Source organism: Tenebrio molitor, chromosome 8 (assembly GCF_963966145.1).
Source record: "Tenebrio molitor chromosome 8, icTenMoli1.1, whole genome shotgun sequence".
Lineage (NCBI taxonomy): Eukaryota > Metazoa > Arthropoda > Insecta > Coleoptera > Tenebrionidae > Tenebrio > Tenebrio molitor.
This window is the reverse complement of record NC_091053.1, coordinates 13,449,687-13,738,044: the sequence shown is the minus strand read 5'-3', so window position 1 is coordinate 13,738,044 and position 288,358 is coordinate 13,449,687. Positions and strand designations below refer to the sequence as shown.

The 288,358-nt window shown below is 36.3% G+C and overlaps 11 protein-coding genes, 3 long non-coding RNA genes and 1 pseudogene across 26 annotated transcripts in view; 1 reads left to right on the top strand and 14 right to left on the bottom strand.

The window, feature by feature from the left end:
- Positions 1–2,071, bottom strand: part of LOC138137306 (juvenile hormone esterase-like) — a 2,108-nt gene extending 37 nt beyond the window's left edge. The window contains exons 1-6 of the mRNA XM_069056617.1: positions 1,776–2,071; positions 1,427–1,727; positions 987–1,363; positions 602–937; positions 403–550; positions 1–349 (exon numbers count right to left, since the gene is read on the bottom strand). The exon at positions 1–349 is cut by the window's left edge and continues 37 nt beyond it. Coding sequence (XP_068912718.1) covers positions 15–349; positions 403–550; positions 602–937; positions 987–1,363; positions 1,427–1,727; positions 1,776–1,910 — 1,632 coding nt within the window. The 5' untranslated portion in view covers positions 1,911–2,071 and the 3' untranslated portion in view covers positions 1–14. The remainder of the gene's footprint in view (positions 350–402; positions 551–601; positions 938–986; positions 1,364–1,426; positions 1,728–1,775) is intronic.
- A 10,977-nt stretch (positions 2,072–13,048) lies between these two features.
- LOC138137307 (juvenile hormone esterase-like) lies at positions 13,049–15,239 on the bottom strand. Its single transcript, XM_069056618.1, has 6 exons — positions 14,861–15,239; positions 14,512–14,812; positions 14,071–14,447; positions 13,686–14,021; positions 13,487–13,634; positions 13,049–13,433 (listed from the first exon to the last, which is right to left on the bottom strand). The coding sequence occupies exons 1-6, from the start codon at positions 14,993–14,995 to the stop codon at positions 13,099–13,101; spliced, it is 1,632 nt and encodes a 543-aa protein (XP_068912719.1). The 5' UTR covers positions 14,996–15,239; the 3' UTR covers positions 13,049–13,098.
- Positions 15,240–61,704: 46,465 nt separating this feature from the next.
- On the bottom strand, positions 61,705–70,995 carry LOC138137065 (nose resistant to fluoxetine protein 6-like; annotated as a pseudogene).
- Positions 70,996–77,721: 6,726 nt separating this feature from the next.
- On the bottom strand, positions 77,722–78,142 carry LOC138137222 (uncharacterized). The gene is made up of 3 exons (XR_011161631.1): positions 78,018–78,142; positions 77,866–77,968; positions 77,722–77,811 (listed from the first exon to the last, which is right to left on the bottom strand). It is a non-coding gene; the product is annotated as an uncharacterized lncRNA (long non-coding RNA).
- Positions 78,143–78,197: 55 nt separating this feature from the next.
- On the bottom strand, positions 78,198–80,295 carry LOC138137064 (nose resistant to fluoxetine protein 6-like; the record flags this gene model as incomplete). The annotated part of the gene is made up of 8 exons (XM_069056355.1): positions 80,069–80,295; positions 79,848–80,023; positions 79,564–79,799; positions 79,438–79,514; positions 79,032–79,389; positions 78,815–78,983; positions 78,574–78,767; positions 78,198–78,525 (listed from the first exon to the last, which is right to left on the bottom strand). Coding segments are annotated over exons 1-8 (1,725 nt in total), but the record flags the coding sequence as incomplete, so codon positions are not given.
- Positions 80,296–91,138: 10,843 nt separating this feature from the next.
- On the bottom strand, positions 91,139–92,807 carry LOC138136936 (nose resistant to fluoxetine protein 6-like). Its single transcript, XM_069056244.1, has 7 exons — positions 92,535–92,807; positions 92,317–92,485; positions 92,077–92,270; positions 91,709–92,028; positions 91,520–91,662; positions 91,369–91,471; positions 91,139–91,319 (listed from the first exon to the last, which is right to left on the bottom strand). The coding sequence occupies exons 1-7, from the start codon at positions 92,771–92,773 to the stop codon at positions 91,255–91,257; spliced, it is 1,233 nt and encodes a 410-aa protein (XP_068912345.1). The 5' UTR covers positions 92,774–92,807; the 3' UTR covers positions 91,139–91,254.
- Positions 92,808–93,685: 878 nt separating this feature from the next.
- LOC138136938 (nose resistant to fluoxetine protein 6-like) lies at positions 93,686–95,349 on the bottom strand. Its single transcript, XM_069056245.1, has 7 exons — positions 94,998–95,349; positions 94,780–94,948; positions 94,539–94,732; positions 94,171–94,490; positions 93,978–94,120; positions 93,826–93,928; positions 93,686–93,776 (listed from the first exon to the last, which is right to left on the bottom strand). The coding sequence occupies exons 1-7, from the start codon at positions 95,342–95,344 to the stop codon at positions 93,703–93,705; spliced, it is 1,350 nt and encodes a 449-aa protein (XP_068912346.1). The 5' UTR covers positions 95,345–95,349; the 3' UTR covers positions 93,686–93,702.
- A 6,276-nt stretch (positions 95,350–101,625) lies between these two features.
- On the bottom strand, positions 101,626–103,252 carry LOC138137063 (nose resistant to fluoxetine protein 6-like). The gene is made up of 7 exons (XM_069056354.1): positions 102,938–103,252; positions 102,720–102,888; positions 102,479–102,672; positions 102,111–102,430; positions 101,918–102,060; positions 101,766–101,868; positions 101,626–101,716 (listed from the first exon to the last, which is right to left on the bottom strand). Exons 1-7 carry the CDS (start codon positions 103,231–103,233, stop codon positions 101,643–101,645), a joined length of 1,299 nt encoding a protein of 432 aa, XP_068912455.1. The 5' UTR covers positions 103,234–103,252; the 3' UTR covers positions 101,626–101,642.
- A 118-nt stretch (positions 103,253–103,370) lies between these two features.
- On the bottom strand, positions 103,371–104,445 carry LOC138137062 (uncharacterized). Its single transcript, XM_069056353.1, has 3 exons — positions 103,976–104,445; positions 103,755–103,930; positions 103,371–103,706 (listed from the first exon to the last, which is right to left on the bottom strand). The coding sequence occupies exons 1-3, from the start codon at positions 104,160–104,162 to the stop codon at positions 103,371–103,373; spliced, it is 699 nt and encodes a 232-aa protein (XP_068912454.1). The 5' UTR covers positions 104,163–104,445.
- Positions 104,446–106,555: 2,110 nt separating this feature from the next.
- LOC138137060 (nose resistant to fluoxetine protein 6-like) lies at positions 106,556–112,062 on the bottom strand. The gene is made up of 11 exons (XM_069056352.1): positions 112,058–112,062; positions 108,639–108,996; positions 108,391–108,584; positions 108,261–108,337; positions 107,854–108,211; positions 107,637–107,805; positions 107,397–107,590; positions 107,029–107,348; positions 106,839–106,981; positions 106,684–106,790; positions 106,556–106,635 (listed from the first exon to the last, which is right to left on the bottom strand). The coding sequence occupies exons 1-11, from the start codon at positions 112,060–112,062 to the stop codon at positions 106,566–106,568; spliced, it is 1,995 nt and encodes a 664-aa protein (XP_068912453.1). The 3' UTR covers positions 106,556–106,565.
- Positions 112,063–114,149: 2,087 nt separating this feature from the next.
- LOC138136854 (transformer-2 protein homolog) lies at positions 114,150–131,142 on the bottom strand. Of its 3 annotated transcripts, XM_069056174.1 has the most exons (5): positions 130,987–131,142; positions 122,562–123,346; positions 121,121–121,294; positions 115,891–115,959; positions 114,150–114,516 (listed from the first exon to the last, which is right to left on the bottom strand). In XM_069056174.1, the coding sequence occupies exons 1-5, from the start codon at positions 130,999–131,001 to the stop codon at positions 114,354–114,356; spliced, it is 1,206 nt and encodes a 401-aa protein (XP_068912275.1). In that variant the 5' UTR covers positions 131,002–131,142; the 3' UTR covers positions 114,150–114,353. The 3 variants fall into 3 exon arrangements, with proteins under 3 accessions (XP_068912275.1, XP_068912276.1, XP_068912277.1); XM_069056175.1 differs by lacking the exon at positions 115,891–115,959; XM_069056176.1 differs by lacking the exon at positions 121,121–121,294.
- Positions 131,143–161,800: 30,658 nt separating this feature from the next.
- Positions 161,801–286,986, bottom strand: LOC138137578 (chondroitin sulfate N-acetylgalactosaminyltransferase 1-like). 11 transcript variants are annotated; one of them, XM_069057037.1, is made up of 10 exons: positions 286,654–286,986; positions 269,564–269,620; positions 245,735–245,821; positions 235,206–235,268; positions 232,672–232,853; positions 183,765–183,935; positions 168,420–168,950; positions 167,817–168,369; positions 163,543–163,690; positions 161,801–163,324 (listed from the first exon to the last, which is right to left on the bottom strand). In XM_069057037.1, the coding sequence occupies exons 4-10, from the start codon at positions 235,238–235,240 to the stop codon at positions 163,112–163,114; spliced, it is 1,833 nt and encodes a 610-aa protein (XP_068913138.1). In that variant the 5' UTR covers positions 235,241–235,268; positions 245,735–245,821; positions 269,564–269,620; positions 286,654–286,986; the 3' UTR covers positions 161,801–163,111. The 11 variants fall into 11 exon arrangements, with proteins under 11 accessions (XP_068913138.1, XP_068913145.1, XP_068913142.1 ...); XM_069057044.1 differs by lacking the exon at positions 232,672–232,853; XM_069057041.1 differs by lacking the exon at positions 235,206–235,268.
- Positions 186,936–187,809, top strand: LOC138137580 (uncharacterized). Its single transcript, XR_011161796.1, has 2 exons — positions 186,936–187,026; positions 187,070–187,809. It is a non-coding gene; the product is annotated as an uncharacterized lncRNA (long non-coding RNA).
- Positions 192,313–205,186, bottom strand: LOC138137577 (uncharacterized). The gene is made up of 4 exons (XM_069057036.1): positions 205,032–205,186; positions 195,025–195,106; positions 194,834–194,926; positions 192,313–194,776 (listed from the first exon to the last, which is right to left on the bottom strand). The coding sequence occupies exons 2-4, from the start codon at positions 195,100–195,102 to the stop codon at positions 192,719–192,721; spliced, it is 2,229 nt and encodes a 742-aa protein (XP_068913137.1). The 5' UTR covers positions 195,103–195,106; positions 205,032–205,186; the 3' UTR covers positions 192,313–192,718.
- LOC138136626 (uncharacterized) lies at positions 208,630–210,458 on the bottom strand. Its single transcript, XR_011161371.1, has 3 exons — positions 210,244–210,458; positions 209,167–210,191; positions 208,630–209,114 (listed from the first exon to the last, which is right to left on the bottom strand). It is a non-coding gene; the product is annotated as an uncharacterized lncRNA (long non-coding RNA).
- Positions 286,987–288,358: the final 1,372 nt, after the last annotated feature.

Genomic DNA, 288,358 nt, shown 5'->3' with positions numbered 1-288,358 from the left:
AAAACGAGACGTTTCTAAACAGATTTTAAGTAGGCACACTCAGATTTCTTGGCGGCTGGACTGTTAACGTAAATCTCCTTCCAGAAATTAATCCTTTCGGAGAAGGGATTCGTCTTCATTGTCAGTTTTTCGCCAATATCCAGATAGTCAAGCTCTTTTCGAGTTACCGGTTTCCAGACAACATCCAACACCGAATCATTTTTGTCCGGTGTTGGATTTCCATATTTTGCAAAATTTGTCCACAACTTGACGAATCTCGTGACAGATTTTTCTTCGATGCTGCCAGGTTCAATTTTGATAGAAAGAAAATGCTTGAAAAGGTAGCCAACGTCGTCACAGTGAGACACTCCTGGAAGAAAACTTGTCAAAACTAAATTTGCATACATTTGGAAATTGAATCACCTGGTACTGTAACTTCTGTGAATTTCTTAAAGAAGTTGAGTTGTGTTTCGATCGAGACTTGGTACATATAAGTCGGAGCTTTGGAAGCATGAAATTGGTTCATCACAGTGACATAGATTCCGTAGAGGAACATCACATCAGACAACAACTGAAAGATATTTTCATTTACTGGAAGCTAGACGAGAAATTGTTCACTCACATCATATTTCTTCGCGATATTTTTTTGCCACTGTTCCTCATCACCAAAATAGAATTTCTTAATTTTGGCTGCCAAAGCTTTACTTTCATCAGTCCCCACTTTATATCCAAGATACCATGGAATTAGATCTTCCAAAGCTGGTCCCTCTGGTTTTTCTGGGTTCTTGAACACTTCAAAAGCTATTCCTTCATTAGTTGTGAATCCAATCATGAACGGAACTTGCTGGAACTTTTTCTCCGCCAAGAGCTTCATGGGTTCTTCTGGGAGGAAAGCTGGTTCCTTTGAATTCTTCTCAACCACCACACCAAACGGTCTGATCTCGCTCGCAACCATGTTCTGAAATTATAAATCAGTCTAGTGATTTAACAGTTACAATCAAAGATACATCTTTTGTTTGGTTCTGTATTTCGTAAAGCTCTTCCACTGACTTGTCCATCAAGAATTTGAGAACACTCTTTTCGTCTGAGCTTTCGAGGTTCAAGTCCTTGGCAATTCTCTTTGCTCCTGGTGTCCCTTGGGCCCACGGGTTCACAGCGCAGCCACTTTGAGCGATGGCTTTATGGAAGAGACCTTTGCTCATTGGTGACAAGAGTAACAGATGGATAGAAGCTCCGCCTGCACTCTCTCCAAAGATTGTGACGTTGTTGGGATCTCCACCGAACTTGTCGATATTCTTCTGCACCCATTTCAAGGCCATGACCATGTCCTTCATCCCGGCATTGCCTGGTACTCCCAATGAAGGATCTTCCATTCGCAAAAATCCTAAAACAAGATTGTGACAAATTATTATTTTTTGCATCTCATTTAAAATAAGCACAAACTCACCTAGAATCCCAAGACGATAGTTTATGGTAACCACCACAACATCTTCAGTGATCAGATAATCAGGAGCGTATAATTCTTCAGTTCCAGAACCAAAAACGAAACCTCCTCCGTGGATCCAGAAAAGTACCGGACGCAAATTTTTCTTCTTTTCATCCGGAATCGTTTTCGTGTAAACGTTCAGAACTAGACAATTTTCGCTTCCAGAGATAATTTCTGGTCTGAATAAGTCGCGACAGTAGCAAACATCTCCCTCTTTGGAAGCGTCGAAAACTCCTGTCCACTTCTCGGGAGGTTGAGGAGACTGCAAGATAAATTTGAACACACATTTTCCAATCGGAGATAATGTTACCTTGAACCTGAGTTCACCAAGTGGAGGCTTGGCATATGGTATTCCTTGAAATTTGAGAAAAGTTTCTCCACGCAGATTGGTTCCGGTACTGCCGCGCAGTTTACCTTGTTCGATGGTCACTTCAGGTGGTCCCATTTTGTAACAATTCCAACTGAATTAAAAAATCTCTTTCCAGTAGTGTGTGCTTCAGACTGATACAAACACAGAGTAAATAACACAACGATTAGAACCAGTTATTATAAAACACTTATCACTATTTTGTTTAAATTGATAATAATATTTACATGTTCCAAACCACACAAGATAATGTAATGATTCTGGTAGCAACTTTTTTAACATTTGATGTTTGTGAGTTAATTCACCTTGAACACATAATTTTAGAGATGACCCTCGTTTTATTTGACTAGTCAATGAGGTTCATAATTGCCTAGTAAGGAATAACACTTGGCGACAATATTGGAATAGAGTGATTTTTATCTTAGGTAATACATTATTTAAACTTAAACTATTGATTATTTTCGACTTACTCTTTGTAGTGCTTGAAACACACTAACACATAATTGAAGCCTTAAATTGTTAGTGGATGTAAGGGTATAATAATTACACAAAATTACTAACTGATTATAATAACAATATAATTATAGTAACAGTTAAATGTTACATGAGAAATCTATTAAGTAATTGTTAAGTAGCTGTTCCTCTTTTATCTTATTGCTTCACAGTGTTTTTTTAATGCACAATAATAGTATATTATGATACAAGTTTATAAGGAAGCCTTTAAAGCACGCGCGACGAGTTTAAGAGCACGACGCGTAGCGGAGTGCTTTTAACGTCGCAAGTGCTTTAAAGGCCCTTATAAACGTGTATCATACGCTATTTTTTATTGTACCTGCACTACAATCTGAAAATTATAACAAAAAAAGTAAACTGAAATACCTTTTCGGAGGTAATCTGTGTCATTAATCGTTGATATAGAAATGGTCAATTGTTGTTGTTTCGTTGCTATCATAAATCGTGCATCAATGTCTATTTATCATTGTTCAAAATGTAGGTGCATTTGTTGTTACCTAAGCAACCCTTAAAGCTTTAGTGTTTTAAAGGCCCTTTTTCGCACGCATTTTAGTGTCAAAAACAGGGATTATGATTCAGGTATAATAAAAAATTATATATAATACAGGGTGTATCTAAACGACAACCCAACTACTTGTAATCGTATAAAGCAGAATTAGAGGAATATGAAAAAAGTAATACAAATGGTTTTTGATTTCTTTTGTTGACACTTAAAAGCACAGGATTAATTGACTAAGATCTAATCAAAAATTGTGTAACAAACATTTTAAATTTCGGATTTTAAAAAATCAAATGAACCAAAAGAAAAATAATTTAATTATTGAATGTTATTGCAATTGAATGAATACTCTGTCTAAAAGTGATTGGAACAAAAAAAATTTTTTTTCAAGGACATTTTTAGTTCAAATTTTCCAAATTTAATACTCTGTAGCTTTTAATTGAAGCTCGGAAAAAAAATTCAATTTTTTTATGTACTTCTCACTCTATTCTGTACAACTGCTAGTAGTTGGTGCGTTCGTTTTGAATCACCCTGTATATCACAACACCTTATAGATGGAAGGAAAACCCACCCACAAGAAATAATAATATATTATTCAATGAGCGGATAATGATGGCTATACTCGTAAGGATGATTTTGTGTCACGAGCCGCAGGCGAGTGGTGTAAATCATCCGAACGAGTAATAGCCATTATCCGTGAATAGAATACTATACTTTTTCTACGACTATGAACAGAAATTGATAAATAAGTTTCATTATTAGACAAACTGAAACTGACGTTTTACAATTATTACTCTGTATACTTGATACCATTATCATTAAATTAGCATTAAAATTTGCGTTTGAACTTCATAAACTAAATAGTTGCTATGATATTTGTAGTGAGTTTTGAAATTATTATTCGACGGGCCGTGGGTAATGAGTCCTGTTTTTCAATGAAAAACACTTTAATAATTACAGTATTATCTAATAGGAGTAGAAAAAAGTGCTTTATTTTGATTATTATTGGCCAATAACAAGCAATACAAGGGCTGTTCATCAGTTATTGTCCTTTAGATAGAAGCATACAATTGGGAAATTTGAAACGATTTTATTTTTCAAGAGTGTCCCCTGAAAGGTTTATTCATTTAGCATAATATCGATGCTTAAGAGCTTTAATGCCATTGGAAACGTCATCATCTCTTCATCGTCAGAAAAATGGGTTCCTCGAAGACGTTCTTTTAATTGTGGGAATAGGAAGTAGTCACTAGCGGCCAGATCAGGAGAATGAAGGGACTGTTGGAAAATCTGAAAACCTGTGTTGTGAATAAGCCATCGAAACACAGCTTTTGTGTGCAGGAGCGTTGTCTTAATAGAACAGGACACCGCGTCTCAATTTTCCTCCTCTTTTTTCTTTTATTGCTTGGCGAACCATTGGTATTCATTTTGCATAATATTCACCAGTTATGGTGTGCCCAGGTGGTAAATATAATGAACAAGAAGTAGGTACTCCTTCAAAATCCCAAAAAACTGTTGCCATGATCTTGCTAGCTTGACGCGAAATTTTCGAGGGGGCAGTGAGCCTTTGTACCTTCATTTCATCCTTTGGCGTTTTGACTCTGGGTCATAGTGATGGACTCAAGTTTCATCTACAGTGAGATATTTTTTCAAAAATTCACCTGGGTCTCTAATCTACTTTCACCTGGGTCTCTAATCTACTTAACGCCAAGTTGGTCTCAGCGATGACATATCTGACGCGCAGTTAACATTTTTGGTACCCAACGTGTCGAGATTTTTTTGAGTCCCAATTCATCTTGTAATTTTTTTTCTCCAGTACCTATGAAAAAGCCACACCTTTCCGCTGTAAATCTGCTAATAACACTTTGATCGGTAAGAACCATATCATGAACTAAATCAATATTTTGTTTCGGAACGACTCCCTTCGGCGCACAAGCACCTGGTGCCTGTTCACAAGACTTTCTTCCCAATTTGAAATCTCACAACTTTTTTACTTATTCAAATGTAGAAAATAAAGGTTTACAAGAATAGAACGTAGGAGTGCATTCTGTTAAATGAAATACAGGATTGTGCTAACAATGATCGTCGCTTTCTGTCGGCAATTTGTTTTGCGGACGAATACACTTTGACACTAAATAACGAACCAAATGTTCAAAACAAGCAATATTGGTCTCAGGAAAACCCTAAATTTAATATTCCTACTAGAACTTAGTTTCCTCAAAAAATTAATATCTGAGCTGGGATTTTTATTAACAATTTTATTGGTCCATTTGAGATAGAGGGAAATTTAAATTCAGTAACTTATTTAGATTTATTAGTAATTAAGGTACGACCTGCATTGGAAGGAGTAGCAAGAGAAAATCAGGAAATCTGGTTCCAACAAGCTGGATGTCAGGCGCATTTCAGCTGAGATGTTAGAAATTTGTTAAATGATTCATTTCCAAAATGTTGGATTGGTAAAGGTGGTGGTATAAATTGGCCAGTAAGATCTGCTGATTTAGCACCTTGCGACTTTTTCTTGTGGGACCACCTTAAAGCAAAATTTAAAAAAGACGCCATCCAGATATTAATTCTTTGAGAGAACTGCCGAGTGCGCGTTAATTACTGAGAGACAATTAGTTGGCAAGTACAGGCTGTCTTAAAAAAACGGCCCACGCTATAACTTTGCTATTGATGACCCAAATGAAGAAAATTATACAGGAAACGAAATGACTCTAAAAACACTACAAACCTGAGTGAGCATACAGGGTGTTTGAAAATTGCTAGTACAAAAAAAAACTGTGGCATCTAGAAGCCCTAAGAAATCCAAAAAACCAATTTTTAATTTTTTTAAACAAAAGGGATAAAGTAACCCTATCCCAGTATATTTTACGCCTCAGGGGAGGCAGTATTTTTTAAACCTTGGTAACCAAGCGTGATAATGAAGGACTATACAACAATATGAAAAATAAATATTTTTTTGCAAGATTTTGGCAACTAACAATGGTACTAACAATTTTAACCCAATTTTTAGTAATTTTTATCTCGAAAACTAGAGGACTTTTATTTAAAAAAAATTTTGCCGATGACTTTAACTCACCATCACCAATTACCAGTATTTTTTTGTACTAGCAATTTTCAAACACCCTGTATAATTTTTATACCATTTATTTTTCAAATGGTAACCTATAATTTTTATTGATTTTGTTAGAGTTTTTTTTTTCTGGTTATAATGGCATAAAAATCTATACCCTTTGATAACAAAATTTCCGAGAAAAGAGGAAAATACAGGATGTCTCATAAATGGCGCCCAATATCCTAAGGGTCTTAAAGAATAGAGGTCTGGTAAGGTCAATCTCAATACAAAAGTTTGATCGGAACAATAGATTTTGTTAACATGCTCTTAAATATGCTGATTTCAAAGAGATGTATCTCCTTTATTAACAAATTTTATAGGTGAATTATAAATTTCTATACTGTTTTAATTTTTCCAAGACCTCTTTGAGTAGTGGAACAACACAGAAGTCCTTCTTTTTAGAGTAATGACCTACCAAAATACGCTAAAAGAACAGTGGCAACACTGACCTCAAAGGAGAATTGGTGTAGTTGCTTGTGCATACCAACCGATGTTGCCACATTTGCTTACTTTAAACTCTGTATAACTTGGAAATTAGCCAAAGGAAAAAAAAATTACAACGAAATTTAACTATACTCTTCAAATATCTTAACCACTTAAGAGATTGGGCGCCATTTTTGAGACACCTGTATGTTGCATCAAAATTAGATTTATTGTCATATTAATGAAAAAAACAAGTTAACCGACTTCCATTATAATAAATAAAATTTGCAAGACGAAACGTTCGTAAAATTGACATTTAAGTGAAGTCCAGCACACTGCCAACAAATTTTCGATTGTGAAATAAAGGATAAATCTAATTTTGTTGCAACATATTTTCCTTTTTTCTCGGAAATTTTGTTATCAAAAGGTATAGTTTTTTTATGCCATTACAATTAGAAAACAAACTGTAACAGAATCAATAAATACTTATTTATGCAACAAGTGAGTAAAGTAATATTTTTTTACGAGAAGGAATTTTGCAAATCCGCCGAGTAAAAAAATAGTAGTTTATTTGACGAGTTCTTGTGTAAATTGGGGTTTTCTGGCACGAGTGGGCCAGTTTCACTCGCGTTTTAAAGGCCCACGAATGCCAAAAAAGCCCAATTTACACACGAACGAGTTGAATACAACGTTTTTTTGTTCGACGACCCCCTTAAAGGCCCCAAATCGCTTAAAATCTTTAAAATTAGCTTGACGATTTGTTTTGACAAGTGGTGACATTTATCAAATCCGTTCACATTTATCAAATTCTGACAGTGTCGAACAAAAAAGATACTTTAATAACGAGTAGCATTTTGATTCTCTAATAGACATATTAACGAACGCGACATCATCTGGGATGTCCTTATAGCCATTATTTCACGGAACATTTTACGAAAATTTTTAGGTTGGCAAAGCTTGATCCGTCATGCATGTCAGTTTAAATTACAAAATGTGCAAAGAATTATTTATCAGGATTTATCAGGCAACAAATTCGCAACCGTATTTTTGGCAATTTCACGTATTTCAGCGCGCGTATATGAAAGATTATCTTTCATATTCGTGTTTTGTGACAGAATTTGGATAAAACAAAAGGCGACTTGACTTGATCAAATTTTCACTTTTATTATTAAGACATTACCAACCGCCACGAAAATCCCTAAATCGAGGAAAGTAAACATTTTTGTTTAAAAACGGCTTAAAAAGGGCAAATTACAAAAAATAGTATAAAAAACTCGTTTCATAAGACCTTGAAGCACTCATTCTTTAAAATAACTCGTGGCTATACCACTCGTTTTTTAATCTTGAATTCGTGCTTCAAGACTGGTCTTATGAAACTTGTCTTTTAATATACTATTTCGATACCTACTCAAAATTTGAAAACTCGTTTTACTCGGGTTTTAAATTGGCCCACTCATGCCAAAAAAAATCTCAATTTACATACGAACTCGTTAAAAAAACTACTAATTATGAATGAACAATTTTATAATTGCGTTAAAAAATGATACGCTATGGCACTTTTTTTAACGCAAAGTGCGTGCAAAAATGAACCGCTATGGCACTTTTTTAACGCTTCTTGGCCGATTCAAAAATTACATATTTTATGAACGCAAACGAATGAAAAAACTTGCACTTTTTTTGACGGACGTTAAAAAAAATATAGATTACCATTTGAAAAATAAAAGTTGCCCATTGCCCATAAATGGGTATATGGAATAAAAATTATATGCTCACTCAGGTTTGTAGTGTTTTTAGAGCCATTTCGTTTCCTGTATAATTTTTTTCATTTGGGTCATCAATAACAAAGTGATAGTGAGGGCCTTTTTTTTAAGACGGCCTGTATAAGAAATGGTTTTTGTAAGAGATTGGGGTATTGCTTATTTTAAAACCGGTTTTTTTGAATATTACTTAATTGTAATTTTATCCTTCTTTAGTTTTTTTTTCAAAGAACTTATAATAAAAATGGCTTAAACTGTTAACTATTTTAATATTATTATTATTATTAATTCTTTTTATGAAAATACCTATAAACTGAATGCACAATGTTAATTGCCTATGTTCGACTTACACCCGGTATATACCGTAACTCTTCAAAGGATTGGTGGTGGGTTCGAATAAAAAATTCCCAGATATACCACCTGCTCAGTCATCTTGGCCAATTCTTAATTGGTAATAAAAGAAGAATTATTATCATAACCATGTATACTTTTCCCCCTGCAAACAAATTTTTTTTTCTTTCTGAAATTCAGTGGGTTTGATGCTTTCTAAGAATTTGTAGCTATCACTATTTACTGTTTCGTCACCAGTTGCGTCTGGTTCTATACACAGTAGTACATGTTTGAGAAAATGTTAAAATAACGTTTCCTTGAATTAAAATGTAATGTAAAATTTTGTTTGCAACAAATTTTGGATGTTTGATTTATAACACAAAATACATCGATTAAAATTCTATTCCCAAAAAAAATAAAAGTGGAAACTAAGACACTGCAGTCAATCCTTTCACAAGTTTACAAACCAGAGCTCATAATCATCCACAAGAGATAACCGCTTGTAAACCAGCACTGTTGAAGTTGCTATCACTGTTGGACCGTTGAAAGCCTTTTGCGTGTATTTAACCGATAATTTAGACATTAATGCTGCATTGATCCAATCGTTGTTTATTGCTGTGTTGTTATATTCAGATTTAATGCTCACTTGCGGAAATATAATTAATAATAAAACATAAAAAAATCCGTAATTGAATATCCAAGTTTTTATTTTTGAACCGTTCGGTGTCTAGATTAAAAGAAAAAGAAATACATGGGTGTCCCAAAATTGGTGTACAAACTACTTATATGCCGTTCACGATTATTTTAAACACGCAGTAGGCCAAGATATGTTTTTGTAAGATTGGCATCAGGTCCTGTCAGATGACGTTTCGTTTTCAAATATTCGCCTTGTTGCCAATTCCGTCCTTAAGTTAATTAATAATAATTAATCCCTGGCATTTTATCCTTGAACTTATAATTATCCAAAATGCCGAAAGTAATTTCTGCCGATAAGAAAGCGTGTATCAAAAGATCTTTTGGTGAATACAGTTGGCTTCAAAAAAAACGGGAACTGGAATTTGACCTAATGTGAATTGGAAATTTAATTTGTCAATTTATGTCAATTTGTGTCTGCTTGACAGTAGTATTTCTGACACATAAGTGCAGTTTTTTAACCTAAATTCTAAAAAGCCGTTTCAAACTATAAAAATTTAATAAAATCTGACAGAACTTTTTCTGACAGTTCCCGTTTTTTTTGAAGCCAACCGTACAAGAAAGACAGACCAGACTTTACTAATGAAAAGATTTTTGAAAGATTGTCACGTATTTTTGAGGTAATTTTTTTTTTAATATGAAAATGATGTATAGTTTATTTTTTAATCAAAGAACCACAACACCGCAATTTACACTCAAAATAGAGCTGACAACATTGTACATTTTTGACATAGGGTGAAATATCTCATCATATAAAAATTGAGGTTATTAGAGATATTAGTAGCGCAGCATGTTAATAAAGTTAATAACAACTAATAACAGCTAATTTGAGAGTTTAATAAATGTCTTACTTTGCGAGGCATTTTTAATAACACGTTCAAATTTTAAAGCGAGTTTGCGTACTTTCAAAAACATTAAAAATGACAGGCGTTGGCAGAAATAGCCAATAGATATCATTAAATTCCCTAAATTTAGTAAAATTTTATATTTGCAAACCTAAATCAACAGGTCGTGGTTCTTTGACTAAAAAACAGACTATAGTAATATTTTATTGCAGGTCGGTGGAAATTCAATAATTGATATATTGAAACAAGATTTTGAGCACCTAGAATCCTCCTTTTGTGGTACAAGACCTAAAACTGATAAATTTCTAAATCATGTGTTTCGGAAAGACCTTCAATCTCTCATTTGGCAATTTAATTCACAAAATCAATATTTTACTTTGGATACACTATTAACAGACGCAAGAGAAAAGTTGGAATGTGAAGGAGGCCGAACTATTTTGCACAAAATTTTAAAGTCAATGGGTTACAAATATCGTTTAGTTAATGGTCGAAAAATTATATGCGAACAAAATATTTCAAAAATGGGTTATTAGTCAATTAATTCCTGGTTTAGCAAAACTACCATATAAGTGTGTTGTGATAATGGATAATGCACCGTACCATTCAATGCAATTCGAAAAACTGCCCACGTCGTGTTCCACAAAAGCAAAAATGCAAGAATGGTTAATAAATCACCATGTCCAATTTGAAGCAAATTATACCAAAAATCAGTTGTGGGAAGTAATAACACCTTTTAGAAGAAAACAATACGTTGTAGACAAAATTTTAAATGATCATGCAATGTTACCGTAGTGGATTAAAAATATTTTTTTTCGATTTCCAAAGCTTCTAAATTCTTTATTATGCAGGATTAAATATTGGTAGTGAGTGATCTTGTACTTTGTGATAATATGTACGATTAGAGGTAGCTGTCATGACAATTTCATACATATATTTCAAAATAATTGACGTGTTAAGTGCCACTTTCAAAGACCGCCAAATCAGCAAATAAGATCAATAGAATTTTTTTAACATTTTTCTGACGTTTACGGTAATCTCTTCTACACCGTTGTGCACCGTTAGTACGCCATTTTTGGGACACCCTGTATACAGGGGCACTTTGAAAGTTGTGCACATATTTTAACCTGTGGTAGAACTCCACAATTGATAACGATTGAGCCAATAATGCCTTATACAAATGTTGATATTTTTCGAGAAAACACCGATATGGTTTTGATCATATTGCGAAGCTCGTGGAGCTAACACGGCAAACCTACGGAGAAAAATTTCCTTACGGGATACTTCCCAATGCACGAACCTTCGTAAACTTTGTGCAGCATCTTCGCGATTTCGAGCGTTTCGAAATGAATAAGCGCGATCTTGGCCGCCAACGAAAAGATGGTATTTTTGTTGCAGAGGAAGAAATTCTTCACGAAATTGAAAACTAGTCATGAACAAGTACTCGGCGTCTTGCAAATCACCTGGGAGTTTCTCAGATTCTAGTTTGGCTACGAGTTGAAAACGCCGCTCAGAAAGTTCGTCAAAATCATGGCCAACTTCATCTAGCTTCCGCTGCGCTCCATACGGCCGTCCCAATAAGGGTCTAAAGTTGATTCAGCTAACCTAAAAAAATCGTTTGGTAACTAGCGCCATCTGTTGCAAAATTTTTAACATAAATCTTTATGGGTTGATGGGGAAACCGTGTTTTTTTGTCAGTTTGGCGGAAAAATCTGAACCGGATTTGACACTACCCTTTCGACTGTTAGAGAAAATTCGAAATTTAAGTAAACCAATTATTATTTTTAATCGCAGTAACACCATCATATATGCAGCTTCTGTTGCTTTCGTAGCAGGGTATATTGTAAAAAAATTAAATGAAATATTTTACTGCGACAGTTGTCTGTCTCCTATATTGTCTTTTTCAACCCCTAGTCCTCTTTTACCTTCAATTAATCTTCAAAATCGTGGCGGTTTGACTTATCCAAATTATCAGTTTGTAAGTTTTTTTAAAGAATTGGCAGATTCTGACACCAGAGAAATTTTGTCATATTTGACCCAAGAAAATATTTGCAAACAACTCGTAACAATTTTACTTCCACATTTAATTCGTAATTCCCTCTTTATCTGTAACACACATAAAGACAAACCACTTTTAAATAATAGTTGTTCACAAAAAACTGATTCCATAAAAAGAAAATCAATTGCTAATAAACCCATAAGTGGAAAGGTTTTAAAATTATAATACTACGTATCTACCATAGAGGTACCGACATACCTACCTACCTACCTACTATCACTCCTTTATGCTATTTAAAATTCAGTTACTTTCGAGTTTTGTTCCTTTTCCATTGTTTTATGTAAATCATGTATTAAATATAGTTATATATTTTCCAGTTTTATAAGACTATTACATATTTTCGTTTGGTTTTCATATCTTTTTGAAACTTCATGACACTCTTGAATAGATACGTAAATCATTGTTATTAACATTTTTCTCCGCTAGTTGGGGCTAGTTACCAAACGATTTTTTGAGGTTAGTAGAATCAATTTCAACAATGAAAATTGGCATAATGTTACGGCCGTATGGAACGCAGCGAAAGCTAGATGAAGTTGGCTATGGTCAAAACAGAGGCATTCTGATTCGAGTACGGCTTTCTTGGGCCTGTCGTGTTGAAGTTTGCATTGCAAACAATGGCAGGCATTTTGCACAACTTCGTTGATGTTTCATTTTATGCTTTTACTCACACTTACAGTCTTTTTACTTTGTTGTTTTCTGAATAAGTTGCAGGCACTATTTTATCATCACCTTACTTATGAATCTCAAAAAAAATTAACGATGAAAATCAAACATAACCTCGAATGACAGAAAAACTTGACATTTTAGGTTGGTGGTACGTCAAAACTGCCCGCCAAATTTGAAATTTTCCAGCGGTTCCCAAACAAACTCATTCATTTGAACCATTAACCATTAGCATTTGAATAAGGCAAGTTGGGTTGTTTTGCCTTCTTTTAACACGTACTATCTCAGGTTAAAATATCAGCATAACTTTCGAAATCAGACTGTATAGAAACAAAGTGTAGTTTTATTTGTCAAAGTAACAAAAACTAGACGATTCTAAACAGACTTTAAGTAGGCACACTCAGATTTCTTGGCGGCTAGACTGTTGACATAAACCTCCTTCCAGAAATTAATCCTTTCCGAGAAGGGATTCGTCTTCATTGTCAGTTTTTCCCCTATATCCAGATAGTCAAGCTCTCTACGGGTTACCGGTTTCCAGACGACATCCAATACCGAATCATTTTTGTCCGGTGTTGGATTTCCATATTTTGCAAAATTTGTCCACAACTTGACGAATCTTATGATAGACTTCTCTTCAATGCTGCCAGGTTCAATTTTGGTAGAAAGAAAGTGTTTGAAAAGGTAACCGAGGTCGTCACAGTGAGACGTTCCTGGAAGAAAACTTGTCAAAACTAAAGTAGGAAACATTTGGAAATTAAATAACCTGGTACTGTCACTTTTGTGAATTTTTTAAAGAAGTTGAGTTGTGTTTCGATCGAGACTTGGTACACATAAGTCGGAACTTTGGAAGCTTGAAAATGGTTCATCACAGTGACATAAATTCCATAGAGGAATATTACATCAGACATTAACTGAAAGACATTTTCCTTCACTCGAAGCTAGACAAAAAATTGTTCACTCACATCATATTTTTTGGCGATATTTTTTTGCCACTGTTCCTCATCTCCAAAATAGAATTTCTTAATTTTGGCCGCCAAAGCTTTGCTTTCAGCAGTTCCCACTTTATATCCAAGATACCACGGAATAAAATCTTCTAATGGTGGTCCATCCGGTTGTTCCGGATTCTTGAACACCTCGAAAGCTATTCCTTCATTAGTTGTGAATCCAATCATGAACGGAACTTGCTGGAACTTTTTCTCCGCCAAGAGCTTCATGGGTTCTTCTGGGAGGAAAGCTGGTTCCTTTGAATTCTTCTCAATCACCACACCAAATGGTCTGATCTCGCTCGCAACCAAGTTCTGAAATTAGAAATCAGTCTAGTGATATAACAGTTTCACTCAAAGATACATCTTTTGTTTTGTTCTGTATTTCGTAAAGCTCTTCCACTGACTTGTCCATCAATAATTTGAGAACACTCTTCTCGTCTGAGCTTTCGAGTTTCACGTCCTTGGCGATTCTCTTTACTCCTGGTGTCCCTTGTGTCCAAGGGTTCACAGCGCAGCCACTTTGAGCGATGGCTTTATGGAAGAGACCTTTGCTCATTGGTGACAAGAGCAACAGATGGATCGAAGCTCCTCCTGCACTCTCTCCAAAGATTGTGACGTTGTTGGGATCTCCACCGAACTTGTCGATATTCTTCTGCACCCATTTTAAGGCCATGACCATGTCCTTCATCCCGGCATTGCCTGGTACTCCCAACGAAGGATCTTCCAGTCGCAAAAATCCTAAAACAAGATTGTGACAAATTATTTTTATTTTGAATTTCGATTAAAATAAACACAAACTTACCTAGAATCCCAAGACGATAGTTTATGGTAACAACGACAACATCTTCAGTGATTAGATAATCAGGAGCGTACAGTTCTTCGGTTCCAGAACCATAAACAAAACCTCCTCCATGAATCCAGAAAAGAACCGCCCGCAAATTTTTCTTCTTTGCGTCCGGAATCGTCTTCGTATAAACATTCAGAACCAGACAATTTTCGCTTCCAGATATGATTTGTGGTCTGAACAAGTCGCGGCTGTAGCAAACGTCTCCTTCTTTGGAGGCGTCGAAAACCCCCGTCCACTTGTCGGGAGGTTGAGGAGACTGCAAGATAAATTTGAACAAAAATGTTCTAATCGGAGATAACGTTACCTTGAACCTGAGTTCACCAAGTGGCGGCTTGGCGTATGGTATTCCTTGAAATTTGAGAAAAGTTTCTCCACGAAGATTGGTTCCGGTACTGCCGCGCAGTTTACCTTGCTCGATGGTCACTTCAGGAGGTGCCATTTTGTAACACTTCAAACTGAATTAAGAAATATCTTCCCACTATTATGCTTAAATTGATAATATTTACATTTTCCAAACCACACACGATAATGTAATGATTCTAAGAGTAACTGTGTTAACATTCGATGTTTCTGAGTTAATTCAACTCGAACACACAATAGATGGAAAATTGCTTTTGGAATTTTGTAATTCTTAATAACCAAAAACGTGTTGTTGTCAAACAGACATTTCGGTAAATTTTTATGTAATTGTTTTTGAATTTTATGGATCAGTTTTTTTATATGAAATTTTCAAATGTCACAAAAACCATATTTGTATCTAATCAGAAAGAAAATACTAAAAAATCGTCTCTGGAGAAAAAAACTCCTGAAGTTGAAATGTGGGAAACATATATTTTTTAAGGAGGACTAAATTCTGAACTGTTATTAAATATGAAATGGTTTCTTGTAAGGTATTTAGAAAAAGTGCTTTATTTTAATAATTGACCAATAACAAGCAATAGATGAATAAAAAATCCTTTTAAAGTTTGCAATTGCATACTGTAGTTTCTTTATTGCTCCATTACAATTTGTTAAGAAGGTAAAGGTCGTTGACTGTTTTGGTTTTAAAACCAAGCTTTGGATGTAAAAATTCTAACCTTCAAAAGATCTCCTATTCCTTGTTGGAAAATTATGGTGAAGTGGTTTCAGAAGATTTGTGTGGTAGGGATTGAAACGTGTAACAGGTTCTTCTCGGAGGGAACTTGGTAAACCAGGATATAATTGAAAAATTCCGAAACTGGATGAAATTTAAAAGTGGCCGCTCCTCAAGTGGAAACTTTCAAATTTTTAAATAAATGCTTGCAAGAAATTGTGGATATTTTATTTATGACACAAAGTACATTCATTTACAGAACTTCTATTCTCAACAACGTGCAAAAACAAACACATTGCAGTAAATTTTTGACAAGTTAAAAAGTAGAGAGTATCAACCATCCGCAGGAGATAACCACTAGTAAACCAGCACTGTTGGAGTTGCTTTCAGAGTTGGACCGTTGAAATTCTTTTAGAAAACCATGATTATTCCTCGCCCATTCAAAAGTTTGATTGGCAGTGTCTTCGTCCAGTAAATTACCAAAGAAAAAAAAATCCCCGATCTTGCAGTCTACGCGACAAAGTTCTTGTGGAATTTTTCGAATCTTATTTATCGAGAAATCGACAAGTGAAAACGTGTGGTTGTCAAACAGACCTTTTGGTAAATCTTCTATGTAATTGTTTTTAAAAACTACGAATGCATTTTTTGATGTGAAGTTTTCAAAAGCTTTTGCATCCACTTCCGTGATCTCATTGTTATTTAGTGAGATAAGAGCTTTGTCTTGCTGAATGAACTGAAAACAGACACGACTGATTTTCTCAATGTTGTTAAATTTCACAAGGAAGGAGATCAATTTTGGTAAATTGGAGAAAGCTTCAAACCTCAAACGCTGAATCCGGTTGTGATTCAAACTTAATTGTTCCAACTTAAACAAATTGACGAAAGCTTCATTTTCTATTGTTGTAATCTTATTAAACGATAAATTGATTTCCTCCACTCCGTGATTACGAAATGTATGCTTCCTTATATTTCTTATCGGATTAAAATTTAATGAAAAAATTGACGATATTTCTAAACCGTTCAAGAAATCAACTTCAATCTCTTCTATGTAACATTTGTTTACAAAAATGCTACAAACAGTATTCGAGATGTTAAATAAACTGTTAGACAATTTTCTCATATTGTAATTGCAGTCTCTAATTATAACTACAGTCACTCCTTCCATGGCCACTGCAACATCACCTTGTCCTTCTAGAAAATGGTTTTTCAGCGTAAGTGAATAACTGAACATTTTAGTTTGAATATCTTCACTTCTAGATGCAGTTGTAATAAAGAAAATTAAATTGAAAATATTCTTAGAGAACAATTTGAGCATTTTTTCAACAGGTTCACACTATGGAATATTGTCCAATGCTAGAAATTAATATTACTTTAGATTAGTTTCGCGAAAGTGGAAAATACAGGGTGTTAGGTAAATGTCCTGCCAAACTTTAACCGCGAGCTACTGGCTTCATGTAGAACTTGGAAAAAATATTTCAAAAATTCTATGTCAAAAAATAAATTGACATTTAATTTTTGAGGTACAATTTTTTTTAACTGCTTTTAGGCTTCTACGTTGTCCCACAACCTCGTATACTTGGGCCAATCAGCAGATATAGTAATAAAACCTCCCACTAGTGCCCGCGTATTTTAAATAGCAGCTTCCAATTGGCTTATTCCAAATGTGCGCAGATTTTCGAAAGCCTGATGTACATCCACAAAAATTACTTGACGGCATCCGGCATCTCATTCGTTTTAACCTCGCTTCGGGAGTTTGACCACGTGTTTATATTTGTTTGTTTTCCTTGGCATTTTTCGATTTGTATTATAAAATAGTTTTTTTTTTCAAGAATTTTGGTTCTCTATTTGTTAGAAAGAACCTGCTTCATTGTAAAACAGGCTTCGGTGTATATCGTTCTACGCAACTAGGCCACATCCCCTTTTTTTATTACTATATCTGTTGGTTGGCCCAAGTATAGGTAAAATTTCGGCATATTTTAAAAATACACCCTCATATTTTATAAAACGTACGCCAATGCAAAGTAACGTCTAGGAAATATGCTTTAAAACAAGGAAACCGCATTGGCGTACATTTTATAAAATATGATATACAGGGTGTATTTTTAAAATATGCCGAAATTTTACCTACGAGGTTATGGGACAACGTAGAAGACTAAAAGCAGTTAAAAAATTTTTTTCCTCAAAAATTAAATGTCAATTTATTTTTTGACATAGAATTTGTTAAATATTTTTCCCGATTTCTACATGAAGCCAGTAGCGTGCGGTTAAAGTTTGGCCGGACGTTTACCTAACACCCTGTATATACAAATACAGTTTTTCTGCCATTGTTCGCGTTTGATGGATTTAACCAAATAAAATTTATGAAACAATATTTTTTAAATTTAACTAAATTGCGTAGTGACAACAATAGTTAAAAGAAGTAGGTAGTATAACCAAGAACGTAGTGACTTGTGAGTGTTCTGAATGGTTGAATTCAGTTAATGTCCTTTACAATTATCCCAAAATACAAGAAAATTGAATATAATTTGTGGAGAATTATTACAACACATTAGAAAAAACTTTTTCACCTTCCATTCCTCGGTCAAAGAAGGCAATCACCGTAATCACGTTGTTTCAAGCAAAGTGATATTAGAGAAAAACTTAATACGTAGATAAAAATTAAAACATTTCAGTTCACAGGTTTATAAATTTCTTTTAGACAAATGGACGAATCTTTGCAGGGTTTGCTCTGTTACAGGATTTTCTGGATGCACTTGGAATTTAAGTCGATACACTTGGAGTTGCAACGATCGAAGAAAATTGAATGACAACGTTTTATTGCTGCTCAAATGTATGCAGCGAGAATTGCTACATTCTTCAGTTGACCAACAAATAATTACATTTATTGCTTCCATTAACCGCAGTATTTCTCAACCCTATAGAAGTAGAATAGCAATACGAAATACAGGGTCATTATAAATGATTGTCCCATCGCAGTTGGCGTTGAAAACTCACACAAATTTGGGATGTGCCGCTAGCTTCGCAACGTTAGACAAACTAGTAGACAAATTTACACTACCGCCAGCAGCGCTACCTATCGGCGATGCTAGTCTCATTCATGTTATAAAGCTTGCAGCACATTCCACTAAGTCATCAACGCCTACTGCGATGAGACAATCATTTATAATGACCCCGTAGAATAAATGCAATAGTACTGATTGTACTAAATAGGGAAGTTTCATTTGACGATTCAAAATGGAAAATGCTTTTCAGATATTATGTCTGTGGGAACTAATTGACAAGAACTACACTACAGCCGACTTTATATTTATTGACAGTGAAGGAAATTTTACTTGTTCATTTTATATAGTAGAAACTCGATAATTCGTCATGTTCTGTAATTCGTCACTTTAATTATAGCCGATGTTAATACTCGTAAAACAAAAAAAAATTATCAAAAAATAATTCAAACTGATGTTAATAAAGTGAAAAAAAGACAAAAAATTATCGGGTGTTTTTTTTAATTTCACCTCATAGTAGGCGTTGAAGAGTCGATTGTGAACGCACGATACGGGTTACTGATCACGGATCAGCTAATAGCACCAGTGCGTGATGAAGAAAGAAATGTGTAATACAACAGCCAAAGTGATGTCTAATGTCTAATACGCCGCCGGACATCGCAGATAATAATCTTAATAATTGTCCTGTCACCATAATTTATGTAAATAAGTAATTGTATTGCAAACACTAAATTTCTCATTTTGTTGCCAAACTGATACAAATACTATAAAAAATTGTTAATATGTGTTAATAAATGTTTCTATTTGAAAAAAGTAGATAGATATAAAATAAGTTTGTAATTTTTCCAATAATGTCTTTTGCTTTGTAGTTCGTGCGGTCTCCTAAAAAATGTACTGTGCACCTTTGGCAAAAAGTGTCTTTGGTTTTCGCCTGGCGACAATTTTTCTCTCCTTACGTTAAAGAACGATTTCGCAGCTTTGATATACAAATATGTTTTTACCTTTTTCTCGAACGGAGGTGATGTCAGTTTTCCATATTATGGGGTTAATGTTAAGTCATCTTATGTTAAAGTGTCAAGAGGGGAAATCAAATGTAACTGATAATAATCAGAATGACAAAATTTTAACTTGTCGACAAAGTGATTATCGTCTTAATAAATACTGAAGGAAACTTAATGTAGTTAAAACAGTTAATTTACTGTTACATAGTGTCATCAAATATGTATAATACAAGGTGTTATTGAAAGTTGTACAGATATTTTAACCACGAGCTACTGGCTTCATGTAAAACTCGGAAAAAATATTTAAAAAATCCTATATGTCAAAATAAAATAACATTTATTTTTTGAGCCACAATTTTTTAAAATTGCTTTTAGTTTTCTACGTTGTCCTACAACCCCGTAGGTAAAATTTCGGCACATTTTAAAAATACACCCTGTATATCATGTCTTATAAAATGCACGCCAATGCGAAGTAACCTATGGGAAATATGCTTTAAAACAAGGAAACCGCATTGGTGTACGTTTTATAAAATATGATATACAGGGTGTATTTTTAAAATCTGCCGAAATTTTACCTACGAGGTTGTTTGAAAACGTAGACAGACTATTAAAAGCAATAAAAAAAAATGTAACTCAAAAAATAAATGTCATTTTATTTTTTGACATGGACTTTTTTTAGATATTTTTTCCGAGTTCTACATGAAGCCAGTAGCTCGTGGTTAAAATATCTGTACAACTTTCAATAACACCCTGTATATAAAATTATTCAAAATGAACATTTTTCATTTCATTACAGAAATGCAGAAGACTTGCATTAACTTTCTTTTTCATTGCAGTTACCAAACTCCAATAACTAAATGTATCTTGGACAATATTGCATCTCTGTGAACTGTTCAGTAGTCTAAGCGTGACAGTTGCACCAACGTCTTGATATCATGTTCGATTCGCCATATAAATACATGTTTCTGCTTTTTTTATATTTTGAAATTGGTTCTGGTTGTGAAGATGTTTACAAAGTAATGGTCAACTATTCTGTTGGTCACAAGGATCTGAGAATTACAAACGAACAAGGAGATTTAGTAGAGACAGCAGAAGACGCTTTGTGGGTTGAAATAACCAAATGTGATCTAAAGAAATTGAGCAAGTCGTTATTCAATACTAGTGCCAGCGATTTGTTTCTTTTGGTATCAAAATGTCAAATTGAAGAAATAGAAATGAACTTCTTGAACGGATTGGGAATTTCGGTGTTATTGGTGGTTCAGAATCCGTTAAAGATTATCAGAAGACACACATTTGTAAACCACGGAATCCTGAGTATTGATTTGTCTTTTAATAATATCGAGACAATAGCAAACGAAGCATTTATGAATCTGCCCAATTTAGAAACAATTCTCTTGTATAATAATTCCTTGCAACGATTTCCGTCTGAAGCTTTTTCGGATTTACCAAATTTGCAGAACCTTGATCTCTACGGAAACGAGATCAAAAAGATTGATCGTTGCTCTTTTGGATTTTTTCAACGAGATGAAGCTAAAATACTACTAGGTAGTAATCAAATTGTCGATGTGAATGTTGGAGCTTTCGAAAATTTTACATCTCAAAATGCATCCATAAGTTTAAGAAATAATTTAATAGAAAGTCTCCCAGAAGGACTGTTTGATAACAACATGTTTTTATGTGTCGACTTGGCATGTAATAAGTTTCGTACAACTGCGAAAGACTTGTGTCTAAGGAATTGCAGCATTCGCTATCTTTTAATAATTTGTAATAATTATTGGGCCGAAGGTTTTGACCTTTCTAGGAGTGGAAGTCGTCTGCATGTTGATAAGCAGTATCTTCACAATTATCTTCTCTTTGGATGGTTTTTACGTAGTCTTGTGTAATTTACATATTCTGATTGTTTACAACACCTGCAGTTTCACAATGGTTGTTTGAAAATATTAGAGTCATCACCAGTTAGATTTAATTCTCAACATCCCTCATGGTAGTTTTTTACTACACAATAATCACCGATGTTAGAGACACAACCAAACGAGTTTCTCTAAGGTACCACAGCATTTCGCGTCGTTACACTTATTTAGTATCTTACATGATTGAGTAGAGAAATAAAATTGTTCAAGATTTGATAGTTTTTGTTTTGCATTTATATCAATGTATGTATTAATCAATTAATTAACTACAATGCCGTAAACAAAAAAAAGGTTAATTTGGAAATAGTTCTAAGTGAAAGTGCCTGATTTTTCAACGAGCAAAATACATGATATACGCACTTTGATCACGAATTGTGTATACTATTTTTTCCAACGTCGCTTATGAAAATGAGTCTCAATTTTAAATTTCTTTATAATATTTTACTCCCATATTTTTTGAATCTTCCGGATCTAGAATTTCCATTAATGCAAATAACAGGGTTTTAAATTTGTATACATATTAATAAGTAGGTAGTAGATTGTTAATGTAGTAATATTGACTCAAGTTGCAAAAAACCACTTTGCCTTTGCAACAGCACTTTTATGGCATTAGTCATTTGAAATTCCTTTAAAACTGTACTTATATGGAAAATATTCAATCCAAACTATGATTTTATTGTCCCTTTGTGCCTTTATTTGGTTAAAAAATATTGAAAAAACGCTGTTGCAAATGGCAAGTGGTTTTTTGCAACTTGAGTCAACTATAGATTGTTAAATAAATTTTCCTCACTAGTGAATTTACTTTCTCCATTTTCCTCACTAGTGATGCAAACGCCTATTTTCCTCACTAAATTGAGTGATGAAAGTATCATTTTCATAAGCGATGTTGGAAAAAATTCTTATTATGTTGAATTTAGGTGTAGTACTTTTACAAGACATCGACGTCGGAGTGTTTTTATACGACATTACCAAGTACGGATAGGAATACAGAAATCAGGTGGTGAAGCAAAATCAAGTACTACAGTGTCCAACAGACGTTTCCACACACACTCTTTTTTTTATTGTTATTAAATCATACTTTGTTGAGAAAAGTATTTTTCTGTCAGAACTTGACATTCATTAGGCTGACGTTAAAAGCTATCTTTGTTTTATGTGCATTATCTATATATATATAAAACTGAATGTCTGTTTGTTTGTATATTTTGTATGCAAATCTACAGTTTTACTCCGATCTTGATGAAATTTTGTACACTTGATCTTCAAAACAAGAAAAAAATTACTGTCTACTTTAATTTTACAAAAACCAACCCCTACTACCATTTTCAATCCTGTTAAGAAAAAAAGACAGTTTTTTCGAGTTGGAAATACCCTCACCTTCGCCGCTTCACCCCTATTTCATCCTCTGAGCATATTGTCACCTTCGCCGCTTGACACCCACAAAAAGCAACCCCTATTATAATTTTTAAATTTTTTGAAAAAGTAGTGTACAGTAAAGTTTTAATTATTCTTCGTAAAAAGATAAACTTCATATTGAAATTACTGCGTTTATCACAATACATGAAAGTAGAAACATAATTTTAAAACATTCTGAAATTTGCGGGCGAAGCCGCGGGTAAAAGCTAGTAATAATATAATAGCGATCGAGATAGCTTTATAAATTGTATTTTGGGTTGCATTTTACCTGGTCATGCTCGTCATACGTGAATAACAATGTAGCTACCTAAGTATACATATATTATTTTCTAGATTTATAAACGGAAGACAGTGACGGCTCGTGTTTCGCGAATATGGGTCGGCCGAACATGGGTAGATCGGTAAAACTCTAATTAGTCAATTTATAGTATTTTACAGTAGAAGTCCGTTAGGATAGCCTTTACTGCCGAGCCAGAGATTTTGTGAGACGAGCTCGCAGAGCGAGTCGAATAATACTGGCGAGGCTGTAAAGGCCCTAACGGACGTGTATTGTACAATAGTTTTTGTAATACCTCTACGATTCGTTCACAATTATCTTTTTGAAATACATTTTTTTCAACGCCATCGAAAAAACCGAATGATTAATAAGTGTGCGGAGGACGTCGTCATGTCAACCGTTGTTTGTGAAAAAAAATTGTCTCAATGTTGTTTGTCAGATTTGTTCAACGCTTAACTTTCCGTTGAAAATAAGTGAACGAAACCAATAAAAAATCCCAATCAAGATATTCCCGATGTCCGGAAGTGAGGTCATCGTTATTGCCTGCAAAATCGCGCTTGTGTTAGTGAAGCATCATCTTCGATCTTGTCTCCATTTGCTGCTGTTTGTCAGATTTGTCCAACACTTAACTTTCCGTTGAAAATAAACGACTGAAATCAATAAAAAATCGCGATCAAGATATTCCGATGTCCGGATGGCCGCAGAGCAAGTGAGGTCATCGTTATTCCCTGGAAAATCGCGCTTGTGTCGATGTTAAAATTCTGAAACATCATCTTCCATCTCATCTACATCTGCTAATGGCATACGGATTTAGATTAATTCAAGGTGTGTCCCATAACATTAAAAATTAATTATTGTACCAATTGTAAAAAAGTTGAAAAATAAAGTTTAGATCTACGTTGCTATAGTTAGTCATTCATAACGGCCGCTCCCGCTCATAACGGACACCCTTAACGGACTCCGGCCGTTATGAGGTTGTTTACATGGTGACAAACAGTCCGGAAAGCCACCTTTAACAACTAGATATTACAAACACTTTTTGATAGGCATCCGCGTGACAAATGTAGGTTCATAATTAAAAAAATGTTACATAGTAAAACTAACAATTGCAAGTTGCATATTAATCAAAAAATTAAATCTTACGACAAGAACCACGAGGAGGTCTAGAGCATTCTTGCCAGGAAAGGAAATAGGAAAATAGGATGTAGGAAAAGGTCAGGTTCGGGGGTAGATCACAAAAAAAAAATCTAAAAATTAAAAAACAAAATAAATTCTAATCGAAATGTCATCCCATTGGTCTAAATTTTCAATTATGTGATCAAAAACTTCAATTAAATTTGTTCTTTTATCGAATAATGTATTGACAACGCGAGATTTAAAGTTCCATCTGGTCTCGGAGTTACTTGGTAATCTTTTTTTACAAATTGAATCCAAGAGGTTGGTACGTTTAGTAGATTTTGTAAAAAATGCAGAAAATCTCGAAACGTTTGAGAAAAAAATTCTACATTCTCTAATTTGTTTACACGAATCTTGCAATACTAAATTTAATTTATGGGCGTAACAATGTGTAAAAAGTGCTTGAGGAGCAACTGATTTAATTTTCTTTTGTAAACCGTTAAGCTCTCCTGCCATCACCGCTGCCCCATCATATGTTTGTCCGACTAATTTTGTTTCAATATTAAAATGACCAAAATTTTGTTGCAGCAGACTGAAAATGTCATTTGCAGTTCGACCATCGCTTACGTTAAAAAATCCGAGAAACCTTTCCAAAACTTTACCGTTGCTAACAAAACGAAAAATAACAGACATCTGTGAAAAACATGTGATATCTGTAGTCTCGTCTATTTGCCACGAAAAACATACGGTGCTGTTAATTTCATCATAAATGGTTTTCATTACAATTTTTATTACCGAGTCGATTAAGTCGTTTTGAATTGTTTTTGATAGCCCAGTAAAAACAGGAGATAAAGAAGGATCTATAAATTTATTAAAATTTTCATCTAAAGTAGCGGCAAATTTGGCTAACTCTTTAAAATTACCTTGATTATCTGAATGTACCGATTCATCATTACACCGGAATGCCAATTCTTGTGTAGACAAAAAAATTGTCATATTTATTAAACGTTTAACCATTTCTCGATTTTCCCGGACCTTTTCATTGTATTTTTTAATATATTCTTTATGACCGCTGTCGATTGCATTTACAATATTTTGTTTACCGAACAATTTAAATTTTATTGCCGAATGTGTATGTTCTTTAGACATTTCGTGTTTAACTAAAGCGCGATGAATTTCTTTTAAATTGTCTAACCCTACCGAATTGTAAGGATTTTTATTTGCCGAAAAGAGTACACAATACCAGCAAAACAATTTATTACGAACCTGGCTGCCCGTTAACCATATATGTTTCTGGTACAGAGTTTTAGAAAACGCGCGATTATGACCACTTTTCGATTGTATTAAATCAACCATTGAGGGTTGTGGAACTGGCAATTTCTTCACAAATATTTTGTCATCATAAGACAATGTATGAAATTTATTTACCAATAAATAGTTAATCAAATCGGCATTGGTACTCACTACATCTTTTACATTTGCCATTGTCGGTGTGTTTACCTACTTAACACTTACACTCACAATTTAAATAATACTATAATAATTAATAACAGATTAAACACACAAAACAGAAACAAAAGACGATACGTTAAACGGTTAGGAGCAGACGTGAATTTGAAATTAAGGAATTAAACTACGCAAACGCAAACTCTAAGGTTCTCGATGATAAAATAAAGGTAGCGACAACTCATTGTTTTACGGGATGTTTGTATCGTGTCGCGGGATGTTTGTATCGTGTCGACTAACTTGCATATTGCATAGACTCCAAATTAAGTGAGATGGAAATATTGGCGCAACCGTTGTCGTTACCTTAGCAAACTCAGTTTAGCAGCGCCACAGCGCTGAAACAGCTGTCGGCCAAATTAACTTTTGCCGGGGTTGTGTGAAACGAGCTAAGCTATCCGTTACAAGTTAGAGCAACATAACTTAAGATTGGTGAGACGAGACAGCTGGACGTACTTCTGAATGTATTCATCGTTTCAAAATCGCAGTGCAAAGATTGGTCTGTGTGCACTCGGCAAATACGTCACTGGCCGACCCTTCCCCTTCCTTGGCCGAATGTATTTATTACCTATTTAATAAACACTTGCTGCAGGAGCCTAGGAACGGCTTTGTCAATTATTGCCGTAGTTTTGTAAATATTCGTATGCATTTAATTTTTGTAATGGTGAAAAAATAACTTTAACTTCAATATCTAATTTAAATTGGTCTTTACTGAGGCAATTAAAAAAAAACGATGAAGGCGAACAGACATCATAATTTATGTTTAGTAGAATTTTGCGTTTATTAAGTGGATTTTTATTTACACACACATTTTTTTTTCAAAACTATCTTGGATGCGTTTAGGTATTTATACTACATAATATGTGTATTTACAGCACATACGGTACACAGTACAATGTAATTAGTTACGAGACAGAAATGTAAATTGTAATTTAAGTTGTTATTTGTCTTTGAAGAAAAATAACGTAAATTTTTTTTTATCAGAAAGTATGAAAAAAAAATTCGTAATTTTGTGTGGTACGGCCCGGCCGACTCTGCCGTCCCTAACGAGCCGTCACTGACGGAAGACGACACCGAACATATTCGATAGAACAAAGTTCTGTTAATAGCTAATTTTTATTATTACTATCGACTGAAAAACCCTAAATTGTAAAGAGCAAACTGCTTTTTGTACTGCGTAATACGTGGCCTCCATTAAGTTTTTTTCACAACCAGTACATTCCATTTTCTAAATGTTGGGCAATTATCGTTCCTTGTTAAGCTTGGTGTCAGTAACGAAAGAATGTCTTGTAGGCAACGTAAAAATATTGTTTTCATTTTGTTATTTTTTGGAACATGTTGTTGTAAAGATTTTCAAAGAATAATGATGAATTACAGTGTTGGCTGTAAAGATCAAAATGTTAGTTACGAAACAGGAGATGTTGTAGTGGCTTCGGAAGGGTCCTCCTGGATTACAATTAATAACTGTGATCTGAAAAAATTGTGCAAATCTTTATTTAATGTCAGTGCTACGGGTCTGTTCCTTTTTGTGACACAATGCCAAATTGAAAAAATAGAAATTAATTTTTTGAACCGATTAGGAATATGGTCTGAATTATCAATGAGCTTCAATCCATTACATATTCTAAGAAGATATACATTTGCAAACGACGGAATACGAATTATTGATCTATCTTCTAACATGATAAGAAGAGTAGAGAACGAAGCTTTTATAAATCTTCCCAATATAACCGAAATTCACCTGCAAAGTAATTTGTTACAACGATTCAATTCTAAATCTTTTTCGAACGTACCAAGCTTGGTCATATTAGATCTTACTTGGAATAAAATAAAAGGCTCGATCGTTGTTCGTTTCTATTTTTTCAACAAGATGGAGCTGTCATAAGACTGGATGATAACAAGATTGTCGAGGTGGATGTTAGAGCATTTGAAAATTTTACATCTCAAAATTCTTCTATAACCTTAACAAATAATTCAATAGAAAGTCTCTCAAAAGGTCTTTTTGATAACAATATGTTCTCTTCTGTCGACTTGTCTTGTAATGAATTTCAAAAAACTCCAAGAAATTTATGTCGAAACAATTTCAGCATTAATAAGACTTTGGTAATTTTTAATAAGTGTCAGGCTAAAATCATCCCGAGGAGTGGAAGTCATTCTCTTAGTGACAACTTGTATCTTCTCATTTGCATGGTTTTTACTTAGTCTGCTGATGTGACTTGGCTATAATTATTAAAAACATCTTCAGTTGCATAATGAATTCGTTCAATATGTTGGAGACAGATTTACTTTTCAGTGTTCACCATTTTGCTAGTATGCTTAAGAAAGTACCTTCATGGTACTTTTTACCGTATGATGACACAGTGATGTTAGAGTTGAAACACCAGTTTAAAACATACGCACGAATATTTAAACACTTCAACGTCATTATGTTTAATAGGTTAGTCTTAGGTCGCTACATGGAAAAATAAAATTGTTAAACATTTTTGTATTCTTTGCTGTAATGTCTGACATAATGTACCTTTTTCCTATGATAACAATGATGTGAATGTTGAAAATCAAAATCTAAGATCAGGTTCAAGGTGAGCCTTTATGTCTTTTATTTAAAATAAAAAAATATTCTCTTATTCAACAATATTTCTACAGAGTGGCACTTTTCTTTATATTGCCGAAAGATGTCGCTGTTTCTACAAAAAATTTAAAGATAAAAAAATATATTTAATGAAATGGCAACATCGAATTCAATATTTCGTGCACTTTTTTCCACTATTTTTAGCAATTGTCGGTTACGTAAAATAAACCAATGTTGCCAGCAATTCCATTTCATTTTTTCTTGTGATTCCATCTTTTGGGCAAATGTAGAAAAGTGAATCCAATTTTCGTAGCCACTCTGTACATTGAAAAATATAATTTGATATACAGGTGTCCCAAAACTCGCTCTCCAGATAAAACTGACCACCAATGCCGACGACAATCTACGAGTAGATCCCAAGAATGCAAACGTAGAAAAATTAATGGCTTGCAGTTCTGGGACACCTGTGTACAGTATGTCCACGGATTGAATTACAAAGAGGTATGAATGACAACAAATTTTTGAATTTGAATTTCATATTTGGGGATTAAGCCCTGCTTGGTTTGAAACAAATTTTAAGTATATTTTCGATTGTTTCAAATCAAGAAGGCTTTGGTGGTTTCGGTAAAGTAGCTGTTCTGTACTAACTAATAATGTAAAATCTTGGCACCATGCAAAATTTCAGAGATATCAGCTTATTTTTATGAAACCGTGTCTGCTTATTGTTTGCAATAATAAACTTAATTCCACTTTGTAAAGCTCTATTTCTACGTAACATTTCGGGATTTTCTTCAAGCGAATGAAAAACTAAAACCGATGCTGTATCATTTTCGTCTAAATGTTTTCTTATGTTTTTAACATTTCGAATGGAACCAGTTTCCACAAGTTTTTTTACTAATTTTCGGACAGCCACATAAGAAATTGTTTTTTTAGGATATTTTTCGTTAAATTTGTTGATCACCTCACGATAGCAAAGGTCGTTAGTAACATAACATTGAATTAAGTATGCTCTCTCTAGTAGAGCTAACATTATAAGAAGTTTATCAACACTTACACCGTTTTAATGTGTAGTCTGACGTTTTATAAATTGCCTAAGCACATTTGCAGTAGGTAGCTATGGTAATGTAATATTTTTCATGATTTTTGTAATTAAAAAATGTATACTCTCTTCTTTAAACAATACATTTGAGATCAAATATTTGTCAGAAGCTTTGGATTGTTGGAAGCTTCTCTGTCCCGGCATTGATATACCTGATTCACTTAATTTGCAAAGACTTTGGGATGCTCCAATTTATCAACAAAAAGTTTAATGAAATTTTGGATTCTTCTGATCATCGCAATAAAGCAAGACTGCTAGCTGTTTCTGAATTGGAATCTGGAGCCTGGTTAAAAGCTCTACCATCTTCTAACCTTGATACTTTATTGCACCGTCAAACACTTCAAATAGCTGTTGCTCTTAGAATTGGATCTGAAATCTGGCATCCACACATTTGCATTTGTGGCTCTCAGGTGGATAAACGGGATCATCATGGTCTTTCGTGTTTAAAAAGTGCTGGTAGAATTCCGCGGCACAGTGCCTTAAATGATATTTTAAAGCGTACCTTCTCTTCAGTCAACATTCCTTGTATTATTGAACCCTACGGATTGCTTCGTGAAGATGGTAAAAGACCACACGGGGTTACTTTAATTCCTTGGAAACGTGGTAGAACACTTGTTTGGGATGTAACATGTGTTGATACCTTGGCTGCAACACATTCAGATGGTTGTTCAAGAAAATCAGGTTCCGCTGCTCTTTCAGCCGAAAAATTAAAACACGGCAAATATTGTAGCATTAAAGAAAATCATAATTTTGTCACCTTTTCGTTAGAAACCTTTGGCCCGTGGAGCCCAGATGCTAAAGAGCTTTTTAAAGATATAAGCAAGTTGCTGCTTGAAAAATCTGGTGTTTCCGAGTCCCCTAGCTATTTCCAGGAAATAATAAGTATTGCTATCCAAAGAGGAAATGCTGCTAGTGTTTTGTGGCCAAAAGCTCAGGACTTGAAGAAGTTTTTTGATTTGTTTAAAATTTAGTTTATAAGGCATTCACGATCTTTTTAGAACCGAGTTGGCTATGACCATCTAGTGATTTTGTTGGCAGTACCTCGGTGATAACTACATTCCCTAAAGGAAATTGACACTTTTTGTGTTAGGTTAGGTTGTTTTCAGTTTAGGGTTATATTTTCTGAATAGGTACATTGTTGCCGGATCTCTTAAATCTGGTCTGTCCTTTTTAAATTAAATTAAATCGTTTAATAGAAATTTTTTATCGTAATAAAATTATTTTGGCAATTTTGACTGTTCCTTTGACGGAAATTTAAATTATTTTTACACACTTAATAAATCATTTAGTTTCTTACGAATATTAAAATAATAAATATGGCAATGCGGTGGCAAGAAAATGTCGAACAGACACTGACAGGAAAAAAAAGTGCATCCGTTGCATCACTGAGTCAAAGAAAAAATCGTAGCCAACTCGGTCCCAAAAAGATCGTGAATGCCTAATACATATCATATAAATAGTTCTGTAAATAAACAAAATTGATCTCTTAGAAAAAAAAATTAATGAAAAAAATTCAAAGTCAAAATTTGCATGATAAATGCGAATAAAAAAACTGTAACAGCCAGCGAAAAAATAAAAACTGCTTTAGGAGCCTGAAAACAAATCGACCATTTTATCTAGAGTGACTTTTTCGGAAAAATTAAAAATAATTTTTTTTTCTCTTTGTAACTCAATCCGTGGATACTGTATATTCGTATGAAGAAAAATATGTACAATTAAAATTCGAAATTCACTAAATAGTTATGGTAAATTATGTGTTTTTAATTTGTTGTAACCAAATTAGGGCGTCTTCGGTAATGTGTAGTCGGGGAGTTGATGAAGAATTTAAGGAAGGTATTTTAGACAATTAGAAATTTAAAAAATTGTACTATTTGAATGTTAGTGAATCTGGAATTGAGAGTCGCTAAGGGCGTTTGCGGTTATTTTACTACTGCTCAGCATATTATGACATTTGCAACATTTGACTTTAGGCAACTTGAAATGATATTAATTTTTTAGTTTAGAATTTATAGATTACAGAAATAAAAATCCGAGATTATTTGGACGGTTTTAAAGTAGGGCCCGACTTCCTCAAAGTATTTTTTTAGTATACGCAAAAAATATGCTTTAGGCAGCCTGAAATTTTTATGGCAGATTTATTAATTTATATTAAAAATCTATGCAAAAAAGCCAGACGAATACGACGGTTTTAAATAATTAACTGATGCGAATAAACATTTTTAATAAGTGCGATAAAAAGAGAGACAGTTTGTGGACGTCTGCCAGCAGTGTAGCTAAGGCCCCTGCTCGCTTTTTAAAATAGATTGTTTCACAAATGTTTTCTTCAACAACGTCTTTCCTTAGTATAGAGGTTATATCTGCTTAGATATTCTATACAGGGTGTGTTCGAAGTTGAGGCGTTCCTTTTAACATGTGATAGTATGCGTTGTTCTAAAGAGTTTTAGCCAAAATCACCTTAGTAAAATGTGTACGGCAATGAACATACAATAAGTTATTTTTTTTTTAAATTGTTGAACCCGGTCCTGCTCAAATCTGCGCTGATTTGTTAGAAATTAGAATTGACAAAAAAAATCAAATGAGCATGGACGTTAATCAAAAATTCTGTCAGAGTTGTCATCTAATTAGTCGGAATGGCTTTATCATTACGAAAATAATGAACTCACAGATATGTTGCTAATGTATGTATGGGCAATGTTATCACGTTATCAAAATGCAGCTGCAGCGTCCAGAGAGTACGCAGAGCGATTTCCAGAAAGACACCATCCTGGGCCACGTCAGTTATTAATCAAGTACAGCGGAGAAATAGACAGGACCGGACTCAAACTTTTAGAAAACAATAAAAATATACAATCTCCCTTAATACAAACATTTTACTAAGAAGATTTAGGCTAAAATTCATAAGAATAATGTATAGTAGTACTTCGTGTTACAAGGAACGCCTCAACTTCGAAAACACCCTGTATAATTGTGTTGTCAATTATATTGCAAATTTGCTTCAACCATGCGAATTAACATTGTCTGAATTAACGTTACATATGAAAAAAAAATCATTAGATTAATTTCAGATTAACAGAAACAAATTGCTATGTTTAGACTTTTTTTTTTCGAATTTTCATTTATAATATCCCGATGCATAGATTCTATCCGGAATTTGTTTTGAGTGCATTGCTGACAAAGTTATTTATCTACCATCGTGTAAAAAGTAGGCACTTTTTGCACTAAAAACAAAAATGTTATGTAATTATTATTTTTTTATGACTTTAGTTAAAAGCGAAGGTTTATTTTAATGAACCAAACAATTTAGAAGATTTGCGGCAGAGAATTCGCGCTGAAATGGAACAAATAAGCCGTGACATTATTTAGCGCAGCGTACAAAGTGTCGGTAAGTGTCAAATGGTTTGCGGGAAGCAATTTCATCATTTACGTTAAATTTAATTGTTAACATTAGATGTTTTTGTTTGAAGTCAATTAAAATTTTTACATTATAAATTAAATTAATTTTTTTCATTCGTTTAGCTAGTACGAAGGTCTCTCAGAAAGAGAAAAAAAAAGTTGGGGTTATCCTTTAAAAAAATTATTGATGACGTCATAATTAGGAAACGAAAAGCTGTCAACATAAGTAAAGTTGACAAAAGGCATAAATTTATTAACGAAAATTCGAAAAATATTATTTCTAAACATAGCAATTTGTTTCTGCTAATCTAAAATTAATCTAATAATTTTTTTTCAAATGTAACTTTAATTCAGACAATATTAATTCGCATAGTTGAAGCAAATTTTTAATATTAATTGACATCACATTTATATACATTTATTCGCGTCGGATAATTATTTAAAACCGTCGTATCGTCTGGCTTTTTTGCACAGCTTTTTAATATTAATTAATAAATCTGCCATAAAAATTTCAGACTGCCTAAAGTATATTTTTTGCGTATATTAAAAAATGACTTTAGGGCAGTCGGACCGTCGAAATAATCTGGAATTTTTATTTCTGTAATCTGTAAATTTAAACTACAAGATCAATAGAATTTCAAGTTGCCTAAAGTATATATGTTTTTTCCCTACCGGTTAGAAATGTAGGCTGTGGATACCTCATTTGAGTTGAGAAAATTCAACTTTCTCGCTAATCATGAAATGTTTATGGTAAAACAGTACCAAAATACAAATGTCAAAAGTGTCAAAAGTGAAATAAGTTATTGATGAATGAAAGCCAATTCAATAAAGCAAGTTGGTAGATCAATCATATAATCTGGAAAATAAACAGATAAGCTAGGTAGGTAGATTACTTTACCCTGTTTATATCAAATTTTCGAACAAACGTCAAATCTTCAAATGCGATGACAAGTTAATTAAACAAATAACCCAGCCTACTATTCAATTCTCAAAATTTTCGTTTTAATCAGGAATATAACCATCTTTTTTTAACTTTTTTCAACGAAGTTGTGACGGTAGGGAAAACATAGTCGCGACTCTCGATTCACTAATATTCAAATAGTAATTTTTTTTTAATTTCTAATTGTCTAAAATACCTTCCCCAAATTCGTCATCAGCTCTCGGACTATAAGTAGATGGAGTTTGAAGAAACCTTGCTGAAATTTAGTAAGGGGACATTCTTCCACAATGTGTTGGATGGTTTCTTTTCTGCACCGCATTCACAGGAAGGGTTTTCACGAATGTTCCAGTGAAACAGCATATTATTGCATTTGCCATGGCCGGTTCTAGAACGATTTAGTTTACACCAGATTTTCCTGGATAGGTCAAATCCCGGAACTTGTTTTGTAGATTAGATTTTTATTGAAAATATCTACGTCTTGCCAGGCTGCTTTCCAATAGTCAGATTTGGTTGCATGAGAAATTCTTCTTTCCAAAGTGGTTTACGTGATTTTAATCATCTATTGGGTGGTAAATTTGCTGTCTTGTGTTATTGAGTACATGTTAGGTAAATTTTGAAATTTATCCGAAATTCGTTTTGTGACGTATTTTCTTCTAATGTACGGAATAATGTGCGCTATGACATGTAGCCATGGTGTTGGAGTAGATTTTAAAGTACCCGTTATTATTCGACGTGTGGTATTCAATTGAGCATCTAAATATTTTGTTTACGTGTGCACTGTTCTTCCAGACAGGGCAACAATATTCTGCCGTAGAATACACTAGAGCTAGTCCTGTCACACGTAGAGTGTGTGCATTCGCTCCCCAACTTGTGCCTGCGAGTTTATGTATAATGTTGTTTCTTGTTTTCAGTTTCTGTCGTAACTTTTCGATGTGTTGTTTGAAGGTTAGAGATGAATCCAGAGTTACTCCTAGATACGTTGGAGAATAGTTATGTTTAATTAGAGTTTCGTTGAAGACTACTTTCAGTTTTCTATTTTTCTGGTTGTTTACGAGATGGAACTAGTAAACTCTTCTGTCTTTTGATAATACTGAGCCTTGAAGTAAACCATTGTTAAGAAAGAAATTAATATTGAAAATATACGTAATATACAAAGCTGCACATTTTGAGCCCCCATATTTTCAAATCCAAAAGATATAGCATTTATTTATTATTTTTCTCATAATTTTCTCATATAAGTTGACATTGCCTCACTGAGTTTTTCCGCGAATTTTGGGGCACCAAGTATATGGTTATTCCTGCAGCTTTGCACTGACGACGCTTAAACGCAGCAACACAATGAAAACTCGGCTCCCTCGAACTTATTCGAAGTACAGATAATACAGAAATCAGGTAGTAAAGCTACAGAGTGATCAACAAGAAACCAAATCAAGAGTGCTACCTCATCTTTTGTTTTATCGAAACGTATTTCTAAGATGGATCAGCCGCTTTTATTTACTTGCTGTGCACACTCGTTTTGTTGGTTGCCTACCTCTCAAAAATCTCTTATTAATTGCCTTCATACATTTTTTGTAATTCATGAATAAAAGATTTAAAAAAAAGTTATAATTAATTATTATTTTTATTGATAAAGGAAAAAACACACAGTTACACAAAATTCCTTCATAAGGCACAATCTTTAGTTACAACATTTTAAAAATAATTATTTTTCACAATTCTTTGTTTTGTTGTTTTCTGTAAGAAAAGGGCAAAAGTTACTGTTCTTTAATTTTTGGGTAATTGAGAACTTACTCGTATCTTTTCTAGCAGTGTTTAAAACATTTAAATTACTCCAAGGTCAAAAAATAAGTTTTCACAAAAACTGCTCAAAATGTTCTCCATTGTGGTCCAGACAGAATCAAACTCGGCTCTCATAATTTCAAAAACCCTTATGCAGCTGTCAATTTGTTTAGGGTAATGTGTGGGATTTATTTCTTGCAACACACAAGGGGAAACAAATTAATATCCTTCTTAAAAATTTTCTGATAAGTGCCATAACACAATTTAACTTGTTGTTTTAAACGCCTTATGGAAGTTGAGGGATGTTCCTTGATAATTTGTTGAACATTTTGCACCATTTCTAAAATTTGAACTAAGGACTGACCTGACTTCTTAATGATGAATTATGATTTGCTAAAATTAGGCACTATAATTTTAAGACATTGATAAACTTGTTGATAACCAATACCATCAGGTTCGGACATCTGGCTTGAAATTCTTCAGTGTAAGGGGGTTCAAAGTAAGGCCAGTCTTCATTTTCTTGTTTCACCCTCTTTCGAAAATAATCTAATAAAAATGCCTTCTCTTTAATGGTAAAACCCATTTTACAACTTATTCTGGGATAATTATTGCTTACAACTTCAATAAACGTCTGTAAACTTTGCCGAAATCGAAAATTTGTTTTCTAGGTTAAATCACTTAAATTGTCAACAACAACAACCTTGAATTTTGAAATGTGACATTTCAACGAAGCATCTCCGTACCAGTGGCGTCACGTTTGGCAACAAAGATGATAATTTACTTAATCTTACAAATGTAAAATGTTGCTCTTGTTAATCTTATAAATTGTTTCCCTTATCTTATAATTATAATAAAATGCACAATTATAATTCCAACGTCTAAAATTCATAAGGTATCATTTTTTATTAAGTGGCGTTTGAGACCATAAATTGTCTACGCCCATGTTTTGACCGCTTACGTGCATATGATTTTGCTACGACGTGACCGATAATTTGCAACGCTTGCTCTGATTTGAATTCTTGTTGATCACTCTGTATGAAGTACTGCAGTTACAACGTAAAGCGCAGTCACCCATCCAAATTCAGGTCGTGCGCAACATTGGTTAACTTCACTTATTGATTCATGATAATAACATAAATGATACGTTTATTACAAAAACTATTATTAACAACTATCTTGAACCAAAATTTAAATAAAAGTGAAGCTTCTTTTCCTCTTGTCCATTTCCATAACTTGATTAATTGCCTAATAAGAAGTGAACAATCAACAAATGTCTATTACCATTTCTTTCCAAATTGTTTGGTCTATTATAAAATAAACCTTCGATTTTAACTACCTTAATTAATTACCTTAAAAATTAAATTAAATTTTTGAAAAAAAATGTAATTTTCTCAAAAAAATTGTTATACAGGGTACCAATTTTTTTCACTCATCGTTTAGGTAGTACGAAGGTTTATCACAAAAAGAAGAAAAAAGTGAAGGTTGTCATTAAAAAAAAATATTGATGATGTCAAAATCAGGAGATGAAAAGCTGTCAACAAAAGTAAAGTACTGCAGAATATGCACTTTTTAAAAACAAAGTTGACCTCTTCCAGAATCTTATCTTATTGCATTTGCCATGACTGGTTCTAAAGCGATTTAATTTGCACCAGATTTTCCTGGGTAGGTCAAATCCTGGAACTTGTTTTGAAAATATCTTGACAGGTTGCTTTTCAATAATCACATGTGGAAAATGGTATAAACGGTAGTACAACAATAATGGTGCAAGAAGAAAATAATGTTAAAGGAAATAAAATAAATCTTGACTTATTTAGAAACATAGATGGGGTTGAAATACTTTTAAGTAAACGCTAAATAATTTGACCTTGCCATGCCATTCACATGCAATTCTGTGGATTTTCTAATATCAGAAGGAATATTAAAGACCCTCATCAAATCCAAATATGTCAGAAGATCTTGACCTACACATGAAGTCGAGAGAGTGAAACCATGACAGAATGTGTCGTAAAGACGCACGATAGAAGTGAAACTTTTGTATTACAGGGTAACATTGTAATTATTCATCACACTTTTAAATAGCATATTCACAACAAAATTGTATATTATAATGAAGAAAATAAATTATAAACAACGATAACACTAAACAATATCGAAATGCGTAACTCATTGTTCATTTTTAAGCCTCCAAATCAAAGAGAGGACATTATCGATAAATGCCGTGAGTGTGACAAAGACAGAGACACTGCTCCCACTCGACCCAATAGTGTTTACCCCCACCACTTTTTGTCACACAAAAAGGTTGCCGATCAGACCCTCCTCCCATAAAAAGTTTTACTTCAAAAAAATGTGACCATGAAAACTACATACGGTATTGCTGCCATTTTCATTTTCACTTTTTGAGAGTTTCACTATTTCACTATTTCTCAAAACTATTTCCTATCTCTATTAAATGTCAAAGTGACGTAAATATGAAATAGTTTTGAGAAATAGTGGAATATAATTGACAAAATAGGAAAACCAAAAGAAAAACAGTGTAATTTGGTGTATAAATAATTAAAATCCTCCGATAAATAAGGGAGTTATGGACTCGTCTTTTTTTTCAGGAAAATCTGTATAACAGATGATCTTGGACCCACAGATGAAGTCGAGATAGTGGAACCAAGTTTGAGTCATGACAGGATTTACAATAATTGTCCCTAGCAAAAGACAGTCCTGCAGAAAAATACTATTTTCACCACTTAGAAACGGAGGACGACACCGAACATATTCGATCGAACTTAATGTTTTGTTAAAAGCTAATTTCACTTTCATTATTTTCACTTGAAAGACATCAAATTATGAAGGACAAAATGCTTTTCCTTTACCTACGTAGCCTCCATTAAAGGTTTTTACACAGATATCGCAATCCATTTTCTAACTGTTTCTCGGACAATACTCATTTCTTGGTGACAAAACGTTCAGCAGTCTAAGCTTAGTCGCCGTGCCTAAAGCATGTTTTGGAGGCAACGTAAAATTGTCTTCTTGTTCTTCTTATTTTTTGGTACATGTTTTCGTTGCGAAGATTTTCAGCGAGTAATGATCCAATATACTGTTGGATATAAGGATCAGGAGGATATTTACGAAACAGGCGCTATGGTAGTTGCCCCAGAAAACTCCTCCTGGATTGCAATTCGTTACTGCGAATTGAAAAAGTTGAGCAAATCTTTATTTAACATTAATGTCAGAGATCTGTCTCTTTTGGTGTCACGCTGCCAAATTGAAGAAATAGAAATTAATTTTTTGGCGGGATTAGGAATATTTTCGGAATTACTAGTGAACCACAATCCGTTGACGATTCTAAGAAGACACACATTTGCAAACCACGCAATACAAATTATTGATCTATCATCTAACAAGATAAGAACAGTAGAGAACGAAGCTTTTATGAATCTTCCCAATATAACAGCAATTCGGATGCCGAATAATTTGTTACAACGATTCATTTCTAAATCTTTTTCGAACGTACCACGCTTGGTCAGATTAGATCTCTCTTGGAATAAAATAACAAAGGTCGATTGCTTTTCGTTTCAATTTTTTCGACAAGATGGAGCTCTCATAAGACTGGATGATAATAAGATTGTCGAGGTGGATGTTAGAGCATTTGAAAATTTTACATCTCAAAATTCTTCTATAATATTAAATACTAATTTAATAGAAAGTCTCCCAGAAGGTCTGTTTGATAACAACATGTTTTCTTCTGTCGACTTGTCGTGTAATAAATTTCATGAAACTCCGAAAGGTTTATGTCGAAAGGATTGCAGCATTCGCGAGCTTCTGGTAATTTTTAATAGGTGTCGGGTTAGAATCCTCCCGAGGAGTGGAAGTCGTTCTCTTAGTGACAACTTGAATACTACCATCTTCTCATTTGCATGGTTTTTGCTTAGTCTGATGTGTCTTGGCTATAATTACTAAAAACATCTCCACTTTAATGAAACCTTCAATATGTTGGAGTCAGATTTACTTTTCAGTGTTCACCATTTTGCTAGTATGCTTAATAAAGAAAAATACACTCATGGTACTCTTTGCCATATGATGACACAGTGATGTTAGAGTTGAAACACCAGTTTCAAACATAAGCACGAATATTTAAACACTTCAACGTCATTATATTGAATTGGTTAGTCTTAGGTCGCTACATGGAAAAATAAAATTATTAAACATTTTTGTATTCTTTGCTGTAATGTCTGACACAATGTACCTTTTTCCTATGATAACAATGATGTGAATGTTGAAAATCAAAATCTAAAATCAGGTTCAAGGTGATCCTTTGTCTTTTATGAAAAATAAAAAATACTGTCTTATTCAACAATATTTCTACATTGAAAAATATATTTTGATTACAGTTGCCCATAAAGCTAAAAATCATAAAGTATCACTTTTTGAAATGAAACATTTTCTTGGTGATAAAAGCAAAGGTAACAATAATAATTTTCAATTTAACGAGTGATGTGTTGATCCAGGCACATAACACAGGTTGTAGCAGTTTTTAACCTTTTTCATTGTTAACGTCTCTAAAAAATTTACTTCTAACTCTATAAATTAAGCAATGTTTCTATAATTCACGTTAGGTGAAAACATATAGAGGAGAAATGCGGAACTAATGATAGGTATAAGACAATTGAAATAAAAAGATAAATGTGATTTCTGGTTGTGAAGATGTTTACAAAGTAATGGTCAACTATTCTGTTGGTCACAAGGATCTGCGAACTACAAACGAAAAAGGAGATTTGGTAGAGATAACAGAAGACTCTTAGTGGATTGAAATTAGCAAATGCGATCTGAAGAAATTGAGCAAGTCGTTATTCAATACTAGTGTATATCAAAATGTCAAATTGAAGAAATAGAAATGAACTTGTTGAACGGATTGGGAATTTCAGTGTTATTGGTGATTCAGAAACCGTTGAAGATTATCAAAAGACACATATTTGTAAACCACGGAATCCTGAGTATTGATTTGTCTTTTAATCATATCGAGACAATAGAAAACGAAGCATTTATGAATCTGCCCAATTTAGAAACAATTCCTTGCAACGATTTTCGTCTGAAGCTTTTTCGGATTTACCAAATATGGAGAACCTTGATCTCTACGGGAACAAAATCAAAAAGGTTGATCGTTGCTCGTTTGGATTTTTTCAACGAGATGAAACTAAAATACTACTAGGTAGCAATCAAATTGTCGATGTGGATGTTGGAGCTTTCGAAAATTTCACATCTCAAAATGCATTCATAAGTGTAAGAAATAATTTAATAGAAAGTCTCTCAGAAGTACTGTTTGACAACAACATGTTTTACTGTGTCGACTTGGCATGTAATAAGTTTCGTTCAACTGCGGAAGACTTGTGCCCAAGGAATTGCAGCATTCGCTATTTTTTAATAATTTGTAATAATTATTGGGCCGAAGGATATGACCTTTCTAGGAGTGGAAGTCCTTTGCACATTGATAATTTGCATCTACACAATTACGAGTATCTTCTCTTTGCATACTCTTTTACTGCCCAATAAATCACTGAGGTCGGAGGTCAAAGAGCAATTCCAGACGGAAACAAACATTTCACCGTCGTTACACTTATTTATTGTCTCAGATGATTAAGTAGAGGAATAAAATTGTTCAAGATTTCATAGTCTTTGTTTTGGATTTAAATCAATGTAGATAAATATATCAATGTATGTATTAATCAGTCAATTAACTACAATGTCCTCAACAAAAAACAAAAAAAGTAAATTTGCAAAGAGTGCTAAGTAGAATCTAGAATTAACAAAAGTTTTTATTACGAGTATGTTGTATCGGTCAGGTAGTGAAGCAAATCAGCCAGCAGAAACCAACCAATAAAAATAACGATGTGTAAACCAGAATTCTTGAAGTTGCTGTCACCGACAGACTTAGATTTTTTCATGAAACTAACACTTTTCGTAGCCCATTCAAAAGTTTTATTGAGTTGGTCTTCGTCCAGGAATTTACTGTAGAAAAAAAATTCTTCGATTTTGCAGTTGTTTCGGCAAACTTCTTTTGGAACATAGTGAATCTTATTTAACGACAAGTCAATAATTTCAAAGATGTGGTTGTCAAACAGACCCTCTGGTAAATTTTCAATAGAATTGTTTACAAAGTTAATAACTGCATTGTTCGAGGTGAAATTTTCAAATGCTGCAACATTCAATTCGGTAATCTTGTTCTGACTTAGTGAAATTGTAGCTTCGTCTTTTTGAACAAACTGAAAACAACCACGACCGATTTTCTTGATTCTATTCCGTTCCACAAGGAAAAAAACCAATCCTGGTAAATTGGAAAAAGCTTCAAACTCTAAACATTGAATCAAGTTCTGATTCAGACTTATTTTCTCGAGTTTAGACAAATTTACAAAAGCTTCACTTTCTATTGTTGTAATCTTATTTATTGACAAATCAATATTTTCTACTCCGTGATTTTGGAATGTGTGTCTTTTTATGTTTCTTATCGGATTATAATTTATTGTAAAACTGGTCAATACATTTAAACCATTCAAGATGTCAACTTCGATTTCTTCAATTTTGCATTTGCCAACAAAAAAATTCGAATTCGTATTGGCCAAGTTAAATGTATTCTTGCCCAACTGTTTCAAGCTGCAGTTTCCAATTATAATAATAATAATAATAATAGACTTGTTCCCACCAAGGGCGCACTATCACAGCGAGAAGCGCTGGATACCATTGACCCGCAAACGGGCTCGGCCGATGTTTTGCCGTGGAACAAGTTCCGAATCCAACAGGTGTAAACCCAATTATTGGATCGGAACAAAAAGAAGCAAAAATTTAAAAAGTACAGTACAAAACACAAAACAAAAATAAGAAAAAACACACAATTAACAGACAATCACTCTCGTACAAACTGCTTGACAGAGCTCACTTCAGACATACAACCACCGCTTCAGTGACCTCCTTTATAGAGCACTTGAAGAGATCCACCTCATCCTCCAGCAAATTACCCAGTCTTAAAATTCTGTTTACTGGTGAACCAGCCAAAACATTTGTCCTTGCCCGCGGAACAATAAAACTTGCCTTGATTCTTAAATTCGGCCTGGGAACACGAAACGGAATTTGTTCCAGTAGTTCTGGACAATCCAGCTGACCGCGAATCAGCTTTACCAGGAATCTCGCATCAGCTATGTCTCGTCTACATTGTAAGTGAATAAAACAATATTTCTCAAGTAAAACAGCATGATCTAGACCCCTGGGCGGAAAATGTCCTTCAGCAATATGAAAAAGATGTTTCAGAAAGCGCCGCTGCACCCTTTCCAAACCAGCTTTCATGTAAATGTAATATGGTGCCCAAGCTGTAGTAGCGTATTCCAGGCCAGACCTCACTAATGAAAAATATAATGCTTTTAGAACCTCAACCGACTTAAAACTCCTGCTGTTACGTAGCACGAACCCTAGCATTTTATAGCCACGATCTATACTACGCTGCACGTGATTCTCAAAGGACAGTTTGACGTCAAATGTGACTCCAAGATCTTTCTGGGAAGAACTGCGTGGTAAAATTATTTTGCCGCAAGCGTATTCATAGATAATAGTACCAGCTTTGCGAGAGTACGAAACTACAGCGCATTTATCAATGTTCAGACTGAAGTGGTTTCGCGTGCACCACTTGTTAACTTTTATCAAATCATCCTGCAGCTTGACACAATCTTCCATACTCAATATTTGTCTGTAAATTTTCAGATCATCTGCGAACAGCAGGGCGCGACATTCTAAGTCAGCAACAATATCATTAATATAGATGTTGAAAAGTAATGGACCCAAAACTGAACCTTGGGGAACACCCGACATCTGAATATATTCTCTTGATGAAAAGCCATTATACGAAACGAATTGCTTTCTTTCAGTGAGGTAAGATAAAAACCAGTCCAGGAGAAACCCGTGCACCCCGATCTCTGAGAGTTTGTACAGCAATATATGGTGGTCCACACTGTCGAACGCTTTGGCGACGTCTGTATATATAACATCAACTTGACCCCTTCTGTCTAAACTGTCAGAAATGAATTGAGTCACACAAACCAAGTTCGTTACTGTAGATCGGCCCTTCATAAAGCCGTGCTGAGAAGGTGTCAGTATATTTTTCAAAACCGGAGATAGAATGTTGAATATGGCGATTTCAAAAATTTTAGAAAAAGTGGATAGCAAAGCTATCGGGCGATAATTTTTTATTTCAGCCGAGTTACCTGCTTTATGAACTGGTAAGACTTTCGTGCTTTTCCAAACATTTGGAAAGGTGCCTTGCTGCAGGGACAAATTGAAAATATGCACCAACGGTTCCAGAAATACACTTCTGCAATCTTTCACCAGAAAAGCGGGTACGTTATCGCTTCCATACGAGATCTTCGGTTTAAGTTGTTCAAACGCTTTTTCGATGTCCGATTTGTCAAATTTTTTTTAGAGTTAGGCACGGCCAGAAGCTATTACTATACGACTGTGGTTTAATGTTGCCCGGAACAGAAGACGTGGAATACACACTCATAAAATAGTCAGCAAAAAAGTTGACGATATCTTGCGGTCGATCGCAGGAGACGTCACTGTAGGTCATTTTAGCCGGAATCCTAGTTACGCTATTTCTATCATGCACGTAAGACCAAAACATTTTGGGGTCCATTCGCAGGGAGTTCTCAACTTGGGACACGTAGGTGTTGTAATCGCGTAAGATCCCGGTCTTCACTAACCTTCTCAATGTCACGTATTCCTCACGGTCACGCTCCTTTTTAAACTTCTTATATTTTCTATAACATCGTTCTTTTGAACGGATATTACATTTTAGTTCATGAGTATACCATCGGGGATAATGTCGACGATTGTGAGTATAACACGGCACGCTCTTGTCGAATAGAGAATATAACTTTCCATAAAAAGCCGTGCAAACCTCATTTACATCATGCAGCGAATAGATGAAAGACCAGTCTACCTCAGAGAGCAGAGAGTACAGAAAAGGAAAATTAGCTCGTCGAAAGTTGTATGTTTTCGATTTACTAGAGTTTGAAAAATTGGATCTGGATCCGACAATTATTTTAAGTTCAATCAGAATGGCAGGATGGTGTGAATCTTCGTCCAGAATGGGAATAGAGTGCTGGAGACTCAGATGTTCCGACATGTCTGTCAAAACTAAATCCAATATGTTACCATGGGCATTAGCAATATTGTTGCACTGTCTGAAATTTAAGAAAGCAGTAAAGTCATGAAGGAGATATCCCTTAGAGCTAACGGTATCCGATGAATTTGACAAGTTGAAATCGCCTACCAAGACAATACTCGAGAGGTTCAAACAAAACTCCGACAAGGTGTCAAAAAAGATCTCATAATCCACCAACGAAGTATTTGGTGGAACATAGACACAAAAAATATACAGCACCATGGAGGAAAAACTAATCTTTACGCCCACAATATCAATTGAAGGAATCTTCTCAACAGCAGCGGACATGTCAATTGAATCCATAAGATAGTTTGATCTAACCGCAAGCAGAACTCCCCCACCGCGAAGCTTACCACAAAGATCAAACCTGCGGTCACATCTAAAGACTGTGTACTGATGTAAAAGGAACAGCTCAGAACTTAGGATGTCAACGTTTAACCAGGTTTCAGAAAATGCCAGCACGTCAAAATTACCATCAGAAGTTTTTACAATTAATTGCTCAGTTTTCGTTCGTAGGCCACGCACATTCTGGTAATAAATGCTCAGGAAAGAAAAGGTGCGATCCCTCAATTGACAATTCATTTTAACATTTAGATCATTTATATCGCTACTTTCGTTCATACATTTATTCCAGTTATTCCAATTATGACCTGAGTTACTTCTTCTGTGGTTGTAACAACATCACTCTCTTTTTCTAAATAACTTAAGTTTTTAAAGAAAAGTGTGTAACTGATCTTTGTCGTTTGAGAGGCTTCATATCCAAGTACATTAGCAATTAGGAAAGAAAATGAAAATATCATTTCATATAACAAACCCAACATGCTTCGGAACGCTCACAGAACCGAATGTGGTGCACATTAGGCAATAACCTAAGTTCTATGTAGGTGAGCCACATTAGTGATTGCATCCAATGGAAACTTTATACGAGTAGGTATTGTTCTTCTGACGTCTAGACTAATGAAAACATTTTATTGTTGCTGCAACTTTTGTAAAATGAATTATTAATTGCTTGAGTTGATCAACATCAATCGATTTAATTTGAGGGTGACGTAGGGAAAGTGCAATGGAAAACAGAAGGATAAGAGAAATGTGTTTAAATTTTTTTTTGCATATCGTAATGAAAGTGATACATAAATTAAGCTAAAGTTGACATAAAACCTTAACTTAACGCTTATTTTGTAACGTATTGTCAAATTCTGCTTAAAATAAACTAAATACTGTAACGGTCCGAATAGGTTCGATAAATTAAGAATTTTAATTTTAAAATAATTTCAACGAAATATTTTAAATACCGTTCATTTGCGACAGAAATGCTGGTCAGTTGTAAATTTTATTGAAGCCGTGTCAGCACCACATTCCTCAAGTGAAATCTGCCAACCTTTCTTTGAAAATGCAGGTACGCGTCCTGTCCGAACACAACACAAAGATAACAGTTTTCATGGGAAAAGAAACATTGCAAAATGTACTCTTTCAACAATTTGGGGAGTCCAGTTAAAATCAGGGGATAATTGAATTAATTAATTTGATGTTAGCAGGTTTCAAATTGAGAGAATCACAAAATTATTGTTCATTAGGTTAATTTACCTTTTTTAGCATTCTCAAATTTGTGGCATATTTGTAATTAAAGGGCGAGAATTGCAAATTAGAAACAGAGCGCTTTATCGTAGAAAATAACTAGAATCGTTTGCACTTTTAGTTAGAAAAGTAACAAAGCAAAGTAGAAAGGGAGTGGGTAGAAAACACAGAGGACAGGGTAACGTTAAAGCCAGGTAGTCGTAGAAATCAGAGGTGTGAGTGAGAGAGAGAATGAAAATTACGAAGTAATTATTAATTAGAACGGTTTTGGGGAATCAAACCAATGTAGGACAATTTTTAGAAGCAGCAGGTCAATGGAATTTAGTTGCATGATATAACAGTTACGTAACAGCGTTTCAAGCCCAATTTAGGTTTCAAAATAAAGTTAATTTGTTTCATTAATTCTGTTTGTTTCATTTTAATTCTGTTTGTTTCATTTTAATTCTGTTTGTTTCATTTTAATTCTGTTTGTTTCATTTTAATTCTGTTTGTTTGTTTCATTTTAATTCTGTCTAATTCTTTGTGCTCATTTTTATTATTGTATAGAGTCGGTAATTCAGTGTTCCTGTTTAATTCTGTTTGTTCCATTTTTAATTGTGTTTGTTTCTTCATGTTGAGGTTTATTATTGTATAGAGTCAGTAATTTAGTGTTTTTCTTCAGGGTTCTAATTCAACAACAAATTTGTACATTCGGTCTGATCCTAACTAATGTCTAAATTTAAACATTTAAAATAATGGTGGAAAACGGAAACTGTAATTTCAAAAGTTCTAGAGATATCGAAAGGGTGTCGCGGTCGGCGTAAAGTAGAACCGAGCGGATTGGTCACTTTGGTCAAGTAGGGGTTGCGAAAGTGGGGTGCGCCAGAAATAATAAAACCGAATGCGGAACGGGAAACAAGGCTTTTTTGATTCACTCGGGGTTTGATCTCCAAAGTTGCCGAAGGTACGTTCAGTACTTCCAGCAGCCATTTTGTGACGACGTGCTTTACATTTACAGGGTAAATTATTTCTCTAATTCTTGTATATTATTTGTAGTCGCGATTTAATTAGTCAAACAGCATTTAGTTCTTTATCGTTATAAAGTAAAGATTATATTATTTTCTTTGAGCTTTTGATGACCACGTGACTCTTTAGAATCTTGTATTAATTTCTTAATCGCGAAGTATGTGATCTTCTTGCATTTATCGATTGGGGAAACGTGCTCTCGTCAAGGGGAACTAGTATAAAATCATTATAAAACATTTTCATTCATTATGTATGTTTTGGAGTCTCGAGTTCGGGAAGATACCGCCAGTGTCCGTTCCGTTGCACTCAATTAGCTGTGGTCCGGCGTAAGAGCATAAAATTAGCCGCGTCACCCCCCAGGGGGCCAGCGACCAAACTAGGCCAGCTGACACGTGATGAGAGGTACCCTTTGGCCCTGTTAGAACCTTTTTCTCTTTTATTTTCGACCACCGGAGTAGACCAGGGTGATCTATGAGATTCCAGGGCATCGCGTCGGGTTAAATTTAATTGGGGAAATAATTGTAATCTAAATCGGATCACATAGTTCGCATCTCAAACTCGTATTATGCTGTTCGCGCCAGAAACTTCTGTATTTGCCCAGCTTAGTCATTTATTCATGAGTTAGATCTCAATTCGTGGACCACGAGTCAAATTTCATTGGGTCAAATTTCCACCAACTTCTGTTATTAAATTCATCTATTTATTTCTATAATTTGTTGGGACCAAACACCACCACACTCGATTATTTGTTAAATAAAATTTAAGTGAAGTGTGCTCAATCATTTTAATTCTATTTGGAAAAACCTTCCGAAGGTACGGCCTCTCGTTAGAACCTAATTAAACAAAATGAAAAATAAAACACAACGTAGGATCCATAAATATTTCTTTTCTCGTTATTTCTGTTTCGTATTTTTCCGCAAAATTTCATCCGAGGGAATGCGGCACCCAACAATACACCAAATGAGGGAGAAAAAAAATCATTGAGGAAAAATCAAGGAAGTCGAAGCGTTTCAATACACATTGAGTGTTTTAGGGCACTCTAAATCGTCGGTGGTTTTTCCGAGCTTCAAAACAGATTTATAAAATAAATGACTTTTCCGAAATGAAATTGATGTTGAACACGGGGTGTCCAATGATTCCTAAATGAACTACAAATTCTAATAAATGATTTCAATAATTAACTGAATTAATACATTGATTGCAAGGTAATGACCTTGATAAATGAAACAATTAAAAAAATGTTGAAATTTAAATCGGAAAGGTTCCGAGAATCTGAACTCTAAATGTGAACGTCATACAACAATGGAAACTCTTATGCAAAAAATGTGAAAATGTGAGAATTTACGAATTGTAAGTAATTGTAAGTCGCGTCGTACGGAACGATAATGAAACGAAATTTGGCGACTTGTCTGGAGACTTGGAGGTCGAATCCTCGAAGGTGTCCTACAGAATTGCAGCGTGCTGCGATGCGCTAGCGTTCCTTCGGAAGGTAAATGGGTGGCTGACGTCCTGACGGTTCTTGACGCCAGTGGCGTATTGCTGAACCAGTCCACGGACATCACGGACTCGAAACACGGAGCCTCCCCCGACGCTTTCGAGGTTAAGCCCCAACGGGTCCGCGACTCAAAGGAGGGTTCAGTGCAATACACCACCGACCGCGGGCAGGAGGTAACGTAGCCGATACGATACTTTGCTTAGCATGATGTTACCTGACGTAACATCATTGCACGGAACTTTGCAGAACCTTACGTAGCATCATTGCATAACATTGCACCCCTAACAAATGAACGTTAGTAACAAAAAATGCGAATTGCGCGGTAATTACCTTTCCGCTAAAAGGGGCGAGTACCTTTTCGGTACTTCTTCACGGTACGGTACGGTACTTGAACTGGATCGAACCACCCCCTAATGAACGGTATTAGTGACGTGAAATCGCTAAAGGACGGTAATTACCTCTCTAGGTGCGAGGGGTCACTCAACCACGAAACGGAAAAATTGGTTGGCGCCTCGGCGGCTCTCAAAACTTGGCAGCGCCAAACGGTATCACAAATGGGATCGGCAATCCGCTCTCTTGGATGATCGCGGATTCCGATCACCTCACCTAAAATTTCGCCTTTTTGCGACGTGCGGCGCAGCTGCCGACCGAGTCCTCGAAAAATTCGTCTTCCGCCGACGATACGTTTTTTGCGATACCCCCGCGTCTAGAAGTTGCGCGACACGAAATGACTGGACCTTATTTTCCGCTACGATGTACGCACGAACAGCGCATCAAAATGACCATTTCCGGCGGTACTACACGTGCGCTCTAAAATGACAGATGGACGATCATGGCGCCGGTTTGTTTACCTTTGATTACACCGACCGGGAAATTCACGGAGGTTGCTGCGGTAAAGCGTCGGTGAGTCCGCGCGTAATTCACGTTAGATGGTAACAGCCATTTTCTGCAGGATCTGAAAGGTTGGACACACAAGAACAAAAGAAGAAGGTTGGGGAAAGGAAGAGAAGAAAATAACGTTCCGGCAAGTCACGGGAATGAAAGGGAAGCGGAACTAACTTTGCCGTACGGTTACCTGAGCTGTATGAAGAAAAAAAGGATTGAAGGAAAAAGAAGGAGAAAGAAGAAAAAGGGGAACGATAAAAAGATAGGCCGCAGCTAGACACCCCAGAGGCGTGAAGCCACCTCAGCTCTATTCTATTGCGCAACAATAGTATCACCAAAGTGGATGTGAATGTTTTTGACAAAATGACAGCCACTGATGTGACCGTGGGATTCTTTAATAATTTAATAAGCGTTCTGCCAAATGGTATTCTCGATGGTCACACATATGAAAATGTTAATTTGAGATTCAGTAAGATTATCGATTTCAGAATGTTTGTGTCGTAGGGATTGCAACATGCAACATATTCTTCTTGACGGGAATTTGGTAAACCCAGAAATAATTGAAAAATTCAGAAACTGGAGGAAATTCAATGGTGGCCGTTCCGCAAGTGGAAACTTACAATTTAATATATATTTTTCAACATTTGAATTCATTCTTCTCACTTACATGATATTTTTACGTTCTTCTAGATCTATAAACGTTTTTTGTAAAATGTATTGTAACATCACAACGCACTAGGAATGAGACAATTCGTTAAGAAATCTTCAAGAATCTATTAGTTTAAAAAATTTTAATACACACTTTTGCACTTTTATTCTTTTGTAATATTTAATACATAATAAATAACACTAGTCTACAAATTTTGACTTTAAAAAACTATTCTTCGCGTAAAGTACTTTTTTTTATTAATCTTCATATGCTGAATACAATTTTTTTAATATATCGTTAAAATTAGTTTCCGTTTTCTAGAAAAAAAAAATTACAAGATTTTTGCAAAAATTAACAGAAATCATACTGTTCTTCTATACATTATTCTGTATATATTGTATTCTGCTTCTGTAACATCTCGACAAACAGTCCAGCAATAATACTCGTGTACAGTGTAAAAATATTCGGAATAATTTTAACTAACTTTTGCTTGTCTACCCATGCTGAATGCGAGTTGATAAGTAAAAGTCATTTATTAGTTTAAGTTTTCATGATACCTGATATCTTCCAAATTTAACGATCCCAACCTTCTTGAACTTGATAATATTGATATTTACTTGGTTAGTTGACATCAAATGTTGAAAATATTTTGCTTTAGTGCTCTGTTCTGTATTACTAAGTGATAAGAGTGTTAAAAGACACATTTTGCTATAAAATATAATTATTTTTTTTACTTTTAACACTTTTATCACTTAGTAATACAAGACAGAGCACTAAAACACAATATTTTAAAAATTTGATGCCAACTAGCTAGTAAATATCAGTATTATCAAGCTCAAGAAAGTTAGGATCGTTACATTTGGAAGATATCATTGATATCAGGTATCTTGAAAACTTAAACTAATAAATTACTTTTACTTATCAATTCGTATTCAAAATGGGTAGACAAGCAAAAATTAGTTGAAATTATTCAGAATATTTTTTCACTGTAGACCAGTGTAATTGTCCCATCCAGTTGAAAACCACAAAAATTTTGGATGTGCCGCAGTCTCGCAACATGAGACAGACTAGTAGACAGATTTCCGGCGGTAAGAGCTACCGCCTGTATCGCCACCTATCGGCGACATTAGTCTGACTCATGTTATGAGACTTGCGGTACATTCAACTACGCCACCAGCGCCAACTATGATGGGATAATCATTTATAATAACCCTGTATATAGACAGAAATAAAATACAATTTAATCAAAATTTTATTTGAGATTGATGAGGGAATCTATATCAAAACAAAGAAGACAGCAGAAAGACTGCAAAGTATTGTGTACCAATTATATTAATTAATTTCTTTTTGATGCTTCGGTTGCTGTTCTTGTTTTTTAAATAATTGTCAAAATGTTGTCATGTTGGAATGAGCCACTAGTTATTTAATGGTTATTAGGTTGGAATTTAAAATGTCAAATGTATGTCAGCCATTTTGATGTGAAGCGCTTATTAACGAAAGGTTTTAGGGTGGTACAGTGTGGTCTTTTAGGAAATTTTGACATTGACAATTGTTCAAAAAAATGGATTTTATAATCTCAAATTCGGTAGAACTTCCAGGTTTATCACCCTCAGAGGCATCTTGGAGTTGTGAAATTTTAGCTATCATCGTTTACTTCCAATTTAATGCACATTGATTATGTTGAGAATTTTTTTTAATAACCTTTTGATCAAAAAGAAATACTTAAAAAATTCTATTTGTGTGGCACGGGATATCAACTTTTTGAACTTCTAAAAATAAAGAAAATGTAACAGAAAATGTATCAGCCAGCAGAAACGAACCAATAAAAATAACAATGTGTAAACCAGAATTGTTGGAGTTACTGTCACCGACAGACATAGATTTTTTCATGAAACTAACACTTTTCGCAGCCCATTGAAAAGTTTTATTGAGTTGGTCTTCGTCCAGGAATTTGCTGTAGAAAAAAAATTCTTCGATTTTGCAGTTGTTTCGGCAAACTTCTTTTGGAATATTATGAATCTTATTTAACGACAAGTCAATAATTTCAAATACGTGGTTGTCAAACAGACCCTCTGGTAAATTTTCAATAGAATTGTTAAAAAAATTAATAATTGCATTGTTCGACGTGAAATTTTCAAATGCTGCAACATTTAATTCGGTAATCTTGTTCTGACCTAGTGAAATTGTAGCTTCGTCTTTTTGAACAAACTGAAAACAACCACGACCGATTTTCTTGATTCTATTCCGTTCCACAAGGAAAAAAACCAATCCTGGTAAATTGGAAAAAGCTTCAAACTCTAAACATTGCATCAAGTTCTGATTCAGACTTATTTTCTCGAGTTTAGACAAATTTACAAAAGCTTCACTTTCTATTGTTGTAATCTTATTTATTGACAAATCAATATTTTCTACTCCGTGATTTTGGAATGTGTGTCCTTTTATGTTTCTTATCGGATTATAATTTACTAAAAGAATGGTCGATACTTGTAAACCATTCAAGATATCGACTTCGATTTCTTCAATATTGCATTTGCCAACGAAAAGATTCGAATTCGTATTGGCCAAGTTAAATGTATTCTTGCCCAACTGTTTCAAACTGCAGTTTTCAATAATGACAACAGTTACTTCTTCTGTAGTTGTAACAACATCACCTTCTTTTTCTAAATAACTTAAGTTTTTAAGGAAAAGTGTATAACTGATCTTTGTCGTCTGAGAGGCTTCACATCCAAGTATATTAGCAATTAGGAAAGAAAATGAAAATATCATTTCATATAACAAACCCAACATGTTTCGACACGCTTACACAACCGAATGTGGTGCACAATAAGAAATAAATACTACGTAAGTTCTAGGTGGGCCACATTAGTGATTGCATCCAATGGAAACTTTATATTTTATATTATATAGTATTGTTCTTCTGACGTCTAGACGATTACGTTTAACTAAAAAAACTTCCAAACATATTTTTTTTAAATCTTAATTCAGTCATTGAATAAGAGTTGTAACAATGTCGTGACACTAGTGATCAAAAAAATTTGTGAGCCAGTCGAGGTTGGAACAAAAACTAAACGATTTAACTAATGAAAACATTTTATTGTTGCTGCAACTTTTGTAAAATGAATTATTAATTTTTTGAGTCGATCTACATCAATCGATCTAATTTGAGAGTGACGTAGGGAAAGTGCAACGGAAAACCGAACGATAAGAGAAATGTGTTTAAATTTTTGAAGTGAAAACTTCTTTAGGCGCACCACATACATTTTATTCCCGGGCAGTGAATTAGTTTCATGCGACACGGTAAAATCGTTCGCAGCACAAGCTAAAATCGTTCGCAGCTCAATCGTCCGCAGATCAGCGACACGGCACGCTAAAATCAAGGGAGTCCAGTTTTTTAGCGGAGCAAGCGAAAAACAATCAACTGTGCGTCACTTGTCAATTTTAAATTTTCATTGTAAGTACGTTGTGTTGTGACCTGACTCACCTCAGTGCAGAGCTGCAGGAGTAACTGTATATATATATACAGGATATTTGACGAATGATAACGAGCCTGACGTAATTTAAAATGCAACCCACACAATATTTCCGAAGAAAGCTGGCTACTGAAATTAAAATGTCCGGCTTTTTTTGAAAATGTATTGTAGGTTGAATTTATTATTCCGTCAGGCTCATTATCACTCGTGAAATACTCTGTATAGTTTTATATAATATAAACGATAAAGACACGACAAATATTCTAAGTTTGCAGATGAATGTAGGCTTTAATACGTACCTATAATTCTCAATTATATGGCTTCAACAATTCAACTATTGGAAAAATTAGTGCAGCAAAATGTGAAGAGGAAAATAGACAAATTATCATAATACAGAGTATTGGTATTCCTATGAAAACTTGTGTTGTGTTCAATATCATCGTCAAGAAAATAAAACTTAAACATCCAAACCTAACCTCACAAATTTTGCTAGAGCACTAAAAGCGTACTCTAGAAGCAGTTTCTATTGAAAAATACAGATTTTTGGTGTTTATTTAAAAACAGCATTGGATTTAAATAATATTAATTATTTATGCCTTTGCTCCTTATTCCTCCAAGTCATCCATAATGATATATTTTTTGTAGAATAGGTACTATTCCGGACACGGAATCTTGGCCAACATTTTTTAGACATTTCTAAAAAGATGTCAATTATTAAAAATCACTTTGAAGTTTTTCTTGTGACATCAAAAAAGCAGGGAAATGGCATTATCGAGTCAAAAGTTGGGTTATATTCAATAAAGGCCAGTTCACACATATTTGTCAGTTAAATGTCAGTTATGCCCAAGATTCCGTGTCCGGAATAGTACATATTACTTAAAATCAGTAACGAGCATCATAGAAGTTTTCACTTCTGTCGTGCGGTCTTAAGCACACACTCTTTTTTATTTTTTTTGCATATCGTAATGAAACTAGCACTTTTTTTACACGAAAAATTGTAGTGCATTATTTTATTCCATTTCCTTGGAGATGATTGTCAAAACATACCTATGTTTTTTTTGAATATTTCATAAATCCTTTTAAGCTAAATTTCACAACTTACAGCGATATGCAAAAAAATAGCGTGTACAACACGTTATAAAAGTCTCTTTTTTCACTCATTTGCTTGATTAACTCGGGCTATGCCTTCGTTAATCAAACTGCAAATTCGTAATAAAAGTATGATTTTCATAACTAGTTGTACTAATAACTATTTTTGCATATCGTAATGAAAGTGGCACTTTTTTACACGCAAAATCGTAATGAAAATATCACTTTTTTACACGACAATCGTAGTAAAAGCGGTACTTTTTTGCATCATTTTATTCCATCTCCTTGGAGATGATTGTCAAAGCATACCTATTTTTTTTTCGCAATTTTTCATAAATTGTTTTAGACCAAATTTCTCAACTTACATCGATATGCAAAAAAATAGTGTGTACAACACGTTATGAAAGTCTATTTTTTTCACTCATCTGCTTGATTAATCAATTTGCAAATTCGTGAAAAAAGTATTACTTTCATAACTAGTTGTACAAATAACTATTTTTTACCTGCAAACTATACAGCGTAGGCCATATGTACAGAATGTCAGGGAATGGTCTCCCAAGAGTAAGTTTATCAGGGAAAATGCGGTCTAACACCTTTATATCGCGCGTTCAAATGAAATTCTGGGCTGAGTAGGCGTTGGAAATAGTAAACCGTTTAGAACATTGTTAAGTTTGAATTTCCCGCCGTTTGACACAAATGACATTTGTTTATGTTTAATCGGGTCATAATTGAACATGTTTGTTTTCAGCAAAGTGTGCCCTTAGATATTTGCTTCGAGAATAGGAATCGTTACGTTATTCTATTTTTAATGTAAAACATTGCCAAGAAAGAAAATTTGTTTGGCTCTAAATTTTAGGTTAGCTGTCAACATGCTCCAATTAATCTACACTTTAAAAAATCACAACAATTGACAGTTTCCAACGCCTTCCCAGCCTAGGATTTCATTTGAACGCGCGATACCAGATGCAGAAATAACATTAACATCTTGTCTTAGAAGACGAGTCTAGAATGGAATATTATTTCGTTTAGACCAAGAAATGCAATCGTCGCAGAGTTTTCTTCATCATGAAACACTCATTGTAGATTGTTTGAATCTAATTATCAAGTAGATTAATAAACGAAAAGCTGCTACTACTGAAGAGTCCCATAGGCAAATCAAATCTAGATCAATTTTTCCATTAGATCCATAAATGTTCTTATTGACAGTAAGAATTGTATTCAAAGATAAATCGTTGTAGACCAAGTTTTGCTTCAAAATTCCAAAAATTCTCTTCTTCAAACGCGAAATACTGTTATTTGTAAATTGAATTTCTGTCAGCATTGTTAGTCCCACAAACTTGTTATGGCCTATTAATATGTGGGATAAGAATTGCAGATCCAAGAAAGCTTATTTTCTTCAACTACCTACTCGCATTTTATTTCCACACGAATTGATCGTCGTGATATTAGTACTCTGGAAAGAACTGGAAGGAATCATTTTTTAAATTTCTCGAGAGGAAACCAATTGGATTAAATGTCGAAACATAGTTAAATGAAGGTGTTATAAGTATCAGAAATTAGTAATAAATTGTTCTGTTTCTCAAGAGCTGAACGTTCGTAGCTTTTAAAATTAATTCACTTGAAAGAGTATTTCTTAATGTCTTGGAAATGCCTTCGGAATTAAGCGAATCAATCAATACTTGATGTACTAACATAGTCGTATATACCTAGAGCAAGCCACTTTCTTAGAAGCAATGCATATTATACACTTAGTGCTACTCTACGATTACATTTATCTAATTCTTCACATAGAAAAATGACATTGATTGGTTTTTTTATGGCGTCATAACATGCTCAGAAAATCTTTTACATTAAATCTTCCTCTTTCCATCATTGCCAAATGCATCTTGTAATGTCCTTTGAACAACGATCATTACTTGTTGAAAAAAATGTTCAGTTGTCTCAGAGCCACCGTTTTTTGTCCTGCAATATATCGGCACGATCTCATTTGCCACAAACTCGCTCATTCGGAAACTAATCACAAAGTGATCAAAAATTTAGTCTAGTTTCACTATTTTCACTATCTTCACTCGTTTTTATTTAGTCTCATTTGTCATAAAGCCGCCCCCTTAATACACTAATTGCAAACTGATCGTGAGTCTAGTTTCATGATTTTCACTCTTCATTGTTTATTCTCGTCTGGCGTAGTCTCATTTGTCACAAACTCGCTCTTGTCACAAACTAATAACAAACTAGTCGTCAATGTTGCTTCACGCCTTTCAGTCGCTTTTGCTAATTCTCGGCTGGCGCAGTTCATTTGTCACAAACTCGCTTTGTCAAAAACTAGTCGTGAGTCTTGCTTCACGTCGTTAAATCTCTTTTAATAATTCCCGTCTGCCACAAACTCACTCCTTCGGAAGCTAATCGCAAAGTGATGAAATGGCAAATTAGTCGTGACTCTAGTTTCACAATTTTCACTCGTTTTATTTATTCTCGTCTGACACAGTCTCATTCGTCACAAGGCCACCCCTTTACCACACTAACTACAAACTGATAGTGAGTCTAGCTTCATGATTGTCATTCTTCATTGTTCATTCTCGTTTGGCGCACTCTCATTTGTCACAAACTCGCCCTTGTCACAAACTAATAACAAGCTAGTCCAGAGTCTTGCATCACGTCTTTCAATCAGTTTTGCTAATTCTCGTCTGCCGCAATTTCATTTATCACAAACTCATTCTTGTCACAAACTAATAACAAACTAGTCGTGAGTCTTTCAATCACTTTTGCTAATTCTCGTCTTGCGCAATTTCATTTATCACAAAATCTTCCTTGTCACAAACTAATAACAAACTTGCAGTGAGTCTTGCTTCAGGCCTTTAAATCTCTTTTAATAATTCCCATCTGACACAATCTCATTTGCCACAAACTCACTCCTTCGGAAACTATTTGGAAAGTGATCATAAATTTAGTTTCACGGTTTTTTATTGTTTTTGTTGGTCCCTGTCCCTGTAGTGACAAATTGGTCGTGAGTCTAGTTACACTATTTTCAATCGTTCAACTAGTCCTGAATCTTGCTTCACATCTTTCACTCGCTTTTGCTGATTCTCGTTTGGCACGATCTCATTTGCCACAAACTCGCTCCTTCGGAAACTAATAGCAAACTAATCTAGTTTTACGATTCTTATTGTTTTTGTTCATTCTCGTCTGGCACAGTTTCATTTGTCACAAACTCACTAATCGTGATTCATAATTTAAAAAATCTTGATGTGTATTAAACAATTGAACAAACTGACTCTAGATTCTTATTTGGCTTTCCTAATCTCCCTTTTCGTAGCGCATTGATAAAATGCGGTGCACTTTTAATCGACTCCTAAAATACTTCTGAGCGAAGTTAACTCTTAATTCCGCCCGATGGACTAGAATATTAATTTCAGCGCATAATGGTCCATCTGTTCGGTTTTTCGTGCAATCCGCGGCATTTCTACCACTCTTGTAAAGTTGGCGGCGTTGTTCCCATTAAGAGTGGGTATTATAAGTGAAATTAAAGTTAATGAAATCATATACTTAAAGATTCCGGGAGGGCGGCGAAAATCCGGATCTCCGTTCCTCCACCGAATTTGTAGGATTCTAATTAAAGTTCTGTCCGATCCAGAACAATTCCTCTCATTAAACATCTCCTTCTCTCGGTAACAACTTAATTACTTTCTGAATGTTGGTACGCACCTAGTTTTGGACGGCTTTAATGCTCAGCCGCCTTCGTTCCTCTGTCATTCGGTTGTTTGTTCGCCGGAAAATTCACCAAAGTCTTTGTCTCGTTGTGTACACCGTAATCTGATAAAGAATGTAACGAGGAAATTTAAAGAACGCCTACAAATGCTAATCGCTTAATTAAACAAATTTTACTCGGGACAAAGGAGAGCGACGGGGATTTTCCGGAGCCCGGATTAGACGCCAGGAAATTTTTCTCTTATCAAACGGTGCAAATTGTCGCGCTTGCAACAATCCAAATAAAATCATTCTCACAAATAAATAAATGTAAACCTCGTAACAAGCAGCTCGAGATTTTTCCACCTTATTTCCAGCCTCGCCGACATTAATAAATTCCGATATTGTCCCAAGCTCTCAAAGAAACAATCCATTTTTAATTAACTTAATCAATTTGCTCTGTTTGTGCTATCCATTCTGCCGGAATTTATTCCGCGGAGGAATTTTTCTCAAAATATGAAACGATAAAAAAATCCACATAAAAACGTATCGATTCGTCGCCGAGGTTCAAGTAAGGAAAATATTTAATTTGATGTTGCGATTGCTCAAACCGGGAAGAATTTATGTTGGGCAAACGGCAAAAATATTAAATATCCAGCGAGATCCAGGTCGCTCCCGAACTGTCTTCCAGAAATACGTTACGTTCCAAATCTCCATCATGTGCACACTGACGTTTGAGTAATTTATGGCGAAGAGTGAGAGCAACTTATCCCCAAAACTCAAAACGCCTTCGTCCTTCGACAAGGACGAACGATTGGATCTCGTCGAGGATCGTTAAAGTGTGTTTGTTTAAATATTCACAATAAAACAAAGAAATAAAGAAACGTGTAAACTTCTTTACACTCTTCAAGTGAGCAACTCGAATCTTGTGGAACATAATATTTTTCTTCTGCACAAATCCAGAAGTTCAGGTGCAGTTGCATTTCGAATCGCGTTATACGAAAAAATCGCGTAGTACGAAAACTTCTTATTTAAGGTTAATTAAACAACGATTACTTCCTCCACTTGGGGCAAAGATGAATTTCAAAGTTCTTTAAAATGTTTTTTTTAACCTAGTTATTTGTGTCTTATCAGGGCTTAATTTCTTTTTGAAAATATGCTAAAAACCTACTTTTTGGGGAGAAAAATAGCACAACTCATCCTATGTAATTACGACTTTACCGGAACGTAGTGTATTTGTGTAAACGTTGAAAATAGAATAAACAAGTTAATAAAGAAAGAAAAAAAAACAGGAAAAATGAAAGACAGGAAGAAAGAAAGACACAATGAAAGAAAGAAAAAAGAAAGAAGGTAAAAAGGAAAAAGAAAAAACATATCTTATTTAAATGAATATTTCATGTTACTATTGAAACAACCATATTTTCTTTTGGTTGTTATTCTTTGACAAAATTTAGATGTCTGTAAGAAAAGGATGTTTTTTTAAAAAGCTTGGTATATTTTTTTATTCCATTTTGAAAGAGATTATTTTTCTGATTCCAACGATATGCCGCCTGTTAAAATGCAGCTACCGCGAAAATAAATCAATAAAATAGTATTATTGGAAAGTTTTTCTTAGAAAAAAATCAGGTATACTATGGAAAACAATCCTAAACGCAATAAATACCTTCTGAAAAACAGAAACAAAAAATAATATGACAGAACGTGTAATAAATGTTGTGTTTAGGATTGTTTTCCATAGTAACGTGACTTTTTTTAATAATGCTATTTTATTTATTTATTTTCTCGGTTACTAATAAGCACATTCTAACATGCGGCATATCGTTCAATTCAGAAAAATTATCTCTATCAAAATCGGAATAGAAAAATATACCAAGCTATTTGAAAAAACAAAGTTGATTATCATCTGACCTTGAATTACTTTTTGAAAAAAAAAGTGTATATTGTGCTTATAGTGCCTTTAAAGTGATTTATTCCAGTTTTTCTTTTATTTAAATCAAGCCATAAATAACGGAGATATGGCTTGCGTCGTTTTTTAGGACGCACCCTGTATATTCTTTTTATACTTTTTTTGGCGTCCGTTATTAAATTAAAAAAAAGTATTACTTTACTCACTTGGTACATAAATAACTCTTCTTCCAGTGAATAATAATTAATTAATTAATGATACAAAAACACGTGGTGGAAAGTGAGTTAGAGAAAGTGAAGTAAAAAATATAGAAAAAGGCAGAGAAAATGAAAGAAATCAGTAAAGGAGGACACGTACAAAAGTAAGGTAAGAAGAGGCTAAAGGGGGCGGGGAGGAAGAAGACACCCTAAAGAAGAGATGAATTAAATAAACAGAAAATCAGCGACATCTATAAGACAAAGAACAAGCCTATGAGCAAAGAGGATAGAAGCCGATTTTTTAGCCAAGGAAGGTTCAATGCTTTCCTGGAAGAAAATTAAAAAAAAAGAACAGTGGAAGGCATAACAGGAAGACAAGAAGAGGAGGAAGAGGAGGTATTTAAAGCAAGCAAGAAAACGGCAAGATCACCTGAAGTAGAGAAGAAAACAGGTAGGGAAATGGAAAAGAAACTAGAAAAGTTGAAGGAAATAAAAGAGGAAATAAAGGATATTCTAAAAGAGAACCAAGAAGTCAAGAGAGAAATCGAACGACTAAAAGCGAAAAAGAGAGCGGAAAACTTTGAAGACGAAATGGATGGAAGGGAAGAGTACAGGATACTAACGGAATTCTGGAGAGAAAAGAAAAAAAAACACTAAGAAGGGAAGATGGATGAATGTAGAGCTGAGTGAAAGGGACAAAGGGACAGAGAAGCAAGAAAGACGGGAAAGAATCAAAGAATCCAAATATAACAGGAAGTATGAGAGGTGTATGGTGTATGATAGAGGAAATTCCGGAGTTAGAGTATTACGACCTAGAAGGTCGGCCACAAAACAAAACTGGGTTGTCAAGGTCAACTCGCAGGGTGCGAGTTTGGAGGTTGTGCGGTCCACTCGGAACGTCGACTGGTAGTGCCCCTAAAATGTGCTCATGGTCCAGTGGGGCCGAATGGTAGTCTGAGGGACCATACAATTCGCGACTGTTTTGGCAGCCTGATCTGGAGCTTGGCGGGAGAATAGCTTGCCTCCTCCCTGGCTGGTGCGGTACTTCGAAGAGGATGCAACGAGATGGTGTTGGTTTTGAAGAATCGAATCTTCCGAGAATGATGAGTGGTGGAATGAGATGTTGCGAACTCCTGCGAATCTTGAGAATAACGACAATTGGAGAAATCTTGAAAGTGGAGAATTGGAGAAAATCCTGCTGGTCGCCCTGTGCGTTAAATTTTCGATGGGGGAGTCCTTGGTTGTTTCGACGTGGCGTGAATTAGCTGTCGACTTTACCAATGGCGAGATTTAGATGTGGGAACGAGGAGAGAGAAAAGAGGTATTAGATGAAAGGAGAGGAAAGAAGGAGCAGAATATGACATGAGGAGAGAGAGACAATTGAGCACATGGGGAATGGATATAGCGACATGAGAAAGAAAGGGAGGGAAAGGAACGGGAAGAAATGGTGAACGAAGACGAAAAGCAGATTTGATGGACGAAAGAGATATGGAGAAAAAAATAAAGAAGAGAAAAAGGAAGGGAAGCAAATAAAGCATTATTATTATAAAGATTACTGCTCAGCTTTGATAAAAATAATAATTTCGTCTTGAGAAACATTTCTCTTTACATCTAGACATCAGTTACACGTATGTCTCGAATCGCGTAATATCGAAAGAATCGCGTAGTACGAAAACATCTCTTGCAAAGCGCTTTAAACAAGGATTAGTTACACCACAAGGGACAAACGTAATAAAAAAATTCTCAGGATTTATTTTTGGTTTGAATATTATTATTTAGTGCAGTGCCATTTTTTTACAAAATTCTCCAAAATCCCTTCTGGGAGAAAAATGGCACAACTCTTCCACCATAATTACAAATGAATCGAGATACAGTGTATTTGAAAAAAAAACTGTTTCCTATTGGTTGTCATTTTTGACAAAACATTTTCAAGCTTTACGATCTTTTAATACTTTTATTCCAACGAATAATGAATGATTACTGACCGCATTTTATATAAAAATAATAATTCCTTTCTGAAAAACATTTTCCCATACACCCAGAAACTCAGCTGGACTTCTATCGCGAACCGCGTTATACCGAAAAAAACCGCGTAGTACGAAAACACGAATCAAAACATTGTTTAAAGTCCTTAGACGCGCGTTTCTATCTAGAAAATACGTTCAGAGAGCAAATATTTCTACAAAACTCCTCTAACGTAATTACAAATGACCCGGAACACATGCAAGTCCTCGTATTTCATCGAAATTCCTCGGAAACTTTTCAGCTCACCTGTTCGCCTGTTCCGAATCATTTCAGACAATCTCGTAAATCCGGTGGGCGGCTTTAAAATATGTACAAGAGCGTCGGGGTGTGTTGCTTAGTTTCGTATTGAATAAATCAAAGTGCGATTCTGGCGGGGCCGGTGGCGGCGCGTCCCGAATCAATATCTTGGTGGTTAGTTTTACGGTTATTATTGGTTAACGGATTTATTCCGAGTCCTGGCGTGTCGGCTATAAATTCCCACTAAATATATCGACCGGGAAGAGTCTTTGTTTTTGCGCGGCGAGAAAGAGGAGAATCGCCGACTATAATTTTAGAGTGTTGTCGCGGCAAGGCTTTTAAAGACGGAAAAAATACCGGTTTGTGATGAATCGGCGGATTTAACACAGTCGTTAAGAGGTCGATTTATGTTCGACTTGTTGGGAAGTACAGAAATCACGTCGATAAAAAATAATTCAAATTTTCCTCCAGCTTGTTCTTGAGAGTTATTGTTGGTGGCACGAGAAATTTTTAATTTACGACTTTGCAATATTTTCTTGCAGCGATAAATTATTGTAAAAACGAGTTTAATTCGGAAGCCAGCGCGACCACCTGATTTGGTCCTTATCGACCGTACTCTCCACTCAAGACTACTATCAATTCAGCTTATGCGTCCAAATCCCACCTGATATAGTCCTGGAGGACCCGTCCGCCCCGACTTTGACAAATGCACTGAAACTGAAACGAAAGTCGTGCTTTCAGCCTTATAAAGCTCCAACTCATAACCGCGAAGGAATTTTTCATTTGGGTGGTCTGGCGGAGTGCGTTCCGTATTCAGAACAAGAAGCTGCCCGATATTGGTCCGACATCGGCTAAATGGAGTCTAATGGCGCAACGGACAGGATTACACGATGATATTACAGGATAGCGTGTGCTCAGCATAGGAGATGGGGGCGGACGTGGCCCCCGTCCAGATTCGCTGCCGGTTTTGTCTCCGTCGTAGTAATAATAACGGTCGGAGATGTCATCGTGACCTTATTATTGCTCGGGGGCGGCGGATGCTACGCCAAAGCTGAAATCTAACGGCAGATTTAAATACAATTTACGTGACGCAACTAATTGAAGGATTTACTCTAAGCTTCGTGTAATTGCTCGAGAATGTCACATAAATCTCGACGAATAAATATCGCTGCCGTTTCTACATTTTAATTTGTTTAATCCAATTATCTGGGACGAAATGAGTGGCGGAGGCGGGCTGGAAGTGGCACTGGACCCGGAAAGTAAAAATCCTCCAGAGGATCATCTCTAAACTGCAAACGTTCAATTCCATATTTATTCGTCATTTCTTCACTATTTCTTCATCATTTTCTCCATCTGCACTGTTCTTCCTCGCTCGTTTTCTTAATTAGTGTTTGTTTCCAACTTATTTTTTTTTTATTAGAAATTTTTGTTTCCCCTTAGTAGGGTTCTCTTCTCTTGATCCTTGTCCGGTGGCATGGACGTATCTTTAACACCGGTTGAGAAAAAAGCATTTATATAGATTGCAAGAAGACGAAGAAAGGCCAGGATTTTCTAATAGAAATATCTTTCTTGTCATTTGAGCTAGATCCAATTAAAGAAATGCGTTTTGTAGAATTAATAATAGTGAAGCGAATGCAAGAAACCGTTTGGATCTATCTCTAATACCGGTTCACAAAGTTTCATTTATAGTTTGTAAAAATGGTGGATGCGCCGGGAAATGAGTCCAATAAAAATGTCTCTCTTAAGGTTTCTATTAAATTTAAACTCAAAGTAAATTATGACAAATCGAATGCAGAGAACTACATCATACCGTGTCTAATACGAGTACAGTTTGAAAAAATTGCACCTATGTAGATTGCATAAATGGTGGAGGCGCCGGGAAATATTTTTAATAAAATTGTCGATTGTTTTCTTACGGTTTGAGCTACCGTGCGATCATTTAAATTATAAATTAGAGCGGGCTGTGAATTTTAAATAAGGTTGGCATTATTAACTGTTGTCAATTTGATTTAAAATTTGAATTGTCAAAGTGACGTTTCAAAATTTTTTATTTCGAACAGAACATTTTTCTTACTGGGAATTATTTTAAAAACACTGAACAACAAGAGAATGGCGAATGGAAGTATTCTGTAGAGCACTGCGTTAATGGTTTTCAAAACACATTGCCTAATTTTCCTGTAGATTTACCAAAAAGTAGCCCAACAAATTTATAAATGTGTGGCGAGATTTCGTAATGTAGGGACTGTTGGTCAAAAAGCCAGTAGCGGAGCGCCCAAAAAAAGAATTCCTGAGATTGTGGCAGATGTTTCAGCAAGAATGAAGCAGTCTCCTAAAAAACCTCCCCGCAGGTTAGCCGAAGAGATGGACCTCTCAAATAGAACTCGTCACAAAATATTAAAACAAGATTTAAATTTTCATTCCTATAAAATTACCGTCGTTTAAGAGCTGCTCCCACGAGATTTTCCTACGCGAATAAGATACAGTCAGTGGTTTTTGAATCATCTAAATTTCTAATTTAGATTATTTCTAGGCACTATTTAATGCATGCAACGCTATAACCGTTCAGATGTTGGAAAATGCATTTGAAAATTTGCAAGAGAGGGTTAACAGTTGCATTGAAGCTTGGAGAGAACACTTTGAACACTTTTTGTAATGCATTTGAAAATATGCAACGGAGGGTTAACAGTTGCATTGAAGCTGGGGGAGAACGCTTTGAACACTTTCTGTAATTCTCAATAAAACTACATTATTTTTTATTGCTTTCATTTCCTTTAAATTAAAACGATTGAATATGGGAACCATAAACGCTATAAAGTTAACCATAACCTCACATTTATTTAATCAGTCAATTGGCATTCTGGGCAATCGTATTAAAAACATCCCGCCTACTCTAATTTATAATTTAAATGATCGCACGGTATAACAAATCACAAAACTGTATTTTTTAGACTTAATCGTTACGAATCGAATACAAAAACGGCACAGATTTATCTCCAACACAAGTTGAGGAAATTGCATTGATATCTATAAATTACAAATATGGCGGAGGCAGCGCGAGCCACTCCTTTTTTACTGGAGCCGATGCATTGTTTATTCTGTTTGCAATATTTTTCTTCACTTGGTCGTCTAATTAACTTGTCCTTATAACTAACTATATTCTATTTTCCACATTTCTCTTTCTCTATACTTTTCCTTGTCTAATTTCTTAGTTATTCTCCAATCTCCTTTACCAGACCACTCCATCTCTCTTAACATTTGTTTCTCCTTTCTTGTTTTGTTTATCTCTTTTTTCTATTATCTGAGAAAGCTGTATTTATAGATTGTAAATAGTTATTTGTACAACTAGTTATGAAAGTCATACTTTTTTTCATGAATTTACAGTTTGATCAAGCAAATGAGTGAAAAAAGTGACTTTCATAACGTGTTTTGCACGCTATTTTTTGCATATCGTTGTAAGTTGACAAATTTGGATTTATTAAAAATTAAAAAAAATGGTATGCTTTAACATTCATCTCCAAAGAGATGGAATAAAATGATACAAAAAAGTATTACTTTTTGTTTAAAAAAGTGCTACTTTCATCACGATTTTTCGTGTAAAAAAGTGCTACTTTCATTACGATATGCAAAAAAAATCTTTTCTCAGCCTCCGTCTAGAAAATACTGATTTTCCATTAGTCTAAAACGTCTTGAAAAGGGAATTTGCGGCCTTGGCAAGAAAATCGTAACAGGAATTTTTAATGAAAGATTTTAGTTTGGCGGCACTGAGGTCGACAACCATCATGGACAACTGGCGACGGGTTAGGAATAACAGAAAGGACGACGACGGTTTTGGATATTTGAGGAACTGATTGACTTTTATAGTGTCACAGTCGCTTCTGAGATCTTTTATGTTGCCAATGGAAGAAAAATAAATTCGCACTTGTGGTGCCTCGGCTGACGCCTCTGCGAACAAACGGTGCTCGCACTTGCAAAATGGCAGTTTCTAGCCTTGTGATACAAATAACTGTTAATGTAAATTGCGATATCTTCGTTGCAATTTGAGCAGTATCCAGCTAAAAAAACTCTCTTTCGTTGAATTTAGTATAACGAATCGAAGGCAGAAAGCCACGCGATTTTATCTCTAACACCAGTTCAAAGATTTGCATTCAAATGATTTGTAAAAATTGTGGAGATGTCGGAAAATGTTTCCAGTTAAAAAGGATATGTGGCTCATGGCTTGTTGTAGGTTTACGCTGAAAGCTCAGTTTAGTAGATCGAGGTGTGAGAAATCGAGTAAGAAAAATTGCAATTATTTTGCAAAAATGGCGGAGAAATTTTTACAAAAAATCTCGATTGGTTCCTTACGATTTGGGCTAAATCCAATTGGGAACTTGTAATGTGTAGATTTGATAATGACGAATAAATTGCAAAAAGTGCACCATCTTATCTTTAGCACCAGTGGAAGAAATTGCACTTAGATCTTCACCAAACATGGTGTAGGCGTCATCAGGAGTTGATTCCTTGTTACTTTTTTCTTTCTTCCATATCTTTCTCTTCGCCATCTATTCTATTGGAAATTTTTTTTTCACATCATCACATCATCAATATTGTTCTTTCGCTATATCCTTTCTTATTTTTTTTTCAATTTCCTTGTTGTCTTTCATTCTCTGACTCTATTTATATCACCATGTGTGTCTTCTTTGCTATGTTCATCTCGTTTCTTTATCATCTCTAATCTCCCTGTCTGAGAAAGCTCCATTCACACAGTTTCCAAAAATGGTGGATGAGTCGAGATCTTGTAATAAAATTACCTTCCTGATAATTTGAGTTAGATCCTATGGAAAAGTTGTGATTTGAAAGATTAACAGTAATGAATCAGTCTCTTACACCACATTTTTTGTCATTAAATTTTGTTCTTATTTTGCAAAAAATTTTGAATTGAAATTTTACCGACTTTAACTTTCGGAAATGAATCCCAACGCACTCCATTCGAAGCTCTGCCATTTCGCCGTCCCTCCACATTCCTCCGAGCCGCCCCCGCACCTGGCAGAGCCATTTCCGCATCCTTGTATTAGTATTCAGAGTGCCGACGAAAGATAACGGTAATTACTTTAAAACAATGATAAGCACCCTTTCGACGAAATCCCCCGAATACCAATAATTGCTATTAAATACATTTATTCTGGCACGAACGCGGCTAATCCGATTGTGTTAACACATTTTTCTCGTCGCTTTTTCTTCAGCTTCTGCTATTTATTGCTCGTCTCGTTTTTTAATGGAATTTAAACCGCACCTAAATGCGTAACAAAGTTGCCCAGTAAATTACAACTCCCTTCATCAACAATTTAATTACCTCCGCTTAATTTTATTTCGTTTAAGTCCGAGTGTCGTAACTGTTGTTTAGTGTCAAGGGTTGGTGCCTTAAGGGCCAACGGCTTTGCTTCAGAAGTTTTCCTCAAGTTGCGCTCGCTCACATCGCCCACTAAACCAAAACAAATTTTCTACTTCACGATCTTTTACAAATTCTTTTTTAAAATTTATGGATTGTTTTCCATTCGTGGATGTTTTATTGCTTTTTTGATACAAATCAACAAATAAAGTTGCGCCGAGAAAGTTTTAAGTCTTAACAAAAATAAAACATGGCTGAGGAGTAAATCTGAAGAGGAATTCCGTGGGAACATGAAAGAAACACATTTGTAGCTGTGCGCACAATAGAAGTCTTGCAAAGCATTTCAGAGATAATTTAAGGCAAAATAAATCAAATTGCTGGAACAAGCAAATATGTTTAGAGAGTTTGATAGTGATCGATGACTGAAATGTTTCGAACAGAAAACTAAAGTAAGAGTGATCTACGAACTGCTTGAGCTAGATCCACTTTGAACTCTGTGTTTTGTACATCGAATTATGATGAATCAAATGCCAAAAATTGTATCGTTACATTTCTAATCCCATTTGAGAAAGTCGCGTTGCTGTATATGTATTGCAAAAATGGTGGATGCGCCGGGAAATTGTCAAAAAATATCGATATCGTCCTTGTGATTTGAGTTTAGTCCAGTCAAAAACCGGAGCTTTATGGATTTAATCACTCCAAATTAAATGCGAAAGGTAGCGTGGCTCTGCATCTAACACCAGCTGAGAAATTTGAATTTAAATGATAAAAAAAAAATGATGGTGGCTTCGGTGATTTTTTTTCAGTATACGTATCGATGTATTCATTAAGGTTTGAGACAAATTAAATTAAAAAGGGCATCTTGTAACATAATTATGGCGAACTGGATGCGAAAAATCGCTTCGTCTCTAATTTTAGCTGGGTAAATTGCACTTATATGGCTTGAACTAATTAATATAAATAACCAAGTTACCAATTGTGTAATGTGATCTAGAACAAAACAAAAAGTGTGTTTTGGAGACCTAGTCATGAAGAATTAAATGCGAAGGACCACACAACTCCATCTCTATATGTATAAAATCCATGGACAGGCTCGGTGGTACTAGAAGGAATGCTGGAAATATAACCCTCATTTCAAATGGCGAAAACGCACATGTTTCAAAACTTGCAGATAAATCGAATTGTTTTCACTCTCGGCGAAAGTACAAAAAAAACACTGACATTCTCGTCAACGGTAAGTGCAGTTCTTTGATGAAGTGTGAGTCGAAATTGGTCCCGATTGATTAGTAGAACTTTTTGCAATACTCATATCCGATTTCTTTGCTAAAGTTGAGTAAAAAAGTGCGCAAAGAATTGTTAGCTAAACATAAATTTATTGATTATAAATATGGTGCAACTATCTGTGGTACCACTTCCTAACAGCAGCGTTATCGACTCCATTGACAACATATCTCTTCCACTGCTTCCTTTTACCAAAACTCTCTACAACATAATTGTGAACATGGTACCACCGTTGGAACAAATCACGTAACTAATAACATTTTTTCTATTACTACGATCGGAGATTCGGTCATCAATACCAACCAATAGGAGACTCCCGCACTGAACCACAGAGTACCCCAAAAATTGAAAGCCTGCAACAATCTTTTCAGGTACAAATAAAACCTACTTGCAGGAACTAACCATGTTAAAATTATTGAAATAACCAGGCCTTTTTTTACCGTATATAGCGATATGCAAGATTGTCAAGTGAGTCAGGTAGATACTATAGGAAAATTTGTTAAGTATTTGGTAGATAGGGAGTGACAGTACCCAGTTAATAGGACCTGCAAATAGTCTTGTAGGTTTTAATTTATTCATTTTCTTCTCACCTCCGTAATCGTTGGTACAAGCTAGAATGACCTAAGAAATAGCAATAGACCAAACGGGTCGTACCAGTGATATGTGGATTACCCCATTTGTCGTACCCTTTGTTACGCAGAGTACGGTATCCTCCTAGCGAACAAACGAGCATAGTTCCTAGACACACCCCCCCAGATTATCCAAACCACAATTTTGTTCAGTTCTAATTTGAATTCGTTTTGTTTCAGTTTGAAAATGTAGTACCCCAAGCTGATTCCGATGAACCATCGTGCGCATCTTGTATGCGTAAGAAAGTAGTAGTAATTTTCGTAATTGTCAATGTTTCTAAAAGTACTATTTGGTACAGTGATATTGATAAGACTGATACTCACCCATAGAAGTTTGTTGGAATCGCAGTCAAATTATACACCCAGGCTACATAAAACGAAACTCCAACAAACCCTAGAATGCAGAGTACTAAAAATGAGAGACAAACTCTAGGGTACTTTCACAGTGGGTACAATAGAACTGGTGATATCAAGTAGAGTTGGAAGTCTACATTGAGATACCACGACTCTCTTATACACTGAAAATGTTTAAAAGTAAAAAAAATCTAATTTTTCATGTTTACCATATGGTTAACGTTGACGTAATTTTGAACGTAAAGTAACGCCGACCACCAATAGTTAGCGAAAGGCTGTTGAAATTTTTCGTCGATGAGAGGCCACTTTGGCCCCGAACCCATGTATCTCAAAAGAGTAGCGTTCACCAGTACAACGATTGCAAGCGGTGCGGTTAATCTGTTATTTGAAAGTAAACAAAAAATATTTGTCGTTTAGACTTAATTACCTAAAATATCTGTGCAGATAATATCGAAATATATTGAAACGAACATTTTTGCACTTGGCTTTCATGAAACCATACGACATTAGGGCACTCCCTATCGTGAAAAAGGTATCCACGGAGAGAGTACCGTTAAGTAGAAACATGCCCTGCAAGCTGTTTGTCCACTCAATGAAATATTTAGTGTTGGGAAAGGAATTCTTCCTTTGAGATGTACATATATGTAGATAAACAACCCCACACCATGCTGAGAAATTTAAGACCATTGAGGCAGGGGAGTTGATCAGGCATCGGGGTGGTCATTTTGAACAGTTTCATACTGTTGGTGTAAGCCGAGAAACCCGAGAAACCGAGCATAGGGCAAGATTCTAGGAGAGGTGTCAGTTTAGAAATTTAGATTTGGTACTGGTACTCACTGTGTCCTTTGAATATGCAAAACATGTCATATAGAGTCGCAAGTACAATCGTTGCCGATAACATAGATAAAATAGCTCTGGAAGAAAATACAGCTTGACCAGAATAGCTAGGCGCCTGAGATGCGCCGACCAGGAGACGAGCGAGTGTCTGTAAGACAAGGATGTGGCTACGGTTGTAGGTGCGGTACACTCAACGAAGCAAATCTGCTCAAAACAGCCCGGACATGCTGTTCACTTGAAGCTTGAAGCGCTGATTTTAGCCCGATTGTACACGATCTGAACACTTCCAGACACAACAAAGAAGTGCGCTCCGCTAGTGGGCGGAACTTCAGTCCACTGCGTCACTAGCCAAGCTGTTCTGGTCGACCTGTAGATAGAAATGGTAAGACTTGGTACTATGCGATGTACATGGTTACTATGGCACCATTGGTCAGTGGAGGGTTCACTTCTTTGACAGTTTGGCAGAGCAAAAGTGTTTTTCACGACCAGATACCCTAGGCAGTACTTGCCGAGAATTGCCCCCACTCTAGTAGTAGCTTCGACGTTAATGCATTGCTCAAAGTCTCCCATTTCGCCGAAACTCAGTGACCACAATCCAGACGGAATCTTCGATGTGGCGTCCACCACTAGGCAAGAACAAATTTTACGGCAACGGTACTTACTTTGCAGGGCCCACGAGTACTAGTCCATGGTGAAGTTGGAAAAAAACTTGTCCAATTGCAGTTGACATTTCCGTGTGATGGACAATTGTGACACATTAAGGCTACTAATGATTGATTGTTGTACCTTGATACTATTGGCACCTGGTCTTGTTAGAACCAAAACTAGCTTTCTGCATTTCGATTAAATCATATGCGCTTCTGGTTCCCTGTGGTGCTCGAGGAAGTCTTGACTCGTGTCATAGTGATATCATAAACACTAGAACCTTGAGGTTAACTGTGTAATCTAAATGTATGTTGACTTATCATTTTTCTATAATGGTATGTTTCTCGATTGTTTTTATAGTGACAATTGTGGGTATTTATATATCTCTTGCCAACTTTATCGGAATATTTTCATAGTTAGTACTGAAAACTATTGATTTTTTATTGTTAGAAACGTGAAGGCGAAACAAATCGTTTTCATAATTATGAAAATATTCAATTTAATTCCGTATATAATTAGGACTACATGTTATATCGAACGATCAAATTAATTTGTAATCGAATATCTTTTGAGATTAAAATTCTTATTTGTGGTATCTAAAGTCATTTTAAAGAGTTTTTTAAAATAATTTAAAATAGATCCGAAAAACTGTAGCCTTCACATCTAATTTTGCTGTTAATTTCAATTTTTCGTCAGATCCTAATCCTGGGTATACAATTAAATTCATTGTAACTTTAACCACCGTTGCAATAGTTTACATGAAATATCAACTATCAAGACCTAAGCTGTGTACTTGTGTGTATTCTCGCTCTCCCATTCTTGTGTTGTTTCTTGCCCAGTGAAACAATCTCGGTATAAAATCAATTCTTGAAAGATCTTTATTCGTTTCTTGCTTAAAAATGGCACTTTCATTGGAACACAAAGTTTTCATCGTGGAGTCGTGCAGTTGGTTGAAAAAAAAACGGAAAAAGAGAATTTTCCTAATGTAAATTTGGTTTTGTCCATTTGACAATTAAATGTCTACTTGACAAAACCTACACTGCGTTTTTTATTTCGCTGAACATACAATGTAAAATGGCTATGTTCAATTCTACAATGGACAAGTCAATTCATTTGAAATAAGCAACCAAACTTACAGATCCATGAATCCTATATTCAGTAAAATAAAAAACTCATGGTATATAAGTACATTATGTTATGAAGGAGCAAAAATGGAGTTTTATGTACTGCGGCTGGTAGTTTGGCTACGGAACGCAGTGAGGCAGACAAACCAGCCAAAGCACATAATAGTTATTTATGTGACAAGCTTAGTAAATTAATCTTTACGGGCGCGCTGGCACTTGTTGGACGAGCGACGTAAGGAGCGAGTCCCATAAGCCAGTAAGCCCAGTAAAGATTAATTGCTAAGCGAGTTGCATACAAACTTTTATTTCCACCTTCAGCCTTTAAATTTCGTTTTTTAATTGTTATTTATGTTTATAAAAATTTTGTAATGAAAGGCGGTGGGGCAATTATACCTACGTCGTCATGGTGTTGAGATAAACAACAAAAATACTGTCAGAAGTTTTGTGAAATTTGTTGCAAAAAGAAAGAAAAGAAAGAATGGCTTTAATGCCCGATGAAAACTTTGAAGGCGATTTTCTTGAAATGCAAGAAAATAATCACGGAATTACCAACGCTGCAAGTGCGGCTCTCTACTGATTCGATCCCAGGAGCGATATGAATATACTTCCGAAACGGATCAAAATGCATTATTAACGTATGTAATTGCAACAATTGATAGTTAAATTTGTTTGTGTTTGTAATAAACATAGTTTTGATTATTTATTTTTTGATGAGACTTGTAATAACTATTACAGGTCTCTTCTACGTGCCTGTTAAATATTACAGGGCTCTGCCTGTAATTACCCATTTACTTAGTTACCACAAATACCTATAAAGTGTCATTTACTTAGAAGGTGGAAATAAAAGCATTTTTGCACCGAATAACATATACATACTATTTTTTCTTCAAATCTTCATAACAAATTATTTAATAAATGTTAAGAAACCAGGTAGGAGACTGGGTAGACTGATAAATTAATATAGCTCGTTTTGCAAAGCGTTACTATGACTATGACTAGTATAAACAACCGTATAAACAAAATTCGAAATAATTATCCGTCTGTCAACCCGCTTTAATTTGGATAGATTTTGTAAGTATTATCCGTTCACGATTGTTTCAAATTCGGACTGTCTATGAAAATCTGACATTTTAGTTGGCAATATTGTGATTTGGCATAATGAATCTATTTTAGGTTATAATTGAATTACACTGAATCAATTAGGGAATTGACAACAAGACGAATATTTAATAACGAGACGTCATATGACAGGACCTGACGCCAATCTAACAAAAAAATATCGTGGCCTCCTGCGTGTTTATAATAATCGTGAACGGCATATGCGTTTTGCAATAATGTGCAAGTTTCATGATTAAACCTTATTTATTCACTTCAGCTTTCAATATCTCACATTCAGACACGAATTTCTTACAATTTGAGTTAGGAATTTCGAATGATTTATCTAGTTTACTTCACAGCCGCTCATCAGCGGAGATAATAACTTCGCGGACGCTGGTCAGCTCGTTCCTCGTTAGATGCCATAACAATGAAGTGACACTTTAGCATTATCAATGCAGCAGTATATTGTCATAATTTACGGTCGTTTGAAGAAGAAATAATTTTTAAAAATGTCATTTAATTTTGACCATAATTTTAACCTATTTCTCGTAAGAAGGTTTCACACTATGAAAAAATTGTAAAAATGTGTCAATTTTATTCTGAGAGTTCCGGTTGTTTTGCAAGCAACTGTATTTTCGAAATAGACGAAAGATAGACGGGGTGTGGCAGTACTCCGTTTAAGCGACGTGGAATGATATCGCCAACAATTTCCCGATAAAATCGTCAATTATGCTCATTTCCGCAATACACTAAAACTTTGTGTTAGGCAGTTTCGGGAAATAACTACCTTACAAAGAAAACCGGGAACCGGTAGACAGAAAGATAAAAGAAAGCCAGAAAACATGTAAATTGTTCAACACGCAATGAAGGAAGCCCATACAACATCCATTCAGCAATTGGCGTAGGAAGTGAAATTGTCATATGGCATATACAGGGTGTCTCAAAAATGGCGCCCAATCTCTTGAGGGGTTAAACTATTTGAAGAGTTGAGTTCAATTTTGTTGTTATTTTTTTTTCCTTTGACTATTTTCTAAGTTATACACATTTTAAAATAAGCAAATTTGGCAACATCGGTTGGTATGCACAATCAACTAAACCAATTCTCCTTTGAGGTCAATGTTGCAACTGTTATTTTAGCGTATTTTGGTAGGTCATTACTCCAAAAAGAATTATTTCGGTGTTGTTCCACTACCTAAAGGGGTCTTAGAAAAAGTAACATTGTAAAGTAATTTATAATTCAGCTGTAAAATTTGGTAATAAAGGAGATACATCTCTTTGAAATTACCATATTTAAGAGCAAGTTATACAAAATCTGTTGGTCCGATCAAATTTTGTATTGAGATTTACCTTCCCAGACTTCTATTCTTTAAGACCCTTAGGAGATTGGGCGCCATTTTTGAGACACCCTGTATACAGCAATCCATATCGATAAACATGTGTGCAAGAACTGCATACAGCTGACATTCCGCTAAGAGCTGATATTGTCAATGGTTTCTGAAGACGCTTGATTGGAGAAAACAATCTTTACAGACGAAGCGTGGTTTCATATAAGTGGATATATTAATTTACAATAAATGAGAATTTGGAGTACTGAATATCCCCGTGTTTATGTGGAAACCCCTTTGCAATTTCAAAAATCTGACGTTTGGACAGCAATTTGCCAACGACGGACCATTGCTTTTTGAAGGTAAATTACATGCACTTAGTTATTCACTTTTTAATCGATTTAATCATTCTTCAGGTCACCTAACTGCAGTTAGACATCAACAAGCGATTTTGAAACCTTTTGTAAATCAACTTCACGATAATGAATCAGTACTTGGATATTTTCGACAGGATGGGGCCACCGCACATTCAGCTAGGACCACAATAGCCATGTTGCGGGAGTCTTTTAATAACAGATTCATTAATCGGAATACACAAAATATCTGGTGTCCGAGGTCTTGTGATGTTACGACTGCGAAATTTTTTTTTGTGGTCTCATTTGAAAAATTCAATTTATTACACCTGTTACATCCTACCTAGACTTTGCGCCTGAGGGTTGGTGCTCCCCCACCCTGTTATATATAAACCGACCACTAGTTTCAGTTTAACACATTTTTTCATTCATTCCCTTTTGGTACTTGTACAGAGACACACTCATTCATTCATCGTTTTTCATCAGTTTTGTACATAGTTGTTATATTTCATTAAATTGTTACACCAACCTGTGCTTTTTATTGAGTATACAACGGTTTTGGCGATTCATCCAAAACCCTGTGTTATGTTTGGACATCGAAGACAAACAACACCTGTTCACGATTTACAAGAATTTAAGGTCAGAATAACTAAAAAAGTTAACGAAATTAATAATACAAAGTGATCATCGATTAACGACTTTTTTATAAACAGCTCAAAAATGAATGAACATCATTTGCAGAAAGAAATGGAGTTCTACGAAAAACATAAACTTCAAGACTTATTAAAACCATTTCAGCTTCGGAGTGTCAGTGGAAATGAAGTGCAAGGTGTTCTATAAAAAATTCACTCTGGTGCGGTACAATGTAATGGTATGTCCATACATTTGTTTAAAATGATATCAGATCTGTGTTTAAAATCACTAACGGACATCGTTAATTGTTCCATTGAAACAAAGATGTTTCCTAATGTATGGAAAATTGGATTAATAACCCCAGTCCCAAAGATGTCGCAGCCTGTAGATTACGAGGATTTGAGACCTGTCTGTGTCTTGCCCGTACTATCGAAGGTCTTAGAAAGGCTAATTTTTCAACAAATTATTTCATTTTTAGAAGATCATAAAATTCTTTTTTCTGTTAAGATATGGTCTATTCGATTTCTTGTTTTTCCATCTGGCGACATCCATGTTTCCTTGTGAATATCCTTGTGCGCGAATAATGTGCTTTTGATTATTATGTTATTTTCTTCGGCGAATTGAATTATTATTTTTCCATTCTCATTACTAGTTTCATGTTTACTGCTTCCGCCCGTTATCCTGGGGTATTCTTCTTTGTATTTGGGTATCTTCCCCATACTTCTTCTACCTGTTTATATCTTTGTCTTCTGTAGGTGCGTGGACGTTGACTAAATTTGTTTTTGTCTTTCTTTTATTGTATGTAGGTAATTTCTATGTTTTACATATTTTGACATTTATTTACTTGACACGTTTGTTTTCATTTTTTTTTGTCTGTTACTTGTGGTAAACAATTAATTAGTTACACGTGGAAATTGGTCAAGCGGTCAAATCGAAATAAAACTAAATCAATGCAACTACCAACTACCATAAAAATGGGTAAAAAAAAGAATTGTTTGAAAAATATGACTTTATTGATTATAAATATGGTGCAATTATTTATTTGTGGCATTACTTCCCAACAGCAGCGTTATCGACTCCATTCACAACATATCTCTTCCACTGTTTCCTTTTACCAAAACTTTCTACAACATAATTGTGAACATGGTACCACCGTTGGGACGTTGGAAATCACGTACCTAATAACATTTTTTCTATTACTACGATCGGAGATTCGGTCATCAACACCAACAAATACGAGATTCCCGCACTGAACCACAGAATACCCCAAAAATCGTACGCCTGCAACAATTTTTTCAGTTACAAATTAAAGCTACCTGCTGGTACCAACCATGTTAAAGTTACTGAAATAATCCGGCCGTTTTTTACCGTATATAGTCATATACAAGTTTGTCAAGTGAGTCAGGTAGATACTATAGGAAAATCTGTTAAGTATTTCGTAGATAGGGAGTGAGAGTATCCAGTTAATAGGACCTGCAAATAGTCTTGTAGGTTTTAATTTATTCATTTTCTTCTCACCTCCATAATCGTTGGTACAAGCTAGAATGAGCAAAGAAACAGCAAGAGACCAAACAGGTCGTACCAATGCTATGTGGATTGCATTACCCCATTTGTCATACTCTTTGCTACGTAGGGTACGGTACCCTCCTAGCGAACAAGTGAGCATAGTTCCTAGACACACCCCCCAGATTATCCAAACCACAATTTTGTTCAGTTGTAGTTTGAATTCGTTTTGTTTCAATTTGAAAATGTAGTACCCTAAGATTACTCCGATGAACCATGGTGCGCATCTTGTATGCGTAAGAAAGTAGTAGTAATTTTCGTAATTGTCAATGTTTCTAAAAGTACTTACTGGTACAGTGATTATTGAGAAGACTGGTACTCACCCATAGAAGTTTGTTGGAATCGCAGTCAAATTATACACCCACGCCACATAAAACGAAACTCCAACAAACCCTAGAATGCAGAGTACTAAAAATGAGAGACAAACTCTAGGGTACTTCCACAGTGGGTACAATAGAACTGGTGATATCAAGTAGAGTTGGAAGTCTACATTGAGATACCACGACTCTTTTAAACACTGAAAATGTTTAAGAGTAAAAAAAAAACCTAATTTTTTATGTTTACTATGTCGTTAAGATTGACGTAATTTTGAACGTAAAGTAACGCCGACCACCAATAGTTAGCGCAAGGTTGTTGAAAATCTTCGTAAATGAGAGGCCACTTTGGCCCCGAACCCATGTACCTCAAAAGAGTAGCGCTCACCAGTACCACGAATAAAAACGGTGCGGTTAATCTGTTATTTGAAAGTAAACAAAAAATATTTGTCGTTAGACTTAATTACCTGAAATATCTGTGCAAATAATATCGAAATATACTGAAACGAACATTTTTGCACTTGGCTTTCATGAAACCATACGACAGTAGGGCACTCCCTATTGTGAAAAAGGTGTCGACGGAGAGAGTACCGTTAAGTAGAAACATGCCGTACAAGCTGTTTGTCCACTCAATTAAATATTTAGTGTTGGGAAAGGAATTCTTCCTTGGAGATCTACATATATGTAGATAAACAACCCACACCGTGCTGAGAAATTTAAGACCATCGAGGCAGGGGAGTTGGTCAGGCGTCGGGGTGGTCATTTTGAACAGTTTCATACTGTTGGTGTAGGCCGAGAAACCCTTGACGAGCATAGGGCAAGATTCTAGAAGAGTTGTCAGTTTAGAAATTTAGATTTGGTACTGTTACTCACTGTGTCCCTTGAATATGCAAAACATATCATATAGAGTCGCCAGTACAACCGTTGATAATAACAAAGCTAAAATAGCTCTGGAAGAAAATAAATAGAAATGGTAAGACTTGGTAGCACACCACGTACATGGTTACTATGGCACCATTGGTCAGCGGAAGATTCACTTCTTTGACAGTTTGGCAGAGCAAATCGGAAAACCTTACACCCACCTCGTTTCCGATGACATTCGTCAGTAGAAAATCCCCCACGAGATTTGCATCGTCAGTGGTGCATCCATCGGGTAGGCACAGAGCCCAGAGAAGTTTCGCTGACAATAACGTCTGGTCAGTACCGAATTTGTCGAGAGAAATAATTTCCCACATCTGGAATATGACTGTTAAGTTTAATTCATAATGATGCAAGCTTGGTACTTCTCGGTGAAAACGAGAGGAGGTGTTCTTGACGACGAGATACCCTAGGCAGTACTTGCCGAGAATTGCCCCCACTCTAGTAGTAGCTTCGACGTTGATGCATTGCTCAAAGTCTCCCATTTCGCCGAAATTCAGTGACCACAATCCAGACGGAATCTTCGATGTGGCGTCCACCACTACGCAAGAACTGATAAATAAAATTTTACCGCTACGGTACTTACTTTGCAGGGCCCACGAGTACTGGTCCATGGTGAAGTTGGAAAAAAACTCGTCGAACTGCAGTTGACATTTTCGTGTTATGGACAATTGTGATACATTAAGGCTACTAATGATTGACTGTTGTGCCTTGATACTATTGGCACCTACACTTGTTAGTACCAAAACTAGAATTAGTACTGCTTTCTGCATTTCCACTAAATCATAAGCGCTTCTGGTTCCCTGTGGTGCTCTAGGAGTCGTGTCGTAGTGATACCATAAACACTGGAACCTTGGGGTTAACTTTGTAATCTAAGTGTAGGTCGTCTTATCATTTTTCTATAATAGTGTGTTTTTATGTTGTTTTTATAGTGGAAATTGTTGGAATTTTTATGTCACTTGCCAACTTTATCATAGTTAGTACTGAAAACTGTTGATTTTTTATTTTTGGAAACTCAAAAGCAAAACGATCAAATTAATTTGTAATCGAATATCTTTTGAGATTAAAATTCTTAATTGTGGTATCTAAAGTCATTCTAAAGACTTTTTTTAAATTATCAGAAAGACAATGAGCCCATCAAGTGTGATTTGGTTTTCAAACATCTTTATAACGTAATTTTTAAATACATCCGATAAACTGTAGCCTTCACATTTATTTTTTTGTCAATTTTTTGTCAGATCCTAATTCTGAATATACAATTAAATTCATTGTAACTTTAGCCACCGTTGCAATAGTTTACATTATCTATCAAGACCTAAGCTGTGTACCTGTGTTTCACGCTGTGTTTATTCTCGCCCTCTCATTCTTGTATTGTTTCTTGCCCAGTAAAACTATCTCGGTATAAAATCAGTTCTTTTAAGTACTTCATTCGTGTATTGCTTTTCATTGGAACACAAAGCTTTCATCGTTGAGTCGTATTTTCAAAATGGACGATAGATAAACGGCGTGTGAGAGTACTGCGTTCAAGAAGCATGGAATGAATATCGTAAGCAATTTCCCCATATTATCGTCGATTATGCTCATTTCTGCAATATGTACAGTCATGTTCAAATAAATTTGGGACAACTTCTTTTTGGGTTTTAAATGTGACTTCAAGCAGTTATTAATTAACATTTTATTAAAAAAAATATTTTGGCTAAGATTATCAATTCAATGGCTGTTATTTTATTATCATTAAGCATTTTATACTAGAATTGCTTTGAAAAATATAACCACTTGCCAACTTTGACGAATAAAAGAAATCTGCTATTTGTTCTGGAAGTAAAAAATCCATGGAAATATTGTTCAATGTTCAGTCCACATTCCCCTCGAAAAATAAAATTGTCCCAGATTTATCTAAACATGACTGTACATTAAAAGGTTGTGTTTCCCAGTTTCACAAAAAATTCGCATTTGGGCAGTAATTTGACAATGACCAATAAGACCATTGTTTTTTTCGACCTCCGTCTAGAAACACTGATGTTTCATTCATCTAAATCGTCTGGAAACTAGCATTTCCCTGCCTAGGCAAGAATATCGAAACAGAAATTTTGCGGGAAGTTTTTGATAACGACTTATTAGTCGGAATATAGAAAATATCTGGGCTCCAAGGTCTTGTGATTTTATGCCTGGGGACTTTTTTGTAGCCTCATTTAAAAAATTCAATTTATCAAACCTGTTCACGATTTACAAGAATTAAAGCTCAGAATAAGTGAAAAAGTTAACGAAATTAATAATAATCCAGGTATGTTGCAAAATGTCATTCGTGGAATTAGACGAAGGGCTCGTTTGTGCTTGGAACAACATGGAGAACATTTTCAGCATTTATTGTAACAATTATTGAATAAAATAAACGTATTTTTTGACAATAAAATCTTATTTTAAACTTGCCATCATTTTGGCTTTCAACTGACGTTTTATTTTACGTTTGTAAATTAGGTCAAGCGTGTAGTTCAAGAAACGACATACGACTTCGGATTCATTGATGACTCCATTAAAAATTAATTTGATCGTTGGACACAACCCCCACCTATAGTAAAAACGTTTTAGATGTGGATTGTGAAACTCAAGGTCGCTTAAAGCTTATAATTGGACGGTACATTAGTGAAATATGCCATAAATTCCAAATATAAAGGCTGTCTCAATTCTAATTTTCCACCAACACTGCATGCTACCTTAGAAATACAACCGGCAACACTGTTTGGTGAAAAATGTGTCAAATTGTATTTGTGAGGTTATCATTCTCTGTCTCGTTTTTACAACTCAAGATTTTACAATAAAGGAAAAGAACGGTGCCAACCTTTTTATCTCTTCGAAACATTTTACTAGAGCATTTTTTATTTTAGCGTCAAGTAAATTACGTCGTTTTCGAATCATGTTTATAAAATAACTAGCTTTTACCCGCGGCTTTGCCCGCAAATTTCAGAATGTTTTAAAATGATGTTTCTACTTTCATGTACTGTGATAAACGCAGTAATTTCAATATGAAGTTTGTCTTTTTACGAAGAATAATTAAAACTTTACTGTAGACAACTTTTTTCTTTGACTATATAAATAAAAAGATCAATACGATAAAAAACTAACACTATGATCAGTGTCACTTACCAATTCATGAAAATACGCCAACATAACACTTTTATTTTCAGTTGTAACCTTATTTAGATCCTCCTATTGTTTGATTGTCTCGTTTGATTTCAGATACCTGCCTTTTGATTTTTCTGGTATTAAGCTATTTGAAGCTTGTTCTGCTTCATTTAAGACATCTTCCGGTAAAACACAATCATTCAAACACATTTTGCGAAATTGCTACTTTTATAAACAACCAAATGTAACTATGACACCTGAACGTATCATGCAAACGCGATTTCCAATTCGAAAAAACTTTTTTTTGTGCTTAACGGGCCTAAAAATGATAATAGGGGTTGCTTTTTGTGGCGAAGGTGACGATATGCTCAGAGGATGAAATAGGGGTGAAGCGGTGAAGGTGAGGGTATTTCCAACTCGAAAAAACTGTCTTTTTCCTTAACGGGGTTGAAAATGGTAGTAGGGGTTGTTTTTTGTAAAATTAAAGTAGACAGTAAATTTCTCATTGTTTTGAAGATCAAGTGTACAAAATTTCATCAAGACAGGAGTAAAACTATAGATTTGCATACAAAATTTATAAACAGACATTCAGTTTTATATATATAGATTATATTGCCAACTTTGGTTATAACAATCCCTAATTTATAATCTGTTTCAAAATCAAAAATCCGCCAACACTGCATTTTATCTCGAAAATACAACCGACAACGTCGCCAACTTTTGTTTTTAGTGTGTTTGCAAGCGTCAGAAAAAAGTGAGGTTATGGAAAAAAACTATTGACAGTCATTTAGATCGTAATTCATCGTGTTTTTTTGTTCTCATTTTATTATATCACTCAAAAGTTATGATATGGTAGCTACCACCTTTTTGTAAATAATAATTCTTTTGTGTCACGTAAATAAACTCAACAATTCAATGTCAAATTTTGGCGGGAGGTTGAGCCAACCCAAAAAAATGAAACTTATTCTAGGGATTTCTTTTTTTCAACAGGTGGTGGATTTTTGATTTTGAAACAGATTATAGATATATTTTTATTTTGCCAACACAATTCAACAGGTGGTGGAAATTTAGAATTGAAACAGACTATAGTGAAAACATTTTAATAAACAATTGTCAGTGTCAAAATTAATTAAAAATCCATACTGTACCACCCTAAAATGTGACCATATGGACCAGCTGTATAAAAATTTTACACCAAATCATCGTTGAGGTTATGTTCACTTCACTTCCTGTACCTTTCTTTCATGAATTGATTTTCAAAACAAATTTAATGAGAAATCAGGATATCTTTTTTTTGACATAGAATTTTTTAAATATTTTTTCCGAGTTCCACGAGCCAGTAGCTCGTGGTTAAAATTTTGCCGTGCATTTCAGGGACAGCCTGTATAATAATTTGTTCAATTGTTTTTACAGTAGCCATAATTGAAAATTATATGTCATCTAAGAACTTTATCGAAATATTTTTACGAGTATATATAATAACGAAAACTGTAGATTTTTGAATGTTAGAAACGTGAAGGCAAAACAAATCGTTCTCACAATCAGCAATATCTTCAAATTGATACCATAGATAATTTGAACATGCTATACAAGTCTAATCTAATTTCTTTTCTAAAACAAAGTCAACAAGTGCACAAAAGAAAGATTTGTTATTTGTTAGATATGATGTTATTGATTATAAAATGAATACTACAATCTGTGGTAGGTACTACTTTCCGAACGCGACTCCACTTTCAGCATTTCTCTTCGCCTGCTTCTTTCTACTAATATAATTGTGAACACCACCATTGAGACAAAATACGAACGAAGTAACATTGTTTCTATTACCATGATCAGAAACTCGATTATCAATATCAACAAATAGGGGATTCCCGCAATGAACTAAAGAATACCCCAAAATTGGTAAGCTTGCAAAAAAATTTCAGGTACAAATGAAAGCTACCTGCTGGTACCAACCATGTTAAAATTATTAAAATAATCTGACAGTTTATTATCGTAAGCAATTATAATACCTAGTTACAAGTTTGTTAAGTGAGTCAGATAGAGACTGTAGGTAAATCTATTAAGTTATTGGTAGGTAGGAACTGATAGTACTCAGTTGATAAGGCCTAGACACAATTGTACTGATTTGGGTAATATTTTTGTTATTATTTTCCTCCCCCGTAATCGTAATCGTTGGTACAAGCTAAATTGACCAAAGGAATAGCAAGATACCAAACGGGTCGTACTATATGGAAAACATTATCCCGTTGGTCGTACTCGCCACATTGAGTACTGTGTCCTCTTAACACACACGGTAGCAATGTCCCAAATCACACCTACCACATGACTCAAACTGCAATTCTGTTTGGTGTTAGCAGACTTTTTTTTTTGTTTTATTTTAAAGATGAATTCTTCCAAGACAACTCCAGTGATTCACGGTGTAGACCTTGCATGATTTAGCAGATAGTACCTCTTTTAGATGTTATACGAATTTGTGAATGCACGCAATAGTACCGTGATTATTACTAACATTAATAGTACTTAAATTATTCGCCCATGCTACATAAAACGATCCTCCGATAATCGTCGGCAATCCGAACATACTCCAGTACGACAAGGAGAAAAACGCCACCACAGGAGTCATGGTTCAGTTCAAGGATGACATCGATAAGTTGTTGAGTGGCGCCCAGAACATGTCGCTATTCAGTAATTAGGTGAGGTTTAGGAGGAAATTATTTAGTCATTTCAACCGATAACAATCCAAAGGAAGGGTATGATAAAGCTTCATTCGCTACTAAGAGATGTCCAATCTCTTTCTAGTATACTGGGTGTGAGTGAAATGCGCGGCACAATTTTGACCACGAGCTACTGGCTTCATGTAAAACTCGGAAACACTATTGAAAACATTTTATGTCAAAAAATAAAATGACATTTAATTTTTGAGCTACAATTTTCTTTAATTGCTTTTAGTCTTCTACGTTGTCCCACAACCTTGTAGATAAAATTTCGGCACATTTTAAAAATACACCCTTGTATATCGGGTGTGTCAAAAAGGTTGGATAAACTTTTAAGCATAGCTGGGGGGTATTTCAGAAATCATTAATTTAAAGGAAATTTTTTTGTGCAGGCATCGTGTAGCCAGTAATTATTTAAAAAGTAATGACCAAAGCGGCAACATTGCGCTATGTTACCTCAATAGCGATAGTCGAAATTAGCATCAAGTACAAATGTTTCCTTGGAAACCAGAAGTAAATATTTTTACAACAATTAAAAGGAAACCATAGAAATATTACAATGTTGCCATATGCTACTGCACATTTAAAGCACTTTTATCCACTAACTTTAACTTGATTAAAACCAAACTATTCTTTTAGATTGAACACAAAAATTCAATAAAATACTTTTATGACAATGTAAACCATACAACTAATACCATACTTAAGCGATCTAACAAAGGAATTTTTAGTTTCAAGTCTCTTTTCTGTAACTGTTAAAGAGGCCATATACCATTAAAAAAGATAATACCAATTTTTTTATTATTTTTTTCGGTATCTATGAATAGTACTTAATACTATGGGAATGGCAGGACTGACGCCCCACAGAAGACTGGCAAATTCGTGGGATTACGCTGAAACGTAAATTAAAAACTATATATTTTTTACTCTCAAAGTAAGCGAGAAAAGACATTGCGAAATTGACCAATCAGACGAGAATACCATCGAGGACTTAATTGGTCGCTACGCAATCGAATATTATCGAACCGCGCGAAACTTTTTATAATCAAATGGTCCACTGCTTTTTTTGACAGATGTTTGTGTCATCTTGACAATTTAAACATTTTAATTTGTCATTGCTCATTGTGTTTTCTCAAGATCTGAAATCTGAAAACGCTAAGGAGGCAGCAAGAATTTTCTCTGATCGTTTTCCTGACCGACCTTGTCCTGATCAGAAAACAATTTTGAGAGTACTTGCTAGGACTCAAGAAACAGGGAAAGTTTTGCCGAATCGAAATGAAATTGGCGGAGGTGCACGAACCGCACGGACCTTGGCTAATGAAGAGACAATACTGAATATCGTTGAAGAAGATGGAACTAGGAGTATAAGAGAAATTGCCCAAGAGGTAGATATCTCCAGGAGATCGGTACATCGCGTTTTGAATGAGAACAGACTTCATCCTTTCCACTATACTCGTGTGCAATATCTCAAACCAGAAGATTACCCTGCTCGAAGAAATGTTTGTGTTTGGTTGCTTTATAAAGCGGCAGAAGATGAAAATTTTATTTTACGGATCTTGTTTTCGGACGAATCAAGTTTTGGTCGCCAGGGATGTTTCAACCATCGAAATTTGCATGTCTGGTCGTACGATAATCCAAGGGCTACTTATCCGCGTGCATTTCAGCGTCGCTTTTCCGTAAATTTGTGGTCAGGACTAGTGGGAGATTCAGTGGTAACTCAAGATTGTAAAAAAAATAAAGAAAGCGTGTTTAGGTATTCTTTATTTTCAGATCGGACCTTTTGAATTCCCAATGCGTTTAACAGGAGCTGTGTACGCAAACTTTTTAAACATGGAACTGGCTCATTTACTTGAAAATATTCCATTGATTTTTCTCGTAAATCAGTGGTTCCAACATGACAGGGCACCAACCCCATTTCAGTCGCAATGTGCAAGGTATTTTGAATCGAATGTATCCTAATCGTTGGATCGGACGAGGTGGTCTACGCCACTGGCCTGCACGATCTCCGGATCTCAATCCTCTGGATTTTTTCTTATGGGGGGTACGTGACAAACGTTGTTTACAACCGACCCATTCATAACGAGGAGGATCTTCGAAACAGATTGCATGAAGGTTTTGGAACAATTACACCTGAAATGGTCAGAGCCTCTAAATTAAACTTACTACGGCGTGCACAACTGTGTCTCGAAATGAATGGTGGACATTTAATTCTTCTTTCTTTGAGTTTTGTTTGTGTTTCGCTTTGTTATTATTTGCTTTCGTTCTATTAAACTCGCTTCTTTTTAGAACCACCATTTGTTGTTTGCTTTACGACTTCCGCCCAATAATAAATTTGTATTAATAGTTGCGGGCTATACGATGACAACTTTTATTAAATTTATTGACATTATTCTTAACCTAAATTTTTTGACAGTGCAATAATGTGCTAAATTTGACAATAAAATACAGTCGACCAGATATTTTGAGTAGAATGATAATATTTTGGGAAACCAAGCAACGCCCTCATTCATTCTGTCCTCCCCTCGTTTTTCCGAGCTTGACTAACGGGATTGGTGGATTTGATATGCTTCTAAGTCGATTAAAAAAGCAGATAAGAAAAAAGAATCAGTCTTTCCAGTAATGTTATTGCTGTCGGCACAAGTCAGTTTCCGCTGGGGCGTGAGTTGTGCCACATCCTGTATGTGCTAAAAAGTTTATCCGATCTTTTTGACACACCCGATATAATATTTTATAAAATGTACGCCAATGCGAAGTAACCTCTATGAAATATGCTTTAAAACAACAAAACCGCATGTCTTCGTCAAAATTAAATTTGTTTTTGTTTTTCTTTTATTGTATTTATTTTTATCTTTTACATATTTTTACAGTTACCCTATCGACCATGGTTGTTTTTATCCTTTTTTATTTTTGTCTGTTAATTGTGATAAACAATTGGTTAGTCACACATGGAAATTGGTCAAGTGGAAATATCAAAAACAAATGCCATTAAAATAACAGGGGTTCAATTGAAAAGTTTATCGAGTTGGTTTGACTTTATTTTTTAAGAGACAACAACATCCTAAATTAAGATTGCGACAAAGGTTAAAGGCAATTCGATGAAATTTTTAATTCAACACATGTACAAAACACATTGACAAGATAGATGATCCTAGAAGGAATGTTAAAAGTAGGGGAGAGTTGCCGATATTGTACCGGCGCCTAAATCGTACCTTTCTAATTTCGCGAAAACTATGACCTTTAGCTCCCTCTAGTTTTCACTGTTCTAAAGAGTTAACAACTTTGAATCGTTGGTATAAAATTGGCGGGATTACGACCAATCACAACGTAGCTGTTGCAGAAACAAGATTTTAAGGTTGGTTGATGTAGTTTTAAGCTCACAAACGTAAGTAAATTACCATGTTTGCTGAATGTTTATATAATTGGCGATAACTGTGGTAGAAACTAGATAGTTTTAGCTTCCTAATCATCTAATTTTTAATTCATATTACATTTTCTATTACCAAAAAAATAAAGGTTAAAGTAAAAATTGTTGAGTTGCCTAATTTGTACCACTGTATGGATTCCTATATTGTACCGGTACAATTAAAGAAAACAAGAGACTTAAAAGTTTTATATTTTTTAGATGAGCATGGAAAACAAAAAAAAATATTATAAATGGACCCAAGAAAATTTAGACAATGCTCTTTTAACATATAGAGAAGGGCGTATGGGATTGAATGAATGCTCCCGCCAGTTTGGTATCAGCAAACCTACTCTTAAGAGACACTTCAAAAATGAAAATAAATATGCAAACGGAAACAAAACCTTCAAAGGACATAAAACGGCCCTCCCAGATAATATTGAAGAAGATCTTGTTCAACATATTTTATACTTAGAAAAACATATGTTTGGGTTAACAATAACCGAAATTAGAAAGCTGGCTTTTGAAATAGTAGAAAAAAATAAAATAAAATGTAATTTCAACAAGGACAAGAAAATTGCGGGAAAGAAATGGTTCTATAATTTTCTCAGACGCCACCCTGATCTATCGCTAAGGCAACCAGAGGCCACGTCCTTGGCGAGGGTAAGGGGATTTAATCAGAAAAGCGTTGGTGAATTTTTTGATTTGTATGAACAAATTGTAGAAGAAAATAATTTAAGTGAAACGCGAATCTTTAATGCGGACGAATCCGGATTTTCGACTGTGCAAAAAAAGACACAGAAAATAGTAGGTCAAAAAGGAAAACGTCAGATTGGGGGCATCACAAGTGGTGAAAGAGGGGTAAACACTACAATAGTGTGTTGTGCTAGTCCCTCGGGATTTTTTCTTCCTCCCATGGTCATATTTAAAAGAATGAGAATGCATGAGGCACTGAAAAAAGGAGCTCCTCCTGGAAGTCTAGTTGAGGTGTCAGAAACGGGTTACATAAATTCCGAACTGTTTGTAAAATTTCTTCAACATTTTATTGATCACGTTCACCCGACAAAAGAAAAAAAGGTTTTACTACTTGTAGATGGACATACAACTCATTCAAAAAATATTAAGGCAATAGTATTGGCCAAAGAAAATGGAGTCATTTTACTACAGTTACCAGGTCACACAACTCACAGACTTCAACCATTGGATGTGGGCTTCTTCTGCCCTTTAGGAAAATACTACATACAAGCACAAGAAACGTGGCTCAAAAGTCATGCATCACAGGCGATCACACAATTTGAAATTTCGGAATTGTTGTGTACTGCGTACAGTCAAGCTGCAACATTGTCTAACGCAATTGGATCATTCAGAGGTGCCGGAATTTGGCCCATAAATAGATTTGTATTTACGGATGCAGACTTTCTACCTTCAGAAGTGCACAATAATCAAAATGAGAATGAATGTGATTTCAGTGAAACTGTTGTAGAACATCAAGAACAAGGAAACACTACACCAACGCATGAAAACAATTTATCGATAGAGATAGAGAACAATCACCATGATGACACAATTAATGATCATTATTTTAGTCCAACAGTACTGTCTCCATTACCCTTGGTAACCAAAAATACCAAAAAAAGAGGTCGACCTGCTCAAAAGGCTACTATTTTAACTGCTACACCCTACAAAGAAGATCTAGAAGAGAAGCAAAGTAAAAGAAAATTCGTTAAACCTAAAAAGGTTAAATGTAAACTTTCCAATGAACCTCGCCCATCGACTTCGAGAGCAACAGAAATAGAAGTAAACATTGATGAATGGTACTGTTTTTTATGTGACCAAAATCTTATTGAAGACATGGTTCAGTGCTCAAAATGTAGAAGATGGGTTCACGAATCCTGTTCGGGGGCAATAGCAGAGAAAGTATATGCTTGTGATGAATGTTGTTAATTTTTTAGTACCTATTAAAGGTTTGTGATTTCATTTTGATTTAGAAATTTTCTCTTTAGTTTTTTATTTCAAAGTTTTTATTATGTTATGTTTTTTTATTATATCTTGATTTTATAATTACAAATAATAAATATTTCTGTTAAATTTTAAGTGATTGCTCAATAATACTACAAAAATGTTGTAGGTACAATTTAGGCAGTGGGTAGTACAATTTAGGAAACCGGTTGCCTATATTGTACCTAATGTAAGCTTTTTTTCTAAAAGCAAATACAGGCACTTATGGTTTCCCAAAAAATGTTAAAAAAATTCTCGTGTTGTTAAAGATATTGAAAATCATCCCGCAAAAGTCCATTTTTCAAATCGAGTCAATATAAAAATGTTATGGTCAAAAAACTGCAACCCGGTACAATATAGGCAACTCTCCCCTAAGTGGCAAATCAGAATCATCAACAACGCTATCAGTACAACTTTATGTACCACAATTATCCGATATCTTTTCGAAAGTTGGCTAAAAAAGTTTGAAATAGATAGACTAATTTGCAAACCATGATTTTATTGATTCTAAATATGGTGCTACTATCTGTGGTACTACTCCTCTAACGCAGCGTTATGGACTCCACTCTCAAGATTTCTCTTCCTTTTACCAGAACTCTCTACAACATAATTGTGAATATGGTACCACCATTCATACAAAACACGTACCAAATAACATTTTTTCTACTACTGCGATCGGATATTCTGTCATCAATACCAACAAATATGAGATTCCCGCACTGAACCACAGAATACCCCAAAAATCGTAGGCCTGCAACAAATTCTTCAGATTAAATTAAAGCTACCTGCTGGTACCAACCATGTTAAAGTTGCTAAGATAATCTGGCCGTTTTTTATCGAAAGCGATCACATTCAAGATTGTGAAGTGAGTCAGGTAGATACTGTAGGTAAATCTGTTGAGTACTTGGTAGATAGGTAGTGATAGTACCCAATTGATAGGACCTGAAATTAGTTTTTAGTTTTACGTTTTTTTAATATTCTATCTCACCTCCGTAATCGCTGGTACAAGCTAGAATGATCCAAGAAATAGCGAGAGACCAAACAGGTCGTACCAGTGCTATGTGGAACGCATTACCAAATCGATCGTATTCTTCGCCACGTGGAGTACTGTACCCTCCTAGCGAACAAGCCAGCATGGTTTCGAAATAAACTCCCCAGATTATCCAAACCAAAATTTTGTTTAGTTTTAGCCTGAATTCGATTTGTTTCAATTTGAAAATGTAGTACCCCAAGATTACTCCGACGAACCATGGTGCGCCTCTTGTATGCGTTAGAAAGTAGTAGTAAGTTTGGTAATTGTTGACGTTTCTAAAAGTACTAGCTAGTACTATGATTATTAATAAGACAATTAATCACCCATAGAAATTTGTTCTAAGTGCACTCAAATTATAAACCCAAGCCACATAAAACGAAACTCCAACAAACCCCAGAACGCAGAGCACTAAAAATGAGAGACAAACCCTAGGGTAATTCCAGAACGCGTGCAATAGAACTGGTGATATCAAGTAGAGTTGGAACTCTATATCGAGGTACCAAGACTGTTGCACACACTGAAAAGGTTTATGAGTTCAAAAAATTCTAATTTTTCATGTTTACCATGTCGTTAAGGTTGACGTAATTTTGAACGTAGAGTAACGCCGACCACCAATTATTAGCGCAAGGTTGTTGAAAATTCTGATCGAAGAGAGGCCACCTTGGTCCCGAACCCATGTACTTCAAAAGAGTAGCGCTCACGAGTACCACGATTGCAAACGGTGCGGTTAATCTGTTATTTGAACGTAAACAAGAAATATTTGTCGTTTAGTCTTAATTACCTGAGATATCTGTGCAGATAATATCGCAATAGATTGAAACGAACATTTTTGCGCTTTGCTTTCATGAAACTGTACGACATTAGAGCGCTCCCTACTGTGAAAAAGGTGTCCACGGAGAGAGTACCACTAACTAGAAATGTGCTGTAAAAGTTCTTCGCCCATTCTATTAAATATTTCGTGTTGGTAATGGAATTATGCATTTGAGATATAAGTACATGGATATAAACAACCCACACCATGCTAAGACATCTAAGACCATTGAGGCAGAGGAGTTGGTCAGGTGATGGGGTTGTCTTTTTGAAGAGTTTTATACTGTTTGTGTAGGCTGAGTAGCCGTTGACGAGCCTAGGGCAAGATTCTAAAACAGGTATATATCAGTTAAAAAAAAATTGACTTGGTACGGGTACTCACTGTGTCCATAGAATATGCAAAACATATCATATAGAGTCGCCAGTACAACCGTTGATAATAACAAAGCTAAAATAGCTCTGGAAGAAAATAGATAGAAATGCTAAAATTTGGTAGTACGCGACGTACATGGTTACTATGGCACCATTGGTCAGTGGAGGGTTCACTTCTTTGACAGTTTGGCAGAGCAAATCGGAAAACCTAACACCCACCTCGTTTCCGATGACATTCATCAGTAGAAAATCCCCCACGAGATTGGCGTCGTCAGTGGTGCATCCATCGGGTAGACATAGAGCCCATTGAGGCTTTCCTGGTAACATCGTCTGATCAATACCGAATTTGTCGAGAGAAATAATTTCCCACATCTGGAATATGACTGTTAAATATAACTCATAATGATACAAGCTTGGTACTTTTCGGTGAAAAGGGGAGGAGGTGTTCTTCAGGACGAGATACCCTAGGCAGTACTTGCCGAGAATTGCCCCCACTTTAGTATTAGCTTCGATGTTGACGCATTGTTGAAAGTCTCCCATTTCGCCGAAATTCAATGACCACAATCCAGACGGAATCTTCGAAGTGGCGTCCACCACTACGCAAGAATTGATAAATAAGATTTTACCGCGACGGTACTTACTTTGCAGAGCCCACGAGTACTGGTCCATGGTGAAGTTAAAATTGGGTAAAAAAGTGTGAAATAGAAAAGACTAGTTTGCAAAACATGATTTTATTGATTATAAATAGGTTGCTACTCTCTGTGGTACTACTTCTTTAAAGTAGCGTTATCGACTCCACTCTCAAGACTTCTCTTCAACTGCTTCCTTTTACCAAACCTCTCTACAACGTAATTGTGAACATGGTGCCACCATTGGAACAAAACACGTACCAAATAACATTTTTTCTATTACTACGATCGGAGATTCGGTCATCAGTATCAACAAATACGAGATTCCCGCACTAAACCACAGAGTACCCCAAAAATCATACGCCTGCAACAATTTTTTCAGCGACAAAAGAAAGTTAACTCCTGGTACCAACCATGTTAAAGTTACTGAAATAATCCGGTCGTTTTTTATTATAAGTAATCAAATATAAGATTGTCGCGTGAGTCAGGTAGATACTATAGGAAAATCTGTTAAGTACTTGGTAGATAGGGAGTGATAGTACCCAGTTGACAGGACCTGAAATCAGTTTGGTGGTTTACGTTTATTTAATACATATCCTATCTCACCTCCGTAATCGTTGGTACAAGCTAGAATGATCCAAGAAATAGCGAGAGACCAAACAGGTCGTACCAGTGCTATGTGGAAAGCATTACCATATCGGTCGTACTCTTCGCCACGTAAAGTACTGTACCCTCCTAGCGAACAAGCAAGCATCGTTCCTAAACACACTTTCCAGATTATCCAAACCACGGTTTTGTTTAGTTTTAGTGTGAATTCGTTTTGTTTCAATTTGAAAATGTAGTACCCCAAGATTACTCCGATGAACCATGGTGCGCATCTCGTGTGCGTTAGATAGTAGTAGTAAGTTTCGTAATTGTTGTAGTTTCTAAAGGTACTAGCTAGTACTGAGATTGTTAACAAGACAGTTACTCACCCATAAAAGTTTGATAAAATTGCATTCAAATTATGCACCCACGCCACATAAAACGAAACTCCAACACACCCCAGAACGCAGAGTGCTAAAAACGGTAAACAAATTCTAGGGTACTTACACAGCGCGTTTAATAAAACGGGTGATATCAAATAGAGTTGGAAGTCCACATTGAGATACCAAGACAGTCCCACACACTGAAAATGTTTAAGAGTCAAAATTTTTTCAAATTTTTCATGTTTACCATGTCGGTAACGTTGACATAATTTTGAACGTAGAGCAACGCCGACCACCAATTGTTAGCGCAAGTCTGTTGAACATTTTGATCAATGAAAGGCCACATTGGCCCCGAACCCATATATTTCACAAGAGTAGCGCTCACGAGTACCACGATTGCAAACGGTGCGGTTAATCTGTTATTTGAAAGTAAAGAAAACATATTTGTCATTTAGATTTAATTACCTGAGATATCTGTGCAGATAATATAGAAATAGATTGAAGCGAACATTTTTGCACTTGGCTTTCATAAAACCGTAAGATAATAGGGCGCTCCCTATCGTCAAAAAAGTATCCACGGAGAAAGTAGCACTAAGTAGAAACCTGCTGTTCCAGTTGTTTAACCATTCTAAATAATATTTCGTGTTGGTAATGGGACCAGCCCTTAGAGCTGCAAATGTATGCCCATAGATAACCCACAGCATGCTCAGACATTTAAGACCATTGAGGCACGGGAGTTGGTCTGGCGTCGGGGTGGTCATTTTGAACAATTTTATACTATTGGTATAGGCTGAAAAGCCCTTGACGAGCATTGGGCAAGATTCTAGAAGAAGTGTCCGTTGAAAAAATTCTGAGTTTGTACTGGTACTCACTGTGTCCATAGAATATGCAGAAAATGTCGTATAGAGTCGCCAGCACAACAGTTGATAACAACAAAACTAAAATAGCTCTGGAAGAAAATAGATAGAAATGGTAAGACTTGGTAGTTCGCCAGGTACATGCTCATTATGGCACCATTGGTCAGCGGAGGGTTCACTTCTTTGACAGTTTGGCAAAACAAATCGGAAAATCTAACACGCACCTCGTTTCCGATAAGATTCGTCAGTAGAAAATCCCCCACGAGATTGGCGTCGTCTGTGGTGCACCCATCGGGTAGACACAGGGCCCAGAAAGGCTTCGCTGGTAATAACGCCTGGTCAGTACCGAATTTGTCGAGAGAAATAATTTCCCACATCTGGAATATGACTGTTAAATATAACTCATAATGATACAAGCTTGGTACTTTTCGGTGAAAAGGAGAGGAGGTGTTCTTCAGGACGAGATACCCTAGGCAGTACTTGCCGAGGATTGCCCCCACTTTAGTATTAGCTTCGATGTTGACGCATTGTTGAAAGTCTCCCATTTCGCCGAAATTCAATGACCACAATCCAGACGGAATCTTCGAAGTGGCGTCCACCACTACGCAAGAATTGATAAATAAAATTTTACCGCTACGGTACTTACTTTGCAGGGCCCACGAGTACTGGTCCATGGTGAAGTTGGAAAAAAACTCGTCGAACTGCAGTTGACATTTTCGTGTGATGGACAATTGTGACATATTAAGGCTACTAATGATTGGTTGTTTTATCTTGGTACTACTCGCACCTACACTTGTTAGTACCAAAACTGGAATTAGTACTGCTTTCTGCATTTCGGTATCTCGACTAAGTCATAAGTTCTCTGTGGTGCTCGAGGAAGTCTTGACTCGTGTCGTAGTGATATCATAAACACTGGAACCTTGGGGTTAACTTTGTATTCTAAGTGTATGTCGTCTTATCATTTTTCTATAATAGTGTGTTTTTATATTGTTTTTATAGTGGAAATTGTAGGAATTTTTATGTCACTTGCCAACTTTATCGAAATATTTTCATAGGTAGTACTGAAAACTGTTGAATTTTTATTTTTACAAACTTGAAAGTGAAACAAATCGTTTTCACAATGAACAAAATATTCAGCTTGATTCCCTATATTATAATTAGTACGACATGTTCTAATCGAGTCATCCATGGATTTCAATCCGTATGTCTTTTGCGATTGATATGCTTAATTTTGGGATCTAAAGGTTCCTCATTTTTAGGACTTTATTAAAACTGATTTAGTAATTTGGTTTTAAAAAATTTCGAAAACGTAATTTTTAAATATGTACATATATCCGAAAATACTGTAGCTTCCACACCTAATTCTATTGTTAATTATTAATACAATTAAATTTTTGCTGTTACGTTATTTATTCTTCCTTTTTGGTAAAATTTTCCCAAAATAACGATTTAACAGACTTCTTGTCGACATCCACTCAAGACTACTCCAGAGTGCAACCAAAAATGTGGGGGAGGGTGGTGATAACCGGGAGAAAGGAAACCTCTAAGTGATTTAATAAAAAGATTTTTTTATTTTCAACAAAAAAAAAAACACTCTCACACTAATTAATTATGTACAAAATGAAGTGTTGTCCCCTCGCCGCTATAAAAAAAAAGAAAAGAAAAAAAGAAAAACTTTCAAAAAGTAAATTGAATTCAAAAACAAAATTAAAAAAAAGGGGGAAACCGAAAGCGAAGTCCGATATCGTCCTAGACGCTAATCTTCTACGCCGCCCACGATCGGCGAGACCGTTCCCTCGGGCCTCACCTCGTTTCCCAAAAAAAAAACAAATTTAAAATAGAAAAAGAAGTAGCGCGGCGACGAGGACACAGCAGATAAATAATACTAAAAGAACGATTAAAAAAAACTGTTATCGGTCTGACCGGCCGTTTGCAGGCGAGGTCACCAGTAAACCCATAACACAAACCCGAACAAAAAAAAAACGTTCTGCCTGAAACGACGCGCTCGCTTCCCGAAAACTAAAAATCTACTCTATCACCCTGGCCTTGATCGTCACGGGACAGTCGACAACTCCGGAGACCTCTACGTTCCTCGGGGACTTCCTCGGGCCCACGGTGGACGACGAAATCCGGGCGTGGAATCTGACTCCACACTCCGGTGCTTGGTTCTCCACGAACCTTCCGTCGGGGATCCGTAAATCCGCTCCTCGGCGTCTGGGTTCGGGCTTCCTGTACTCTTCTTCCAGCCTCACCCTCTTCGGACCCTCGACGTCTCCACACTCTCTTCTCGCCATTCAACCACTCGCCGTTTTCAGCCCCCTTCACATTCCGACGCCGACCTGACCACCAACCAAAACCAAAGCCCAAAGACCTCTCCCCTAACCTGCACTGGTATCTCTTCTTTATAGTTTCGCCCCTCTCAATTCGAATTTTTATCATTTTCGGCGGAAAACGGATGAACGAGGAATACTTGCATTTTTAAAATGTAACACATACCCATAAAGGATTGTTGGAATCCCGACCAAATTATTCGCCCATGCTGCATAAAACGATCCTCCGATAATCGTCGGCAACTGGAACGGATTGAATCGTTAGCGCAAGAAGTACAACGCCCCGATTGGAGTCATGTTTCAGTTCAAGGACGAGGTCGATGAGTTGTTGAGTGACACCCAGAAACTTTAATAAGTTTTTAAAATTTATTGTAATAGCTATAAAAGGTGAGTTTTTTTGATGCCCCCAAAAATTATTTAGTCGAAATTTTTGAAATTGGCGCCACAGCAAACCACTCGAGGAAGCCATGGTTGAGAGTTAGCAATGCTTCTTGAGGAGTCGAAGAAGATATAAGGTTGATTTTGAAGATTTCTTGCGTAATCTCTACTTCACAGTGTTACCAAAGATGAGGTAAGATAATTATTTTATTTGTTAAAAAAAAATATAACAATATTTAAAAAAATCAAGAATCTCTGTTAATTTCTGTTAATGCTATTCTACAGTTATTATGTACGTGAGTGTCTTCTTCAATTCTAAATTTGTTTTTGTTCTTCTTTTATTGTATGTATTTTTATCTTTTACATATTTTTACATTTATTTACCATGTAGACCATGGTTGTTTTTATTATTTTTTTATTTTTGTCTGTTACTTGTGGTAAACATTTATCAATTAGTCACACATGGAAATCAAAACAAATACCATTAATATCCTGGGTGTCCCAAAATTCGCTAAACAGCTTAGCAGTAAGTCATCAAGTACCTAGTCATTAAAATATCAGGTAAAAATGTTAAAAAATCAATGTTTTTTAAAATTATTTTTCTCATCATTTTCTAACACGCCGCACTGAGTAGTTCCGCGAATTTTGGAGCATCCAATATAATTAAATCCATGGACACGCTAGGTGGTACTAAAAGGAATGTTTAAAATATGGTCAGCGTTTAAAACAGTGAAAATGTGAAAATCCGTTTTATACCGGGTGTCCCAGAACTGCCGCATGATATTTTAATAGCGTATTCTGGAGTGAAAATCAAGACTAAAATTAAAAGAAAAAATGTCGAGGATCCTATAGTATCTATACTGTAAACGATTTTCGCTGACCAGTCATAAGACCTTTGTTAATTGCTTTATTAGGTACGCTCATTACTTTGTTTCGTTTCCATGGATTTTCATAATACGATAAAATTCTTTTATCCACAATTACCTTATAATTGAAGTTTTATCCACACTTATGAACCGTATAAAGTAACACTTTATCTACTAGTGGAATAATGAAATCACTTTATTCCACTAGTGGAATAATGAAAAAATACAATCTTAAATCAATCGGAACAGGATCACTTTCTTCCATTTTCACCAACTTGCACAGCGTTTTGTACAAATGGAGTCGATAAACAATCAAAAATAAATAGCGACTATTCAACACCTCCCATGTTTTTTAGTTGATTTCAATGATTTTTGAGGTGACATCCGCTGTCAGAGTGTAATGTCAAATCATTTTTTGATGACAAGAGATGAAATTTTGGCGATTCTGATTTTAAATCGCTGCAATTGTGGATAAAACGTTATATTGCATTCGTGTTTTAGTCGCATTTTATCCACTTAAGAATATTAAACGCTCGTGCGTTCGCACTCGCGGTTAAAAATTCTTGCGTGGATAAAATGCTATCTAAAACACTTATACAATAAATAACTATGAATTATTTGGTCCGCTGTAATCGAATAATAAATACATTGTGACATTTCTTAACGTCATTTTGACAGTAATATTTTTTCTTAAAATCAAAAAGTGAACAGTTTTGAAAATGTTTACCGCTGCAGAATACAATGATATGCTCATAGTTTATGGAGCATGTGGTGAAAGTGCTTACGCAGCCGTAAAAGCTTACGCTGCACGTTTTCCTGCAAATGTATTTTTGCGTTTGGTGAATCGCGCTAGGAATACGGGGAATTTAGTACCTCAAACTAAAGGAGTTGGTGGTGTTACACGAGAGGCGCGCACTCCATAAAATGAAGAGGCTGTTCTTCAGACTTTTGAGGAAGACGGAACGTTAAGTATTAGAAGCGTCGCTAATATGTTTGACATTTCAAAAAGCACAACACAGCGGATTCTAAAGGATAATCGACAACACGCTTATCATTATACACGTGTACAGAATCTCTTGCCTGAAGATCTTCCTCTCAGAGTGCAGTTCTGTGAATGGTTACTGCAACAACATGAAGCAAATCCCAACTTTGTAAAAAGTATTTTATTTACGGATGAATGTTTTTTCTCAAGAAACGGAACATTCAACATTCATAATTATCATGTATGGGTAGACGAAAATTCACTGCAATTCATGTTACTGCATTTCAACATCGGTTTAGCATCAATCTGTGGGTTGCGATTTTAGGAGATTCATTGGCAATTGTTGATAAACAAACGATTATCAGATAAAATATCGACCGTAGAGTTTCAGGTTGGTCCGTTTGAATTTCCTCAAAGATTAAATGGTGAAGTCTATGCCAATTTTATTAATGATGAACTACCTGATCTTCTAGACGATGTGCCATTGCAATTCTTGGCACATCCCTGGTTTCAACACGATGCTGCTCAAGCTCAACAAGTCCTTGATAGAAGATATCCTTATTCTTGGATAGGACGTGGCAGGCCAATAAATTGGCCGGCTAGGTCGCCTGACCTCACACCTTTAGACTATCTTTTGTGGGGTTACATGAAAAACTATGTATGTTTATCGTGAACCGGTGAACTCTTTAGAACAACTGGATGATAGATTGCATGAAGCCCAAGCAAGCTTAATAATACAAGCACGCCTTTGTATTCAAATTGGTGGAGGTCATTTTGAGCAATTATTATAAGAGTATCTACGAATTGTTAACTGTTATGGTTTTTGATTGTTTATTAAACTTTTTTTTTAATTCTAAAAATCAAAACAATATTGCTTTTCTGTTTTACCCTGCTTAAAAACCAGCTTTTGTTAAGGTATTATTCCAATCAAACATGAACCTCAATATTTTTCCCTAGTTTCAAGGAGTGTATTAACGTTTGTCAGCTCAACATTTACGCTTTCATCTTAGGGTGACGTCCCTCAACGCAGCTATTATAAAAATAATGTCACATTGACACTTCATTTCTGTCAAGTACAGTGGACCAGCTAAATTTATAATAATTTTGAAAAATGTAAATGTAAGTTGTTGATTGGTTAATTTCAATAGTTTGCCATTTAAATACCCTACCGCCCTCGACATTTATTCTTTCAAATTTAGTCTTAATTTTCACTCCGGAATACGTTATTAAAATATCATGCGGCAGTTCTGGGACACCCGGTATAAAGAGCAATTACTACTTGATTGTTGCAATTTAACATTTAGCTCGTCGAAATGATTTTTCTGAGTGGCAGTTCTGGAAAAGTCAAATTGTGTCAAAATCTATCTACGTATCTAATTGTTTTCACTGCTGGCGAAAGTACTCTAAAGACTGACATTCTCGGTAACGGTAAGTGCTGAACTTAGATGAAGTCTGAATCGAAACTGGTCCCGATTTCCGATTGCAAATTAGAATCATTAACAACAAGAAAAAATGTATTCGAGCTGCGTGTAAAGGGATGATGTAGCAAAATAAAACAAAATTCTATCAGTACGACTATTTGTACCACACTTATCGGATTTCTTTGTTAAAGTTGGGTAAAAAAGTGTGAAATAGAAAAGACTAGTTTGCAAAACATGATTTTATTGATTATAAATAGGTTGCTACTCTCTGTGGTACTACTTCTTTAAAGTAGCGTTATCGACTCCACTCTCAAGATTTCTCTTCAACTGCTTCCTTTTACCAAACCTCTCTACAACATAATTGTGAACATGGTGCCACCATTGGAACAAAACACGTACCAAATAACATTTTTTCTATTACTACGATCGGAGATTCGGTCATCAGTATCAACAAATACGAGATTCCCGCACTAAACCACAGAGTACCCCAAAAATCATACGCCTGCAACAATTTTTTCAGAGACAAAAGAAAGTTAACTCTTGGTACCAACCATGTTAAAGTTACTGAAATAATCCGGTCGTTTTTTATTATAAGTAATCAAATATAAGATTGTCGCGTGAGTCAGGTAGATACTATAGGAAAATCTGTTAAGTACTTGGTAGATAGGGAGTGATAGTACCCAGTTGACAGGACCTGAAATCAGTTTGGTGGTTTACGTTTATTTAATACATATCCTATCTCACCTCCGTAATCGTTGGTACAAGCTAGAATGATCCAAGAAATAGCGAGAGACCAAACAGGTCGTACCAGTGCTATGTGGAAAGCATTACCATATCGGTCGTACTCTTCGCCACGTAAAGTACTGTACCCTCCTAGCGAACAAGCAAGCATCGTTCCTAAACACACTTTCCAGATTATCCAAACCACGGTTTTGTTTAGTTTTAGTGTGAATTCGTTTTGTTTCAATTTGAAAATGTAGTACCCCAAGATTACTCCGATGAACCATGGTGCGCATCTCGTGTGCGTTAGATAGTAGTAGTAAGTTTCGTAATTGTTGTAGTTTCTAAAGGTACTAGCTAGTACTGAGATTGTTAACAAGACAGTTACTCACCCATAAAAGTTTGATAAAATTGCATTCAAATTATGCACCCACGCCACATAAAACGAAACTCCAACACACCCCAGAACGCAGAGTGCTAAAAACGGTAAACAAATTCTAGGGTACTTACACAGCGCGTTTAATAAAACGGGTGATATCAAATAGAGTTGGAAGTCCACATTGAGATACCAAGACAGTCCCACACACTGAAAATGTTTACGAGTCAAAATTTTTTCAAATTTTTCATGTTTACCATGTCGGTAACGTTGACATAATTTTGAACGTAGAGCAACGCCGACCACCAATTGTTAGCGCAAGTCTGTTGAACATTTTGATCAATGAAAGGCCACATTGGCCCCGAACCCATATATTTCACAAGAGTAGCGCTCACGAGTACCACGATTGCAAACGGTGCGGTTAATCTGTTATTTGAAAGTTAAGAAAACATATTTGTCATTTAGATTTAATTACCTGAGATATCTGTGCAGATAATATAGAAACAGATTGAAGCGAAAATTTTTGCACTTGGCTTTCATAAAACCGTAAGACAATAGGGCGCTCCCTATCGTCAAAAAAGTATCCACGGAGAGAGTAGCACTAAGTAGAAACCTGCTGTTCCAGTTGTTTAACCATTCTAAATAATATTTCGTGTTGGTAATGGGACCAGCCCTCAGAGCGGCAAATGTATGCCCATAGATAACCCACAGCATGCTCAGACATTTAAGACCATTGAGGCACGGGAGTTGGTCTGGCGTCGGGGTGGTCATTTTGAACAATTTTATACTATTGGTATAGGCTGAAAAGCCCTTGACGAGCATTGGGCAAGATTCTAGAAGAAGTGTCCGTTGAAAAAATTCTGAGTTTGTACTGGTACTCACTGTGTCCATAGAATATGCAGAAAATGTCATATAGAGTCGCCAGCACAACCGTTGATAACAACAAAACTAAAATAGCTCTGTAAGAAAATAGATAGAAATGGTAAGACTTGGTAGTTCGCCAGGTACATGCTCATTATGGCACCATTGGTCAGCGGAGGGTTCACTTCTTTGACAGTTTGGCAAAACAAATCGGAAAATCTAACACGCACCTCATTTCCGATAAGATTCGTCAGTAGAAAATCCCCCACGAGATTGGCGTCGTCTGTGGTGCACCCATCGGGTAGACACAGGGCCCAGAAAGGCTTCGCTGGTAATAACGCCTGGTCAGTACCGAATTTGTCGAGAGAAATAATTTCCCACATCTGGAATGTGACTGTTAAATATAACTCATAATGATACAAGCTTGGTACTTCTCGATGTAAAGGAGAGGAGGTGTTCTTCACGTCGAGATACCCTAGGCAGTACTTGCCCAGAATTGCCCCCACTCTTGTACCAGCTTCGACGTTGACGCAGTGCTGAAAGTCTCCCATTTCGCCGAAATTCAATGACCACAATCCAGACGGAATCTTCGATGTAGCATCCACCACTACGCAACAATTGATAAATAAAATTTTACCGCGACGGTACTTACTTTGGAGAGCCCATGAGTACTGGTCCATAGTGAAGTTTGAAAGAAACTCGTCGAACTGCAGTTGGCATTTTCGTGTGATGGATAATTGTGACACATTAAGGCTGCTAATGATTGGTTGTTGTACGTTGGTACTATTCGCACCTACACTTGTTAGTACCAAAACTAGAATTAATACTGCTTTCTCCATTTCGATGTCTCGACTAAACCACAACCTCGTCTAGTTCCCTGTGATCCTAGGGGAAGTACTCGCTCGTTTCGTATCGATACGACTGTAAACACTGACACTTTCGAGTTAACCTTAGCTTCGCAATAATTAATGTAAATGTGTTTTAATGTGGCAATTGTTGGAATATACATATATGTCACTTAACAACTTCATCAAAATATATTTATATGTAATACCGAAAACTGTAGACTTTTGAATATTAGTTACAAACGTGAAGGCAAAACAAATTATTTTTACAATGAACGATATACTCGTATTTAATTTGATTCGGTATTACTTGTATGTGCATATTATACAACTGTTATCTATTTTCTTAGTCGAAACTAGGTCAACAAGTGTGCAAAATTAATACTACTATCTGTGTACTACTTTTCGAACGTGGCGTTATCGACTCCACTTGCAATATTTCTTTTCGACCGTTTCCTTTTGCCAAAGCTCTCTACAACATAACATGAACCAAAACACGTACCAAATAACATTCTTCTTTCTATCACTAGGATCGGAGATTCGATCCTCAATATAAACTAATACGAGAATCCCGCGATGTACCACAGAGTACCTCAACAAACCTGCGTACCTAGTATAACAATTTTTTGAGCGTTGGACCCTTCCTAAAGTAGGAAGACCTGGTCACCATCATTTCAACGGTCAGGTCCAAATGTGACTTTTTGAAGTTCGTCCCCAAGTTTCATTTGGGATATTTGGACAACCCAAAGTACCCCTTGAGATTGTTTGGTAGTGTGTGACGCGTTTCAACACGTGCCAAGTCTTTGTTGGTAATCGTCGGCAATTCGACAATAGTTTTGCACGATCGCGGCGAGGCGTGTTTTGGGAGTGTTCGGTGAGGACACGAAGAGGATGTTGTCCATTTTGGTGACGACGACCTCTGGAGAGGTTTGACGCTCTCGTGAGTGTCTTGTTTGGAGAGCGTTGGGTGATGGATCGGTGTGTGAAGACGTCGGGGGTTGGGAGAGAGGTGAAGCATGTCGTGCAGGTGGGGGCGGCAACTCTCATCCCGAAAATAAAGAAGATGCTCGCGGATTACTTTAACAGAGGTATCAATAGGTTTGTTGATCCAGAGGTGAGCGTAGCCTATGGAGCCATGGGGGCGGCGAAATGATGATCGGTTCTTCAGAACTAGCAATATCGAAGAATCACGTCTTCTTTAATTTTCAAATTTGTTTTTGTTTTTCTTTTATAGTATGTATTTTTTATCTTTTACATATTTTTACATATATTTACTATATAGATCATGGTTATTTTGATTTAATTTTTTAATTCTTGTCTGTTACTTTTGGTAAACAAATAATTTGTCACACATGGAAATTGATCAAGCGAACAAATCAAAACAAATACCATTAATATACTGTGCGATCGAAAATAAAAAAATCGAAAAGGTCGTGATTAATACGCTTTAGTTGGCAACACTTAAAAATTTAATTCAAATGTCATTACAAAATGATGACCAACTCAATAGACCGGGACCAATGGCTTAACGTGACTTCCGAATCACGAGACAGAATATAGCCTTTTTTTTTAATTTGTTATTATTAATTATTGACAATTAAAGTTTTCTATTGTAATATGTCTACTTTAGATCAAAAATTTTTTATTGTGCAGTGTTACTTCAGAAATGGAGAAAGACTTGAGAACGGCGAATGATCCTATTCGACACCTCAAATTTTTGACAAATTTCAAGAAAAGTTTCTGCGCAGAAAAGGCAGTAGACGACCAACAAAAAGATCAGCTGAAAAAATTGAAGAGGTTGAACAAAGAATTGCAGAGACCTCAAATAAGTCCATCCGGAAATTAGCTCAAGAAACTAATCTATCATTTGGTACAGTTCAGCTTATCCTTAAAAAAGATTTGCAATGTTTTCCCTATCGTGTGTCTGTTGTGCATGAAATTAAACCCTTTGATAATAAGAGCCCCCACAACATAAGCTCTCTGAATATTGATCGTTGGATCGATTTATGAACAAGCGGCGTGCTCAGCGTTCAATAAAGGCGCGGGAGTTTTAAATCTCATTGTTTCATTGCATTAGCTGAGGAAATTCTTTTACAACCGATAGGTCACACATAATTCACACCTTTATGAAAAGCAAGATTTCAACGTTCTCAAAATCACTAACCTAACTTTTAAGACTGACATCAGAATCACCAACAACAAGAGAAATTGTTCGAGCTGTGTGTAAAGACATGATATGTAGCAAAGAGAAATAAAACTCTATCAGTACGACTATTTGTACCACTCTTATCCGATTTCCTTTTTAAAGGTGGGTAAAAAATGGTGAAATAGAAAAGACTAGTTTGCAAAACATGACTTTATTGATTTATTATAAATATGGTGCAACTATCTTTGGTACTACTGCTCTAAAGAAGAGTTATCGACCCCATTCTCAAGATTTCTCTTCGACTGCTTCCTTTTGCTGGAACTCTCTACAACATAATTGTGACATGGTACCAACATTGGGGCAAAATACATACCAAATAACATTTTTTCTATTACTACGATCGGAGATTCTGTCATCAGTACCAACAAATATGAAACTCCCGCACTGAACCACAGAATACCCCAAAAATCGTACGCCTGCAACAATTTTTTCAGTTACAATTACAATTACCTGCTGGTACCAACCATGTTAAAGTTACTGAAATAATCCGGCTGTTTTTTATCGTAAGTAATCACATACAAGATTGTCACGTGAACCAGGTAGATACTATAGGTAAACCTGTTAAGTACTTGGAAGATAGGGAGTGATAGTACCCAGTTGATTGGGCCTGAAAACAGTTTAGTGGGATTTCGTTTTTCTGTGTTTTTTTTTCACCTCCGTAATTGTTGGTACAAGCTAGAATGATCCAAGAAATAGCAAGAGACCAAACGGGTCGCACTAATGCAATGTGGAACGCACTGCCCCAGCGGTCGTACTCTTCGCCAACTAAAGTATTGTACCCTCCTAGCGAACAAGCGAGCATCGTTGCAAAACACACCCCCCATATTATCCAAATCACAAATTTGTTCAGTTTTAGTATGAGTTCATTTTCTTTCAGTTTAAAAATGCAGTACCCCAAAATGATTCCGATGAACCATGGTGCCCCTCTTGTGTGTGTTAGGTAGTAGTAGAAATTTTCGTAGTTGTCGACATTTCTAAAAGTACTAGCTGGTGCTGTGACTATTGACAAGACTGGTACTCACCCATATAAGTTTGTTAGAATTGGACTCAAATTATGCACACACGCAACATGAAACGAAACCCCAATAAACCCCAGAATGCAGAGTAATAAAAATGAGAGACAAATTCTAGGGTAGTTCCACAGTGCGTACAATAGAACTGGTGATATCAAGTAGAGTTGGAAGTCTACACTGAGGTACCACGAATGTCCCAAACACTGAAAATATTTAAGAGTCAAAAATTTTCTAATTTTCTATGATTACCATGTCGGTAAGATTGACGTAATTTTGAACGTAGAGCAACGCCGACCACCAATATTTAGCACAAGGCTGTTGAACATCTTGATCGACGATGGGCCACAGTGGGCCCGAACCCATGTACTTCAAAAGAGTAGCGCTCACGAGTACCACGATCGCAAACGGTGCGGTTAATCTGTTATGTAAACGTAAACAAAAATATTTGTCTTCTAGATTTAATTACCTGAGATATCTGTGCAGATAATATAGAAATATCTTGAAAGGAACATGTTTGCACTTGGCTTTCATGAAACCGTAGGACATTAGGGCGCTCCCTATCGTGAAAAAAGTATCAACGGAGAGAGTAGCACTAACTAAAAACGTGCTGTACCAGTTGTTTAACCATTCTATATAATATTTCGTGTTGGTAATCGGCCAGACCATTTGGGCTGCAAATGTATGCCCATAAACAACCCACACCATGCTGAGACATTTGAGACCATTGAGGCAAGGGAGTTGGTCGGGCGTCGGGGTGGTCATTTTGAACAGTTTCATACTGTTGGTGTAGGCTGAGAAGCATTTGACGAGCATTGGGCAAGATTCTAGAAGAGATGTCAATTGAAAAAATTCTGAGTTGGCACTGGTACTCACTGTGTCCATGGAATATGCAAAACATGTCATATACAGTCGACAATACAACCGTTGATAATAACAAAGCTAAAATCACTCTGAAAGAAATTAGGTATATAGAAATGGTAAGACTTGGTGGCACACCACGTACATGGTCACTATGGCACCATTGGTCAGCGGAGGGTTCACTTCTTTGACAGTTTGGCAGAACAAATCGGAAATCCTAACACCCACCTCGTTTCCGACGAGATTCGTCAGTAGAAAGTCCCCCACGCGACTGGCGTCGTTAGTCGTGCATCCATCGGGTAGACACAGAGCCCAGAGAGGCTCCGCTGGTAATATCCTCTGATCAGTACCGAATTTGTTGAGAGAAATAATTTCCCACACCTAGAATAGGACTGTTAAATAACAATCGCAATGATGCAAACTTGGTACTTCTCGGTGAACTGCAGAGCTGGTGTTCTTGGCGACCAGATACCCTAGGCAGTACTTCCCGAAAATTTCTCCCGTACTACTACTAGCTGCGATGTTGATGCATTGCTGAAAGTCTTCTATTTCGCCGAAATTCAAAGACCACAATCCAGACGGAATCTTCGATGTGGCATACCCACTACGCACGAATTGATAAAAACAAAATTTACCTCTACGGTACTTACTTTGCAGAGCCCATGAGTATTGGTTCAAGGTAAAGTTGGAAAAAAACTCTTCCAACTGTAGTTGGCATTTTCGTGTGATGGACAATTGTGATAGGTTACCGCTATTAATGATTAATTGTTGTACCTTGTTCCTATACGCACTTACATTTGTTAGTACCAAAACTAGAATAAGTACTGCTTTGACTAAATCACCAACCCGTCTAGTTGCCTGTGGTGCTAGGGGAAGTACTCGTTCGTATCGTAGCGGTACGACCATAAACACTGGCACCTTGGGGTAACCTTAATTTGGTGATAACTGATAAGTAATGTAAATAATGTTTATTCGTAATCATTATTGTAATATGGATATTTTTGACCTGCATGAGGTTAGAAAATATGTCATTGCTGCCTGAAAAGGGTTCCTCTTTGTTGGAAAGTGGACACTTGTATTACTTGGTCGGAAAGTGACCATTTGCATCTCTAGGTTGGAAAGTGACATTTCTCTCAATTCTCGAAAATGTCAATGTTAAATGAATTATGTTATTATTAGACGAATAGAGAAACACACGTTCAAGTTTTCAAGCGAATATATTTGTTCAAATTGACAAACATAACCTCAAATTCAAAAATTCGACTGCTTCTTTATACCAAAAGTGACAATTATGAACATGTTACCACCATTGGTACAAAACACTTAGCAAATGCCATTTTTTCTATTACTGTAATCGCAGATTCTGTCATCAATATCAATAAAAACCAAAAGAAGGGACAGTATTTGAATATTTTACTCAATAGAAATTTTATAAAAAAATCCGTGACACTCGTATGAAACTAAAATAATGTATCAAATAATTTTATTTCTTATTTACACCAACAACCTCGTCCACAAGGACTCAACTCATTGTTTATTTCCTATTTACCTCCAGTGCCGTGGTGTGAAATCCGTCAACAGATCCACCCCACACAATTAAAGTGCGTCGACCCTGTAAACAATATCTTTTTCCATTTTGTTTCATAAATTCCGAGTCCAACCCTTGCGCCAACAAACAACCATCCAGATTCCCCCTTGGGGCATGACGCATTTATAAAAAATTAACACTAACGTTGCGGAGGCGCCGTAACGGCCCAACTAAATTCTAATTAAAACCATAAATCAATAAAAAAAAGTAAGCAGCGAAGTTAAGAGTCGATGGCGAGCAAGCAGACATTAAACAACTTTCATAATAAATGTTTTAGCCGCCACCTGCAGTAATTTTAAAGTAGTTGGCCGTCCCGTCGCCAATTTATTGCACTTTTTATTTAATTACTTTATTAATTTACGGGGGCTGTGGCCGGTGTACAGGCGCCGCCTCCGAAGCTGCCACCCCACGATTTTATCCAAAATTGAAATTAAACTCCCCTAGCCAAAACATAGAAGAATTTCGACAATCAAATTGTCAACATTTTACTTTACTGCTCTGCCCCTTAACTGATAATTGATAATGATACCAGCTCGTATCACTCCTGAATAGTCACGCCATTTAACACCGAATGAATTGTAGAAATCGGTCCAGTGGTTCTTCACTTTATCCAGAACACACAAACAAAGAATTTTACATATTTTACTTTTTCACTGATGATTCTTGGTTTTATAGGATATGTGTTTATACACCAGGAGAAATTTGGTGTGTTGGTGGTCAGAGGAGGTACTGACTACTGACTGCTGACATCAATAGTAATATCAATAATAATAACACTCAATTTAAAAAATTTATTTAGTTGCAAAAACTTTTTTCTTCGACTAGAAATGACAAGTTTATTCCGGGATCCGCCACTTCTAAATTGAGTTATTTCCAGTGATAATTTGAAAATGTTGATCGGCCAATCACGCCGAACTCGATCGCCTGTTCTCTAACTGAATCAATTTGGCTTATTGATTTTGTCTCAAAAATGAAATGTAGCGTATTTGCTCGTTTCCTGGCGGCGATAGAAACTGTAAATCAGAATCTGGAACCAAATTGAAGTTAACTTATCGACACACCGAACTTGCTTCGATAAGTGGATGAACGATAATCGGTTTATTGAAGCGAACTCGAATTGGCTGCACCGATTCAAATGCTGTTTACACGTTATATCGCTATACGGAATGGCCCTCTCCCCCAGATAACACAATTTATCGTATCGCTAGCACTGTCAAGGGCAAGGGTAGTTCACTCCAACCACCCCGACTCGGTAAAACCCCGACCGCTTCTACCTAGCTGGTGCAATCGCTGCACCCGGATTATCCCACCCTTCTTTCTGATCCGATCCGGAGCCTCATCTTTCAATTCGCTCTTGTGCGGTCTCCGTTCCGGGAGTTAACGATAACAAATGAATAGTCTAGTTGTGCAAATTGCGGCCCCCTAATCTATGCACATATATTTGTAGCTCGTTTCGGGAGCTCACGAGGCCCTAACACGCGACGGAACGACCGCTCAAGAACAAGGATAACAAATATACGACAGCCAATTCGTTACCGTCTTCTACAAGACACTCGACTCGTCCTAACAGACACTTCGATCTAACGACTTCGTCGGGAAGTTTTCGACGCTCGTCCGGGGGCGGCGTCGATGACTACAACTGCTGCGACTTGACCCCAACAGAAATACCTCCAAAACAACCCCACACAATAATAACAATACAGCGAGTCCTGCACCCCAAAATCACTAATCCGTATGGTAGTCCCTGGGTCTCCACTAAAGCACATTTGCCAAGTGAAAGAAAACAACTTTATGTTCGACTGTGACAAATATAGATGGTTTATGACGTTATTTTGAGGCTGACCTCGCAGTGGTGTCGGAAGAGTGTCGCTCTTCCTTCCACCACCCTACCGTCAGCCCCTGATAGACATACACACACATCCATGGCCCGGCAGAGGTTCCTTCCTTCGAAAAAAATCCTCCCCCTTCGGTGAGATTCGAACTCACTAGCGGCGGGACCGCGACCTCGGAGCACTGTCACCGACAGCCATGCGGCCACCGAGCTACCTGGCTTATTGTTGGTTCATGAGTGTAAATAAAATTATAAAATGAAAAAATGTGGTTTCTTCTTTTGTGCAAATTTTAAAAATTGGTAACTTTTAATTTTGTTTACTTTTTATTATTCCAAATAATAAATACTACTATAATAAATAAAGTCGCAAACCTGCTGTCATTCTACATTTACCTCATAGAGGTCACTGTTATTTTTTTGTAATTTGAACAAATAATGCAGTCGAACATAAAATTTTGTATACAACTCGTCCATAACGATACTTTATCGGACTCTTCTATTTATGGCTTCGCTCGCTGCGCTCGCTCGTCCGTAAACTCGACTCGTCCAATAAAGCATTACATTATGGATTTGTTACATAAATAGTTATTATTTTTATGTTGTTTGGAGTTCTGTACTTTCTGGCCTTGATAGCATTGCACTGCGGGTTGAACCTGCCTGGATGCCGTGTCTCTGGATGCGCGAGTCTTAATAGTAATGTAAATTTGTTGAATTTTCCCCTCGGAAAGTGAGCATTTATTAACCTCCCTGTCGAGCTCTCGATTCTTTGTGTCGGCGCGATCTTGTTTCCCTTCTGAGTGAATGCCGGTTTAAAATAGGTCGCGATTCGCTCTGCAACTTAGATATAAATGAGACGTGGAATAAAAGGTCGCTCAGAAACAATATCCTTTAAGCGATTCAAAACAGAAGTCGTAAAGCAAGTTTCAGGAAGTGGAACAATTTCTCATTTGCTAAATGGATTTAGGGGGAGTACATCTGGATTTACGATTTCGGTACATTTGTATCGCAGTGATGACTGTGATGCGACTCTGGAAGGAACTTTTCAGTTTTTGATAAATAGATCGCTCCGATAGTAAATGTTAATGTTGGCTGAAAAATATGAGTGTTCTTTGTAAATAATACATCAAGCGTCTTAGACGTCGGTGCTGTTTGCCTAAGATATGCCCCAAGATTAATGATTTGTTTGCAAAATATTTCAGGGAAATAAATGCATCTCGAAAAATACATACATAACTGTTTTGTAAACAAGCAAGGTCAGGTGGGAAAAAACTGAATGGTGTAGTCATCTTGCGATTCGGATAGTTGAAAAGTGCGTCGCGAAATACTCCAATCTCGCATGACTTGAAAAAATAAATCTGATTTTTTTAAGCTAACTAGAAGTCTGAAACGAAATTTTAATCCTGTGCCAAGTCGCGAGATTGTTCTGTGATTTTTTTCACTTTTGAGCCATTAAGGGTTTTGTTCCATTGACTCTTACGGAATGAGCTGATAACGCAAATTGCTGTACATTTAAGCACTAATGGCCACTAAGCCACCTCAGCGGAATGAATTCAGACAAAGAATCGGAGTCCATTTGGTTGTAATCTGGAAGGAGTCGAGCCCGCCATTCTGGAAGGATTGCTTAAAATATAACATCAATCAGGGGTTGTCGCTTAAGGACGAAAAAGTTTTTTTAAAGAAATTACTTGCCAGATAAGAAGTTATTTTCTCGGCGAGCTTTGCGGCGAACTTTGCCTATTTATAATAAATTTGAAGGGAAGCAAAAAACGAAATGGATTAGGACACGATCGCCGAGTAATTCCTGTTAAGACAACTTGGCAAGTTTTAATGAGGGCCACGTCAACTCCCAGAATCGACGCCCAGCGATCTTATGACCTCGACATTGTAACACTGAGATAATCGATAATAATAGGTGTCTGGAAATAAACTGGTCAAGAACCTTCCGGAGAAAATGCGAGTCTCGTCTTAGAAAACCAAGCTTCGTCAGTAAAAAAAATATTTGTTTAGGGTTGTATTATTATGATGCTGCGTGCTTGAAAACCTTTCACAAGACTAAAACCCTTGTGCCGCAGCAAACAGTTCAGGAACCCGAGTCCTGCGATAAGGATATAAATGTAAATTCTTTTTAATATTGTGCGTCAGGTTTCACTAATAAATGACAGAGAGAAGTTTTGTCTTAACTAATCTAGCATTTCCAGTTGAATAAGATAACGATAAAATTAAAATTTAAAAATGAGTATAACTTTTTTTTTTAATTATTATTACTATTAACACTACTATTAATATTTGCTATTAATACTACTAGATTTCTACTTCTAATGACCACCCGCAATTTTCTCCGTGTGTAAAGACACATATTTTATAAAACCAAGCTTCATCAGTAAAATTTTTTTTTTGAGTTCCACAATCATTTTGCGGTGTATTTACAAACAACTACAATTGGACACCTGACAATTTTGAATTAGGTGGCGAAAACAACAGCAACTCTCGATTTCTCTATACCTTTATTATAAAATCAATATAACTACACTTGTTCTATTAAATATTGCTGAAAATCGTACAGACCTTAATCCTAGTCATAATCTTTGGTCGATTACGTGATTAAATAATTAGTTAAAAAAGTACAAACTAACAGGGCAGTTTTTGACAAAATCAAAAAAATTATCGGATTGCACAGTGTCCTTAAAAATTAACCTGAGGAGTTGTCTTGGGGGTTCTGCGTGGCGTTGGGGTCGTTATCCCCCGAATTAGGGGGTCTGTTGGTGGTGGTCGACGATGGTCTCGCGTACAAATAGCTGGTGCTTCTGTACCCGTCGTAGGGGTCCCTGGGGCGGTTGTAGCCACCCCCGTATCTGCAAAAAACAATCGTTCAAATCTAATAAAGCGATTTATTTCAACGAGTTGGTCCTCTCTCGAGTTGCGAGCTTGTTACTCCGATAACTTCGTTAACAAGTATGGCATCCCCGGAAAATTCCGAAGTTGTATAGGAGTTGTGTTTTTGTGCGAAAAATGAAGTTATAGTTGGGTGTTTACCGGAATTTAGACAGTTGGGGGAGTACTCTACTAATAATAATTTCAGCTCAGGAGAGGGAGTTCATTGACATGGGAGTTGGAGTAGTGGGGGTGAACAAAATCTCTTGTGTAAGAGTGTCCCATTAAATTAAAGAGTGTAATCTCGATCGAAGAGGAATTTGTTTTTTATTGTCCACACTGCAGCAACCATCGTAAAAAATTTATACAAAATGTGGGGATATCCCCCAATAAAAGTGAAACAATTTTCTACCCCCGCTAAGCGTTGCACTGAATAAAACACGAGTTGAATTTGATTTGTATAAATATTTATCGATGCACCGCCACCCACCTGACCTTTTGACCCAGATCGGGGTGCATTGGGTAATTGATTTTCGCGACGGTGGATTTTCAGGACGGCTTTCACAGGATCCTGAACGGACCATTTAGTCCTTGTCAATAAATTTCAAATCTACTCAAGTTTTTTTTTCTCGTCAGATTCTCTACAATTTGTTTCATTTCATATATTTTTTTCAAATATGTACCGTGCCTTCAAATAATTTATCAATTCGAGTAGGTTGTGATTTTATAATGAAGTTGGCAACATGCAATTTCTGAAGACAGCGCAGCGGTGACATTTGACAGCGCAGTGCAGTTGTTTATTCTGATCGTGACATAAAAATGTATAAAGGAAATAATGCTAGATTCAAGAGAAAATATTTATTCTTAGAGCAAATGTTCAAAATGTTGTCCTTTAGTTTGAATTCGGCGGTTCGTGCTGTCAAATGCGCTTTCCAATTGTTATTCTAGTCTACCAACCGTTAATAGACAAAAGATATAAATCACAGCCTACCCTAATTGAAAATGTATTTGAAGTCCTGTCGGTTCACCGAAAATGCCAAAACGAGCGACTCCCACGGTTTAATTTAAGAAAAACTGGTTAGGCCTACTCGTTGCGAAACACGAATTCAAATGCAAATAGCAAGTTGAAAGTGAAATCAACGATTTTGTTTTTGTACAGAGGGTTTCCGGTCATTTTGAGTGTGGACGGAAGTGGGTTCACGTGCTGATTCACCTCTATTTATGGTAATTATGGCGGCGGTGTTTACGGATGTTTTATTGCCCCGCGCAGAAAGCTTCGGAAATAATGAGGTCCATAAAGTAAAAATGTCGGGCGTATTTCATATTTTTGGGGGAATTACAGTTGTAAAACTTACGTCGGGGCGGCAGACGCGGCCATATTTGGGGCGAGGGGGTCCTGTGGTGATATAGGCCGGCTGGAATATCTAGTGGACCAAGAGAGTGGAGGTTATACATACACAATATCAGACTAGTCGATGGGAAATCAATTGAGAATGAGTGTCGAGTCCCACGCTATGAGAGCGAACAACGTGACGAGTGATCCAATTACGAAAAAATATATTGATTTTTTTTACATTTTGGTTAAGAGTTTTGTTAAGTGATATTTATCAAATTGTCATGTTTGTTCGGTATTCAAGTCCGGGTCCTTCAGTCTGGCATTTGAGGTGCCACAGCGGTCTACCCTAAGACCGCTTTTATTTAGCACATATTAATGTAGTGAATATTGCACAGTTATCATTCGGTAATGAAGATAATTCAAAAATGACATGAATGAACTTGAAGAATAATATTTTAGGTAAACAAGACAAGAAAAAGTTGTTCAGGAATTTAATATGTACTCTGTAATTAATAAGTAATGAAGATAAATAGTTGGAATAGATTTGAATAGATAGAATAGATTGAAAACTTCACTTGTAACTCCAGTTGAAAAAATTTCAAAATCAAAAAAGTGTCAAGATGTCAGACCTGTGGTGAAAGAACAGTTGGTTGAGCACTGAGAGCAGAGTACTTTAAAATTAAGAAAAATAATTGTTGTGAATCAATTACTGTTAAAATCTGTGATATTTGGACTAGAGTTGTGGAAAATAAATAATATGTATAAAAGAAAATTTGACACAATAAATAGGAAAATGTTACTGTAGATATTCCTTGAACGTATTGCTGTGAAAGGCTATTAAAGGTGTTAGTGAAAAATCTGTAAATGAAAACTGAAAACGTCGACTACTCTCAAATTCAAATACATACATGCAAATAGACCTGAGGGTGGGTTTGTAGCACTTACTTGAGACCGATATTCGTCGTTTGCGCAGATATTACTCATAACCCATGAGAAAATCGAAGACCTCTATTTGTTCATTCATAGTCAAAAAATGCAATTTAAAAATTGGGTTTCTAAGAGTCTGGCATGGAGTGCCTCGGGCATTGTCTTAGGTCCTGTTCTCTTCACATTTTATATTAACGATATAGTAAGTCTGGTTCAACATTCTAAAATATGTTGATATAATTAGTTAAAGATTTGTTGATTTGGCGTTGACGCCGATATTTACAAGAACTAACATTGATGAGATGTAGATGAAAAAAAAATAATTCAAATATAAAATTTAAGTCAATATTTTTAAGATGTAATATTTCCGAAGCAGTTTCATTAATGAAGAAGAAACAGAATATCATGCTTTTCTCACAGCATTGTGGAAGAGTGGTTAAACCCCTTTTATATGTTGTGAAAAACATTGACCAAATTGTTTAACTAAATACACACATTTCGGTGCGTCTTTTATCCCAAGAAATATTAATTAATTAATAATTAAATTTTCCTTCCTCCTCTTAAATTAATTTACTTCATTTTTGGACATTCCTGTGATTCTCAAGATGAATCCTAAAGAAAAATTTACATTCACACCTTTACAAATATTTGTTGGTTCAACAACTCATCATCATGATTCTTATTTTTCCATTGGCACAACAAACAACTTTCTTAGTAATGACACGACACGCAAGACATTACTTTTTTCTGATGAAGCTTGGTTTCATCTTTTTGGTTTCGTTAACACGATAGATCTTGGTAAGTACATAATCCCCACAATGTTATATTTGGGTTTCAATGTCCCAAAGGTGAATTATTGACCCAATTTGCTTTAATGAAACTATTAACGCTCAAAGATACCAAAGACTCCTTGAATCATTTATAAATCAACGGAATGATAGAGCACTGACAAACGGCTATTTCCAACAAGATTCACCTACTGCTCACATGACACAATTGATAAGTATTGGACTGTGGCCAAGCCGATCACCCGACTTGACTCCTATTGACTTCTTTTTGTTCCCCCACTCGAAAAACTTATTGTTAAGACATCCGATTAACAATTTTCAAGAGCTGCAAAGTGGACATCATTTCGAACATTTCCTTCAATCACTTACTTTTATACAGGGTGTAATTGATGTCTATGTCAAAAAATAAAATGACTTTTAATTTTTGAGGTATAATTTTTTGTAATTGCTTTTAGTCTTCTACGTTATCCCACAACCTCGTAGGTAAAATGTATGCACATTTTTAAAATACACCCTTGTATGTCATGGGTTATAATATAATTATATTTTATTTTTTGACATAGAATTTTTTAAATATTTTTTTCGAGTTCTACATGAAGCCAGTAGCTCGTGATTAAAATTATTCCGTGCATTTCAATTATACCCTGTATGTTAGTTAAAATAACCATTTTATTGTTTTTCTAATTTATTCACCGAATTCACGTTTTTCACGCCCCCCTTCTAAACGTATTGTCGTCTATTGTCAAACAAGAAATTGCCGTCAGAATGAGCAACATTTGCGTTGCAAACATATTTGAAAACATCACAACCTTTTATAGTCACTTTGGTAAATCTAGTAATTAATTTATATTGGACTTTGCAACGTACCTAACTTGTCCCCCCAACGCTTTAAAAATGTACAAATCTGAATATAAATACTTGGTAGGTCATCATCTTCTTAAACGTTAATTGTGCGAAGTACAAAAATTTAAGAAAATAATCTCCTTAATAGTTTTGTATTTATATTTATCATTCGTTATTTTTCTTTGTGCTTTTGTGCCTTCGTTTCCGTTAGCGGATGATTAACTGTCAAACAACAAATGTCAAACGTCATTTATCCATAGATGAAGCAGTGATGTGAGCTACTTTATTTGTCAAGAACAGTTCTTTATATTTCATTTAAATTTCTCCTCAAGGTTGACGTTGAGAAGTCGCTTGTGAACGCACCACGGGTCACGGATCACACCTGTTTAAATCTAACCTCACTTTTTGCGCTGTTTATGTTTTCACTCTGACGAGTGGTGCGTTCACAATCGACTCTTCAACGCCAACTTTGATGAGAAATTTAAATGAACACTCGACGCAACTAACCAAAGAAAAGTTTCCTAAATGTGAGGTTATGGCGACGAAATATCAACAAACTACAAGGACGACCTGTGTTTGTAAAACCAGGGCCTGCTTGTTTTGAACGCTCGATCTCTTCACTAATAAAGATTGATTTATCTATTTGTGCACTGTGTACATCATGCAAAATTAATTTTTAATTATTTCAAGTTAGAGAGGTGGAGCCAATTTCTTACTACCCGGTCGAGTTCACCCCTAATCCGGCGCATTAAAAATCCCCTAAAACGCCAAATTACAAACTAGTGCATTAGCTATCCCGACAGAGGGCGGTGTACAGCTCGAGCTTAAGCCGATATGCAGGAGCTTTTATTGGTGATATATCTCTAGCCTTACAGCTTCGGAATCCACGGCTTATTTATAATTTAGAAGGTCGCCGACGACGCCGGAGTGTACACCATTTAACAAGTTCCTCGAGCACGACATTGTTCGAATGACTTTGTTGGGGCTTTATAAATTCCGTCGAAATTATTGAAGGGGCCGCCGCACCACCTATTCCTCATCTAATAAATGTTTCGGGGGCGTGTCACCACAAATACGTTCCATATTTTCAATTATTTACCCAAATGATCTGAATTCTAAACGAAAATTTATCCTTGAATAAAATTGCCACGCTCCACTCGATGAATTATTAACGGGGGCGGCAGCGGAGTGTTTACGTGGCAGAATCGACAATGCTTTCTTTCACCAACTAATTAAAATCAAATACACTCTTTACATCTTTCAAGAACAATCATGTCTTCAGATGATTCGCAACAATCGGAAGCAAATTGTTAAGATCCAGCGAAATTGGAAGCGGGTCAGGGTTTGTTTTGTTTGTTTGTGAAAGTAGAAGAACAGCCTTTACCTTGATGATGAAAGTAATTGGTACGTAACGTCGACATGTGGAACGGTCAGTCACGTAATTCTGTTTCAACATTTCTTGGAGATTTGGTCACTCGTGTCAAGTCACACAAGACTGAAGAATTTTGTAGTAATGAAGAAGAAGAAGAACAAGAATGGTAAGGCATTGTGAAATTAACAAACACTTCTTGGTTGAAATAAAACGGTCAAGAGAGATTGAACAAAATGGTTAAATTGCAAGATTAGAACTTTTGGTTTTTGGAAATGGACAAGAGAAATAGAAGTAAAGAATTAAACTCTAGAATTTAGACTAGAATTCTACAACAAGAATGTCAAGAAATTGTGAAGGAAAACACTCTTTGGTTGAAAAAATGAAACAAGAGAAACAAGACCAAATAGTTAAACTGTAGAATTAGAACTTTTGGTTTTACTCTTCCTCCTACGAGAATAAGAATGATACGCAATTTTGAAGTAAAAAAACACTTCTTGATTGAAATGAAATAGTTAAATGTGAGAAACCCAAAAAAAATAGTTAAATTGCAAAATTAGAATTTTTCGTTTTGCTTGAATTGTTTGTTTTGTTTGAATTGTAAGAACTTGTGAAATAAAAAATACTTCCTGGATAAAAGGACATAGTTACGCAAGGGAAATTAGTTCTAAATATGTAGTTAAACTGCGGAATTAGAAATTTTGGTTCTACGAGAACATAAAAAAACTGTAAAATAAAAAATCTCTGTTGAAATGCTAGCTAAGAAAAATAGAAGGAAATAGTTCTACTGTAGAATTAGAACTTTTTTAGCTCTTGTTCTATGAGCACAAGGTAAGAAATAAAAACAATTCAGAAACTGCAGAATTAGAACTTTTGGTTTTGCTCTTGGAACGTACAAGAATTGTAAGATATTGTGAAATAAAAAATGCTTCTTGGTTGAAATTAAACAGCAAGAGAAATAGGACTAGACAGTTAAACTGCAGAATTAGAACGGTTGGTTTTTGCTGTTATTTTACTCAGTTCTTGAGTCATTCCGCTTTTAGAACTTGCAGAATTTGAATAAGATCTTGAGTAAATTATTAAATATTACTAGAAACATTTCATCTATCTACTTGTCAATCTAATCTACCTACAGATCTTTTGGTTAAATAAAAATCTCTTTGTTAACTACGCCCGCCAATTAGATTCCCTCCGACACCACCAACCTGTTAAGAGTACAATCTCATGCACCCAACATCACTTAGATCTCATCTACACCCCCAGAATTAGAACTGGTTAATACAAGTTATCTGATCTACTACCGCACGGCCACCATCACTGACCTGTCCCTATAATCATCCCTTCCTCGATCCGTGTATCCCTTAGATCCCCAATGCTCCGCTCCCACCTCAGGAATACCCGTGGCAAAGTAATATCCTCGTCCGCTGTTATCCCATCCTGAGGTGCCTCTGTACGTCTCGTCCCACGGCTTGAATCCATCATAATCGTAACGATTCCTACAATCGAGCCTTTGTTCTTTATCAACGATCAACCCTCGTCGAAACACCGGAATTACACCCCCACGGTGATACCCTCGCCGATAAGAGGGAAACGCACACACACTAATTGAATAAATCAGTTCTAATGCATTACACGCACCCGGACCGAGCCAAATTGAATATCCTTGGGGGTGGGGGCGATAATAGAGACCCCTTCGGTCGATCAGCTCCGAAGGGATGCGATCGTGCAAGGAATACACCTCAGAAATAATTTAAAATATTACTATTATGTAGATCGGAGAGATGAAGCAGTGTCGAGGGCGGCTGCCGATTGGATGGGTGGCCGCGAGGAAATACAATTTCGGTCTCATCACGTGAACCTATGATGGCATTATTATTATGATTTGAGTGTTGTTAAAATATTTCTGTCTCGACTCCGGGCAAGTTCCCCGAGCTTTTACTTAAAATGTTTTAATCCAGCGCCCTCTCCAGACAAGAGCTTAATTCAAACGAAACACCAAACTACTTCGGTGCACATTAATTATGAAGCCCTCAGCGCAATTGCAAATTGAAGTTGAATTTTATGAAAGCACCGGAGCGAGTTTAGCGGCGTCAATTGCAGATAAGCTCCGGTGGTGTTTCGTGTTCGATTTAATCTGGCGGAGCAGATGCACCGGAATAAAATTTGAGCGTTCAAGCAAAGCGAAACTCGGATGACTTTTTGTTGCGGCGGAAAAATTCAGGATTTGATGAATGGAAAATTCCAAATGTTGTCGAAGCATATTTCAGCGGAATGCATCGAGTCCTTTCACTGTGGAAATGTTTATGCAGAGTTGGAAAAGATGCCGTCTAGGAAATTATTTGGTTATTTCCAAGTATTTCTGCTAGTCTCGGGCGGAAAATAACTGAATAAATATCGCTGAATGTGTCTTTTGATCAGCCATTTGGAAAAACTAATTCAGAATGTTCCAGCGAAATTAAAATGCGTAATTAATGCTTCGCTGGGTTTCCCTAAACTTCTGATTCGTATTGTATGCTTGACTCGCTAGTTCTACTTCTGGAACTAATCTCCAGACACACTTTCAATGAGATAAACTTGCAAAACGAAGATGAAGAGAAATCAATCGATTTGAAACATAAAAGATGTGGAATGGTACTAATTTTGGACGCACAAAGGTACTGGACGTGACTATTTCCCAAACAAATTTGTCACTCTGCACCATTTTCCAATGGCGAACAAAACCCTTCACTTTTGTATATCCTTGTAGTACCCTGTGGTACTCACCTGTCTCGACCGTCGTCTCTGCCTCCTCCATAGTTCCAATTGCTGGCATACCCTCCACTGGTCCCCCAATACCCAGGCGCCGCTTCTGGCCGTCCTCCTCCTCCTCCTCCTCCAGAGTAGTACCCTCTACCTCCATCATACCCCGCCCCCGAGAAACCTTGATAGTCGTTGTACCCCCGATCCCTGTAGTCGTACCCTCTGTTGTCATACCCGAATCCTCGGTCATAATCCCTCTCGTAGTACCGATCTCTGTTATCGTACCTGTCGTACCTGTCTCGATCATATCTATCTCTATCGTACCGATCTCTATCATATCTCTCTGGTCTCTCTGGTCTCTCCGGTCTCTCGTATCTGTCGTACGACGGCCTCCTGTCGTACCTGTCGTACCTGTCTCTGTCGTCGTACCGGTCGTACCTCCTATCATCATACCTGTCGTATCTGTCGTATCTGTCGTACCTGTCGTACTCGGCCGGTCTCGGTCTCTTCTCGTCGTACCGCGGTCTAGTTTCGTACGGGTATCGAGTGTCAGAGTAGGTGGAGTCGCACCGAGTGCATCTCTTTTCGACGGGGTTTTGAGTGGCTTCGTGGGCTTCCGGAGACTCCTCAGGTTTGATGGCTCGGTTTGGACTGGAGCCGTATCTGCTCGGGTAGTACTTGTTATCTCGAGGTACTCGCGACGACAGTTGAGGGTTCAAGTTGAAGACGTCTTTGACAGTGGCGCTGTTGGTCGAAGGCAGAGGCAGCAGGAACAGCAGCAGGAGCGTCGACGAGCGAAACAAGGTGTGCTAAAAATAGAAATTTCTGATCAGGACAAGAAGATTTTCTCATTTCTCGTGCTCTGTCTAAAATGTAAAGTTCTCTAACTGATGCTAATTTATGGAATACATCACAAAATAAATCCAACACTGACAGCCAAATGAAATATTATAAAGCTAAGCTGGTTGATCTGAACCGGATGCGGAAATTAATTTCAGTTGCTATTAAATTAATTGCACGGGAACCATTGGACATGTCCATTTTACGCTTTGATACAACCGCAGTAAAAAATCATAACGAAGTACATTGAACTGATACATATTCATTCGTGATTTATTCGAATGAACTGCAATATTGAAATTGTTTCATCATGTTTGTTTAAAGTTGGCTCGTTTTCTGTTTTATTACCATAAATTGCGATTATTAATTCAGATGTTATCTGGTGAAAAACATCTCGTGGAAAATATTAATGTTTTATTAAAAAATAGTTTGGAGTAGAAATAAAAATTTTGCCTGAAAATGTACGAAATCGTGATGAAAAATAAATATATTGCGGTGAGGTACCGAAAGGTGAATTGTTTTCTTGGGAACGTTTTTGTTTGCTTAATGAAGAAAATGTGACAAGAAAACGTAGGCTTGCGTAGTGATCTTTAAAAGTTGATTGTTTGAGAGAATGAGATGTCATCTTGACGAGATAAATTCTAGAGTTAAATGAGATTAGTGTTGATTCGTTTTTAATTTTTGCAACAATTTTGTATATTTTAACCAGTCTTGTGATATAATCAACGAAGATCAAGATCTTCCATCAGGGTAATAATAATAATAATTTATTATATATTTGTTATTTAGCAATGTGTACGTTCAATGCAATAGTAATTTTGGTGAAACGAAGCAAGGAAAAGCATTTGTAAAAAAGATTCAGTTATATGAAAATTGTGCGCTGTTGAGTAAATTCTATTTGATGTACATACAGGATGATTTTGAAATAAGTTAGGAAAAAATACCCGGTAATTGCTTATGATGAGAAGTCTCAGACAAAAAAAAATTAGAAAAGTTTTTTCGTTTTCGAGATACAAATGATTGAAAATTTGGTCAAAATTGCTAGTACGCTGCTGAGTTAAAGATATTTAATTGATTATCTTGGTAGTTTAGAAAGAATAATAATCAAAGGTAAAAGGTGCCCGTCAGTCACAAACGTTACATTACTCTTCCTTTCGATAATTTTTTTTATTGCACCCCCGAAAGTCATTTACGCAGAATTATTTTGTGTCAAGGATACTCCACTTTTTTTTTCAAACTTATTTCCAGAATCCTTGCATATTTAATGAAGAAGTATAAAAGGTGTCGCTTACATTTTATAATTTCTAAAAAAAAAAAATTAAATTAACTTAAAGGAAGAAATACCTTTTTTTTTAGGGATGCAACGTTATAAAGCGACTAAAAATTCGATCATTCCACATTTGATTATAAATGAAAATGATAATTATCAAACCAGCCTTGACAACCCGTTTCTTTAAATTTAATAATTATAATAATGTAATAAAAATCTCGATTCATAAAGAAGCAATGTCAATTTTAAACTATGTAATTGTAAATATTTATGTTCTCATTCATAAATATTTTTTATTGTGAGAAATATGTTTTTCCATATTATCAAAAAAAATTTATCTTCACTTCAAGCGGTCGAAAATCGCGCCTTTGTGTATCTCCATAGAGACGGTTAAAGTGTCTTCTTTTTCTGAGCGGAGTAGAAATACTTCAAGTCCTAGGAGTAGAAATGTCCCATAGGCGGCTCGACCGAGTCAAATATAAAGTCATTTGAAGTATTTATCACGATTTACTTATCAATTACAGGAAACATGTAATATTTAAATTATCGCCATTAAAGAAAACCCTCTAAAAAATTATTACCCAATATTTAACCGCTTCCCCTATGGCCTATCACGTACCGCCCGCTGTGGACTCGTTGTGGGCGTGTCCACGGCGTGGATATAGATGTAAGATGTCATAATGTGAAAATTAAAATATAACGCAAGATAACCGTTCAGTGTTAAAAAGTAAACAGCTGTAAGTTGTAATCGTTTGCTATTCACGTTTTGATAATTTTTGTTATATTTAGCGAATAACTGATGCCGTTGAAAACGAAATGCATTCCGCGCCTCGAGAATAACAGAATAATTAACGCAGATCGCGGTAAACTATGTAGGATCTAGTCCCACCAAAGTCCCGAAAAGTGTATGATTGCTACATAATGCTCATGATTAAAAGTATCTGGCTACAAGGATAAAATTTCTGAATTCCCTGGAGGAAGAATTATAAATTGTTATTGTAGGTTATGTGTGACTGGCGCTTATGATGCGATGAATTCACCAATTTGACATTGGGAGATATCGACGATTTGGGCTCTGCTATCTTAGTTAAATTTCAGGATACTAAAAATAAAAAATCGCGATCATTCACCATTTTGAGAAAGTTTTACCTGGAAATGTGTACCTCGGATAATTTAGGCAGTGTTGTAGACTTTATCAATACATATTATGAAAATTTCAAGCAAGTACCAATAATATTACAAGACAAGTAGGAATTACTATTGCCTTAAAATTTGAAAATTGTCGTATAAATGGAACTGCAGGAAAAAAATTAATGAATTCATGTCCGATTTTTTTTTTGTGACCTGCTGGAAGATAAAGTAGTATATATCATTCAGAGCAGAAGGTCTTTTTGTGCTTCGCCCAGTTGTCGACCTCAACTGGGTTTCGGTTTTCAATCTCTGGGCTTGGCACAAAAAGACTCACTGCTACTCTTTATGATATACTTAGGGCTAGTTTACAGAATCGAAATTAAGTTAATTATAATCAAACGCGAGATTAACTGAACACGTGATCAGATTGAATCAATAGAAGTTTCGGATTCATAGGTTAATCGCGTATTAAAATTTAGTTCGAATTAAATACTTAATTCTCTTTCTATAAACTGGCTTATAATATACTATTATTCGTAAGTAAATTAAAACTCCCGGTAGAGTTATTTGACTAATATCTTTTCTATTAGTTTCTGTTTTTATCCTATTTTTAGTTTTCATGAGAAAATGTAACATATTTTTTCTTTTTCTTTCAATTTTTTAAATATATTTTTATATTATATTATATACACACATTTACCTTTATTTATTTTGTCAGGTTACTCATATGTTCATTCTTTATTATTATAACTTCGTTGATTTTATCAATGATTTTTGAAATCTTAAAATAAGAGAAAATCTGAATTGCTCTTTCATCTATATATTAATACGTGAAGGAAAACCTTTGTACCCCTTTTTAAGCAAATTCCGCGCACGGATGAGTGTGAGATTTGGCATAGTTAAAGTTTATGTGGAGAAGGAGTGCAGAAAGATAAAATTTATGTATAATATACAGAGTGTCCCCCAAAAAAGAGACAAATCCATAGCTCCCTTATTTATCGGAGGATTTTAATTATCTATACAACAAATTAAATGGTTGTGAATAAGCTACAAAATGGCGCACTAAATTCACGTAAAACCCAAATTGCTTCAAGGTTAAACTCTCAAAATATTTTTTTCAAATACGGACACATACTTTTTTTAGTAATTCTGATAGAGATTTTTAGTCTGAAAATAATAATGTATGACATGTGTAACCTCATATAAGAAAAAAATTTAAAAAAATAACAGTACATTTTGAAACAAATGACGAGCACCAAGCGAGAAGCTATCAAAATTCATTGCGTTACAATGTAATAAATTAACCAAATTAAGTTGGTTGAAAAAACAAATGACAGATATGTAATAACATTTGGGATTGCACACAGTTTAAGCATCGACGATAGTAGCATTTTTTAACTTTATTTTGTATTTTGGGTAGGTAAGTGTACACTTGTGATACACTATTCTCTTTAGACTAAAAATCTCTATCAGAGGTGTTAAAAAAATTATGTGTTTGCATTTGAAAAAAAATATTTTGACAGTTTAGCCCTGAAGCTCTTGGACCTCGATGTGAATTTATTAGGGCTTTTTGTAGCGTATTTAGAGCCATTTAATTTGGTGTATAAATAATTAAAATCCTCCGATAAATAAAAGAGTTATGGACTCATCTTCTTTTTCGGGGACACTCCAAGAGGAAGTTTATTTAGATTATTCATAAAAAAAACTCTTTGGAGTGAAATATAAAATTCTATTAGTGGTTTACCACCACATAAGTTAGTATTGAAAGTTAATTGCACGTTTTACTGATCAGAAACTTAAATACAAAGGAAGCATTAGTCAATGGAACAAGAATGCCCATCAAGTTAATGCATCGCAATGTTATTGATTGCGAAGTTTTAACTGGAACCGAACGCAATAAGAGAATTTTGATTCCACGTATAAATTTAACATATTCAGGTACTGTTTTACCATTTAATTTTCAAAGAAGTCAATTTCCAATTACAGCTGCATTTGCGATGACAATAAATAAGTCTCAAAAACAAACATTCGAAAAAATTGGAATTTTAGTGAGGCAACCAGTTTTCAATTGTACGTCGCAGCAAGTAGAGTTCGATCATTTGATCATGATTTGAGATTTTATGTTTCCGAAATAACGGCCACGGGCATTTAGCAAACGATGAAATTTTATTTTAAGTTCAATGGACATTTTATTTTTTTAACCGCCCGGTTTTTTTGTTTCAATAAAAAAATATAGGTTTAAAAAATACGAAACACGTTCTTTATTTCATTTTTCATTTTTTTTTTGTATTAATTGTGTCGCCTTGGCGAAACCTGGCCAGTATAGCAATAAAAAACGCGTTATTGTTTTTTAAATATGGCATACCCAAACTATACCTCATTTTTCCTATCGTTCGTATTTTTCAAATAACTCGAAAATTAGTGCATAATGACGAATTTGTAGACGCTCGCAGCTGACGTAGTAGAACAAAATTCAAAAAAATTGTATGCGATAATTTATTATAGAGGTATACTCTTCGATAAAAAAAACCTCAGTAACGTTCAAACTTAAAAATTTAATGAAAACGGTCGAATTTCGACCGCTGGGCGACCTCTAGTTATTATTAAATCTGTTAATTCATAATTCTTTCTTTATTTTGATTTTCATTTTCGTGTTTGTTTTAACTTTTATTCCTGTCAATTCTTGTATGTTTTATATTTTTTATATTGCATTTTACTGTTATTAATTTCTTTCCTTCTGTCTGTCGTGTTTTTTACTTTTTTAACTTTTAATTTTACTCGTACCATTCATGATTTTTTTTTTAAGTTTCTACATTTTACTTTTCTTTCCACATATCTTTTTTTTTGTATTTTTCCCATCATTATTAATCTATCAACTGTTCATTTATAATTCTTTATTTTTTTAATTATTCCTCTCATATTTATTTTTACTTTTATTGGTAATATTTTTATTTTTCCAAGAAAATAAATTTTAAAAAAGTGTTTGTTTTTTGCTTCTCATTATGTTGTTATTTTCTTCTGTATTATCTTCTCCTGCTCTTATACCTAATCATTCTTTGTTTTTTAATCTGTTTAATATTCATATACATATTTGATTATTCCTTTCAATTTTGATATTACAGGCTGTTTGATAAAAAACGCCTCAACCCATAACCTTTTTATTTATTATCCGATTTCAATGAACAAAAAAACCGAAGATATGGTTTTTCATGCGCTACGAAGTAGCCATAAAATAATTTTTTTGGCGTTATTTTCAGTAACTTACGATAGTCAACTTTTTTTTTTTTTTAATGGACACATGTAGTTTTTTAGGCTCAGTCTGATAAAGTTTTTTTTTCTGAATCTAACGATGTATTAAAAGTTATCGTTTGGTTCATAGCTGACTGAAAAAAAAATAAAACAATTTTTAATTGTAGTTTAGTTTATTATGAAATTTTCAAGTGTGTCGTGAATAACAATTGGAATACAAATAGCAACAAATGTCAAGTGTGAGTTTGAAAATTTTCAGGTGTAATCTTGAAGAGTTTTATTATTATTTTCTTGGAAAACATAAAGAATAATTTTAAAAAAATATTTTATTTTTTATTATTATTATTTTTTCTATTAACTTTTTGTTTTTGACTAATTACGATTTTTATTACACTCGAACATAAAATAATAGTCAAATGACTGCTATCCTGCATGACTGACAATGTTATTTTATACTTAAATAAAAAAAGTTTAAAAAAGCAGTTGAAAACTTCTAAGCTGACGTTTAGATGACATTTATCGTACTTTGTATTCCGATTGTTTTTCACGGCACTCTTAAAAATTTTAAAATAAGCTGAACCACAAAAAAATGTTTTTTTTTTTTTTTCAATTAGCTATGAACCAAATGATAACTTTCAATACATCATTAGACCCAGAAAAAAAAACCTTATCAGATCAAACCTAAAAAACTACATGTGTCCATTAAAAAAAAAAGTTGACTATCGTTTGCTATTGAAGATAACGCCAAAAAAAAACATTTTATGGCTGTTTTGTAGCGCTTGAAAAACCATATCTTTGATTTTTTTGTTCATTGAAATCGGGTAATAAATAACAAAGTTATGGGTTGAGGCGTTTTTCATCAAACAGCCTGTATACCTGCGCTTGTCGACGTCTTTATTTTTTTTTTTGAGGAATTAATTTATAATTTGATTTATATTTTTATATATTGCTTTTTACTATTATTCATTCCTTTTCTTCTGTAGTAGTCTTCTATTTTTTTCTACTAAAGAAAGTTAGAAACGTAGGTAATTAATGAGCGTTTAATTTTTTTTTTTAGTTTTTTCAAAATTATTATCTGTTACGTATTCAATTTCCTTTCTTTTCACTTTCATTTTTATCAGTTTTCTCAATTTCCTACCTATATCTACATTCTATTAATTCTTTATTAATCAGTGGAGTATTGTTTTTTTCATTACTCACTTACACTTTAATTATCTTAACTTACATTCCTAATTTCGTCTCTATAAAAATATGTACATAATTTTCTTTTCTTGTGTTATGTAACTTATTTCGCATTTTTAAACAATTTTTACTTCCATAATTTTACCACTGATTTTTCATTAGCTTTGCTTATCAAGATTCACATTAGATTACTATTTTCCCTTCTTGTTTTAATTTTCTTTACTGTAGTTTTTACTTTCATTTTTGTGTGTGCGAAAAACCATAAACAAAATTTTAACGTTGTTTGTTTTCAACAGCAAATTAACAATTCCCTCCGGAAAAATATTTTCAGTCGAGTTAACATAAATTAAATTCCACGTAAACACAGAACACTACTGCAAAATTCTGCGACTGCTAATTAATTCACCAACGCGCCGATAAAAAATTAATAAATTTTCAAGATCTGTCCAGAAGGTCAAGTTTTGCATGCTAATAACACCGTCTCATTACTGTTAAAAAATATCACAGGCTTGACTTGCTCCGTCTGACTCACTTAATTACTCTAAATTTGAATAATCCCCCCATATTTCAATTATTTGTTATCTGATCGACACCGGTGCATTCATTTTATTAAAAAACGCAACCGCCAGAATCAACCGATTAAACACTCGAAGTAAACCCAATCAGCACGCGACAAAAATTAAAATGTCATTATTTTTCGTTCCAACCATCGATCAAATTGAATCGTGCAGCGTCGAGCAAACCACAAATGCGTCTAAATATTTATTTGGTACTTACAGTGGGACACCGCATGGTGGTCAGAGATCAGCGAACCATCCACACACTGGTGAACTAATAGTACTGGTGCACAGCTAGTACTATCACGATCGCGAGTGCGGATCACAGACGAGTGGATGTGGACATGGTTATTGTCTGTGATTTATACAGCGTATCGCCGCATGCCCATGGGTCAGCGTTTGTAACCTTGTCGCTGGGAAGAGTGGAAGAGATCCATGGATAATGGGACCATTGTTGGTGCACCGTGACGCATGCAGTGGAGCACACGAACGTTTTCAACTATTTCGGAAACAGCAGCCACAAAATATAACAGATTTGACGACACTGAAATAACATAGACTTGTGGTAATGCAACAATTAAACGATTCCTAAGAAGCTTCTTTTCGCAAATAGCAATAAATCAATTAGAGATCAATCTTATTGTTATTATAAAAAGGAGGAATAGTAAGAAGTGAGAGGAAACGGCGGCCACCCATCCAAATATCGACCACACCGAGTGTTGCTTAACTTCTCTGGTGGAATAATAATATGTACCTTTAGTTAGCAAATTTCAACCGTCTTTGTTTTTGTAGGGTAGCAACAGTGACAATTTGTCACTACATCAGCAGCGATTGCCAACATAACACAACAATAATCCCAAATAAGAAATAATAATAATAATAATGCTTCCAGTTAGTAAATTTCAACCTTATTTGTTTCTCTAGTGTGGCAGTAGCGCCGATTTGCCACTACAACAGTAACGATTACCAACATAAAAGATAAAAATCCCCCACAACAAGAAATAATAATAATAACACTGGTTAACCTGGTGGAAACACATTTTCCCCTAAAAGCCCTCCATTTCATCGTCCCGATGGTTCAGTAATTTCTTGTATATCTTACAATACACTCCATCAGAGTAAATCTCTATCTTTTAGCTCTTATTAAATTTTGGATTTATTGCGACATGCTTTTGATGGCTTCGGAGCGATTACGCTGATTCATCGAAGAAATTTATTGGTTTCGTAAGCGCATGATTTCATTAAATCTAAATAAATTTACATCGAGTCGACAGGGCTTGTACATTATTTTTTTTCGATTTGTTGGCGGACCTGTGTTTTGGCGATTACGATAGTGGCTGAATTATAGCCCAACTCACTACTAAATTTGCATTGAATAGCGTAGCTTGCCGTCAACGCAGTGTTTGCTGCTGGGAGGCTCTTGATCATATCTCCATCAAAATTCGCCGAGATAATCTCTTTGTAGTTGTAAACGTTCGCCGCCTACGGCGAGGCTTCACACGTAAATTAATTGCTTAAACGATACGAAGAAATTTTGCTTCAATTAAAAATTTGTCTGACAGTTAATTGCCCTGCTGTTGGCTTGAGATAATACGAGGCAGCAACCAGAAGTCCTCAAGTGGAAAAGAGAAGTCTGGCATCGGAGGTAACGCAGAAAAGGCCGAGGCGAGCCCGCTACACCGCGAGTATTCAGATTTATCGGCGCTGCGCAGTTGCCTGACATCACATCATGACAGAGCAAAGTGCAAAACACAACTGAAAGTCTTCCCTTGCTAATAAAATTTATTTCAAAACAATCGGATTGTTAGTTTTTGAGTTAACTCAAAACAAATACATTGACAAACAGACAAAACGATTAAAAAAGCATTATAAACACGTTAGATTTAATTATTGTTCCTTTTCAGTCTATTATTTTATCATTGATATTGTGTCTTTGAGTGGACTACATCATTAATTAAAATTGTTCCATACCGAAGAATCAAACAAACTCGCTGTCAACAGTTGCATTTGATTGGTTTAAAAAGTCGTCGCATATTACTTTTCACCATTAAACCTCTGCATGTGTGCCCTCCAGAACTGTGCATCCTACAGCACTGCACATCAAAGCCACCTGATTTCATTTATTTTTCTTTTGATGTGCACTTGTCTCCCAACAAAACGAATTTTTTGCGATAGGTGGAACGAAATCTGGACAAAGGACTCGCCTGTCTAGTGTGGAGATCGTTGATGTTTCCCAGTCGAATTCGATCCGACACAACCTCTACGGGGGTGTAAATATCAAAACAGGAGTATTATACGTTAAAAGTTTTATATCTTTAAACAGTGGCATTGTGGCTAAGCGTGTACCGTGTTTGCTTTGCATTCAAGACGTAGAGGGTTCGAATCCCACGGAGGCCTCATGAAAGGTGGTGGGTTTTTTTCTGGAGTTTTTCCATACCACATGCTCTACCCCTCAGTACATACAAGACCATTCCTTCTGAACCCATCCTGCACCATACCCCCTGATTCCTTACCGGTGTGGCCGCAAATGTCTCTCGAAAACTTACAGCAACCCGTCTCGATGAAAATGGAACAATGTTCCTTTCTTTTTTTTTTGGAACTGACGAATCTGCAAGTACCTAAGTGAATCATTTCGTGGTACGCTTTTGCCCAAAGCGTAATTCAACATTCCGTGACTTGTTTGAACAAAATTTGTCAGAAGCAGCAAGTGTAGTTTCGGTGTAATTAATTGGGCCACGCTGTAGTTGGCGTCTGAAGTTGTCAATAGTCTTTAGTGGTGTTACGGTTTCAATCTCGATTGAAGTCTGCTTAAACCGCAAACAGGATCTTGTGTAGGCTCGGATTAAGCAAACATGGCCGCTTTGGTTCAAGAGCGAATCATTGAAATAATTTAGGAAATTGGAGCGCACCACTGATGTCATAATTGTCGAGCAAATAATGTGTTTATCATGTCCGGAATATCTTTTTTTTCATTTACTGTTACATTACACATGCAAAGGACGTTCAGAGAATTTGGAAATTAAATTAATTAGGATGGATGCAAAAACGCTCGCCTCGATTATTATTTTAGTAGAGTTCGGTGTGGAACAGTTAGGTCGCGCCGTTATTCCATTAATTTTTTGAACCGCTTGCAATTTGGACAAATTGTTTCGAGCAAAATATATCAGAATTGGAAAGTTGAATATTTAAACGATCAGGTTGATTGTCAAGCGCAAATGTAATTGTGTTGTTTGTTGGTGACAAAGATTTTTCTGGTTTTGTGGGAAGGCATGGTCGATAAAAATTCGACTGAATCGCATTTCTTCGGGAACTGTTTAAGGAAGTTTACTCCTTTAAGGCCGGGATAGTTAAATGAATTTCATTAAGTTTGGAAGCGTTGTAAACAATGTTCTAATTAAAACATTATTTACGTTGTTGTGCCTTGCTGTAATTAGAACGAATTCTCCTTAGTTTAGCAATTCTTAAACACTAGGGATTACTTATTTTCTAAATTATAAAACAACGAACCGTCTTGTATTTGCCACGACTCTATAAATCCGGAAAATGTATTAAATTAGTAAAGAAATCTAATGGATTTAACATTACATAACTTTTTACAGAATTGTTATTTGTGTAGGTATCACGGCCACTCGCCTGTTTTCAAGCCTCGGCTGCGCCTCGGTGAGAAAATTCGACTCGAACGAAAAAGAAGTTTTTGGGCGAAGTGCACATTACATTTTTTTGGCGATCTCACGAACTACAAAGCAAAAGACATTATTGGAAAAATTACAAATTTATTTTGTATCTACCTTTTTCAAATAGATAAATTAATTAATACATATTAAATTTTTAAATAGTGCTTGTTGTCAGCTTGCGCAGAAAACTAGAAATTTACTATTTGCAATACAATTACTTATTTACAGAATTTACGGTGACAGGTTTTGTCGGTTTCGTTGCTAAGTTACTAAACAGATCAGCAGATGGCGCCACGGTCAGCATCCGAAAAAGAGTTACTTTTCGTCCGCTTGTGAGTAGGTACGTAAAATTAGCATTTTCATTAAGGATGCCTAAAAATTTTATTTTGTCACGTATGTCGTAACTTACAGAGCGTAAGGCGTCCAGTTTAATCTCAAATTCTATATTTACCGTATTCTGTGCCGTATTTTTCATAAAAACATTTTTTTAAATGAAATTATTTACTCAACTGAGCAAATAGCTTTTATGACTAGTCCTATTCATTGCAACATTGTTTGCAAGGCTTTCAGCTTCAGTTTCCACAAGTTGTTGATTATAAACTGTCTTTAGAGCGGACTGTGAGATTACTTCGACAGACTGGAAGCATAAGACGAAAAAGGAAGCGTTTCCGGCAACAAAACGTACTCCAGAAGTTGTAGATGCAGTTGAGGAAGTTGTGGAGGATGAACTGAAAACTTCTCTCTGTCCTTTATCTCAACAAGTGAATCTTTCTGTGGAAACGTTCACACAATATTAAAAAGGAGTTTACATTTATATTATCTTTATTGCACGATTTTTGTTCAGGAACTGTTAGCTAGGACAAAGCTTCTGTCTTGTGAATGATTTTTAAACACGCCCAATAATTATGAGGCAATCCTAAAAAAAACTTTTTTTAATGATGAAGCTTGGTTTTCTAAGAGAGACTAGGTGAATTCATAAAACAGAAAACCTACACTTGTTTGTACAGTCCTGTTTACACCCGAAGAAACTTAGAACCATTAGTATTAGGAAATTTTCTCTTCTTTCATTTAGTTAGAAAATTAAGTGTGAACTAAAATTTTTTATTTTTTTAACAAGTCAACATATCAATTTATTTTGTGAAGAAGCACACAATATAAACTAAACTTTGATTTTGCATTCTTTCGTTTTCCCTGTTCAACCAGAACGACCAAAAAAAAAATACACAGGAAGATAACTTTCATAGCAATTTTTTTACAAATGGTTCAAAAGCGTCTTGCATAAAGTAAAAATGTTTACCTAATATTTTCACATAGAACAAGTGACTGCCAGAAATTGTAAATAACAGGGGTCCCAAGTTATACCCTTGCGGTGCCCCAGCTGTCACTTAACAGCGCCGGTATTTTTGCTATTTTCTTCTCTAGCTGTTGCACTTTTTGTGCTTTTGGCCCCTCTGTATACATCCTCCGAATTATCCGGGCAATGGACGCGACCAGTTCTTCCGGATGTGGCCTCCAAACCGTGACGTATCCGGTTAAATTCACCACAAACGCCGCCAAATATCTAGTGGACTTCATCTATTTCCCAAGGTTCGTTATTACACTATCGGCGTTGTTACACGGCACAACAATAAATATTTCACCTCCAACCCGTGAAATGCATCCATGTACTTGTCACGATGAAGGATGGCCGTGTACTTAATGTCTTACTTTTATCGAGGGTATTGTGGAAAAATCTCGCTTATACAACACGGGTTTCAGCGGGAAAACGCCGATTTCTCGCTGTTCATTACCAAATGGACTGCTGTCACGTCTGGGGACGGCGGATGGATTTCACGGAGGAATTTTCGGGGCGCTTTACTTAACGAGGATGGCTTGTCAGTGGTAGACTGATAACGCCACAAGTGGCTTCTTCCACCAGAAGTCGGAAAAATATAGGTGGCCGGGTGTAATGAACGCAATGGAAACTACATTTTATGATGAAAATCTGACAATGAGGTCTCGCAAGGAAAGGGAACCGAAGAAAATTTCATTCATCAGGAAGACATCAAGTTTTATTTATTTCATAGAAAAAACTCAACAGAAATTGTGCCCCAGAAAAAATCAATTTCTCTCTCTATTGTTGTCAGTAGATCATCATCATTATTATTATTATTATTATACACTACTCCCCTTCAGACACGACATTCTTTATCCCTTTACCATTATTATAATTATTATTTAAAAAGAAATTTTGAATTTTTTTGCAAATTATCTTTTTTCCCTCGTTGTCTGAGAACCCTCATTTCGTTTAATAACACTGCTTTGCGCAATTAGAAGATTCTCCGAAGCACCGGACTCAGATTCCGTCGTTTTTACTGTCGATAATTGGTCGAAAAAATTTTGATTGGGTCATGATGGACCAACGACCTCGCGGTTGCAGCACTTGCAATGGTGCTTTAATGAATCGGATAATTAACGGTCGGTCGAGATTTTGTATGACACGCTAGGAGGACACGTTCGAAAATTGAGATATTTGTTCCGGGAAGTTGGGGATTATTCGTTTTGCAATTGTTGTTTTTTGGCGGATTTTCCATGTGGATGGGCGTAATGAGCGGGTGTATGTGTTTGTGGTGATTGCACAAACTGATTGGTGACAAAGTGGCCAAACGTGTAAGAAACGAGTTGAAGGTTGGAGTTGCGTAGTGAAATGGAGGAAACGTCCTGCGTGGTTGCGGACAGCGACAAGTCGAGAATTAAGAATTTCCAAATCGTAAACAGGAGGTTTGTAATTTTTATGAGGGAGAGAAAAAATTCTAAACAATTTTTTTACACCAGTTTGTGGATTAAGAGGAAGAAGTGGATGTTTTCCAGCCGAATTCGACCCGACACACGCTCTATGGGGGTGTAAATCAAAAAAGGGGCGTTTATAATGTTATAAAGTTTTATGTCTTTGAACAATATACCAAGCGTTGTGGCCAAGCAAGTAGCGCATTTGGTTTGCATCTAAGGGGTAGGAGGTTCGAATCCCAGGGTTGCCTCATTAAAGAGTGGGTTTTTTTCTGGAGTTTTCAATATACCACATACCCCTCAGTACCCACAAGAGACAATTCCATCTGAACCCATTATTCTTCACCATACCTCATCCTGTTTCCTTACCAGTGTGGCTGGCCCAAGAGGTCACTGGAAAACCTACCTGGTTTCGAAAATAATGTAACAATGTTTCTTTCTTCTTTTTTTTTGAACTGACGATTCTGCAAGTAACGCTAAACTGGATCATTTCGTGGTGCACTGTTGATAATAATCTCTCGTCCAAATTGTAATTCGCATTCCGTCACTTGTTTGAACAAAATTTGTCCTCTAAAAAGCGTTCTATACAATTCTGCTCTATCAATACATTTTATTCGGTGTTTCCATCAATCTGCAAATTATACAGTACCAACATGACTGCAACAAAAATCGCATTTATTTTATTTGTTTTTCGTTTTATTGTTCTCTGGTGTAGACAATCGATGAGCTGCGGTCCCATAGTTACCTAAATTCTAAACTAGGACCATGTAAAATGTTTGTATATTTGTCCCATGGCAATGGACACGCTAGTGCGCTTTTCCAAATAGCTACACAAAGCAGTCACATTCAGTGTGCCATGCCTCTGTCAACATCATCTGATAATTCTCTTGACGAAAATAATACCTAGTTTTCTTGAATTCAAATATCCACAAGACTCAAGATTTCGTTTACGAACTACCCATTGGAAAATTAGTGATAAAGTTTTAATTGACGCAGGTCCTTTGAACGCTAATATTGATCTTGAACAGAAATTCGGAAATGTCAAGAAATGTCATCATACGATTTCTGGAGAAAAATTAGTTTTTCGATGTGAAGAATGCAACAGGAATTTTAAAAACAAAAAGGGCCTTAAAACTCGTAAGACAAGAATTTATGGACTAATGGGCCAATCGTTTTTCGGTAAATCATTTTCTTCAAAAAATAATAACACAAGAAGGAAAAATAAAGCAATTTATCAATAACACTCCATCTAATTCCATGGATTATGAGCAACAATTCGGATCTCAAAATAGTCATTCTAGTTGGTCTGAAAGATTACCTTGCACTCTATGTCCTGGAAAATCTTTTAAGGATAATAACAGATTGAAAATTTACGTAGATAAGTATCATATCGATGATATTGATAACCTATCAACTTCTTCTACTTTTTCTTCAACCGATTCAATCACAAAATTGCTTATTAATTTAAAAGTTCAGTTACCAACTATTAGAAGATTACCAAAAGCTTGTAGACATTTAGCTGCAGATAAATTAAGCTCGATTATTAATAATAAAATTGTCTTTCGACCAAATCAATATCTTCCTTTGAGAATCTTTTGCTTTTCTCCTATAGAGCTTTCAATGTAGCAGGGAAATCTGATAAGTTATTGAACAAACATATAAAAGAAAATCTTTGAAGTTCCTCAAATACGAACCGCTTCTAAGAAACGTACATATTTATCACTAGCTAAGAAAGTGGAAGAAAAAGTAACCGATTTTGATATCAAAGGAGTTATTGAATTATTGTCCTCGGATGACTCATTAGCTTCATTCAATGAAGATGTTGCTGAAGAATTAAAAAAAACATTCGTCACCATTTCGCAAACTTTTTTCCCTGACGCTTTCAAACCAGGAAACTTTTCTTTGATAGTCAATGAGCAAAACGTTCGAGAAGCTATCAATTCCTTTCTTGCCGGTTCTTCACCAGGTTTGGATGGCATGAGACCACAATACTTGAAAGATATTATATCTTTGTCAGCGGGCGAAGCAGGTCAGCAGGGCACTAAGAGCTTTAACAAAACTGTGCAATTTTTTATTGTCTGGCTAACTTCCTTTAGAAATTTGTCATTTATTATATGGTGCGTCTTTATGTGCCCTTCATAAGAAAGAGGGAGGAATTAGACCGATCGCTATAGGAAACTATTTACGAAGATTGACTTCAAAGCTAGCCTGCTTTCAAAGTCGTGACATTGTAAATTCATATTTATCTCCATACCAACTTGGACTGGCAACTAAGCTAGGATGCAAAGCAGCAATTCATACCACACGAACCTTTGTTAATAACGATCGAAACCGTGGCAAAGTTCTTCTTAAATTAGATTTCAAAAACGCCTTTAACTCAGTTGAACGGGACTGTATTCTAAAAGAAGTGCAATGTCATACCCCACTTCTTTACCCTTATCTTTGTCAATGCTATCGGAATCCTTCAACTTTATTTTTTGGTGATCATTTAATTTCTTCTGTTGAAGCCAGCAAAGAGATCCTTGCGGATTTTTAGTCTTGCCATTCGACCAATTATTTTATCTTGGGATTCTCAACTGAATATTTGGTATTTAAACTCCATTCAAAAATCAAAAAACCACCATCTGTTGCTTTAGACTAGTAAAATTTAAAAAAACCTGGGTAGTTATTTTTTCATACTATGTTGGTAACTGTAAATTATGACATTTATTTGATTCAAAATAAAATTCAGTTGCTTTGAATTTCGTTCAATTGTTTAATTATTGCTCAGCATGTTTCATTTATTAATTCTTATTTTTTACTTAAACATGCCCAGAAAAACAAGACACTAAATAAACACTTATCCTCAAAATTACAATTCTCACCAAATTTTACACCAGACAGCGTTGCCTATAGTAATTCTCGAGGAAAATGCGACGTTGGTGGTTTTTTGATTTTTGAATGGACTTTAGATGATGGAACCTTAGCTGATTACCCAGAAGTAGTTTTGTCCGACTTTAAGAAAGTTATCAATTTATCCAGAAAAATTGGTCTTAAATTAAACTTTAACAAATGCGAGATCTTTTGCTGTTCTGGAGACACAGATTTAAAAGTCATAAAGGAATTTCAAAATTTAGCACCAGGTATTAAAATTTGTGACCAAGAAAGTTTATCTCTTTTAGGCTCTCCAGTCTTTGACCAAGGTTTCAAAAACACTGTCGAAAAAACTATAATTACAGTTGAAAATCTTTTAAACAAAGCAGAACTTCTTAGCAGACACGTGGCTTATACTTTAATCAAGAACTGTCTTTTCATACCAAAATTTAATTTTTTATTTAGGATTATTTTGGAAATTTTCTAATTATGTTAATTCAATTGATTTTTCTTTAAACTCTTCTTTAGAAAGATTACTTAATTTACGTTTAACTGATTTACAATGGTGTCAGTCCACTTTACCGATTAAATTTGTGGACTGGAAATTCACCGCATTTCCGATATTTGCCTCCCTGCTTTCCTATCTTCAATTCATGGTGTTAAAAAGCTTGTTTCTCTATTATTAAATTCAAAGGATATTGAGCTTATTAGTCACTGTTATGATGAAGCTTTAGCAGTCTGTGATGTAGAAAATGAGAACGAAACACCACAATCCCACAATTTCAGAAGAATTGGGATAATATCAATATTAAACGAATAATTGTCAATGACTTAATCTTTAATTCACCTAGAGACTTGGCTCGTTTTAAGGCTTTGCAATGCAGAGAATCAGGATCTTGGTTATATGCAATACCTTCACCTAATATTGGTACTCTTTTAGATAACACTTCCTTCGAAGTTTGTACTGGTTTAAGCTTGGGTTGTAATTTTTGTTCACCTCATATTTGTAAATGCAATGCTAAAGAGGACGAAATTGCCATCCACGGTCTAAGTTGTTCAAAAAGCAGTGGTAGATTTTCCAGACACACTGAAATAAATTTTATTATCAACCGGTGTTTGACTTCTATTCATGTGAATTCAAATTTAGAACCAAACGGACCATTTCGGGATGATGGAAAACGCCCAGATGGAATGACTTTAGTACCATGGATTAAAGGTCAACCTTTAGTTTGGGACGTTACTATTGTAGATACACTTGTAGATAGTTACGTTTTGAAAATTTCTGAAGCTTCAGGTTTCGCCGCTGAAATGGCTTCCAAACGCAAACATAGCAAATATAGTTCAATTATTTCGTCAAATTGCACATTTAATGGTTTAGCCTTAGACCCTTGGTGCAAAGAAGCCATCGATTTAATTAATTATTAATGTCATCGGAAACAGACTTATTGCGGAATCAGGCGATTCAAAATCAAAGAAATTCCTTTTTGAGGGGATTTCCCTTGCCATTCAACGTGGATACGCTGCAAGCATTCGGGGCACTTTTCCAGATTCCGCATTATTATCGGAAAGTTTTGTATTGTATAACAAAAATTTTTTTGTACTTAAGTTGATTAATTATTGTTATATAAATATTTCCCTCCACCCATATAAATTTTTTTATAATAATTCAGATATTCATTTTATTCATTTATCAGTCAGAACGTACTTCTAGATATCTAAAGAACTGTTCCATGATAATACTGTTTATTAAGACTAAAAGTTCTTTACGCGCTACACTCGTGCTTGTAAACTTCCCACTTGTACTGAATTATATACGAGTCGCAAAAATAAATATTCTCTTGCTTTGCAAAACACGCACAACAATTATTATGTGTGCGTTGTACGAAAACTTCCCGTTCAAATATTTTTTATCTTTGTACAGATCATCTAAGGTGCGCAACAGAGTAAAGATATTATCGGTGAAGTTTCATTGAAGGATAACAATTAAGAAAATTCCAAAGGCTGAGAGCTATCAATTCATTCGTTATCTTCCTTCTCTCGAACCCAATAAAATTCCTCATTTACGATTCCTAAGAGATACGCTCTGGTAGTGCACTCGTGATTGCACCTCGTCCCGAATTGATTGTTCTTGACATTGGTATGCAGTCGGCCTTGGTTGTACAGCAGTAAAGTGCAAGTTGATGATATCGACAGCACAAACTGAGAGCAAAGACCAGCAATAATTGCAAGTAATGAAAATCATCACGAAAATATGTGCGAGGTTGTTAATCCTGCGGTCGCGTCTGACGATGAAAAACTGGACGCGCTGTAAAAACTCCTAAATCCGGTCTTAATAGTTAGATTAGCGCCGCAGAAAAGCAACATTAATTTCAGCCATTTCCGACTTTTCGTCTGGTCTTTCTGGTTAATAAATCAAAAAATAGTAAAGACAGCGAAAAGAGACCGGGCGCTCTTCAACGCGTAGATTTATACGAAGGCTTTTTAGTGGTGCTGAAAAGACAGTTTAAAAATTCGCCTTTTAGCGGTTATGCCAGCAAAGTTTGTCGCAACAAACTGGAAATTATCTTGTGGACAAATTGCCAATGTTTTCAAAACATCGCGTCCAAATCTGCCCATTAGTGAGACCCCTATCCAAATCTTGACCGCACCTAGCGCTGCTTAAATCTGTGATCGAGTGTATTTAAGATTTGAAGTAGTGTAAGTTTTAATAAAGTAAGTGTAATAAATTAAAAATATATTGTTGCAGGATTGCCAACAGCGAGAAATTGAAATTCGGGATCAACAGTTTGGCACCCTCCATAAAAATTGAAAAAACTTCCAAACGACCCTAATAAAACGAGCTATCGCTTAAGCACCCTCCCGCCACCGGCGTACACATCATTACAACTTCCACCAACTCATATTTACGACTTCGCCTCCTTGAGACAAAGAGGAGAACAGTTGGGAAGTTTCAGTGTTGCACATGTTTATGCGCTGCAGCCGTAAAACAGTTGATGGCATCTCCTCGTAATGGGGGTGGGAGTCGGTGCAACGCAAGACGCTCGGGTGTGGATGGAAATTCTTCGGTGCGTGTCCAGATTTTTCGGCAAAGCTGAGTCCACTTAGAAAGCGGTGGAGTGTTGCGTTAGTAGCGCTATCTGATGAACGGTGTAATAATAGCTCATTATGCGGCGAAATGTTCCTAATAACATGGCGCACAACACGCTGCTAAATATGGCGAATCTGTTGCACCTAAGGTTAAGTTTGTTGACCCAGATTGGGTTTCCGACATTTTTATGATTGATGAGTCACTACCGTTATGGCATTGTCGGGCGGGAGGAAGTGAAGCGGATCTAAAATTCTCCACACTGTGTGGGGTCAGCCAGGTCTTGCATTTTAAAGCGACACTCAAAATATGAAAATTTACAAAACTCACCCCATTTTGCTCAGACTTTTTTCATGCCTTGAGTAGACGAGACAAATGTCCTTTAATTTTTTTTTTTAAGAAATCTGTCAAAAAAAATCAAAAAACATTTTCCTCCGAGGCCACCCATTCAAATTTTAACGGCATTGCTTAGCTTCTTTGATCAAATGATAATTAGTGTTTTCAGAGCGGTAGAACCGCCCTATTATGATCCTTACAATCAATATTAAGAATCTTCTGACTTGCCATACGATTTTGTCTGTTTTCTGTCTATCTTGTTTGGTAGTGCTACGTCGATACTGTTAATAATTGGGTCGGAGAATAATAAATACAACCCCTTTACACTTGACAGACGTTATTTTCGGTGCTAAATCCTGAGAGCGCAACTCCATCAAAATTGACTGACATGGGTAACGTGTTATGCTATCAATAAGTAATGAGTTTGAGAATGTGGAATTAGAATGGAAACACTCTGGTCTGGTGAAACTGGGGCGCAGTTGGCTATTTTGGGAAATGCGATCAATTTGTCAAAGCAATTGGAGCAAAAAAAAATCAGAGAGGGAGATTGTCTTTAGCAATTTAGTGAATTTTTCAAATTAAGAACAAACTGTGATTTTTTTTCTATTTTGTTGCTTTTATTTTTATTCAATATAAAGCACAAGTGCATTGACAGCATTTTTTATAAGTTTTAATGAAAAAACAGGAAGTTTTATTGACACAATACTTACATGGTTAGATGACTTGCCACAAAATATTTTTGATAAAAATAAATTAACGCTCTTACGAATAACCGAGCACCGTGGCCGTGTGAAATGCGCACCCGGTTTAAATGCGGGAGGTTTGGGGTTCGAATCCCTGCACGGACTGTAGTTGGAAAAAGTTTTTTTCAGAGGTTTTCCTCTCTAGTCCTTTGGACTCATACACAAGGAAGCAAATTCTGCTACAGGACCACATCCTCTGAAAGGACTAGAGTTTGACAGTCTCGCAGGTTAGCGCAACATTTTTCGTGCGTTTATTTATGGAGAACAATTTGACTTCAAGGTCATTTGTATGTCTGGGGCTCGAAACCGATTTCAAACCGTTCGAATTGTTTCCGCTAAAAGCCGCTTTATACATTTATTTCCATCTCCTGTGAACTGTTGACAGTAAATTTTATTTCCACCGATGTAAAAATTCAGCTCGACAGAAAAACACTCAAACTGAAAAAAATCGCTTTCCATCACGTTCCCAATCTTGCAAACCTTGAATCGTGGACGTCAGAAACATCCAAAGCAAATACACTTCAACCCTCATTCAACGAGAAATTTTATTAGTATCACCGTGATTGGTTTGGTCCGGCAATAGGTGTGTTATTGGCTTTATTGACACATACCTGAGGCACCGACTTTATTGGACGGAAAAGAAACCCCACTGATTCCGATAAATTTCAAAACAAACACACTTTCATCTTGGCCTGTTGTTTAGTTTATTACTGCAGAGAGTACCAAGTTGCACCAGACACTCTTTCTTCGGCGGCCACCCATCCAAATATTATCCGGACCTGAATTGCTTAGCTTCCCGAATCTTAAGGTAATTGGTGCTTTCAGGTGGTAGTTTTGGTCTTGACGTTGCACTTTATGCAATTACATTTGCATCATGTCTCAGGGTAAATCAGCAACAGACGTTGCGCTCCTGTGTGGTGATCAGACGTCTGCAGAGCCATCAGTTGTGGCACCGGCTGCGTGTTTACATTGCTGCTAATACCATAAACTTGGAAATTGCTTGTATACTTAGATATCTGTATGATGGCGTACATTCCCACATCAAAGGCTCTTCGCCGCACCATCTATCGGATTAGCTCGCTCAAATTGATCCTCCGAACGTAGAAGCTCCGATAACTGATAAAACTTGGCGACCGCAAACGCAACTTAATTATTAACGAGATCTCCTTCAAGTCGCTTCCGGTACCGAGACTGGAGCTACAGGTATCTGTGTTACCGGCAACTTGCAAATTTCCGGTGTGGTGCAAGAATTGTTGGAGTTGAGTTGGAGAAGCTGCAAACAACTATTTTTGAGAAAAATGATTCACAATGTCCAAGATATCTGTCAATTCCTCCTCCATTACAAATCTGTCTCTTTCCATCTTGTGAGCCACTTGGATGTCTGATTATTCGGCCGGTTATCGACTCGACGTCTCATCTTACGCCGCCCCCGAGGAGCGAGCCATGTCGGAGGCGGCGTATAATTCCATTAGGGCCACTATTTCCGTCGACGTTATCTCTATATAAAATATGTAACCCATATTATTGAAATTCTTTTCGTCGAGAGAAATCGTCAATTTGGCGTTGAGTCGACGCCCGTCGAGACATGTTTATCTGACAAAGCCCATGAAATTCAGAGGGCACTTTGATAAACGGGACACGTACGATCCATGGAGGAGGCTGCAAGGAGGAGCGGGAGAATAGACGGAGAACATGTGTTGGATATCGCTGAACATCAACAGATTCTATCTGCATGAGAATCGGGGGTGGTCTTAGCGGTGGTGAGATTCCAGGAGCTTATTAGTTTACGAGGGAAACGATCGAAGCTGACTGGGGTTGTTAGTGGGTGAAGGGGGAGATGAGGGAATGTTCTTGATTGTAGTTGACCTCCAGCGGAATTAAGTGAGTCAGATAAATAAAATAATTTTTTAAAAATTTAAAACTGGGGAGGGAGATAAAAATGAATGAGATACTCCTGACTCGTTTTGCATACTAACACCCCAATTAACTAGTCCTGTGACATTTCATCCCCACTCCCAAACGCCACCCTCTGTACAGGATTATTTCAAATCTTTTGTTGGCTGTGATTTAAGTTAGATTTGCCGCCTCTGGAAGTGGTAAGAATGGAAATAAGGAGAAACGATTTAATGATACAAGGAATAGCAAATGAAGAAAGAGAAGACCAGTTTGTTAGGAACAAAAGAAAAAATGCAAAACAAATTAGAAATTCGTAAAAGGGTTGAGCACTTGAAGGGTACAGATATATGGATCACGGAAGATTATACGAAGAAGATGCAACAGGAAAGAAAACAATTGATAGCACATTTAAAGCAAGCAAAGCAAAAAGGATACAAAGCAGTGTTAGAACACAACAAACTAATTACTTATTGAAGGTAAAGCATATGAAAGAGAGCATTTTGCAAATAGGAATGGAAGAAACAGGGAACAGAAGAGAAGAACAGTAAGTGAACGATCCCCCGAAAATAATGAATTCTACCAACAAATAAAAAAAATAACCGTGCCAAGAGCAACAAAAAAACTCAAGAGAATAGAAAAAAGAGGCACGAAGGAAAAGACGACAGTGGCGATGAAAAGAACACGAGAGAGGTAAACACAATCGATCACAAATCAAAATTTGTGGACGGTAATATGATGACGGAAGTGGTTGAGAAAAAAGAAGTTAAAAAAGACAGAAATAGCGAAGAGGAAAAAAATCACAGAACAGAGCGAAGTAAGAAATGAGTGAAGTAAGAACGTGGACTGTGAGGGTGACAAATAAAGAAAAGACAATTAAAAATCTGTTTGAATCAATGAAGAAATACAAAATAGATCAACAACTGTATAGTGCAACATATCAAAGTCAAAGGATAAGGTGGCTGGGACATATTGGTACAATGTCAGAGCATAGATATGTGAAGAGATCGTTGCTAAAGGGACAACGCAAAGAGGAAAAAAGAAGATAGGATGATCGAAGAAGAAATTACTGGAGACAGTAACAGCAGACGGGAGAATGCAAGGCGTAACCGATTGGAGGAGGGAATCGCAGAAGGGATGTCACTTGGAGAAACATAGTTAAGAAGAGTTATAACGACATGGATAATGTGTTGTAACTTATAGAATGGTAAATGGGAGGACTAAGTCATGTGCTTAATGGCCTGTAGAACTATTTTTACATATTACCGCCTCTTCTGGATTTGCAAATTTGATATTTGACAGCTCACTTATTGTTTTGACGCCCCTCGTCTTTATGTAACCAAATAATCACATCCACTTGCTCTTAAAATGGTATAATTACGCCATAGTACAGGGCTTTCATTAACGATTCATCCATCCGAGTTGGAATTAATTTGATCCGCCTCTTTCTTATTGTATACAGGGTTATTCACGAAAGACTTCCGATAAAAATTTCATTATATGCAACCCAAAATACACGAAACCCCGAGAACTTGATATTTTGTTTAATTCAAAATAAGTTAGCAATCCATGTAGCTTGGAGAATAAGATTAATCATGACACTTTCTCTTTATTGAGGTTATGAGCAAAAGTTAATATCGAGCGATCAAATTAATTTGTAATCGAGTTATCCATGAATCCGAAATCGTATGTCGTTACATGAACAAAAAACACAGCTTAAAACACAGGTTAGATCTGGGCATATCAATCGAAAAGACATACGGATTCTAATCCATGGATGACTCGATTACAAATTAATTTGATCGCTCTATATAAATGTGAAAACTGACATGACAGACAATAACGGCCAGCAATCGTTGGTTTAAGTATTACTTTTTATAAATTTAGGAAGCTAGAAACCGTTGAAAATTGTAGTTTCGGTTGCATATAACGAAATTTTCATCGGAAGGCTCTCGCGATTAACCTTGTACATTATATCTACATCATTATTCATCAATCATCACTGGTTGCCTAAACTTTAAGCGTTTCGAGGTGACAAAGTAAAAATTGCAAATTGTATTCATTCAAAATGAAGAAACAGTCAGAACAGAACAACCAGCAACTACAGAAGACGTTGAAAATGTTCACCATTAGGTATGTTCTAAACGCAGTTTCACACTTCTTTTCATATTTTGAAAAACATTTGGTAGCACTTTTTGACTTACGTTATCACAACAACGTGTAATTTCCTTTTGCAGTTCTTCTAAATTATTAAATTCTTGTTTGAAAACTTGCTTTTTAAATAGCCAAATACGTGGTGAAAATGACGGGTTAAGCTACATCATTCGATTGTTATGAAACTGCTGCAAATAAGCCAAAGTTGCAACTGCAGCGTAAGCTTTGGCTGGATCCTGTTGAAAGTAAAGTAAACAAAGTTCTTCTCGTCTAGTTCATGTATGAGTGGTTCCAAAAATGTTTCTCTAGATCGTTCACCTGTTACAGAACCTTGAAAAAACACAGGTCCGTAGATTCTTCTTCGAAAAACTACTAACCACACCCAACCTTTTCTGGATGCGCTGGAGGAGGTTCAATCTCTGTCATCATTGAGGTGATTTCGAAACCAGTCGCAGTATTCAATGCATCGAGAAAAATCTACAGGTTAAAGTTCATGGACAGTTGTGATCTCGTTGTGACAACTTTGTGACATGTCCTCCAAGATACACCAATTTGCAGAGGCTGGCATGTTTGTGAGTTTTGCTCAAGTTCCTCATTAACAAGATTTTTATTTACGCGACCAGTGCTCACAAATCTTTTAGTTAGATACCGAATGTGATTAAATAAAAAAACTTCCTGAATTTGAATACCTGCAAACCTTGCAAGGTAGTCATCTTTGCAAGCTTGCACTGAATTGGTGCGTTCATTCACCAATATTGAATGTTCCATTACGATAATAATAAGACATCACAATAAATGTGCTTTTTTCCAAGCAATAGACCACTGTCATTGCTAAAACATATCTTGAGTAAGTTGAAACATTTTCATTCCAAGTTTACATCAAATATGCTTTTTAAACTTAGGTTATTACGGGTAGCTCGGTGGCCGCATGGCTGTCGGAGACAGTGCTCCGAGGTCGCGGTCCCGGCACTAGTGGGTTCGAATCTCACCGAAGGGGGAGGATTTTTTCCAAGGAAGGAACCTCCGCCGGGCCATGGATGTGTGTGTATGTGTATGTCTTTCAGGGGCTGACGGTAGGGTAGTGGAAGGAAGAGCGACACTCTTCGGACACCACCGCGAGGTCAGCAGGGTAGTACCCCGGAGCCCCACCGCACATAAGGAGAAAAAAGGTCGGCTTGACCGCAAGGTAGCCAATGGTGAAAGGGGAAAGGCTATAACAAAAAAAAACTAAGGTTATTTCACCAGTTTAGTTTTGAGAGAAATTGTTTCCTTTGTTATTTTATAATTTTAGTTCGATAAAAACTGATAAAAAAGCACAATCACAGAAATAATTAAAACAACTTGTTTACAGATGCAAATAACGAAAATGAATTATTAACAATGCTGACAAATGACATAAATCTATTAAATTGTCCACGGTTACTGATAAGTGGCAAACGAGCAGCATTTCTAACTGGATGCATCGTTTATGAGAGCTCTGTACGATGTAAGAATAATTTGTAACAATCCCGTAGCTTCCAGTTGGAGTCTCCACCCCCCACTCTGCCTCCACTAACCCCCATCGCGCTTGAACACAATGATTCTTTTTTATTTTTCCGCCAATTCCTGCCGCCTCCTGAATACTGCAGCGGTTTTGTACGAGATGTAACGCTCATTTCGGAGGCACGTGCGGTTTTCACGTCACATTTTCATCCGAGAAAAAATGTATTAATTTAGCATTTTACCGCCGCCAACTTTGCCGATAAATTATTGTTTGTATTAGTCGAACAGGTTCGACGTAAATAGGAGGTGGCGGTCGGGAAAGTTGACGGTTTTGGAGGGAGACGGCGAGTCCGAACTTGCTAGGAGAAGTTTTTATCTAACTTTCCTGGGTACTTTCGTTTTCTCTTTTAAGGGTATCTGGCGAGGAAATTTATGTCGGGTTGGAGAGGCGTCCCGAACGCAAATTCGAGATGTGGAGAAGATGGAGAGGGTAATGATTAAAGTAAAGGGTTTTGTCTGGACAAAAGACATTTTTAGGTGGCAATTGTAACTTCTTCTGTGGAAACAGCAAGACTATTGGTCATCTGTCACGTTTCAAACAAAGCAAAAAGTGAGGTTAGATTTAGGCAGCTGATCCGTGATGCGTTAACAATCGACTCTTTAACGCTTACTTTGAGGATAAATTTAAATGAACGCCCGGTACAAATATGGCATGGTTGTGTTGCTAAAATAATACACTGCCACTTAACAATAAATTACAAACTCTTCGAGATCGAGAAAATGTGTCTTCGAATTGATAATTAGAAATTAAATTGGAACTAAACCATTTTGAGCGAAAAACGAATTGTGCCAAATAGATATGACATTGTGGCTGTGAGCAAAACAAATAATGATGCATTCTATATTGACGTTGCTGCACCAAACTGCAATAATTTGCATCAGACGTATAATACTCAAGTTGCAAAATACGTGCAACTTGCATTAGTAATAAAAATCAGTGTAATTTAAACAAAATTACGATTTTGCAGTACATATTACATCGACTGGTATTATTCCGAAGAATTAAAACAAAATTTAATATGTGTTGTCTGTTAATAAAATATTTCGATTGAACTTCAAACAGCGGTATTATTATGTTTTTGTCATATTACTCGAAATGTTTTTGACATGGAACAAAACAACATTGCAAGTGTGGTTACATAGAACTCACTCATTAGTCGATAATAATATCCGTAATGATAAATTAATCCGGCCTAAATACCGTGTCATTTGGTGTGAGCTGGATCAAAACATGACAATTATTCATTCATAACTATTTGTGCGATAATAGTTCATAATCCAGTTGCTTGAAATTTACATGATATTTCAGGAGGTACGATGAAACATTTTCTCTCGAAATGAGTTCTTTAATTAAATTTCCCTAAAAAGGTATTTTCAACGACAAATACAATCTCAGAAGTTGCAAATCCATTTCAACTGCTGTTGCATTTCGCACTTTATAACTGCGCCTAATTGCGATTTCACTCACAAAATTTGACAATGATTGATTTTCTAGTAGACTAGTTGACTAGTTCATTTGTCATTTTGAAGAGTGTCCCAAGTGCGACTGGATGAAACAAAAATTTGTTCTTTATCTGTTTTGGATGCGAAGACTTTGAACCAAAGCTACTCAATTATAAAATAACATATCGTAATGCTGGTGACGGGATATGTGTCATATCCATAACAGACACACTAAGTAGGAATCCATCTCCAAAACAATAATATTACGGATTTGGCCGTTACAGTTTTTGAAAATTTTTCATTAACCCCCAAAAAAAATTTAACAGTGGTTTGGATGGCTGGATAAGTAAAAATAAAGAAAAATAAATGATAATATTTTCTTCGTTCTAGTACCAATTTATTATTTACCTATTGGCCTGTTTATATACAGGGAGATTCCTAAAAAACGCCGAACGCTCTAACTCAGTTATTTCTTTTGGAAGACTGGGAAAGATTTCCATCATAATATCCATCACAAATTCTATTAGGCCTACAAATCTTTCGTTCGGATAGTTCAAATTTCCTCGGTCTTGATTATAAGTTAATTCTAGCAAAGGGCTCGATTGTTCGATTTTAGAAAAAAAAAACAATATGTACATGATTGTTCTAGTAAGTACTACCGGAACGTATTAATTTGGATTTTTTTCCACATTGAATTTAATGTGAACGGATAGTCTACTTTTTTTTTTAAATGGCAATGTAGGTATACGTCTGTTTATTTAGTATGCTAGAGGATTTTTTTCTAAATCAAATAATATCTAATAACTTGACCTTGAAATAATATTAAGGGAAAACAAAATAAATATTTTTCCGAAATAGTCGGGGTTCCAATAACAAAATTTAGCGTGCCTTGGAAAACAACAACATTATCAAGCGATAAATGTCATGTCATGTCAGCATCAGAGTTTCATTCAAATTTTCAGTTATTTTATTATTCGAATTTATTATTTTTGTGTGAAATAACACAGTTAAATTTGCTGAAAAATGGTTAGGAACATATGGACCAATTCGGTGTCCAGCACGTTCGCCAGACCTTAGGTACGCCTCTCTATTTTTGACTTTGGGGCTATCTTCAGAAAACGAAAAAAATTTAAGACCGAGAATTATTATCAAATGCTTGTCGCGAAATTCCTCCTGATGTACAGTTGTTTGCAAAAAAAAAAAAACGAGATGAAAATGTTCCTAATGTGAATTTGGTTTTGTCCATTTGTCAATTAATTGTCTACTTGATAATACCTGTTAAATAATTTTTTAAACTGTCATCGAATTTTGACCATAATTCTAACCTAAATCTCGTAAGAAGATTGCACACTATGAAAAAATTGTAAAAATGAGCCAATTTAATTCTGACAGTTCCCGTTTTTTTTGCAATCAATTGTAATATTGAATGTGATCTATGGCGTGACTAGAAGGTGCCAGTTGTGCATTCAACAAAGTGGTGATCAATTTGAACAATAATATTTTTTGGTTTTGTTTGAACTGGTTTTGTTATTTGAATAAAATATTCCAACATGCTGGTTTTTCACGCCAGATTTCATGATTTTAGAAGATAATAACTTAATGTGGAAATATAATTTTTGTTGCAAATTATTGAATCAAAATTAACTTGTGAGACGTCATTGAATTTAGAAAAAAATCCTCTAACAGAATAAATAAAAAAAATATTTATTGCTATTTAAGAAAGAAAAATGAGTATCGCTGGACAATGAATTTAATGTTAAAAAAAATCAGAATTGGAGCGTTCCCATAGTGCTTGTAGAATCATTTGTTTTGTGGCGTTTTTTGAAAATCACCTGTATAATAACGTAACCACAATCATTCACAAACATTTTTGCATAACTGTTACAATATTAATTGTTTATTGTGGGTTTTAAATAAAAATGAAAAAGTTAGGTATGGTGGTGTATTTTTCGTCATTACATATACAGGGTGTTTTTTAAATGCTAGTACAAAAAAAAACTGGGTCATATGGAGATTCTAAAGAGTTCAGAAAACCATTTTTTTTTAATCTAAAACGGTAGGGATAAACTAACCCTGTCCATGCACATTCTACGCCACAGACACAACAACAGTAAACAATAAGTTAAACCAACCCGACAATGCTATGAACAAAAATACAACAAAATTATTATTGTTGCTTGACAACCCCAATTACGTTTTTAATTACCTTTAATGCAGCAGCGTGCTGACAATTTTAACCTAAATTTAATTTATTTTTATCTCGAAAACGAAAAGACTTTTGTTAGATAACTTTTTTGTGTATGAGTTCTACTCATCCTCACCTATTACCAGTCTTTTTTGTACTGACATTAAAAAACACCCTGTATTTAATTTGCTATTAATGTCACCTTTTGCATGTAACAGGAATATGAAAATTTTAATTATTTCATATAAACTTGTTCGTTATTTAACTTTCGTTTTTTTTTCTCCATTCTCATCGGTTTTGTACTTTTGAATCATTTAAGATAAATTTATTATTAACATTTGACACTAATCCTATTTAATAGTTGTTTTATAATGCTCCACTTTTTCTCACCATAATTCACCTTAATTGTTTTACTTCATTGTTTTTTTCATGCTTCTCTGCTTTTATTCTTAAATTTAATTTGAACTTCTTCTTCTCATCTTTCCTTTAGCATTTTTTATACTGTTACACATTAACATCTTTCACTTATGTAGTGTCGTCATAAACCCACAACAAGTATTAAATTAGTTACTCACTTCTACATGTATTAACAGATTATAGAAAATTCGATTTTCATTTAATTTCCTCTCTATCACGTTTCTCCATTAACTGCGTTAATACTTCTGCAATAAATTTAAATGTTGGTTGATTGTCCACTAAACTGCCACCATTTATCGTCCATCGTTCGACACGTTACTTGTTGCAACATGTTCTGAATAAAATATTTTTTGATATTTTGCCTCGCGAAGAATGCTTTTGGATGTAAAGAACCAAACCTCATCGATCACAAAATGCAATACCACGACACTTACGATCAAGAATACGTGATTTCTCCGCCGGAGGGAGTTCACAATATCAGTATTGAGAACTGCACTATTACTAAGTTGTGTTGACATTTATTAAATGTTACTCATCGAGTCATCGCATTTATGGCTTTAGAATCCACAAGAGTAACGTCGAAGAGATCGAAAAGCGCATTTTGCACAACCTAAACGATTTTCTTGTCACTTTGACTCAAATCATCCTCAGAAGTAAACATACTTTCGGACATCATGACATAGAAATATTTGAAAAAATAATCTCATCTGTATGTCTGTTGTTGAATTATTTCTACCCACTTTCTTCGGCATTGTTTGTTATTTTTATTTTCTCTTTTCACATCCTAGTAAATTATCTCCGTCCAACCAGATTCCATTTTTAGTCTCTATCTGTAATAGAGTTTTTAAAAATATTTCTCTCATCACAGCTAGCGGTGAAATTAGCCCCCCACCATACATTGCGTAACTGTACTATCCTAAACCTCAGTCAATGTCATTTCTTGGTTGCCTAAAATCAAGGGGCTCGATTTCATAATGTAATTAAAAACTCACCTCGCAACAAATTTGTCTTCGTGTTTCAATTTTCCTTTCAACCCCAAATAAATACACCGTCTCCCTTGAAAGAGAACTCCTCAGTCTCTCAATTCGTCCCTTCTTGATAACTGCATTATTTACTTGTCACAGCCGCTCCCATATTGCGTTAGAGATGCAATACCGCCGTCCCCAGCCGCCTGATATATGCGCGCCTCTCCTGACTTATTTCCAATCTTCTCCGATATCACAAACACCTTCGATCATATCCGTACGTGGTAAAATAACGGTCACATTTCTTTGGAAATCTGGTGAAAACGTTGTTGTGGTAGCAGCCGAGGGTTGATTTAGGATCGTGCAAATGCTTACTCTAATTTCCAATTCAGGGTTGCTTTATCATTCAGAAGTGGGATTCCGTTATTAGAGCAATATTTATTTTCGGGAGGTACTTCAAGCGACTATTTATCATTAGTGGGGATTGTATTGTGCCTATTAGTTGTTACAAGGGTTGTAATAATGAAGATATAATATTCCGGCTGATTTAGTTTTCGTGGAACTATTGAAAGCGGTCGTGTTTTCCCTCGAACCCTCGTTAATTAGTCTGCTTAAAGATAATATTTAATAATTTGACTCGCCTAATTAATTTCAAGTGTATTGTGGGTTGTTTCTCTGTTCTGCACCTTTTGGATGATTTTTTCTGGCATTTTTTCTCTTGCTTTGTCTTCCTCCATATCCGTAATCTGATAGAGTGTAACGAGCAAATTTAAAGAACCCTCGTAAAATGCCATCCTCTAAATTAAACTAATTTATCCTGGAGACTCAGGAAAAGGAAGTTAAGAATGAAACACAATGGAAGTTTAAATCCTCTTTAAATTATTTACTTATTACGTTCAGCTTTATTCTCGATTTTTTCGTTTTTCATATGAGATGTAGGTACGCTACAAAATGGGGCGCTGGTACTGTGAGGCTCATACCATTCATATTTTAATTAAAATACAAATAACATATCAGACAAAAAACTATATAAAAATACATCAAAAGAAACTTGAACTTAGAAATATGTAGAAAAAATAAAAAATATAAAATTGTTCAGTTCTTAGACTTGACAGTGTGAACTTCCTCTGGCGGCGAAACGAGACATCCTTGATCGTAAGTATTACTATCGACGTTTTACATTTTATAATCAATAAGTTTCCGTACTCTACATCCGAAACCACTCCCCATTCAATAAAATATCAAGAAAAAATATTATATGAAAATAACGTGGATTCAAAACACCGAGCACTGTGGCCAAGCGTTTAATGCGCCACTTCGCATTCGGTAGGTGCTAGGTTCGAATCCCAACGCTGCCTCATCAAGAGTGGTTTTTTTCTGGGGTTATCCCACACCATACATCTTGATATGCAAATGCTGGGTCAACCTCTCCATGATCCTTCGCCAGACCGTTCCTAGATTCTTTCCAAAGTGGATGAAAAGGTAAGGAGTATAGTACAGCATCCCACCACCGTCCCTAAGAAGGAGATGAAACAACGATCCCTTATCTCTTTTTATTAGCTTTCGTTGTGATTGTTTATTGCATATTGAACTCTGCAATTTGTATAAAATAAATCAAAAATGCGTGATTGCCATTAAATTTTATTTACACTTATTAATGTAAAAAGAAAGAACGGAATAAAAACGAAGAGGAAGAATTTTTAGACAACTTGTTGCTACAGCTGTAAGTCACGCGAAATCGGAGTATTTCGCGATGCGGTTTCCAAAATCTCTCACATCTAAACAGTAAAAGCTACAATACGGCTGTCCCTGACTTATTTCAAGAAATATTATCTGATGTTGGTATTCTTGGTGGTAAATAATAATAATAGCAAAGTGGATATATATTTGTTTATGGCAAAAGTAAAGTGTTTTTGCTAAAATTTAGTTGCAAGCATCAGCAATATTCAATTTGCACTTAATTTAAATTAGCCTCTGGCAATTTTCATTTGCGATCAATTATTATTAAAGGAAACTTTATTAGTCTCTTGCGTTGGCTTGCTTTAATGAAGAACTAATTACTCTCGAGAACAACACCGTTACTTCGCATTTTAATTAAAGTCACCGTCACACCATTCGGTACATTTCCTTGCCCACTAAACCACCTTCAGGCGTCAAGAACTGTACTCTTTCAATTTTAATATCTGTGGAGGGAGCTGAAAGAACTCTCGACAAAGCCACCCGCGCGTGGATATGTAAAAAGGCGCTAATGAAAAATATTACAGACAACAATATTACACTTTTTCAAAGCAAATGTCAAATTGACATTAACGAAGAAATAAAGGTCGCGCTAATTATTTCGTGGAGGTAATGGGGTCGGGAAACGATACTTGATGCGCACAATGCCAAATTAACTCCACAGTGTTTTGGCACAGCTGTCAGGTTGTTGTCTTTGATGGAAATTCAAATGCGACTCACCCTTCTCGAACTGACGCACCCGGAATCCTAAGGGAAGATGCACTCACTATGGTTTATTTATTACCAGTTTATTTCGAGGGTGGCTTATAAAGGAATTTCAAAAGCGTCTGCCTGTTTCTCCCTAAAAATGTCTCATGAATAGAAAATAATACACAGGGCGCTGGAAGAATTTTCTTTTCTTCGTTTTGCATTTCCATCCCGACACAAACATTTTACAATACAAACAAATACATGGTTATTCACGTAAGATGACGAACCTGACCAGGTAAAAATGCAACCCAAAATACTATTTATGAAGGTATCTCGATCCCTGTTACATTATCGTAATGCACATAAAACATTCAAAAATCAAAAAACCACCAACGTCACATTTTCCTCGAGAATTACTATCGGCAACGCTGTCTAGTGTTAAATTTGGTGAGAATTGTAATTTTGAGGTTAAGTGTTTTTTAAGTGTCAAATTACTCAAATATATTGGGGGTTCGTGTGAATTCTATTTTAGGAATGTTTAAATAAAAATATAAGTTAAAATATAAAATTAATACCAAATGATTTTTTAATTAGGACTACGCGAAAATTTGACACTAGTGCAAATTATCGATAATTGCACTAGTGCAGTATTATCGCTATTGGCTAAAATTCAAATATTCGAGCTTTTTGATTGGCTTAAATTTTTCGAAGGAAATAGTTACTTCTGTCGTGTGGTCTTAAGCACACACTCTTTTTTTTTGGTTGCAAGACCAATCAATAACTGCTGTAAAAATTCTTATATAATTCCGACCCAGTTCTTGCAGTGACAGCTTAATATGCACCCTAGCTGCTATCGATTAACTCTAATTCCATGAAGTTGTTTACTCCGACATATTCAGGAATTTTTATTAAGCTATTCAATAAGTTCGTCCAATATTAAAATGCATAACGGGATGCGGAAACTTCACTTATTACAGGACAAAATTTCAAAGGACTTTCTTTCAACATCCAGCTTATCCCTGCAGTTAGGCAGTAATTGCAAGGCAACGCTTCGAGTAAAGACCGCACCAATTAGACCTCACTATCAAACCTTTTGAACTGAAAAATTCCCTTTAATTAGCCGCCTGAAATATACGATTTGACTTTTGGATGAACACATTACAGCAAAAGCTAGTTAGAGAGTTTTATGGTTTTGTTCTTGTACAAGATTCGTCTGGTTAATTAAAATCTAATTTAACAGTAGAAAGAATATTATGGAGGTTCGATTTGACTGTTGCTTTGAGTTGTGGTCTATCGTGTAAAGAACTGTACAGATGTTGAACTATTCATTCCGACAAAGAGAATTCCTAATGCGACGTCAAAAGCTTCCAATATAGACTCTCAGGTTAGAAAATAATTCCAAGCCAATAACATATTGGAATTACGTCTTCTCTGAGTCTGACCACTAAAGAGCTTAAATAGAGGCGTTTATTTCATTTTGTGATTTACTGAGAGCTAATATGATAAATCAAAGGGACAGAATTTAAGTGCGGTGAAGATTTGAGTAGCAAATAAGAAAAAGTAGTTCTGAGGTGGTACTTATGTAACTACAAATACACCATGTATTGTTGGCTGTCTACATCTGAAAGAAAAGTCTGGAAAAATTCTCATCGAAGTTTATTTTTTTGCATTTCGCAATGAAAGTAGCACTTTTTTTAACGAAAATACGTAATGAAAGTAGTACTCTTTTTTATCATTTTATTCCATCTCGTTGGAGATGATTGTCAAAGCATACTTACCTACTTTTTTTTATAAATCCTTTTAGGCAAAATTTGTCAACTTATAACAAATGCAAAAAAAAGATAATGTACAACGCGTTATGAAAGTATCTTTCTTTCACTCATTTGCTTAATTAATCAAACTACAAATTCATAAAAAACGTATGACTTTCATAACTTGTTGTACCGGGTGTCCCATCACTTGTGTCCCGTAGGAAAATGACTTTAAAACTAAATTATATTTATATGAAGGTATTATAGATGCATAAATACTGTTCACCGCCACAAAAATTGGGTATTACTTTTTTGTTAAAATTAATTACCTAGGTACAGCAGGCAAAAAACTATCACTTTAAAAATTAAATTTTGTTCAATGCAGTTCAAATTTAGTATACGTTTTGAAAAAATGGTGGAGCAATAAAATCCGTGATTAGAATTTAATTAAAATGTTTTGATGTAAAGATATTTGGTTAAATTAATTTGGGCCGTTCTACTTTATGAACATTTATTGCAGACGAAGATTTATGAGGGGTTACAGTGTGTTTGACGCCGTAACACAGGCAGGTACCGCTGGAACCCTATTGAATGGTCTTCGTACCATAAATTGCGGACAAGAATAATACCCACAAACTTAACTTTGTCTTCCATAAATTTTTATAAAGTAGAAGGACCCAAATTAAATTCTTTATATCTTTACATCAAAACATTTTAATTAAATTCTAATTACGGATTTTATTTCTCTATAACTATTTCATAACGTATACTAAATTTGAACTGCATAGAACAAAATTTAATTTTTAAAGTGATAGTTTTTTGTTTGCTGTACCTAGGTAATTAATTTTAACAAAAAAGTAATACCCAATTTTTGTGGCGGTGAACAGTATTTATGCATCTATAATACCTTCATATAAATATAATTTAGTTTTAAAGTCATTTTCCTACGGGACACAAGTGATGGGACACCCGGTACAAAGAACTATTTCAGTACTACAGTACAGGGTGATTCAAGTTTTAGAGCCCGCACGATTAACCCTATTAAAAAATTAGTAAAAATTACGAAACATTCCTTTCATATAAGTCTTCAAACGTGTGCAATCAATTTTCCCGTATCACTTCATTCAGAGCCATAAAATTTAAAAAATTGATTTTGACCAAAATAAAAAAAAATTTCGTGCACGCTCATAATTCACAATTAATTCAAAGAACATATTTATGAAATTCGTATCAAAAGAAAATGATTAGTTTTTGAATTAATCCAATTTTAATATTAACACCGAAAAATGATCAAGATTTACAACTGCAGTGTCATAAATAAATACTTCATTGTTGGAAACATCTGTTGAAAACTTTTCCAGTAATTCTTTAGTCCCTTTAAAGGTACCATAAATAATCCATGTCAACCTCTATTGCGGAAGTGACCACCCAATTTAATAATAAATCATAGCTAATTTTGCACTTTAATATCGAATTCCATTTATTTCAAAAACCGGTGATGCTTTCATGATTTCAATGACATCAAATTTTTACTAAATGTTTGAAAGGACTCTCAGTGAAAAATTATGTAAATTAATCTAGCGGTTATTGAATTAAAACGAAATATTTACTCGTTTCATTAAAAAATTTGAAATTTTTACAGAATGTTGTACAGCGAGACACAATCATTCTTGAATTTTTTGAGAATTTTAAATCGATTAGAAGTGTGTGTTTTCTCTCGGGCGGTAAAACTTGAATCACCCTGTACCTGTACTGCAACGACTATTTTGAAAACAAAAATAAGATTTTTCGTGTCGAATTTAACGACACTTGCCAAATGTGTATCCTGTAAAATACTTGCTCACAGTGTAGCTCTATATTCAGAGACGTTGGCAGCTCAGACACTTTATTACTATTATTTTGTATTTTCTTTTTAATTTCTTTTTGCTTCATGCTCCTTCCCAATGTAAAAACTGTCGATCCCTCGACCAGGAATCGATGAAACGGATTTGCAACTCCTGTTTGGCCTTTTTGCAGAATAGAGAGATTGCGAGGGCAGCATCGATTCTGCAGCAAACAAGCCGACAAGAACACACTTACTAACTTGCGGATAGGAACTAGTGTTTGCAAACTATCTCCCGCCAACTGCTATGCAAACTGTTTTTGCGTCCATTATCCCTCGGGCTACGTACATATTGGAAAGCCACCGCCGGCTGGATGAAGAGCCAGCCGGGACTAGGGGACGTTATGACAGGACACTCCGGGAATCGAGAACTTAACGCAACTTGGATAATCCAAGCAGGACTGTGCGCTTGATCGAGTAACAGGAATGGTCCGGGATAATTTCTCCAGAATGGGAATAAACAGACACTAGCTTATCTCATCCAGGAAGATTATCTTACAAAAAGTAAAAAAGAATGGTTCGACACAAAATCTTTCGGTGCTAGCAAAACAATAAGAAATCTTTCAATTTTTATCCACGTTAAAATTTCTCACTTCTATTTAATTTTTTGGAAGTCCCTCACGGATCCATTTTTGGACCAATTCTATTTCAACTAATCTGAATATACTGTCCGGAATGGCACACAAACCATCTTCGAAGTATTCTCAAGGATAGTGGTCTCTTCGGGTGAAGGTGACTGCAGTGTGGGGTGCAGCACTGCGTCGCAAAAAAGTACAATATACTTACTTGTATTTTTTCGGCAGAAGTTTTTTTTACTTAGTGATTGCTGTTCCTGCAGCCATCTCTGGTTTTACATTAGTGAAGAGAAGCGTCCCAAAATGCAAGAATGCAAATGCAAGAGGTGGAAGAAAAAGCTCGTTTTACAACAAAATTTATTTTAAAAGTCGGCTCCACAGTATAATTCCAAAACATAGTGTTAATAAATATATCTAGTGATATTCTTCTGTTGGGACGTCTTCAGTAACGAGTAAATACAAAAGGTTTCCTCCTCCATGTATGCAGGTAGACAAAGTAACATGCTAGACTAGATGTTCTATTGTAATTTTTTTGTTTTTTGTTTTTTCAATGATCACGGGCAACCTACTACTTAAAAATCTATTTCGATGTAGCCAGTAACAGTCTTACAACAATCTAACATTTAAACAAATCTATAAATCAAATCGTAACAAAATATTACAGATTTAAATCACTTGGAATTTCGGCTTTAATCACATCGAATTGTGGCTTTGGCAAATCAACCGGTCCTACTTGATAAATCGTGCGCACACAGTGTACATCGAGCGATCAGAGTGCGACTAGAACGTTGCCCAGAATTCCCCCCACCCCCCAAAAAAAAAAAATCCCACTTCGGATGATTCTTATCCGCTCGCTGCTCATTTCCTCGGCGTAATTGATTGTTGACTGAAAACATATTTCCCTGTTTTGATCGATGCGGCACTCTCAAAGCCTTGCCAACCCCAAGGCAAACTGATTAAAATTTCCACCCCGTCTAAATGTCAAATTCGTTTCTTCCTCGGTTTTAATTAAAGCTGATTTCGACTGTAATTGCTTGTAACCGGAACGTCTAAAGGTCAAGGGCTTCCATGGTGTGCGAAATTTGATTGTCCCGAATAAAATTTTACAACCGGGGGTGGAACGCCGCCGCCTAATGCAAATTAAGCAAACACACTCCCCTGTTTGTGTACCCGCACAATTTCATTTTTTATGAACGCGTCAGAAAATATACACCGCACTGAAAAATGTGGCGCAAAGAATCATCATCATCATCATCATTGTTATTTTTACTTTCTTGACAAGTTTTTCTTTTCAGATAGTAAAAATCATGAGAAAAATCGCCATTAAAGTAATGCGACCAAGAAAGCGTCTCCAAAGCTACTCAAGAGGAGTTAAATCGGGTGGTCTTGTTGGCCGCTCTTTACATTTTTATATTCCAGCAAAAAACAATGCTGCACCATGTCTCTCCGAGATTCTTTCGCTTTTCTAAACGATTTTCAAATAAAATTGTTATTTTCTGTACGCTCGTGACCTTATACAGTGTGTGCGCCCTTTAATTGAACTCATCCTCTGCTACGAAGATTAAGCGAAAGTTGAGATTGTCCTGGATTTCGTCTCACTTCGGCAAACACTAGTTACCCTATCGGAGTTTAATTAGAACTCGGTGGATGTGACTCAGGTGAGCGGTTTGTTCTTCTTCGGCTGCTGCTTGATGGGTTTGGGTGGGTGCGCCGGGTACTTAGCGGGACTACTGTTGGCGGCGATGTCGTCTCTGAAGGCGAGGAAGCCGAGCTGGGCGTGGGAGGCCTCGTTCAACGCCCTCGACCGGATGCACGCCCTGTACTGATCGGCGGACAGCTTCTGGCTGCCCGGACCCCCGGAGCACACCTGCAATATGATCCGGGAAGATTTATTAGTGTCTGGGGCGACAAAAGAACACGCTGCAGTTCCAAATTAATATCGATCAGAGGAGTCGAGCCACGCTGGCAGCGGTCAACACTTGGACGGGTGACACCGACTGAATAATCGACTTTGATCGCGAGAATTTGTCACTTGTGACACCCCCATCAATAGCAACCCTTGCGAGGACGCATTCCCGGACTGACCTTAGGGTGCCAGATGTGGAAGATTCCGGGGTCGGTGGCCCGGATCACTTTCATGCTGCTCCGGACGTACTTCCTGTAGAGCATGACGTCCTCGCCGCCCCAGCCCACGATGTCCTCGTCGAAGCCGCGCACTTTGAGGAAGTCCGACCTGCACAGAAACAGTCTGCTTAAGTCTGATTGGTCGTGAGTGTAAACTTCCTCTTTATTAGCTATTTATTATCGTTTTATTGGACAGTAAAGAGCGACCACCTCGGATAATGTGCTTTAACTGTGCACAAAACATGAGGCAAGTCTCAACTTCCAATCGGGATAAACCGTAAACTCCCTTCCAGTGTCTGCAGTTTATGGCTGCATGAATTTTTTAGTGACGGGGTGTAACGTCTTTAGTGTAGGGGTGGAGGCGTTTAGGGGGTGTTTCGAACATAAAGACGTCGATGGTAATTTGCTTTCGTGTGGTAACAACACTGTTTCAGACACTAGGGGTGCGATAAATTATTTATAATGGAGGGAAAAATCTAGAAGAGAGTGAATTATATCCGAATGAGCAAGTGTCTTGTACTGCCGCCATTAAGCAAATGTTAAGCAACAAAGTCTAATCTGAAGCGAATCTTAACCATATTTAACTAAACTTATGTCGCTGGACCAAGTTTGGTGGGATTGTGGAAAGTCTGATCTACGCTTTAATTAAGTTGAGATGTTACGGTTTCGTGGCTTTCCCAAACACGAGATAAAACTTCACGTTAAAAACAAATAAATAAACAAATTTCAGTAAACAAAGGTGAAACTTTCGCGATTAGCTCCGAAAACAACAGCTTGAGGAAGTTGTTGGTGTCGGCTGAAACTGCTGGAAAAAATTTTTTCGTGACAATTTTTCTTTCAAAGCTTTCCTTATCATTATTACGAAAATCGCGCTTTTGTGTATCTCCATAGAGACGGTTATTAAACTGTCATTTTTTTCTGAGCGGAGTAGAAGTACTTCAAGTCCTAGGAGTAGAAGTATCCCACAGGCGGCTCGACCGGGTCAAATGTAAATTGCACGAAATATGTAACAATTAAATTATCCCTAAAAATAAATAAGTGAGTTTATGTTCGATTTTTTTTTTATGATCCGCTTGAAGAGAAAATAGAATATATACGAGTATTATTCAGAGAAGGGATTCCTGGGCAGCGATAGCGACCAGACGTGGAAAAAATGCAGCGATAACAAACGTAAACAACGACGAGTGAGTGAAAGGTGATAAGCAGAAGACAGCGGGCAAGAAAAAGAGGGCATGCCGAAATCACCGAAAGCAAGGAAAGAAAGCAGCAATAGAGAAAGAGAAGAGGCTAGGATGTCGGAAGAAGGCCTGAACCCATTCAGAAAGAGTTCCAGAACCGAAAGATCCCCAAGTAGAGGCGAAGAAAGAAAGCAAAGCAAAGAAATAGAGAAGAAAATAGAAACAGTGCTCAGAGAGATAAAAGAGGATATGGTGGGAATAGGAATTAGCAGCCGCGAGAGAGCAGGAGGGAGAGCAAGAAAGAGAGAACATACTGAAATCGTCAGAAGTAAAGAAAGAAAGCAGCAAGAGAGAAAGAGAAGAGGGTAGAACGTCGAAAGAAGGCAAGAACCCACTCAAAAATAGTTCCAGAACGAGAAGATCACCAAATAGAAGCGAAGAAGAAAATCAAAACAAGGAAATGGATACGGAAATGAAAACAACCATGATAAGATAAGAAAGGAATTAGCGGCAGTGAGAGAGGAGATGAGAGGAAGAGAAGAAAAAGGGCAGTTGGAGAAGGCAGATTGGATGGAAAGGATGAAAATGATAGAGGAAAAGATGGAACAAAGAGAAAATAAGGAGAAAAAGAATAATGTTATAATAACTGGTACAGAGGCAATAAGTGGAAATTTAGAGAGGGGGGTGGAAGAATGGTTACAAAGGGAGATAGGGGTGAAAGTGAATGTAAAGGAAGCATTTAAAATAAATAAAGATAAGATGATGCTGGCAAAAATAGAAAGTTGGGAGCAGAAGAAGAACATAATGCTAAGTAAGAATAAGTTAAAGGAAAAAAACGGTGAGAGGATGTATGTATATAGATGACGATTTGACAAAAGAAAAAAGGCAAACACAAAAGAAGTTAAGAGAGTTGGCCAGAGAGGAGAGAGATAGAGGAAAAAGGGTGAAAATAGGATACAGGAAAATACAGATAAACGGGGAGTGGTTTAGATGGGATGAGAGACAGGAGAAACTGGAGAAAATTTGCTAGAAGAAGGAGAGAATAAGAAGACGACCCGGCGAGAAAATGTACAATGAGAAGGTGAATAAAAAGGTAGAGGGACAAAGACACAGATAAGTAAGAGAGAAGAGAGAGAATAAGAGAATCGAAGTACAATAGGGAGGGGAGAGAGTGTGTGTGAGAGAGGAAAATGATAGCGGGTTGCAGAGGTGGGGACGAGGAGAGAGAGAACAGGAAGGAGAAGAGAGAGAGAAGGTGCAGGAGGTGACGCGAAGACAGTGAGAAGATCGAACACATGCGACGAAATGAGAGAGAGAAAGAGAAGAGAATGGGGAGAAATATGGAGCGAAGACGGCAGGGAGATGGATGAAAGAATAAGGAAGAGGAGAGAAAGAATAGAGAACGAGAGGAGTGAGGGACAACAATAAATTGTTATTTTTATGTTTATGTTTTGTAATCAGGAATCCGAAAGCCAGTAGGGCAAAATAAAGCATTTTGTTGTTTTGTTGTTGGTTTGTTGTTGGTCATTCCGAGTTGAAAGTCTTTTTGTGCCTCGCCCAGTTGTCGCCCTCAACCGCGTTTCGGTCTTCAATCTCTGGGCTAGCCACAAAAAGACTCATTTCTACTCTTAATGATATAATATACTATTATTATTATCAGCTTTGTCCCTTTCGAAAAATCGGTTTTTCCTCCGAAGAATTAATCTCGACAGCAAGTAAATTTCAATTTAGCTTTTAAATAATTTGCACCCTCTTATTTAAAATATTTCCCTCGTCCGTGCAATTTTATCCACTCCCTTAATTGTCTCGCTCTACACTCTTGCAGTTTGTTATAATTCGGGGTTAATTCCACAAAAAATCCCTCACGGTCTGCGAACCCGACACCCTTAATTCAAAACCCATCGTTAACCTTGACCCTTTCCCACGTTATTTACCCCGGAGGCTATTAATGAATGAAATCCGAATCCACAACACTATCCTTTGGTGCACGTTCAGGCGTTGATAACAGGTTTACGCCCTAAATAATTAAACACCACCCTTCAGATTACCGAGATAGTCTAAGATCTGTGTTTTCTTGTAAAGCAAAATTCAAAGCGAAAGAGTTGCAGCGTAATCCGACCACAAAGCTGGAGCATTTGAACATTCTCGATTTAGCCGGTCCGTGCTTAATTAAAATTAGATTCAGAGGTGAAGACATTCGAATTAATTAAGGCAAGACTGGCAGCAGTGAGACATTTTGAAAATATTCTAATTGTCATTGTTTCAGGTGCAATTAAATCTCCTTCAGTTTCAGTAGTAAAGTGGGACAAAGTTTCTGAAGGGTCGTGAGTCGCGTTTAAAAATTCAAACTAGATCTAGGGACACGCAATTAATTTATCAAACGATTAAAACGTGTTCTAGTTTTTCCATTAAGATCAAGGATAAGAAACATGACTTGGCGGTTGCGTCGATACAAATATGGACGCAAAACAGTAAAAACTTGAGACGTTAGTGCTTACGGAAGGTTAATCGAGCGTTGAATTTTTTTTGAAGTGAAAACTTCTTTAGCCGCACCACATACATTTTACTCCTAGACAGTGAATTAGTTTCATACGACACGCTAAAATCGTTCGCATCACGCTAAAATCGTTCGCAGTACGCTAAATCTTTCAAAAATTTTTTTTATGATGCTATGCTATGATGTAATATAGCAGTATAGTAATGTTTAAAATATTTAGTCTTGATAAAGTAATCATAAAAATAATCGACGTGATTTATTTATCATTCACTCTCAAAAGCGGCCACCTCTCTATAGCGGTCATTTTTACAATACATTTTTGTGGCCGCTATTGAGAGGTTTTACTGTATAATATAATATATTACTAGTCATGGAAGTTTTCACTTCTGTCTGAAGCATACACTCTTTTCTTTTGATTTTTTTTTTTGGTGCGACAAGTGCGGCAATGTCGTGAGGCACGCGTGAGTTCTCGATAGTGGCTAGTGAGATTAGAAGACGTTGTGTTTTCCAGTCGAAGATAATTTTGTTCGTCTAACTTACCCTCATCAGGGTTGCATTACCTGTATTGGCACGTCATCCCGTAGCCGAAGTCCCTCCAAAATCCCGTGTCCCTGGAGATAACGAGCTGGTCATTTTCCGGCGGAACATCCCTTCCCTGCAGCGTGTACACCACATGGGGGTTGTAAAGACTGAAAACCACCGGATAATACACCTTCTTGCCCGGCTTGGTGTTCCAGCGACACCTGTCCAGGAAGCGCGCACTGAACACCACGTCCACGTCGCACATGAACAGTAAGACGTCTTTCTTATCACCACTGCCGCCCCACGCCCGTTCCGCCCCCACCCGCAAGCCCTTCCCGCGGGAGAACGTCTCGTTCAGAGCCAACAAGCGGAGGTTGTTGGCGTTGCCGCCACTGTTTTTCGTCATGAGGACTCGCGACATGATGGCGCGGGCCTCCGACAGTCCCTCCTCGCCGAAGTAGACAACAGTGAGGTGGACCCTGCGGTCGTTCTTCAACCCGATCTTGACGAACTTGTCCATGAAGCTCTGGAAGGTGGCGGTGCGCCCCGACAGGGGGAGAATGATGTGGATGAGCTCTTTGTCGCGAGGACCTGCAAGAAGAAGGTCACAACTCTGCTCCAAGCAGTGACAGTACCGTCACCTGAGAGGACTTCAGTGGTGATCGTCTGCACCGGTGCGAATGGCCGGAACACCACCACCTTCCTGAATCCACCCTGCGCACTTTTTTTCGCGATTTTAGTCCGAAAGTACAACTCGTACTGCGTCCCGGTGGTGGGCTCGCTGCGGTACAACCCCTCGAGGAAGTCGTCCAGGGTGTATTTGTTCAGCTTCTCGGTCACGTTCTTGTTGAGGGTCTCGATCGCCTTCATCAGACTCTCCAGGAGGTCCTTCCGCTTGAACCCGATCGGCTTCTCGACCACCCTCTTCCCCAAGCCGAGCTCGATCGGGTAAACTCGGCTGTAGGTGAAGTGGTTGAACGGGATCAGTTCGTACTCGTTGTTCAGGGGGATCCCGTGGAAGATCTCGGCCGACATGGCTTGTTTCTTGATGAAGTTGGCGCAATCTGCGTTAGTCAGGCCGGGGGAGGTCGACGGCGGCGCTGATGAATTCGCGTTCGTATTCATCGTGAACGACGAGTCCTGCTGGTGGGGCGAGTGCACCCGGGGGTTGCCTGCGAACGAAATATTATATTGCCGAGATAAACAAACGCGAGTTGGGGGCGGCGGAGGGACAATTAACGGGATAGGGCCTGCGGGGATTGTTCAGGGAACGCTACACAATTTACTTGCGTCACTTAAATTTAAAAACCAAAGCGATACGTTAAAATATCAATTAATACGTAATGTAGATAGGCAACCAGTAATACAACCGGTAATACAGATCTCTACCAAGTTACAACTGTAATTATGACTCCAAACGTTGCAGAATATTTTTTGTTTTGCTCTGTCTGGCAGTGTAACACTTGACGCCTCCTCCTTCATTTTTAATTCACTCGCAAACGCCCAAAATATTTACAAGAGTCGACCGGTCTCATTTGAATTTTTTGCGCTCGGGCCCTCTGGGGGATAATGAAGGTTACGGCGGCCTCCCCTATTATAATAAACATCTGACATTTCGACTCAGATCGATACTGTTGTAAAGTGGAAGCACTTGAAGTCTGAACAAAATGCAGAGCCCCCCGAAAGCTTTCAAACTCGATCATCGCTGATGGTGGGCAAATACTCGACATCATTGCACTTTATTTGTAGCTTTTAGTGAATTCCACCAGGCGGAAAGCTAGGATTTTTCCCGAGGAGCGTTACACTTCACACGATTTATTACTCATTAAGGGATGTTGCGCGGGGTCTAGTTGACACCCTCTTTACATTCAGATTTGCGCAAGCTGACACGAATAATTTCCCAAACGTGTCCATTTTATTCCGTTTTGGTTATCTCGACCAATCGAAATGGAGTTGTGGGGGGATGTCTGGAGGACGCTCGAATCAAAGGAGAAATCGTCAGAGTTTAATTGGCGATTTTTTTGCGGTGGAATGTTTGTCGGTGCAAGAGCAAATCGAGAAAGGATTGCATCCTGAATTCCAGACACGTAAAGACGCGGTTCTCGCAGGAAGGCCGCTTTTCAGCGCAATCGATGGGCTTAATGAGGTTGCTGCAACACATCGATCTCTCGCAAAAAAGAAAAATACAAATAAATTCCCTATTTCCGTATATTTGGCTCCGCAACTTGGGGATTTCACAAGCACAAAACAACGTCAAGAAAATAAACAAGACGAGAAGTCGAGAAGTGCAATTAATGAAAAAAGGGGATTATAAACAGAGCTAAAAAAATACTGTGAAGATAATGATGTTAAAACATTTCCAAGGTTTTGCATCGACGAAACAAACAGAAGCACTGACGAAAATAAAATAATTGCAATAACAATTGATGATTCCAGCGGTTCTACCAACTGAAAGCACCAGCTACCGTCAGATTATGGCGTTAAGCAGCGCTGGGTGCGGGTAACTTTTAGATGGGTGGCCGCCGTTCGGTCTAATTGTTTCATCACTTGATATAAATATCTGTAATGACGATTATATCCGGACTTGATGCGGTGCCTCATTTTATAATAATAATAATATTTGCAATATGATTTTCACGAGAGTAAATGTGAAAGAGTGACAATGTAAATCACTGCAAAAACTTTATGGTTCATCTAAACCCTTAGTGGATGTTGATGGAGACTCTATGACCTCAATGATTACAGAATATTGGATTTAAGATTTTTCAGTGATGAGGCTTGGTTTCATACGTCCGGTTGTGTAAACTCTCAAAATTTTAGAATTTGAAGTACTGAAGCCCCACACGATTTTTTTGAGACGCCACTGCAACCATTGATACCGCGCTTCGCGAATTTAGCCCCGATTTTGTAAATAAATGTAAATAAAGAACACGTAGGTTAAGTTAGTTAAGTTAGATAAGTTAGGTTAAGTTTGTAAATATAGTTAGGTTTTTTTCTGTTGTGAGCCGGCCGGGGCGAGGTGTTGTCGACGAGGAGACCTGTCCTATAGTACGCGCGCGCGGCTGTTCCGCCGGCTTTATAGGCACAGGTTTTCTCTCGGCTGCGCCACCAAAGTTTCCGGCCGGACCAATCAGGAGCCGTCCTTGGCGCCTCGGCCCTCAGCCGGGCGCATATAAATAGGGGCTCACATTTTGTCAAGGTTACTCCCGTACCGGTCGTAAAAGACGGACGGAGTCATTAAAGACTTGCTCTTCACCGAGACTTTTTTTTCACCGCATCCTGAGGGGTCCCTGCTCTGGCACGATCGACCAGACACCCCTCACACCATCATCAACGCTCCACCGAGGGGTCCCTGTGCTGGCGACATCGACCAGCCACCCCTCGCACCATCCGCCGTCCACCGAGAGGTCCCTGCGCTGGCGGAATCGACCAGCCACCTCTCGGCCGACCGCACCACCGAAACCGTCACCGTAGTCGCCCACGGCACTCGGTGGCACCCCCCCTTCATCAACGAGGACACCGACGTCCGTGGCTTTCGCCCCCTTGGCGCTTCGCCCCCCGTTAGGGCTTCGCCCTCCTTGGTGCTTCGCCCCCCTTGGCGCTTCGCCCCGACGTTCGACTTCGTCCCGTAACACGTGGCGCCCAACGTGGGGCCTACTTGACAAGGCTGTCAAGCGGACCCCCCTCGTCCTCCTCCACCCCGAGGAAGACGACAAAGACAACCCCCCGGCCTGAGCTTCAGCCGGAAGCCCCGAATCAACCCCTGACGGAAGAGAGCACGCCGATCGCGACTCCACCGTCAACAATGGACGCGCCATCCACAAGCGCTTCGCCGACCAGCGAGGCAAACCAGATGACGCAACTCATGCAGGCAATGTTGGAGCTCCTTCAGAAGAACGCCGCTCCAGCCGTCGTCCTCCAGCCACAACCCCCAGCCCCCGTTTTCCGGCCGGAGGAGCTACTCCGCACCTTCGCCGGGGAACCACGGGAGGACCCAGAGGTCTTCATTGCGGACATCGAGACCTACTTCGACAAGGTAGGTGCAGTTCATCTAACCCCACGTCATCAAATTCTAGTGGCCTACCGGCAACTCCGCGGCGACGCCGAAAAACGGAACCGGTACTACAAGAACATCGACCAAAGGGTAGAAGAGCTCTGGGACCGCCTCCGCAGAGACTACGGGGCAGATTCTCAGTCCCAGCAACTTCTGGCAACGTTCATGGGGGCGACGTACAAGAAAACCGAGCCCTTGGAGCAGTTCATCGACGGACAAGCCCAGCTGTACCGACGACTCTTCCCAAGAAACACGGAGAAACAACTCGTCGCGGAACTCATCAGGCAGATGCCCCCGACAATCCGCGGCACCCTGGCAGTTGGGAAGTACAGCGACCTCGCCCACTTCACCGAGACCGCTTCCACCGTGATGTCTCTGGCAGAACCCGAGAAGAAACGCGCTCCGGAAAACTGGCGTCGGGCTGTAGCGACGTCTCCGGCTCAGCCCGAAGCGTCAACCTAGAGCATCTGTTTCAGATCGCAGTGGACCGCAGCCCCCAGGTGCAAACCGACCAGACAGGAACAGAGGAGCCCGTAGCAACGTTCGGCTCCATGACAATCAACGTCGACGCAGCACCCGACTCCACTGAGATCAACCCAACAACCCCGATCATGACAACCACGACGCCGGCAACAACCGACGTCGCGACGCTCGCCGACTGGGTGAAATCGGCCCAATTCAACGACCCCGAGTTCCAGAAGATTGTGAGGCGGTTAGAGGCCATCGCCGAAACCGGACCCCAAGCTCCAGGTGACGCAGCTTTCGCGCAGCACTACGCGATTCGCGACGGTCACCTCTGGCGCGGAACAAATCCACCACTCCTCTGGGTACCACCTGCAGCACAAACGCTCGTGATCCAGCAGTTTCACGACGCCCCGGACGTTGGCCATCTCAGCCAAGAGGAAACCGCGAGAGCTATCCGCACGCAGTATACGTGGCCTGCGCTCTCCGCCGACGTCCGCCAACACGTCCGAGCCTGCCCCGTTTGTGCAACCAAACGAGGCTCCATCAAGGCACGGGCTCCCCTGCAGGACGGCCCCCCGAAGAAGTCGAGTCGAAGGGGAAGGAAGACAAGACCGAAGAAACCCTCGGCCCCAACAACACCGGGAAAGAGCGACAATCCCGGCAGGCTGCAGCGGCGCGAGCCAGCCCATGCAGAATACGTAACCTGTGCACCCCAGCAGCGCCCGCCGAACCGTCCAGGTCGCCCTCATCCACGCAGCCGTCCAGAACGCCCCCCGAATCAAGGGCCGCAACCCCCGAGTCGGAACCGGAAGAGGCGCCGGAGAAGACTCCGAAAAACTCGAGGGGAACCCAGAGATAGCGAGGACCGAAGACGACGCCCCAGACAGAGGACACGACCTGACGCACCTCCAAATCCCTGACACGACAAAATGACACACAAACGGAGCGGGGTGCGCAGACAGGATATCCGCGCCACCACCTCCAACAACCTTGGGCAGCAACTCCCGCGTCAGATCGGAGGAGACGCCGAAGAAACGCGGAAGGGAACCACAAGGACAAATTGTGTCGATCGGGACCAAAATCGAGCCTCCAAAGGGGGGGAGCGTGATACCGCGCTTCGCGAATTTAGCCCCGATTTTGTAAATAAATGTAAATAAAGAACACGTAGGTTAAGTTAGTTAAGTTAGATAAGTTAGGTTAAGTTTGTAAATATAGTTAGGTTTTTTTCTGTTGTGAGCCGGCCGGGGCGAGGTGTTGTCGACGAGGAGACCTGTCCTATAGTACGCGCGCGCGGCTGTTCCGCCGGCTTTATAGGCACAGGTTTTCTCTCGGCTGCGCCACCAAAGTTTCCGGCCGGACCAATCAGGAGCCGTCCTTGGCGCCTCGGCCCTCAGCCGGGCGCATATAAATAGGGGCTCACATTTTGTCAAGGTTACTCCCGTACCGGTCGTAAAAGACGGACGGAGTCATTAAAGACTTGCTCTTCACCGAGACTTTTTTTTCACCGCATCCTGAGGGGTCCCTGCTCTGGCACGATCGACCAGACACCCCTCACACCATCATCAACGCTCCACCGAGGGGTCCCTGTGCTGGCGACATCGACCAGCCACCCCTCGCACCATCCGCCGTCCACCGAGAGGTCCCTGCGCTGGCGGAATCGACCAGCCACCTCTCGGCCGACCGCACCACCGAAACCGTCACCGTAGTCGCCCACGGCACTCGGTGGCACCCCCCTTCATCAACGAGGACACCGACGTCCGTGGCTTTCGCCCCCTTGGCGCTTCGCCCCCCGTTAGGGCTTCGCCCTCCTTAGTGCTTCGCCCCCCTTGGCGCTTCGCCCCGACGTTCGACTTCGTCCCGTAACACCATGCAGTTTTGCTTGTCGTAAATTATTCAGGTGTCAATTTACTGAGACCTGCTCTATTTGATGGAAAATTTTCCAAATTAGCGAGAGGAACAAACTTTGTCCACATAATTTGGCAGAATGCCAAGATGTGTATAATCGCATCCAATTCATCAAAATAAATTTAAATCGGTTTTATGAGTTGCCATTAGTGCGAGTGCCCATTTACCACACCAGTCGCTACAAATGACTTATTTTTGTTCCAACCAGATTTTTACAAATGTCCACCAAATCCACATAATAAATCTCCACTTTGTTCCGGCTTGGTTGCCATTCATCCATTTTTGTAATTCGTAAGTGACCAGTCTTTGGTGATGAAGAACTGATGGTGAAAAAACCAGACTTGTGTCCGTTTTTTATTGAGTTAAATCGAGAGCACTGATCTTAATTATTGAGGCCGGGATAATCTACCCTTTGAGCTAGACTGCTTAAAACTCGTGCCTTCGTTAAAGGAAGAGCTTCATCAATATTTATTATTCCATAACCGGCAACGTCGAAATTAACTCGCCGGGCCAGACGAGTCGGCGTTATTAATTATTGCGATAATTAGGAGGGGGATGCACGGGGGAGGAATTAGAATAAATTGTTCAAACGGGGTGAGAAGTGGCAGCGGGGGCGGTGTAGACCGCCACCAGATGACATAAACAGAAAGTGATGACACAATCACAATAAAACGTCTCGGAGCGGTCACCCGTCCAAGCGGTGGTTGCGCCTAGCGCGCTTAACTTCTTCTTTCAAATTGTGTGCAAAGCTTTAGACACGGTAGAGTCGGCCCAATCGTTGATGTCATGTGAATACATTATTTGCTTATTACAAAATACAAATTTATCTTTCAGAACCCGATATTTGAGTGGTAATCAACAAAATAAATATCTTGTAAGTTCTGTCGTGCGTATTCGAATTTAAACTGTCTGCATTGGTGCAGCTTCCAGCTCTGGTGCAAACATGCATTCCTGATTTAGCTCGCACCATGCACTGGTATTACCCCCGATATGCAAACACAATCCGATCATCAAATATGCTTTGCCATCCTGAAAAATACCTCAAAATACTTGTCGAAGCGTCGTCAACATATTTGCTTAAATCTCTTAATCACGAGCTTTCAGCCCTCCAGATTGAGTCCTCCAACACACAAACACGTTAAATTCACTTAACCCTCATACCTTATAGTTTTAAATCCAATTAGTTCGGACTGAGCCACCGTCTGTGACTGATTTAGAACGTCCGATCTTATTAGGGGAAACCCTTCACCACCCCAACTATAATTAACCAAACTAACTGAGCTAATGCGATTGGGAAGCCGCGGAAAAGTGTCGACGAATCGATGCGCATTGGCTTTGTTTTGCTTTTGGAGCAATATTTCGGTGTTATTGAGTTTGCCAAACTCCAAGTGTTTGGAGGAGGTAATGAAAGTGGAATTGCGAGAGATAACGAGTCGGTAATGAGAACAAGTTGGGACGGAAGCCCCGGAAGTCGACGTTTCCGGATTTTTACTCCAAATCAGATTAGTTTCTGTTGAAGATGTACTTGCTTTGGGTGTCCGATCGCTGTGGCCTACTGGAACATATAATGAAGGACCAATCAGATTGTCCCCATGTCATGTAATGTGCATGTAATACTGTACAATCCCGACAGGATTACCAACAGTAGCGGATCGAGTGTAATAATGTGGATTAATTGATGAATGGTAGAGTCAGCAACACTTGTCACCTGATATCTCTACTGTTAATTGTACTAGCAAAATTCCAGACTCACTGGATGAGTCCAGACATTGTAAATATTTGTAAAGTGGAAACTGTAACAAATTGATGTGGTTTAGACACGAACAATCAATTGAAATGAATAAATATAAATCAGAAATGTCAAACTGGATAAAAATGAAACGTTTGCAAATACTGCATTTTCTAGTCGTTGATAAAATTGTGTGTACAGTCACTCCATTTTCTGATGTAGATAAAAATGCAGTAGTGCGTTTATTATTTATTGTTTGTTTGATTTGTGCGATTTTTTAATAAAGCAATTGATATTTTTGCTCGCAAAAAGACAATTAGTTGTAACCATTTCAATTCAATTCAAGCAATTCACGTGAATAAAAGCGGCCTTACTCTCAAGTGCTGTATTTGGTTTTGTTCGATACCTGACATAACTCCTTAGAAAATGAGTCTGTAACTTTATATTCAAAATTTTAAATAAAATTAAAATAAAAGAAATAAATCACACTGAAATCTCCAGATAGAGGCTATTATGTAGTTGTTTTAATATAATAAATGGTACAGGTTCAGCAGTCTCACCTCCTTTTTGAAAACAAAATGTAAAAACTATCAAAAAGCTGCAACTTTTTCAAGAAAAGATGTTTGCAAGTTTTGACTGGAAGCGGCGGATCAAGAGTGGATCCCTCAGAAAGTTGTACTGCTGATGGGCATATTCGGTGGTTGTCATTGTGATTATTTAAAATCATGAATTGTTATAGTTATTGTTGGTATGTAATTATTTTCAATATACAAATTCTTTTGCATAAAATCGAATTTCAATTATGCGTGAGCGAAAGAGAATGAGCGAAAGTGAAACCTTCACCCACTGGTAACTATGGATACAGACTCACTTTCTAGGGAGGTATCGAAAAAAGGATTTGAAAGGAATGGATTATAATAAGAGAATATTGAATGTAGAAGATACATAATAACGAAGTTAGTTAAGTATGTAGAAAAATGAGAAAAACGAACGAAATGAAGGATAAGCGTAATCTATTGGTACAACATGGAGAGAGTTCAGACGATCTCAAAGCTAAATAGAAGAATTCTTAGGAAAAATTGTTTTTCTATATTTTTGAAGGATGGTCCAGCAGATATGGAACCCTGATGGAAATTATTCCAAATACAAAGTCCTTGTCGTCAATTTATTGATTATGGGATTCCAATGAAGATTTCTGATTTTCACAGTCTAATCAATTCAATACACCCTCTTAGTCTAGAGGACGGACCACCGAAACGTTTTAATTGGAAAACACTACTTTGTGTTAAACTGATCTCAACATTTTTCGTAGCTTACTAAATTCTGAACAAATGTTGTCCTGTTAAAAATTTTGGTACAACTAATATTTTTCAAGGTATTGCCGTTAGAAAGTTTATTCGCGCGACGCGACTAGCCACTCAGCTATCCAAATGTCGTCACAAAATTGAAACAGTCTGTTACTTACATCGACAGCTAGATTGTCAATTTCTCTATATAACTTTGTAGAGAATTAAATTATCTTTGAGGTGGTGTCAGAAAATTGCACTTAAATAATGTCTTCATAATTAAATTATCTCCAATAGTTCGCAAGTTATAAATGCTCGAACTTGGACATTTTTTAAAAGTTTTGTTAAAATTTTGATTAAACCATTTTCAAAATTATCAACACCACTTGGTATTACAAGACCTAAAGTTTCATTTTACATAATATTATCATTAATGTTCGTTTATTCTCATTATATTTTTTTGTTTCAAATTCCAACACATACTTTTTTTCAGTAATTCTGATAGAGATTTTTATTCTGAAAACAACAATGTATCACAAGTATACACTTACATAAATAACAAAAAAACAAAAAAAAGTAGGCAAAGAAAACACTATTATCTTCTAAAATCCTCCGATAAATAGGAGAGCTCTAGACTACGAACATCTAAAACGTTGCTTTAGATGAAAAGTGACAAATACTTTTTACTTGGCAGAATATACTTTATTTCATCCTGTGTCAAATTTCAATATTTTACGTCATCAGTTTGAATCCGGGAAAACGCAAAAAACGGCCGGACGCCGGTTAAGTGTTGCTATTGGAAACACAAAAGTAACAATCGCAATAACAATTATTCAGGTTTAAGAAATGTTTTATTCAAAACTACATCTAAATGCAAATTAACAATTTAACTATTTTGGCCTCAAAGAAGATGCACTTAATTTCTCAGACTAAAAACGTTAGTTCACAAATAAAATAATACAACCATTTAACCAAATATACAAAATAGGCCAGCCAACATAACCTCTTCCGTAATTTTCTTCACATTATTTTCTGATTTCCATTTACAAAAATGGCTGAATTCTTTTTGATACCTTTCACCAGACTTGCTACTCTTGCTAGGTATTAATTCAGCACAGGCTTCTGCAGATTTTCTTACAATTTCTGGAGGATTTGCTTTAGAAGTCATTTTGACGCACCAAATTATTTCAACAAAATAAACAATTGCCAAACAGCCGTTGCTAATCTTGTTCCAAAAATGTGACTAGATTTGGAGCATTTGTTGAATTATTTTGAAATTAATTTCAATGTGTCTTTCAAACGAAATTTGAGGCAGGATGAAATAAAATACATAACGACATTCGTCCGTGAACTCCTTTTACAGTACTCGTTTCGAGTTTTAAGACTTGGCTCCTTCATCGCCTCGTCCTTAAACGTCTCCCTTAAACTCGTACTGTAAATTATGAGTTCCCGGATTTATAACGTTAATTACTATTATTAGAGAAGTAAGAAAAGCTAATAAAACACACGGATAAAGAGGTGAATATAAAATGGACGACAATAGAATAATCAAATAAAGGTAAACAAGGGGTAAGGAAAGTAGACTAATAAAGCGAAGAAAAAAGAATTTGGAAGAAATCAATTAGAAGAGAAATTGATGGTGAAGTAAAATGAATAAAATGAGAAGTATAGCTTGAAAAAAAAAGAAAATAAAAAATACAGAATGTATAAATTAATAGAAATGGAAGAGTAATGGAAACAGGAATAGGGAAATAGAAAAAATATGTCTACTGAAAAACCAGTGGACAGAGAATCCTAATGGAAAAAATTGCAAACATTTTGTTCATAAGTACTTATTTATATAAATATAAATAAAAAATTATGATTTTTCCACTCCAATTCGATCTGTTGCACCTTCAAGCAAGAGAAAAGTCAAAATAGCTTCATAATCAGATAGTACTGATTTGTGTTGATCCTTTGTAAAAATAACCTCAACATTTCTTCTAGCTTATTAAAAACTAAATCAGTTTTCCCATTTGCAAAATTTCGATAGAACTAATAGTTTTCATGAAAATGTCGTTTGAATGTTTACTCGCGCGATGCGACTCAATAATCCAAATGTTGCCGTAGAGTCGCATCCGCCTGTTGCTAACCAGTTTGTTACATTTTTAATTTATGATATACAGTTTCGTAGCGCATAGAATTATCTTTAAAATGGTATCAGAAACATTGAGATTGTTTAAGAATTGCAAAAGTTATAGACATTCTAAAGTGATAAGCATCTGTCATGTCTGTTAAAATCACTCACATGTGAGAATTTTTTATTATTCCTAGAAATTCACAAAGGTTGAATGAATTCTATTAAGAATTGAATGATGGCTAGATCGTGAAAATTACATCAAATTGTTCACAGGCCATATGCTTTCAAACCCAAACATGTCTTTTAAATTTTATTAAAATTTTGATACAAAAAATAATCTCTTTCAAACATTACCACAGACAAATTAAAGAATTCTACACATTACAAGATTCTATACATTACGTTATTAATGAAAATTTCAATTAATAAAATTTAATTTTACATTCTTTGCTTAAAACGTATAGATTTAAACAAGTTTTATTTTTTTAGTACGTTCTACCAGTCTGTATTATCACAATTATCACTACCACTTGACTGTTATTTATCATCAGTTCATCACAATTATTTATACATCATTTTATACAAAATTAAATTCTCAATACCCTTGTAGCAGTTCTTTTGTATTTGGATTGATAATAAAAAAATTGCCAAGCAAAAACCTCACGGATGTAATTTCACTTCACTTGGAATGCAACTTCAACTTTGAACGTCTATAACTGTTGGAGCTGTTGAGCAATTGAAAATGTTCTTCCACCATCGTAACCATAATTTTATTCTCTACAAAATCGTGTATCAAAAATTGAAAATATAATGATCGGTTTAGAAGCACACAGCTTCAACTTTACGCCTACATTTAGATCGCTTAGTCGCTGGTCGCACCGCGCGAATAAACATTTTAAGGACTATATCTTGAAAAATATTAGTTCTACCGAAATTTTGTAAGTAACTATAATTCAAAATTTAACAAGCTACAAAAAACATTCAGATAATTTTTATGTATGATCAACACAAATCAGTGCTATCTGATTAACATCGTTTCTTGACATTTGCATCGTTCTAGGGATCTGTAATGAAACTATAAAAATCACTGACACCAACTGGTAAAAAACACTTATTGTTCGCACTTTTTCGATCAAACTGTCATTTTTTCAATCAGATAAATGCACTACAAAATCTCTTTTTTTTTATCTATTTTATGAATTTCTACTCTTTCAGCCATCGCAACCCAACATCCTTCAAATCCTTCCTTCTATCTCGCCATCCCTCCTCGTTAACAACATCCAAACAATGCTCCCGAATTCCCTCTCCTGACCATATCGCCTCCCGAATTCCTCATCTCTGGATGCGATTACTGCGGATAAATCATCGAGAAGGCGTCGCTCGCATACCCAGCCTGGTGTGAAATTTTATTGCGTCATATAAAGAAAGTTTCGATGTGATTTATTAACCAACGGACAAAACCAATATCTCGGATCGGATCTCTACTCGTATTTTAACCATCGGAATAGTATTTACGTCGCCAGGAAACATAAACGAACAGTCGGAAACATAAACTATGCGACATTGACACGCCATTGCGCAATATGCCCTATGACATCCGCTAAATAATGGCGTCGCTGTGGTCGTAGCTCTGGAGGGATGGCGAGAAATCGATCATAATTCGGTTTTTAATGGGTTTGGGGGTTAACAGGTCACGACAGTGAATCGTGACAAAGTCTCCTTAAAATCATATTTTACTGTCGTTTTAGGTGGTTTTTCCGCTCTTCGATTTCTATTTCGGACAACCCAATTTAACGTGCATGAGATGATTTCCTTTTGAAGATTAGAGGAACACACCGAAGAGTTCACAGTACATTAAGATCAAAAGTTTCGATAGTCGAGTATCTCAAGGCTCTACATGGGGTCCAATGTTACTCAAATTGAAATGTACCAGTTCTAGACCCTGCATTGGTGTTGGTGGGAACCACATTAAAAATTCAAGAAGAAGTCGAAATCGAGAAGATTCTCTTCAGGCTCTGGATACGTTTGCAAAAAATTTTCCTAAGCGAGCTCCACTCGAAATCTTGCTAATATAGAATGGGCGAGATAGTTTCCGACATAATTTTCCTTTTTGAAGATTAGATGAACTCACCAAGGACTTCACAACACACTGTGAATAATAGTTTGGATAGTCAAGTACCTCAGGGCTCCATATGGGGTTCAATGTTATTCAGATCAATGCAGACCCTGCATTGGTGTTGGTGGGAACTATATTGAAAACTCAGGAAGAAATCGAAATTGAAAAGATTCTTTTCAGGCTCTAGACACTTTTGCAAAAAATTTTCCTAAGCGAGCTCCACTCGAAATCTTACTAAAAATGGGCGAGACAGTTTCCGAAAGAATTTCAAGATAAGATGAACACACCGAGGAGTTAGCATCACATTATGAACAGTAGTTTCGATAGTGGAGTACCTCAAGGCTCCACATGGGGTCCAGTGTTATTCAGCTGAAACCTTGCCAGCACCAGATGCTGGATTGGTCTTTGGCGGGGACCACATCGAAAAGTAAAGAAGAAATCGAAATTAAAAAATTCTCTGAAGGCTCTAGACACGTTTGCAAAAATTTTCCCCGAGTAAGCTCCCCTCGAGTCTTGATAAAATAAATAGGGCGAGACAGTTTCCGAATGATTCTGCAGGATTTTCCACGAGAAACTTTCCCCGATTTTATTATTCCGCTATCGCTTTCGTGTATCTCTCGACTCGTCACAATTACCAACCGATGCAATTGGTGGACTTTATGTAGTATCGTCACGTGATCCTCGCAACCTTTGTCCAAATCATTTTACATCTTTACGAGCTCCACATCCTGACTACGTTATTTGCAGTAAAATAAAACTGGAACCGAACTACGCCCTCGTGATATATAAGAGTAACGACCCAGAAGGAAGAACACGAAGCCCTTAATTTACTCGGCGGCGATGACGTAATAAACACGTACTCGTATGTGAGATTCCAGTCATTTTCGACGCGATTTCATCTCGCAGGAATTGGCACGAATCTAATAATAATAATTGTTTCCGTTTCCAGTTTCTTTGTCCTTTTGTGGCGCTTTTTCGATAGCGTCGCAGCTTCCTTGCTTATTAATTAGGAATGAAGGAGACGACTTCTTAGACGCGCAAAGCTCTACTAATTAATTGTCCGTCGTACGTACACACATACAAGCTTTTCGCTGCAAAGCGTTCTCCTTGTTTATAACGCGCTCTTCATTACTTTACTTCGCAACAAAAAGACGACTGAACACTCCATTTGTTGGAAACTCCTTGGAAGTTTTCAAGCGCTCACAGTTATAAATTAACGAGCGTTGTAACAACAACGGATGGAGCAGGTACAACGGATTTGCCTGCAAGGACTCGACGATAATTGTTGCTGATGGCAATTGACAAAAACAAAATTTTTGTTGGTGTTTTTGGTCTGGCGCAGAGCGCCAAAAGCCGTAACACAAATATTATCGAGCAAAAAAATTTCAAATGAAATTTTATTTTTGTTGGGTTCTTTGCAAACTCCATCTGTATAGCATTTCGCCGGCCCTCCGATCCGACCCCACCCCTTCTCCAGCGACCCCCTTTCTTTGTTTGCTCTTAAGCATATTAAATTACCAGCAGTGTCGCTGCACAAAGACCGCCTCTTGCACGTCATCTGTAAGGAATGTCTAATGCGCAATTTACAATTTTATTACCAGTTTATGGTGGAACAGCTTCGGAGAGGATTCGGAAAGGACAAGATCCGATAAGATCCCTATCTAAACATCTCTTAATATTCCCGACAGCGTATGATAAATGAGTTGGCCGTCTAAATGCAGCCTGTTCGGAGAGTTTTTCGCTCTCACGTAATATCGCGATTTTTTCAAGTCAAACACCAGAAAACGCCCTTTGATCACGGAAGGATCATTTATTAAATTCCTGTTTAAAGAAAGGAGGCGCCGGCCGAGGGGCGAATATTTAACGGTTCCGGAAGGCAAGTGTTTCTGAATAAGGGCTGTTATGATCTCGGGGATGTAAAAATATTCCCTGGAAGCAAATTCTACAAAGAATTATATATTATACTGTACAGGGTATCTCACGAGTGGTAATAAGCCCGACACATTTGAAAATGCAACCCACAATACATTTTCAAAGGAAACATATTCCGTCAGGCTCATTATCACTCGTGAAATACCCTGTATTATGTAATATATAGCATATAATATAATGTATAGTGTGTAGTATATATCATATTAAAAAGTAACCTTCAGAACCACAAAAAATATCATTTACTACTCTCTCGACAAGAACGTGCATTTTAGAAAGTACGAGCCTCGCTCCTTCACAAAAGGACGAAACCGACTCCTTGTCAATTTCCAGCAGGAACAGGATCTGCGACGATCGCACCTTGAAAAACAAGTAAAACTCACCGTTCGTGAGCTGCAATAGCTGAAGTTTAAGCGCCCTAATCTCGGCCGTCAACCGTTCAACTTCTTGTCGATTCTCCTCCTCCCTTTGTTGCAAAAGCTGCTGATATGAAGGTCCATTATCGGCGGCGTTCTCGTGGCTAACGGCAGCCTGATTGGCCATCACAGTCGAACCTGCAACAACACGTTTTCCTGCAATTGCACTCGCTGCTGAAGTTTCCGCCCAAAGCTAGGACATTTTCAAAGTCACGAAGGAAGGTATCAAATTTTATCGACGAGCAAATCTCTCGCCTTGCAGGTCGAGAATTTAATTTATTTTGATGGAAACTAAACGCTTATCGTTACGTCAGGAACATGGAAGTTTTATTTAATTTCTTTAACTAGCGATTTCTTTGCAGATTTATTAAATATTTCTTTTGCTGCCCCGAGACCTTCAGAAAACAAGCAAAAAACAGCCTTTGAAGTTGAGGTTTTTTATGTACGATTGTTGTCAAAAACAACAAAGTTTCATATTAATTTCAGAGCTTTGAACGTTGTTGTTGTTGTTACAAAGCTGTTGCCATTGATTTGTTTAATGAATTAATTAGAGCTTTTCATACTGGCGCACTTTATTTACATGAACAAAACAGTAATATAAAAGCAATACCTGTACTGTAAACATAACTAATTGAAAAAATACTACAAAGTACACATGCTTTAACATTTTTTAAAGCACTTCGTATGTAATAATGTGTGAAGTGCATTTGCAGTTTTTTGCATCTGATTGTTTTATCTTTTTTTCAGTACGGAATAAGGAACTACCTAATACAAAGCGTTGACGCACTCCTGATGCTGTTATTGTTACAATTGTAATAAAAAATTAACTAAATGAAAATGGGTTTCGAATTAGCGATTCCAGGAAGTTTTCATAGCGAGATATTCAATTTTGAAAATTGAAAAAAAAAATCAATCAAAAAAAGTTTCCAAAATTTTGAAAGCTATACACAAATCCAAAGATAATCATAGTTCCCAACTGACTCTTTGCAAACTAGATCGTAAAGAGGAAAAGGGACAGTCAAGCGGGATTCAGAAAAGAAAGGAAAATTTAGGAGATACGCAAGAACAAAAAACAAAGTGAAGGTGGAAGAGAAAGAAGGTGAATGGCTTGAATCGACAAAGGGAGTGAGACAGGGCTGCCTGCTTAGCCCCCTGATATTTATGATGGTATCGCGACAAAAGCGCGCCGCAAAAAGAGCGCGCGACAAAAGGGCGTGCGACATAAGAGCACGGCGACATAAGAGCGCGGCGACATAAAAGCGCAGCGACATAAGAGCGCGACGACATAAGAGCGCGGCGACAAAAGAGCGTGACCACAAAAGAAGGTAAATACAGGTTGCCTTTGCCTTTGCCTTTCTTAAGGCAATAATTAATTTCCTTATTGAAGGTTTTGAAGAAGTCAAACCTTGTGTAAATGAAAATTTTCCTTACCCTTTAGTTATACTAAGACTTGGCGCGACCTTGACGCAACCTTGAAACACAACAAGAGAGAAAAAAAGGCATTTGCACAAGGTTTGAATGGTGGGACACGATCTAGGAGGACGCCTTGAGGCTGTCTAGCCAGAAAAAACTCGAAAATTCCAGTCTTGTCACAGTGTTTATTTGTCTCAGGCTATTTTGTCGCGGCGCTCTTTTGTCGCGGCGCTCTTTTGTCGCGGCGCTCTTTTGTCGTGGCGCTCTTTTGTCGCTGCGCTCATATTGCGGCTCTCTTTTGTCGCGCGCTCATTTGTCGCGCGCTCAAATGTCGTAGATTCATTTATGATATATGGATGAAATGTTAAAGAAAGCACAAGAGAGGAGGGGCGGTAGTGTGGTAAATAAAGAGAAAGTTTGGAACCTGACTTAGTAATTGTGGTAAAAAGTGAAATAAAAATTAAAGAAATGATGAAGAACTGGGAAAGAATGTCAGGGAGAAAAAGCTGGAAGTGAATGTTGAGAAGACGAAAATGATGGTGTTCAATAAGAGAAAGAGGGAAAATGAAAAGAATGAGTGGAACTGGGAAGAAAGGAAAATAGAACGAGTAAACGAGTTCAAATATTTGCGTTACACACTCAATGAAATCGCCACCGAGAAGACACATATCGGAGAGATAGTGAAAAAAGCAAATAAGGTGGTGGGATGTGTTTGGGGAATATGAGGGAGAAAGTGGGGAGGTGATTTCAGGAAAAGAATGATGATGTTGAAGAGCATGATGAGAGTATACTGATGTACGGGGCAGAGATCTGGGGATGGAAGGAACAAGAAGAGGTAGAGAAAGTGCAAGAAAAATATTTGAGAGGAGTACTAGGAATGGACAGAGAAACGCCATATTACATAGAGAGGGAAGAGTGTAAGAGCGATGGGCGGAGAGTGAAAGCGGGAAAGTTTGAAGACAAAATGGATGGAAGGGAAGAGTGCAGGATACTGACCGAATGCTGGGGAGAAAAGAAAAAGAACATGAAGAAGAAAGACAGAGAGAGAAATACTACCAGAGGAACGGGTATGCCAGTGAAGAAGTGGATAGATTGAGAGCAAAGGGAAGATTGATGACTCCAGAGCTGAGTGAAAGGGACAAAGACACGGACAAGCAAGAAAGAAGGAAAAGTATAAAAAAATCCAGGGAATATGAAAGGTGTATGACAGAGGAAATTCCGGAGTATCTGGGAAAAGAGAGTGCAAAAGAAAGAAAAATGATGGCGAGATTTAGATGTGGGAACGAGGAGAGAGAAAACAGTTATTGGATGGAAGGAGAGGAAAGAAAGTGCAGAATGTGCTATAAGGAGAGAGAGCCAATTGAGCAATTTAGCAATTGAGGAATGGATACAGCGGGGGAAAAACTGGATGAAAGAGATATGGAAAAGAAGTGAAAGGATAAAAAAAGAAAGGGGTGGGAATAGGAAAAAAATGTTAATTTTTGTATAGTAATTACGTATATTAACTGACTCTTTGCAAACCAGATCATAAAGGTCAAAATTATTTTCCAAAATTCAAATCCTTCAATTGGAGGTGCTGGAAATAGAAAAAAATTATTATTTAGTTTGTAGACCTTATCATTGGAACGAAATTGCTCGAAACTTTCAAATACGCATTTACAGAGTTAATGAAGCTATTAAAGACTTATTCCTGATAAACATATCTAACCAATTATTTCTCGTTATATAAAAGCTTCGACGAATACACCCAAACAATTTGCGTGAGTGCCTCGTCGAAATCATGTCCCGAAAACTCCTCATCTGTGTGGCCATCCTGGTAAGTACGTTTAGAAGGTAAATTTGATCTAACATTGGTACAGTTCTTGGTAAGCTCCGGCGGCAGCAGTGACTTTGAGATTGAACCCACGAAGATCCATGGCTTTTGGGATGGCATATACACCATCCTCATTGAATATGCTAGCGACGTGTACAATGCACTGGCATCAGTACAATGGGGCGCAGGTCAGATACTAAATTCCATTGGACAGTTAATAGCAACTCTGCTTCTCAACATCCAAAATACCATCCTTGCTGTGATCGTGAAGGTTACTTTGGCGCTTCAAAGTTTGATCCCGGATCAACTGGGTGGTGACACTCTTGACCATCTGAACGAAAAGAAAGCTTTCTGCTATACCAACAACACCCAGTCGGTAATAGTAAAAACGCTTCAAAGTGGAGTAGAGTGTGTTAAAAGTCCTATTGACAAACTCGTCGATAATGCACAGAAAATGGCTCTGAATCTTTATGGGCTCGTTTTGACTGTTGCTGATGAGGTTTCGCAGATTAAAAACTCACAGGGTCTCAGTACGACAGTTGATGCCGTCATTGTACTTATCAAAACTAAAGCTAAATTTTTGTTTGAGATTATTTTGGAAATTATAGTTGAAGTGGTAAATCTTCTGAATGGCATTCCGTCAATTATAGTATGTTTCTTCCCATCACTCGTCATAAAGGTTATTGTTTGGTTGGGTAAAGAAATTGGAGGGTTTACAAAATGTCTTTTGTTTGAAAAGGTATAGAATCATTTGTATTGGTCTTGTTGAATAAACTATTTCGTGTGGTTGATTATTTTCTTTCAACAACGATTATAAGAAGATGAGAAAACGTAAAAGATAAATTATTAACATGCAAGAGACGTAGAAACTAACCGAAAAGACTGAAATTGGTCTATTTCTGGTTCAAACCATGATAAAACAATACTGGGTGATTCAAGTTTTACCGATTTAAAATTCTCAAAAAATTCAGGAATGATTGTGTATCACTGCAGAACATTCTGTAAAAATTTCAATTTCTTTTTAATGAAACGATCAAATATTTCGTTTTAATTCAATAACCGCTACATTAATTTATATCATTTTTCACTGAGAGTCCTTTCAAACATTTAGGAAAAATTTGATGTCATTGAAATCATGAAAGAATCATCGTTTTTCGAAATAAATTGAATTTGACATTAAAGTGCAAAATTTAGCTATGATTTATTATTAAATTGCGCGGTCACTTCCACAAAAGAGGTTGACATGGATTAATTATGGTACCCTTTAACGACTAAAGAATTACTAGAAAAGTTCTCAACAGATGTTTACCAACAATGAGGTATTTATTTATGACACTGCAGTTGCAAATCTTGATCATTTTCCCTGTTAATGTTAAAATTGAAATAATTCAAAAACTAATCATTTTCTTTTGATGCGAATTCATAAATATGTTCTTTAAATTAATTGTGAATTATGGGCGTGCACGGAAAAAAAAATCTGTTCAGAATATTTTTTTTAATTTTATGGCTCTGAATGAAGTGATACGGGAAAATTGATTGCACACGTTTCAAGCCTTATATGAAGGGAAGGTAACCCTAACCCTGTAACCCTGTATAATTATAATAGGAATAAAAACAATAAATAAACCAGATATGAAAAAATTGTATATTAAACAACATATAAGTAGGTACTTCTATGTTCATAAATTTGAGTGGTGCTTTTGTAATGCTTTTGTCCCAAAAGTTCCAAAATTGTTCAATATAGTACCACAGAATGGAAGCTAGAAGAGATGGAGGTATAGATTGAGAATTAACAGAGAAATTTTCATAAAATACTTTGAAGGTTTTCCCAGCTCCTCCTCATATCGCGCGTTCAAATGAAATCCTAGGCTGAGTAGGCGTTGGAAAAATGAAATCGTTTAGAACAGGACATTATTGAACATGTTTGTTTTCAGCAAAGAGTGCCGTTAAATATTTGCTTCGTGAATAAGAATCGTTAAGTTATTCTATTTTTAATGTAAAACGTTGCAAAGAAGAAGAAAAGAAAACATTTTTGGCTCTAAATTTTAGGTTAGCTGTCAACATGCTCCAATTAATCTACGCTTTAAAAAAGCACAACAATTGACGGTTTCCAGCGCCTTCCCAGCCCAGGATTTCATTTGAACGCCCGATATATGTATCAAACAAAGGACATAGTATCTACTTATAAATATCGTCGAGAATTTGACATAATTACTAGGGTGGCAAAAACAGTAGTTTTATGAATACAACTATTTTTCTTCTACTTCTGACAAGGACCATAGTATTCATAACTACCATGGCTTAAGCAGTAGACTAACTACAACAGTAGAAGACACTCTTCGTGTGACATTCGTTGCTTGGTTGCTTCTACGGTTGTCAGGGATCCTCTCACAGTACGACAATTTTTCTTCTATTTCTGATTTCGTCTATTTTCTATTTGCTTTCTCTTCAAAACAACTAAAGTCGGGATGTGTATAATTTGAAGTGGAATTCTATCTTCTTAATAAAATGTTATTCATTAGCTTGCAATTTTCTTAGTGCTAGGCTACATCCTAAGAAGAATATATACAACATGGATGCGTTGGATTTTTGCTTTTAAGAAAATCGACTCTGTAATGATTGGGAATGAATCTGTGTTTTTCCCATGTTGTCTTCTAAAAAAAAAAATGCTCTGAAGAAAAACAAAGAAGGAAGAACAAGATTGTGCTGAAAAATTAGAGGTTTTCTTCTGTAAGTATCTCAATTATGAACCAACTTTTCGTTTTAAAATATTTCAAAATAATTAGTCAAAATATTTTGTATAACGTATTCGACTGATGACCTATGTAGATATAAATGGAAAATTTGTTGCTACTCTAAGTACTATGCCCGTTATAGTACTCTTCTCTTCTATTCTTGTAACTACTAATACTTTGGAAATTTCAGTTCACTTCTCGATGATGACCATCATTACTATTATTATTCTTCAGTCAATTTAATTGTTGGCAAGTTTTGCCAACTGCGACTCAAATCTAGTACCATTTGTAACGCTGCCAACTCCCATAGTAGTGTACGACACCATCATAGGAGCATTCGATAATGCTTCTCTACCTCTTGGTGACGTCCATAAGTTTCGACAACGATTCTCTTTGTTGATAGTACTAATCAATAAATTTGTGACCTACGATTGACTCTTATTTTATTCGGTAATGTGTAAAATAGAGAAAAAAAGAAAACAATTTAGAATGAAAAATACGTAAGCGAGGGGAGGACAAAGTTCGAAAGAATCTAACCAAGAGAGAATTCTGATCAAAAAGTTATTTCTTCAATTCTAATTTTCTTTTTTGAAAGCTAGTTTTGCGAGTGCTTTTGATTAATTATTTGCCCTCTGAACTAAAAACAAAAAAAAAGAAAGATGGAAACTAGATGAGTTGTTTTATGAAAAGACAGCTGCTATCTAATCTCCGATTTAAACATTTTAGAGAGACCTCGCTACTCATTAGATCTAGCCCCTGCACATATAAAAAATACAAAAGAAAACAAAACATGATTCTTTTGAGTTTTCGCCACTTGCTACATTCGTCTTGTGCATTTTGTAAAGTTTTCTTATCAAAAATACAGTCTTACTTATTATACTCATTTTATATTATCGTGGCCATGCTTTGCCCAAGGTACATTAAAGTAATCATTGCCATTAAGTCCATCGTTAGTTTTATGAATTCAAATGTCGATATTTAGCAACGTAAAAGATAGTAGATAGTAAAATGTTACTTCTGGACCAGGACATTTGGCGTCTTAAAAATCAAGGCAAAATTTTACAAATTTAGCTGTTTGCCCAAAAGCAAACAACCGAATAGGGCCTAAAACCTCTCAAAAATCATAATTTTTATCCACCCCAAAAGTTCCCAAATATGTGTAGACCACCAAAAATTGGACACACGAAAAAACCGTTAAAATCTCCCAAAATAATGGAAAATTACCTCAAGAACGCCCTAAAAAACTAACAAAATACCTTGTTTTTACGCACCCCAAAATGGCTTTTTACTTCTGGACCAGGACATTTGGCGTCTTGAAAAACAAGGCAGAATCTTACAAATCTAGCTGTTTTTTCCAAAACTCCACAACCAAAAAAGGCCTAACACCTCTCAAAAAGCATTAATTTTCATACACCCCAAAAACAGCTCTTCATTTCTGGACCAGGACATTTGGCGCACGCGAAAATCAATTAAAATTATCTAAAAAACAGGAAAAATTTTTACAAATTTCCTCGTTTTTAAACACCCCAAAAACTTTGATATTCGTTTATCTCAATAAGAACTAAGAAATATAACAAAAACACTTTAATATTCAGGGTGCGGGACGCCGCACCCTGGATATTCGTCTCAATAAGAACTATGTAAAATAGATATAAAATCAATTCGTCTATGTCAAAAAAACTGCTCTACCAAAACCATTGTCAAATCTCTAGTTTTCACACACCTCAAAACAGATTTTCATTTCTGAACCAAGCCTATTGGCGCATGGAAAAAATCAATGAAAAACAAATTAAAGCGACTTAAAATCCTCGACACTCCAAGTAAAATTACTTTAAAAACCAGGAAAAATTCTTATAAATTCCCTAGTTTTTAGATACCCCAAAAATAGCTCTTCATTTCTGGACCAAGCCAATTGGCGCATGGCAAAGGTGTTAAAAATTATTACCAAATAAATTTTGCATACCCCAACTGTATTCAACTATTATACGCACATAAAAAAGATACACCTAATTGTTCGAAGTCTACTAAAATATCTGAACACTCCATTATGGATTTTCATTTAGAGATCGCTATTAAAACTTTAATGTTATCGTAAACATGTTCGGTTTGTGTCTTAATTATCAAAAAATATCACACGTATACGACAACGTTTAACGTTAATTGATTAACAATCAATACTTTTAAATTTTTAGCTGATTTTTTTGGTTTGCATATCTTAATGGAATTCTAGACACAATATTATCACAAGTTCATTCACATCCTAATTGTTAGGATCTTACATTGGCTAAAAAAATATTATTACACCTAAGTAACGATGCCAACGTAAAATTCGTTTTTTTATAATTTGTTTTTGTAAGACAACTACTTACTAAAATTGTTTTTTTTGTTTTGTGATATTAAACCGTTATACATTTTTATATTTTGTAAATAATAAAGTTTAAATTGGGCCAGTTTATAAAAAGCAAAACAATATAGTTAGCGCCATCTAGAGCAGTGTGTGTCTGTCTATATACTGTTCAGAACCAACTGTGGGAACGAAATCAATAATCTTGGGTCACAAAATATGACAGGTCGTTTTTTATTACATGAAACATTGTTAATATTTTGATCATTTTTTATAATAAAGTTAGTATCATACAAAAACATTTAGACTTAAAAAATCCTGTCTAGACAACCTATATCAATAAAATTAAATACATAAAATTATCGTTTTCAATCTCATTTTATTCTAGGTAAACAAATTTCACACTTCTACCGTTCGTAAATGAGATAACACATTTTGTACAGAAACACAGTTTTTAGAAATGTATAAACATAAACAAATTCGGTACCATATATCAGCTTAGCTAACATAAACGATAATTTCAATTTTTTTTTCGTTTTGTTATAATCCGACGGAACGTCTAAAAGTTAAGTTTCATAAGGGATTTATGTGAACTAAGCTATATGATACATATCCTTTACAATTTACTAGATTTTACGATCAGCTTGTCATCAGAAATATTTGCGAAAGAGTCAACAACCTGTTCATAAGATGTTGCAAAACCACAGACAGTTACTTTTTGATGGTTCGTGTGTAGCCCAATATATATTTTGTCTTTTATAATATTCTCTCCTTCAAAAACTTTATAGTACTCTTTGTCAAAAATTTGTTTGAGACCAGCTTGTGCACTACTCTGACCAAACTTCACTTCTATAATTATTCCTGTGCCATCCTTTCTTATAAACAGTAAGTCAAGTCGATTTTTCTTATTGTCTTGACAAAATCGTTCACAAGATGGATCGAATTCGTTCACACATAAAGTAAAGAGAACAGCCTTAAGCTCATCATGATTCTTTGGCTTGAAACTTCCAGAAAGTAAGCTTGCAATGGAATCTGCGAACTTTTGAAATGATTCATTATTGTCACGATCCAGATCTTTCATAGCCGTCGTATATTTGTTAATCATCTCTTTACTAATATTGTATTTGGTCATGTAGTATGATTTATCACAAAACTGCTTAATAATTTCGTCTTCGGCTTCACCGTTTGGTATAGCGTAAACACACCGGTTTGTATTGTTTTCAATTACGTTGAAATATCCACGATCCTTCATGTACTGAAGGAATAAATTGGCATGTTCGTCATCGACCTCACTAGGTTGTAACATCACTTCCATCAGTATCATAACGTGTTCAGGTGTCAATTTATACACAGGATTCTCTACAGTAACTGTACCTTTGGTAATAATATCACTGAGTTTGTCTCTAATACCCCCAACTGCAAACAGTTTGTTCAAGGGTTGAATCCCGTGGCTACTAAAATAACATCTAGGTGCGTGCTTCTTCGTATCTGGACTCTTATTAGCTTCATGTTTCGCGCGTCGCCGTGCAACTATCCAATCCTGGAGATATTTTAAAACAGAAAATGTGTTATATAACTGTAGATTTGTGTCAAACACTTTATAGCCATTATAATATGATAAAATGTCGGCTTCATTAAAGCCCTTGAATAAACGCATCTTTAGCAAATCTGCTACTTCAGCCTTGGTAAATCCATAATATTCAGAAAACTCATGATTTTCTAGGAATGGACAAATAGAAACATTGTTCGCGTACGGTGATATAGTTGTTGACAATAAAACACAGGCGTTAATCAATGCACCTAATACCTTCTCATTACCTTTTAGAACGGTACTCAACATTTCCCCGATATACCGAATGATCTTGCTTATGTACGCTTGTTTTATGTTTTCTTCTGGGTTATGTAGCAACTTCATAAGAGGAGCGTCGAATTCTTCGATCAATATCAGCACTCTTTTATTGAACTGGATGTACAAATATTCTATTAACTTGTATAAAGAATATCGCAAATCATCTTCATCTAATTTCAAGGTAATTGGTTGACCTTCCTTATCCAAATCACGTTTCTCACCCTCAAGAAACAAATTAAACTCTAGCTTCATTTTCTCATTTAAACGACTTCTTTGGTCACCCAAATACATGTGCTTTTTATATGTTTCACACAAACTATCTTTGAGTGTCTTAATAAACGCGTTCCAATTATGAGGCGAAATATCCTTCAAGCTAAAGAAAATTACTGGATGCTGACCACAATGTTGGTAGAAGAATTGTCTGCTGTCGCATGTTCCATTTTCCAAATCGTCGTCCATGTGCTTTGTAGGACAGGTGCAGCTGTAAATTTGCAAGTGCTTGTTTCTAATAACGGTCTTGAATAGTTTGTAATTTTTTGGTGGAGTTTTGTTTTTATCTTCGACCCATTTTCCGGCTACATTCTTTTTCAAACAGGTAACGATATTTCCTTGTTCATCCACATCTGGTTCACAGAACACCTTCAAGGTATTCATGATTACCGATTTACCAAATCGACTAGGTGCTGTGATGAGAATTTTCTCTGCCCATGATTTTTCGTTTAGACTTCTTCGAAAAAATTTTTTTATAAATAGCGTTTTGTCAATAAACGCAATAGACGTAAGGAGAAGCTCCTCAAATTCCTCTGAAGCTATAAGGCAATTTTTCTGAAAAATTGGAAAAAACATTCTAATAAAAAAATTAAGATCAACAAATTAACTTACATTGTCGTCAGAATTACTTTGCCCATTCCCTTCAAGTCCTTGGCCACCAGCTCCTTGAACTTCTACACTTCTGTTTTCGGTTGTTACATCCATCTGGTTGTTCAACAGGACACAATATATTAAGTTAAAGTCGGGATAAACAAAATTTATAAATAAATTTAACAACATACTAAAATTTATACAAAACTTACATTTTCACTTATTCCAGACAAAGTTTCCAAATCTGAAGAAATCGCCAATCTAGTTCTTTTACAAGGGGGCTGGGCCATTTATCTACAATAACAACAAGATTAACAATAAAAAATTATAATTAATCGTAATAATAATAATCAGTCAGGTGAACATGGTTTATAAATATAAGTAATTAAAATATGTAAAAAAAAATAATCTGTAATGATAAGATCCTCAAACGGATAAATCAATGCTGAAAGAAAAAAAAAATTAAGTAGCCCTTTATGATCAAGCTACAGAGTGATAAACAATGACTGAATCTGTTGGTATTAAAACAATCGAAAAATATCGACTTTTGTTTGCGGCCAAGTTGTAAAATCTGGACAAACCGTAAGTCACAATATTCGGGCGTGAATGTTCAATTAGGTTATCTCACATTGGGGATTTGAAAACACGATGAAAGGGAAAAAGGTTAGAAAGTCACAAACCCTGTCAAAATGTTGTCAGTGCAGTTAAATTTGACAACAGGAAATGTATTTATTCACAAAATCAATTGGTAATTAACTGTTTTCTAACTTTTAAAAAGTTTGAAAGTGACAATTACTCACTTTCACTCCCATTCCCTGGGTACGTTTCAATCGGTCAGTAATAATAAGAAAAAGACGTCGGTAATGAGACGTAGCAGTTAGTAATGGTCATTCTTAAATTGTGCAGGCACGGGCAATATATTTATTAAAAAACTAAACAATTGTAAATTTGATGTGAATTTGTTAAGTAATTTAATAAACGATAATATTATAATAGAGTTAGATTTTTACCTATTTTTTATTAAACTATTTATTACTTAGCAGAGGTACAAATTTCATTCAAAGTTGCAGTGCCGCCAACAGATTCAGTCATTGTTGATCACATCGAAATATCAGTAACCTCCTTATTTCTTTTTGAATGATGGAGGCAAATATTTTTTAAATAAATAAAAAAAAATGACCAATACTAAAGAGAACAAAATTGTAGCAGAATATTATACACCATTAAAAACAAGACAACCATCTGAACTCCAGCAATTCAAAAATTGTTACAAATCTTTTACTCAAGATAAAAAACTAAATATACCAAAAAATATCAATGAAGTAACTCAAATGAGAAATCGTAATTTTGCCATTGAATACCTCAATTCTACCGTAAATAAAAAACTAACAAAGACAGATTTTTGCAAATCTAAAAGTATTTCCAGAAATTCCCTTAATATGGGACTAAATTCAGTTGGAATTAAGATTGCATGTAAAACGAGAACAAACGGGAACAAACCAGAGCAATCCGGAACAAAAGAGAACAAATCGGAACAATTGGGAACAAAAGAGAGAAAAAGCAAAACAAAAAATAAAAAAATATTCGATAATGTAGAACACAAAGCAGGTAGTCGTAAACATATAAGTTTAGATGAAGAAGCAGATGAATTAATTAGTAAATCTTTAGAAACTTTTCAGTCATAAATGGACAAACTAGTTTCATACATTCCCAACGATGAGAAAGAAAAATGGAAAAAAGATTTAAAACCTATTATTACTGAAATAGACAGATTAGAAGATGGAGCAAAAATAGTTGGTTTCAAACAAGAAGTTGTAGATAAATATATTGCAAGAAAAGCAGCTAATTTATTCCTTGAACAATTAATTATGACAGACTGTGAACTAGAATCCGCTAATAATAAAATAGATGAATTGGAATATAAATTAGACAACTACAATAATTATGATCCTAAGAAACTAGCAGAATTAAGAAACAAAACAGTAGTAATACCATCAAACATCGATGATGTAAAGAAAAGAACCCTGAAAATATTTGAAAGACATACTAAAAATATGAGAGCAATAAATGAAAAAACTCAAAAATTGTAAATTAAATGGAAAGTACTGTATTCAAGAATTTAAATATATTCAATGAAGAATATCCAAAATTCCGAAAAAAGTTTTCAAGTCTCATTCAACAAGTTAACAAATTAAAAATTATTATTTTTGTTCTTATGTTTATTATCGTAATTGTAATTATTGTTTTCTTAATTTATTACTTCAACACTAATAAAAAATAGCGATTTATTCAACAATGTCCATGAACGTACCTATGATGATACTAATACGTGTCCATAAGCTAATGTATCTGTAGAATTAGGTAAAAGGTATCTTTTATCATCTTTCCAACTTAGAGACTTTTTCTTTACTTCTTCAGTAAATATATCATGTTTATGACTCCTGATCACTTTCTGTCTATGGAAGTATTCTTTTTGATTAAACAAGCAATTTTTGTAATCTTCAAAACTTATTTCTTTCTTCAATACTGCTTTTGTGATACCTTTTAATTTTTTCGAAACAGAATTTTCGGTTCTGTAACTGTACATTTTTGACCTTAAACCTATGCATTCCAATATCTTAATACCATTCAATTCATCTTTGAATTTCCCTATTACTTTCTTATTTTTATCAGAATATAATGGATGATCCTTTGGATAATCAGATGTATCAAAATAGTCGGGATTGTTTTTCATAAATTCATAGAAATCGGCATTTTTAATCTCATATATAAAGCTATCAGTGTCTCCATAAAGAAGTTTTACGTTTTCATTGAATTCTTTTTTAATTACATTGTAATGGAAGTTATACATTAACAATTTCGATAAATCTAATACAGTTTGCCCAATATAAATTGGTTTATTAAACAATACTTTTGTTTTAAAATTGTGAACTGCTGCCAGGTGTTTGCTAAATATAGTTCTGTGTTTAAAATTAGGTTTGTTTATCGCTTTTTGTAATTTTTCTTCATCACAATATAACTTAATATTTTGTTGGTTTCTAACAGATTGCATAGACTTACCATATGGGGCATTAACCATTAATTTCCAGAAATCTTTTTCAAAATCATTTTTCGCCTTTTGTCTTTGTTCAGTATTAAATTTTACATATGGTGCTATGAAATTTGACTGAGTAAATTTTATACCTCTGTGAACCTTTGTTATTCTAATACCTAAACTTTTGTAAAGTTTTAATGTTTCGTAATGAATTATATAATTTTTCTTATCATAGAAATGACAAAGTAGTTTTTCTACTTTTCCGCCCGGAGGAATTCTGTTTTCCGGGGCTAAAGGAAGATCATTGAATTTGTTATGAATAGCTAAGTCTACTGGAAATGCTAAATCGACTTCCAAAACATAACCCGTATCACTATCTGATACCAATATACCGTCGACATTTTTAATTTCATCACAAGTCAACCATTTAAAGTCTTTTTCTGGTAATTTCTGAGATAAAGCCCATCCATATAGATTATTAGCATCTATATAGATAATCTGAGTATTTTCATTTGCTTGCGAATACCTGTTACTACACTGTGAAATACCTCCTCTAATTCCCCTTTCAAAAAACAAATACATTTCATAATCAGTTAATAATTCCAACTCCACTGAAGTATATTTGAGCATACAGTCCCAAGCTAACCCCGGCGTTGTATAATACCAAAGAGGATCGAGTCCATAACTCTTTTCCAAACATAAGTCTCTAAAATTTTCAAATATATCAGTTAACAGCAAAACATCTAGTTTTAAGTATAAATCATGCCATTCACCCAAGTTTTTGATTTTAAAATGTTTCCATACTTTCACTGCATGTTTGAATTCTTCTTGAGAAATTCCTTCTTTTGTGAGCGAAGAATAAAATTTATCTATTGATGGAAGTTTTGTTTCAGAAAATTTCTCAAAAGAATCCATGTATTCATAAGGATATATTCCTTTTCGAATTATCTTGCTTTTTCCTTTCCTAAATAACACATCTAATTCATTATTTGAAAAGTATTTAATTATTTCTCTCAACTGACTTGATTCCAGATTAGATGACAAATTGTCTAGGCTACTTGCTAAAAATCTAAATGAATCGATAAATCTCAATTCGATATATCCATTATCATCCATTCTTAAAATTTTACTGAAAGAAATATACTTCTCTTCGTTATTAGGTATTAATTTCAATTGACTTTTATCTTCTCCTAGATTTTTTATAAACAAATGACAATCGTAAGAACTTAAATTATGAAACAAAATTGGAATAAACAATGGTTGTCTATATTTCAAATTGCATTTTCTACAAGCAGCTCCCCTATATTTTCCAGTGTAGTGATCATGATCTCTTACTTTTGGATTTTCTATAGAAAACACATTTTCACAAAGATAACAAATTTTTGTTTTTTCATATACTTCTAGTTCGATATCTTTTATGGGTTTATTTTCTTTTAATAACTTATATATTGTTCTGGTATGTTCAGTTATTCTTTTTATAAAACGTTTATCACTTTCCTCTCCTCTGTAAATTTCCAATGGGTTATCAATATTATTATAAGCACTCTTAATGTATAATCCATAACCACAGGGAACATGAAATTGTGTTTTATGAGTATATGATGATTCAGGATTTGGTTCGCATGTAGGAATAGGTTTCAGAATAGATTCAAAATCAGAATAAATGACATACGGATGTCTTAACATTCTTTGAATATTTTTAAATTTTAATACATTATCATCAGGCATGTTCGGAACACATGGTTCATTACTAAAGCACACATTTTGATGTTTCTTTAAAGCATCTTCAGTTCTAGCGGAGTAATTTAAACATCTTCTACAGAAATATTTTTTGCTTCTATTTATTTCCAACTGATCATTTAACAATCGACTCAAATTCTTGATCCAACAATAATGATTGTTGTCTTTATTTCCAAAGTATAGTAAGTCGATATTCATTTCATAAAATCGCTTCTTATTATGATACAAAGGATAAAATATTTGTTCTTCGTAACTAAACACGGTAACATTAATTTTATTATGTGATTCAAATTTAGGTATGTCCTGGATTGTTACAGGAAAATTTATTCCTTCAAAATTTAATTCGTTTATATATTCCGGCTTATTATAATGATTCAGTCTATCTACATGTTCTTTTGCTTGATGTAAACAGGATATTACGCTGTACATAAAGCATTTGTTATCGTTGTTTTTAACATTAACGCAAGCTTTTTTATCTTTAATCCACTTGGGTAATTCTACATATGAATTTCCGCTTAAAGGTGTATATTTGTTTATATTAATGCGCAAATGATTTATATTTTTCAGAGTCCATCCAGATCCTTTTTCTTGTAGTTCATCACATCTTGATATAAATAAATCCTTTTGTTCATCCCAGTATTCCTCTAAGGCGTCTTTTTCTCTTAGTATAACATTTGGTAACTGAAATTTATGTATCATTGTGAAGTCTTCATTTTCCAGCTTCATAAACTCACATTCCATCTCTAGATTGGTTTTAATATTTTTATGGAGATTTAAAGCATTTATAATTATTTTAATAGCCTTTTCTTTTATCATATCCATGTATGTTTCCATATCTATACCTTCTTCTAGATTATTATGTTGATATGTTAATAATCTTCCCTTAAAAGCAACCTGAACTAAAATGAAATCTGGTTCTGGATTATGTCTTGCTTGATGCAACTGCATTCGACTTTCCTTAATATACTTTCCACATTCATCACATTTGATCTTTCTTACTCTTTCTTTTTTTGGTTTAGAAAATATGGCATCATCAAACGGAAATATTTCCAAGCTCTTCTTGTTTTCTCTTTTTATTTTTAATTGCTCTTCAGCATTAATAATCTCGTTTATCAATTCTGCCTTATTGTATCTTTTAATGTATCTTATACCTAAGGATTTTGCCATATTACGTAATTCGAGCAAACGACGACTATTCAAATCATGTTTTAATTTATGCAAATGTATTCGAGTTTCCTCGATATATGTTTCACACATATCACATTTTATCTTCTTTACTCTATTTTTTTTTGGTTTAGCAAATATATCGTCATCAAACTGAAATGTTTTTAGGTTCTTTTTGTTTTCTTTCTCTTTATGGAGGTGCATTCGGGTGCTTTTGATATATTTTCCACATATGTCACATTTGATTTTACTAACTCTCTTTTTCCTTGGTTCAGCAAATAAATCATCATCAAATGAAAATATTTCTGAATTCGCTTCGCTCACGAGGACTCTGTCCGAAGCTTTGATAATAGCTTTTATTAAGTCTGCTTTAGTATATTTTCTAATATATTTGATGTCTAATGATTTTGCAATATTAAACAGTTCAGATAAACGAAGATTACTTAAGTTCCTTCGTTCCATTTATTATAGGAAAAAATCTAACAAACAATTTTTAGTAAATATATAAATTCAATCCATTTTTATGCAAACTTGTTTTTATATGCCTTCTAAAATTAGTTCTAGTGTAATATCTACCACAATCACATAATAAACGAGTAGAATTAACTGCTTTTTTACATTGTTTACATGTTTTTTCATATTTATTTCTATAGTTATAAAAATCATCTGGACATTTTAATTCCAAACAAATGGAGCAAAGACTTGTCATTTATTAGAAAATTTATTCATCAAAGACTTGAAGATTAGGAAAACGAATTTTAAGAAAATCTAGTTTTGCCAAGGTTAATACGTTATTTTCATACATTTTAAATTGATTATGCATATTTTTAAATACTAATCGTTCAAAGTCATTATTTGGTTTGCTTCTCATATCGTTCAACTTTTTTTGAAACATTTGCCATGTTTCTTGGTCATCGTTATGTGAGCGATTCATTTAATTTATTACATTTTTTTCATAAGAAATTATCTATAAACAGTGCATACTAAAACACACTGTCCCTTTTTAGGTAAAATTGTGATAAGTCTCGAGATTCAAAAAAATATGTGTGGTATAGGGAGGTGATCAATTTAATGTTTATTTAATTAATTGTCAAAAAAAATAAATACTTGTAATAAAAGGGATCTAGTACAATATGCGAGGCAATATGGGACCTACGTATTATAAAAAGTTTACGGGCCGGTTTCACCAACATTAGTTAACTTTAACGGACAGTTAAAAACAATCGTTACTATGATTATAATAATTGTTGCTATGGTCTTATTCCATCGTTAACTTTAACTAATGTTGGTGAAACCGGCCCTACATAAAATAAATGAAAAGCTAGATATCAACGTAGATTCAAGAGAAAAGAGCAATTATTTTAGAATAATAATAATAATATAAATAAAGCTATTAGAAGTAATTATATGATGAAGACAAATAACGTATGGAAAGAATTTTATCATCCAAGAAAGAAGAAGCGAAAAATTGACATCAGAGGGTTTTCCCACAATACGAAAGCATGGCAAATGAATTGGAGCAATTGAAAAACGATAACCTGAAACTGAGACAGCTAGTATAAATTAAGGTTCTCGATGATTATAATAAGGTAGCGCCAACTCATTCCCCATTTTTGAAACTCAAAATTAAAAGAGAGGGCATTACTGAGAAATCCCGTGAGTGCGACAGAGATAGAAGTATTGAATGTTTCTAGGAATTTTTGCAAAATTACATCACCACTAACATTTCAAACAGCTTGACAGTTATGTCACGCAGAGGTTATGGGTTAAGCTGTTGTGACAAAAAATAAAAAAATTCACTGCAGGGTGCAACATTTCCCAATTGCGGTATAATATAACTAAAGCATAGTTTTTTGCAAGAAATTTATTCAGGTATACAATTCATCTTGTTTAACAATAGTGGAAAACCTGCGCAAGTACCTAAATCACTGTCCGAAGTAAAACCAAAACTCAATGTAAACTAAATGCTTAGGTACCCAAATAACACCCCAATAAACAAGAAATAATTATGAAACTGAATATGAACAGCAACGAAACTACAAACTACGCAACAAAATGTAAGTAACTATCAAAACTGAACCAAAACCAAAGATCACAAATTCGTAATAAAAACGACAAACGATTAATATAGGTACACAACAGGAACACGAAATGTAACAAAAATGAACCGAAAACTGGAGGTCTCTGTGGATTACTGAAAAAGAGCACCCAAAAATCTGTTGAAGTTTCAAACTAATTGACATTTGACGTTTGTTGGAGGTGTGCGTATGCATTCGTTTGCAGTGCTTAAATTCTATTTACCAATGTGGTCATAAATAAAATAGGTGAAGTTAATACAATTTAATTTGTTGGTACATTTTGTAGGCAGTCACAAATGAGGCAACTCAAGTCGCAAAAATTAATTTTTAAAAGATGCAAATTTTTCCGCCATTGCCCCATCTCTACATGAGATTAACTCAAAATTAAGTGAGATGGAGATATACGTCGCAACCGTTGGCGGTACCTTAGAATGATCCAGAGCCTTAGTATAAATGGGATCGTTGACCCAATAATAAAAAATAAATTAAATTATTGACATAGATAATACTGTTACTTGAAAGTTTATGATCAAGACGTATTTTTCATATTAGACAATGATAATCAACCTTTGTTTAAAGGTAAAGATTTAGCAGAAATATTGGGTTATGAAAAATCAACAAATGCTATAAGTAAAGACGTAGGTGTTGATTTTAACAGAAAATTGATAGTCGTATTTTTTGGAAATATGCTGTTTTTGCAGAAAAAGAAAAATATTAATCACAAACAATTTGCTTCAATTCATGGGATTTATTGAAGAAATAACGCGATTTTAAGAACTTTTTAAAGGACAAGGAAATCTCATACGAAGAAATAGATTATAAACATGCTAAAGCAAATTTGTATAAATATATACAAAATGATTAAAAATTTTAAAGAATTAATAATGATGTTGAATAACAATAAGGCAAAAAAAAGTTAGGAAATATTATTTTAAATTAGAAGAATTGCTAGATAAATAGGAAACTAACGTTGACATAATTATAAAATTAATGCTAATCCATTAAACCTGTTTGACTTTATAAATAAAAATAACTACTCCTATAAAATTAATTTGAGTACGTGGTTAACCGATATATGGTTTACGTTATTTAAAAGAAAAATATAATAATAACAAATGATCTTTTATGCTTTATACAATATGGAATTTCAGTGGGGGGGGTGGCTATCCCCCACTGAATTTACGCGATATTAAGAAAGATTTAAAGAAAATTTTAGAAAACTATAAAATAGAATACCAAATAATAAATTATGATAAGATTAAAAATGAATTATCATATTATAAAAAATTGATAACAAAATATATTATAAATGTTTCGCCAAATAATTTAAATAAAACAATATGGATTTTATTGAGTGTTCGTAATATTAAATCCCTAATAATAACATTAAATACAAAAACGGATCAAGAAATTAAAGAATATTATATTACTTTATTTATTTTTATATTTTATTCATATTTGGAATACACTAAAAAGTTTTATTTGAATATAGGAGAATCACTCGAAAAGATAGTCAGATAAAGCAAACTGAAAAGATAATTGAAATTAAGAGAGATGGTTAAAAATATTATCAAGTTAACCAAAGATCACATAATAGTATAATAGTTTTATAGCAAAGATTCGGTAATAAACAATATAACAACATTGTGGTAAAGACATGTTTTCATTATAATTTAATCGATGATCATAATGTAAACTGATAACTAACTCATCTTTGATAACCTAAGCACAACAAGTTGTCCTTAAAAAAATCCAACTTTTAGATTACTTCAAAATTATTTTTTTTTTGGAATGCAACTAACTTTGAGTGAAATTGTGTTGTTGATAGAATAAGTAGGTACAACTTACAGTACGAGTCAGCTTTAAGCAGATATTTTCTCTGCGATACTTAAAAACCTTACGAAAACACAAATTCAGAAAAGCAATTTTGCCTACCGTACAAACAACACGTGTTACAACTTCCCAGTGATAACAGTATAATAAATATAATTATTCTAGTTATTAAGTACTACCATGTTTTGGACGCGAAAACAATGTTTTTCTTTTATGACATTGAAAAACGATTACAATATAAAAACCACGTTCGTGGGTCAGGATTCAGTTATTTGATTTACTTCAATTTTAGACACAATCGTTGAAAATGAACATAATGTCAGACGAATTGCATTTTACTTATAACATTTAATAAATAATATTGACTTACCTATTAACAACGATTAAACACCTATGATGCACCGTAGAATAACGTGTAATGCACTGAAAATTGTTAGTTGCTGCTGCGGTGTTAACTGTCAACTGTCAACGGTCAACGCAACAGACAAGTAAAAAGGCAAACTGAATTATCGACCGAAACAGCGCCGCGCGCGCTCCTGGTCTAGATGGCCCCATCCATATTATCGTTTTGAATTAAACTTAAAGGTTAAATATTTTTATAATAACCTTTTTAGTATCACAATTACAAAATTATAAAAAAAAAACTTCAAATTTAGTAAGTTGTGTTACAAAAACAAATTATAATTACGTAACAATAATGATATTGTTGGTTGCCTATCGTTGAATACTACAATAAGATTAAGAACAATTTCTATAACGGAAAAAAAATTGCTTTTACAGTAAACCCGTTTTTTTAACGAGTAGGCCGATGTATCAGCGTATTTTTGAAGGATACCAACGCTCGACCATCGACCGTTTTCTGTTTAATAAAAACGCTCAGAAGTCAAAATGCGTTATTCGTTATCAAATTTAAGCGCTGCACGATCGAGCGTATTCAGCGTATTACGTGCGTGTTTACCTTTAAAAAATAAATTTAATTTGGATACAATAATTGTTATGTACACTAGTGCGTAGCATGTGAAACGAATTTCATTTTTTTAATAAATAAGAAAATTAGGACAGACACTATAAGATCTTTAATTCGAAAACGACTGTACAAGAGCCATTATGGGCGTGTTGGTAAGATATTTGCTTTCAATCCAAGGGGTCTCGGGTTCGAACCCCCGCGAATCCAACTTTTTTTTTAAATTTCGTAATATTGCGCAATTTGATGTATTATTGTAGCTGATTAGAAATTATAATGGACAAGACATAAATAGCTCAGTTAGAAAAGAGTGAGACAGATAATTACAAGGTTTTGAGTTCGATTCCTATCGCCGCTTTTTTTATTGAGAATGCAGTTGTTCTGAAATCTGAACTGGTGAGATCTCGAGTGGCCATAGAGATTGAGGACCCACGAGGATTGACGGGCAACTGAGTGCTGCCAAATATTCTCAAAACATTTCTCGGTTTTGGGACTCTTCCATCTATTCATGACTTACAGTAATATCGAACAACAATGACCTGTCCTGTTGATTCGCCAAAGGCTCATGAGTCGAAGACGAATTCAGGATTGATGGTCGTGCCGATGATTCTCGTCGATAGACACATACCTATAAACGGTATAAGCTGTCGTGAAAGAGGAGATGCTGTAAGAATAGATCGGATTGTAGTCGGAATGAAAACGGGGAATGTTTTGCACTTATTTTTATTAATTCTGTAAATATTCTGAATCCAAGAATTATCATGAAGGCATAGTCGAATATTGGGCTGTTGAAAACAAATATTTCCATGGCATGACAACGTTTACGTTCACGTTTTTGTTAAAATTACCAACGCTTGATTAACGTTAAACGTTGTCGTATACGTGTGATATTTTTTGATAATTAAGACACAAACCGAACATGTTTACGATAACATTAAAGTTTTAATAGCGATCTCTAAATGAAAATCCATAATGGAGTGTTCAGATATTTTAGTAGACTTCGAACAATTAGGTGTATCTTTTTTATGTGCGTATAATAGTTGAATACAGTTGGGGTATGCAAAATTTATTTGGTAATAATTTTTAACACCTTTGCCATGCGCCAATTGGCTTGGTCCAGAAATGAAGAGCTATTTTTGGGGTATCTAAAAACTAGGGAATTTATAAGAATTTTTCCTGGTTTTTAAAGTAATTTTACTTGGAGTGTCGAGGATTTTAAGTCGCTTTAATTTGTTTTTCATTGATTTTTTCCATGCGCCAATAGGCTTGGTTCAGAAATGAAAATCTGTTTTGAGGTGTGTGAAAACTAGAGATTTGACAATGGTTTTGGTAGAGCAGTTTTTTTGACATAGACGAATTGATTTTATATCTATTTTACATAGTTCTTATTGAGACGAATATCCAGGGTGCGGCGTCCCGCACCCTGAATATTAAAGTGTTTTTGTTATATTTCTTAGTTCTTATTGAGATAAACGAATATCAAAGTTTTTGGGGTGTTTAAAAACGAGGAAATTTGTAAAAATTTTTCCTGTTTTTTAGATAATTTTAATTGATTTTCGCGTGCGCCAAATGTCCTGGTCCAGAAATGAAGAGCTGTTTTTGGGGTGTATGAAAATTAATGCTTTTTGAGAGGTGTTAGGCCTTTTTTGGTTGTGGAGTTTTGGAAAAAACAGCTAGATTTGTAAGATTCTGCCTTGTTTTTCAAGACGCCAAATGTCCTGGTCCAGAAGTAAAAAGCCATTTTGGGGTGCGTAAAAACAAGGTATTTTGTTAGTTTTTTAGGGCGTTCTTGAGGTAATTTTCCATTATTTTGGGAGATTTTAACGGTTTTTTCGTGTGTCCAATTTTTGGTGGTCTACACATATTTGGGAACTTTTGGGGTGGATAAAAATTATGATTTTTGAGAGGTTTTAGGCCCTATTCGGTTGTTTGCTTTTGGGCAAACAGCTAAATTTGTAAAATTTTGCCTTGATTTTTAAGACGCCAAATGTCCTGGTCCAGAAGTAACATTTTACTATCTACTAAAGATAACAACATTTCAATGCTTTTCAAAAGCGTAACCTTCTTGATAACATCAATTATGTCTTAAAGCACCTTCAGTTATTGTTTCTCCAATGATAAAAATTAAACATTCCTCTTTATTTGGCGACAATTTTGAGGCCTGCATATTGAAGCAAATCAGTATGATGAGAAAGCTTGTAACTGCACCTGTACATTTGATTTAGCACTATTATCATTACTATGCTTTCGGTGGAACCAGTTTAAACCAATAAAAAACAGAAAGGGATTTCCTGTAACTTGCAATTAGATTAAAACCTTGCCATCCACCACATTTACGACTCCTAGCTTTTCTACGAGTAGTACAAGGTCTAGGTACTCCAACACCAATTTATCTATGGTACCACAGAAAAACCAAAATATAATCATACTATCTACTGCCACACAAAGACCTACCTTTTAATTAAAAAATACAAGCAACAAGGAATACAAGAACTATCAACAAGATTTGTTCATGATCAGACTAGTACCATCTTTAACTAGCCGAATAGATTTAGTTTCCCTCTGTTTGTCATCTTCTTTTTGACTGATGTTAGTTTTAGCAAGATGGAATAATTTTTGCTGATGATCAAAAAGAGTCTAACTTAGAGAGAATGATTTATCTAACTGTCGACAGTATTTTAAGCAAGTCTGCCATTCAACCATGGATTGGTAGGCCGCAATGAACACTTTGAAGAACTTTGATATGATTTGTTATGAAAAAGGGGAACGGCATCGAGGCCGGGTTTCATCCATTCCCACCACTTATCCGACATTATTATAAAATTTGTTTCACAGGACTGGTTTACAAATCTATGAGGGGCATGATGACCAACTCAATAGACAGGGACCAATGGCTTAACGTGACTTCCGAATCACGAGATAGAATATAGCCTTTTTTTTTAATTTCGCCCTTGGTCGGAATCGAACCTGCGACCCTCGCGTCCCTGAGCCGAAACGGACTCCCTTAAGCTATGTTCTATTTTATTTTGTACATACTATTAGTAGATACATTCAACATAGGTACATACTACATACTATTTTACTAAATTTGAACAAATACTCGTACGTATACAAATTGAATTTTCCCTATAATTTAATAGCAAAGTACTAGCATATACTACAGTACTACTAAATTTAAACACGATAAAGCAGAGCTTTAATTTCTGTGGTGATAACCTGACAACCATTAAAAACATTTACCAATACATTTACTGGGGCAAATGGAAGTCGAACAATTTTAACCATAAAATTAGAACTTCTTCCCAAAGTGTCCTTACTAGCTATGGTTTTGACGTCAATATTATCTTGAATGGGCCCTAGAAGACTAGAAAATTCTTCTAAAGCTTTATTCATATTCCCGATTGGATCAAAACTTTTCTCTGGTATTTCTTGTGTCGATTTGAGCTTTACACGGTTTACGTTTGCACCTTGACAATGACCTAAGAAGATCTAAAATCCGGTGTGAGATCGCATTAGTGAGTAGGTGTCATAGGTTACTTACTGCAAAATGAAGAACAACAAAAGCAACGATTGTTAGGCGGTTCGGAATCATCGTTGCTTCTTAGAGCAAAGAAGAACCAAAAATATGGTTGAAGAACCGCGTTTTGGGAAGCGTATATATGGTGTTATTGACATGTAAATTTTGGCCGTTACACTGATATGGTTTGTGTTATTAGAATAGATAAGTTATATTTATTCAATGTTTCCTTTTTGGCAAATTTACATAATGCAAGAAAGAAAAGGACAAAAGAATGACACAAACTCCATAAAAGTAGCGTCTTCTATTTCATCTGATTCTCATATCTTCTTTCTTTCGTTTTCAGCAAGATATATAATTTCAACAACTTTTGGTACACCAAAATGAAGCCCTCAGTCTTCAATCTTAAGCCGAGTTGGTTTCAAAAAGGCAAACGTCACATTCTTGGACAAGATCTGCTCTTAAATGTTGTTCAAGAAGACAACAGCCAAAAGCTTTTGGTTCTCTTTTTTCACAACCGTGGAGCAACTTTAGGGTTAATCCAAGATTCTGGAGAAGTATCAAACCCCCTCCCAGATGACGTAAAAAATCGCTACAGATTATTATCGTTATAAAATATGACTATTATTTTTTTTAATTATTATTATTACATTTGACACATACACTATTTTTTATAAACTAGTCCACAAAACCACCACCATTTGTAAGTACTTATTATAAAAACAGTATTTGATGCCTAATGGTACTATAGGGATTAGTACCCATATTACCAACTATTGAGGAATTTAATTTTTGCCGCCAACATTGTTAACAAATTTTTCCACTGCACGCATTGGGGCAAGTGAAAATCTTGCAATTTTAGTCATGAAGGTAGAACCACTGCTAGGAGATTCCTCTTCGGAGTCAACAATATCGTTTATGCGTTTTACAAAATCAGAAAGTTGCCCTTTATAAGCTTCCGCAAAATTCCTCATCGTACCAAGACTCTTCTCTAGCGTCCCTGGTTTTGACTCTACATTGTCGCTGTTGACATGTTCTACACCCAAAGTCTAAAATCAGGTGCCAGATCGCATTACTAAGTAGATGTTAAATATTACTCACTGCAAGCAGAAGAACGGCAAAGGCAACGAATGTTGAGGGGTTCATATTTATTACCGGTTCTAACAGCGGAAACAACTAGAAATAAGCTTGAAGGACAGCATTTTCACTTGCATATGGCATTATCAGTAAGTAAAAAGTGGCCATTAAACTGATATAAATAGTTTTGAGTCAGCAGAATAGATAAGTTTCATTAGTTCAGTGTTGTCTGGCATGTCTTTGGAATACTTAAAAAAGGTCGTTAAATATTAGTAAGAATGAAAAAAAACAAGTGCTGAGTGAGAAAACATTTGGTAGAACACTTGGGAGTTCCTCAGGGTTCCAAAAAAGGACCCATTTTACTAGTTTCATTTGATCTTCATTTGGTCTTAAATGATTTGTCATTGATATGCGCCCAGGTATCCATAAATGCCTAAACTGAGTCACCTAGGCACTTCTGTGCACATTTTTCCCTCGAAAATTTTCCCACATTATCCAACCCCCATAAAATATTTCCCAATCAAGTTTTCGACCAGAACAATGCGCCACAAGCGCATTAAACTTGAATTTAGTTCAACAGCTCTAAACACAAAGCCATTTCGCATTCGTGACGTGACGTAGCGTAGATCACAATTTTTGGTGCGGACAATGAACGGCTCACATAAATCCATTTGCGTTTCTGCACGTTCGACTGCGTGTGTTGTCTATGCCGAATCTAATTAACGATACCTAGTACTAATCAATGTTCCACTAACCAATTCCTGTGTTACATTAACTGAAACAATGACGATGCATGTTCACTTAATGAAGCGGAACATCGGCTCTGTTTGTCTTCCACTGCGATGTGTCTCTTCGCCGGCTAATAAAATCCCACCGAATTACAAATTGGGGTAATGGTTTCCTTCCTAATAATTATCGGCTCGTTATCGACAACAATAGTTTCGCGTGACGCGGAAAAGTGGAGATGGAGGCGGCGATATGGCGGCGTGTGCACGCGCTTTTCCAAATTGCCGGAAAATAAACATGGAAATGGAAACATTTTCAAGATTAAGCCGGCCTGACTGCCGTACCATCGTTATTTGACCCCGTAGGAGGACAGTGTGACGGTCACTGCACTGTTAATTTCTTCCTGTCTTGGCTATCAAATGTAGAAAATGTAAAATGAAAATTATCTATCACGTATGGGTTGTAAAATGAATCAGCACAGTGAATGTGTTAATATTGCTGAAGATGCTTATGACAATTGACAAAACAGGGTAAGCTTGCGTCATGGAGATGTGTCTTTTGTTTCCTGACATCTATCTCTATTGCTTTTTTTCCACTTTACAGTTTACAGAAGTGACTAGAAATATTCCACTGTTGATAGTCATCAAGGCGGAGGTGTTTATCTTGATATTAATTTCAGTTTCGCTTCTCCTAATAACCCTAATACAACAAATGCTTTATTTGCCCTACGGGCTTTCTGATTCCGGGTTGTAATATAAACATAAATAAACATAAAGTAACAGTTCCAAAACTTTCCAAACAAAATAACTTTTTTAATTCCTATCCACCACTCCGCTCCTTCTCTATTCTTTCCCTCCTCTTCCATATCTCTTTCATCAATCCAATCTCGATCACATGTGCTCAATCGTGTCCCTTTCCTTGTACCACATCCTACACCTTCTTACCTGTCCTTCCGTCCACTACCTGTTTTCTCTTTCCTCGTTCCCATATCCGACTCTCGCCATTATTTTTATTTCTCTCGTGATTTTTTCTGTCATATACCTCGCATACTCCCTGTTGTAGCTTGATTCTCTGATTCTCTTCCTTCTCTCTTGCTTGTCTGTGTCTTTGTCCCTTTCACTCAGTTCCACATTCATCCAGTTTGACTCCTCAATTGATATCTTAATTGTGAAAATCTACATGGATTACTGTACTGTGAGTATCATTGTGATGTGTATTTCTCCAACCCCTGGAGTTAGCGCAGGTAATGTGGGTTTTGGGAACACCTATTTTCGTAATGCTCATTGCTACATGATAATGTAATTATTCTTGAAGATTTCAACATATCCAGTTATTCCAGCTATTCAATGAACCTTCTGAATGTCCTGTCTACTAAATTTTCTCGATTTGACACATTTCAATCAACGTAATTCACTGCATACTGCTAACGACAGATTATTAGACTTGCTCCTATCTAATAGACAGTGTGACGTCAAGAAGACAATCGATATTCTAGAAGATGTTCCCTTTTTTACCGTAAACTAAAATAGTTATTTTTATATTAAGTGCGCGAAGAGAGTGTTTTTTGTGCATGAAAAGGTCTTTAACGCCGAGACGAAGGTCGAGGCAGTATAAGCCTTTGAATGCACAAAAACATCTTCGCGCACGAAATATAAACAATATTTTTTCTATAATTGATTCAACAAATTGAAATTAAAAATTCAAATTTTTGAAGGAACTCTGAAGTTTCAATGCAGTGACCATGTTGCTAGGTAACTAATAAAAAACAGTGCGTGAAATGAAAAACAGAAATAGTCGTATGCGTGAAATTGCATTTCACACACTGTTTTGTATGGTTTCTATGGTTTCGATCTTACTAACAATGCAAAAAAAAAAAATACACGTTAGAAAATGACCCACTTCAGGCACAGATAACTATGCGTGAATTTCAATTTTTTGAATCAATTATAGAAAAAATATATTTGATGTTTCCGGTGTCTAAAAACGGACTCTTTAAAAAGCGATAGTACGCACCATGGTTGTCTCCCGAAATTATTTAGAAACTCGGGTTAAAATGGAAACTTTGGGTTAAGTACGAACGCCATAAAGCCCGAGAAAGTTATGACAAATTTAATTATTTAAGATTGCAAACTAAGCATTATATAAAATACTCTTATAGAATTTACGTTAAAAGTAATAAAATAATTTACGATCTGATCCGAATCTCTTGTGGTAATATACAGAGCATTATAAATAATTGTACCATCGTAGTTGGCGTTGAAAACCCACGCAAATTTTGGATGTGCCGCCAGCTTCGCAACGTTAGACAAACTAGTAGACAGATTCCCACTACCGCCAGTAGCGCCACCTATGGGCGGTATCAGTCTCACTCGTGTGACTTGACTAACTAAACCACCAACGCCTACTAGGATGGTACAGCCGCCCGCAAAAGAATCGAGCCTACTCCGCTGCAAGGGAATAATCACCTGCCATAAACTGGTAAATCTACCCTGCAACTATTTGGGACAGTTTGGTATACGAGGGTTGTTTCATAAATATTTGGTCATTACTTAGACGCTTCTGAATTAAAAATGTTTCTTTTTTTAGATATCCTTAGAGTTTGTCTGTCTCTATATTTAAAAACTATTGATTTAATTCGATTGCAATAAATGTGATTTGTAACGGCCGACGTTTAGTAAAACTATAATAGTAGTTTATTTAACGAGTTCGTGTGTAATTTGGGCTTTTTTTAGCACGAGTGGGCCAGTTTAAAACTCAAGTGAAACGAGAGTTTTAAAGGTCCACGAGTGCCAAAAAAAGCCCAAATTACACAAGAACGAGTTGAATACAACGTTTTTTTGTTCGACGAGCCCCTTAAAGGCTCCAAATCGCTGAAAATCTTTAAAATTAGCTTGACGTTTCGTTTTGATAAGTTGTCAAATTTATCAAAATCCGTTCACACAGGAAAAAATTCTCAAATTCTGACAGTGTCGAACAAAAAAAATATTTATGTATTAGCCATGCCAAAATTTAAAACCTACCACCTGTTGAATTAAGCATGTCTCCAAAAAAAATTGAATTATATAGCTAATTAAAAAAATATATATTATCAGTAGTAATATAACAATTGACTTGAACATCGCATTAATTGCAAAGTTGATGCCATTCCCAATGTCGATTTATGCATTTTTAAAACAAATTGACACAATTCGCATTATTTAAAAAAATGTGAAACGTATTTATTAGTTACTATAAAGAGTTGCTTTCAAAAATAATCACCAATTTATTTTGTTCAGCATAAAACTATCACGAAAAAGTTACAGTGATGGATAGACGTTAACGAAATTTTGATAAATATGTGAGTTGAATCTTCAATAAAATAATACACAATCGAAATAACCGGTGTGCTTGATAGAAAAAATAAATATGTAACTAAAATCAAAATGATTGTAATAATGAACGTAATAAAATAGATCATTACAATAGGTAAGAAAATTCTGGGTAAAGCAGATTTTAAATAAAATTTTCAGCCGTAAATAAAAATCTCAATAACCGTGAAATAATCGTCAGGTAATAGATACCTGTTCACTTTGGATTGAACATTAGTGGTGCAAATCGCACACATTTGGCAGTAACTTTCATATGAGTTGTCATAGTAACAGGTCAGTCATTTGCACCACAGCTGTTCTTCCCAACGTGAACAGGTATTATAATAATTAATCAGGGCTTATGTTTCTTTTACTGTTTGAACAAGTTCTAGCGTATTAATGCTGTCAGGGAGAGTCTTGCTTTCATACCATCGAGGGTTTTATGACACAGTTGTAAATTTTGGTATACCGATTACAAAATAGTGAATGTCTGCTTTTATCCAAGTCTTATTTATTTTTTAACTACGAGTATTTTATCCCATGTAATGGTAATTCATGTGTAACGATCGAAAATTGATTAAAATCAATATTAAAGAAACGCAACAGAAATAGTGAACAATTGTGCCATTTAATTTTTAATGAAACTTATTTGTATCTTACACCACTTGTGTTCTTATTAGCTAAAATAAAAGCACCAAAAGCGGATTTTAAAACATAATTTTATTCAACAATGCAAACCACACTGAACTGAGCTGAAATTACTAGCAAGAAACAATTTGTAAATGTAGGTAACTAAACCCTTCGCCGAACTACCTGTGACAAGTTGTTTTAAATGGAATTCCCAGGCAGAAACATTTTCCTTACCGAAAATCATCGATTTGCCGTTTAGCGCGGGCCTGGTCTCTAGTTATTTATTATAAGTAAATTATTACAGATCACTTTATATTTGATATTTTTATATATACGGGTGTCCCAAAATTTGCGAAACAACTCAATGGGGCAATGGCAACTCATGTTAGAAAATAATGAGAAGAATAATAAAAAAAGTCCTGTAGCACTCAGATTTGAAGATATAGGGGCTCAAAAGATGCAACTTTGATCTCGTTTATTTTAAATATTAAAAAAAAAATCGACTATTTGTCTTATACTAGCAAGTGGCATAATAATTCTGAACGACTGTGATTAGGTTTGCAATTATTTTCTTTATTATTTCCAGCATTTTCAAGTAGTAATTTTTTGTCCGTTTTACCTCAAATAACGTAAGGCAATATGGCTTTGCTTTTTTTCTCTCAGATCCATGGATGCAACATAAATGAAATATTTGCAGACTATTGGGATACATAGAATTTTTTTTGTTCGATACTATCAGAATTTGAGAATTTTCTCCTGTGTGAACGGATTTTGATAAATGTCACAACTTGTCAAAACGAAACGTTAAGCTGATATTAAAGATTTTAAGCGATTTGGAACCTTTAGGGGGTTCGTCCAACAAAAAAAAACGTTATATTCAATTCGTTCGTGTGTAAATCGTGCTTTTTTGACAATTGTGGGTCTTTAAAACTAGCCCACTCATGCCAAAAAAGCCCAATTTACACGAATAAGTCTATTTCTTCTGGGAAAAAGAAGATTGATTTTTTTAAACATTTTTACCTGATATTTTAATGACTACTTAGCAAGTTAACAACGTACTGCTAAGCTGTTCCGCGAATTTTGGGGCACCCGGTATAATGTAAAAATTAAATTTTCGAAAATCCAGATTTTTAGAATGCAGAAGACAGATAATTTAACAAGACAACCATTATTTGTCGCTAACGGAAATCCCCGGTTCAGCCAGGCAAGATTTTACAGTCTTGGGTCGGGTAAAATGGATAGGTAGTTGTATTAGCACAATTTCACCAGGAAGAATGTTTAGTTTGCTGATAATATCTATTATATATTACTATTTATTTTGGTGGTAATCTAATTTAATTTTTATTGTTTTGTACATACAGTTACGGACAATGAAAAATTGTACAACTCTTGCTCAAAATTCGCCAAACATTTAGCTGCTTAAATGAGGCTCTAATTTGTCAGCTAATGTCACCATTAATCATTAGTGTCATTCGTCTATCAACTAACATTTACCACCTAAACTATTTCTAGACGTTTGGCATAAATCACAATGTCAAAAAAACCCAAATTGTACGATGTAAAAAAAGTGTACGGTTTTTTATTGACCGCAACTGTAGTTTAAATTAATTTAAATTTAAATTAATTAAATTTAAATGAAAACCCGATAATTTTGAAACACTGTAATCTCCAAAACCTGAATGAAACATTTTATAATTTATTGTTTATGCGGTTGACACAACACATTCCAAAGACGACTATAGAAAATTTGGGATTTTGATTTAAGGAAAATTATATCTATGATTTTTGCTCAAATTTTTCTTTGTCTCGTGCGATTTTCTTACCGAATCAATTTTTGTTTATTTGTTATTCGTAATCATACGATTTTTTAACCAATTGTATAACAATTTAAAAAAAATACATATTTTCGTTATTAAACGTTGAATTGCACAATAAAAACTCTACAGTTTGTAGGCAAAAAATTGAATATTTGAATTTGGCGCCGAGTCCGACCCCCTGACTCTAGAATTTTCTAGATTGTGTTACTCATGTAAGGAGTCTGCGCAAAGGACGGCATGTGCAAGAATTTTCGCGGCGCCAGAATAACCACGTGTATCTACTCTCAGTACTCTCTTAAACTAATTGAATAAAGCGAAAAACCAAGAACAACAATTTATTTTCCGTCCCCACAAGTTTTTCATTTATCAGTCAACCTCGTTTAAATAAAGGACAAAAACTAATGGTACTGTCCTCGTATATTGAACTGTCTGAAAATGTTGGAGATTAGATTTATGAGTTTATGACAGTGGTCAGGTCCCTTTGTCGAAATATGGATTGGTGATTATTTCCTTGCAGAGGGTAGGCTCGATTCTTTTGCGGGCGGCTGTACAATCATTTATTAATGACCCTATATTATAAATCATAAAAAGAGAAAGTCGTATCTCAAAAGTGATCAAAAGCGATCTTGTGCACATTTTATTCATTTGCGCTTCAAGGAATTTGGGAATGGATGGAAGAATTTTTTGAAAAAAACTGGCAAATTAATTTAAAATGTGCATCACTTTTGAGATACGACTTTTTCTTTTTATGATTTGTAATAACGGCTGTTTTTTTTTAAATTTGGCGTCGAAGTAGGCGTTGAAGTGTCGGTTGTGAATGCACTATACAGGTTACGGATCACGGATCAGCTGTTTAAATCTTACGCTTTTACACGAGTGGTGCGATCTCAATCGACTCTCCAACGCCTACTTCGACGCCAAATCTTAAAAAACACCTTTATATGACCAAAAGAGATCTGGATCAAATCGTAAATTGTTTTAATTGCTTTCAATGTAAAAGAGTTACTCCTGAGACAGAGCCGCAAACAATAGATAATGTACTGCAAAACTGCAAAATTATTTTCCATAAATAATTCGAAGGTGTAATTTCTTTAATAAAGCAACAACTTTTGAAAAGTATTGAACAGTGTAGTTTTAATGGCCGTTTCAAAAAGAAACTAACTGATGGCCCACCCTACAACAAATTAAAAACCTATAATTTACTATTATTATTTTGTGACCTTCGAATTTTAATTGTATTTTTCTTTATACGAATATAAATTCAATAAACATATTGTGTGTTTTCTAACCTACCACTTCGAAAATAACTTTCAGAAAGAAACATTTGTGTGGTAATTTCATCTTATTATGTAAACAAGTACGAATGCTTTATTTTGCCCTAAGGGCTTACGGATTCCTGATTACTTTTTTCTTTAAACATAAAAGAGCAATTTCAAAAAAAAAATATTCCTACCCCCACCTCTTTCCTTCTTTTTTTTCTCTCCCTTTCAACGCCCGCCTTTACTGCTTCGTTCTTGAGTTGTTCACATTTCTTGTCCCACCACTCATTTTTCTTTCTTGTTCCTTTTGCTCCCTTGACTATTACTTCGTTTTTTGTCGCTGCTTTTTCGATTACTTCTTTCAGTTCTACTTCTTGCTCTTCGAATCTGGCTTTTTCTAGTCTCCTCATATCCTCTTCCACTCTTTGGTCATCTCATATTTTCATTACCACCTTCTTCTGCTCCCCTGTTTCTCTTCCTTTTCCCCTTTCTTCATTGTTCGCTTCTATACTTATTTCCAGCGGGAGATGGTCCGACTCTACTCTCCCTCCTATTCTGAATTCTTCTACTCTTTCCCATGCTTCTTGGTTTACTATTCCGTAATCTATCACTGTTTCCTCTCTACTACCTACACTAAGTATTTTACGAGTGATAATGAGCCCGCCGGAATTAGAAATGCAACCCACAATACATTTCCAAAGTTAACGTGGCTATTGTAAATATTGCATTATTTTAAAAAGAAATTATGAATCCATCTAATTTTATTTGTCATAAATGACATTTACGGAAAATTTAAAATATGACAATAAAAATGTATTAAAAAACAGACATCCTGCTTTATGGCGAATGTAATAAAAATGCTTCTGCCGTTGACAATAAACATTTTCCCAAAAACTCACTGAATTTTCGACCTTGTCTTTGGATTTTCTTTTCCCATCCCTCTCTCCTTTTTTCAATTTCTTACTCCTCTTTCTCTTATTCTCCCGTTGAAGTTCCGTCCCATGAGCATACGATCTTCTCTGTTTTCTTTTATTGTATCTTCGACACCTCTTCTTGTTGTCTTCATCTCTTTGCTGTATATTATCATTATTTTGTACCATTTATTGCCTATTTGTACGTTTCGTTCCATTCATCCTTCTTCTTCTTTCTTTTCTTCTCGCTTTTCTTTAATACCCAATTTTACCCCTGTTATTATTCCCCCAGCCGCTCTTCCTTTCTTCTTTCCTTGTTTTGGCCCTTGACAATCCCATTTATACTCTTTCGTCAACAACTTTTCTATTTTTTCCCAGCTCCTTTCCTCTACCCCTGTTTCTACTAGACCCACTATTTCAAATTGTCTCACGTAGGCCCAAAATTATTGTTCTTTTTTTCTAAAAACCGCTACGTTCCAATATGATACCCTCACTTTTGCCATTTTGGTTATCTTTTTTTGCATGTGCCCTCCCCTTCGTATCTTCTGCTCTGTGTTCCCCTTTGCATTTCTTTTCCGGTTCCTATTTTCTTTGCCCGTCTACCTTTTTCTTTGAATAATCTCTAGTCTTCCTCTTTCTTCATTCTATCTCTACTGTACCCCTTCTATTGTTATTTTCCTATATCCCACTTTTACTTCTTTCCTTTATCTTTTTTCTTCTTTAGCGATGGTTCTTAGTTTCTTCTGTATCCCTCGTCCTTGTTTTGTGAGGTCGTGGTGTATGAATATCCTCTCCGTTTCCTTCTTTTATGTCAGTTTTCCTTTTTATTTCATCACTTTTTCTTTTCCACTCCACTCTTCCATTTTCACTAGTACTTGATCCTTTGTTTATGTTGTAGCAATTTTTGATTTTAACTTCCTCTATGTTTTCTTTTATAAACTTTTTTATGTCCTCTTTGATCTACTGCTTGCTCTTTCCTTCACCTCGCGAGTTATCACTATGTTATTTTTTCTCTCTTCTCCTTTCTTCATTTTCCATTTTCCTTTCCAGCCGTGCCACTCTCTCAAACGTTGTTTTTCTCTTCCTCTCTTTTCTTTTCTTTATTTTTTAATTCTCCCCTTAGTCGTTCTATTCCTCTGTTGACTTCTTAGTTCTCTTTTCACAGCTCCTTTACTTCTTCTTTTATTTCCACTTTCATTTCCTCCAGCTTTTCTAGAATCTTTTCTATTTCCCTGCTTGGTTTCTTGTCTACTTCAGGTGATCTTGCTGTTTTCTTGCTTGCCCCAAATACCTCCTCTTCTTCCTCTCCTTGTCTTCCTGTTCTGCCGTTCCTTGTTTTTTTTTCTTTTCTTCCTGAGCCGCCTCCACACTTCCTTAGTTCATATGGAAGTTTCAGTCCTGGCGATTTTCTCCGTTCAGAGCTTAGAAACGCTATATTTTCTGTTTAAACTTGTGAACGGTATGATTACTGTAATTTTTTATTAGAAAAAGTGTCTTTTCTTTGTAAAAGTTAGGATCAGAGAAGTTAAGCATGATCGGGCACAGTCACCATATAGATGGAGAACCAGTGAGAACGCGCGCGTGTTGACTTTCACTTGTCTAAATATAGCCGTCCCCGCGGGCGATAGTGTCGGCGCGGGGGCGGCGTCAGGTGCGTCCCGAAAATTAGCGTGGTGAAAATTAAAGATGAATGCAAATTGGGCCGTTTCCCAAAGTCGGTAAAAGCCATATCCTGCGGCTTTCGCCTATTAAATTAGGCGGCGCTTTATGCGAACGAGATAAAAAGGATACAGGCCCTAATGGCGTTTTATTAATGGAGGCGTTCTTGCGAAGAGGTGGGCGCGGGCCGGACTTTTTGTCCGGTCAGCGAGCTGGAAATGTCGGCGATGTTTGTCAAGTTGTTGTGGGCGGCGGCTTCCAATTTCCTACTGTCAGAAACACAGTTCGACAAAAAATAATTGGCTCTAATTTGGAATTTGTGCGGTGCTGCGGCCTGCCAAATGGTCGCCACCGACGAGTTATGAAAACTAATGCGGTTTGAGTGGCCTGTCAACACGCAACGACAATTTTTAGAGAGTCGGGGGCGGCAAGCTTGCAACATGGCATAAAGGGCTGAAAAATTCGACAGTAAACCAAGAAAACTTCCGTAAAATCTGTCCAATTCACGCAAATCCTGCCGGCAGCAGATTTGATAAAACAATTAAGACCAATTCCTGGTACGGGGTGGTTTTAATTAAAACTCGCGACGAAAAAGAATTTCTTCTTGTTAATGGAAAATATATTTAAGCACAACAGGACCAAATCTTAAATTGTACTTTGAGTCTGTAATTTAAAACTGGCGGAAGACAAGATTTACGAGACTTGTTATCTGTTGTGGCCATCTCCTCTCTTTTAACTTTAATTAATTTCTTAATGTGTCCATAAAACATTCAAAACAATCCCAACGGAATCCCTCGATAATTAAATATACGGACGGAACTCCCCGATTCCTGTGGAGATTAAAGCGGCGTCTTGCCAAAATGGCCGCGCCAATATGGCACCATCGCAGACGTGAAGCTCTAGAATCTTGTATGGACTAAGATCGTACGGTCCTGGGGTTCGAAGGAAAGGATACATCTGTCATTTCCCCCGAGGGGAGGCTTGCTCTGAGGCTTTCCAGAGCATTTTCAGCCACATTGACGGGAAGATTCGGGATGGATACGGTGAGGATGGGTGCGGAAGGAAGGTGGTAAGTACTGAAAGGTTGATTCGCCTTATCTGTATGATATGAGACATACCACTATGTGATGGTGTGGGGAAACCTCTGAAAAAAAACCCACACCTGGTCAGGCATTACCGGGGTTAGAACCCGGGACCTCCTGAATGTAATGTGGCGCGCTAGGCGCTTGGCCACAGTACTCGGCCTGGGGTTTCAACTCGCGACGCACTACTAGTAGTACTCTCTGTGGCCCCGCCCACTGCAGGCTATTGGCTAATGTGTCAAAAATACGATTCCGTCACCCAGTCTGGTGCTTCCGACCAGCACTTCCCTCCAGATCACAAGTCTGTTGATCCTCGAGAGTTTAGAAAGCACTGTTTCGTAAATTTTAAATTCAAACTTGCCCCTTCGCCTACCAACAAGGTAAAAACGCAACGCAACTTGATAATTCCCACCACTTAAGTCTCAAGTATAATTTAAACTGCTTTTAAGCGCGTAAATCCCGGATTAAAACTTGACCTTTTTTCCCCCGTGTGAAATCGTCGGGTCGCTTCGCAACTTCTTTGCTGTGTACACAAATCCGGTCAAGGTCGACGGACTTTTCCCACTAGGTAAACACTGACCATCCACACGGTCAATTATCAGAATGGTCAACATTACAATGACCGATAAAATGAAATTAGCTGGAGATAAAACAGGTAGGAACGAACGGACTGAATAAACAGGAAATAAACCGGCTCTGCTTTGTATTACTTTATTAATGAAATCGAAAAAGCGATTTGGTAGATTTAGTGGGCTAAAATGCAGCGTCAGTGAAATTTAATAGGGCAATAACATAATTTTTCCATCGAGGCTATGCACTTGGTCCGGACAGGTTTAGTTATTCATGGCCGGAATCGACATTTTAGATTGCTCTAGTTTATTTTTGAAAGTGTTGAATAATGGCCAAAGGGCTAGTTTAAAATGCAAATAAGTAGATGAAAAAAATTTGGACAGAACATGACAACTGTCTAAATGTCAATAAATTCGCTCTCTAATAAAAACGCGCCAAATGTTGTTGCAAGTGCTTCACTGCAATCCAATGGTGCCACAGAAGTTAGAAAACGCAAAAAATGGACTATGGAGATGAATATTTTCATTATACGCGAATATTTTCGGATCACCAAACTACAGGATGTTGTGAGTACTTACAGGGTTGATTTATTTAAAGCGTTCCAAAGTAAGTACCCCCAGTTTCCTGTTACTATTCAAAATTTAGCTGACCAAAGAAGAGCCATTATGAAGAAAAACTATATCCCTTCGGCAATTTTAGAAAAGATCAAAAATGATGTGAAGTTAGAATTGTCAATTAATTATTCCGAAAATAATGAAGTTTCTAATAATTTACTCCAAAATTTTGTTGAACCGCAAAGTTTACAAAGTTTATCGAATCACAATGACTCTTTCTGTTCAATTCTCGATTCACCAAACACCATACAAACAGACATACATAATTTAGACTTGAGTTATAATGATATACATGTGTTGTAATAGCCCGAAATTACGGCGTTCGCTATTACTTGTTGTTAAAAAGATTACGTGTGGCTACTAGTGTCCTCAAATAAACAAGAGGGTTGCAGTTTTGATCGTATTTATTAAAACACTAACATCAACAATTCTACAATACAACTTAAGTCTCTGACCGTTGTGGCAGTAGTAGTAGTAACGAGAGTAAAAGGAGTGACGGAGTGACCATTCACTACCCCTGGTCCCGCTTTTATATTTAAGCTAAGTCTACCTGCAAAAGGGACAGGGATGGTGAAAGTCTGATAGCCATAAATTACATTATAACACATGTTATTAATCAAAATTTTTACTACCATCAAAATTTTAAAGAACAAATTGAAGATGAATTCAATTGAACTCTTAACGAATTTGAACACACAGAACCATTTAATAGACCACTATTACCTAAACAACAAAGTTCAAAAAAATTATTTGCAATGATTGAAATTTCAAATCAATTCATTTTACCTAAATTTGTAAATAACACCACAAGTTTTAAAAAATTACACAGTATTATATATAGTGGAGCTTTAACAATTATCAGATTAAATGGATCAAAAGAAATTGGCCAGACAAATAATATAAAAGCGAAAGAATTACCAAAATGGGAACAAAGACTAAATAAACGTATTAATAATATCAGACGAGATTTAGGTAGAATAACTCAATATTTAAAGGGTATAAATTCTAATCATCTAAATAATTGTATTCAATCCATTTTAAATAACAACCGAATACATTGTTTAAAATATAATGAATATAATAAAACATTAATAGAAATCAAAGACACTTTATTACAGAAGTTAAATATTTATTCTAAACGACTAAAAAGATATAAAAATAATAAACAACGGAAATTTGAAAACAAACTATTTAGAAATAATGAGAAGTTGTTTTACAAAAATTTAACAGATAATAAAACTCAAACTAATAATGGTACACCAAATATAAACGAAATTAAAGAATTCTGGTCAAACAAATGAAGTTCAATTTAATAATCAGGCAGAATGGATTCCTCATTTAGAAAATGATATACCAGATAGTAATAATCGACATCATATTCAAATTAGCCTCGAAATTTTAGTTAAAAATATTAATAGTTCACATAATTGGAAATCCCCTGGAGGTGACCAAATTCATAACTTTTGGTTAAAAAAATTTACTTGTATTCATAAATGCTAATTTGATCACTTTAACGGATTTATTAGGGAACCTAACACATTTCCAGAGTTTTTGGCCCATGGTATAACATATCTGAGACCAAAAGATTCCGATACTAAAAATCCATCAAAATATAGGCCAATCACATGTCTACCTACAATTTATAAAATTATGACATCTTGCATTAAAGTAATAATTTACGACCATTGTCAAAAATTAAATATACTTAATGAAGAACAAAAAGGTTGTGTTAAAGAGTGTTTTGGTTGTAAAGAACAACTCATAATAGATACGGTAATAATGGAACAAGCTAGAAAAAATAATAGAAATATTTATACCGCATTCATAGACTACAAAAAAGCCTATGATTCAGTACCACATTTATGGTTAATCAAAATTCTTAAAATTTATAAAATTAATTTGGATTTGATTAACTTTTTATCTCATGTTATGACATTTTGGAGAACTACTTTAAATTTATCAATAAACAATACTAAATTAAAATCCGAGCCTATTCAAATTAAACGGGGAATTTATCAAGGAGATTCTTTAAGTCCTTTATGGTATTGTCTAGCCATTAATCCTTTGACAAATCTATTAAATAGCACTGGATGTGGTTTCAACATTAGACTTAATAATATCACACTATCCAAATTAAATCACCTTCTTTATGTGGATGACATAAAACTTTATGCATCAAAAAAGAATCACATTTTATCTTTACTAACAATAACTGAAAATTTCTCAAATGATATTGGGATGAGTTTTGGTATTGATAAGTGTAAAATGCAATCAATATGTCGCGGTCATTACGAACATTTCGAATATATAACTCAAGAAGGAGAAATCATTAAAAATTTAAATAAAGGAGAATTTTATAAATATTTAGGTATTAATCAATCAAATCATATTCAACACTCAATTATAAAAGAAAATTTAGAAAAGCAATTTAATTTAAGAATTAAATCTATTTTAAAATAAAAATTAAACGGTAATAATTTAATTAAAGCAGTTAATACATATGCTGTTCCATTACTGACCTATTCTTTCGGTGTTTTAAAATAGTCCAAAACTAATTTACAGAAAATAAAGATTAAAACTAGAGTTCTTTTTACCAAATTTAGTAAACACCATCCTAAATCTGCTATTGAAAGATTTAATTTACCACGCGAAAACAGTGGTAGGGGTTTTTCAAATCTAGAAATACTGCTACATAATCAAATTGCTTCACTAAAAAATTATTTCCTCAATAGAGCTCGTGATAACACCTTTTTTAATGCTTTGGTTTCAGCCGATAAAGGCTACACACCTTTAAATTTAAGTGATAATATAATTTCAGATATTGGTAAGCCAAATATACCTGAGACTATAGCACATATAAAACAGAAGTCTTTACATGGGAGATACTTTAAAGAATTGGAACAACCATAAGTTAATATTCAGGCCTTTCATGCATGGCTTAAGAAATCAAATATTCACCCTGAGACGGAGGGTTTTATATTTGCAATACAAGATCGTGTTATAAATACAAGAAAATATAAAAAACACATATGCGGATTACAATCGATAATTGATAAATGTAGGATTTGCGGAACTGAAGGGGAAACAATTGAACACATCATTTCTTCTTGCACCGTTTTGGCTCAAAAGCGAATATAAAAAACGTCACGATATATTCGCTAAAATTATACACATGAATTTAGCTGTTAAATTCAATTTATTAAAGAATACATAACCATATTATAGTTATACACCAGAAAGTTGTTTGGAAAACGACAGTTACAAGTTATATTTTGATAGAACAATTTTAACTGACATTCATATTAAGCATAACAGACCAGACATTATAATTTTAAATAAACAACAAAAGCAAGCATATCTTTTAGATATAGCTGTTCCAAATTCACATAATATAACACAGACATATAACACAAAAATTAATAAATATTTAGAGCTCTCCGTTGCTATGAGAAATCTTTGGTGTTTAGAAAAAATTTCGATTTTACCACTTGTAATTTCAGCAACGGGAATAGTACCGCAATCTCTTTTTAAAAATTTAAAAATTCTGGATTTAGATAACACATTGGTAGTTGAAATTCAAAAAGGTATATTATTATACTCATGTCACATCGTGAGGAAGTTCCTCAACATTGACACAGAACATAATACACAACAAAGTCAAAATGCGGAGGCGAGACGCCGGTAATTATGTTGATAAGCACTGCACTATTACTTGATAGTAATATCCGTAATAGTGTATGTACTCCGGCAAAATTGCCGTGCCGTCGGGTGGAGGTGGGATAAGAACAATTGTAAAATAAGTGGTATGTATTATTATTTTTTTCTTTTTGACTACTTTGTCTTGTCAAGTTATGTCTCACTATGGTCAAAAACCATGCCCCGTCACTCCATCTGTCAAACCCGCCGCCTGTGGGCGACAGTCCCGCCGAACGTCGACCGCCCCCAGCAAAAACCCGCCGCTCTTGTCATCCAAATGCAGATTGAATCGAGATTATTGATTTTATTGGTAAGTTGTGCGAAACACCTCTTCTCGTCGGTTCTGCCTTTCCATTGCGTTGCACTGATGACCCGCCATAACGACCGAATCTGACTCGAATCGTACAAACGGGGGCGGTTTCGTCGAACAGTCTGTTGTTTCCAACTAGAACAGATGACGGCGTATTTTTCTTACAGGATTCTGGCGAAGCATATTCTGTTCGACGGGGCGAATCAATCGCGGATGGCGGCGAGACGGTCGGGGCGGGAAAGCAGAAAAATCACCACAAAGTTTTTAACCAACTTGGCACAGACTGGAAAAATGGGGAAAGTTTTTAAGAATATTTTTTCAGGCGTTTTAAATGGGAACAGAAATTTTCTGCAGTGTGGTTTCCCCTTTTTTGGAATCTGATAATTTGTTCTCTTCAAATCTGACTTTCAAGCGGTTTGTCTCCTCGTTCATGTTCTAGAAACGTTCCATTAACTTCCAACTTTTTTTGTACGAAACTTCTAAACCAAAAACTTGTCTAGAAATGAAGGAACATGTTTGTATTTACAAAACAACAAATCCACTAAATAGACACGTTCAAAGTGAATTAAGCTAGAAAAGGGAATTAACATGATAGTTAGAAGCTTCTCTGTTTTGGTTAAGAATTTAAATTAATTTAGTCCCGACCGTAGAGAGAGACCAAATAAAACTGGTAACACGCAAGTAATAACACTTGGAATTGATAATCTGAAAACTATCTCAACGTCGGCTATGTTGTTATGGAAACTCGATCTCATTCCAGTTTTCAGATGAATGTTTTTTCGAGCTTATGGCACATCCCGAACTCTCCAGATCGATGCAAATGCGAAACAGACTCCTTCTGAAATGTGTGCTTGCTATGTTAATTTTATTTACTAGTTCCAAGATACGGAAGGAAAACAATGCCAAGCTATTCGTTGTCGGTTGAAATTTGACAGGTTTATTAATAACCACCTCTGTGGCCTCACCGAGAGGAATTAATTTTGTTGTGTCACAAAATAGAGACCGCCCATCACAACACATGCAAATTCTTTGCTTTTCATTGGAAACATTTTTTGTGGCCAGAGGGTAAAAATATTTTATTAACTTGAACATATTTGAGGGCGGCAGTAATTTATCGTGTTAAATTTAATGAAGCTTAAACAGTTAGTCGGATTCTTCCTCGAGTTAAATTAGAGAGCTTTTTGATACTTTGGGATCATTTGTTAGCAACTTTAACATTCCTTGTTCCTTGAATGAAAGGAAACGTTAAGAAACATTAAAAAAGTCAAGTTCAAGGCAGAACATCAATTACAAAAAGTAATAAACCGGAGGCCCACAGCCTAGTGTAGAACGCGCTAGCTTGCCGTCGGCAAGGTAGGGGGTTCGAATCCTGGTGCTGCCTTTTCATGATTGGAGTTTTTTCTGGACTTTTTCCAACATCCACAGCCTACCATGTGCCCAGAAACACCCCCCAGAGGGTTCTCATTAAAACGAGACGTGTCACCGGTGTCAGATTGGGGTGAAATGAGTCAAGTTTGGTGGGGAGCTTTACTTGCAGCTTGGAATGTATCACAATCCGGTACAGAATGCAAATTTTATGGAGACCACTCGAAAAGTAGTACTTTATCAGCCGCCATATTTATTGACCGCCATGATTTACGAATCTGCAGTTATTAAACATTTGTTATGTTATTTATCGCGGTTCGAACTCTCCATCCATTAAATTTAAACATATACATAGCGCATCCCTTCGAGCAAATAAATGTGCGTTTGCCCAAATTTAATCCACCCCCATAAATAATACATTCGGAGAACTTTTATCTGTCAGAAAACACGCGATACTGCCAATAACTCAAAATTATTCCTCCACAAATCGCCTCCCCTTCGCCTAAGTGGAACGATAAACTACCCAAATACCTGCTAATGGTCGTCTGTCATGTAGGGCCTGTTTGTCCTGCGGCCGTACAAGTGTGCCCTACACCTAAATGCACCATTAGCCTAAGCCGCTCTGTAAATTACCGGTCCTCCGTCCGTTTGTGTTGCGGTTGCGACTCTAAAACGGCCATAATCGCCCACTAATCACCGCGCCCCCACTCGACGTCCCCGTATATTTTAAGGGGTTGCGACAATTCAGAAATTAATCCGATTCATTATGGGGGATGTGTGGCCGAAGATGGAAGAAGGGTTGTGGAGGTGCGAGACCGTTAAGTAAACAACAGACGACGGCTCCATTAGGGGATGAAAGTTACAACACAAACGGAGAGGGTACAATATCACGGTGGTTTACATTTTTGCAAAAATAAAATCAAAAGGGTCGTTGCACCGTTTTATTACAGCGTTTGAGATGGCTGTGTGTCTCAAAAAGAGAATCATCTTGTGTGTCTACAAAGTGACGGAAACCACCCCTAATCGGTCAATTCTCCCCCCGAAATCGAATAAAACTCGCCGAGAGATTGTAAATCATATCATCCCTGGACCTGGGCGACGCAACATCCCGTGAAGGGATGCCGGGGGTCCTTAAGTTTGTTATAATTAAAATGAAATACATTCAATGGGAGACACTACAACCCCCAAAGTTCAGAAAGCGTGAGTGGGGTATAATTGAGTCGACAGAGGCCAACTGTGTAATCTTCTGGTGTTGTAATTAACTCTTGCGACGACTTGGGTTGTCGACTCCTAATGTGTGTTTCAACATGTTACGGTTTGTGCCATTCGGAGACCGTCATGGTCGGTGTGCTTCCATTATGATGGGGCGATGAATTTTGCAACAGTGATTGTTGCAGAGTTTCAAAGTGCGGAAGTTCGATTGGGCCAGATGCCCAATGTGTAGATGCAGTGGAGTTCTCATTATAAAGTTTACAAATGGCATGCAGGGTTTTCATAAATGATTCATGCATCTATGTAGGAGTTGATTCTTCTTCTGTTAACCACACTTCAACTTTCTGTGAATGCAGTGGCCTCTTAACAAAGCATGTGTTGGGGTTTCAGTACTCTTAATTCTAAAATCTTAAGAGTTAATACAACCGGAGGCATGAAACCACGCCTCATCACTGAAAAATTTCAAATCCAATATTTTGTCATCATTGAGGATATAATTTTAGATTGATAAAAACTGACAATAAAATAATATAGACACAGAAATAATTAAACAACAACGTGTTTACAGACGAAAATAGTGCAAATGAATTGTTAATTATTCTGGCAGATGATATATGTATTAAAATTATCCACCATTATTGATAAGTGGCAAACGACTAGCAATTTAATATTTCACGGGTCACTGGATACATGAATCATTTATTGAAGGCCTGTAGTAAAAATCTGGCGGTTCTACCACCCAAGAACACTATTATGAATCGGTCAAGGAAGTTGGAAGTATCTATAATGATGATTAAATCTGGTCTAGATGGCAATCAATAATATAGCGGAAGCTGTCGATGCTTTGTTCTGATGCTCTGCCAGAGTGGTGACAATGGAAAATAAAACATTTATTTTTAATTCCCGCCAAAGTCGGTTGCATATCAGCCACCCCACTCGCTGATCAATCACCGTCAACGTCACCGGTGATCGGCAAATATCGAAAAATCATCAAAACGATGAAAACACCCGAAACTTTAATTAATTTCCATTAGGGCGATCATTAAACGAATTTAAGCAGACAATAAACAGGCCGATTCGATTAAACGTTCTGAGAAGTTCTAAAACACGAATTTAATTAAACTTTCAAAACGCACACATCGAAGTAAAATGCAAAATGATGGTGCGGAACGTTCCCCAACGTTGAATATTTCAAACGATTCAATTTATACGACACGCCGTATTTCACGTTACATAATTTACATTGTGAGTTTGTAACCTTTTTTCAGGAGGTCCCCCTCATATATCTCCATGCTTCTGCATTCAATATCGGTCCTCTCGTTACGACTTTTTGCCCCGACAGGCGAAATTAAAAAACTGATGAATTTATGCATTTCATGCACTCGATCCGCTACGTTTCACTCGCACAAACCCTCGAAAACGTTTCGAGTTTCTTGACCGAGGCGGGTTATACAATCTGAGAAAGTTTCATTTCGCTGGGCTTGTGTTCATGTTGCATAAACTTGACGTTTACCCTCGTCAAGTGACAATTTTTAGGTTTATCCGTTTTTACAGTGCTGATTTCACGGCTTGAAGAGATTAGATGGAATAAAGGCTCGCTCACAGATACTGAAAGAAATTCAGATCTCTCAAAAAAAATCAAAAAGTGCAAAATGACCACAGGACACAAATATATTTCTTTCCCATCACAAACTCGTCCGATGCGATCTTTCGCCATCACAAATTCGTCCGGGGCGTTCTTTCGCCATCTCAAACTCAGGTGAGCGAGATTCTTGAGCCATCACAAACTCGCACAAGCTAATTTAACCAAATCAACATACACGTTGCCTTACATCCCTAATGCAGCAACAGAAAATTGTGACTCAAGATGTCACAAACTCGCTTTCACAACTCGCAGTTAATTCATTTCTTTACCAACACAAATTCGTCCGTTTCGATCGTTCGCCATCACAAACTCGTCCGGGGCGTTCCTTCGCCATCTCAAAATCAGCTGAGCAAGATTCTTTAACCATCACAAACTCGTACAAGCTAATTGAACCAAATCAACCTATAAGTTGCCTTACATAGGTACCTAATGCAGCAACGGAAAGTTGTGACTCAAGACGTCACAACCTCGCTTTCACAACTCGCAGTTAAGTCATCTTCAATTTCTCGTTGCAGTTAAAGTTTGACAAACTTAGGGGGACAATCTCTTTCACGTTTGTCACAAACTCGCCTATTCAAGGTTCAGGCGAAGTCAAATCGCCATCACAAACTCGCACCTGTCCGTCATTGTATAATTTTCATTCTAAAAGTGCTAGATTATTTCAGATTCAGTCACGTTTGATAAGAGTGTAGGACCCTCGAGTAGAAAGTTTCCATTTATCGGCGATTTTCCACATTAGCTAAAAATATCTGAAAATAACTGTACGACCGGAATTCGTAGATTCCAGCCGGAGTTTTATTACGAAAGTTCAGTCGTTACATCTTGGGATAACGTTGTGGAAAATAGTTGAAGCAGACACGTAACAAATCTCTTAGTTTCCATATGAAAACGAATACAGTCGTGACATATTCACAAGTCGTAAATTGTGGAAATTGCAAATGTAATAAAAATTGCAGCTTTGACATTTCTATTTCGGTCCCGAATAAAGATGTTGATTTTATGACTCGCCAGAAATCGTATTCCTGACGCATTTTTCGTGTGACCTCGGGACACATTTCGTAAAATCTCAGCGAAACAGTTAACTCTTTTGGTAATGTGCTACCTTGCTAGTGTAGTACATATTTATGCGTGATAAAGTGCTATTTAAAACTGCAAGAAGTATTTAACAAGCTATGAATACGGTAAGTGCGAAATAAATTTGTTTTCTTTCTGGAATTTTTTGTAGGAGTTCCTATAATAGATGTTTATTGTTGACGTTATCAGAGGCTGTATATCTATTCCCGATTCAATTTAAGTTTCTCTTCTCAAAATATCTCAATTATAGCCAAGAGCGGGCATTACAGTTTGATAAACTATCATAAGCTATGAAATATGGCTAGATTGGGAAACTATGAAACAGCGGAGATGTATCGAAAAAGTTCTTGCGTCTCCTTAGGCAACTTGTTTTCGTTGTAAACTTTCCACCCGCCTCGAATTATCGACGAAACAATCCGTCGAAATGCCAATCAGGCAACGCAGCTGCATCCGAAAAGCGTAAAGAATACGCGAATCTCGCATAATCCGGTCGTCGACGGTGACAGCCGCCTCTTGTACGCAGACAGCCACTTACCTGCGACAACTCCGGCTTGCGACTCCGTCTCCTCCATCACGGCGGAAGTATCTAATCCACTGAGTCCGCACCGGCTCAGAAATAACAAGCTGATCAAGCTGAGCGAGCAGACGAGAAGCAGCAGCCGTGTCACCAGCCGCATGCCCAGAAGTCGCATCATCTCGGTGCGTGCACGACGCTTCCTGCACAAAATTAAACCAATAAGAACGAGTGGCGCCCTGGGGCTGCAGCACGACTCGGGGAAGCACCCCGAGTGACACTAGACGAATCCAGAAGATCAGCACCTGGACGGGCGACCGCGAAGACAACCGCGACGGGCGGGGCCTGTCGGTGTCGTTGTCTCCGCGGCCCCGCCCCTCGTACGTGTCATAACGAATTTAATTTCGACCGAGGCATCCGAAGATAGAGAGCCACTCCGGGATGATCCGGCTATAAGCGATCGTAATAAAGTAATCCCGAACAAACTAACAATTTGTACCCAAACGGGTTCGGCAATAAAGTAAAAATGTCGAGAGTGCGACGCCGACGAAATTGATATTTTCCATGTCCTCGGGGAAATAAAGCAACGATTGTGGGGTCCTAAGACCTCGCAGATCCGGAAATTTACTTCGCCTTTGACGGCACAACAAAAAATGTCAAATAAATATGCAGAAAGAGGAAAATATTGAAATGTCAACGCGTCGGAATTTCCCTACGAAAATACGCATCTCGACGAGACGATGGAATGTCGCGGCACAACGCGCATTTCCATAAGAAAAACCGCAAACGAGAAAAACGTATGCGGGATCAGAAAGTTTTCCGACCAGGAAAGGAAAATCGACAATTTCTCAAATCAAGTCATTATTATTATTACTATTATCTCTATTTGATTTTGGGGTGGAGGGTTAATTTTCATCTCTAGGATTTTTTGTGGTGTACCACAAGGCTGCACGTTTGGACCAATGTTGTACCAGTCTATACCAGTTGTGTGGAATGCGGGTGGCCAGTATTGACTCACGTGAGTGTACCAGTCAAAATTACAACCCCCAACGGTGTTCATCCCCTGCCCCCTCCCTGTCACGCTAACAAGATTGTCGCGAAGTCGCTCGCGGCGCTCTTCACCATCATTGGATGAGCGCGAAGTGACGAAACAAAAGAACGGATTACCGCCCTCTGTCGCACGTAATCATAAACTCTTGTCGGGTTAATTGCATCCCCACGGTTGTAGTTAATATCAAATGTCGTTCTTTTCTGTCGCTTCCGTCATCCCTCGTACAGGTTGCGTATTAAATTACCCCGGCGGGATCCCGGGGTGATTGTCTCAGACACGGCGCTGCTTAATTATGAAAGTTGTGTACGCCTTTTTACGGCGGTTTAGTTCATGGGGTGTTATTTTCCAAATGGGCAATTAGCGGGGGCTGTTGCGGATGGCGACTTTTTACGTTAACTGGGTTTTGAGTGGCGTCTAGCGCAAGGTCGAGCCGAGGAATGAGGGATGAGATCAGCTTTTAGTGCACAAAAGGGATTTTAGTGGAGCTGCGGCGGCGGAGCGAAATCGGGGGTTGCTCTGACTGTTGCTGGAATGGGGAAAAGTTGGAACGTCGAAAAGACGATGCTACTTACACAAATAATAATAACAGTCATGGTAAACAAATCCGGCCTTGATGCCGTGCAACACCCCGCGCTAAAATCTGATACCACCCCTCCGGAAGTTTCCATTTTGTCCCCGTTCGGTGCCTTCCATAAACTATCGATTTAATTGCAGGTCGCGTGCTGCCCAAGACCTATTCCTGTCCCACAATGCCTCCTAAAAATAACCGCCACTAAATCCCACTTTAGGCGGCGCAACTTTGCACCGTCGCAACGGTGCATCCAGATCGATCCGAAAACCGCGATATTGCGGCTTCATTTACATCAACAGGGCTCAGCAGGTGCTCCTCGAACAGGATTAACGTTGTCATGGATTTCACGGTTCGGTTTGCGGCAGTTTACAAGAAGCGCCGCTAATAACGTTCATAATCCGAACACGTAGTCCTGGGAGTGCGGAGCGTTTCCTGGGAATCGGCCTTTTCGGGGATCCTTGACAGTGGGATCCGCCGTAAAATTGTCGCTGTAGTACATGTGACGGTATTGAGGATACGAGGGTAGTGTTATCGCGTGCTTGAGATGGTGTGCGCCACAAGGGTCTCTATTAGGACAATGTTATTTCCATATTGTAGAAATTTCAAAATAAAAAACGTTCAAATAATTTTTTTTTAAATAATACGATGTCGTGACACGTCCTGTGCGTTTAAAAAAACTTTTCCACCCTCCACGCATCCCCTTTAAGCCGAAATAAATCAGAAATCAGCCCTTCCGCCACTTATACACGAAACAAATGGTCCTCGTTCCTGCGAAACTCAAGACCGAGCCCAGCTGTGGGAATTTCACACAAGATTAGTCTTTGTCTTCTTTCAGATTCTCCACCGCCGACGAAGATTAATTTATAATTGAAACAAGTCGGCGGCGCTTTGCTTTTTCATTTTTAGCGGCGGTCTAATCGGAAAACCACCAACCTGTTCGGAGTTCCGGTGATAAGGTCATCTGTCATGTGCGGTCTAGGCCCGGGGGTGGTCCTCCTGAAACAAAACGCCCAATTGGTGGTGTTGATTTTTCACTGATCGCTAAATCGACGCGTGAATTATTCAGGTGGATGCGGTCGCAGGACTCCGGAATTCGACAGGTGCAGGATTGCAGGAGCGTGATTAATGCTGCATTGGGAAATGCATCCTGCTAGGCCAGATGAATAAACGCAAGAGGAACGCGATTTCAGTTTTCAACTGGACTGCCAATCGTGCAAAACTTGATCGTTTTTGTAAACCTTCAATGACCTGTTTTGTATGTTAGTTGTGCAAATTGGTCATAATTCCAAACGGATCAATAATTAATTAAACGGTAATTAATCTCGATTCTGATACAATTTTATTGGCGCTGCCGCCACAAATAAATTATTTACAAGTATGTACTTTTAATCAGTTTGTATCGAGCGTTCTAAAATGATTTGACATGTCTTAAAAATACATAACCCCATTTCGATTGATAATTTAATATCAGTTAAATTACTTCTTAAAGTAGAAACCATCGTGTGGCAATAAGAAAATCAAGGTCTACCTAAGGTTGACGATGGCTTTTTGTGCTCTATGTCGGGGCTCCCAGCTGACTGAGCACGACACTGGATGTGAGGAGCTTCGAAAGAACAAAATGCGCCGTTTGACAAGGTAGATAGAAAGAAAATGTTTGAGTGTATGGGAGAGAGAGAGAGAAGAATAAGAGAATGGCTGGTACAGAAGATTGAAGAGATATACGCAAGAACAAAAAATAAAGTGAAGGTGGGAGAGAAAGAAGGTGAATGCTGCTATTTACAATATACTTATGTGGCAGATATGGACGAAATGTTAAAAAAAGCACAAGCGGGGAAGAGTGTGGTGGGTAGAGAGACAGTTTGCAGTTTGCGGATGACTTGGTAATAGTGGCAAAGAGTGGGAGAGAAATGAAAGAAATGATGAGGAGCCTGGGAAAGTAAGTGAGGAAGAAAAAGCTGGAAGTGAATGTTGAGAAAAAAGCTGGGGGTGAATGTTGAGAAGACCAAAATGATGGTGTTCAATAAGAGAAAGAGGAAGAGTGAAGAAAATGAGTGGAAATAGGAAGAAAGGAAAATAGAACGAATAAACGAGTTCCAATATGTACTTGGGTTACACATTCAACGACAGAGCATTTCCTATAAGTCTTCTTCATTTTACTCAAAAACTAAGAGTTGTAGATTAAAAGAAGCATCTTGAAGAGGGGAATCCAACACTGTACTGCTTAATGGACTACGGTATTTAGTAAGGGAGACATGGTCAATTAAACCCCAAATATTTTAATACAAAATATGTTTTTTTTAAATTACCAAGAGAGCTACGAGTTCGACTGTTATGGATCAAGAGAAGCAGCTTGAAGAGAGGAATCAAATGGTGTTAATTTCAATGGAATGAGATATTTAGTAAGGGAGCAATGGTCAATTGAATCTTCAAATTTAAACTGAGTGTAAAATCATTTTCTATAAGTCTTCTTCATTTTACTCAAAAACTAAGAGGGCTACGACTCCGACTGTTAAAGATTAAAAGAAGCATCTTGAAGAGGGAAATCCAATAGTGTAATGCTTCATGCACTGCAATATTTAGTAAGGAAGGCATGGACAGTTAAACCCCAAATTTTAATACAAAATAATATGTTTTTTTATTTCTTCATTTTTCATCCAAACCAAGAGGGATACGTGTTCGACTGTTATAGACTAAAAGAAGCACCTTGAAAGGAGAAATCCAACGGTGTCAATCTCAATGGAATACGATATTTACTAAGGGAGCAATGGTCAATTGAATCTTCAAATTTAAACTGAGGGTAATAGTTATTTACGAACCAAGTGCGGGAAGACGATGTTCCCGCATGAGCGCATTTTTTAAAGCACGAGCGACGAAGGAGCGAGTGCCTTTAATTAAAGCGCGAATGAACGGAAGATGTCTTCACGCAAGTGGTTCGTACAATATTTTTTGTACGAAAATTAAATTAATTTTTTTTGTTTTAATACATTAAACATAAACGAACATAAAACCAAGTAGGCAGTGATCTTTGGTTGTTGGAAACAATTGCTTCACTTGATATTTCAATTTTTGCAATAATTTGTGAATTTTGTAGGAACAATTTTCAACGATTATAAATCTTACCGTAATTTTTTAATGGAGGAAAACCCAGGGAAGTTGTATTTTATGACCTAAATTTTATTACTATCAAGACAGATTTTTTTTGAATGCCTCAAAGGGCCAGTGTTTTTTGCAATTTTTACATTCGAGTCGACCGGGAAGCACTCGTTTCGAAGCGAGCGTTGAATGTTGGAAGCGTTGCTTTCAAGGCTATGAGTACAAAAAATCATTTTCTATAAGTCTTCTTCATTTTACTCAAAAACTAAAAGGTCTACGACTCCGACTGTTATAGATTAAAAGAAGCATCTCGAAAAGAAGAATCTAACGGTGTTAATCTCAATGGAACACGATATTTAGTAAGGGAGCAATGGTCAATTGAATATTGAAATTTAAACTGACGGTAAAATCATTTTCTATACGTCTTCTTCATTTTACTCAAAAACTAAGAGGGCTACGACTCCGATTGTTATAGATTAAAAGAAACATCTTGAAGAGAGAAATCCAATAGTGTAATACTTAATGGACTGCAATATTTAGTAAGGGAGGTGTGGCTAATTAAACCCCAAATTTTAATGCAAAATATTTTTTTTATTTCTTCATTTTTCACCCTTACCAAGAGGGCTACAAGTTCGACTGTTATAAACTAAAAGAAGAACCTTGAAAAGAGAAATCCAAGGGTGTCAATCTCAATGGAATAGTAAGGGATGAGGCACACATCAGAGAGATAGTGAGGAAAGCAAACAAGGTAGTGGGATGTGTGTGGGGAATAAGAGAGAGAAAGTGGGGAGGTAATTTCAGGAGGAGAATGATGATGTTTGAGACCATGATAGAGAGTATATTGATGTACGGGGCAGAGATTTGCGGATAGAAGGAACAAGAGGAGATAGAGAAAATGCAAGAGAAATATTTGAGAAGGGTGCTAGGAATGGAGAGCGAAACGCCAGGATAGATAGTGAGAGAAGAGTGCAAGAGGAATAGACTGAGAGTGAAAGCGGGAAAGAAGGCGGCAAAGTGTGAGGACAAAATAAATGGACGGAAAGAGTCCAGGATACTGATGGAATGCTGGAGAGAAATGAAAAAAAAAACACGGAGAAGAAGGAGAAAGATAAATACTAACAGAGGAACGGGTATGCCAGTGAAGAAGTGGAAAGATTGAGACCAAAAGGAAGATTGATAAATGTAGAGAGTGAAAGGGACTCAGGCAAGCAAGAAAGAAGGGAAAGAATCAAAGAATTCAGATACAACAGGGAGTATGAGAGGTGTATGACAGAGGAAATTCAATTCCGGAGAACCTGGGGAAAGAGAATGCAAGAGAAGAAAAGTGTTGGCGAGATTCAGATGTGGGAACGAGGAGAGAGAAAACAGGTACTGGATGTAAAGAGAGGAAAGAAGGTGCAGAAATGAGAGAGAGGGAGGGAAAGGAACGGGAAGAAATACAGAATGAAGACGGAAGGGAGATAAGATGGATGAAAGAGATATGGAAGAGGATGGAAAGGATAGAGAAGGAGAGGAGTGGGGGTTAGGAATTTAAAAGGTTATTTTGGAAAAATTTTGTCTTCTTGTATTTCCACAAAAACAATTCTCGTTGATGCTTCGAGCTCTGGACTCAAGCTCGATTAGGTAGTCTATGGAATTATGTAGTAAGTACCGTTGTAACTCAAAAGCATCGCCCTTCAGTTTTTGAAGGATACATTTTTTCTACCGAGAATATTATAAATATTACATTTAGGATCTTCAGGGTCTTACATAATCATTTTTAAGCCTCTTTCAGGCGATTAAGCTCTACAGCCACGCGCGTAGCATGTCCACCTGTCATTCGGGAAGTAGCAGGTTCAAATCCCGCTGCCGCCTGTTCACGGTTGTAGTTTTTTCTGAGGTTTTCTTCAACCGCAAGCCTCGGCTGTATTAAGCAAATAATGGAGTAAAACATTCTCGCCAGGAGCATCCCTAAACAGGGTCTCATCCCCTTGATACCCTCCAAAGTGTATCACCAGCACCGGACGAGGGAATGTTTAGGTTAAGGACCCGTAAGCTCTTCAAGCTTTGCTTTTGGGGTCTGTACAACAGCCTCCTCTGCTCTACTGAAGGAAAATGAAAATTTGTACGCCAAAGCGTAACAAATTGTTGCAAAACTTTTGTGTCACATTTTAAATGAGAGTAAAGCTGTCAACACGAGAGAAGTGTAACTTGATAGAAGACTAGAAGAGACAACGGACGAAACATTCCACGAATCGACACTCTCAACTGAGCTAATTTAAGCCCCGTCTTGTTCGTGTCAGCTTTCGTTAATTACTCATCAAGGAGCTAAATAATCGCCAGATTTACGTTATCAAATTATTAATGCGACCGAAAACACGATCCGTTCCAGATTTGAATGAAATCGATACAGCCGGCAGCGATCTGTGTTTTGTTTACATTTTCAGTCGATGGGGAAGTTTCTGTTGGAAAAATCACCAAAACAGTTGATTTAAACTCGCGAGGGCAATCTTTGTGATCAGGTCCGTGTACCAAAAATCGACTGCCAATTAATTTCAATTTGTTTCGATTTGGCTGCACTATTTGCGTAATGAGTCAGACATTGTGTTTGTCTGGTCCGGGACCAACACAGATTAATCTTGATTGTTTTTGACGACTCATTAAATGAAAGCGGCTGTAAAGGTTGTTTATGAATTATGGTTTGTTTTTGGAGATTTTAGTGGTGGTTTATATGCAGCGACGAGTCAATAATTTTTTTATTAGTGATTGGGGAGGAGAATTTACGATGGAAAGTACGTAAATGTTGTGATGTGTTTTGTTGTGATAGTAAAAACTGAAACTGAAACGTTATTTTATGGTGGTAGATGTTTTAATGGTGTAGCACTTTTTGATATTTTTCTTGATAAAAAAATTTTATTGTCAAAAAATATAAACATTTTTGTTACTCCTCCATAAAAATTATATACATTTTGTGCGATTCGGTTGAGAATATTTTTAAATAAAGCAAAAGCATATTTTCTGAAATTTCCGAAATTTATTCAGAATTCAACAAGCTTCAAAAAACGTTGGAATCATTTTCACCTAAAACTAATACAAATCAGTGTTACCTAATTAAAACGCTTCTTTGAATTTTTCCACCCTCTAAAAGCTGTATCCGATCGAATTAGATAAGGGAAAATAGAGGATCCTCATTTGAAGTTCTCTCTTCAAACTGGTAGTATTAGCAACGATAATACAATTGTGAAAAAAAATTACACAGCCAATTTCGTTTGGGTCAAAAATCCAATTGAATCATTATTTTTTTTTTAAATAAAATAAAACTGCATCAACCCCTCCCGATCCCTTTTCGCCCACTCGCCTCGTCACTCACGTCCACTCCACCCTGAATGGAGCCTCATGAAACATCATTAGTCGCTTGTATTCGACTTTAATGTGGTTAGTTGAATTTCAAAGGGGTGCATTTCAAGCTCCGCCAGTCAGACGCGATGTCTGGAATCTAAGATATGACACTGATGTCTCCTTGAACTGGCCGTCCTGCAGAAAATCGAGACAAGGGGACTGACACTGTCTCATTTCGGACCCTTATCCCGCTCGGCTGCATTACTAATAGTTAATTGCGTCGAAAAGGAATGCCTCACCCTCGTCTTTCAACCAGCTTTGTTTAATAATGTCACGAGGAAATCTTAAATAAGAAACTTGACGGCTGCGATCTCGCTCGCCGACTTCATTCATTGTTTCACCTTTGTCTTTCTATCCGGGGGCGGCTGTTAATGGCAGTAGTTGCAATAATGGGGAAAGCGGCGTTCATAGATTCGTCTGATTTGCATGAATTGCGTACACACAAGCTCAAACGACGATCAATTGGGACTAGATCTGGCCAATAACAAGTTAACAGTTCATATCTGTTTCAAATACAATAGTTAAATCGCGAGAGGAATCGTGGAGCGTTGTGGTCAAGCGCGTAGCGCGTTCACTTTGCATTCAGGAGGTCTGGGGTTCGAATCCCAGGGGCAGCTTGGGCATGTGCGGGTTTTTTTCTAAATCTTGATGTGCGCAAATGACATATAAAACACAAGTGTCACGTCGGCATCTCTTACTGCTCTGTGTTTACCTCAATTCTTCGTCATCGAGAGGGGATGAATAAGTGAAGCTTTAACTTTTTTTTGGGAAGAATTTAGGTTGCATTAATTTTGCACGCCGGCACTTGGCGCTTCTTATTTGACGTTGGATCCACCTCATCTGATCCTTAAGGACGAGCTTTAAGCTGGAATAAAATAAAATCAGAGCGGCAGGATCAATCTTGGTTAATCTTGCAAGCTTTAGCCATTTAATCCCCCATTTGATTCACATTCGTCACTCGATTGCCGTTACAGGATTAGACTCTTCCATCCCGTGTCTCAATTACATCAATTTGCGGTGGAAAGGGCCGCCCCAAAAACAGGCTAATCGCTTCGAATAAATAACGAATTTTTTCCTTACTTCTTTAATTAGAAATAATGGATGGAGGGAAAAGCCGGGGTTTAAAATTGGAAAGCGTATCAGACGAGCAACTCCGGCATTCCAGCTTTACCTGGAAATATTAAAATGGGATTTTATAAGCGCTAATGAAATTGAATCTGAAATTTAAAGATGTTAATTCAAATTCCGAATTTAGACCGGGACTTATTAAAATTTCACCGTCAAGAGAAATGATTTCGCTGGTTCGGGCTAAATTAAAAATGCAGCAGGGATCGTGACAAGGATTCCCACTAAGAGCAGCTCTATTTGCGAAAGCGATCCTGCTGAATTAATAAAAAACTCCCTTTAAAAAAATCCCGTGTCATAGCTTATTTATCGAACCGGTGCCTTTTTTTTTATTAAAACGACAATACTTTCTCCTTAAATTCGAACGTTCGAAAAACGCACCGAAATATCCGCAAATCTGCCCCGATATTGCCTGGCCCTGTCGCAGCTTTATGTATATCTCATTACTTATTCAAGGAAGATTTCTCTATCCGCAGTTATTGAAATATTCAGGATGCGAGTTTCCTTGCCCTCGCTCTCCCTTTACTTATTTATGAATCGGAATTTTAAGTAATATTTCTTACGTTTTTATACTTTCCTTCTGTTGTAACAAGAAAAGAGAATCAAGTCAATATTTAAACGGCACGAGAGCCGCCTAACTTCCACAAAGCATCGTTATGGAAAGGACAATATTTAAATGTTTGCCATACGGAGAATTTTTATTAGACACAAATCAAATATGCACGGGAACAGAATAAACAGTCGGTTTAGCCACGCTTGTTTTCGAATTTTTTACAGGACTAAAGCGACTCTAATGTACACAGGACGTGCAAGGGGAGCTTTTCTGCCAGCGATACAATGACAACATACACTACGCAACCCATAAGTTATTTTACAATAAAATAAAATATAAATGAAAAGTAGTTTCTACTACTTATGTTCAGACCCATTACATACCAAGAGACGCGGCATTTAGGCCGGATATTATCATCAAAAGGTCATTAAATATATTTGAAAAAATGTACAACGTAATTAGTTGTAATTAATGATATACTCGTATAATAATAGTAACTAGTAATAATAATGGTGATATTTTTTTTAATTACAATAAGTAATTATGCCAAGGTAGTAAATAAATAAGGCATACTAGTTGACGACTATCAGCAACCCCTGTGGTCCAGCGCGTAGCGCTGTCACTTTGCATTCGGGAGGTTGTAGGTTCGAATCCCGCGGAAGCCTGACTAGGTGTGACGGTTTTTTTCAAGGCTTTTCCACACCATACATATCAGTATCTACAAAACCATCTTTCTGAACCCATCTGCCACCAAGCCTAGGGTAGATTCCCTTTAATGTGAAGCTAAAGAAGCCTGCGCCCTCTTCGAAGAGGATGAAAAATGGTCCTATATTATCCATTTTATAACGAACATCTATTGGGGACCTGTCTTATTGGACGGACTTTGGGTTCGAAGTGTTTTGATGGTACTGAAACGTACACCTGTCTAGCAAATTCTACAGACCAATCCTCAAAAATACGGTCAAACTGATCGGTTCGCTTCTAGTCCATTAACATCAAGTGACCTCTTCGGCTAATACATTTTTCACTCTTTGATCTACGAAATGAAAATACGACAGAACCCAACGAGCCACTCGGCGCGAATTACCTTGACAGACAACCCTTTGAAAGTTTCAAACCTGTTTTTTTTTCGTTTTCAATTACGCTCGATAACTATCGGAATGTGGTGCAACAAAGCGGCAGCGGCGGCGATAAACGAAAGAACGATAACAAACAGTGGCCCATCCGTTATCCGGTCCAGTTATTGCGCGATTTTGATAATTAATAGTGGCGAATGTCGCAATTTTGGTGAAATAGTGGAGAAGATTAGCTTCACTCACTGCCGCCAACATATTAATGTGATAAATAGTCGAGAGCAAGTGGTGATGCACCGCCAAATATGCCGGAAATTAATTTCTGCGATTTTCTCGCTGATCGTTTCACAATGGCGCCGAATTTAGGGGACGGCAAAAAGTTTGCCAAATTTGCGCCAGGGATTGTTTGCTTTTAGGAATTGAAAATAAATGTTTTGATTATGTGTTTTGATATGAGGTGTCTTCTGGAGCGTGTTGCCTAAAATCTGCAAAATATATGAGTTTTGTGCAATTTACCCTCCAGACAATCATGTTGTGTTAGGAACACTTTACAGCCTCTCCACAAATTATAATTACATATCAATATTATTATTTTATCACGTGATATTAACACAGTCTCGATGTGCACTCCACATTACATGCTTTATAAATTCACATATTCCGTCTTATGAAACCAAGCCTCATCAGTAAAAATTTGTTTTTTTTTTAAATGTTCTTCCTGTATTTGCTCCATATTCATATTTTTACGGTGTTCTGCAAGGTTCCACTTCGGGACCACTACTATTTTCTTTTGGTGCGACCGAACAGCAAACGACAAAAGCAAATTCGATCGATCATTGCTCCCTTTTCAGCAATCCTGTGGCATTGCGGTTGACACTTTTGGATTCCTCATTTCAAGGCGCTTCTTTTGAGATACAAACGAATACGATAACTCTTTTAGTTTTCAAGAAAATTGCAAAAAACTGGGAAAACAGATTTACATAGTTTTGCTTAACAAAATGTCAAAATTCGTAAAAAACATTGTGAAACATTCCTTTGGCGTTACTATTGAGATAAATATTTTTAAAAAATTTCTCTGTAGAATAATTAAATTTTGATTAAAATCCAGATAGACGAAAAATGCAAAATTCAAATCCCCGGAGCCCGGAAAACTTTTCAAATAAAAGAACTTCTTATCACCTTGCGTGGCGCATTCCTGAGACTTTTCCAGAGCCAAACTCGACTCGTGCACAAAATTAGATTATTTCTCACCCCCGGAACTGCTAACTGTGATCCTAGCTCGCCGCCCCCGCAATTTTACTGTCCATCGTAATTTTCGCCTAATAAACACAACAAAAGGCGCCAGTAAATGAATTCTGCGTCCCTTTGAAAAAAGCACGTGTCAAATTATTACCACCTTTGTTGGCCACAGCAATGACACAATGGACCGTCCACACACAAAATTACACAAAACTCGTTCCAATAAATCATCTTTTTATTGTATTAAATTCGTCTAAATAATCCGTCGTATGTAAAAACGCCGTAAATTTTTCGATTATGTCTGTTCTGGTTTATTTACGATCAGCTAAAGTGGAGACATGAGCGAATGATGTGTAATAAATTAACAAATTGTTGGGCACAAGTAAATTATTTGGCCGACGAACAACACCGAATTGTTGTTCGTGCAGTTGAGTCGTTTGTCTCTACTGAAATAAATTCCCCCAAATGGAAAAATCTCGCATATTAATGCATGCGGAGTGATCGTACGATGGCGAAACATGATACGGAAAAAAAATTGCTGCTAATGTACCAGAACGAGGGTAGAATTAAAATGTTTTGCTTTGTTTCAAGTTCATATTTTCTCAGCTCAAGATAAAACATTTCAGATGAAAACACAATTGGGTCTTAAACTGCCCCTTGCGGCGCACCAACCAAGAATGTGACGCTCGCTGAAGAAACTAGTTTTGTTCTTGCACTGTCCTTGACACTTCCACAACTCCACCCCTAATGAGCTTCATTAGCAGCGACGGACGTCACCCCTCAAGACACCCTCATTAATAACAAATTTAAAATGGCGTCAAAATCGCGACTTCCATCAACGGTCGATAACTTCCGCGAGCACTTTGACGTCCGTCATCTGTTTCGTCGACACTAACTCGATTATTCAAATAGCCGCGGCACAGGAAAAATTATCCCACTTTAGAAATTAATGAAAAGTGGCAGCTCGATGGTTTCGCATCGACACAAACACGAAGCCGTACCTGAACAGCGTCGAAGCCAGATTTCACGATGCACACGATTTCAGTCGCCGCAGTCGGTGGCGGTGCACCCCATGCTGCATTCCATCCCTGCAACGCAAAATAAAATATTTATCGGGGTGGAAGGCTGCAAAGTTGCGCGGTACAGTTTTGATAGGCAAGCGGCGAATTTATTTTACGCAGAATTAAAACCGGAAGTCGGCTGTTTTGGCGGATTTATAAATAAAATCCAGGCGGAAAAATATTGGCGGATATTTTTGAATTTTGCTAATGGACGAGAGCTGTTTCGAACGTTGGCTGTTGTTACAAGCCAACAAGTTTTTAACAACATTATTTGTACAAAATACACATTTTTTGGTATCGAAGCAATACTTTGTCACAATTTTTTTGTTCCAACTCATTTATTTAATCTCTTGCAGCCGCTACAATTTTTGAATGTGACGCAGGGCTCTATTAGTAGATAAAAAATAATAAAGAATAATAAAATCATTCTTTCCGGACGGGGCGGAGCTCTTCTAGACTTTCCAAAACCTTTTCAACTACGCTGGAAAGCAATCTAGGATGGGTATAGCTAAGGAGGGTTCCGTAAGCAATGGTCGTAGATGCTCATGGGTCGAGTGCCCCAAGTAGCCCATTGCTATGATGTCTGAGTGGAAAAACCTCAGAAAAAAACCATTTCTGGTCAATTACATCCCTGGGATTTGAACCTCACTCCTCCCGAGTCCAAGTCGGCGCGCTAGGCGCTTGACCACAACGCTCGTCCCATACTTGTATCTCTTTTGTCCCTATTTATGCTACCAGTGCCGCGAGATTTCCCAAATTCAGTAACACCCGAATTCCATCTCCGCCGCCCCCACCTCCGATTTTAATTCAAACGTGCACCCGTCCGAAATGAAATAACATAATGAATTCACACCGCATCAGGTAGCTCCAAATGCTTAATTAAATCATCTCCAACCGTCGAATTCTAATCGGTTTGATGCGTCTTAATCGCTCATCCCAAAAATTAATCTCTCCACAGTATCGGCAGCAAATTGTGGTTGGCGTCTTGAGCGGTCGTTAATTTGATAACTGGCGCTTAATTTTTCTTTATGGCGGCCATTGTGTCAATATTGTTATGGTCTGTATTTATGGCTACGGTTATTGGCAATTTCCGGGAGCCGGACGCTTGTTTTTATTATCTGGTCTAAGTTGGAAGTTTAATTAAAGCGTGGAAAGTCCGGCTCGCACTATCAAACAGTAATTACATTTATTTTTGTGTGAAGTGAAACAGAGGGTTTGTCTGGAGGATCGGATTCAATTAAAATGTAAATAATCAGCTTTCGGTTGGGGTGTTGTGTAAGACGCGTCTTCATAGGTGAGATAAGCTGTGAGACAGAATGGACGGAATTTAAAAGTATAATTTAATCGACGGAGACGCTATTGGTAAAGCAGGTGTGTTAAATCCGCTTTCCGAACGCATAGATATTAGTTTTATAAATATATTGAATGGGGTGGGTTTATGCGAGGGGAACTGAGTAAATGGATATTGATTTGTAATTATCGAGTTGTAGGAGAGATGGGATTTGGGAAACATGCAACAGTTCATACACATTATGTTGTTAATGATGGATAGAGGCACAATAGAACAGGATTTACTATGCATGTATTCAAATAGTCTACATCTACGATTATGTATTGAAAGCAAAATAGTACTTATGCAATTAATACCTCTTAACTACCCTAAGTCATCATAATTGAACCTTTTCTTTCTATGTTGTCAAAATAATACCGATTATTTCCTTCATGTGTTTAGCAACCCCTCGACTTCGTCTCGTGCTCTTATTTGCTAATAATTGGTCTTCTGACCTCATTTATGGATGTTTTCGTTCATTAGCAAAAAAATTTCCGATAAAAAATTTTGCACTTGGGATATAATATGTGATAAGAAGGTTATACAAAATTTAGATCAAGATTTCAAAAATTAGTTATATAATGTAGGTGTTGCCAGATTTCTAATCCTAGGTTCAATATGATCATGATGGTTCTCTGTTTCCTGTACTTCTGGGTGGAATGGTTCAATGTTAACACCATGGAGAGAGGGGATCATGATTTAACAGATACCCAAGAGAGAAAAAGTTTGGGAAAAGAACACTTCTTATTGGAAACTTTTTCTATAGAAGAAACAATATTTGCTTTCTATATCTCCAGGTGGTCTACATCTATGGATCAAAATTCAAAAGAGAAATAGAACTCATGCAATGTAGTCATTACTATTGTTTTTCTTTTATGGTGCCACAACAATACTCAATTGTGGTCAGAATATGTTAAAAAAACTGTAGATGTCTAGACATCTAGATTTATATATTTCAGAAATTAGTAAAGCATTAGAGATGTTGTGTTGTTTTGTCATATTTCTAATTGTGGATACAACATGATTATGTAACCCATGATAGTTCGATATTTCCTGTACTTCTGGGTGGGATAAATCAACGTTAACACCAAAAGGAGAGAAGGTAATGATTTTTGACAGAAGCTCAAAAGAGAAGAAGAAAACACAGGGGAACTTTTTCTAAGAACAATATTTACTTTGCAGATGGACACTCTGAATTAACTAAGTTGTCAAAATTGACGCTTTTCCTTATATTTTGTCAAAACAATATTGAATCGGGATTAGATGTTAGAAGAAACAAAGATTAGCTTATTTTTTAAATCTGATTATTATCTATCTCTTCTAACATCTTATCATAAATGCTAGAAATAGTGCTTATGCAATAGACACTTCTAAACTGCTTTACGTGATCAAAATGGAACGTTTTTCTTTTACTTTGTCAAAACAGTACTTAGAAGATGTTAGAATAAATCTAGGCGTCCAGATTTCAAAAATTAATTCCACTTTGCAGGTGATATCTTGCCACGTTTCTAGTTCTGGGTACATGATGATTATATGGTCAGTGAAGGTTTGGTATGTTCTATGTATTGGGTGGCATGGTTCAACATAAACACCAGGAGAAGCGTAGGTAATAATTTGTGATAGAAGTCCAATAGAAGAAGAAGGAAATTGATAAAGAAAGAAAACGTTTTTTCTTTAAACTTATTCCGTGATTTGGTATGATGTTCAAAGAAGTCTGATGCTCTGTCTGGATTCTATTTCGATAGTCTATATCTGCGGAATAAAAGGCAAATAGCTTTAAACAGTTTGAAATAATACTTATGCAATGGGCACTATAAGCTGCCATAAGTCATTACAAATATACTTTTATATAAACATTGAAGGTGTTATCTTGCCGAAATTATAATTTTGAACCAACGATGACTATTACAAATATTACAAAACGATTTTGAAACGAAGACTTCTTCTTGGAAACTTTTCTATGATGAGAATAATACTGACTTTGCATGTAGTCAGATGGTCTAAGGATCAAAGGCGAAATAGAACTCATGCTATGGACACTATGAACTGCCCACCTAAGCAGTCATAATTGAATCTTGGCCTTGTATTTTGTCAAAACAACATTGAATTGGAGTTAGAAGATCTTAGAAGGAATGTAGAAGTCGTAAAAGTTGGAAATAGTGCAAATGCAATGGACAGTTCTAAACTATTCATCAGAATCAGAATTTAACCTTTTTTTACAAAACAGCATTTAGAAGAAGTTGGAAGAAATCTAGATAGGTATTCAGATTTAAAAAATTAATCAAACTTTGACTTGATTAAACGTTCGATGTTTCCTGAATTCTTTAGTGGGATGGTTCAGCATAAACACTACGAGAAAATGAGGGAACAGTATTTGACAGAAGCCCAACAGAAGAACTAGATTGAAACACAAAGAAAACTTTTTCCATGAAACTATTTACGTGATCTGGTGTCATGTTCAAAGAAATCTAATGTTCTGGCTGGATTCCATTCAAAGAATCTACATCTATGGAGTAAAATGGAAATACTTCTTAACAGTTGGAAATAGTACTTATGCAATGGACGCTGTAAACCACCCTAAAACATTGCAATTGAACTTCTTCCTTCTATTTTGCTAAAACACCACTAAGAAAATGTTAAAAGAAATCTGGACTTCACAAATTAGATAAACTTTATATTTCTGAGCGCAATGGTTTAACATCAGGAAGACAGAAGATAATGTTTTTGGCACAGGACCAAAAGATGATAAAAAGAAGAAGATAGAAAAAGAAGACTTCTTTCATGAGCCTTTTTACATGGATTGGTGTCATAGTCAAACAAATCTCAGACCCGACCAAGATCCTGTCAAAAATATTACCCACCGCAAACGGATTCTTGTCTTGTCTTGTCTTCAATCTAGACGCACATGGCAGAGGGAATTGTACCCTGTATCTGTTTAAGCTGTAGATGACACAGACCAAATGCACTTTATAAAGTATCGTTGAAAATGTTGACAAGAAGGTTCTCTACTTCTTCTGTTTCATTACCAAATGCATCATTTTCTTCCAAGTGATACCTGGCTTAAGACATGCACACGTTTGTTCTTCTTCTTCTTCTTCTAGTTTGTTGGTGGTCCATGCTCCAAGTCTTCTGTCATCACCTACTTCTTTTCTAACATCATACCCACATGTTAGCAATTTTCTACTTCGTTAAAACTCCTTATTCTTTTTATTTTATTTATTCTCTTACTTCTTTTTAGCGATGTAGCATAAATCACGGATGTAGTACCAAAGCGCCCCGTACTAACCCTTTCGAAGCGCTACCGTCGCCAGCGAGAATCAAATCGCTGGGCCCCTACCATCACATCCGCTGCGCGCCGTCGGAGCGTGCGGGACCATCCCCAGCCAGGCTATAAAAGGGATGCACGCATGGACAATGATTTATTATTCATTTGATCATTCGAGCTCCCTCAAGAGTCTCACCACAAACCTTTGTTAACTTTGTTTACCTTTATGTAAATAAACAATTTACAACACAAACACTGTTAAAAGTGACTCCACAACGTGGGGCATGAGGTTAAAGCTTCCTATTTCATCCTGAGCTGCCAATTTCAGCCACATCTTACATTTTCAATCTCGACAGTCACGCAGAGTTCTCCTCTTAGTCCACAATTATCAACATCCCTTTCATCGCTCCCCACCCCAGTTCAAATATTTCCGCTCTAAACGTCAATTTCCCTATTTGCTTTACACGCCAACAACACAACCTCCCCACGATTCGTCGATATTGAGTGACTCTCGCAATTACTCGTTAATTCCCCAACTCTGTGATTGTCCAAGCGACTCCATAACAGTATCCAATTTCGAAAACCGAATCGATGTTTGTAGGTTATCATGCATGACAACCGTTTAGCACTCCCAACGCAAATTAACCATTTTATCGGGTTTTCGGTCCACGTGTGCATTAAGTTAAATTTGTAAAGCGAGTTCCCATCACGTCGAATTTACATTAACACGTCGCCGACATTTTTAATTAAACTAATGTCGAAATGTTGTTGGGAGCTTGCGAAATTGCACCGATGTAATTCTTCCGCGGGTTAAATATTCATCCAACTACAATAGCTTCTAAAATTGAAATTAATTTTTAATAAAACACGACCGGAGAGATTCGTGCAATTTTTATTAAAACTATGGAGTCAAAGACGTGGGGGAAGACCGACAAATATTTTAATAATTGAAGGAGTTGCATCAGAGCGAAGTTTTTATTTAGGTGGTGGAAAGGGGATGAAATGGGGAATTAAATGTTTCACGGTTGGTGGCTGTAACTGGATATTGCTAATGAAAAATAATTTTGTTTCATTAAAAAGAAATGGTACAAGGCTGGCCGAAATAGAAAGAGAACCAATCGCCTGAAAGGAGGCGTGTCTTAAGAGCTCACCGAACCTTGTGTTTTGCGTAAAAATGTATTAGTGCTGTTAAAATAATTGTGGGATTATTAGCGTGTTATTTGGAGTGAGTGCACCGTTCCGCCTTTTCCGGTCACAATCTTGTGCTCCGGGATCTCGATTTAATTTCGTAAATCATTCAACAGAACGAAAAGCAAATGTAGCAAATTTATACATCTCTCAAAAGCCCGCATCTGGGGATACATAAATTATACCTGGAATTCTTCAAAGATGGGCTTAAACACGACGAATGCCGCTCACTCCGGGGACTCCTCGTATACCATTCCGGAGAAATGAAGACATCTACTTTTCTCCGGCGCCTCGCCGAACGAGAGGTAATCAAATAACGAATATTTGTGTTCTCAGCCTACACTGTCGTATTTGCAATTTATTAGTATCGGCACGGTATTCAGGCATGTGAACCGTTTCCTGTAGTTGAGAAATTTTGATTTGGCTTGTGCGCCGTGTCGAAAACAGCCTCTCTTAAATATTAATGAGGGTGTTTACACTTCGCAGCCGGTTAAAGGTGGCACAACACGGGGCGTTCCGCGCCGCCCCCGATTTTTCCCGCAAGAAAGTGACGTTGTTATTTACAACGCTAGTTAATTAAGCACGTAGTTGTGTTTAAAGTTTGTACAGCCGACGCGGTAACATAATGAACTCCATGCTGTGTAAAGTTGTTTAGGGGGAGATTCAAACAGGAAAAATGAACGAGGGGATGCACGAACACGTGCAATTCCGGGTTGCCACCGAAGGGGAGAATGTGGAAAAATAGTTTACGGAGATTCTTTCGAAAGTTCGAAAAAGCTCAAAATCTACAAGGTGTGAAGATTTCATGATGTAGAAAGTGAAAAACAGTTGTTTTCGCCAATTTGTAGACTAAGGGATGCAAAGAAACATTCTTGATCTTTTTTTCCGGGCCAATTTAATTCCTGAAACCTTCTAGAGTGTGGTTACAGTTATCATCAGATAATACCGATTTGTGTTGGTTTGATATAAAAATGACCCAAACGTTTTTTGTAGCTTATTAAATTCTGAACACATTTGGTCATACACAAAATTTCAGTAGGACTGATAGTTTGCGCGATAATGACGTACGCATGTTCGCTCGCGCGGCGCGACGAGCGACCAAACGTTCTAAATATCGCGGCGGAGTTGAAGACGCCTGATGCTAAACAGATTACAAGATTTTCAATTTCTGATACGTCGCTGTACAGAGAATTAAATTGTCTTTAAAATGGTTGGAGAACAATTAGGATTACTCCATAATTGCAAAAGTTATGAGCATCTAAAATTGATGCTACATGTCATGTCTGTTGAAATTACGCCTGTGAGGTTTCTCTTCAGCGATTCTATATTATCAGTCCGAAGTTAAAAAAAACTACCATAAATCTATTGAGAATTGAATTTCCGATTGAATGATGTATAGATAGGGGTGATAATAAATTGCAGACAAATAATACCAACGATTTTGATGTTACTGACTCGTCGTAAGAACCAAAGTGACGAAAAAAAAAAATCGATAAAATTTGGCGATAATATGTAAAATTAAATTTTGTTAATTTATATTTTCGTTAAGAAGAGTCTTGTAATGTCTTTAATTTGGCTGTGGCATTGTTTGATTTTTTTTTTAATAGAAATTATAATCTAAAACTAAAAAAACAATGTCTGAGTTTGAGCGCCTATAACTTGAGAAATATTTGAGACAATTTAATAATTGAGACATCAGTTAATCGAGAATTCAATTCTTAATAGATTACGCGTTTCTTATTTCAACTTGGCACATAATAAAAAAAATTCCCTGCAAAGAACTCGCAGAGAGACATTTCAACAGACATGACAGATAAGTATCAAGTTCGAGGGTCCATAACTTTTGGAATTATAGAGAAATCCCCACTTTTCTACATCCATTTTAAAGATAATTTTATTCCCTACAAAACAGCAAAGAAAGATTAAAAATCTAATCATCGGTTTAGCAATAAGGAAATTAATTCTGCGGCAACATTTCCACTCCTCATGCGCTTGTCGCGTCGCGCGATTAAACATTCTGACAGCATTATCATGCAAAGTATCAGTCAAATAAAATCGATAATATCTGACAATATGTAAAATTAAATATTGTTCATTTAAATCTTGTCTTGTAATGGTTTTAATTTGACTGTGGCATTATTTGAAAAAAAAATTAATCTAAAACTAAAAATCAATGTCTGATTTTGAGCGCCTATAACTTGAGAAACATTTGAGATAATTTAATAACTAAGATATCAGTTAATCGAGAATTCAATTTTGAATCGACTACGCTTTTTTTATTTGAATTTGGCACATAACAAAAAAATTTCGAGCAAAGAACTCGCAGGAGAAATTTCAACAGACATGACAGATAAGTATCAATTTTGAACGTCCATAACTGTTGCAATTATAGAGAAATCGTAACTTTTGTACCTCTGTTTTAAAGATAATTTTATTCTCTATAATACTGCACAGAAAGATTAAAAATCTAAGCATCGGTTTAGCAATAAGAAAATTAATTCTGCAGCAACATTTCCATTGCTCATTCGCTGGTCGCGTCGCGCGATTAAACATTCTGACGGCATTATCATGCAAAGTATCAGTCCTATCGAAGTTTTGCATATAACGAAATTTGTTCATAATTTTGTAAGCTACAAAAAATGTGCAGGTCATTTTCATATAAGTTCCACGCAAAGCAGTGTTGTCCAATTAAAAGACTTCTGTTCACTTTTGCATCTGCTAGAGGGTGTAGTGGATTTATTGGACTGGGAAAATCGGAATCTTCATTTCAACCCCATAATTTAGAAGCTGAGGACAAAAACTTTGTATTTGAAATAATTTCCATCATGATTCCTTATCTATTGGACCATCATTAAAAAAATATATTGAAAATCTTTTTTTACAATTTATTAAAAATTCTTCTATTTAGCTTTTTATTTCGTCTGAACTTGTACCAATCAATTAAGCTCATCCTTCAATTCTTCTATTTTTTTCATTCTTTCATATATCTTATTTTCTTATTATCTATCTTCGACATTGTTGTTTTGTCATTTTATTTCATCATGAATTTTTCCTATAATATATTTCTTTCAAATTCTTTTTTCTTCATTTTATTAGTTCACTTTTTCACTTATCTTACCATTCTTTGTTATTTAACTATTATATTACCTATTCCTACTCTGCTAATCATAATAATTCTACACTTATATTTTTCTATCTCTCTTTCAGTTCTTGTGTTTTTTAGCATACCCTTTTTCTTTTTTGTACTAAAATATATTCTGTCAACTGAAAAATATTTGTCCTTCTTTCATCCCTCAATAATTTATCCTATCATTTTCACACAAATCAGTGTTATCCGATTAAAACACTTCTCCTGTTTTCCCACCCCCTAGAGTGTGCGTCAGATGGAATCCCTCTGGGAAAATCTGGAATCATCACTTGCACCCCTGAATCTATAAACTGGCAAAAAAACATTCACTTTCAAATTCTTTTCATCACCACTTAACAACGATTTGTTCTCACTTTCTTTTTCTTTCGCACTTGGCACATCCACGTATCTTTGTTCTTCTTCTGCTAACGCAGAATATTTTACAGGTCAACCCTGCAGGCAATCCAATACAATTCAGATGAGACGCCACAAATTAATCACCCCGTCGCACCTTACACCCCCAACAAACAGAGAAACAGCGAAAAACCGTTACAAAAAACCCGATCCGCTCTGATGCACTCCGGGATTGATTCGTCTTGTCAATTTGTTAAAGCGCACTTGTAGATCAAAGCCGGATCGCTCTTTGTGGTCAAGCCTTTACGGCCGCTTAAAACACCTCATTGGCCAGGAACACTGCCAGGTTTTGAAGGATTGACTGATCGCGATCGCCCTTTTCCTGATCTGGTGATCTCGCAGCTACAACTCATTTATTTCAACCGTATCCTTTATCGATTCGGGTCCTTTTCGCCGGATTTCCTACCCCGATAACTAGTTTATCGCAACAGGAATATCTCGACGCACCTGAGTTCGATTTCGTTTTTAAATGGAACGCGAGGAAGTCACCGCCGGGCCAGATAATCCGCGGGGGCGGCAGACCAAACAGAGTGAGGGGTTGAAACTCTGACAACAAAAAATAACATCGTTCCTGATGGTCTAGCTGACTTATAAATGGTTCAAGGAGTCTTCGGTAGCTTTGGTAGCGTTAATAATTTTTCTTCGGGACATTGCGAATCAAACATCAATTTTAATTGGATGGAGTGTCACCTGACTAATATTATAGAAATTATATGATTTTGAGATTAACGAGACCGGAAGGGTGAAACCAAGCCTCATCAGTAAAAAGCATTAATGTCTTGCGTGTCATTATTAATTATATTATTGTTGTAGAAGTATCAATAGCAAAATTCTATACGTGGAAGGAACGAGAAAGATAAAACCACGCCTCATCAGTAAAAATTTTTATATAAAATTGATTTAAGTAGCAGGAAATGTCAAAACATTATTTTTGTGTACGTCAGCGTGTTGAGTTAAAAACATCGTCCTTGCTGAGCCCATGTTTCAAGTAGTTACAATTTTTTACGGTCACCTGGTACACTAGATATAATTATGGCGGCTGACATAATGGCGGCAATTTGTAATAATAAAATGGGCGGAATATTTGACGCGACGTGTCTGCAGGGACGTGTGAGAATCGCAGCGTTCCTGAAGATAAATCAATAAGAGAGGCACGAGAAGAGCGAAATGAATGAAAGTTGGGAAACGCCAGAAAATAGGTTGCCACTAAATAGGGGTGGAATTAAAGCGTTCATTTTCAGTTCATGAAATGACGTAACACTGTTAGCCGATGGAAAATTAATTCGGGGAGGGTATTTTCGTTGGGAAATTCTCCGGAAACTGTCACTGCCCATTGTTTCTGAACGGTAAATGCTAAAATATGCAACCCGAAATACATCCAGTTTGGAAATTGGGCTCGTCTACTGGAAAATCGACGCTTAATTTGGCATTTATCGCTGCGTTATGTGATATGGAACACAAATTTTCCTCAACAAAAAAATCATTTGTACATTTTTCCTGCCGCGAAGTCTCCAATTTGTTTGTTGCGCAAACAGATCAAACGGATTAACGCAAACGAGGAAAAGTAAAATTATTGTCAACAGAAAAACTTTGATCGTTTGTGTTTTGGCTTGTTTAGTCTGTAGATTGATTGATATTTGATGAAGATAACGACGTATATAATTTAGAAAGCAAACTAGTTCGACAAGTACAAATGTCGAGGAGATTAAATACAATTGGGATTTATCATGAGATCACATAGATGAGTCATGAGGGGTGGGTGGTGGCATTAGCGTAACGAGATGGAGTTGGAATGTAGACAGAACAACTAATAAATTAAATCAGTGGGAGCGGAGTGGTGCCCATGTGGCGTAACGTCAACTAACGTTTTTGGAGTAATCGGTAAACCAAGCATCGTAGGTATATAGTGTCATGGTGAAGATGTTCATCTTGACGTCCCCTCAATGAAAATGTAAAAATCTGTGATGTAGCTTCGTTGGTATCGGACAAATTGATGTCAATATATATCTGAAGAATTTTCACAAAAAATGTTAGTTAATGTCACGCCCCACGGGCACCACGATTTTTCATTTTACTCCATTTTGTATAAAGTATGTACAGATAATTTCGGTCTAGAAGCGCGGTACTAAAGTAATTTCGACTGGGAATTGTTACACTCCAGTTTGCCTTAGCTTGTAAATTTTCCTACAAAAATAAATGTCACTCTTGATAACACCTCTACCTCTGCATCAAGTCTAAATATGTACACCGGTGGGTATTAGATGCAGCTATATGTGGCCACGTGGGAATGCCGGTGTGTTTAACAATGGCGAGAACTACAACTAAAATTAGTGTTGAATTGTGGCCCCCAACTGCAAACTACGGAAAATGTATCTTTTCTCAACAGACTGGGTCAAATGTGTTTTAATTGGATACTTGGTTTGCACCTGAACTAACAATGACATTAATAATAGTATTCTGATCATTCTAGTAGGTATTCTCCGGTGACGATTTGGTAATAGCAGATATTCACAAAAAAATATATATATTGGAAAGGAAATTATTTCCTATTTCAATATTATATACAAAATGTAGTCAGAATCAAAAATAATTTACAGGATTTAAAATTACGAATGCTACTAGTTCACCGCAGAATAATTTAGGAGAAAATTATTATTAGCAAATTTCGTTTTGTAATTTTCTGCGTACTTAAAACATCCCTCAAGATTCCTCAATTATTTTTTAATTGGGTAATACAAGGATCCACTTGGAACCACTCTTATTCCCAATAAGTTAGTAAATGACATTCTGGTGGTAAATTTGACAGAATTCTTTTAAATGACTTGGCTAATACCTACTGTTTTTTATACAGAGTCGCTACAAAGTACGGCAACAGTTAAATATCTCGAGAATGGTTTCTTGGAAATCCTTGAGATTTGGTATGGAGTTAAGAGCATTTAAATTCTATTCTTCCCAATTTTTTCAGTTTTATACCTTTATTTGTTTTCGAGATACAAGGCTAACTTGAATTTTTTTAAATGGCAACAGAGGTTAATTTTATGATTTTTGAAAAGAGGTTTTTTTTCTGAATTCAACGATGTATCACATTAATAATAGTTTACATAAGAATGGTCAAATTTTTTTTTTTAATTTTAATACAAAAATAAATAAACATAGTTACCTTTGAAAACAGTTTCTAATATTAATTTATGTCAAAGTGTGTGCAATCTAATTACTTATTTATTAATTATAAAAATGCCTCATTTAAGTGAAACCGAGCGGGTAGAGGTTCTAATGATGATTGGATATGTGATAGGTGATAGGTGCTGAAGTGATGACACTTTTGATGACACACAAAAAATAAAACGGTCATTATGTGATACAGTGTTGAATTAAAATGAAATTAACCCCTGTTACCATTTAAAAAAATTCAAGTTAGCTTTGTATCTCGAAAACAAATGAAGGTATTAAACTCAAAAAAGATTACAAATTATAGAATTTAAATGCCCTTAACTCCGTAGCAAATTTCAAAGAATTCCAACAAACGGTTTGATAGGTTTAATAAAAAGAGCCTCAAACGGTAGCTACGTTAATTTATTTTTGAATTAAATTAAAAAAAAAAAATTAGGGTTGTTATGTAAACTAATTATTACATGTGATACATCGTTGAATTCAGAAAAAAAATCTCTTTCCAAAAATCATAAAATTAACCCCTGTTGCCATTAAAAAAAATCTAGTTAGCTTTGTATTTCGAAAACAAATGACGGTATAAAACTGAAAAAATTGCAAAGAATAGAATTTAAATGCTCGAGATATTTAACTGTTGCCATACTTTGTAACGACCTTATATTTAAGACTTGGTATGATTTTGTAGAAGATTTAACAATTTTATAAAATAAAAGAAAGTCAGTGCAAAAATTAGATTTTTCTCTCACTAATGAAGTACATACTTTCATTTAAATGCCTTATTTTCCCTCCAGGTTTTCGGATTCTTGATTACAAACATAAAAATAACAATTCAAAAATTAACTTTTTTTCGTGTCCCCCACCCCTTTCTTTCTCTATCCTTTCCCTCCTCCATATTATCTCTTTCATTTATCTTATCTCCTTTCTGTCTTCATTCAGAATTTTTCCCCTTTCTCTCTCTCTCTCCTTTCGCTACATCCATTCCACCTGTGCTCTATCTATCTCTCCTCATAGTACATTCGGCACCTTCTTTCCTCTCCTTCCATCCAATACCTTTTTTCTCTATCCTCGTTCACACATCTAAGTCTCTCTCTCCGCCGGTACTCCGGAATTACCTCTGTCATACACTTCTCATACTCCCTGTTGTATCTGCATTCTTTGACTCTCTCTCTTCTTTCTTGCTTGTCTGTGTCTTTGTCCCTTTCACTCAGCTCTACATTCATCCATCTTCCTTTTGCTCTCACTCTTTCCATTTCTTCACTGGTATACCCGTTTTTCTGGTAGTATTTCTCTCTCCTTCTTCTTCGTGTTTTTTTTTCATTTCTCTCCAACATTCCATTAGTATCCTGCACTCTTCCCTTCCATCCATTTTGTCTTCAAACTATGCCGTTCTCTTTCCCACTTTCACTCTCAGCCTATTCCTCTTACATTCTTCCTCACTATGCAACCTAGCGTTTCTCTGTCCACTCCTAGTATCCCTCTCAAATGTTTTTCTTGCACTTTCGTTACCTCTTCTTGTCCCTTCCATTCCCAGATCTCTGCCCCGTACATCAATATTCTCTCTATCATGCTCTAACATCATCATTCTCCTCCTGAAATCACTTCTCCATTTCTCTCTCCTATTCTCTTTCACTGAATGTGTTTGAACTCCTTTACTTGTTCTATTTTCCTTCCTTCCCAGTTCCACTCACTCTCTTCACTCTTCCTCTTTCTCTTATTGAACACCATCATTTTCGTCTTCTCAACATTCACTTCTATCTTTTTCTTCCTCACATTCTTTCCCAGGTTCTTCATCATTAATTTCACTTCTCTTTCACTCTTTGCCACAATTTGCCATTAATGAAGTACATAATTAAATTAGGTAATTTCGAAAAATATCTGAATGAAAAGCAGTGGAATGAAACTCAAAATTAATACGTTGACTAAATGTGCGAAAAATTGGCAAATTAAAAAAAATGATTTAAGTATAGATTAAAAGAATTTTGTTGGGATTTTTCAGATCTTCAAATCTTCTGGTTAATGTTATTTAATTTGCTCTTTTCATTCTTCCTCATTTTCAAAGTTAGAACAGCACATTTTTGAAAAATCTCCATTGTCAGGTCAAGTCAAAATTTCTCTTACATTAAATCTGGTACAAATTAGTTCATTGGACCCTATTGTACTTTTGCACCGGAGGAAATACCCAAAAAATTGTTTAAACAATTCATTAAAATTTTCAATATTTTAGAATCACTTTTTTTTATTCAAATTTGTTTCCGTCGAACAAATTTGTATAGAATCTTTTTTGCAGAACCCAAAATCTCCTACTAAAAATGTCGAAACGTCCGTATTGGAGCTATTATAGTTTAGACGTGAGAATGTTCAAAAGCGCACCACGAATTCCTCCACTTTCGCGTGACTTGAAATAAATCTATATATTTTCTGAAAAATCTGAAAAAATTCACATGGACTCTAACGTTTAGAAAGTGATCAAAAAGAAAACAAACCAGGGCAGGCGTTGCAAATGATCGGTCAATGCATGAGCTACGTTATAATAAATCATATCTGAACAATTTTAGACTTTGTAATTATAACTGTGCATTTTATTATTATTATCAAATAATGGAGAAAATGTATAAAATAAACAACAGCAACATTTTACATTCACAAGAATGAGTAATTTACCAAGTTTATTCCCAAATGCGACACCACTGGTAAGCAGATTTTTCATTATAATGTCAAAGAAACGTCAAATTTAAAGTAACGGTGTACTCTGTTAACCCAGAAAACAACTTTTCGATTTCGGCAAAGTTTACAGACATTTAATGTTATTGTAAGCAACAATTATCCCAGAATAAATGGTAAAATGGGTGTTACCATTGAAGAGAAAGCATTTTTACTACATTACTTTCGAAATTGAGTGAATAGGTAACCAATAAAACGAATGTGCACAGCAAGCATAAATGAGCGTACGATCAAGGTAAGACTAACGTTTCGATAAAACAAAAGATGAGGTAGCACTCCTAATATGTTTTCTTTTTTATCACTGTTTAATTCAAAATTATTATTCTTGTCTTAAATTGTAAATTTTTTCTGATAAAAAATAGCACACTGGTTTTTTGTTGTAACTGCTATTGTTTATTAAATTTGTGGAGTGAAAAATTACTATAAAATTAATTATGAATTTTATTATTGAATAATATTTGTTTATTGTTAAATATTTTTATAAACAATTTTACAATAAACGTTTATAACATGTAACATTTTTTATAATTAGTTTCTTACCAGTTCTATTCATTTAAAACATTTCCGTTTTCTCCTTATTTTTCCCCCTGTAATTAAAAAAAGGGGCACGGCATCCAGGGCGGATTGATTTATCATTAAGGATATACTCGTATCTATCACGTAATGATCATTCTTTTTAAAGCGCTAATATTACTGTTGAGAGATGATTTTCTTTATTAGCTGTTTTATTATTTTTTACGAAATGACGTACGACATAAAATAAAAAAATGTTCTTATTGGAACATCCAAAATCTATTGCTATAAATAAAAGATGTAGCGGTCGTCGAAGCGACCGTCGCAAATCTCGCCGGGGGCGGTCATATGTTTAATGGTGGCAGTCGGCGTAACATGACAGCTCCACTTCCACTAAATGACGTCATAAACGTAATTGCCGGAAATTTTCAGGGGGAAACCCGTCCGGATTTTGTTTTTTCCGTCGTCGTTTTGTATCATTTGGTCCAACTGGCGAGATCCTTTCCCGGAAAAACGCATCGGAACGTAATTTGTACCATCGTACAAATTGGCCGACCCCGAAAGGGCACAAACAAATTGCACTGCAACCTGCAAGGACAGCCAAATGTCCCGGAGAATTTCCGGGCGCCTTTGAATTTTTACTGGGGGGGCTTATGTCCTGTTTACCGCCTCGGGATTAAAGCCGTTACGAGCGGTTTTATTTTTTCGGTGGCGCTTTCCAGGTCTGGAGAGGCGGTCGGGAAATTATGGAGGAAAAAATTGAACCGAAAGCCGTTTTCTGCCGAACTCAATGGCGTGAATCCTGGACATTGAATTCATATTCTGGCGTGCCTGCCAACATTATCCGTTCGCCCTTCTACACTTCGCACATAAACTTAATGGATTCCGACCGGTTGTTTAATTTCATAATGAAATCTTCAATTCTTGGAGAGAATCGAGGAAATCACGCCGCGATGGAAATTAAATCCCGTTTTGTAAATCTATTTCCAGTTTCAGAAACGGGGTTGCATCGGAGAAGTGTTATTATTTTGAACACTTCAAGGTTAGCAAACGGGAGAGGAGCTAGCAAATGTGTTGTGGATCGCTGAAGGAAAGTAGTTGTGTCAACGAACGCAAAGAAGCAAAAAAAAGTTGAACGACATGCTTACACTTTTATTTTGGTTCAAAATGTGTTTACTTATTTTTTGACGATGAACGCCTGAAGGACAAATGGGCAGTATCGTTGAAAGTATCATCTCATCAGCAGGAAGGAAAGTCATCTAAGGATATCATAATAATGTTCGATCCAATAAAAAATCTTCTAGTGCTTCCAGGATAAAATTTATAGATCTAAAAATAAAGCTAGATAGTTATCCTTGTTTTCAAAAGAGTTTCAGTGAAAGCCAAAAAATATAGAGATTTGTGGTTTTCTTTAAGTGATTCTTCATACGAAACTCTATAGATTACAATCCAGACTCTGTATGCCTCTAGAGTTGAAAGAATATCCCTTCTTTACATCCCTGCACTATTTATTATTATTATTGCCGATTTTCTCGGCTGATAGCAGAAATAGAGAATTGTAGTTTTCTTTAAACGATTCTCTACATAAAAATCTATAAATAACAATCCAGATCTTTCCTGTTTCTAGAGATTGAACAAATACCAATCTTTCTCTTCTAAGTTAGGCGTCTTCATGACATTTTTAAATCAATTGTTGAAAATTTTCTCGGCTGGACAGCACAGAGAGAGATTTGCGATTACTCGGCTGATACTACTGATAGAGATTTGCCGTTTCCTTTAAATGATTCTTCATACAAAACTCTGTAAATGAGAATGCAGATTCTTACTGTCTTCGATACAAAAAGGGTATCAATCTCTTTTTAAATTTTTTGGATCTTTGCCATTTTTCAAAACATTAATCACAAATTTTCTCGACTGATAACGTAGATAAAGATTTGCTGTAACAATCCAGATCTTTCCTGTTTCTAGAGATTGAACAAATACCAAAGTATTTCTTCCAATTTAAGCATTTTCATCAGTTTTAAATCGATTATTGCAAATTTTCTCGGAGATTTGCCATTGATTACTCCGGTGATACTACTGATAGAGATTTGCCGTTTTCTTTAATTGATTCTTCATATAAAACTCTATAAATGACAATGTAGATTCTTACTGTCTGATACAAAAAATGTATCAATCTCTTTTTAAATTTTTGATGTCTTCGCCATTTTTAATACATCAATCATCAGAGATAGAGATTTGCTTTTTTCTTCAAATAATTCTTCATACTAAATAATAAAACAGATACTTCTTACCGCTAGATATAAGAAAAATATCAATTTGTTTTTATTTTTGGCGCCTCCACAATTTTTAAACCTTTAACTGCCAATTCTCTCGGTTCAAGGCAGAGATAGAGATTTGCAGATTCTTAAAACGCTTCATTTAAAAATCTGTAAATATGAAACCAGATTCTTCTTGTATCTAGTTACAGAGAATTCATAAACTTTTCTTTAAATTCTTGAATGCTCCATCATGAAATGATTTATGATTGATTCCCAATTTTCTCGGTTGATATTTCAGATAGAGATTTGCCATTTTCTTTCAACGATTCTTTATATTATGAAAGCCTATAAATGACAATCCAGATATTTCGTCTCTTTAAAGACAAGGAAGATTTTAGTTTTTTTATATTCTATAAATGATAATTCAGATTTTTTTCTATCTAAAAATCCTTTGCTAATAGCAGAGATAAAGATTTCTTGTTTTCTTTAAACGATTCTTGATATAGAAATTTGTAAATATGAATCCAAATTTTTCCTAGAAAGAGCACACATCACTGTCTATACATTTTTAGCTCCTCCACAATTTTTTAATCTTTAATTGCTATTTTTCTCGGCTAATACCAGTGGTTTTTTTTAAATAATGGTTCATAGGAAAATCTATAAACAATAATACGGATTCTGTCTGTTTCTAGAAACAGAAAAGATACTAAATTTTCTGCGCTTTCACCATTTTTACACCACTCATAATCAATTAATTCGGTCGACAGCAAAGACAAAAGTTTACGATATTCCTTAGATAGATGATTCTTCATATGAAAACACATAGATAACAATTTTCCTTTTCCACCATTTTCATATCATTGATTGCCAATTTTCTCGGCTAATAATGAAGACAGAAATTTGCTGTTTTCTTTAAAGGATATCCATATAATAATCTATGAACAACAATTCAGATTTCTTCTCTCCCTAAGAGAGAAAAAAATCTTCTTTAAATTATTAATTGTCAATTTTCCACTGATAGTAGAGATAGAGATTTCTTGTTTTATTTAAACGATTCTCTATATAAAAGTCTACAATTAACGCGGTACATCCTTCTCGTCTTGACAACGCAAAATATATCAACTTATTTTTAGATTTTTGGTATTTTCGCCATTTGTATAGAGATTTGCAGTGTTCCTTAAACGATTCCTGATAAAAAAATATAAACAAGAAAACAACAATGCAGATTCTTTCTACTCTAGGAGCAAGGAACATTTCAATTTCTTAAATTAGATTTTTTTTTCCCTGCATTTCTTTTAAATTATTTATTACACTTTTAGCAGCAGGGATAGAGATTTGTAGTTTTCTTTATACAATTCTTTATATCAAAATCTGTAAATAGCAATCCAGATTCTTTCTCTCTATGAGAAAAGATATCCATTTTTTATATTCCTTTCGACTCTACCATTTTAAGTCATTTCCTTGGCTAACAGCTGAGATAGAGATTCGCCGTTTTCTTTAAAGGACTCTTCATGAGAAAGTTTACAGTTTAAAAATTCATATGTTTCCCATTTCTAAAGACAAAATATAGTAGTGCATTAGATTTTAAGCGCCTCCAAAATTTTTGAATCTTTAATTGGCGGAGATAGAGATTTGCAGTTTCTCAAAACGATTCCTCCTAAAAAAATCTATAAGTAAGAATCCACATTCTTCTTGTATCTAGAGAGAGAGAGAAAAGAAAATCTCTTTAGAAGCGTGGCTTCTTCACTGTTAAATTATTATTCATTACAAGTTTTCTACGCTGATATTAGAGATTTGCTGATTACTTTAAGTGATTCTTATCCAAATTAAAATTTCGTTTTTTGACCACTCCATCATTTATACTTCATTAATCATTACCAAAGATAGGGGTTTGTTTGATTCCTGTAAACGATTCTTTATATGCAAAAGATAACAGAAAAGACATCAATTTTATTTACGCTTTTTGGAAAGCTTCCTTCTGCGGTGAAGCAGAAATTGGAATTTGCGGTTTTCTTTACTCACATAAAAATTTGTAAATAACAATCCAGATTCTTTCCATCTGCAGAGATAAAATTGATTTAGGCGCCTCCACCATTTTTAAATCATTATGTCCTTAGGTAATAATGGGATAGAGATTTAGGGTTTTCTTTATGGCAAAACTTAATAAAGTCGCATCCAAATTAAAACTTCATTTGACTTTATCCACTTTCTTATTTTGTACTAAATCCGTTTACTATTATCATTACACCGACTAAGTACATCAGTTAGTGTTTTATCTGAACCCGTGAACCTACACAAAGCAGGTCCACAAACCCCAAGATATTGAAAAGAAGTAAATGAAAGGCCCAGTCAAATGACGGAAGATAAACGTCTTATTGGAAGTGTAAAAATCTGAAAAACACGCCAAACACGAATCTTTATAACCGGCGATGACTCTTTTATGACTCACGATAAAGTTTTGTGTTCTTATAAAATGGCCGAAAGGGTCTAAACACGTTAAGAGATTTTTTACGTCTACTACTTTTTTTTTCATTCGCTTTTATGCCTACCCGATATTCAGATTCATCAGCTTTCCGTTTTATTGGAAAACTATTTTCAGAAGGACTTAATGGAATTGGGTTCGGTAAATTGACAATTTCACTTGTTCCACGAGTGTATTATATAAAAGTGAACGATGACAATAAATATGGAAACAACCTCGGTAAACATCAACGTCCATTAGCAAAGAACAATGCGTGCAGCACGACAGAAACTATTTCATTATGAAGGAAAAAAATTGTATTGAAAAAAATTTGATTGAAAAAAATTAAGACAAAAGAATTGTGTAATGGAGAATATTGTTGTGTTTTGGTAGTTGTTAGTTTTGATGGGTCATTAAGAAGTAATTATGCTCAGTCCGGGTCGTGACCTGGAGGTCAATTAACGACTGTTCCACCAATTATTCTTTTCATTATGAAACACTAATGAGTATCACGGTAACAAGGGAATCAATATCAAAATAAATTTGCTACATTTTCACCAATAAATCGGTCAAACAGTAGGAGTTAAATTAGATAATTACCATAATAATCCACGGAAATTGAGTTTGCCAACGCTTTGTTGTGAGATCGTGTTTAAAACATGTTTTGTCTGTGAAAATAGTGTTTTGCTCTAGTGGTGATGTTCTAATTACGCAGGTAAACAAGTCTGAAAGAGACAAGTTGTGAAACTTTGGAAAAAACAACAAAAACAACGATTAAAATATCAAAACTACTCGTGGGTATTTTTGTATGTTTGGATGTTGCGGATAAACTCGAAAACTGGTGGTCCGATTCAAAAAATTCTTTCACTGTTGAATAACTTGGTTCTTTGGCAGTGATGTGGGGTGGTATTGTAATGCTACCATGCACAGAGGTGGCGCAGTGAGGTAAAACGTCGAGCAAAATAAAATGCAGACTAGTTTAGGACATAACAAGAATCATTTGCGTACTGCCAGAAAAATATTTCAATTGACCCCATTCCCTCCGATCCACCCCTTCGCCCCACTGTACAAAAAGCGACTTTTAATTTCCCCGCACATCACAGTTTGTTGATTTTACGACTAAACCAGTACACAACGAATCGATAAAAACCTGCTTTTTACACAGTGAATACGTCAAACAATTTCAGATTAAAATTTGACTCGTACAACAGAATGTGTTGATTTTCCATTATTAAACAAATAGTTGAGTTAGTTGCGTAAAATGTTCGGACTCGCTTTGCTGAAGTGTAATTAAGGCGATAACTAATCTCAAGAAGGGCGTTGATGGCTGTTCTGTAAGGGGTCGACTGTAATCAAGTATTGTGGTTCCTGAGGGTACTGTTTACTCGTGTTCAATGCAGATAGGGTACATAAGAGGCTTGATTTTGGCAAATATACAGAGAATAAGGGTTTGATTACAGTCGGAGACAAATCCAAGGCGAGGATACGGATCCAGTGTTTTCGGTTCGTTTCGAGTGACACTACGTGACTCCTGCTGCAGAAGAGCAATTAAGAATGAACTTGATAATCCATTGGGACAAAATCTGAAGGGATTACGAGAAGAATGTTTGGGATGTAGGAAAAGCAAAAAAAAATTTAGTGCAGTTGACAAGGAAAAAATTCCAAACTAACATTTTTCTAGCGGTTTTTAGATTTAGTGATTGTGAAGAAGGCCCAACATTTTTTGTATCTTGTTAAAATGTGAACTAATTTTCTTTCCACAAAAAACACTTAGGTATACAATTTTATGCATACATTTCATTGTTTTATTTTTATTTAACCAGTAAAACGAATTTGTCCTGAGAGTTGCATATCGTACATCATAATAACATTATTCGATTTCTGGTGAAAGAGTCGGGCAAATTTTCAACGCCTACTAGAATCCTACATTCATTTATAGACACTCTGTATTTCCATAATTAAATCATCTCAAACGCTTCCCAGTTTATAAACACTTAAAATTAAACATTTTTTGTTGATTTCTTTTCGAATTTTGATTTTAAAAAATTGTTCCAAACATTACTATTAGACAAATTAAAAACAATTACATGTAACGAGTCTTTCATTAATGTAAATTTGAAACCGTAAATAACTGTTTTCAATACAAGTAAGCAAAGTAGTGCATTTAATCACGAGTACGGAGGTTGGGCGTCTGAGCCGAAGGCGAGGACCCCAAGCCTAAAAGTGATTAAATGCACATTTGCTCATGCGTGTCGCGGAAACGAAATTTCGGGCAGCATTTTTTGTCACTTTTTGAATTTTGAAGAGTAGAAAATGAAATGTACATATATGTATACCTATCATTATCTAGCTGCATTACTATTTTTCGTAACTGTTAAAATCATTGAAACAATAACTTCTACAAAATTATCCCAACAGGGAACTCACGAAAACAGTTTTTCACAACAAAACGTGGATCAACAAATTTCGAAACAAAAGAGGTTATGTTGTTAAAGTCAAAAATCAGACAAGCTTTAGTTACTAATATTCACAAAGTATTTTAAAAACAGATTAAAACAACTTTCAGTACAACATATTTGGCGCCCTCTATCCAAAAACTCTCAAAACATTGACTTTGCTCACTAGTGAGAAAATATTATTTCCTCACTAGTGATTCAATTGCCATCTTTGCTAACTATTTTCAGTGAGCAAAAACCACTAAAATCCAATGATCATGGAAAAACTTAATTTTACGTATTCTCCTTAAATAATCTTCACTGCAACTTCTTGCAGGTGTAATTACAATCGACACAAGAAGCAGTATCAAATTTGAACGTCTATAACTTTTCCAATTATTGAGCAATCCCAATCTTCCTGTTTTCCGTTCATTTCACCACTCCTTGTACTGGAGTGAGCATCAAATTTCTCTTTTTAAATAGTCGGGTGAATCAGAACGAATCAGCTTTGACAAATTGGAAATTGGACGATTTTAGTTGGGATTCGAAGCGGCATTCAGCTCTCAGTCCAGACGACGCGGGTTTATTTACACAAGTTGAGGAGCTTTTCCATTTCCATTCCTTCTCACGTATTTTGCTGGCGATAATTGATAAGAGTTGCTTTGAGGGACGCGCGTGTGCGGTCTAGTTTATCTGATGGCGCTTCACGGATGGGCGACCAGCCGAGGTGACAGTTGTCGAGCTTTCGAATATCACGAGCTTTCGAATATCATGAGCTTTCGACGTGGCGACGAACACGACTCATTAAAAAAAAATTGTATTTTTCGTGGGTACCTCAGCACTCAGTTTCAGGACCTATTTTATCTCGGCGTAGATTTCTAGTTACCTGAATCATTTGAGAGCATCTTTGTGGACCAGCAACATGGATTTTACAGGTGGATATCTGAAAAGAGCGAAATTCGTAAATTAACAACCAACGAGACAAAATGGAAAAAAATTTTGGTGGAGCTTGTAGTAAAAAGAGGTCTTCATTAAGCTTCAGTGCAACTTGCAGATTTGGCGGTTCGGATGTAAGTTCGCCGCCCCCGCCCGGTAATAATTTTCGCGAGCCCCTCTCGTCTCGAATTTCACAGCGACTGGTAAACGAGAAAAGAAAAGTTTCTTTCGATTAAGTTCCGGATTTATCGCCGTCGGAAAGTTGGCCGGTTAATCAAAATCGGAACGAACAACCCGATCGGGGGCCAATCAGCAAATTAAATCACTATTTGCCGGACAGGACGTCTGATTAAAAGGACTAACAATGACAGCGGGCGCGAAATCCGAACGATGCCTGGGTTGTTGCTCCGGTGCGACCGACTCTTTCCGGGAATTGAAATTCATTGAAAGAAATTAATGGCGGAGTTTGAGGAAATAGGTGCCGGAGTAATGAAAGAAAAACAATCGTCTATTTGGCGAAGTTGATCGATATGCAATTCCGCTGTTGGGCCAGCTTCACTTTAATCAAATAGATTTCGGGGAGTATTTTATGCCGAACTAAATTTCGCAAAGCGGCGAGTTCCTCTTTTTCAGTTTAATTTTACGTTTACTCTTGGCGCAATTCATTTGAAAGCTTTCTTTTCATTTTCTCACTTAATTGTACTTCCACCTATACAAAATTATCTTTTCACTTTTATTTCACAAAATGCTTAAACACTTCTAGTGTAGCGGAAAAAAAAATTTGATGGAAAAGATACTAATCTTAATTACTACAAGGTGAAAATGTCTTTAACATTCTTTGTAGTTTCTGAACAAATTTTGTCTTGAGAAAATTTTAGTAGGACCAATACTTTTCAGCATAATGCTGTTAGAAGGTTTCAGGGGGTGACGAGCTCAAGCGAGGCAAATGTTGCCAGAGTTGAAGCTGCCTTGCTATTGCTAAACCAATACTTAGATTTTCAATTTCTCTATGTTGTTCTACAGAGAATAAAATTGTCTTTAAAATGGTGAGGAAAAAATTGGGATTGCTCGATAAATGCAAGAGTTATGAAGGTTCAAATTTAATACTTATCTATCTGTCATGAGTGTTTAAATTATCCTGTGGAGTTCTTGCTTAGGAATTCTTTATTATCATTGCGATATTTAATGTATCATTAAAAAAACGATAGTAATCACAAAAAAGAAATAGAAGCTTGTGTAAAAATGTACTTCTTGGTAAGAAGTAAAGCAAAGCAATAAAAAAAGAAACTAAATCTACGAAAACATAAGTGGAGAAATATTGTCACAAGCGAAGCAGGAATGGTTGATAAAGCAATGAAAGAAAAAGAAATGACGAGAAGAAATGTAAGAAAGTGGAGTAATAACGTGAAGACAAAAAAAATATTCAAAAGAAAATAAATGAATGAAAAATTAGTGATGAATTGAAATAAGAAAAAAAAATATTGTATTTCTTGAGAGAACAAGTTTGGACTTAAAAAAATATGAATGTAGAATGCAGAAAATACCAAAGAAGTAAATTACACGAAGAACAAGGGAAATGAAGAACAAATTCAACAATATTTCATGTTTCTTTTAAAAGTAACGGCAGCTATAAAAAATAGACACAAGCTTGCATTAAAGTGTATCTCTAAATAGGAAGGAAAGGAAAGAAAAAAAAATTAATATACAAAAATAAAAGTTTGAAAATATTGTCACGGGGGAAATAGGAATAGCTGATAATAAAGTGAGAAGATGGAATAGTAATGTGAAGAAAGAAGCATTTAAAAGAAAGAAATTAATGAGGAGTTAAAATGAGAGAAAAGTTTGCTATTGGGAAAAATAAAAAGGGAATGTATAAAATGACAACTAAGTAAATTCTTGTGAAAAAATATAAAGAATAAAAGAAATTGGGACAAAATGGAGAAAGTTCACATGAAATAAAAAGCTAAGTATGTAAAAGGGATATAGGAGAAGAAAAAAAAAACTTTTGATTATTTTTATGGAATCATAATACTGTTGACTGGGAAAAAATTCTAAACATTAAGTTTTCTAGCAGTTTTTAGATTAAAAAGTATAAATGAAGATTCTGAATTGCTCCAGTCTAATTTGATCCATTACACCCTTTAGAGGATGGAAGAATCAAAAGAAAAGGTTTGACGAAATAACACTGATTTGTGTTACTCCTACGTGAAAACGATCTTAAAATTTTTTGTACCTTGTTAAAATCTGAACAAACTTTCTCATACACAAGATTTCAGTAGAACTAACAGTTTTCACGATAATTTCGTTTGAATGTTTAGTGGCGCGGCGCGACTAGAGAATAAGCCGTCCAAACATCGTCACTGACTTCAAGCTATCTTTTGCTAAACTAATGATTTGGTTTCAGTTTCTTTTTACTGTTTGATAGTGTATAAAATTGTCTTTAAAATAGTGGCAGAAAAACTGGAATTGACCAAGAAATGCAAAAATTATCGGGCCTCAAATTTGATAGTTAGATATAATTTCTTGAAATAACTCCTGTGGAGTTTGTCCTGGGATTTTCTTATTACTACGCCAAATTTGAAAAGCTACTATGGAATCTATTGAGAACTGAATTCTTGATTAAACGATGTTTCAATAACTACTCTATCTCAAACATGTCGTAAGTTATAAACACTCAAACTCAGACAATTTTTCAATGCTCATTTTCATTAATGTAAAGTTGAAATCGTAAAATTTAATTTTATATAACCCGTATTATATGATGTGATTTATCATCATTCTATCGGCAATTCAATTCTCAATAGACTTACGGTAGTTTCTTAAACTTTAGAGTGATAATAAAGAATTGCCGGACACAAACCTCGCAGGTGTAATTCCAGTCGACATGACAAACAGTATCAATTTTGAACGTCTATAACTTTTGCAATTATTGACCAATTCCAATGTTTTTACTACCATGTTAAAGAAAATTTTATTTTCTACAACGTCGCATATCACAAATCGGCAATGCGATCATCAGTTTAGCAGCAGATAGCTCCAACTGGGCACCGACGTGTGAATCACGCGACATTATCGCGACAATTATTAGTCCTACAGAAAATATGCACATGAGGAAATTTGTTCAAAATTTTATGATCTACAAAAAACACTCAAATCATTTTCATGTAGGACCAACACAATTTATATTCTTGTCCACCTCCTCGGGGTGTGCCAGATCGAACCAGCCTTGTGCCCCCTTAATTTTCAAATTCGCAAACGACCTTCAGGCGAAGAAACCGGAAAACAATGACCCACCAATGCATCCTTTGACACTTTGAAACCGTCCAGATGAACGTGTGGCGTAATCCAGCGTGTTTCGCATTTCGCTGACAGATCGGAATAAAATGCAAATTGAACAAAACATAAATTTGCGTAGGAAAGCCAAATGCGGCGGAAATTCCACAACGAAATGATTTTTCTTGCCGTATGAACTGGATAATAAAAGTGAGCAAGAGATGGTATCGTCGGCCGAGTGAAACTTATGTAATTTCTAGTGTAGTGGTATCTGGCAACACCAAATTACAGTTATTGTGGCTGTTAGGGCGATGAATATAAATAACGTGGGGAGTGCAAGATATTGCAATTTAGTGGCGACGCAAGCATTTTTATTTCGCAGTGGTGCACGAGAGACTGCCCCGACTGTATTTATTTCTTGACAGCTGCTCCAAACAAGAATATTTCAAATAACACAAGAATTTCTCTCATTTTTGTTTCAGAACCGTTTTGCACCTTGTTACAACAATAATAACCGTTCGATTTTTGGTTTTTCGTGAAACCACTCGAGCACCTCTTAATCAGGCACGATTCCGCAACATCCCTCCCCCACACTCTCATTCCCACGACGTTTATTACATCGAGTACACTCTAATGCTCGACATTCGTAAGACACCGTTCCCGATGTTCACACACTTGAAAAGATCCTTCGCAGATGTAGTAAAGGGATGAAGTCGAATCAATACCTCCGAGACTCGACTCCCCCCGAATGCATGACAAGCGAACCCTCCAACAAAAACCAGAACCTGGTTATTATGCAAGCGCTGCTCCTGCACACTCCTCCGAGCACGTAATGTCCCACATTAGGGCAAAGTCGATGCATATGTGCTACTGGGTCACCTGCAGTATCGACCAGTTGCGGAAAACCGCACACTCGCGGCCGATCCGCAACTTGTAAACTTGAAACGCGGCTTGTTTGGGTCTACGACCTCGAGGGTTGGTCGCGGCAAGCGAGATTCTTTCAAATGTGGTGTTTTAAAAGTTTTGGGGAGAGTGAAAGAGGGTTGGAGCAAAAAAAAAGCTTCGCAAGGAGAGTGGTAATAAGTAGGATTCAATGTAGTAGTCACAGACGCTGAGAAAATAATAAAAATAAAAACATGAGTAGGTACATACTTCTGATTTTGTACAATTGCTCAGGGGTCCCTCAAAGGTCAGCTTTGAGCCCTACGCTTTTAGCAATATGTATACAGGTCGGGCATCGTATACGCGCACGCGAGAAATCGCGACTTCTAATTAAATAAAATTGTGGAAATTTTTCACACTTACCTAGGTATTGGTAAGGTACATTTCATATTTTTTGATAATTTTTCACTTACAAACAAAGCCAAAATGACAATGGAATTGTCAATTTTATGGCAAAGCTGTAAATAAGAGGCTCAAAACGGTCGGCTAGTAGTGAATGGTCCTTTTGTTGGCAAATTATACCATTTGGGCCATAAATCACGCGTCTGTAAACAAGTAAACAATCATATCATTGCAAAAAGTTTCGATTTGTTTAACTATACTGAAAATATTTTTAAAAGGATCAGGACAACTCTCCTTCCAATATTTTTCGCAAGAAATAATGTTCAAAGATGTGTTTGCGGTGAAATGGCGAAAGGTAAAACAAAATGCGACAAACTAGCAACGGCAGGACCTGCAATTTCAGCAGGATGCACCGGCTGCACGGACGAGCGATTGCTTTTTACGCCGCCCCCGTCAAAGTAAACTTGACACGGTCGTAATTTCGCCGTAAAAAATAGTGCGGTGATGCGGAATGGTTTTCCATGAGAAATAGGAAGCTACATTTTAATGTTCTTTTTATTTCTATTTGTGTAAAAGTAGGTGTAAGAATGGGTCCCTCGGGTCAGGTAAACTTCGTTCGTGAAGGGTTTTGCTTACCCCACTGAAAGAACTCCTGAAACAAACATCGTGTAACGGTCTGCCATTTGCATAAGGGTGGAGAGGCGAGCTTTTGCAACTTAAAAAGATGCTTAGATAATTTCATAGCGAGTGCTTATTTACACTAATTTCGGGCATTTAGTTTCAAGTGGAAGTTTTTATATATATTTTATTTTTGTTTAGCCTTTGCAACTGTTTCCTAGTTGTTTTTCGTCAATTTTTTTTTTCAATTATTACTTTAAAACAAATTCTGTACAAGTTCTAGACCAAAACCCCAAGCACTTTCTTATGGCGGTTCGTTTTGCAATTCAAGGTCATTCAGTATAGTTCCAGGATTTTAATCTAAAATTAATTTTGTTTTATTGTGTGAACAGTTCCTCCAAGCTGTCTAACTCCTGACACTTCCGTACTCCACTATTAGAGTTGCAACTCCGTCTTGCAAAACTTTCCAAGCTCCACATACTTCCAGCGTCGCATCAGCACCTAACGTACTGCCTAATATATCATTTTCTTTATTTTGATAGCTCATTAGAAGTTTGTATTGACGTTTCCATAAGCTCTGCTTCCACTTTACAAAGAGGTTAACGCCGAAAATGGTTGTTTGCCTTAATTGGAATAGTGCCACAAGTTTGTGCTTACGCGAATAGTTTCGAAACATGTACGAGCCTGCAGGCGGCGAAAATTGCACAAAAATGTATTTCGCAGCCGAAATTAAAGATGTTTCAGACATGAAAGACTGTAATCATTCGGCGTGAAAGCTCTCGCTTATTGGACTTCTGAAAGGTGGATGAATCCAAAAACTCAATACTGAAACGAAAGCTTTCGCGTTTTTTGGAAAGCTCGACGCTGAAACAATGGAATTTGTTTTTGTTTAACCAATTAAATAATGAAATTGTGTGCGGAATATCTATTAGCAAATTAACAGAGAACGTAAAATGATAATGGAAAAATAATTTGCTGTCACAAATTTACATAGTTATTTTGAAATGTATCAACCGACAAATGCGAGGCATTAATTAAATGGATATTATCCAGATCCTGTTTTTGCAATTTGCAATTATCGCGACCGCATTGTTTCAAAACAAACAAACAAACAGAAGTTGGCGCTCCAGGTGGTGCAATTCCTAAACCACCAATCACACGTTTTCAATTGGACTCAAATCAGGTCAACCAGATGCGCAAACACACAAGAAATTGCACACACTGTCTCTCGTCCTTTTCGTTAATTCACATCATCGAAAGCTCCATTTCAAAATTAAGTCGGAGCTTTGGCCGTCAAGATATCTCAAATGTATTCGAGATCACGTGTAAAGGGAAAATATATAAATCTAAATTGTTTTGAATGGACCCCAGACGCATTAAGAGCTTTCCTTTTTGCTGCAGAACAATGTGCTCTTGTGGAATTACACAACGATAATTATTAATCATTGTGACAAGTTTTGTTGCACCCTTGTTGGGGTGAGATCGAGCAATTTTAAATAAAGCGACGATTAGGGGGCTCAGTGGAAGAATAGGAGGTGCGAAAGTAGGGTAGTTCACGTCAGATTAAAACTTCAAAGAAAATTTGTTCTACAGAATGAAAAAAAAATAGTAAACGTTGTTAAATTTTATTTAGCATCCTTTCTTTTTTGTGCTTTTTTTTTTGTAACGTGTAGTATAAAATGGGCCTCCCATCCATGTAGGAACCGCGGCCAGCCTTGCTTAACCTCTCTGATCAATGCTAATTATCCTTTCAATTTTTTTAACAGATCAATTTTAGTTCTAATAGTCAGGGTAAAAGAATCCTTTGTGCCAAATAACTATCAAGAACTTCCTTTTGAATTTATATTTTCTCACTTTCTTAGTATTTGATTTTTCCTTTTATATTGTAGTAAACGATCTGACACTTATCTGTGTTCATTGTGTTCTTCTGTATTTATCGCTTACGTCTTTTCTTTCCTTGTATCACTGCAGACTTCCAGGATAAAAAGATCCTCGTCTCGTCATTGTACATTCGCTCCAAAGTGGCTCTCTCATCCTCGCTAAAAGTCCTGATGAGTCCTTACGCCAGAACAAACGCAAACAAGAATCCGTTCTCGTTTTCATTAGTCTGAAAGCGCGGAAGCTTCAGCAGGATTCGATAGGCATAATGTGCACGATATTCGGCGATAAAAAATTTCGGTTATTATCCTTATCGTCGAACCGTGGAAATAATGACGGGGCGGTGTGTCCTTGTAAATAATCCTGCCGTAATTCAGGATCGGCTCGATATCCTCGCCAGGATAAATTAATGTCGTATCGAGCGGGCGTAATTACTGCGGAAAAAATTAATTACGCCGATAATTAACATTAGCGAGGACGACATTACGGCCGCAAAAAATATGGAACGCGTCCTGGATCCTGTTTTAATTGGCAGACGCAAATACGTATTTTTCGTGGCGCTCGGAGCGGCGATTTAAATTAAAATCAGCGCCGGAAAACTTCCGGTTTTAATTCGAGGAGGCGGGTGGAGCTTAGGTTAGGAGTTTCCGGATTTGTCACTATTTCCGGGCGAAAAGTCGCCTAATTGCGACACGACTTGTTTTCACCTGGATCGCGCGCCAATGATAAACAGAACTTAAAATGGGACTGTCGTGTCGCGCATTTTAATTAAATCCCACAAACGATGTAAACTGGAAGATATTTGGTGTAAGCTGCGCGAAGAGGGTCCTTCTGTTTGCCAAATGGAAAAAATTAATGGCGTTTTTTGTCGCGGACGAGGTTTTTGTTAAATAAATAAAAAGGGAGAAAGAATTGTGGCCGTGTTGATTCGGCCGGGGGCGGTTCAGTTTTAATAAAAGTTGGCGGTGTAATTCTTTAATATTTAAATTGTACAGTTGCTATTTGCGTTTAAAAAAAATAAGAAGAGAAGTGGAATCACAAGCTAGATATAAATTATGAAGAGTAGAGTAGAAACATGAGAGTTATGTTAGAAGAAAAAAAACTAGAAAGAAGGGAATAAAGTACCAAATTGATAGAAAAACAGAATGGCGGGACAAAAAAGTTACTGTGAGCAACTGTCAAAATCTCATACAGACAGAAAGATACAAGAAGATATATCCTAACGAAATTGTAATGAAATTGTTGCAGAAATTTTTAAAAAGCAAAACAAAAAGTAAATAAAAGGGATAATGATGCATCGCCAAAAATGACCACTCCAACTAAAATGATCGCACCATAAATCAGCAAAACTCCCAGAGGGAAGCCTATGCAAATTGCAAATATCAAGATTTGTGAAAAAAACGTACATCTACGTACTTGCTCGGGCTGCGGTTCGAACCCCGGACCCTCAGAATGTAAAACGGCACACTACGCGCCTGGCCACGGTCCAGTGTAGTTGTATAGTGGTCTACCCTCCAATAAGTCTTTTCTGTCTTTTAGTACAATCCGCGCGACGCGTTGCCCCTGGCGCCCTCTCTCGGCAAGCACGCAATTTTCCGCCTCGACTTGATTCAAAACATCATCAAAACTCGCAAAAGGCCGAAATAAAAATCCTCCACACATTTGGACAGCTCTTGTCATCTTCAATTCCAACTCCTCGTCCACTCCCAATACTTTTCCTCCCATTAATTAATTTCCGACATCTCCCTTTAAAAACGCGCTGAAAAGACACTTTCCCCACACGCCGCTTTTTCATTTTCCCGGCAAACTCCGCCATTCCTTGTCTCTTCGTCGCCCCGAACAAAACTTAATTTATTGGCGGAGTGACAGAGGCGACAGATTGCATTTTTCGGTGTATTAGTGCCGTTTCTCGCTTTATTATTCGTGCTGGTGTACAGTGAAAGCTCGCAAAGCACACACGCCAAATGATCTTGCTAATGAAACCGTTAGGTCGCCGAAATTGGATCCAATCCGACAAAATGGCAATAACAAACTCACTGGTGTGGCAAATTCCGGATAATGATGTTCTCTAATATGTAACAAATTTGCCGCATGAGCTGAGGCCGCTCCTTAATTAAGATTTATCATACGAGCTTAGGGATTTTTTAGACGAGCTTTCTCCTCGCGCGCTTATCGACGCTGCAAGCCCCGAAAGCTCCATGTCGCGATATCGGCTTTTGCTTTTCTTACGTGTGGGTTTTGCGCGAAAGCTTCACAAGGACGAAGCTGTCATGAAATTAACTTACGACAGTCTAGCAGCGAAACTCGACATAAAAAAATTTAAAAGAGCCGCCCATCCAAATTGTGACCCCACCCAGCGTTGCTTAACTTCTTTGATTCGATGATAATTGATGGATATTTCAAAGAAATGTGATAAATCAAGTCGAAACGTGTTCGATGGGAGAGTTTAAATGTCAAAGTGTGAAACACGAGGTATGACAAGCTGTGATATTTTTTTCTGTAGACTAGAAATTGCTGTGGTTCAATAAGAGCGCTCTTGGCGCACGAACGTGTATAAATTTCCACAAAACGCAGAACAAATAACGTTATTATTCCAACACACACAAGCAAAGGCTCAATTAAATGCAAAATGTTTACATTTACATCAAGTTTCGACTTGGAAAACTACTGCGAGCGAACGAACACCGATATAACTTTCTTGTTCCAACCTTCCATTTCAAATTTAACAGTTTAAACGGTTTCGCTACGAACGCCCTCGCAGACCCATTCAATTTCGCTTTGGACAAACAATCCACGTCTAATTCCGCCCTCTTGCTTAATCCCAGCACATACTTAATTTACTGTACACTGTATAATTATTATTTGTTTTGAATCAAGTCGAGGCGGAAAATCGAGTGCTTGCCGAGAGAGGACGCCAGCGGCAACGCGTTGCGACCCAGATTGTACAAAAACACTTATAGCAGAAACAGTAGAGTCCCAGGACTGTGGCCCAGCGCATACCGCGCAATTTTGCATTCTGAAGGTCCGGGGTTCGAACCCCAGGACCGCCTAATCAAATGTGGATTTTTTTCATGAATCTTGATTTGTGGATAGGCATGTCTACTTCCTTGGGTCCACCTCCAAACCCATCCTCCATCGCACCCCCCTCTCAGTGCGGCCACAAAGACCCCCGCCCTCCCTAGGGAGCACTCCACGTCCACGCTGTAGTAATTATTTGTTTTGCATCAAATTGAGTGGGAAAATCGTGTTTGTTGCAAGATGGCGCCAGCATGTCGTTAGACACCCAGATGGTATAAAATGCGGACGCACGATTATTGAAGACGTGCTAGTTATAAAGAGGAGGTAATAAATCGGAAGACATTTTCTCTACTATCCGGAAAGGTCAGTGGAGCTATATAGGAAGTGTTTTCATCTTTGACATTAATTATCCAACAGCTTGGCGTCATCGTATATTGGGAATTTAATGAACCATTTCGTTTTGTACTCGCTTCAGGAGTTATATTGCGGTACAAATTGTTACCAAACTATTAGAAATTAATTATGGACTGGTGCACCACGTGAGTTTCATGAGGGAATGATTAGTCTTTCAAGACGAACTACCACATAAGTGTGATTGCTTTTGTACATTTTTCCAAGAATACAGGGTGTTATTGAAAGTTGTACAGATATTTTAACCACTGGCTTCATGTAGAACTCGGAAATTATATTTAAAAAATTCTATGTCAAAAAATAAAATGACATTTATTTTTGAGCTACAATTTTTTTAAATTGCTTTTAGTTTTCTACGTTGTCCTACAACCACGTAGGTAAAATTTCGGCACATTTTAAAAATACACACTGTATATCATGTTTTATAAAATGTACGCCAATGCGAAGGAACCTATACGAAATATGCTTTGAAACAAGGAAACCGCATATTGGTGTACGTTTTATAAAACATGATATACAGGGTGTATTTCTAAAATGTGCCGAAATTTTAGCTACGAGGTTGTTTGACAACGTAGAAGACTAAAAGCAATTAAAAAAAAATTGTAGCTAAAAAAATAAATGTCATTTTATTTTTTGACATAAAATTTTTAAAAACTTTTTTTGCGTTTTACATGAAGCCAGTAGCTCATGGTTAAAATATCTGTACAACTTTCAATAACACCCTGTATATCCTGCTTGTCAGTTAATTAATTATTATTATTGTTATTTAAAAAAATCATTTTTTCATATAGGTGCATACTTATGAATCACCCTGTATGCTTTTGTTTGAAGGAGCCGAATCTGTGCGCCGCCACCACAAAATAAACTTATTGCTAGAACAAATATTGTACTACTTCCGGTTTATCAACCCGACTAATAGTTACGCAGACGTTACGTTGGTTTAGCAAAGAATAACAGAATCAGAGCAATTAAGTGGTAAATTTGCTTGAACTGTCCGTTCGAGCTTTGTTGCTTCGATAAATCAGCGAGCTTGGTAATTGGGGAGTTCCTCAAGGTTTCGCTCTAGACCCACATCCGTTCTCGGCTATTATTAGAACCGGAAAAATGGTCCGATCTGCATTCGAACCCATCCCAATCATAAATCAATCACGAGACGACTTGTTTGGACTGGTCGTAATTCCTGTAAGTGATGGCGTAATAAAAGACTCGCCATTAACGCCCGCTGAGATAATTATGAAGAGTTTCTGGAGGGCGAAATCGCATCGCTTACCCAGTAAATTCAAGCTTTAGCGAATTTTCTGAATTATATATAAGGCACACCCTTAATCCAATTTGTAGTTTTATTGTCCACTCTCTACGACAACATGTTAAATAATTCAAATCCGTTTTCGCAATTTCGTTGCTTCCAGTGGTGAGCCGCAAAATTGGGGTTGTTATCCTTTGACTCGGACCATTACTGTAATTTAGAAATATTTCCTTCTGGCAGGACATTTTCAAAGCAAGATTTTTGCAAAAGTCCTCAGTGTTGTAACAACAATAAAGCTTCTCAATTGGATAATTTTAAAAGCTCTAATCACTTCGATTCTATAAATACTGCGTTTGGGCCAAATGAATTTGCAATAAAATAGAAAGTCAGAAAAAAAAAACTTGGCCCACTTGATCCATCTGAGTGTGATTGTACACCACAACACTAGTTGGGAGGGCGTGGCATCCAGGCCGGATTTAATTGCGATTGCGGATATCATCTGATGAGGAAAAGAACTTGTTCTCGTCGGTCACCCGTCCAAACACCTGCCGCTGCGAGCGTGGCTTACCTCGTTTGATCGAATGACAATTACACTGACGTTTTGATAACACCCTCCACTTTTACCCTCTTGTCTCACCTAAATTAAGCTGTGAACTTTCACTAAGCACCTCTCAGTACTCAGTTTAGAGCGAGCAACTCTTAGATTATTTACGTTAATGCCGCTTAATGTTTAACAATAAACTTTACAGCCGTACGCACACACTACAACATATAATTAGGCTAAGTGTGTTATGTTAACGGTGCGGTTCGTCACAACCATTGTTTCCACTCGATTTCTTATTAAACCAACACGAAACCTTCCGTGTTATTTATTCAGAACGCGAATCGGACCCGCTTCTTTTTCTTAATTCTGTTTGCACACAATTATCGTGCGGAACCAGTTCGAGCCGTATTGATCCAGTTTGGACCAAAATTCGAAGAGAGAGCGTCAAAAATTTTCATTTGTTATTTTTTCGTAGCAGTTGCTTGAAAGGAAAGCTTTATCAATTTGTCCGCTCCGACGGGCACAAAATGCGAGCTTTTAATAGCAGTTTGCTAAATTAGCCGCTCTCGACGATTTTATTCAGTCGGGTGTTCCAGGTGTGCGAGCCAAACTACCGTCAAAATAGCTTCAAAACTATTTATTCTGGAGATTCGGACTGAAATAAATCCGCGAGCGGTCGCCGCAAAAATTAAAAGTTTTGACGAGCTTTCGGAGTAAATTAGATGAAAGTCGAAAGGTTTTCTCCTTTCCGAAAGAGCGTCGACGTTTTGAATCAATTTGTAAGGAGGAAAAACGTCTCCAAATAATAAAGATGTGAAGGGTGAGTGAAAGATAACATGTGTAAAATGCAAAATACGTTCTTTCCTGTTATTCTGGTATAAAATCAACAACATCTGAAATAGCTAGACAAAAGCACCACAAAAGAAGGTAATTTAACTGCGTGGTGATAAGTGAGAGAAAACAATTCGTTGAAGTAAAAGACACTAAATTTGAGAATTCACAAAAATGTGGTGTGGCGCAGGGTTCGTTCTTTAAACCGATCAAATTGTGATTATAAAGTGTTCGAGCCAGTTCATAGCAAGTCATTTTGCATTATATTATAGTGCCCAAATAGATTTTATCCTCAAGCGGTCGAAAATTGCGCCTTTGTGTATCTCCACAGAGACAGCCACTTTTTTTTCTGAGCGGAGTAGAAGTACTTGATTTATTTATCAATTACACGAAATATTTAATAAATATTATCCCTATTAAAAGAAAGCCTCTAAAAAAGCGAAATAACGAAATTAGTATCTAATATTTAACCGATGCCACTGTGGTATTTCACGAGTCGTTTGTTTTGGGCGTGTCCATGCTGTCAGATGTGATGACAAAATCGGCAAACAAGATGGTCGTTCAGTGTTAAAAAGTAAACATTTGTAAGTTGTAATCGTTTGCTATTCACGTTTTGATAATTTCTGTTATATTTAGCGAATATCTGAAGTAAAAAGTCCGATGTCATTGAATGAAAACGAATTCCAGAATTGATGCAGATCGCGGCAAACTCAATGGAAATCTAATCCGACCACATTCGCGGGCGAAAGGTGTATGTTTTCTACATAATTCTCTCATGAAAAGTATCTACTACCTACATAGGTAAAATTTCTGAGTTCCCTAGGGGAAAAATAAATCTTTATTAAATATCATTCAGAGTAGAAAAAGACACACTTCTACTCTTTATGATATAATATACTATTTTTCATTGAGTCATAAAAAAAATTTGAAAACCACCAATGCTTAGTAGAGGTCTTGGATTTTCTCATGGGCTATGAGTCATATCTGCGCACACGACGAATATCGGTCTCAAGTAACCGCTACAAACCGACCGGAAACATCGTCATTCATTACGTTAGTGTCGTCTCTCTCTCATCTATTTGCTTGTAAAGTAGTCAACGTTTTCAGTTTTCATTTACAGATTTTTCACTGGTTTATCGCTCCGCCTTTGCGCAGATATTTCCAAGGTCACAGCCCATGAGAAAACCCAACACCTATACGCTTGTGTGAAGTGTTAAAAAAGTTTAAATATTAAACAAGCGTTGTTGAACCAAGTAAATTTTTACTTTGAGGTTTTTCTATTTCATTAATTTGCACAACTCTTGGCAATTTTTTCATTTGAATGGTACGCGAGAGAGAGACAACATAATTGGACAAGTAATCATTTAGAAAATTACCAACTGTAAAAAATGTTAGTTAACGCCACACAGGCACGATTTTTTTCATTATGGAATTTTTTATTAAGGGTTTTCATTTAAAAAAACAGCAATCAGAATAAGTACATTACGAGAAAAAAATATTGCAAGTTTGATACACTTCCCTTGTAGTTGTTAACAAAAGTCAGTCATTTTCAAATTGCAATAAAGCTCTGAATTTTTCAGCAGAAGTAAAAATGCTATCACCATAGATTATTGGAAGCCGAATATGCAATTCCTTTGATAGTTAAAAAATAAAAAGTCGTGGGCCCTTTGTGCAACCCGATGCGAATTAATTCCAGTTTAATTCAAAAGAGCTGAAATATCAGTCGAAAAAAAAAATTACGCAGCGAGAAAATTTCGCCATTGAATTTTTTGTTTCTTTAATTTGTAAAATTTTTGTTAATATTCTCATCTGAACATTATGCCAGCGAGATCCAAAGGGGCAACAAAGATGAACAAATGAGTAGTTGGAAAAAGCGTTAACACTGCCAAGTCTGAGAGATGTTAGCTAGGCCCACGCGACACGGGCACCACTCCGATTTTTTTATTGAAGGAGCAAATCATAAAAAACCTTGAAAATTATTTGAGAGAAAAGTAAATACATAATATAAGTACGAGTACAGATGGAATAAATATTTTGCAAGCTTGTCACACTTTTCCTGTGCTTTTTACAATTTTCACGAAGCTGTGAATTTTTCAATAGACGCAAAAATCCCATCACCATCAATTAGTGGAAACCGAATGCAATTCCTTTGACAGTAAAAAAAATAAAATAGTGGCTATCCCTTTGTGCACCCTGACCCAAATTAATTCCACTTTAATTCTTTTGTGCGAACTTTCCAAAGCTCCGAAATATCAATCGAACCTGAAAAAATAGTGACGTCCCCACTACATTTTCACTTTGGTCTCATCTGATTGGCGGGCTTTTGTGTCAAGTCTGATTTATTTTATCCCCGCCAACAAATTCGACCGATGCATAAAAAATTGAAAATGCGCATATGAATTCTCTTTATACCCTCTAGACGTCACCCACACCCTCACGCATTCCCAAACGGTGATTCTCCCTTATGAATCTTGAACGAAATTTATCGACTGGACCTCCGATTTGCCGAAAAACTTCTCCGATTATTTAACAGTTGCGGAACTCTCCGGAAACATAAATTAAACGCGTCTTCCCCAACAGACAACAAATTAAAATAAAAAACATCCGGTAAAAAATTGTCTCTTGAAATCAAATAAAAAAAAAATCTACAAGGCAATCATTACTTCACCTCTCCACGTTACACCTTTAATTGCAAATTCCTCCTCGCACATCCATCTTTTATTTTTATCGCACCTCCACATACCACAACCCGAAAAAAACTCACCCAAGCGTTTTTGTTTGTTTTAATTTGACTCGCTCTTCGCTACTAAGCAATCAAACGCTTTACGACCATTGATGAAGTAATAAAATTTACAAGTATTTACAACCGCGCTCAAATTAGATAATTTGTTATTCCGACCGGATAAAACGCGAGTCACTCTGATCGAGTGATCGCCAATAAACGATTCCAATCTGATCTAGAGGATAATTACTCCTTCGGCTCCAATCGTGCTCATTGTGGAAACAATTTCCTCCTGGTTTATTAATTTATTCGATAACAACCAAACAATGTCAGAGCTTTTGTACGAGAGAGCTTTGACAATTTTTAAAAGGACAATCAAGGATAATCGATCGACACAAGATTTATGGATGTTGAGTCACGGTGTCACGGTTCAGCAGTGACATCTTGCGTTTGAATAATAAATAGGAAAACATTCAAATGGAAATACCATGGAATAGCGTTGAGCCATGACAGTATAATTGTGTTTGGTGTCACCGCGGAGGTAAAATAAATTACGCAAAAGTGTTAAAGTGCAATTAAATTCGAATCATAAATTAACGAAGCCACAACAGTCAAGGCTGTTGCTAGTTTTTATAAAGTACATAAACTGGTTGCTGTTAAAATGTGTAATGTGTAATGTTTCAATTTGTTTTCATAATATTTATGAGTCGTTTAGTATTCTTATATTAATAAACAAACAATAAAAATCAAGAGAGGCTTGAAAAAAAAATCGAAATTATCTACTTTTTTTTAGTAATAATACTAATAATAATTTTCTTATACATAATATGTTTCGTTTGATTTGTTTTTGCGCCGCATCAAGTATTCCATATTTCTGCCGCCCCCAACATAATGAATAATTAATTGTGACAAATTTGATCCAGTGCTTCCACCCCCGAGACTTTGATCAAACATCCCTCTCGCTCGAATCCCATCTGCGATTCCTACATTGTAATTTTTACGACAAATTCCCTCTCGTTCCAGCGTCAACCTTGTACCATTGACCCACCAGCGAGACCCATTATTGCCCAACGAAGCATCATCCATCACACAATTTGAGCAGTCAAGGTCTGCGAATTTTTCCAATGTTTCCGTTTCCCGCCAGAAATTCGCCCATTTTAGATGGGACAAGGGGCAAGGTCGCCATCTGAATTTGAATAGTTAGAGAAACATTACCTTGCGTGTACCGGTTCAAGAGCGGCCAAACACGTGACACCACATCGTCAGTACACCTCGAGGCGGCACTTATCCCGGAAACGGGGGGCACGCGTGTCATGCGGCGCGATTATTCGCGTTGCGCGTTGGTGGACGTCGAGACGCTGCGGCATCCGCGTCGCTACTGCCAATTCGGAAACCAGGATTGTGTTACGGATTGTCGGTGGTGCGGCGGAGCTGCGCGAAATGCGCTCGCACCAAGTGTGCAGAAATACCGGAGAGTCGGCGAAGAAGACGGCGACTGCCAGGTTGATGAATCTGCGATTTGACAGGGGAGAGTGGACGCGGCGGGTGGAGGGTTTCGGCGGTGTGGTGACATCATCAGAAGATGATTAGCGAGGAGGCTTGGTTGGGGCAGATCTTGAGACGGTTTCTGTTTTGGCTAATGAGAGTGATGTGGAGTCGAAACGGGTGATGGAATTTTTTGGGAGTGTTTGAAACTTGATTTTTGCCATTTTTAACATAAATGAAATTTTAGTTTGACAGTTTTGGGTGAAACAGAATTTTTACGAGGAACCTAAATATTTACAAATCGATAGCAGTCACACAAAAACATTTCAAATTGTACAATGAAATTTTTTGCGATCTAAAAATGAAATAAAATTGATAGTAATAACGTCGATTGTTCATTTAATTTCCCGACAAAGTTGGCGTTGAAGAGTCGATTGTGAACGCACCACTCGTCAATCGGCAGATTAAAAACACAAATAACGCTAAAAGTAACGTTAGATTTGGACAGCTGATCCGTTATCCGTAATTCATGATGCGTTCACAATCGACTCTTCAACGCCAACTTTCACTGGAAATTTAAATGAACACCCGGCATTTTAAGAGGAAATTTTGCGATGAAATATTTTGCAAGTGTTTTAAAGGTAACTCGCAATTGTTAAGAGAAAATTATTCGAAGGTAAAATAACAAGACCTAATGTTTTTATCCGATAAATTACAATTAATTACAAATTACAATTTTACGAGTTGAATTTGGGCATTTTTATTTTGGTTAGGCCCAAGAGCTTTAGCTCGAGGATTTAACCTTTGAATAAATTTGCCCAAATATCAACTCGTAAAATTGTCTAAAGCAAAAATGTTTAAGTGATAATTGGAAAATTTATCAGATATTAAAAATTATATCGTGTCCTTTTTGGCAAGATTAATAATAATTAATAATTAATTTATAATACAGTTATTAAAAACACAATTATTAAAAACAATTTGAAAATCTGACAGGAGTAGCATACAACTTTAATCACTTTTGACAGATGACAGAGTAGTAGGACGATTTTATCGCGATAAACATTTTTGATTGGATGAAAGCAAACGCTCTGATTGGCTGAACACGCACGTTTGATGTACGTGGGAATTAATCTTTGTTATTTTTGCATGAAACAGAATTTCTAACAGATGTAAAATATTTTCGCACTAGTAGTAGTCACATTTGGAAAGCCAATTTTCTATTATTTTTTTTTGTGAAACGTGATTTTCTAATTTTATTGTTAGTTTGACAGTTTTGGGTGAAATAAAATTTTTACGAGAAACCCAAATATTTACAAATCGATAGCAGTCGTAATACATAGTTATTTTCATATGAGTATATTACCTGACCTGACCTGACCTAACGTATGCGGGAAGCGAAATTTTCCTTCCCGCGTAAGCACTTTCTTTCCTC

Bases quoted from the DNA above. Each gene is read 5' to 3' on its own strand.
- LOC138137307 (XM_069056618.1), bottom strand. From the start codon at position 14,995: ATGGCACCTCCTGAAGTGACCATCGAGCAAGGTAAACTGCGCGGCAGT. The intron at 14,813-14,860 runs GTAACGTTATCT...TTTATCTTGCAG, and splicing joins TTGGTGAACTCAGGTTCAAG to TCTCCTCAACCTCCCGACAA. The intron at 14,022-14,070 runs GTATCTTTGAGT...TTCTAATTTCAG, and splicing joins TACAGAACAAAACAAAAGAT to AACTTGGTTGCGAGCGAGAT.
- LOC138136936 (XM_069056244.1), bottom strand. From the start codon at position 92,773: ATGGTGTGGGTTGTTTATATCCATGTACTTATATCTCAAATGCATAAT. The intron at 91,663-91,708 runs GTGAGATAGAAT...AACTAATTTCAG, and splicing joins TTGTACCAGCGATTACGGAG to GTCCTATCAATTGGGTACTA. The intron at 91,472-91,519 runs GTTGGTACCAGC...AATTTGTTGCAG, and splicing joins ATCTTAGCAACTTTAACATG to GCCTACGATTTTTGGGGTAT.
- LOC138136938 (XM_069056245.1), bottom strand. From the start codon at position 95,344: ATGCTCGTCAAGGGCTTTTCAGCCTATACCAATAGTATAAAATTGTTC. The intron at 94,491-94,538 runs GTGAGTAACTGT...TAGTACCTTTAG, and splicing joins ATTTTATCAAACTTTTATGG to AAACTACAACAATTACGAAA. The intron at 94,121-94,170 runs GTGAGATAGGAT...AACTGATTTCAG, and splicing joins TTGTACCAACGATTACGGAG to GTCCTGTCAACTGGGTACTA.
- LOC138137063 (XM_069056354.1), bottom strand. From the start codon at position 103,233: ATGACCACCCCGACGCCAGACCAACTCCCGTGCCTCAATGGTCTTAAA. The intron at 102,431-102,478 runs GTGAGTAACTGT...TAGTACCTTTAG, and splicing joins ATTTTATCAAACTTTTATGG to AAACTACAACAATTACGAAA. The intron at 101,869-101,917 runs GTTGGTACCAAG...AAATTGTTGCAG, and splicing joins ATTTCAGTAACTTTAACATG to GCGTATGATTTTTGGGGTAC.
- LOC138137062 (XM_069056353.1), bottom strand. From the start codon at position 104,162: ATGGAGAAAGCAGTATTAATTCTAGTTTTGGTACTAACAAGTGTAGGT. The intron at 103,931-103,975 runs GTAAGTACCGTC...ATTGTTGCGTAG, and splicing joins GTACTCATGGGCTCTCCAAA to TGGTGGATGCTACATCGAAG. The intron at 103,707-103,754 runs GTACCAAGCTTG...GTCACATTCCAG, and splicing joins CCTCTCCTTTACATCGAGAA to ATGTGGGAAATTATTTCTCT.
- LOC138137060 (XM_069056352.1), bottom strand. The intron at 108,585-108,638 runs GTCCTATTCTAG...GGTACTGATCAG, and splicing joins ATTGCGATTGTTATTTAACA to AGGATATTACCAGCGGAGCC. The intron at 106,982-107,028 runs GTGAAAAAAAAA...AACTGTTTTCAG, and splicing joins TTGTACCAACAATTACGGAG to GCCCAATCAACTGGGTACTA.
- LOC138136854 (XM_069056174.1), bottom strand. The intron at 121,295-122,561 runs GTGAGTACCACA...GCTCGATTGTAG, and splicing joins AGAGACGACGGTCGAGACAG to GAATCGTTACGATTATGATG. The intron at 115,960-121,120 runs GTCAGTGATGGT...TTGGTCCACTAG, and splicing joins AGGGATGATTATAGGGACAG to ATATTCCAGCCGGCCTATAT.
- LOC138137577 (XM_069057036.1), bottom strand. From the start codon at position 195,102: ATGGCCCAGCCCCCTTGTAAAAGAACTAGATTGGCGATTTCTTCAGAT. The intron at 194,927-195,024 runs GTAAGTTTTGTA...TTGAACAACCAG, and splicing joins TGTCTGGAATAAGTGAAAAT to ATGGATGTAACAACCGAAAA. The intron at 194,777-194,833 runs GTAAGTTAATTT...CCAATTTTTCAG, and splicing joins AAAGTAATTCTGACGACAAT to AAAAATTGCCTTATAGCTTC.
- LOC138137578 (XM_069057037.1), bottom strand. From the start codon at position 235,240: ATGACAGATGACCTTATCACCGGAACTCCGAACAG. The intron at 183,936-232,671 runs GTAAGTGGCTGT...GTGTTGTTGCAG, and splicing joins GCAAGCCGGAGTTGTCGCAG to GTTCGACTGTGATGGCCAAT. The intron at 168,370-168,419 runs GTGACGGTACTG...TTCTTCTTGCAG, and splicing joins CACCACTGAAGTCCTCTCAG to GTCCTCGCGACAAAGAGCTC.